This window comes from Mus musculus, chromosome 3 (assembly GCF_000001635.26).
Source record: "Mus musculus strain C57BL/6J chromosome 3, GRCm38.p6 C57BL/6J".
Classification (NCBI taxonomy): domain Eukaryota; kingdom Metazoa; phylum Chordata; class Mammalia; order Rodentia; family Muridae; genus Mus; species Mus musculus.
Window position 1 is genome coordinate 8,793,519 of NC_000069.6, and position 288,358 is coordinate 9,081,876.

The window sequence follows — 288,358 nt, forward strand, 5'->3', positions numbered from 1 at the left end:
TTGAATTCTCCTGCTCCCAAGCTTATCTTGAATAAGTATCAGCTTACTCAAGTAAAAATTGCTCTGAACGTCACTTTGATCAGAGATGTTAGAGGATTACATAACACATTAAAAAAGATGTGCTAAAAGAAGGAAAGAAGGTTTATAACAATCCCTTCGGAGCTGTGTCTACAAAGTGCTAGTTGGCTTTAATGTGGAAGCCGTCTATTCAAACTATCCATCTGTGTGCATTATTTGGATGCTTAAGGTCCAGAGAGTCCAGCAGAATCCTTTTCAAGTGGAGTGTTTGTGAGACCAGTGTTACTCTATAGTGTGGGCTGACTGACTCTGTAGTGTGGGCTGACTGACTCTCTGTAGTGTGGGCTGACTGACTCTGTAGTGTGGACTGACTGACTCTCTGTAGTGTGGGCTGACTGACTCTCTGTAGTGTGGGCTGACTGACTCTCTGTAGTGTGGGCTGACTGACTCTCTGTAGTGTGGGCTGACTGTCTCTGTAGAGTGGGCTGACTGACTCTCTGTAGTGTGGGCTGACTGACTCTCTGTAGTGTGGGCTGACTGACTCTGTAGTGTGGGCTGACTGACTCTGTAGTGTGGGCTGACTGACTCTGTAGTGTGGGCTGACTGACTCTCTGTAGTGTGGGCTGACTGACTCTGTAGTGTGGGCTGACTGACTCTCTGTAGTGTGGGCTGACTGACTCTGTAGTGTGGGCTGACTGACTCTGTAGTGTGGGCTGACTGACTCTCTGTAGTGTGGGCTGACTGACTCTCTGTAGTGTGGGCTGACTGACTCTCTGTAGAGTGGGCTGACTGACTCTGTAGTGTGGGCTGACTTTATAATGTGGGCTGACCCTTCTCATTATTGATCATCTTGCCTCAGTTTCCCAAGGAATTACCATCATGACCATCATACCTGGCTTAAGGTTGATTTGGGGGAGGAGTGTTTGGTTGTTTGGTTTTTGGAAACAGACTTTCTCTGTGTAACAACCTCTGGCTGCTGTGGACTCACTTTGTAAACCAGGCTGGCCTCAAACTCACAGAGATCTGCTTGCCATCGCCACCTGGCTTAAAGTTGATTTAAAAACAGTAACAACAACAACAACAACAAAAACAAAACAAAAAACCTTTCAAGTTATTTTCTCATTAGTTTTCCTTTCTTAAAACACTTTTAATACCAGATTTTCTAAATCCCTTTCTAAGACTGGCCTATCAGTGAAAATAAATTAAAAACGTTTAACAGTGGAAATACAAATGGTAGTTATGGATCAAGGACTTTGAAAGAGATCACAGACATCAAAGTTCAGCTCAGTTCTACCACTCTACAGAACTGACCTCAGGCCCTCTTCTAAACAACTAGACAACAAGTGTATACACTAAAAAACAAACCCCACAGCACCAGCAAGCAAAGTGAAATCAGTATCAGAGAAAGGAGCTGCAAACAGGAGGACCGAAGGCCAGTTGAGTCATTTAGTAACGAGGTAGAAAGCTCCCCCAGGTAGACGGAGATGGTAGAGCTGCACACAGGTTACCAGAAGCAGCAGACAGGCTGACGTCAGTGTGAGGAAAAGAGCTGATAGCGAGGGGACCTTCAAAGGCGCCGTCTTCACATGGCCGCCAGCAGCTCTCCCCACCTTAATACCCCAGGAAATCACATCATTATGAAGCTGTTTTCCATAATGGTGGCCCTGAGTCATGAAGGAAGACTAAATCCTGTTTAGTACTCACAGTTAAAAAGCAGGAAATGTTTTGGGGCCAAGAGATTGAATAGTGTGTTTTAGAGTTTTATAGGCAAGAAAGATTTGGTTGAGTGAACATTTTACATGTTCCCTGGACACTGTAAGTTCTCTAATTAATCAGAGGCTTGCAGTGGTTTTGGTTAATAAAATATTCTCCTAAATTCTTTCTTAAATGTAATGTACCAAAATAAGATAGTTAGTCAAGATGATATTCTCCGCTCTCCCCAGAGTTATTGTAAATCCCAGGGCTGACCTCCTCTGGGCAGACCCTTATGATGTTCCTGGAGGTGGGAAGAGGATGGCAGGGAGGCAGGCGCCTCAGGGGAGACTGAGGTAGGAGTGCTGCTGAGAGCTGGACGGAGACTCTGTGGTATGAGGCAGAGGCAGGACCCTGCGTGAGCTTGAGAGAATATGAGGAAATGACTCCCACATTTTCCTCAGTCAGAGGGAAGCTACAGGAGTTTGTCCCACAGGCTTGTAACTTTTAGGTCCTAGGGAAGGGTCACACTTCCAAGGCCAGTCTCTTCAGGAAGATAATTATGGTAGTAGAATGGAAATGTTTGATATATGTATGTATATACATATACATTTATGTGTGTGATATGTATACAAATATATATATATATATAAAATCTCAACAGACAGGCCCTTGCACAGCAAGGAAGGAGGGCACCTGACTTTGTCTGGGCCTCACCTCCTCAGCCCTGGCTGAAGCTCTTAGGTATGCTGTGGGGTTTTGTCTGGAGGGCATGGGGGTGAAGAAGCAGAAGCTGGCCTCTTCTCTGGAGTCAGAGAAAGGAAGACATTCAAAGCATCCCCAAGTGTCCTACAGGGATGATTTGAACTGCACCTGGGCTGCCTTTCCCTCTAAGGACCAAGCGCAGAGTCTGGCACATTCCACAGATTCTTAAGTAGCCATGTAGACCCCTCTGGTTTACACCTTTGAGCAGTAACTTCCTGTCCCTCTGCAGTCTTAGAGATTGACTCAGAGTTAGCCATGGTCAAGTTAACTCAGCTCAGGGGAGGCAGGCACCTAACTGTAGGGGTCCCCAGTCACTTTCCTTTTAGCTCTTTATGAGATCGTGTCTTTTCTGCTTTTTCTAGTTCTTGCCCAGCACATATCAAGTGACATCTAAATCAGGTTACATAGAGGCCGATGATGATATCCACTTGGATGTTGTTCGGGACGTTGTCTGGCTCACCGCTCATTGCAAGTTGGATAACACCTGCACCAGTGGGTGAAACAGAGTGGGAAACAGGAATAAACAAGACCAGCATGACTGATGAAACCTAAACATTCTCTCTAAACAAAACCATAGGCACGGAATTACCTCCCTGACATCCCATTTGTAGTCTTCCTTTGGAAATCTAGAATACTGGGTACCTCAACATACTACAGAGTCTCACAGTGGCATGCCTCAAATACACCATTATTTCCAATGAGTGGGGTTTGTAGCATTTTCCCACAATCCTTATGCTGGCCCCACTCCTTTCAGTATGGTTTTGGGAGCTGGGCATTCTTTATCTGGCTTCTGTGGTATTTACTGCATTTAAAAGAAGAGATTCTGCACTAAAATGTTGTCTGGGAAACACACTGTATCCCGCTTCCTCCCATCCATTCATGCAAGCTAATTATTGCTATCTCAGTCTCCTGTGCATTTTCCCAGACCATAATGATTTGAGACTTATGGTAAAACAGCTAGGTTGTGTGCTCCTCGTTTTCAAGCAGGCAATTTTGTGAAGTGCATGGTAATAATCAGAGCCACAATTTGGTTTCTGGATATTTCATCTGTTCCCAAGATGGTTTGGGGGTCCATAAAACTTTTCACCTGAAACCTACCATGTGACCTTTGAAATCCCACAGTCTGTCTCCCACAGACAGAGCACACAGGCTCTGGGCCTTTTGAGGAGGCACATGCCTTTTCCCATTTTTTTTTATCCACCTCCTTGGGGTCAGGGCATCTCTAAGTCCTTTGTAATTAGTTGAAAAGAAACACGGGGAAAAGTTATAATCTTTCCAAATAAACTACACATTTCTCTTAGGGATTTATACGGAATTGTTTATTTATTTTAAGAAAGCCCAAATGATATGAATATAAGAAATGAAATACTGGGTCAACCCAATGGCCTAACCAGCCTGTGGTTTCAAAGTTTCACAGCACTCCATTAATGTGGGCTCAGACATTATGGGATGTACTCCAAACTCTGCTTTCCCTTAATACTCAGAGACTCATCTTTCTCCTTCCCAAATTCATTTGTATTGGTAGCTCACATCAACTACAGAAACAAGTCTCACACAGTGGAGATGCCCCACCTTCCTCATCAGGAGACTGATGCCTACAGGGAGAGGGCCACCATGTTGGGGGTGGGTAGCAGAGAATTAGGATGGACTATCCAAGATCACCATAGTTGTCCTCTTGCTAACAACTGTTCTCATCTGCACCCTGTCCTCCCAGTTTCATCTCCTCTCTAAGCATCCCCCTGGTGCCTGCTAAGTACTGGTTCTTACACTATATACATCAGGCCTAGGTTTAAACACCATGAAAAGAGTAGAAGATTATCTGCCTCCTCCATGCCTGGTATAGACAGGGTCTATGGTGGTCCCCCTGGTCCTCATGTCCTGAGATTTATGGCTTCATATAACCCATGTTCCTAGAATAATTTGGTGCTCACCGGCAGAGTATGACAAGACAGAGGGAGATTGCTTCAGTGATTGGGTTGTATAAGACAGCATCTTCTGTTTTGCTACCAGTGTCCATCTGTCTGTCTGTTTCCACCCTTTCCTTTCTTTTTCACAACTCTGACTTGTTGGTGGGGTTTATAGGAAACGAACAGAAGGTAACTTCTAGTGAATAGCCATTGAGAAATTGAAGTCCTCATTTTATAAGTCCTTAAGAAATGAACTCTGCCAACTTCAAAGTGGGGCTTGAGAGCACAGCTTTCCTAGTGAACTCTCTCGAGAAGACACACGCATAGATGGGCGTCTGAACGGACAGATATTGAATCAGAATGTAACAGATACTGACTCAGAATGACATAAAACCCTGATTTAAATTGCTAAGGTTTAAAGATGTATTACTTGATTAGAGTTGATAAGTAACACCAGATAGTTCTATAACTAATGAATAATAGAAAAGGCACAAGACAATTAGAATAAATGCTCCCATTTGGAAAGATTAGACACAGCAGCTCCTATCACCACACAGCAATGCTCCAACTCCACCAGACAAGTGCTGGAGGAATCCCTTTCCAGCCTGTCGGGTACCTCTACCTAGCTTGAGAATTGAGGTCTCTGAGGGTATTTTGTATTTTGTATTTTGTCTTTGTAGAAGTCTCTTGGTCTGTACTGGAAGCATTTTTATGAACACATGTCCCTTAAAACCTTATTGGGCTATTTTCTTGTTTCTAATCAACTATGAAAGGCATGCCTACTATTCTTTTTGTGTGAAGCTTTTATTTTTTGAGGCTTATTTACCTCTAATTTAAGGTTATTCAAGCTTTAGTGGGACTTTGGGTATAAGATTTCTGGGGAAGTTTCTGTCTAGCAAAGAGTCTATGAGACCTTAGTCCTTTTAGAAGTCTAAACAACAGATAGTATGGGTCTATTGTAAATAGTTTTAAGTTATGTAAAATATGTTTACTTAATTACTTGAGTGTGTCTCTATGAGTCTGTATGTGAGTATATGGTGCGTGTGAATATATGTGTACAGGCATATGTGCCTGTGGGTGCTGACAGAGGCCAGCGGGGAGCACTGAGTGTCTTCCTCTATCTCTTTCAGCCTATTCCTCAGAGGCAGGATCTCCTGGACTATGTGTTCTCAGTGAGGCTGGACACTAGCCCCCTCCGAAGCTGGCATTGCAGGGTTGCTGGATGCTCAGCTTCTTGTGTGTGGGTTCCGGACTCCAATGCCGTTCCTCCTGAGTCCACCTATTTCTTGTGATCGCACTGTATTCATTACTTTGTGTTGCTGTGATCAAACACCATGACCAAGGTAACTTAGAGAAGAAAGAGTTTAAGCTTACAGTTTCAGGAGGGTAGGAGCCCATGGTGGTAAAGCAGAGTCCTGCAGCAAGCAGCAGGCACAGCAGCAGGCACAGCAGCAGGCACAGCAGCAGGCACAGCAGCAGGCACAGGGAGCTTCAAGCTCTCATCTTGAAGCACAGCACAGAGAGCAAATCTGAAGGATGTGAGGATTTCAACTCTCAAAGTCCTTCCCAGTGACAAACTTGCTCTAGTGATTGACAAAACCTAAAACTCCCCAAACACTGCCACCAACTGGGACCAAGAGAAGGTTGAGACTATGAGATATATATATATATTCCAACCATGTCACTGCTATTAAATAGTTTATACTTCAATATTTTCTGGATTGCAGGATTTCTATTAACTAGTGACTTTCTGTCCTTGAACCTACTGCAGGTGACAGTTGGCCGAATGTTTTAGTACTGTAACACACTGGTTTTCATACCTACAGCATTCTTCCCCTGCTCAATACTCAATCCTGGAGTCAAGGCTGCCCCTGGGGATGAGCTCCTACATCAACCAGTCTGGCTCTTTCTTGCTTCATAAACCACCACCAAAATGAGAGGTTTACAACAGTAAGCATTGAACTTCTTCGTCTGGAGATTTGGGGTGGTCAGGTTTCAGGCTGTGGGGTCACTGGCTTTGGCTCTACTCTGAGGGTTTGCACAGAGCAAGGCCAAATTCAAAGCATGTTTTAGGTCTGTCTATTCCACAGCCACTAAACTCCTATTAAAAACTCTAAGTGACACAGCCTGTCCAATGTCAGAGATGTATGACAGTTTATATAATATTATATATTTAGACAATATGCATCAGGACATTTTATTGAAACAACAACAAAGCAAAACTTGTTGAGAAGGAACGTAAGGATAAAAACCATGTTGCCGCTGAGAACACTTCTTTTATTTAAATTGAGTAAGGATGTTTGCCCAAAATGACGGTTAATGTTGATAGCCAACTTGCCTGGAGTTGTAATCACTTTAGAGGCACAGCTCTGTATGAGTCTTTGGGGGTGTTTCCAAAGAGGTTTGACTTAAATTAGATGTCCCTCCTCCTGATAATAGACAGCAGCAGCCCTTGGGTTGAAGGTTCAAACCGTTTTCTCTGCTGTGGACAGTGCATGCAACAAGAGTGCTATGGGGGTGCGTGTGCCCCTCTTCTACCACAGCAACAGCTGCTCTCACGGCCACACTCTCCCCACGTGATACACTGCACCCTCAAACTTGTGAGCCACTTCCTTAAGTTGATTTTTGTCAAGTATTTTGTCCCAGCAACAAGAAAAATAGTACATCCCTTTATCAACTAAGATCCCTATCACAGGTTCCAAGGAGACATGAATTGGGGAAGGACCACTGTTTGACTCCGTTCATCAAGGAAGCTCAGTTTAGATTAACAGCATTTTGCTGCATCCAGGAAATGCACCTCAGTGTCAAAGACAGACACTACCTCAGAGTAAAGGGCTGAAAAACAATTTTCCAAGCAAATGGTCCCAAGAAACAAGCTGGAGTAGCCATTCTTATAATGGATAAAATCGACTTTCAACCAAAAGTCATCAAAAAAGATAAGGACACTTCATACTGGTCAAAGGAAAAATCTACCAAGATGGACTCTCAATTCTGAACATCTATGCTCCAAATGCAAGGGCACCCACATTCACAAAAGAAACTTTACTAAAGCTCAAAGCACACATTTCATCTCACACAAAGTTAAATCAGGATCAGTTAAACCATCTAAACAGTCTCATGACCCCTAAAGAAATAGAAGCAGTCATTAAATTCTCCCAACCAAAAAAAAAAAAAAAAAAAAAAGCCCAGGACCTGATGGGTTTAGTGCAGAATTCTATTAGACTTTCAAAGGAGACCTAATACCAATACTCCTCAAACTATTCCACAAAATAGAACAGAAGGAACACTACCCAATTCATTCTATAAAGCCACAGTTACATTGCATATTCTCCCTTGGAGATGGAATGGTTTCTGTCTAATCAGGAACCTGTTCTTTCATAGAGGACTTCATAAGAAGCTTTTTCCCCTACTTCTATCATGTTTAATGTTTTAAATAGATTTTAAAAAAATGGTTGAGTGCATATTACTTTTAGCTTCAGAAGATATCATGTATACTAAGAGGCGTTTAACTATTATAAATTATTTTGATGACTTAAAAAATGTCAATACTGAGTTGTATATTTTGAAATAAAGTATTATGTTAATAAAAGAAATAGTTTCAGGTGCTGCACAATATTTTCAATCAAAAAACTATTAGGAATATCCAAGGGCTGGAGAGATGGCTCAGTGGTTAAGTGCACCAACTGCTCTTCCAAAGGTCCTGAGTTCAAATCCCAGCAACCACATGGTGGCTCACAACCATCCATAATGAGATCTGATGATCTGACGCCCTCTTCTGGTGCATCTGAAGACAGCTACAGTGTACTTAGATATAATAATAAATAAATCTTTTTTAAAAAAAAGACTATCCAATATACATATACAAGCTTGATGTTTGCTTCTAAGTGGATGACTGGATGCATCTATACTTGCCTAAGTCAGTGGTAGCTCGATGTTACCTAATGCCACAGTCCTAGGAAAAAAAGGACAGAAGACTCTCCCTCACCATCTGCATCAAGTCACTCCACACCTTACTATCCTTAACTATATACAAGGGATAACAGTGTCTGTCTTTATTAATATGTACCTAAAATAATTACTGCAGTATCTCAACTTTCTTATCCAAAGGAAAATATCTCAAATCACACTCTTTGATCTTCCAAAAAGAAATGTTAACTTCCCTATGTAACTTTTAAAATAAAAATAAAAAAAAGGGGGGGTGTAAAAGAAGGGGTAGGGGCAGCCCAAAAGAACCACGGCAGGGAAGAACAGGATTACTTTTCATTTATTATAAATTTATTCAATTATTTATTTATTTATAGTTTTCTGGGCTCAAAATGGGTTCAAATACAGCAAGCGCAGTCCATTACTTGCTGGGTTGCTCCTCTCTTGATTTTGAGTCCCTGATCTCTTGGAGTCCTAAGAGAACTGCATCAGCCTCCAGTATAGTTGTATCTGTGGTCCCACCCAGGAACCTAGATGTCAGCTCAAGATCCAGGAGACGCAGCCGGACCCTGGTGCCCCTCTGGTATTTCCTTAAAAAAAAGAAAGAAAAAAAAGCTCCATTAATTCTGCAGGTCACACATAAACAGATCTGAAAATGAAATTCAAATTCTAATTTTCATTTTTGTTGACTAAGTCTTATAAGTTCACATTGGTATGTGAGAAAAAGTTGTGTTTGATTTTCAAGTGTATCAGAATTTTCAATTTAGTGTTGCCTTTAAAGATTTTACTTTTATTGATTGATTGTATGAATGTATGGTGTATAAGTGTGTTTATGTGGGTATATTGATAAACCAGCCTGCTTCCATCTTAGACTTGAAAGCTATCTTATAGTAAGGACAACCTAGATTCATTCCTGTTTGTGGTTCACTCTGTTTCTCAAGAACTGGGCTATGCCAGATCTGCTACCTTAACCACAAATGGTTCTTTCTATAGGCCTGTCCCCGTTTCAAAAGGTTATCAAGACCACTTGTTGCAACCACCTGTTGTCATGGCCACCTTGTTCTGACCTCCTTGCAACCGTGTCTTTGTTTCAGAAGGTTATTATGACCAACTTGTTATGCTTATTTAACTCTGCTTTTTTGCATGCCAAATCCCCCACTTGGAAACCCCTACTACTGAACTATAAAGAACACATGTCCCACCCATGTCTAATGCTGATCTCCTGAACCCTGCCTTTAGGGGGGAGACAGCCTACATGCACAAGTGAAAAAGCTTGCTTTAATTGATTTGGCCATGATATGGGTCCCTGTGGGATTAATAGAATGTATATATGTATGCAGGTACATATGCACATGTATGTGTGTGCATTCCTATTGAGGTCAGAGGTCAATGTCAGGCATCTTTCCTAGGTTATTCTCCACCTACTTTTTGAGACAGAGTCATTGAACCAGAGGCTATTCAATAGGCTAGGCTGGCTGCCAGTGAGTCTCAGGGCTCCATTTGTCTCTAGCTCCGTTCCAGTTAGTGCTGCCATACTCAGTTTTTAGGATGCTCTGGGGAGCCAAATGCAAGCCCTTATATATGTACACCTGGCACTGTCCTAGTCAGCTTGTCTTCCCAGCTCTCTACTTTTCTGAGCTAGGATACCATGTAGCCCAGGCTGGTCCTGATCCTCTTGCCATTACTTGAAGGGCTAAGAGTACAGGTGTGTAGCACCAAATTCAGCTATTTAAGTATGTTATACTATAATAAAACAATGTACTCAATTCTGAAAGTCAAACCAGTCAGTTCTTAGAACTATTGTTTATTTTAATGTCACTTATTGTTAAAGACAGAGTATCAAGAAGGAAAAATTCAGATATATTTTTCCTCCTAAAATTGTTTCAAATGAGAAAAAATGTTACAAACACAGCATGGATAAAATTCTAAGTGCAAAGTACTTGACATCTGGGACAGACTGTACCAACTGGTACTAAACATAAAAACAGTTGGATAAAGCTGAAAGACACTATGTGACATGGAATAAGCCAGACATAGAAAACATTGAATAATCTCATTTCCATGGGAGCTAGAAAAGGTTGAAATGACAAGGAGGGTAGTGGCTGCCAGAGACGGGGCGCCTGTGGGGTTGGAAAGGTGTTCACTGAAGAGCACAACAGGTGCAGTTGCGCAGCAGGAATAAGTTCAAAACAGCATAGTGACCACAGCAGTGTTTCGTGTGCACAAAACTAGCTGAACGTTAACACCACAGGATGCATACATCTATAAGTGAAGGACTATCTAATAGGACCAAACACTGCATACATGGCACCAGCAGGTTTTCCCTTTTCTCTCCCCTCTGCCTTGCTAAACCCTTAGGTTAACATCCTTAAAGCTAGCCTCCATGATCTATTCCTGCAACTAAACACCAAAGTCCAGCAACAAAATTCATTACTGGCTAACCTGCTGTCCAGTCAGGAGTTACTAACTCACCCTGGCACAGACTTCCCATTCTCTCAAAAATCTACTCCTGAAAAAAATACCTGCTGTCTGCTTTCACCCAGCCCTGGTAGTGCCCCCAACCCACTTGCCTTTGTACCGAGTTTGTAGGTGGTGGACAGGAGGGGAGATGGAGACAGAGCAGCTGAGCAGTTATGAACTGGGAAGAAAGGAGGCTGCTGTTCTTGCTCCTTGGAAAATGATGACTTATACTGTGCAGCCATAGGGCCAGTCACAAAGAAGCGCCAGAGGGCCTATGCCTCTTCCTTTGAGAAAAGCGACCACTCACTCAGAGTGGCTGTGAGTGTAGCCCAGGAAGAAGAGCAGTGTGGAGACCACAGCGGGCAGACATGCCCTTCCCTGCCGCTTCTCACCACGAGAACACAGTGTGCCAGACTGTGATATACTGCAGAGTCTACCACAACTAGTGCTTTTGTTTGTTTTGGAGGGGGGGGTCCTTGTTGTTTTTCATTTCTATTTTTATTTTCTTTTGAGGGGAGGTTGCAGGGGGGGGGGCCAGATACGAAGGGGGTTGGGGAAATGAGTGGGATTGGGTGCAAAACATGAAATTCACAATCAATAAAAAGTAAAACCCGCCGCCGCCGCCGCCGCCACCACCACCACCACCAAGAATCCATTAGTAAATTAATTAAATCCATTAGAAAAGTAAAGCCAGGATCAGATGAGCTCCAACCGGTCAGCACACAACATCACCAAATGAAAACCAATAATCATCTGCCGGGCTCTTAGTCTCTCCTTGGTGGCACGTTATGTTCCAGAAGACTTTTTAAAAAGAGTTCTTTGTATTATTTTTAATTTGAGTACATGTGCATGTATGTCTGTGTGTGAAGTACACGTGTGTGCAGGTGTCTCAGAGGCAAGAGGCAGGAGAGCCCTCTGGAACTGGCCTTGTAGGTCGGTGGGAGCTGCTCACTGTGGGTGCTGGGAGTCACACTGAGGCCATCTGCAGGCGCAGCATACGCTTAAGAGCCGAGCCAGCGCTCCAAACTAGAAATCTCTAACGAATGAAATACTTCAATACCAGAGGATTCTTTATTTCCTTATTTATGGAGTGCTGAGAATCAAACGCAGGGCCTCATGCGTTCTAGGCAATTTAAGTTTAGGCTTATTACTAACCTCCGATTATACCAACTTCAGTAATTTTAATATTAAAACGATCTTACATAAACAGAAACTGTAAAAACAATATTTTCAGGAAGTTCACTGGGCAACAGTGTTGGTGAACTGCATGACTACTCCGTCTCTGCACACACTCTGACGTTTGTGCACAGCCACCAAGTAAACAGTTGGACTGTTTTTGAAGTTAATTGTTTCCTGATAGTGGAAAAGAATGGTTTTGGATAGAACTCAGGCACAGCGAAGCCAGTCCCACTTTCTAGCCCCTCTCCTGGGTGAGGCAGAAAATTACACGGTCTGTCTGTACTGAAACCCATTATGTAGGCACCGGGGATCGAGGTACAAGCTTTCAATCCGTAGCACATGGAGTGCACGCATGCGTCCAGTGCAGCAGTCAATCCCAGGGGCGAGGGCAGGCGCACGAGTGCCATGGCGCCAACACCTACTCTCGTCTCCTTTAGGGGGAGCTGCAGCTGCGCATGCGTTCCTAGATCCACTTGTCCTCACTGTGCTGTTGCTGCGCTTACCGCTTACTCAGCGCTGTAATGAGGCCGACTAAAGTCTCATGCAACCATCAGACAATTTATACGCCGAGGGTTAAGAAGAATCACATGAGCAAGGTGTTCAATCACAAGGACAAACCACATGGGCTAAACCAGGTTTTTCCACGGAGGCATAAGAGTAACATCAGCTGAAGTCAACTCGCTCCTATCCCCTACACCTGGGAGGAGTACAAAACATTTTCCAAGAGCAGTTCCATGTTTGTGAAGACTCTTGCTCACCTGGAGTTCTCTCCAAAGCACTCAGTTCCCTGAACGACTCTATTCTTAGACAGTGTCTCAGCACACTAACAGTGATTGTTCAGTCAGCTTCTGTTCATAGGGACCGTCGTCTCTAGAACACCCAACTAGTTACTTGATTTTGCTCATTATTAAACAACTGTTCTTTGACTTAGCCCTTCAGGTCTCATCGTCTCTAGACATTATCTTTTTGGAGCTTGTCTCAGGCTGTGCACCACTCCTTGTACACCTCCTGTCAGCTCTGCTTGGCCCTTTCTTCCAGCCAGTATTTTTGTTCTTTTGTATCCAGGTGGAACATACCAACTGAGACGCCTTCTCGTTTCCCTCCTCAGAACACAGTGTAGTGTTTGAATTCTCAAGGAAAAAGGGCTTTGCAGCCAAAGACTTGGGTGCAGATTTAAGCTCTGACACTAATCTTGGGAAAGCTGCTTCCTCTGACCCACAGTTTCTGTGCCTATGTCACAGAAGGCGCAATGACTTTGAACATGTGCTGAATATTAAACTGGATAGTATGACATAATACGATATATATTAGTGCAGGGGCTGGGTAAGGGGGTACATTGTTTTAATCTCAGCATTTTGGAGGCAGAGAGAGGTAGATCTCTGAGTTTGAGACCAGCCAAGTCTACATAGTGAAAGTTTGCCTCAAGAAACCAAACCATGCCACGTATAGTGGCACACACTTTTAATCCTGGCACTCAGAAGACAGAGACAGGTGGATCTCTGTTTATTCCAAGCCAGCCAAACCTACACAGTAAGACCCTGTCTCAAAACAAACAAAAGTGTAGCCAGACTTTGGCTACTTTGTGGGTTCTTTTTTCTTCCACCCTTCTCCACCCCTTTTCTTTCACCCTTACAACCCCCTAACACTAGATATGAGAGGAAAAAGGAAAGAGGGGTAAGGGGGTGATGTTATTGTTAGACTAATTCCTGCTGATCTTCCTTGTAATGATATTTAATTTCTTCTTCTAGTTTCTTTTTTGTACAACTACTTAACAAACTATAACCAACTAACTAACTAACCCACCAATGGGACTCTATCATTTATATACCCGCTGAAGAGTCCCCAGAATCCCAGATGTCACACAATTGCAGAAACTATCTGTAGCTGGCAAAGTCACAGCCTGCTAGAGCACGAGACAAATCATAGTCAGCTGCTGTGGACAGTCTGAAGCAGCCCAATATCGCACACTGGGATTAAAACAAAACCATATTTCCATAAAATTTCTATGCTTTTCAAAGGTACCAAAATTGTCACTGCAAAGAAAGAAAGAAGGAAAGGAAAGGAAAGGAAAGGAAAGGAAGACTAACCAAACAAAAATCAAAAAAAAAAAAAAAAAAAAAACGCATTACAGAAAATGTCTCTACCCTTTCTTTCCATGTACGAGTTATGAATGGCTTCTACAGAAATGTCTGATTTATCAAGAGACACATGCTAGCTACACAGGATCTGATTCCATATTGTGTTTATCTCTGTGTGTTTTTCCAGAATCAGTGCAGCAAGTATTCACTTCTTGGGATCTGAAAATGTAGCTGAGTTGCTATAGAGCTCACCTAGCCTAAAGCTCTGATTCTCAATACTATAAACTGAGTTTCTTATGGTGGTGCACGCCTGTAATCCCAGCACTTGGGAGATGGAGGTAGGGGGATCAGTGATTCAATGTAATAGTTAGCTAATGTAATAGCAAGTTCAATGTCTATCTCAAAAAAAGTACTTAACAGTGGTCACTACAAGTTACACAGCTACAAAGCCACAGATGACCTCGAATCTCTATTTTCTTGAATTTTGCAGCTCTGAGGACTGGTATACTTACTTGATCTTTCTGGATACTGCTTGCCATACAGCCTTGCATGCAGTAGCTAATGGATGTTATTTTCTTACCTTCCCCACTCACTCTCAATTTTTACTTATATTTAAGAGCACTACTCTCTGGTGAGCCATAAACTGTGCATCATGGTAGTAGGGACAATGATTTCTGTTTTTAACAGAAACATTTCAGTGTGTCACATATATCTGAGAAGAAAACTTTTTGCTTGCCAACACTGAGGCTGCCACTGAACCAGTGCCTGTCTATATCCAGCTCTCCATGTATGTGGCTCTATGTCACATAGGTTGACAATTCCTAGCAGAAAAGTTATACAGAAATTTCAAATGGGCTGGAAATCCATGGAGAGCAAGTTTAGTCCATTTTAGATGCAGTAAAGTTTAAAAATAAGAACAATTTTGCTTTTGTTTTTATAAATTATGTCAACTCTATAAGTTGTCCCAGTGACCCAGTGAAGGAAAGAGAAACAAAGTTGAGACCTTTGTATATGCTGAATGACAGTCATCTGATGATGAGCCACGTGTAATTGAATGATGATGAGCGCACACCTGTAATTCCAGGACCAGGGAGGTAGAGCTAAGACCAGCCTGGACTACATGAGACCATGTCTCAGAAAATAAAGTCTGAGAGTTCTAATGACACAAACATTAAAAGAAAATTATATAATCATATATTCTGTGCATTAAACAAAGTACAAAACCCTCTAAAACACCTCTGACTTCCACTCTCTGAACGCTTTACTTCCACTCTGAATTACAGGTATTTCTGTATGAACACTACCTTTCCTATTAGCTATAGTTTCCTTAAAGAGCCGGTGACCCTCCAGTGCCTGAGGACTACTTCCACTTCCCGAAGTCTTTTGACTGGTGCTTTCCACATACCCCACCCCCAACACTGGAAGCACACATGTAGAATCATACATGGAATCTGAGAAAGATCTGGCAAATTTGAGGTGGAACTCTGCAATCTGCTTTTCAAAAGAGTCCAAGGTGATTTTTGACAATCTCCTGAGAACGGCTAGTCTAGAATTACCTTTCTTTTATACAAACAAGCTTGGGACAATACATCCTACACAAACCCACAGGGCTGATAAAACTTTACTGTGACGAATCAGAGCCAAGTATGTCAGGGATCTACTTCTAAGAGCACCTATGATGTGATCTTGTCCAGGTAACTCCAGCTGCTTAGTTCATGAGTACAGTGGGATTGTCTTGTCCAAAGGACACTGTCTCACTCCACCCCCCACCCCACCCCCGGCTTTCTGACTCCTACAGTCACCCTGTCCCAATTCCACAGTGGTCCTTGAGCTTCTAGGAGCTCAAATTCTAAGAGCACCTATGTAAAGGGAAGTGAATGTAAACAGAGTCCTTCCAGTAAAGCCCTCAGTCAGAGGTGGTGGGGCTGCCCTCTCATGCACTCTGTCCGTCCTGGGAATCCCAGGACAAGAAGAGATCAGCACAGTCAACAGGGTACAAAGCCATAGAAACAATGGGGAGCTCTAAACTTTACAATCCTTTATTAAAGAGAAAGAAGTTAGCTGTAATGCATTTCTGAGAACTCCGATGTAATGTGAGGCAAGCCTTTAGTTTTGTGGTTTAAGATAATTACTTATACTACTTAGTTGTCTTAAGCTTTCCATTGTTCCAGATAATGAGATTTAAAAGGAATATGCCAGTAAACGCTTTCCAGACTGTACATGTAGCTCTACATGACTGCTTTACCCAATGACTTTGACTTAAGCATATAGATCCAGTATGTAAAGCTGCCAGTTAATATGGCCTCCAGAACCAGATGACTAGAGATGGTGCCCAACTCTAGTGCCCCTGTGCAACTCTGAGTCAGTGCTTTAGCTTTGTTCCAATTTCCTCATTGCAACATGAGAATAATAATTATACCTGTCTCCTAGAGTTCCTGTGAACATAAACTGTACAATCACTTACTCTGTCTTTATAAATGCCCATCATCATCATCACCACCATCAAAGACCAGATTCTCTACCAAAAGAATCAAAGACTACAAGAGCCCAGTCATAATAATCTAGTTTACAATTAAATCAGTAAAGAATTTGTAAAGAAAGAAATTTAGATATTCAATAATTTGCTTAGATTTACATCTTATTCACTGTAATCATATAAATACACCCTTCTTAAAATATAACAATGTTAGGGATTTATCCACCAATTTCTGGTTGGATTTGAGACCTATTCCGGAGGGGAGACATACATCTAGTACTGTAATTCTGACCAAGAAACCATGGCTGGGGAGCTCATCAGCCCCCAGGGGAAACTACTACAATGACTGACTAAATAGACATAGATCACACTGCCATCTAAACTTGTATATCTACATCCATAGCTTCTAGGACTCATGAGATAATTCCTTTGGGCAGGTAATAAGTGAATTTGAAATATGCAGCCACAAGTGGGATGTCAATATTACACGTCTCTCCCCAAAGCTCAAGGACCACTGTGGAATTGGGACAGGGTGACTGTAGGAGTCAGAAAGCCGGGGGTGGGGTGGGGGGTGGAGTGAGACAGTGTCCTTTGGACAAGACAATCCCACTGTACTCATGAACTAAGCAGCTGGAGTTACCTGGACAAGATCACATCAGTCAACACACCAGCACGGGGGGTGGGGGGGGTTAGAATTAAGGGTGTGTAGGGCAGGATAAAGAGAGAGGAATTGTAAGAAATAGGGGTTATGCTTGTTTGTTTAACATTTAAGGTAGTTAGTGTGACATGGACTCTTATTTTCAGCACCTTCTTTTCCCTTTGCATCAGACTGGTTCAAACTCTCACTGATGGGATGAGGTGCAGGCACCGCCTATGTCAGAGGTGTGTAAGAGGGAGCCATCCTGGGCAGTTGTGTTGCTATCCCTTGGGTTCTGAGGCACCTTTTCTGCAGAAAGAATTTCATTGATGAGTTCCTTTTGCTTTGTGTGTGCTCCTTTTTGTGACCCTGTAACTATTCTGTTGTTTCTAATATGGGGGATGTGATAGGTCAACCACACTCCAGTGATGGCCCCATAGCCATGAGTATATGGACAGCATAAATTAGATTTGGTGGAATAGAAAACCAACCAACTAACCAACCAACAAAATATTAAACACAGGAAAAAAAGGACATGCAGTTGTGGAGGGAAAGGGGACTAGAACGTAGACCTGGGAGGAAAAGGGAAGAAGGGAACCCAAATACTTTGTATGTATGTGTTACACTAAAAAAGGAATACAAAGGATTTCTTTAAAAGGAAAAGAATATAAAGATATAAAATAAAAATTGTCTTCCGGTCGACGCCAGCTCCCACGGTCCCCATAGGACTCTCCACACAAACTTAGGAACACAACATCGGTTCCAATCAAATTGTGATGGGCCTGTGACAGCAGAAGCAAGGACATGGGAGCCCTGCCTGACCAGCAGCTCTGGTTCCTCCTGATTGGTGCTGGTATACCTTGGTTATGAACACACCAGACAGCCCCACACTCCCAGAGGAGACACCACTTCCAGGTGCTGTAACACACCCAGGATCTTAGGATTCCAGGATTCCAGGATAACAGGAGCTTGGTCAAACCAGGATCTCAGGGTCTCAGAAGAAGCTTGACTGCCAAGAACTCTGCGAACCCAGAATCTCAGGTTCACAGGAGCCCTCAATCACAGGATCGCAAAAGCTGGACTCTGAGGAGTCCTGAATCAACTGGGATTACAGGAAAGACAGGCTCCAATCAGATATAATGAGGGCAGCAAACATTTGAGATAATCAGATGGCAAGAGGCAAGCGTAAGAACAGAAGCAACAGAAACCAAGGTTACTTGCATCATCAGAACCAAACTCTCCCACAACAGCAAGCCCTGGATACACCATCACACCAGAAGAGCAAGATATGGATCTAAACTCACTTCTCAAAATGATGATGGAGGACTTTAAGAAGGAAATAAATAATTCCCTTAAAGAAATACAGAAAAACACAGTTAAACAGCTAGAAGCCCTTAAAAAGGAACTACAAAAAATCCCTTAAAGAGTTACAGGAAAACACTACAAAACAGGTGAAAGAATTGAACAAAATCATCCAAGACTCAAAAATGGAAATAGAAACAATAAAGAAATCACAAAGGGGGACAACTCTGGAGATAGATACCCTAGGAAAGAAATCAGGAACCATAGATGCAAGCATCAGCAACAGAATACAAGAGATGGAAGAGAGAATCTCAGGTGCAGAAGAATCCATAGAAAACATGGACACAACAATCAAAGAAAATGCAAAATCCAAAAAGATCCTAACTCAAAACATCCAGGAAATCCAGGACACAATGAGTAGACCAAACCTACAGATAATAGGAGTAGATGAGAATGAAGATTTTCAACTTAAAGGGCCAGTAAATATCTTCAACAAAATTATAGAAGAAAACTTCCCTAACCTAAAGAAAGAGATGCCCATGAAAATACGAGAAGCCTATAGAACTCCAAATAGACTGGACCAGAAAAGAAATTCCTCCCAACACATAATAATCAGAACAAAAAATGCACTAAATAAGGATAGAATCTTAAAAGCAGTAAGGGAAAATCATTAAGTAACATATAAAGGCAGACCTATCAGAATTTCACCAGACTTCTCACCAGAGACTCTGAAAGCCAGAAGATCCTGGATAGATGTTATACAGACACTAAGAGAACACAAATGCCAGCCCAGGCTAATATACCCAGCAAAACTCTCAATTACCATAGATGGAGAAACCAAAGAATTCCATTACAAAACCAAATTCCCAAATATCTTTCCACGAATTCAGCGTTCAAAGGATAATAAAGGGAAAACTCCAACACAAGGAGGGAAACTACACCCTAGAAAAAGCAAAGTAATCCTTCAACAAACCTAAAAGAGGACAGCAGCAAGAACAGAATCCCAACTCTAACAAGAAAAATAACAGGAAGTAACAATTACTTTTCCTTAATATCACTTAATATCAGTGGACTCAATTTCCCAATAAAAAGACATAGACTAATAGACTGGCTACATAAACAGGACACAACATTTTGCTGCGTACAGGAAACCCAGCTCAGGGACAAAGATATACACTACCACAGAGTAAAAGGCTGGAAAAACAATTTTCCAAGCAAATGGTCTGAAGAAACAAGTTGGAGTAGCCATTCTAATATCGAATAAAATTGATTTTCAACCAAATGTTATCAAAAAAGACAAGGAGGAGTACTTCATACTCATCAAAGGTAAAATCTTCCAAGATGAACTCTCAATTCTAAATATCAATGCTCCAAAAGCAAGGGCATCCACATTCATTAATGAAACTTTAGTAAAGCTCAAAGCACACACTGTACTGCACACAGAAATAGTGGGATACTTTAACACCCCACTCTTATCAATGGACAGATCCTGGAAACAGAAACTAAGCAGAGACACATTGAAACTAACAGAAATTATGAAACAAATGGATTTAACAGATATCTACAGAACATTTTATCCTAAAACAAAAGGATATACCTTCTTCTCAGGACCTCATGGTACCTTCTCCAAAATTGATCATATAATCAGTCACAAAACAGGCCTCAACAGATACAAAAATATTGAAATTATCCCATGCATCCTATCAGATCACCACAGACTAAGGCTAATCTTCAATATCAACATAAAAAATAGAAAGCCAATGTCAAGGAAGAAAGAAAGAAATTAAAGACTTTTTAGAGTTTAATGAAAATGAAGTCACAACATACCCAAACTTATGAGACACAATGAAAGCAGTCCTAAGAGGAAAATGCATAGCTCAGAGTGCCGCAAAAAAGAAAACAAAAAACAAAAAACAAACAAACAAACAAAAACAAACCTAGAGAGCACATACTAGCAGCTTGACAGCACACCTAAAACCTCTAGAACAAAAGGAAGCAAATTCACCCAAGAGGAGTGAGTAGAAGGCAGAAATAATCAAACTCAGGGCTGAAATCAACCAAGTAGAAACAAAAAGAACTATTCAAAGAATCAAGCAAACCAGGAGCTGGTTTTTTGAGAAAATCAACAAGATGGATAAACCCTTAACCAGACTAACTAGAGGGCACAGGGCCAGTATCCTAATTAACAAAATCAGAAAGGAAAAGGGAGACATAACAACAGAACCTGAGGAAATCCAAAACACCATCAGATCCTAATACAAAAGGCTATACTCAATAAAACTGGAAAACCTGGATGAAATGGACAATTTTCTAAACAGATACCAGGTATCAAAGTTAAAGTCGGATCAGATTAACGATCTAAACAGCCCCATGTCCCCTAAAGAAATAGAACCAGTCATTAACAGTCTCCCAACCAAAAAAAGCCCAGAGCCAGATAGGTTTAGTGCAGAATTCTATCAGACCTTCAAAGAAGACCTAATTCCAATTCTCCTCAAACTATTTTACAAAATAGAAACAGAAGGTACTCTACCCAATTCATTCTATGAAGCTACAATTACTCTGATACCTAAACCACACAAAGACTCAACAAAGAAAAAGAAGAAAAAGAACTTCAGACCAATTTCCCTTATGAATATCAATGCAAAAATACTCAATAAAATTCACACAAACCAAATCCAAGAACACATCAAAACGATCATCCATCATGATCAAGTAGGCTTCATTCCAGGGATGCAGGAATGGTTTAGTATAAGGAAATCCATCAACATAATACACTATATAAACAAACTCAAAGACAAAAACCACATGATCATTTCATTAGCATTTGACAAAATCCAACACCCATTCATGATAAAAGTCTTAGAAAGATCAGGAAGTCAAGGCCCATACCTAAACATAATAAAAGCAATATACAGCAAACCAGTAGCCAACATCAAACTAAATTCGGTCTTTGAAGCAATCCCACCAAAATCAGCGACTAAACAAGGCTGCCCACTTCCTCCCTACCTATTCAATATGGTACCTGAAGTCCTAGCTAAAGAAATTAGACAACAAAAGGAGATCAAGGGGATACAAATTGGAAAGGAAGAAGTCAAAATATCACTATTTGTAGATGATATGATAGTATATATAAGCAAACCTACAAATTCCATCTGAGAACCCCTAAACTTGATAAACAGCTTCAGTGCAGTAGCTGGATATAAAATGAACTCAAACAAATCAATGGCCTTTCTCTACACAAAGGATAAACATGCTGAGAAAGAAATTAGGGAAACAACACCCTTCACAATAGTCCCAAATAATATGTGTGTGTGACTCTAACTAAGGAAGTAAAAGAGCTGTATTAACTTCAAGTCTCTGAAGAAAGAAATCAAGGAAGATCTCAGAAGATGGAAAGATCTCCCATGCTCATGAATTGGCAGGATTAATATAGTAAAAATGGCTATCTTGCCAAAAGCAATCTACAGATTCAATGCAATCCCCATCAAAATTCCAACTCAATTCTTCAACGAATTAGAAAGAGCAATCTGCAAATTCATCAGGAATAACAAAAAACCTAGGATAGCAAAAACTCTTCTCAAGGATAAAAGAACCTCTGGTGGAATCACCATGCCTGACCTAAAGCTTTACTACAGAGCAATTGTGATAAAAATTGCATGGTACTGGTATACTGACAGACAAGTAGACCAATGGAATAGAATTGAAGACCCAGAAATGAACCCACACACCTATGGTCACTTGATCTTTGACAAGGGAGCTAAAACCATCCAGTGGAAAAAAGACAGCATTTTCAACAAATGGTGCTGGCACAACTGGCGGTTATCATGTAGAAGAATGTGAATTGATCCATTCTTATCTCCTTGTACAAAGCTCAAGTCTAAGTGGATCAAGGAACTCCACTTAAATCCAGAGACTCTGAAACTTACAGAGGAGAAAGTGGAAAAACGCCTCGAAGATATGGGCACAGGGGAAAAATTCCTGAACAGAACAGCAATGGCTTGTGCTGTAAGATTGAGAATTGACAAATGGGACCTCATAAAATTGCAAAGCTTCTGTAAGGCAAAAGACACTGTCAATAAGACAAAAAGGCCACCAGCAGATTGGGAAAGGATCTTTACCAATCCTAAATCTGATAGGGGACTAATATCTAATATATACAAAGAACTCAAGAAGCTGGACTCCAGAAAATCAAATAACCCTATTTAAAAATGGGGTACAGAGCTAAACAAAGAATTCTCACCTGAGGAATACCGAAGGGCTGAGAAGCACGTGAAAAAATGTTCAACATCCTTAATCATCAGGGAAATGCAAATCAAAACAACCCTGAGACTCCATCTCACACCAGTCAGAATGGCTAAGATCAAAAACTCAGGTGACAGCAGATGCTGGTGAGTATGTGGAGAAAGAGGAACACTCCTCCATTGTTGGTGGGATTGCAAGCTGGTATAACCCCTCTGGAAATCAGTTTGGCTGTTCCTCAGAAAATTGGACAAAGTACTACCAGAAGATCCAACAATACCTCTCCTGGGCATATACCCCAGAAGATGTTCCCACTTGTAATAAGGAAACATGTTCCACTATGTTCATGGCAGCCTTATTTATAATAGCCAGAAGCTGGAAAGAACCCAGATGCCCCTCAACAGAGGAATGGATACAGAAAATGTGGTACATTTACACAATGGAGTACTACTCAGCTATTAAAAAATGAATTTATGAAATTCTTAGGCAAATGGATGGATCTGGAGGATATCATCCTGAGTGAGGTAACCCAATCACAAAAAGAACACACATAATATGCACTCACTGATAAGTGCATATTAGCTCAGAAATTTAGAATACCCAAGATACAATTTGCAAAACACATGAAATTCAAGAAGAAGGAAGAGCAAAGTGTGGATACTTTGTTCCTTCTTAGAATGGGGAACAAAATACCCATGGATGGAATTACAGAGACAAAGTTCGGAGCAAAGCCTGAATGAATGACAATCCAGAGACTTCCCCACTTGGGAATCCACCCCACAAACAACCACTAAACTCAGACACTAGGCAGATGACAACAATAGCCTGCTTAGAGGAGCCTGATATAACTGTCTCCTTTGAGTCTCTGCCAGTATCTGGCAAATACAGAAGTGGATGCTCACAGTCATCCATTGGACAGAGCACAAGGTCCCAATGAAGGAGCCAGAGAAATACCCAGGGAGCTGAAGGGGACTTTAGCCCCATAGGAGGAACATCACTATGAACTAACCAGTATCCCCAGAGCTCCTTGGAACTATACCTCCAATCAAAGAAAACACATGGTGGAACTTGTGGCTCTAGCTATATTTGTAGCAGAGGATGGCCTAGTCGGTCATCAATGGGAGGAGAGGCCCTTGGTCCTATGAAGACTCTATGCCCCAATATAGGGGAGTGCCAGGACCAGGAATGGGAGTGGGTGGGTTGGAGAGCAGGGAGAGGGGGGAGGGGATAGGGGATTTTCAGAGGGGAAACTAGGAAAGGAGATAACATTTGAAATATAAATAAAGAAAATATCTAATAAATATATATATATATATTTAAAATATTGCAAACATCTTCATAATATTTAGACTTAGCCCTTGATCACTCTTCCCCTTACTTTTTTGTTCTACTAAAGTTGAATAAAATACAAATACCCACTTTTAACTTTAAAAAAATAATAAAAATAAAAATTTCTTTCACCATGAATGCTGGAGTTTGAGAATAGAGGTAACCCTGAACAAACACAAGTATGCCTCAAAGAAGGCACTGAGCAGCTCAGACCCCAGCAGCAGTCACAACAGATGGAGACAAGCACAAGCTGTAGAGCAAGGGGCAGAGGGTCCACCTGCCCTGAGGCTTTGCAACAGTGGCTTGAGGAAGCCTCGGGGTGAGTAGAGAACTCTTCCTCACCTCTGACCTCCCTTGCTTCTTAAGTCTTGACAGAGACCGAGCTGAGCCTTTTGTGAATCTGCTTGGAATTTAGCACACAGGAATCTTGTGAGAGTGGGGTATTTATCCCATAGGTTCATTATTAGTTTTCCCAAAGTGTCTTTTACTCAGTATCCTTTCAAATTAGCTGTAGAACTGTGGATCGATCTTCTAGCCCCTTATGACTCTATAGAGTCAAACCTCTTTGTCATCGTCTTGCTAAATTTAAGTGGTTCTCAACCTGTGGATCCTGAGTCACTAAGTGCCACAGGGTTCCCAAGACCTCAGAAAAGACAGAGATTTACATCACAGATCATAACACTACTAAAATACAGATATGAAGGAGCATAAATAATGTCCCAGTTTGGAGTCACCACAGCATGAGGAGTTATACTAAGGAGTCCCAGCGCGGTTCAGGCTGAACATCTCTGGTATAATCTAAGGACTCAGGGGGTACTTGGATGATGGCCTTGAAGGACAGACTTAGCTACCGGAAGAACTTGTCTCAAAAACAACTAACAAGCCCTAAAAACCAAGGCCCCAAACATACTTGTGAGTGGTTCCACCTTATAGCATGACTTAGCCATCTGACTACAGCTGTATCTCCAACAGCCACAATGCAAATCAGAGCTGCATGACTGTTGGAGGGAGGGAGGGAGGGAGGGAGGGAGGGAGGGAGGGAGGGAGGGAGGGAGGGAGGGAGCATAATTCAGCCTGCTGCTGTAGACCTATGTCACTGTTCTCTAATGCAAACTCGCTTACTTTCAACTATTAACAACGAGTTACATTGTTAAAACACACTATATTGCTAATTTGTTTTAATTAATTAAAAAAAAGCTCCAGATGCCAGTGTGACAGAAACTATATTCTGCATTAGAACCACAGGACGATACTGACTACAGGTAAGCAGGGTGAGTCCAGTGAGAACACGCATAATTCAGCAGCTCCCTTTACAGGGGCTTTCTCTGTTAACTTCAAGTGCTGCTTCTGCCGGTTCCTGAACTCACTGTGCACAGATGCAGGCTCAGCCTTGCCTCCGTCTGCATTCCACTCTGCACTTCTCACACCACACTCTGCCCTTCCTGCCTGTGTGTCTGTGGAGTACAAGGGCAACTACATCTGGCTTTATATTTCTGCATTAAGAGACTGGCTTAAGGAAAAGATGGCTCAGTGGTTAAGAACACTGGCTTCCAGAGGATCCGGGTTCAGTTCCCAGCACCCATATGGCAGCTCACACTGTCTGTTAACTCCAGTTCCAGGAAGTCTGACACCCTCACACCAATGCACCAAGAATTAAAATTAAACAATTTTAAAAACCAAAGCCAAAGCCCATAGTTTCACAGCTTTGCTCTGAAGCAGACATTCTTTCCCACACCAGTCAGTACCTGCTACTGCTGGTTCTCACCTGCTTACAATATTAGATCTCTCTGATGCTTTTCAATAGAAACACAGGAGATGACACAGAGCCATCAGATCTCACTATCCAGAGACAAAACTGCAAGGACAATTACCTGCCCCTCCAATCACAGCTCTTTGAGGCTTTAAAGCAGTCTGAACTCGCTAGCCACGTAAGTTTTTAGCTCAGCTGCACAAAGCCTTTCAACTTCTCGTCGCTTTCTCACGATCCCAGAGACTGCTCTAAAGCACAGGTACAGGCTGTTGCTGCACAAGAGCCTGACTCGGGAAACACAGAATCCGTGGGGGCTGGGATTATTTTCTATAGAAAAACTATCACCTGGACACGGTGGAACATCTCAGATCAGAAGTTGGACACTAGTTTGGACACAGTCAGTAAGACCAAACTACCAAATTTAGAGTGACAAGCAAACACTTAGGACAGGGACGAAGCAAGACTTCTGCATCCAAATCAGTGGGTACAGGTGGAGTTTATGCACATGAGAAAAGCTGCGTCCCTGGACTCTGCTCAGGGCTTTGGTTCATACCGGAAGACAGTCAGTCTCCAAGTGTTGCAACTGAACTCTAAGTGATTCATGGTGGAATCTGATTTAGTTTATGCTTTAATTTTTCTAACAAGCACATGCTATTTATGTAGGCCAGCATGAGAACTGAACGTTTTAAATATCAAATGAGAGGTGCAAAACTTTTGTCGGGCGTGGTAGCACACGCCTTTAATCCCAGCACTCAGGAGGCAGAGGCAGGTGGATTTCTGAGTTCGAGGCCAGCCTGGTCTACAAAGTGAGTTCCAGGACAGCCAAGGCTACACAGAGGAACCCTGTCTTGAAAAACCAAAAAAAAAAAAAAAACCAAAAAAAACAAACAAACAAACAAAAAAAACCTTTTTCTATTATGAAAACTAGAAATTTACGTTCATCTAAACAAAAGGCTGAATCCTCTTAGCTTGGATCTAAGGTTTCCATCAGTTGAGGCTGTGTTTTCATGCCCATAAGAAATGAGATTTTTGAGTGGGGAGGCCTGGCGGGAGTGTAATGGGGCATCCTCAGATCCTTAGATCCTGAGATGGGGGTGGGGGGGGGGCGGCGGAGAATGGGATGAAGAACTGTGGGAGGGTGGACTGGGAGGGGGACAATGACTGGACTGTAAAAAGAATAAAAGTAATAATAATAAAATAAAATTAAAAAAAAACAAAAACAAAAACTGAGCTCTTTGAAGCCACTTACACAGCGCTCCAGAACCAGCACTCTGGTACATATAAGGGTTGGATCTTCTTTTGATTATCTCATCCCTACCACACCCTAAGAGCACCTAAGTTTTTCTTTTACAGTTTTTTCTTTTCTGTGTATACATGCACACATGGAGACATTACGGGACACCTGCACACACCATGGCCGAGCCATCCCATCTGCCTAAGAACACTTTTACATGGTAAAAGTGGCTTCAAGATTCCTACCTAACTCTGCACTTTTAAAATGAACATCAGTTGGAGTTTATTAAGAAAACATTCTACTATGCATTTAAGTAATGTTGTGGTGAGAGGAGGGGGGAAATTAAAGAAAAGGAGAGTTTTACCCATCATGGCAAGGGTGGGTGGCTATGGAGTCTTAAGAGACAGTGTCACATTTATGCCTTAACCATAGCCATATACACACTTGGCTTTTGAAGTTACATTGTTCAGAGGGTTTAAAATACTACAGTCAAAGAAGAGAAAAGCTTTAAATGTATACTCATTGTTAGTTTGGTTTTTGTCTCTGTAAATGAGTTGCTTATTTAATAAGCTTTGTTGAGGTGGGAGCAGTAATAGGAAACAGAGGCAGGATAGGGAAATAAAAAAGCAGAGGGCAGAAGTGTCCCATGTCACACTCACCAGGGTGATGCTAGATTCCAGTTAAGAAACGCTCTCCCTCCCCTCACAGACTTACAGTCAGGATTTGGCAAGAGCTACTAACACCTTTGACCCTTTCTGATGCCTGCCCTCCAAATTCCCAACTCTGGGAAACATCAGCGCCTGCACTTTATTGGAACAGAGAAACAGAAAGCACTGGCTGGGGTGTGACTTTGTAGTACAGTGCTTCTCTAGGTAGGCAAACGTCAGCATTCTTTCTCCCTTGGTATGTAACTGGTGAAGAAATCTGACGAACTCAAACATACATACTTCCCTACCACTATGCTACTCAGTACTAAGTTCATGTCCCAGGGGGCCCTTCTGAACTACTGTACTTCACACCACTATCACAGTAGGCATCCAATCACAATTTGTAGATTTCAGTAAGAAGCCACTTTCAAAGGCCATCGCAAAGAGCTGCAACTTATTCTACAGAGGTGTGTGTGTGCGCGCTCTCATGAACACCCGCATGCACTTGAAGGCCCTTGGTGGTGTCATGGGGTGGTATCACTCCACCACCTGTCCTTGTACCCTCATCTTGACTTTCAGTCTCAAAGCCCAAGGAACAACCTAGAGTTGATGTGTGCTGTTTAGTACAGAGGTAGAGTTTTCTCAAGGACTGAGGAACGGGCATGGTTACAGGGTGACTAGGGCCTTACACTCAGAGCTGAGTTCTTTGCTTCTATCTGAGGCAAGAAGGCAGTTCAGGGTAGATTACCATTTCCAGGGGGAGTGCTAAGAGCATATAAATACTGGCAGGAGTCAAGTAGCCTTGAAATAAAGATCAAAGTGACAACTATACTCAGTCTCTGAACAAAATCACAAGGCACATATTTATAATTTAAAATAGTAAATAAAAAGGCTCTGATTTTCTCTCAATGGAAACTGGAGGCGCTAACACAATTTTCTTAGGATTAGACAATGATATTATATTAAGCCGTTTTTTATCTATAAAACAACATTCAAATCATAAAGTTCTAACTGAAGGGTATTTGATATATTTTGACAAATAGAATGGTCTCTGAACAATTTTTCAGGCTCTTAAAATAAAGCAAAATAGGGTAGAAGAGTGACTTAATTTTCTTTCCTTGCCACCAAAGGCACTTTACCTGCTCAGGAGATGAAGAATAAACCTGTGGTCCTAAGAGTAATCTGTGTATAATGGCAAGTCTGTAATCCCAGTTCTTGGGAGATAGAGGGGAAAAAAAATCAGTAATTCAAGATCATGGTTAGCTACGTGGGAAGTCTGCAGCCTGTTTTTGAGTACAGAAAACTTGTCTGTCTATAAATAGATAACAACAAAAACCTTCAAAGCTATTCCTCTGGACATGTATGGTAACACATATGTCAAAATGCTAGCACTCAAGTGGTAGAGGCAGGAGGATCACCGCAAGTTCAAGGCTAACCTGATCTACATGGTGAATTTCAGGCCATCCAGGACTATACAGCAAGAACATATAAATAAAACAAAACAAAGCACATCACAACAGCCAAAAGAAGTAGCTGAACATGGCAATTCATGCCTGAACATGGCAATTCATGCCTGAACATGGCAATTCATGCCTGAACATGGCAATTCATGCCTGTAGTATCAGTCCTAGAGAGGCTGAGGCACAAGTATCACAGGATATTTGAGGCAATTCTAGCTACAAACGAAATTCCAGGCTCATGTAGCCCATAGAACCAGCTTCTGTTTCTACTCCCTACCCTCAAAGCCCCGGCAACAACAAAAAAGGGGTCTAGCAACCACAGGGGAAAGCACTGTGACACGGATGATCTAAACAGAAAACACTGCACATATCCATAAAGAACGTTCAAAGTGTAATCACAGCATGCCATATCAGAGGTAGGCACACACGCAATGGGTTCCCTTAGTGTAGAAATTCAAGAACTCTAAGAAGCCTGGCTGACATTTAGGCTGCTTTTATAGACTGAGTGGAACTCACCCAGGAAAACAAAAAGAAAATTCAGACTCACTCATATGCCAGCCTCTGTGAGAGCAAGTCATGGTCCTCCAACTATAGCCTGAAGACAGCTCTTCATGTACTGAGTGCAGAAATAATTATTGTTTGCATGGCCCATTTAGCCATTAAAGGTCTTCTCTGAGATAGGCTCCCATTATTGTCTTGAACTGCTATTTAAATCTTTTGTTAGCAACAACTTTTAATAAGTACATTCCTTGTTTATTAACTGTAGGTCTCCTTGTGGCAATATTTGGTGAATTCTTCAATGGAGAAGGAACTCAGTAAGTGAATGTTGTTTTGATTTGATGAAATTAGAAGCTATAAAAGAAAGTATTTAGATGTGAGAACAGGAGGAGCCTTATACCCTGGTTGCAACTTCTCACTGTTTTTACTGGTTCCCTCTTCTGAATCTCATCCCCTGTTAAAACAGTTGACTTGCATCTGACTCTTACAAGGCTTAAACTCTCTTTATAAACCCAACCTTCAATCCAGCAAACCTATCTAATTAGAGGTGATCTTAGAGTTCCCAGTCTCTATTACTTTTTATAGTCTCCTGTCCCTTCCTGTTTGAATTTTATGTAAGCATTTAAAAGGCCATAAAAATTTATTCAACAATACACATAACTCCAAAAGGGGAATAATTCAAAAGACATTTAATTATCAATCCCCAAAGTTTGCACACTAACCTTAAATACAGTTAACAAATAAGTTGCCATCTGGTAATCAAGCGCTCTGCGAGAGACCAGGGCTAATGAAGGTGTTCTCTCACCTTTGCTCTCAGTGCCTAGGTCATACATCATGTGGTCTGTATGTTTCACAAGCTAATATTTAAACAGAAACACTATACATGCAAATAAAGACCCTCCAGGATGTAACACACGTGTTCATGTAACTTTGTAACCAAGTCTTATGTTAAAACAAGAGGCTGAAGAGGAACAGCTCGGCTTTAATGCTCTGTGACAACCCCAGAGACATAAGCAATTATCCAAGAAAAGCATCTCCATTCATAAGGCAGTTATAGCCCTCACTCTACAGTCACAAACCCTCCTGTCAAGTTGATTCTATCAATGAGTTGTTAAAAACCCATGCTTACAGAAGTCCTCTGATGTCCATGCCCAGGATGGGCTCTGTGACGGCAACTACGCCAACTCTACCTTTTTAACAGTTTGCCAAGATGAGGGTGTTATTAGCCAGGCTTGGCTGAAACAATCCATCGCTCATAAAGCTACTTTAATGTACTGTCTCAATTGAAGATCACAGTAATCCAACAGTAGCCTGTGACACTCTCCCACTACAGGCCACACTTTGTTTCTAACAAAGAAGCCTCACACACTACCCCTGCAGGAGCCGACCCTGACCAGGGCTATGTGGCTGCCAAGGGGACATCTGTGAGTGCCACCATACAGAAAACTGGCCCTTTTCTTCTCTCTTGCTTTTTTACTTTCCAGACAATAAACTGTGTGACTGCTTGGTGAGGAGAGGAGCTTTACTGCCCCTCCTCTTCCCTTTTGTTTGTTTGTCCATTGGACACACAGTCAACTACATCTGCCACCCACCAATCCATGTTCAGACGGAGAAACACAGGCGAGGTTGGTTTCTGACCTCATAACTTTTACAGTTAAGTTCAGCTAAAGAATGCTGACTTTAAAGACAAAGATAACAAAAACATGTTAACAAAAAGAAGCTAATTCTGAGACTATTGTAGAACTTCATTTATATCTATTGAGTGAAAAATCCTGATAAAACAAGTAAAAAACAACAACAACAAAAAGAATATACTCTCAAGAGGAAGAACCCTGCAAATTATGTTTCTCTGAAGAATATATACAATGTGAGCTAATATTTCATAATAAAATCTCATTTTGGTATTTTGAATCAAAACAGATTTTTCTGTTATGTTTACTTTACCTCAGATTAATCACTCAGTTTAAAATAACTCGAGGTACAAGAGGCAAATGACTGAAGATCTGACTAGGCTACTCCTAGGCCTACTGAATGAAAAGGGGAATTCAAATGTGTAATAAAATTGTGCACCATATAGCCTGTTACATTCAAAAAGTAGCTGACAAAACATTCTTTATGAGATTAACTCATATGAAAAATAATATATGCTGGCTTAGAAAAAAAAACAAACAACAGAATTATTTCATGGTTGTATGACAACACATTTCTCTGTAATAAATATGTTCTTGGAAAAAAATCTCTTCATTATTACCTCTTAGTACATATGGCAAAATTAAATTTATTATCACTAAAGAAATACAGGATGAGTCACTTCTTCTGTGACTCCCAGCTCTTGAGCCTTGTTCCCTTATAGCTATGTGAATTCCGCTGGAAAGCTGTGTGACAAGCAGGACGGGGACACCTGCTCAGGAAGGAGGGGCTGTGAGCAGAGACTCTTATGTTTATAATATAGACAGTCATGGCTTAGAAAATTTACTGAAGTTATAGTTGTAGCTAATTCATACTGATCTTCACAGCCTGGAAAAAGTAAACAGACTGAACTTTACGTACTTTTTAATTTTGAATATTAACATAAATATTAGTTCAGAGTATTACCAAATAACTACAATGTGTATAACTGAACTTTTAAAAAAGTATCTGTCCCTGGCAGATACAAAATAAATGGAAAACAAGTTTTAAATATCCTTTAAATCAAAGTCAGTGCAGACAGAATAATTCATTTTACGTTTTACAGGTTGGCACTAGCTAGTACTACCAACCACGTATTAAAAAGAACAATGGCATGGATAAGGTTAGTACCTTGTGATCTGACGACTGTGCAGTTACCTCCCCTGCTGTATCTGTGTTTATGTGGCTGTGTCACAAACATGGCTTGTCCTTTATGTGTTCTCGTTTCCTCTCACACCATCTGACAAGTAGACTTTACTATTTCTTCACTGCAAGGAAAAACCTCCCCCAAGCCATCGAGCTGGGCAATCAGAGCCTGCGTGGAATGAGCTCTGTGCTTTTTCCCTAGGTCCCGAGTAAAGAAAGGTAGGTGACCACTGCAGACATCAAAGCTACCTTCCAGCAGGCAGCTGTGACAGCAAGTGCCCTAAGATAAAGATCCCCCATTCCCCCGGCAGTGTGTTCACTCCCTTCCAGCCAATAGTCCTGGCAACTGCACCTGCTTAGAAAAGTTAAGCACCTTGTGACGTAAGACAATTTTTAGATTAACAACAATTTCATTGTAAATCCGTCAAAAGTTCATTATCCTGCCTTTGTATGACCTCATCAATTTCTAGGAAAGCTGAACCACTGGTTTAGTGATAGAAAGGAGTTTTCTATGGAAGGAATAGTGATTTTATCAAACAAGAAAAAAAAATTAATTGGCTGGCGAGATGGCTCAGTGGGTAAGAGCACTGACTGTTCTTCCGAAGGTCATAAGTTCAAATCCCAGCAACCACATGGTGGCTCACAACCACCCGCAATGAGATCTGATGTCTTCTTCTGGTGCGTCTGAAGTCAGCTACAGTGTACTTATATATAATAATAAATAAATCTTTGGGCCAGAGCAGCCGGAGACTAAGAGAGCAGAGTTGGCCAGAGCAAGCAGAGGTCCTAAAGAAAATTCAATCCCCAACAATCACATGAAGGCTCACAACTATCTGTACAGCTATAGTATACTCACATACATAAAAATAAATAAATATTTTTTAAATTAATTTTATAAAAATTTGCCAGTATTCATTGACTACAGCCACATTTGACATATTGTATAACTGGCTGTTTCTTGGTGCTCAGCTGGCTGTGGCTGGCATTAATTTCTGCTTGGATTCCTAACTCCTACCATCATGGTTCAAGGGATGTTCATTGAAGTATCAGGGTAGAGGTTCTATGCAGAAAGACCTAGACATAATATACTTACCATGCCATGATACCTTCTTATGGCTATTTGCACATAACTGCACTTTAAAATCTGATGTACTAGGAATGTACTAACAGCAAATCAACGTAGTCTCAATGATTATGAAGAAAGTAGGCGACCCAGCAATCTTACCACTAGGTGGATATTCAAAAGAAATAAAAACAGAATATAGAAGAAATATGGAGTGCTATGTTTACTGCAGCACTATTCACAACAACCAGACTGCGGGGCTGATCGTAGTGTCTACCAATAGATTACTGGATAAAGGAAATGAGGTATATATATACAATAGACTCCTAGTCAGTTATCAGAAAGGATGAAATCATGTCATTGTCTAATGACATTTCCTAAATCACCTAATGAGCCAGATTTCACTACTATACAACGTGGAAACATCACATCGTGCCACGGAATATGTACAAACATTGTATCTACTAATAGTAAAATAAAAATAAAATTCACCATGACATACTAAAACAAAAGTTTCTTTTAAGGAGTGGACCCCCTCAGCTTTCTGGTCTCTTTCTATATGTTATCATTATTATTCTGCTGTCCCGGTACTTGCCTCGACGTTCTTAATGTTGGAAAACCAGATCATCTTATTAAGAGACCTATGTTGGCTTGGCCAGATGGATCAACGGTTAGAAGCACTGCTGAGAGGCCTGGTGATCTAAGTTTAATCCCCAGAACCCATATGGTAGAAGAGAACCAATCCTGTAAGATGCCCTCTGACTTCCACGTGTACACTATAGCATGCATGTGCACACAGATACACACACAGATGCACTCACACTAATATACAAATGTAAGATGTCCCTAAGGGTCCATGATACTTTCTATAAGGGCTGATGTAAAAGTTCCTCATTTTTAGTAAAGTTTTGAGCTACTTGAGGACTGTGTGAAATATCATTGTAAAGCTTCACATACAGGATTAAACGAGTCGAACGCTGTGCATTCGAAGGAGAACATTCTTGTAAGATTTCAAGGCAGGGGTTTCTCAGGCACTGTCTTTAAAAGTCAGTAAACATTTTTCAGAATGTGTGCATTAGTAAACAACCCCTTACTTTCGGTTAAAGTTTCTCTTGTAAATCTTACCGTGAGATCGGAGGCACTGCAGATTTAGAAAGAACAGCCAACACGTGCCTTAAGGTGCCTGGCTTCCGCCAACAGCGACGCCGCTTGACTGACAGCAGAGTTTTACCATCTGCAAACGGGACCCTGGCTTGCCCACGGTACCCGCTTGCTCATCTAGGTCCATGTGCAACCTAGGTGATAATTCACTTAGACTTAGACTACCTTCATTCAAGGCCAACTTTTTCAAACAATGCATCAACTACACTTTAAATGGTGAATGAAATTCTACTCTACTCTCAGGAAAAGGAGCAAGCAAGAGTATTGTACTGCACAAGAGAACTGACAAGCTACGGTACCCCAGGTAAGAAAGATCTGTTGAAAGACAAAGAAAAAAACACAAACAACTCCCCCTCCAAAAAAAAAAAAAAACCCACTGGATTTTTAAATAATAGAAAGGAAACTAATTTTTTTATATATATAATTGCCCTTCTCACAAATGTCACAAGTCAGGGATATCAGCTTATTCCAGACTATAAATGTAAAAAAATATTTTTATAAATATAAAAAGTATGAGGTGTGGGATAATTGTAATAGCTGTTGGTCAAGAAGTCCTGGGGTTCCCCAAACAACATAGGACCTTCCCACTCCTCTTGACTGCCTACTAGAACTAGACGGTGATACACTACTACTTAAGACAGCGTGGGTCTTAGTTATAAGATATTGATAAATCAAGCTGCAACTGAATTGGATGCATTCTCCCTGTTGTCTGTCACAGAGTTGCAAAGTACTGTGCTGAAAACTGAGGGAGAAAAGACATCAAGCGTCTTACCACTTCACTCCTAACTTCATACACTTCCTAACAACTTCAGTCTTCCAGGCAAGATGCACCCACTTGTGCAATAGCGATACAACTCTTATGGAACCAATTGCTCTATGATTGGATCTGAGGTCCAGTCCACAGATGGGCACCCATGCCTAGCACTGTGAACCTATGACTGAAGAAATGATAGGCTCTTAGGGAACTTCTGTTGTTTAGTTAAGTTCAAATAGTGGCAAACTGTTCTCTAAGTATTTATTTTTATACCCATAGACAAAGGGTATTCCCATCCTTAATTAAAGATAACTCTTGTATAGCCCTGGCTGTCCTGAAACTCACTTTGTAGACCAGGCTGGCCTCAAACTCAGAAATCCGCCTGCCTCTGCCTCCCGAGTGCTGGGATTAAAGGTGTGCGCCACCACGCCCGGCAAGATACCTCTTTTTGTAGTGACTGGCAGTTGATGCTCAAGATGCAGAGTCAGTGGTGGATGAGAGGTCAGCCCTAAACAAGACACACCACACCCCTTTCAGGCTGTGGGACACATCAGACGCTGGGAAAGAAAGAATACTAAGAACTGAAAGAAAGGGAAAAGAGGAATAAAATATTGTCTCCTGAGTACGCATAGCCATTGTAAGCATAAACCCACAGAAATTGGGACTATCTGCACTTTGCCGGCACAAGACTAGCCCTGTTGATAATTTAGTCATGGACAGGGAAGGGACTTACCAAGCCCTACCCACCCTTCCTTGGCTGGGGATAAATCCTGTGAGAGGAGGAGTCACTCACTGTCTTCAGTTACGAACCAACTGATGACATCAAGCTCCAACTGACAGTTCCAAACCTGTGGTTACACAGATGACCCTAGTTAAACTCCGTGGGCCGTAAAACACAAAAGACGTGAATGTGGGAAAGGGACCTGGAGGAAGGATGGAGGGCTGACAAGCACAAGAGGGCAGTAAGGGGGGTTGAGAAAATAATCAGAATGCATTCTATACATGTAAGAATTTATCAAAGATCAAATTTAGTTCATTAAAAAAAGAGAACATTTTTAGGAGCTTCAGGGAGAGTAGTTTGGTCCAAGAAGAGCGTGGCTTAGGAAATGGCAAGTCAGCAGGCTGGTACAGCTGGCGGAACAGCACCTGAGATCAGCACCAAAAGCTCGTACTAACTAACACAGGACCAACACACGTTGCATTCCATGGAATGACACAATTTGGAAGAGACATGGAACTTACCGACAAAAACCTGTTACAATCTTTAGCCTATAATAATAGCTACCTCGGGTCAAGAACTGGCTGTTCAAATGAAGGTATAAAAATCAGGGCCTGTGAAGATGACTTAAAAATCTTAGAATAATCCCCAAGTTTGTGAATAAATGACTCAATCTCAAGCAAATTTACATTCACGTAGCTCAATGACATTAGTTTCTTTTATGAAAAATTTATAACCTGAGTTAAGAAGTTCAGCATTAGAAGTTTGGACTCAGAATCTATGGAGTCAATGTGAATTTACCAGGCATTTTTCAAAATATGAGTGTTTTCCCTGATTTGATCAAGATTGATGTCTGGTAACTAGCACGTACACACTTCTATTATTTAAAGTTAGTTATACTGGGTTTAAGATTGCTTTTAGGTGAGTACCCCTTCAAAAGTCAGTGTTTTAAAAATATCTACTACCTATTATAACTATGGCATACACAATAAACCATGTATGAAAATAAAATAAACTCACTTTATGTAGAGGTAAAAATATTGAAAATCTGATCCACTTTGAAATCAAATAGCCCACAGCTTTACCTGTCTCTCTTAACTGTTCAGGAAGGAAGATTCTACAAGGTGCTGAAACAACATAACACTCACCGTGCTCATTCAAAACTACTGCAGGATCTTTCCACCAATTCTCCATATTTTTAGGAGGTATCAAAGTGCTATTTCACTCTGAGTGACCAAGATCTGTAAGACTGAAGACCGACCCCCCCCCCCCCCCGTCATTTTCAAACTCTATGACGTTTCACTGACACAAAGTACCACTACCCTAGCTATGTGGTCAGTCTGGCAGCTGTCTTAGGAATGCTGCCAACCTCCGCAGCTCACGGAGCAGCTGCCGTGCCTGCTCTCTCTCACAGATGAAAGCAGAGTGCTAAAGCCTACGAAACCCTTAGCAGTGGCTGTGGCTGAAGGCAGCTGCTGGCCCATGACACTGCTACAGGGTATGCTTTGTGATACTAGCTAGGAGGGGGGAGGAAGGGAGTGACTACAGCGCAGTTTACGAGCTGCACATTACACTCCCAAACTTGTTACATCATGGAATATTACACTGTTTTTCATATCTGTAATTTAGATTCCCTAACATCTAGGCATAAAAGGAAAATATCACCACTTACATATTTCCAATTTTAAGTTAAATAATGAAGTATCCTAAAAAATTGGGTCCAGCACTTGAAGAACTAAAATGGTAACTTTGTACTGTTATAACGTTTTAAAATAATAAAGAAATCACACCAAGTTAGAACTGAACTAGAAGTGGATAGCAATTTGATAAGAACAAAATTTGATAAAACAAAATGTTTGATGTATTTACTAGGAATTTCAAGTCAAATAGAATTGAGAGGTAGAACTAATATTCATACTTGCTATACAGATAAGTTGTGCCTATCATACTGCCTTTTAAATAACAATATTTATGTCCAGGGAGTAATGCTTCCATTAGCTTTAGCCAGAGAGCCATGTCTGCCATGGCTACTACTCACAAGTTCTCACAGTGCTAAGGGTGAGGCTTGTTGAATCAAAGCCATAAGAGTGTCTGTACCATGCCCTTCAAGAGAGGACTGGATACAGAAAATGTGGTACATTTACACAATGGAGTACTACTAAGCATTAAAAACAATGAATTCGCCCTTCCGCTCGACTCGAGACTCGAGCCCCGGGCTACCTTGCCAGCAGAGTCTTGCCCAACACCCGCAAGGGCCCACACGGGACTCCCCACGGGACCCTAAGACCTCTGGTGAGTGGACCACAGTGCCTGCCCCAATCCAATCGCGCGGAACTTGAGACTGCGGTACATAGGGAAGCAGGCTACCCGGGCCTGATCTGGGGCACAAGTCCCTTCCGCTCGACTCGAGACTCGAGCCCCGGGCTACCTTGCCAGCAGAGTCTTGCCCAACACCCGCAAGGGTCCACACGGGACTCCCCATGGGACCCTAAGACCTCTGGTGAGTGGATCACAGTGCCTGCCCCAATCCAATCGCGCGGAACTTGAGACTGCGGTACATAGGGAAGCAGGCTACCCGGGCCTGATCTGGGGCACAAGTCCCTTCCGCTCGACTCGAGACTCGAGCCCCGGGCTACCTTGCCAGCAGAGTCTTGCCCAACACCCGCAAGGGTCCACACGGGACTCCCCACGGGACCCTAAGACCTCTGGTGAGTGGATCACAGTGCCTGCCCCAATCCAATCGCGCAGAACTTGAGACTGCGGTACATAGGGAAGCAGGCTACCCGGGCCTGATCTGGGGCACAAGTCCCTTCCGCTCGACTCGTGACTCGAGCCCCGGGCTACCTTGCCAGCAGAGTCTTGCCCAACACCCGCAAGGGTCCACACGGGACTCCCCACGGGACCCTAAGACCTCTGGTGAGTGGATCACAGTGCCTGCCCCAATCCAATCGCGCGGAACTTGAGACTGCGGTACATAGGGAAGCAGGCTACCCGGGCCTGATCTGGGGCACAAGTCCCTTCCGCTCGACTCGAGACTCGAGCCCCGGGCTACCTTGACAGCAGAGTCTTGCCCAACACCCGCAAGGGCCCACACGGGACTCCCCACGGGACCCTAAGACCTCTGGTGAGTGGAACACAGCGCCTACCCCAATCCAATCGCGTGGAACTTGAGACTGCGGTACATAGGGAAGCAGGCTACCCGGGCTTGATCTGGGGCACAAACCCCTTCCACTCCACTCGAGCCCCGGCTACCTTGCCAGCTGAGTCGCCTGACACCCGCAAGGGCCCACACAGGATTCCACACGTGATCCTAAGACCTCTAGTGAGTGGAACACAACTTCTGCCAGGAGTCTGGTTCGAACACCAGATATCTGGGTACCTGCCTTGCAAGAAGAGAGCTTGCCTGCAGAGAATACTCTGCCCACTGAAACTAAGGAGAGTGCTACCCTCCAGGTCTGCTCATAGAGGCTAACAGAGTCACCTGAAGAACAAGCTCTTAACAGTGACAACTAAAACAGCTAGCTTCAGAGATTACCAGATGGCGAAAGGCAAACGTAAGAATCCTACTAACAGAAATCAAGACCACTCACCATCATCAGAACGCAGCACTCCCACCCCACCTAGTCCTGGGCACCCCAACACAACCGAAAATCTAGACCCAGATTTAAAAAACATTTCTCATGATGATGATAGAGGACATCAAGAAGGATTTTCATAAGTCACTTAAAGATTTACAGGAGAGCACTGCTAAAGAGTTACAGGCTCTTAAAGAAAAGCAGGAAAACACAGCCAAACAGGTGATGGAAATGAACAAAACCATACTAGAACTAAAAGGGGAAGTAGACACAATAAAGAAAACCCAAAGCGAGGCCACGCTGGAGATAGAAACCCTAGGAAAGAGATCTGGAACAATAGATGCGAGCATCAGCAACAGAATACAAGAAATGGAAGAGAGAATCTCAGGTGCAGAAGATTCCATAGAGAACATCGACACAACAATCAAAGATAATACAAAATGCAAAAGGATCCTAACTCAAAACATCCAGGAAATCCAGGACACAATGAGAAGACCAAACCTACGGATAATAGGAATTGATGAGAATGAAGATTTTCAACTTAAAGGGCCAGCTAATATCTTCAACAAAATAATAGAAGAAAACTTCCCAAACATAAAAAAAGAGATGCCCATGATCATACAAGAAGCCTACAGAACTCCAAATAGACTGGACCAGAAAAGAAATTCCTCCCGACACATAATAATCAGAACAACAAATGCACTAAATAAAGATAGAATATTAAAAGCAGTAAGGGAGAAAGGTCAAGTAACATATAAAGGAAGGCCTATCAGAATTACACCAGACTTTTCACCAGAGACTATGAAAGCCAGAAGAGCCTGGACAGATGTTATACAGACACTAAGAGAACACAAATGCCAGCCCAGGCTACTATACCCGGCCAAACTCTCAATTACCATAGATGGAGAAACCAAAGTATTCCACGACAAAACCAAGTTCACACAATATCTTTCCACGAATCCAGCCCTTCAAAGGATAATAACAGAAAAGAAGCAATACAAGGACGGAAATCACGCCCTAGAACAACCAAGAAAGTAATCATTCAAGAAACCAAAAAGAAGACAGCCACAAGAACAGAATGCCAACTCTAACAACAAAAATAAAAGGGAGCAACAATTACTTTTCCTTAATATCTCTTAATATCAATGGACTCAATTCCCCAATAAAAAGACATAGACTAACAGACTGGCTACACAAACAGGACCCAACATTCTGCTGCTTACAGGAAACCCATCTCAGGGAAAAAGACAGACACTACCTCAGAGTGAAAGGCTGGAAAACAATTTTCCAAGCAAATGGACTGAAGAAACAAGCTGGAGTAGCCATTTTAATATCGGATAAAATCGACTTCCAACCCAAAGTTATCAAAAAAGACAAGGAGGGACACTTCATACTCATCAAAGGTAAAATCCTCCAAGAGGAACTCTCAATTCTGAATATCTACGCACCAAATGCAAGGGCAGCCACATTCATTAGAGACACTTTAGTAAAGCTCAAAGCATACATTGCACCTCACACAATAATAGTGGGAGACTTCAACACACCACTTTCTTCAAAGGACAGATCGTGGAAACAGAAACTAAACAGGGACACAGTGAAACTAACAGAAGTTATGAAACAAATGGACCTGACAGATATCTACAGAACATTTTATCCTAAAACAAAAGGATATACCTTCTTCTCAGCACCTCACGGGACCTTCTCCAAAATTGACCATATAATTGGTCACAAAACAGGTCTCAATAGATACAAAAATATTGAAATTGTCCCATGTATCCTATCAGACCACCATGGCCTAAGACTGATCTTCAATAACAACATAAATAATGGAAAGCCAACATTCACGTGGAAACTGAATAACACTCTTCTCAATGATACCTTGGTCAAGGAAGGAATAAAGAAAGAAATTAAAGACTTTTTAGAGTTTAATGAAAATGAAGCCACAACGTACCCAAACCTATGGGACACAATGAAAGCATTTCTAAGAGGGAAACTCATAGCGCTGAGTGCCTCCAAGAAGAAACGGGAGACAGCACATACTAGCAGCTTGACAACACATCTAAAAGCCCTAGAAAAAAAGGAAGCAAATTCACCCAAGAGGAGTAGACGGCAGGAAATAATCAAACTCAGGGGTGAAATCAACCAAGTGGAAACAAGAAGAACTATTCAAAGAATTAACCAAACGAGGAGTTGGTTCTTTGAGAAAATCAACAAGATAGATAAACCCTTAGCTAGACTCACTAAAGGGCACAGGGACAAAATCCTAATTAACAAAATCAGAAATGAAAAGGGAGACATAACAACAGATCCTGAAGAAATCCAAAACACCATCAGATCCTTCTACAAAAGGCTATACTCAACAAAACTGGAAAACCTGGACGAAATGGACAAATTTCTGGACAGATACCAGGTACCAAAGTTGAATCAGGATCAAGTTGACCATCTAAACAGTCCCATATCACCTAAAGAAATAGAAGCAGTTATTAATAGTCTCCCAACCAAAAAAAGCCCAGGACCAGATGGGTTTAGTGCAGAGTTCTATCAGACCTTCAAAGAAGATCTAATTCCAATTCTGCACAAACTATTTCACAAAATAGAAGTAGAAGGTACTCTACCCAACTCATTTTATGAAGCCACTATTACTCTGATACCTAAACCACAGAAAGATCCAACAAAGATAGAGAACTTCAGACCAATTTCTCTTATGAATATCGATGCAAAAATCCTCAATAAAATTCTCGCTAACCGAATCCAAGAACACATTAAAGCAATCATCCATCCTGACCAAGTAGGTTTTATTCCAGGGATGCAGGGATGGTTTAATATACGAAAATCCATCAATGTAATCCATTATATAAACAAACTCAAAGACAAAAACCACATGATCATCTCGTTAGATGCAGAAAAAGCATTTGACAAGATCCAACACCCATTCATGATAAAAGTTTTGGAAAGATCAGGAATTCAAGGCCCATACCTAAACATGATAAAAGCAATCTACAGCAAACCAGTAGCCAACATCAAAGTAAATGGAGAGAAGCTGGAAGCAATCCCACTAAAATCAGGGACTAGACAAGGCTGCCCACTTTCTCCCTACCTTTTCAACATAGTACTTGAAGTATTAGCCAGAGCAATTCGACAACAAAAGGAGATCAAGGGGATACAAATTGGAAAAGAGGAAGTCAAAATATCACTTTTTGCAGATGATATGATAGTATATATAAGTGACCCTAAAAATTCTACCAGAGAACTCCTAAACCTGATAAACAGCTTCGGTGAAGTAGCTGGATATAAAATAAACTCAAACAAGTCAATGGCCTTTCTCTATACAAAGAATAAACAGGCTGAGAAAGAAATTAGGGAAACAACACCCTTCTCAATAGTCACAAATAATATAAAATATCTTGGCGTGACTCTAACTAAGGAGGTGAAAGATCTGTATGATAAAAACTTCAAATCTCTGAAGAAAGAAATTAAAGAAGATCTCAGAAGATGGAAAGATCTCCCATGCTCATGGATTGGCAGGATCAACATTGTAAAAATGGCTATCTTGCCAAAAGCAATCTACAGATTCAATGCAATCCCCATCAAAATTCCAACTCAATTCTTCAACGAATTGGAAGGAGCAATTTGCAAATTTGTCTGGAATAACAAAAAACCTAGGATAGCAAAAAGTCTTCTCAAGGATAAAAGAACTTCTGGCGGAATCACCATGCCAGACCTAAAGCTTTACTACAGAGCAATTGTGATAAAAACTGCATGGTACTGGTATAGAGACAGACAAGTAGACCAATGGAATAGAATTGAAGATCCAGAAATGAACCCACACACCTATGGTCACTTGATCTTCGACAAGGGAGCTAAAACCATCCAGTGGAAGAAAGACAGCATTTTCAACAATTGGTGCTGGCACAACTGGTTGTTATCATGTAGAAGAATGCGAATCGATCCATACTTATCTCCTTGTACTAAGGTCAAATCTAAGTGGATCAAGGAACTTCACATAAAACCAGAGACACTGAAACTTATAGAGGAGAAAGTGGGGAAAAGCCTTGAAGATATGGGCACAGGGGAAAAATTCCTGAACAGAACAGCAATGGCTTGTGCTGTAAGATCGAGAATCGACAAATGGGACCTAATGAAACTCCAAAGTTTCTGCAAGGCAAAAGACACCGTCAATAAGACAAAAAGACCACCAACAGATTGGGAAAGGATCTTTACCTATCCTAAATCAGATAGGGGACTAATATCCAACATATATAAAGAACTCAAGAAGGTGGACTTCAGAAAATCAAATAACCCCATTAAAAAATGGGGCTCAGAACTGAACAAAGAATTCTCACCTGAGGAATACCGAATGGCAGAGAAGCACTTGAAAAAATGTTCAACATCCTTAATCATCAGGGAAATGCAAATCAAAACAACCCTGAGATTCCACCTCACACCAGTCAGAATGGCTAAGATCAAAAATTCAGGTGACAGCAGATGCTGGCGAGGATGTGGAGAAAGAGGAACACTCCTCCATTGTTGGTGGGAGTGCAGGCTTGTACAACTACTCTGGAAATCAGTCTGGCGGTTCCTCAGAAAACTGGACATAGTACTACCGGAGGATCCAGCAATACCTCTCCTGGGCATATATCCAGAAGATGCCCCAACAGGTAAGAAGGACACATGCTCCACTATGTTCATAGCAGCCTTATTTATAATAGCCAGAAGCTGGAAAGAACCTAGATGCCCCTCAACAGAGGAATGGATACAGAAAATGTGGTACATCTACACAATGGAGTACTACTCAGGTATTAAAAAGAATGAATTTATGAAATTCCTAGCCAAATGGATGGACCTGGAGGGCATCATCCTGAGTGAGGTAACACATTCACAAAGAAACTCACACAATATGTATTCACTGATAAGTGGATATTAGCCCCAAACCTAGGATACCCAAGATATAAGATATAATTTGCTAAACACATGAAACTCAAGGAGAATGAAGACTGAAGTGTGGACACTATGCCCCTCCTTAGATTTGGGAACAAAACACCCATGGAAGGAGTTACAGAGACGGAGTTTGGAGCTGAGATGAAAGGATGGACCATGTAGAGACTGCCATAGCCAGGGATCCACCCCATAATCAGCATCCAAACGCTGACACCATTGCATACACTAGCAAGATTTTATTGAAAGGACGCAGATGTAGCTGTCTCTTGTGAGACTATGCCGGGGCCCAGCAAACACAGAAGTGGATGCTCACAGTCAGCTAATGGATGGATCATAGGGCTCCCAATGGAGGAGCTAGAGAAAGTAGCCAAGGAGCTAAAGGGATCTGCAACCCTATAGGTGGAACAACATTATGAGCTAACCAGTACCCCGGAGCTCTTGACTCTAGCTGCATATATATCAAAAGATGGCCTAGTCGGCCATCACTGGAAAGAGAGGCCCATTGGACTTGCAAACTTTATATGCCCCAGTACAGGGGAATACCAGGGCCAAAAAGGGGGAGTGGGTGGGCAGGGGAGTGGGGGTGGGTGGATATGGGGGACTTTTGGTATAGCATTGGAAATGTAAATGAGTTAAATATCTAATAAAAAATGGAAAAAAAAACAAAAACAAAAACAAAACAATGAATTCATGAAATTCTTAGGCAAATGGATGGATCTGGAGGATATCATCCTGAGTGAGATAACGCAATTGGAAAAGAACAAATATGGTATGCACTCACTAATAAGCGGTTCTTAGCCCAGAAACTTAGAATATCCAAGATACAATTTGCAAAACATATGAAACTCAAGAAGGAAGACCAAAGTGTAGACACTTCGCTCCTTCTTAGAATGGGGTACAAAATACCCATGGAAGGAGTTATAGAAACAAAGTTCACAGCTAAGATAGAAGGAAAGACCATCCAGAGACTGCCCCACCCGGGGATCCATCCCATATGCAACCACCAAACCTAGACACTAGTACATATGCCAGAAAGACTTTGCTGACAGGACCCCTGATATAGCTCTCTCTTGTGAGGTTATGTCGGGGCCTAGCAAACACAGAAGTGGATGCTCACAGTCAGCTATTGGATGGATCACAGGGCCCCCAATGGAGGAGCTAGAGAAAGTACCCAAGGAGCTAAATGGATCTTCAACCCTATAGCCAGAACAACAATATGAACTAACCGGTACCCCCAGAGCTCACGTCTCCAGTTGCATATGTAGCAGAAGATGGCCAGTCGGCCATCAATGGGAAGAGAGGCCCCTTGGTGTTGCAAACTTTATATGCCCCAGTACAGGAAAAAACCAGAGCCAAGAAGGGGGAGTGGGTGGGTAGGGGAGCAGGGCGTGGGGAGGGTATAGGGGACTTTTGGGATAGCATTTGAAATGTAAATGAAGAAAATATCTAATAAAAAATTGAAAAAAAGAGTGTCTGTACCGTTTCTCTGAGAGCTGCGGAGCACTGGAAGAGGACATGGAAAGAATGTGTGAGCAGGATGGATGGGCTGAGTGGTCAGGAACAACACAGCCTTGTACTCTAGAACACAGGGCAGCTATGTCACCCAAGCACACACACACTGGGAGCAGCTGACAGTATGTTGTGAACAGTTTAGGGCTCATGAAGCCTTACCCCTTTGTGAAGATTTATACATAGTTAATGGTTGATAAGGAAGGAGAGACATTTTCTTCAGCCTATAAACCACTGTTAAGTTACCCATACTCCAGTAAAGTACCCTAAGTAACCTAGTGTGAGAATCACTGCGATAGACATGTATATACATACACACATACTACACACAGGCACATACACGGGCACACCATACACCCCACCCCACCCCAACACACATACAGGTACACCACACAGACATAGGCACAACACTCACAGGAACAACATACACACACCCATATCCATACACACCAAACACACACACATCACACCCATATACACACCACACACGCACATACATACACATCACACACACTCACCATATACACACAAACCACACACACACACACACACACACACCATATCCACACACACACACACCATACAATACACACTAAACACATACACTCCACATACATGTACACACGTACCAGAAAGGGGCTAGTTGGAAGAGGAAGGAAATATTTGTGAGTGGGAGCAAGTAGGGGACAAGGGAGAGTAATGACAGGTGAGTACAGCTGAAATATATTATGTTCGTGTATCAAATATCATAATGAACTCCTGTATTATATATAATGAATGTATGCTAATAACAATTTTAAATAATAATACCAAGTTAGAATGATCTACATAGGAAGTAGTGACTTTACATTCAAACAGGCAGTCAGTAACAGGATGCTGGCGAAAAGCCAAACTGGGGGTAGGAGACACCCTGCAAGGCTCCACTTTGAGTAGCTGCTGGTGGCTGGAGAAGAAAGCCAGTTGTCTTCAGCACTGAGGCCCATGGTAGGCTGCCCATGCTCCAGCAGATGCACCCTATATCTATTTGGGTACAAACAGCACTAACTGGACTTGGTGTGTTATTTTAAGGGGGTGGGGTGGTTGGAAAGAAAACGTATGGAAGAGGATGTATAGGAAAAGCTAGAGACAGGGAACAGGGGTGTGGCTATTATATAAATGCTCTGTATTCACATATGAAAATAACCAAGACTAATACATAATAAATGCACTTTCTAAAATTCCAAAATAATAGAAAAAAGTCACTGCCTTGGAGCTGGAGAGATGACTCAGCGGTTAAGAGCACAGACTGCTCTTCCAGAGGTTCCGAGTTCAATTCCCAGCAACCATATGGTGGCTCGTAACCATCTGTAATGGGTTCTGATGCCCTCTTCTGGTGTGTCTGAAGACAGCTATAGTGTACTCACATATATCAAATAAATAAAATATTTAAAAAAAAAAGACACTGTCTTGGAAAAGGCCCAAGGATATACCCATAAAATCGGATAAACAATAGAGACAGCACTTTGAATTTGTGGGGGGAAAGATGAGCTATTTAGTATAATCATATTGGAAAAACCAGTTTTATACCGGGGCTGGCGGAGCTTGGGTCCCTTTTCATCGAGTCACATGTGAAAACACCTGCATGTAAGGCATTTCCTTTCTGGATGGTGACTGTATTCTGAAACTAGGCAGTGGCAAGGCTGCTTGCTGTATTAGCTCCTGCTACATCACTGTGACCAAAATACCTGGCAGAATTAACTTAACAAGGAAGAGGACATTTTAACTCCGTTTTGGAGAATTAATCCATCGCAATAAGGAAGGCATAGCTGGGTGGCCAGCTCCTGACATCACAGCACAGCCTAAGCAGGAAAGGCCCTGGGGCCAGGGCCAGGATATACCCTTCACAGGCATATACCCCAGGCATCTACTTCTGCCTTCTAGTACCTTCCTTGTATGCTAGGGTTCCACAGCCTACGTAAATAGGGCAGCCAACTGGGAAGCCCTCATTTAACACATGACCCTGTAAGGAAACAAACTGTAACAGTTGCTAAGCACCAAGGGTATGAAATACCACTGAAGTGTACAGTGTGTGTTTGTGCAGTGTGTGTGTGTGCATGTGTGTGCATAGTGAGTTATGAATGCACCTCTGTGTGCAGATGCAAACTGGAAGGTTAGAGGAGGATGCTGAGTCACTCCTTCACCTTATTATGTCTTTAAGAAAAGGCCTCTCACGGAACCTGAAGCTCATCATGCTGGCTAGATAGCTGACCCAGCCAAGAAAGTCCAGGGATCGGACTCTGTCCTGCTCTCCTCGTGCTGAGCTTACAGGCAAATGCAGCCATGCCCAGCTTTTTACATGGATGCTGGGGATTTAATCTCATATCCTCGTGTTTGCAGAACAAGCACTCTTACCACTGAGCACCTCCCCAGGATCAAACCTTTAAATTCTAAGTCTCCATTATATGTACTCTGCCACAACGAGAACAGTAAATATCAGATACATTACGGAAACTAAGAAAGATCAGGTGTTGGATAGATACATCAACATAAACTGGGATGACCCCAAAGTAGAAAAGGGTTTTCCCGACAGACACACAGGGTATTGCTATACCGTAAACCACCCTGAAGCTCAATGGCTAGAAACAACAGCAATCACTTATTTTGCTTTACGGGAGTCTCTTGCAGTGATGTGATTTAGGCTGGCAGGTCCATTTTAAAGATGTCTCATTCACAGAAAAGACAAGTTTATCACCAGCTGTTAGTTGCTGACCACATGGACCTTTCTGTGTAGAACACGGAAACTTAAGACTTTTCAATGATGGTGGTTATATATTCCAGAGCATTGTAAGAGGTAGGAGGACGCTTAAAAACCTACAACTCCCAACTAGCGTTAGACCACTTCTGCTGCTGCGTAAGGTTCAAGAACTTTACACAGTATATACTGAAGGAGAAAATCAGACCCCTTTGATGCCAAAGAGCTTGGGAACCATGATTACGGCTATTTTAGTAATTCATAAAGGAAAGATGGCTACATTTACCTGCATCCAATTTTAAGCCCTCACATGACCTAGCCCCCAAATCATAAAAAAGGCAAAACATGAAGTTGTCTGAAGAGAGGAAATTTGTTGGGTGCCATGGTACATAATAATCACAATAACTAAACACTAGTACTTATAAAAGTATAACCAGAGACCGGTTCATGTCTTCGCTAGAATCAGGACTGAAGCATGCCGTAACATACCACCCAGCAATGTTAACTCTAGAGCTCATTTCAGCTAGCTGCACCAGCAACGGGAAACGGAGCTTCAATTTAAAAGCTCTATTAAGTTTTAATTCTTTGATTTAAGAAAAGTATGAGATTGGAAAATCTCTATATTAATCTTAAAGATGGAAATTCAGACACTCATTACACAACTTTGTGTGGGTTTTGCAGTTCAAAAACCATTTACTAAGGAAGAGTTACCACAGTTGGCCATCCCTAGCCAACATTTGCAATGCTGTTGGGGGCACTTTTTAAAAAAAAATTGGATACTTTATTTACATTTCAAATGTTATCCCCTTTCGCCATTTCCCCTTCAGAAATCCCCTATACCATCCCTCCTCCCCCTGCTTCTGAGGATGCTCCCCCACCTACCCACCCACCTTGGCTTTCCTCTACACTGGGGCATAGAGTCTTCACAGGACCAAGGGCCTCTCCTCCCACTGATGTCCCACAAGGCCATCCTCTACTACATATGAGGCTGGAGCCACAGGTCCCTCTATATGTACTCTTTTGTTGGTGGTTTAGTCCCTGGGAGCTCTGGGGGGTATGGATGGTTGACATTGTTGTTCTCCCTTTGGGGTTGCAAACCCCTTCAGCTCCTCAGTCCTTCCTCTAACTCCTCCATTGGGGATCCCATGCTCAGTCTAATGGTCGGTTGCAATCCGCCTCTTTATTTGTGAGGCTCTGGCAAAGCCTCTCAGGAGACAGCCATATCAGGCTCCTGTCAGTAGGCACTTCTTGGCATCTTCAACAGTGTCTGGGTTTGGTGTCTGTATGGATGGATCCCCAGGTGGGGCAGTCTCTGGATGGCCTTTCCTTCAGTCTCTGCTCCACACTTTGTCCCCATATTTCCTTTAGACGGGAGCAATTCTGGGTTAAAAACTTGGAGATGAACTGCCAGACTGATTTCCAGAGTGGTTGTACCAGCTTGCAATCCCACCAGCACTGGAGGACTGTTCCTCTTTTTCTGTACCCTCCAGCATCTTCTGTCACCTGAATTTTTGATCATAGCCATTCTGACTGGTGTGAGGTGGAATCTCAGGGTTGTTTTGATTTGCATTTCCCTGATGATTAAGGATGCTGAACATTTTTTCAGGTGCTTCTCTGCCATTCGGTATTCCTCAGGTGAGAATTCTTTGTTTTAGCTCTGTATCCCATTTTTGAATACAGTTATTTGATTTTCTGGAGTACAGCTTCTTGAGTTCTTTGTATATATTGGATATTAGTCCACTATAGGATTTAGGATTGGTAAAGATCCTTTCCCAATCTGTTGGTGGCCTTTTGGTCTTATTGACAGTGTCTTTTGCCTTACAGAAGCTTTGCAAAGTACTACTGGAAGATCCAGTAATACCTCTCCTGGGCAAATACCCAGAAGATTTTTCCCACTTGTAATAAGTACACATGCTCCACTATGTTCATAGCAGCCTTATTTATAATAGCCAGAAGCTGGAAAGAACCCAGATGTCCCTCAACTGAGGAATGAATACAGAAAATGTGGTACATTTACACAATGGAGTACTACTCAGCTATTAAAAAGAATGAATTTATGAAATTCCTAGGCAAATGGATGGACCTGGAGGGCATCATCCTGAGTGAGGTAACCCAATCACAAAAGAACTCACATGATATGTACTCACTGATAAGTGGATATTAGCCCAGAAACTTAGAATACCCAAGATACAATTTGCAAAACACATGAAACTCAAGAACAAGGAAGATCAAAGTGTGGATACTTCGTTCCTTCTTAGAATGGGGAACAAAATACCCATGGAAGGAGTTACAGAGACAAAGTTTGGAGCTGAGATGGAAGGATGGACCATCCAGAGACAACCCCACCCAGGGATCCATTCCATAAATAGCCACCAAAACCCAGACACTATTGTATATGCCAGCAAGATTTTGCTGACAGGACCCTGATATAGCTGTCGCTTGTGAGGCTATGGGCAGTGCCTGGCAAATACAGAAGTGGATGCTCACAGTCATCTATTAGATAGAACACAGGGCCCCCAATGAAGCTGGTATAACCCCTCTGGAAATCAGTTTGGTGGTTCCTCAGAAAATTGGACTTAGTATTCCCATAGGATCCAGCTATAACATTCCTGGGCATATACCCAAAAGATGCTCCAACATATAACAAGGACACATGTTCCACTATGTTCATAGCAGCCTTATTTATGATAGCCAGAAGCTGGAAAGAAACCAGATGTCCTTCAACAAAGGAATACAGAAAATATGGTACATTTACACAATGGAGTACTATTCAGCTATTAAAAACAATGACTTCACAAAATTTGCAGGCAAATGGATAGAACTTGAAAATATCCTGAGTGAGGCAACCCAGTCACAAAAGAACACAGATGGTATGCACTCACTAATAAGTGGATATTAGGAAAAAAGCTCAGAATACCCATGATACAATTCACAGACCACACAAAGCTCAAAAAGAAGGAAGACCAAAGTGTGGATGCTTCAGTCTTTCTTAGAAGGGGGAACAAAAAAAAAAGAGGTAGAGTGTGGAAGGGACTTGAGAGGAAGAGAGAAGGGGGGGCAAAGGATCAGATATAGGAGGAGATGGGGATGATATACAGAGGATCAGGAAATTGAACAGAGGTGTGTAGCAATGGGAGATGGGGAACTGGGGGTAGCCACCAAAAAAGCCACCACTTTCTTCATGGTGTTTCTCTGCTTGGCCAGGGCTCCTCAGATTGTCTCCACACTGAATTTCTTTCAGGTTACATATTCAACTCAGTACAACAACAGCGGCAGACTCCCCTCCTGCTGCTCCATGAACGTAAGGCCTTAGCAATTGTTAAAACAATGACCCAGAAAGATTGAAATTTAAAAAGTATGAAAGAATGAAAAGATAAGGAAGTCCATGCAGAAATCGTATACACAGTTAGAGGGAAACGACATGACTGAGCATTTAATACACAGTGGAACTGTTATGAGTCAACTCCAAGTATCAAGTCTCTCAGTCCTTTCAAGAGCCTCGTAAGGCTCACACTGGAAGAGCCTTTTCACAGTAAGAATGAAAGATGCTTCTGAGAAATCTTAAACCTAACCCAAAAGGCCTTAAACAATTTCAAGACCAAATTTTGCTCATCTGTTTTGTAAGACTGAAATCTAAAAACCCCCTTGACCTCATTCAAAAGACCGGTTTCTTGGTTCACTGTTTTTCTACGTATACTGTGAGCCCATTCTTTCCTTCAGTTCCTAATACCACTTCCCAAAGCAAACTCACCAAACCTCATACCTTGACTATAATACCATTCTCTAGTTTGATCTTACTGTCTTCAACATCAACACCTGACATCACAAACTATGATCTGGCAACACAGTCAGCTATGTAAGGCTGAATGCAAATTGCTTCTGGTGGTCCTTATGGACAGGTATTGAGAAGAAGGCATTTGCCAGATCAATAGCCCAGAAGCATGCAGGGCGTGCTGGGCCCAATGTAGAAAGTCAAGAGCGACTGCCATTACCTTTGAAAGGTACACTTGGCTAGGCCCACTGTACAGAGAAGCCCAGCAAGCTCAAAGAAAACAAATCATCTAGTTGGAATAACTGTATTTTCACCATTAAAAGGCTAGGTAATTAAATTACGACTTTTTTTTTTTTTTTTGAGATAAAGTCTCAATCAGGCCAGGCTGGTTTCTATAGCCAAGGATGACTGTGGGCTTCTGCTTTCACCACCTGAGTGTCAGGATGCAGGAACACACCACCATACCTGCATACATGGCGCTGCAGATGAAAGCCAGGGCTCCGTGCATGCTAGGCAAGCACTGTACCAACTGTGTTATGTACACACATAGCCAAGGGATGGTCAGGAAGTCCCACACCAAGCTGAGAAGACACTGGCAACTGGCAGATGCAGAGTATGGCCCATGGAAACTCAGCCAGACTCTAGTAGAAGGCCGCAGAGCCAAGAGGAGAAGCTGAGAAGCTGAGAAGACACTGGCAACTGGCAGATGCAGAGTATGGCCCATGGCAACTCAGCCACACTCTAGTGGAAGGCCGCAGAGCCAAGAGTGGTCCAGACTGGGCATGATGAGTACAACAGGGATGCAGACAGGACAGATGCTGGACAGGCAGAGAAGCGCAGTGGCAGGATGTGTGCACACTGAGGGGACAAGGCTGACAAGATTCAAGCATACGGAGGAAATTCCCAAAGAACTAAGAAAAACTTAACATAGCTCTGTTACAGTAAGCTCTAGAATCTAAATTGTTTTGAAAGATATACCCACAAAACTGAGGCATAAAATCTACATACTAATATTTTCTAGCATGGGTTAACTGCTTTTCAATGTATTTCACTATAGCCGAATAGTCAGTAATGCTGCTATATGGAATTGTGAAGAACCACAAAGAAACTCACAATTTTATAAGTTCCATGTATATTGTTTTATATGCACACACACACACAATTATTTATTAAAATTACCCTACAGAAGGCAATATGTCCCAGGAGCCACAGGTTGCCAAATAAAAAGTGCCAGGTGTGGGATACCTTCCCTCTAATTGGCAGTCAGGGCTGTCTACAGATCCCCAAACAATACAGGCTATTGCAACTACTCTTGGTTGGCAACTAGAACTTAATGGTAAAACCCTAGTACTGAAGACACCACATATTTTGATTATAATGCATGGATAAATCAAGGTGGTACTAACCAGGAAGCGCTGACCCTGCTGGCTAGCTTTCACAGAACTGGAAGGTGCTGTGACGGCTACTGGGAGGGGGATTGGGGGGAGGAGGATTGGGGGAGGGGGGAGTTGTTGGTCATCACCAGGCTTACCCAACTGTGAACCCTGTGAGCTATAAGCTACAATAATGACCGACACGGCAGGATATGGCCACAATGAAATTGTGTGTGTGTGTCTGTGTGCAGAGGGAGGAGTTAACTAACTACTTTTTGAGTGGATTTAAGGCTGACTCCAAGGGAGGAAATTCATGATACTGTAAATGTGGCCAAGAATCCATGGTTGAAGAACTTGAGGCTCCCTGAGTGATTTATTTTGCTAAGTGGGCATATTATCGAACTGTCCTCTAAATTCAAAGCCTTCTACCCATAGATCAGTTAGCTCTCCAACCTCGTAAGAGAAACGTCTTTGTGCAGTAATGATGGTCACTACAGAAACTCACACTGGTTAAAGTGCAGAAAACAAGTATGACAGGGTTATGAGCCAGGGGTTAGGAACAGGAAGGACTGAGCACAGCAGTTATCTTTTGAACATGACAGGCCCACTCATAACTGCAGCACTGTGACAGCCTACATGAGAGCTGCATAAGACCAAGTCAGCCAACATGGCAGTGTGAAAGAGGGAAGGGCTTCTGAGCTTCCATGCATGCTGAGAAGCTACTAACAACTGATGGCTTCTGAAGAAGGAGAGTCGGTTTCCTTTCAGAGTGGCCCTGGGAGGCTGACAACAATCTGGTGCATAGCTCCACACCACGAGTACATGGGCAGCAGCACGGATGGATTACAGAAAAGGAAAAGAGCATGTGAGTGGAGAAGGAGTGGAAAGCTGGGGAACTGAAATCAGGTGGCCAGGCTTGTATGGTGAGAGTCTCTACCCACATCTCACCCGCTCATGACAGTCTACATGGACATGCTACGTTGTATAACAGTCTTGAACATTAACACCTTATGCTTAAGGCAAAGAAGTGGATCTATATAATCGTTCCCTTTGATACTAACTAACTGTACCAGTGAAAGTATAAATGACCTCTGTCTTACTGATCGACTGCTGTGAAGAGATACCATGTCCAAGGCTACTTATAAAGGAAGGCATTTAAATAAGGGCCTGCTAACAGGTTCAAATGCTTAGTCCATTATCATCCTGGTGGGGAACAGACAGGTATGGCATTTAAGTAGTAGCTGGGAGCTTTACATGCCAAAAGTCGGGCAAGGGGGAAAGACAAAGACAGAGACAGAGACAGAGACAGAGACAGAGACAGAGACAGACGGAGGTGTAGGTACACAGTGGACCTATCATGGGCTTTTGAAATCTCAAAGCCCACACCCAGCGACATAGCTCCTCCAACAAGGCCACACCTCCTAGCCCTTCCCAAACAAATTATCAACTAAGGACTAAGCGTGTAAACATATGAGCCTATGGGGTGGGAGTGGGGGTTATTCAACTCCCCCCCACCCCGATCCTCCTAGCCTAAGGAGTCTGACTTACTTAACTGCAATAGAATTTAATGTTCACTCTAAGGTTTAAAATCTTACAGAAAGAAAACTGAGTTCACCAAATTAGAGCTAGCAATTAAACATATCATCCAGGCAGATATAGTGACCATGCCACTAAGTCCAGCACCCAAAGAGCAGGAGGCAGGAGAACTGCAAGTTCAGAGTTTGTCTGGACTTTCCCCAATCACCTATTATAAACTAAAACAAAACATCTCTTCCCACTTGAAAAACAAGTCTCCAAAATGCAACACGCTATCACATCTTCCCAGTTCACCTCTGAACAATGTGAATTTCTTTCTTCCTTTTGTTCTTGTATAATTTCTAAATTTTCTACAGATAGCTTTTACAAAGTAGGGTAGAAATAATAACCAGTAAATCATTAATTATAGATCTATAAAATAGATCTTTTTTATTTATGTGACAAGCTTCTGTTGTAAAGGCATCATTTCAGGTTGAAAATTCATAATGGTCTTCATGTATCAGTTTCAAGAATATAGGCAAAAAAGAAAATCAATAACCTGGTACTTTTGTACTTTATAAAAAGTGGCATTGGAGCCCTTAAATTACAGTCCTGAAGGCACAAGCCTATAAATTCAAGGCCCACCTGGGCAACTTAGTGAGATCTTAGCTCAAATAAAAAGAACAAAGGGGCCTGGGATACAGCTTGGTTCTCCATCCAGTGCCTGCCTCGCATGCACAAGGTTCAACCCAGGCAGGTTGCGAGGTGTCTGGACCAATCATACTCACACCTGCATAACAATCTATAAAGGAATCATGTTCAGAGAAACTTGTGAGAAATTTTTCTTCCTTAAAGGATACATAAGAAAGAGATGGTTCCTTTTCTGAGTGTGGGACTGTCAGCTCTGCATATAATGCCTAACTTTTATTTTATTTGTGTGTAGATGTTTTGACTGCACGTCTGTCTGTCCCCAAAAGGCTCCAAGTGGACTTGATCCTATTTTTTAAAAATCAAGCCATTCAAAAACCCCTCATTCCAAAATAGATCCTTTTCAGTCATTTTCCTATGACAGACAGAAACCATTTTATTCAACAGACTTAGATGATCCTGTCTGACAGAGAAAGAGAGGCTATGGAAAGAAAGCTCTTTCTAGTAAGCCTACTTCCTTCTCTGCCTTCAAATATGGCATCGTCACTGACCTGCACCCTACGCTGATGGAGAGAAAGAGAGGGCAGTTTGGCACTGGAGGTAGGGATATGGCAATAGTTTGCAGGAGAATGGCATCAAACAGTTCTCATATGATGACAGAAATGCTCTTCTTGAGATCTGTATTCCCCAAAGAACTGAAGCCTCACATGATAGGATAGCCTGCAGAGACGACACAGCAACAGAGAAAGAGGTGTCTGAGCTACTGAGGCAATCTCCTCCTAGTGACTGCTGAAGGCTTCATCAGAGGGTGGGTCTTACACATCCAAAAGATTCAAGCACCCATAGCCAAACAGTAGGCTGTGTATGCCTCTCCTGAGAACTGTGTACTTATACAGTCGCTCATCTAGTCCTTGGTGCTGGTGAGAAGAAGAAGCATGCTCAGCAGCATTTACAATTTGCTAAGTTTGACAAATCTGTGCTAGGTAAAAGCATCCAAGAGCAGGTTGGAAACAGAAATATTGGTGATTTTGTGAAAACTCACAATCTCTTAAGGTAAAAAAATTAAACCAGTGAAAGCATGTGATGATAGCTTTTTAAAAGAGATAACGTTTGGTAGTGAGAAAATTAACTAAACATTCACGAGAAGCCATGCAGCTGAAGTCAGCGCACTGACTAACAGAGCAGCTGTCAGTGCAGAGTGGGTTCCTGTGCTAATCCTGCTCTGACTCAGAGCTGAGTCTGAGAACCTGTCAGAAAGGTGCTCTCACAGTTAAGACAGCAGGCAGCAGCTGTGGAGCTCAGCGGGTTGCAGACCTCTCTTGCCTTTCAGACCCCGCTCTAGTTGGGAGCATTCGGGAACCAAGCATATGTAGTTCTTGTCACCACCATAGAGGGCAGTGAACCTCCAGTTCCACTAGTGTGAAGCTGTCACAGGCGGGATGTCTTCTGGACTTAGAATGAAGTCTGCTCTTACAGGGCTATACGGGCATAGTTTAGGTCACAGTGACAGAATACAGCTAGCTGCAATATAATTGATTGCCCCTATCTGAGAATTTAATAATAAACAGTCATTGCATGACTTATATGAACTGAATAAAAAGTGACTATTCAAATTTCTCCTAGGAAAGATGAGAAATAAAGTAGAAAATGAGACAGAAAAGGCACATTTTCTATGCATTTTGAGAGAGATTAAGAGGTAGAAATAAAGACCATTCATTACACATTTTATATATGTATTACATCTTTAACTCATAAACTTGTGCAATTAAACAACAACAAAAGGACAAAGACCACAGGCTTAGAGAAGCACAACGGAGACGCACTAGTTATTAGTGCATTAAATTCACTTTGAATTCTTGAGTGGCTATTTGCACAGTAGTCCCGTTCTATGTAGAACCCCCTGGGCAGCCTGGCTACTTGTCTCTCTACCTCCCCTTGTGTGTTTGGAGGGTGACAGGGCACGACAGTATGCTGTGGATTCCTCCTGTGAGCACACACAGCTCCACACCACAGGCTACTGCTCCTCAAGAGCAGATGTTCTCCCTCATAGCCAGCTCTGCAATGCACAACACCGACCTCTCTGTGGCTCTGCTGCCTCATCTGCATTGTTGTGGATGGTATGATGGTAAATCTCATGTATCAACTGGCTAGGCTATGGTACCTGGTAATTTAATCACAGGTCTAGCATTACTGTACACTTACTCTGCAGGGTATAACATCTATAGTTACTCTCAATCTTACAACAGGTATCATTTAGTAAGCTGTAAGACTAAGGAAAATGCATGGTTTCCTGCAGAAAGAAGAAATTCTGTCTCAAAACTTGAGTATCCACTCTTGCTACACTTCCAGCCTGCTATCATGCCCTACATAATTCAGACTTGCCAGCCCCAACAATGGTGTGAGCCAATTCTTTAAAATAGACCAGCTACAGCTACAGTCATAGCTCCTGCATAGCGATAGTCCAGAGCTCCTTCTGTTTCTCTAAGAGCAAGCAGACCCAGATGGTACCGCCCACCTTTCTGCCTTCTGAGTGGAAACCCCCAATCTCCCCCTCTAAGCTGTGCACCTGCCAAGACTGGACATGGAATCCAGAAGGTCTACAGGACTGAGGGACACATGGTGCCCCTGACCCCAGGGGATGACGTTCAATAGCAGAAGCTGACGGAACCTGATGGAGACAGTCTTCTCTGCCCCTCCTTGTGCGACTTGTTCCCAGGCTGGAGACTGGAGCATAAGAAGGGCCACCCTTTCATTTTTTTTTTCTTACAGTTTTCTATGATACATTTAATTCAAATCCTAATTAAAGTAAAATTTGCCTATGTTTATACTTTTCTTTCTTGAAAATATAATAGAAGATACATAGCAAATCTTTTTTTACACCAAAGCCTTAGACCCTTAGAGAAAGGTCCTCTGCTTTTTTTTTTATTAGATATTTTCTTTATTTAAATTTCAAATGCTATCCCGAAATTTCCCTATACCCTCCCCCTGCCCTGCTCCCTTACCCACCCACTCCCACTTCTTGGCCCTGGCGATCCCCTGTACTGGGGCATATAAAGTTTACAATAGAAAGGTCCTCTGCTTAAATATTCCAAGTTGCTAGAAATTATTCCTGCTTAATATGTTTAATAATAGAGAAAGAGGGAAAAGCAAATGGTAAGGTGGCTAATTTAAACACAAATACAGTAAAGTTACACAAAATTTCAAAGGACTAAGTAAGTATTCCAATGAAAAGACATGGACTGGCAGATGGGACAGACAAAGACTAATGAGACACTGCTTGTAAGAATCATACTTTAAACAACGCAAGCTGCAGAAGTACACCATGTAGACACTAAATCAGATCTGCGAAACCCTATTGGTCAGATAATAAACCCTACTAATCAATCTTAAGGCAGGAAGCACCAACAGATAAAATGCAAAACTCATAAGGACAAAAGGACAATTCTATTGGAAAGTGATTCCGTTAGGCACCTAATGGAATCTTGATATAAACAACTATCTAGCAAGGATGTGGAGAAAGAGGAACACTCCTCCATTGCTGGTGGGATTGCAAACTGGCACAACCACTCTGGAAATCAATCTGGCGGTTCCTCAGAAAATTGGAAATAGTTCTACCTGAAAACTCCTGAGCCCTACCATACCACAAGGACATGTGCTCCACTATGTTCATGCAGCCTTATTCGTAATAGCCAGAAGCTGGAAACAACCCAGATGTCCCTCAACTGAAGAATGAATACAGAAAATGTGGTACATTTCCACAATGGAATACTATTCAGTTACTAAAAAGAAGAACATCATAAAATTTTGCAGGCAAATGGATGGAACTAGAAAATATCATCCTGAGTGAGGTAACCCAGACCCAAAAGGATATGCTTGGTACATACTCATTGATAAGTGGATATAAGCTAAAAAGTACAGAATAGTCAAGAAGCAACCCACAGACCTTAAGAAGTTTAAGAAGAGGGAAGGCCTAAGTGAGGATGCTCTAACTCCACTTAGAAGGGGGAACAATAATTCTGGATGGGAGGCAGAGGGAGGGAGGGAACCAGATGTGAGAGGGGAGAGGGAGGAGGAAAGTGGAGCAGGATCAGGGATGGGGTGGGGGAGACAGAAGAGAAGCCCAGAGGGCCAGGAGAATGAATGGAAATATGCAGTTGTGGGGCATGGCGTAGGGGGAATCTCTAGAAAGTCCCAAAGAATAGGGATGTGAGAGGCTCCCAGGACTCAGTGGGGATGATGTTAGCCAAAATGTTCAACAGGGGGGAGATGGAACCTGAAGAGACCACCTTCAGTAGATAGACAGGGGCTCCAGTGGAGGGAGGGGATCACCAACTTCAAAACTTTTGACCCAGAATGAGAGGGGAACAGAAATGTAGGGGCAAAAGCGAATCAGAGACTGAAGGAAAGGCCATCCCATGACCAGCCTAACTTGGAATCCCTCCCATGGGTGGGCACCAAATCCTGACACTGTTACTGATGCCATGCTGTGCTTGTAGACAGGAGCCTAGCATGGCTGTCCTCTGAGAGGCTCCACCAGCAGCTGACTGAGACAGATGCAGACACTCACAGCCAACCACTGGACTCAAGTCCTCATGGAATAGTTAGGGAAAGGATGGAAGGAGCTGAAGGGGATGACTACCCCATAGGAAGAACAACAGTATCAACTAACCCGGACCCCTGGGAGCTCCCAGGGACTGAGCCACCAGTCGAACAGCATACATGGTCTGGTCAGTGGCCTCCAGTACGTATGTAATAGAGGACTGCCTTGTCTGGCCTCAGTGGGAGAGGATGCTATAGAGACTTGATGCCCCAGGGAAAGGGGGAACCTGGGGATGGGGTGGGTAGAGGAGCACCGTGTCAGAGGCAAAGGAGAGGGAGGAGGGGGTGAAGAACTCTTGGAGGGGTTCAGAATTGGGGGCAACATTTGGAATGTAAATAAATAAAACAATTAAAAATTACATCATTAAAAGCTATCATTTCAAAACATATATGTTGCTTTATGAACATATAAAGCAATGCATAGCTTTATTCCGTGTGTGCAGTTAATATGCAGTGGGTTAAGGGGACAGTCTTTGATGATTCGTAGATGCTGCTGGTCATTTTTACAATGTCTCTGGGAAGCATGAGTAGCTGTTTTGTGAGTGTGGAAGGCTCGGTAAGGCACACATAACTGAAGACATTTCCCCCCTCACAGAAACACTCAATAGCCAATAGTTCAGCACTACGGAGAAGTGTCCCATGAGCGCTTGACCCTGTCATAACCAACTGCTGACAGGACCACTGGCTGCTGTAAGTATCTGCATCTGTCTGCAGGCTGGTGCCGATTCTCTGCAGCTGATGTGAGTTCATGATCACAAGTCTGCATCTCACAGCCTTCCCCTTTCTCTGGCTCTTACACGTTCCCTATTCGTTCCATGTCCCCTGAGCCATAGAAGAGACAGTGTAAATGTCCTGTTCAGGGCTTGAATCATTAACTGTCACTTGTCCTCAGCATCTTGGGCAGCTATGAGTCTGAATTCACCAAAATTAACTGCAAAGAGAGTATCTTAGTTAGGGTCTTATTGCTGTGCAGAGACACCATGATTACAGCAACTCCTATAAAGGAAAACATTTCATTGGGGCTGGCTTATAGTCTAGCGGTTTAGTCCATTATTATCATGATGAGAAGCACGGCAGCATCCAGGCAAACATGGTGTTGGAAAGGTTTGAGAATTCAACAACTGGATAGAAAGAGAGCAGGAAGTGAAGACAGTGAGCCAGTAGGCCCAGCTTGAGCCTCTGAGACCTCAAAGCCCACCTTTTAGTGATGCACTTCCTCCAACCAGACCAGACCTACTAATAGTGCCCCTCCCTATGGACATATACAGACCATTCTACTCAACATCCTACAAAGGGGGGCTTCTCTGACCAAGCCTGGGAGCACTTCTCCATGATCTAAGCAGACACGTAGATGGCAGTGTGTTCTGACGGTATGCTAGCTTAGTCAAGCAACAGCAGTAAGTGCTCTACTTGGGCCTGGCACACTTGCAGGCATGGGATGCTGGTTAGGCTTTGAGTAGCAAGCAGGGCAAGCAGACGCTTCTTACTGTGGGACAGTCCTCATAACAATAAATGGTGGACCAGCTGCCTCTACAGCAACTGGGTACATCGGACCCAGCAAGCTGGTTTTTGAGTTCAGTTTAGAGCTAGGGAAGACCACTTGAAGCCCCCTGCCCCAACAGCCTAGCTTGCCAGCAAGTGGGAGGGATGTTTCCAGTTTACCTAGTTTGCTCTCTCTGGATCTTGAAACCAGGGTGTGTGCTGTCTTCAGCAATAGGGCCTTACCTTCAAGTTCTGGTGAGCAACCAAGAGGAATGACATAAGTCTGAATAGCTGTGGGGGCCTCTGAGGCCTCCCCGACCAATCCTTGCTGGGGTTTCCATGCCCGGCACTGCTAAGGCATGCGGTAGGTCAAATTTCTGACAGCAATGTTGCCTGGCCACACAAAGCCACTCCTTTCATCTCTTTTGTAGATTATATTGGAGTGATAAAATAGTAGGTTTCTAAATGGCTTTTTTCAATGCCCCCATTTTCATTAACTCCCCCGACTCACTTATCTCCTTAACCCCTGCCCAGGGACTCCCTGCTTAAACCCCTTCACCTGTAACCTTCCCTCTTGCTATGCCCCTCTCTTAAGCTATCCTGTCAGGTGCCCACTTCTGAGTTCCCCGGATTTCACAGGTATCCCATGCTAAACAAACAGAACCTAAAGAATAGAAACTAATTCTTCATATGAGAGAGAACATGCAGTGTTTGTTCTACCAGGACAGAGTTAAAACTCGCAATATAGTTCCCCCTCCTGCCCAGTTTCATATATTTATCTTCAAATTTCTGTTCATTTTTATTCACAGCTGAATAAAATTTCACTGAGTATATGGACCACATTTTCATTAATCACTGAGAAGTTGTTGGGCATTTAGGCTGCATCTAATTTCCCACCTGTTGTGAAAGAGTAGTGGTTGTACAGATATCACTATAGTGTGATTTGGATTCTTTGGGTATATGCTCAAAGTGGTATTGCTGACTAAATTACAAAGCTGCAGGTGTGACAGAATTTTCCCTGTCCAATCACACACTATTAGGGTGGCAGGAGGCCTATAACTGGACAGGGAAAAGCGAGGTGGAGCTAAGAGCTGTGGAGACAGATAAGTGTCTCAGGGAGGGGAAGAGAAGGCCAAGAAGGAGGAGGACGGACAGGAGGAAGAACCTGAACCAGCGCGGCCTTAGATAGCCACAGGTAGTTACGATATCATAAGGCTAGAATGACTGGGATAAAGCTTTTATCGTTAACAACTCGTTCTGAAATTATTGTACTGGCATCTTGTAAATGAGACTTTATTGATACATAAATCTGATTGGTTAATTTTCAATTACCAAGAGTTTTGATTTACTTGTTAACTGGAATGTGGGCTGGACAATTACAGGGGTTTATGGCAGAGAAGGAACTAGTGACTCCAGGGACACGCAAGCCACAATGATTGGATGCTGGGTGCTGGGGGGCGGGGCGGGGCGGGGCGGGGCGGGGCGGGGCGGGGCGGGGCGGGGCTGCCCTAGCTGGAGAGAGTTGCCAGCAGGAGCGCTGGTCTGGCCCAGCCGTGGAGTTGGCAGACTGAGAGAAGCAGGAGTACAGAGAGTTGGCATTTTCTTTTCAACATTCCCCACAATAGGAGGTAACTGTAGTTTCCTAGGCTTAAACTACAGTTTACGTTCCTTTGATCTATGGGTCTGCTACTATGCCAGTAGCATGCGCTTTGCACTCCACTGCTCTGTAGTATAACTTGCAATCAGGAGTAGTACATCTGTACTTGCCGACAGCATTCTTTTTGTTCAGAATTGCTTTAGCTACCCTTGGGACTTTGTGCTTTCATATACACTTTAAGACTACTTTTTCTCTGTATATGCGAAGAATAACCCTGACATTTAGATTGGGGTTGTATTGAATCGGTACACTGCTTTTAATAGAATGAACAATTTCACAATATTAGTTCTTCCGATCCATAATCATAAGAGATCTGTCCATCTTGTGTGTGTTTCTTGATTTCTTTCTTTACTGTCTGAAACGTTGTTTGATGTAGAGGTCTTTTGTTTCTTGGTTAAGTTTATTCCCAGGTACTGTGTGTAGGATTGTAGGCCTGCATCTGCTTCTCCACTGGGCACAGCCTGGCCTAAGCCCCAGGTGTGTGCCCACTGAGCCTCCTGGTCTTGACCTGCTCTGCCTTATCAAACTTCCTAACGTGGTTTTATGGCCCACACTTGTGAGGGGAGCATTGAAAATGGGATTGATCCCTTAATTTCCTTTCCAGCATGCTTCTCATTGGAATATAGGAAGTTCACTGATGTTACAGTTGTGTGTTAATTTTGTTATCTTGCCATTTTGCTGAGAGTTTTTTGGTGGAGTCTTTAGGGTCTTGTATTTATAAATCACATCATCTGTAAATAAGGATTGATAGATAGTTTTACTTATCAACTTGACACAATATAGAATTACCTAGAAAGAGTAGCTCAATGAGGGCCACCTAGATCAGGTTAGCTGTAGGCAGTTCTGTGGCATGTTGATTGCATTAATTGATGAGGGAAGACCCAGCCGACTATGGGCAGCACCATTCCTTAGGCAAGAAATCCTGAACTGTATAAGTAAAGAGAGGGTGCTCAGTATACAGAAGCACATATTAATTTATCCTTGCTCTTTGTGGCTAGGGTGTGACTAGCTGTCTATATTCCTGCCCACTAGATTCCCCTGCTCTGATAGACTCTAACCTGGAGTTGTGAGCTAAAATAAATCCCTAAACTGCTTGTGATCAAGGCATTTTATCACAGCAACAGAAATGAAACTAGGTCGGGAGAATTTGACTTCTTTTGCTATTTGTATTCCTTTTATTTCTGTCTTTTGTCTTACTGCTCTAACTAAGATTTTAGGTACCATATTGAAAAGAAGTGGAGAAAATGGACATCCTTCTTTTGTTCTTGAGCTTGGTAAGAATGTTTTGAGGTTTGTTGTTGTTGTTGTTGTTGTTGTTTTCATTTAGCATGATGTTGAATACAGTACAGATTTGTTGTATATAAACTTTATTATGTTAATGTTTGACCCCTCCCTCCCTAGCCACTTCACGAGTTTTATCATGAAAGGATGACAGATAAAGGGCTTTTCTGTGTCTATTGGGATAACCCTGTCATTTCTGTCTTTGAGTCCATCCATCCATGTACATGATATACTTCATTGATCGATTTATATACATTGAAACATCTGTGCATCTCTGCAAAGAAACTTGATCACGATGAATGATATTTTCAATGTGACCTTATATGGGATCTGCTAGTGTTTTTTTTAAAGATCTAATTATTTATATTTTAGTGTGTGTGAGTGTGTTGTCTTCATGCATGAATGTACATCATATGCATAGAATGCTTAGAGACTAAAGGAAAGGAATGGAACCCTGGAACTGGAGTTACAGACCTTTGTTAGCTACCATGTAGGTGCTGAGAGCAGCAAGTGTTTTTAACCCCTCAGCCATCTCTCCAGCCCTGATTCGCCAGTATCTTATTGAGAATTTACACATTTATGTTCATCAAGGAGATAAGTTTCTGTTTTTCTTTGTGTGTGTATATGTTTCCATTTGATTTTGGTGTCAGGGTAATACTAGCTTCATAAAAAATATGAAAGCATCCTGTTCTTTTCTATTTTATAGAACTTTAATCATATTGGTGTTTGGTAGAATTATGCAGTGACTCATCTGACGTTGGGCTTTCTGGTTTTGTGGGACTTTTTCTTATTACTTCAATCTTGTTACTAGTTATAGGTCTACTTAAATTATTTATCCAATCATAATTAAATTTTGGTAGGTCATATATGTCTAAAAATTCATCAATTTCTTTTAGATTTTTTTCAAACCTAGTGAAATAAAAGGTTTTTACAGTTTTTACAGTTTTTACAGTGTTTTTGAATTTCACTGATGACTGTTGAAATGGGTCCCTTTTCATCTCTAATTTTATTAATTTCTGTCCTGATCTCAATTATTTTTCCCAATTACTGCTCTGGATTTGGTTTGTTCCTGTTTCTCCAAGGTATTAAAGTGAACATTAAACTGTTAGTTTCTCTCACAGAGATGTAAGCACTTGGGGCACTAAGCCTACCTCTTAAGATTTCCTTCACTGCACCCTACAGATTTTGATATGTATTTTTAGTTTCATTTAATTTTCTTATTCATTTCTTCACTAGCCCATTTATTGTTCAACAGTGTTTCATTGTTGTTGAAAGTCTCACCAACAGGATAGACCATGTAGAAGACAGAATATCAGAGCTTGAAGGTAAGGTAGAGGAATTGTATCACTAAATAAAAACTATTTTTTGAAAAAAAAAAACATGAATGGAACAGGAACTTTGGTATACCAGGAGCATACCAAATCTGTGAATTATGGCCATAGTAGAAGATTTCCAGGCCAAAGGCATGGTAAATAGATTTTTCCCCAGAGAAAAACAAACCTATCCAGAATCAAAGGCCCAAAGAACATCAAATAGGACCAGAAGAGAAATGCCACTTAGCATGATTAAAGCACTACAGCACAGGCTACAGAGCAAGGGTTAGAAGCACGAAAGTGAAAAGTCAAGTCACACACAGAGGCACACTGGAGTAACAGTTGATTCAGTGAAACTTAGAAAGCCCAAAGGGCTTCAAAGACACACTGAATATTCTGAAAGCTCACAGATAGCCACCCAGTATTATACCTGAATTTTATACCTTTAATACTACATATTAAAATTAAAGGAGAAATAAAAGCTGTCCACGATAAAGACTCACTACAGAGAATTATAGTAACAGGGTAAGCTCTATAGAGGGTGCTAGAGGAAGAGTAAGAGCTCTTAGCCTTCCTAAGAGCCCACTCCAGAGCCCACAGGGGGAAAGTAAACAGACAAGCACATGAGGTCTAAGAAGACACAATATCAGCAAAACAACTGGAATTGATACACATCTCTTAATAATAACTGAATATTAATGATCTCAATTTACTAATAAGGAGACATAGACTAGGATTAGAAAACAGGATCCTTTTTGCTAACTCCAAGAAACACACTTGACCACAAAAATCAGACAGAGCCTTGCAAGTAGAGTAGGAAACAAGTAAATAGAACTTGTTAATTACACAGAACAGACTTCATACTTCATACTCATGAGGGTATTTACAGTTCTAAACATGCACACTATCACAAGTGCACAAATGTCACTAAACAAAGACTGTAAATCCATGTAAAGCTACAGACTCACGCCAGCACAGCACTAGTGGGAGTTCACAATGCCCCGCTATTGCCTATAAACAGATCATCCAGATGTAAAGAAATGAGAAGCATTAGAGTTACGTGAAGCCATGAATCAAATAGACCAGCTAGTTATGCTCTAACCAGGATGGGAGGACCAGAACTTCATGATGGGTAGAGCAATACCAATAATGAACCCAGCGTGTGCTCATTACTTCCTTTGTCTATACAGCTAAAGAACTAACAAATGTGACGAGCATTCAGTATCATCCCCTGGATCACTGGTCCATAAGAGTTCTTATAAGAAACGGCTCAACTAACTTGCATAAGGCAGACTGTACAAGTGAGGTTAGTAACAGTTCACTCTGAGTCTTTATATCAACACTGTCTTGACAACAGTAACGGGGTTGTAATACAGTTAGGAAATGATATGGTAAAGAAAGGAAGAAACCGAAATAATCGATGAGTGAAAGCTGAGGTGGTTTGAATGAGAATGAAAACCCTAGGCTCATCGATCCGAATGCTGAGTCAACAGGGAACAGTAACACTATTTGAGGAGGACGAGGAGGTAGTGACCTTGTTAGAGTGGGTGTGGTCTTGGCACAGTGGACATTGGAGGTGGGCTGTAAGGTTTCAAAAGCCCATGGTGGGCTCAGTCTTTCATTCCCTCTATTTGCTGGAGAGTGAGTAGCTCTCAGCTAGTGTTCTTGCTGCCACACTCCCCACCGTGATGATAATGGACTGGTTCTCTGAAACTGTAATCTAGCCCCCAATCAAATGCTTTCTTTTATAAGAGTTGCCATGGTAATGGTGTCTCATCACTGCAATAGTGACTAGAACTATTGTAAAAACACATAAGTTGCAGAAACAATCCACATACACTGTATAGATGCAGGTGGAGCTCCCCAAGAGACCTGAGACGAAACTCTTCCCACTTTTATATGTGAGCTATAAAAGCACTCGCAAGTGGAGAAATTATGCTATTTTAACTGCAGCAAAGGCAATCAAACTAATATTTTCTTGTTATCTAACTTCAGCTCTAGCAGTATGTGAATCCAAAATACTGTTATGAATGTCCTTGTTTGTTAAGCAATGCATCAAAGAACTTGGGATAGATTGAGAGGTGGAGAGCCCTGCTATACAAAACCTGTAAAGTATAAAACAAATTCACATTTTTATTCTCAGGGAGGAAAGGTGGAGAGGTGGTTCTACGTATTTTTAATTGTTACTGTTAGTTTAGAAAAAAAAATTGCTTTATGCCAGGTATGACAGTGTACCCATTTAGACCTAGCACTCAGGAGACAGAGGCAGGCTGATCTCTGTGTTTGAGGCCAGCCTGGTCTACAAAGAATGTTCCAGGACAGCCAGGGCTACACTGAGAAACTCTGTCACAAAACAAAACAAAACAAAACAACAAAAAAGAAAAGAAAAACCTTAGCTTTTCCAAAGAAAAAGATAATGAACCTTTTTCCTAAAAATGTATAATGTTTTATTTGATATTTTTATTTAATATAGTTTTTAATGATTAGATTTTTCTTTAGGAAATTAAATGGGACGACTTTAAACAGGAAGGGAACGAAGGTTCCTAAAGCAACCAATCTCTCTGTCTGAGATGATTTTACGTAGAAACCTTTCAGCACACAGAAACGTACGCGTTTACAGTCTGGGTGTTTAGTCTGGACAACCAACACTGATGCTCCTTGTACAACCCTGAGTTATCAGCCAGCCAAGACAAATTAAAAATGTGATGGCAAAACTTTGACATTTCAGATATTCACAAAACCAGCACATGGATTTAAAAAATAATATGTTTATGATGATGCTTTATTTTTTAAAATCTGGAATATTTTGAATCATTGTGAATTTTAACAATAAAGCAAAAATACAGCTGCTTTTGTTTTTGAAAAAGCACAGAAGCTAAACACTTACTGATTGAATCTTCTCAATACTATCAAAGTTGTCATAGATTCAAATTCCAAACCTCAAACTCTGACAACATCCTGTTTCATAAGGACACCTCCTCCCCGCAGCACAAACCCAGGGAAAGCTCAGAGCTTCTTAATGGTCTGGCACTACCACCTCCTTGGGAAGCTCAAAGTACCTTGCATCACCCAAGGAGCCCAGCTATGAGACAGGTACTCTCAGCCTCCATTTAAAGTCAAAAACGAGCATGGTGCAACAGGGGATGCCTGGATGCGTTCTCTCTGGTCGCACAGCCACTCACCTCCCCACAACAGGTAGGCATGGACAGACCGCTGCGGAAGCCCCCAAGCCTTGCCAAGAGCCTGAAGAAACCCACTGGCTTCTGTGGTTGTCCCGGGCAGACTGCTTTTCTACAGATTCTGGCTCCATGCCAGAGTCTAATTAAGCCACCAGAATGCCAGATGGTTAACCCTCGCAACACCCACCTACAGTTATTTATGAAACACTTTGAAATCTTTACTTACTCCCCCGAATAACAGTGTGTAGCAGACACATATAGCAGGGTGAGAGTGGGCGTGCCTGCAGGAACCCCGTAGGCTAGCACTTGCTACCTGCACTTAAGAAAGCTGGCTTGCTAAGTCTAGGGTTCAGAAATCCTCCAAATGTACATGTGCTTTTATAAGTTAGAGTTTAGAGAAAAATGCAAAAGAATTCTAAATTTAATCATACTTAACCCAAGGAAAATATTTTTGTTTTTGTTCAGAGAAAGAGACAACAAGCATGTGGATCATGTCTGTTGCGAATCTTTTACCATGTGAACAAAACATTACAGAGCTTTTGAAACTCCCAAGGCCACTGCTGTTCAAAGAAAGAAAGGAAGGAAGGAAGGAAGGGAGGGAGGGAGGGAGGGAGGGAGGGAGGGAGGGAGGGAGGGAGGGAGGGAGAGAGAGAGAGAGAGAGAGAGAGAGAGAGCACTCTTTTAAGATCTAGGTGCTTTATCTTTTCCCAAATGCAAAGATCAAACAGGAACCTTGTTTGTAATCACGGCAATAGTGTCCCCGAGTCCCTTGCAGACCAGCAGCAGTGATGGTGAATGCGGGAGCCCGACAGTGGTCAAACCTGAAGGGAAGCTCTGGTTGAGGGCAGCCTTCCCTGATGGCCATCTCCAGACCCAGGCCATAACACTGTCTAACCTCTCCACCCTAGTCTTCCGAGGGAGGAAGACTCGAGGCCACTCGGTAACCTGAGCGCTTCCAACCTCACGTGAGAAGAGCTCTACGGGAAGATAACAATAGCTAAATTGCAATTCGGGAGGAATGCAGAAAATTGAATAGTTGGACTGACTGTCTTCTCTTTCCGACATCAGAGTGAGTACCCCAGTACACAAACGATTGCTTGCTTCTTAGTCCATGATCTCTAGCAACAGACCCCTGCTTCTAGCTTCCTAGTACCACCGACGCAATTCCCAATCAACTAAAGCTAGTCAAGGGCCAGGTCTATGTCCTTATTTTACAGAAATGGTACTTTCTTCTCAACCTTATGCAGATCCAATTCCTCGTCCTTATAACTCCTATATATCTACAGTGTACAAAAAGAGCACCAAGGCGGACTGCTGTCTCAAAGACTGTCATGGATGCAGACAAGAACATCCCTATCTGGTAACAACAGAAGTTTTCACACCTAAAGACTGCCACAATATGGCCCAAACAAAAGGGTAACTTAATTAATTGCTGGCCAAGAGCCATGTTCCTACCAAATCAGGGCATCTACAAGATGACATATGGTTTGTTATTTCTAACAAATATGAAAAGCCTTTTGAAGTGATTATCTGTGAAAATCATTCTATATGTAACATAGCATTAAAGAAGTGAAAATATTTTTTAAAAATCAGATTTCTCTCCAAAAATTTGAAAACCATTTTCATTTTAAGAAGTACCCACAACTGCATGCACTTGCAGCTGTCTTAACTCTACCATGTTCTACATACAGGATGGCAGCTTCACTTAGTAACATTAACACAGAACAGTATTTTCAAAACAGAACTACAAGTTCTCAATGGCCCACTTTGTTGAGAGAGAGAGAGAACATTTTGTGTATTAACTGTATCCTATTATTCACTGTATAAAATCTTACCACTATGTTGTGTTTTTTAAACATGTGCTTGTGGTAAGGATAGTATAAAAATAAATGCATTTGGCCTTACTTCCCTACAGATAAGAATTTATATTCCTCATCATCATCTTTGGTATCTTACATGTAAGAAGGTCAAATATCATCCTCCCAATGACCACTACATACAGTACAGTACAGCCACCTCCTGCCTTATTCTGTGATGAACAAAGAAAGGAACCTGCCTGTAGGACTGGTCCACAGGCAATTCCAACCTGAGGGTATCCTGAGTGCTTTCTCAACAAGGCCAACAACACAACTTTTAACTAACGTTAGGAAGAGACTGCATCCCCAAAGGCAAGTGACACAAACTGCAAACCTTAGACAACCTTGAAGTGGCCCTAGACCTTGAAGTCTGGTTCTCTTATGCCCTCCAGGACTCTCACCTCTGAGAACTTCACCATGCCCTAGTGAAAGCATGAAATAGAACAAAGACAATACGCCATCCACTCTCAAAGAGCAGCCCACCACCTCACGGCCCACCACCTCCTAGGGGTTTAATAAATACTAAGACTGATGAGCTGTGCAGATGAGCGAAACCTGACTGCAGTGAATTTAAGTAATAAGAGTAGATTTTCACACTAAAGTAAAACATAGTTGAATATTTTCTTTTCTTTTCCATCGTGAAACTGGTTCTTTCCCATAGGACGTAGAGGATGTGATGCTTAAAGGCAGCTGTTTTGAAATTTTTTGCTTCAGACCATCTTGCACTAGGGAAGACACAGTGGGTTAAAGCAAACAAACGAACACCACCGAGTTCCCAGAGCAGCATGGTGCCCCGGTCATCTAGGATAGAAATGTAACAGTTAGCTTTATTTTCTACTACTTTAACTCAACCAAGATTACTCAGGCTGGAGCCATGCTAAGGCACCATGTTATCAATGGAAACACGCAAACATCTGTGGCTAAGGCGTGTCTACCTTATTCATCTTTTACTCATCCTGATCCATTATCTATTTTCAGTTAAAAATCATTAAAATCCAGCATGCAAGAATCTAAACACAGAACAAAAAGAACCTATTTTTCCCATGGGGGCAGTGAGCAGATGTCAATAGCTGCAGCTGTGACTATATAATTACCTGTTTGCATTAACACGGACCACAGTTTAGATTTAATAGGTCAGATGACAATACAGCAAAATGCATGGAGCCTATGATTACCCCTTTCCAAACATTCTCTCACTCACAACTTCGACCCTGGGAACATAGCAGCCACAGACTTAGGTCAATAAGAAACACTGGCCAGCACAATAGGCCTTGCCTCAAACAGTGCTGTTGACAGACAGCAGCACAAAGGAAATGAATAGAGCCCCCTCAGTTCTCACACAGAGCGCAGAGTGACTCAGTGCACTGCTGCTTTGCTGCTCTGTTTGAACAGTGTATACAGCTTTTGTCCTCAGCCACTGTTCACAGCTCAATGGGGGCTAAAGAGCCTAGGAAGTGAAGGCGGAAGAATGCTGCACACTTGTCCCCTTGGCCAGCAGTTGTACCCATATGTACATGACAGGTCAAGAGAGAGCTGGGAAGTCAGTAGGTAAGACTTCTTACCCCAGTGAAGTCAGTTTTGCATTAAAATAGAGCTAGGGCCAAACAGTCCAGTCACTGAGTTTGGTGCTGACAGGGTACTGAGTCAAGCACTGTTGTTGCTCTTTTATACTTCTTTCGTTTCTGTCATACTTCTCTTATGAATCACTTACAACCCCCCCATCTCCTCTCATCCCCCTCCCCCATCGCCTCTCATCCCCCCCATCTCCTCTCATCCCCCTCCCCCATCTCCTCTCATCCCCCTCCCCCATCTCCTCTCATCCCCCTCCCCAAGCTTCTGTTAAGTACAAAGAGAAGTCTGGACTGGCTCAAAGAAGAGAAGCGAAGTAGGCCGTGTGCCAGTAGAGAATGCAGGAACAGGGCTGAAGGCCATTGAGAGGGCAAGGTTCTGGTAGTGCTCTGAGGCCGCCCCAGACTGGCAGAAGCCTTTCTGGTCTGTTTTTTACATGTATGTTAACATGCCCCAAGCACATGCACGCCTCTCTTCCTGCATCTTTCTTAGGTTAATCGGGTATAAAACTAAAGCACCTAAGTCAGAAGTCAAACAGCGTCACTACAGACCAACGGCTTCCATTGACTTAAACGGCTTGCTTGACAAAGGCCAAGAAACTCCAGCTAGATCAAAGCACCAACTCACGTCCTAAGTAAATGTCCCTTCCCTAACCAAAGATGTCTTGGGAGGTTTATCTGAACTTAAGCATGCATGCTGTAGGGTTCAACTACACTCTAATCTGGTTCTACCAATTGTCACTTCTGTTATTTCTTCATTTAAAAATTAAGGTCTTAATTTTCCTCATCTGCAATAGACATGTCCAACTATTCAACTATTTCTTTTCTTCCCCTCCTCCCCCCCCCCCCCCCCGGTGATTTTGAGACAGGGTTTTTCTGTGTAGCCCTGGTTGTCCTGGAACTCACTCTGTAGACCAGGCTGGCCTCGAACTCAGAAATTCGCCTGCCTCTGCCTCCTGAGTGCTGGGATTAAAGGCGTGTGCCACCACACCTGGCGTACCAACTATTTCTTAATTTTAAAATGTCACTTATTGAAAGGCTACAGTATTATAATTCAAAATATGCATATACTGTATACTGATAACATCAGGATAATGACTGTCTCCTTTCCAGGCATCATCATCTCTGTGTTAGGAGCCTATAAACATCTCCTGGAGTAATCTGAAGTACATGAAGAGCTGCTGTATACTAGAGGTATGCTAGTGTGCTGTAAAACATTAGTGCAATCTCCTTCATGTGCTTTGCCCACCTTCACGCTCTCTAGCCGCCCCTCCCCCGCCATGGGAGCCTAGCCTCCCCAGCTGCTAGCTACACTCTTACTCTGTGTCAATAAATAATCATTGAGATAATAATAATACCTGCTGCCTTGGCTCCTGTGAGGACAAAAGAGGTTATTATGTGTGACGGACCTAACAGCCTGGCACCAGGCAAGCATTCCTGAAATGTTGTCTGCAAGTTTAACCCCAATTGCTACTAGGACCACTTTCAAATTCTACAGCTAGTGTTAACAATCACATCCTCTTGCACCTCCTCAGCCAAGGGACTAATGCATTCATGACCCAACAGGAAATGTATTTCCAGATGACTGAGATTGCTACATCTTGTGTCCATGAAGATATTCATTTACTAAGAGACTGTTTTCTGCTAGTAAACTGATTCCAGTTTTATGGTCCCTGCATCTGTGACATAGATACTACACACAAACATATTAATAGTGAAATGTATGCATATATGGGAGGGGTGCATGCTCACATGTGTGTGTGCCTGTGTATGCATTTGTAGAAGCCAGAAGAAGATCATGGATGTCCTGCTCTGTCATTCTCTATCTTGTTTCCATGAAACAGTGAGAAGCTGGAGCTAGGCTCAGCCAGCAAGCCCTAACAACCCTACCGCTCACTGTCTCCCTGGGCAGCCATAGGGTTGGAGGTGCACAGCCATGAGCAGGTTCTTATGCTGAACAGCAAGTGTTCTTACCTACCAAGCCATCTCGCTACCCACTAACATAAAACTTTATATACATGATTTAACATTTCCACCCGATCTAAATCAATGTCCAGCCTAACAGTTACAGCGGCAAGATGGCTCGGTGGATGAGTTTGATCCCTGGAACCCACCGGGTGGAAGAGGAGAAAGGAATCCTGAAAATTGTTCTCAGATCTCCAAACATGCATGTCCACATGCAGAAACACGCTGAAAAGACAAAAGATGAATGTTTGGCTCACCCATTTCATTGATACTCCTAGGAAGGCAACTGGGACTCGTCACACATATGCTTAACAAGGCAAAGGAGGCACTGCTGTAGAAGGTCTGGCACAGCAGCAAACCAGAAAACCCTAGCAGCCCATAAATAATTCTACGCTGTGAGTTACAGATGTAGAAGATATTTTTTTTTGTGAAGAATAGGCAATTGCTAACCATATCTAGTCTTTAAGAGTCAAAATGTAAATCTTCATCATTACAGCCACAATCAGTTTATGCTTATGAATTTTATCTCATGTGCTAATTATATTTGCAATAACCCAGAGAATGCAAAGAAGTTATTAATGAAAAATAACTGCCTTAAGGATAGATGTTTTAAGCACAGTGATTTTAAAAGAAAAGACACCCACTGTTTCCATGACTTTCCAAATTCTCCTTACACTTCTTAGAACCCGACACCGAGCAGTAACACTGTCAGAGTTCACTTCATAGAGATTGGACTCAACGTATCTTCAAAGTCTGAACTTGTAAACATGCACACATATTTATGACTGCCCTGATTATGAGTAAATTCTAAAGCAGACTTGCATGTCCAGCAGCATGATGGACAAAGTAATGGATCAAAGCTTCTGCTACAAGAATCAACAGAGAGGTGAAAATACCAAAGATATTGTCTAGTATCATTGAAACAGCAGTTTAGAATTGATTATTTAAGTCAGGAAAAGAAAGGAGAGCTAAACTCAAAGAATAAACAGAACGCTGAGCAAAACATAGGATTCTTTTAACTAAAAAAGGGTAGGCCAGGCAGGCCTCAAAGTTGTTGTGTCACCCAGGGTAGCCATAAACTTGCCCATCCCCCTGCCTCTGAACCTACATACCAGGATTTCAGGTGTGCACCATCATAGCTGGATTCTTTTAACATTATAGATACAAAAGATTTAATCACTTTAAAAATGAGAAAGACAGGACATATAAAACTCTGATATACAACGACACAGTTTTAAAGTACATAAACCCGGATGCCCCTCAACAGAGGAATGGATACAGAAAATGTGGTACATTTACACAATGGAGTACTACTTAGCTATTAAAAACAATGAATTTATGAAATTCCTAGGCAAATGGATGGACCTGGAGGGCATCATCCTGAGTGAGGTAACATAATCACAAAAGAACTCAAATGATATGTACTCACTGAGAAGTGGATATCAGCCCAGAAACTTAGAATACCCAAGATATAAGATACAATTTGCTAAACACATGAAACTCAAGAATAACGAAGACCAAAGTGTGGACACTTTGCCCCTTCTTAGAATTGGGAACAAAACACCCATGGAAGGAGTTACAGAGACAAAGTTTGGAGCTGAGACAAAAGGATGGACCATCTAGAGACTGCCATATCCAGGGATCCACCCCATAGTCAGCTTCCAAACCCTGACACCATTGCATACACTAGCAAGAATTTGCTGAAAGGACCCTGATATAGCTGTCTCTTGTGAGACTAGGCTGGGGCCTAGCAAACACATAAGTGGATGCTCACAGTCAGCTATTGGATGGGTCACAGGGCCCCCAATGGAGGAGCTAGAGAAAGTATCCAAGGAGCTAAAGAGATCTGCAACCCTATAGGTGGAACAACATTATGAACTAACCAGTTCCCCGGAGCTCTTGACTCTAGCTGCATATGTATCAAAAGATGGCCTAGTCGGCCATCACTGGAAAGAGAAGCCCATTGGACTTGCAAACTTTATATGCCCCAGTACAGGGGAACGCCAGGGCCAAAAAGTGGGAATGGGTGGGTAGGGGAGTGGGGGGGAGGGTATGGGGGACTTTTGGGATAGCATTGGAAATGTAATTGAGGAAAATACATAATAAAAAAAACTCAAAAAAAGGGAAATGTAAAACAAAGATACTGGTATTATATATAAATATTTAAGTAACTGACTCAATCCCATGCAAAGGAGAAGCTCTTAAAAATTTGAGTAGTATTTTCTGCTATCAATCATTAAAAATTCTCATTTGTTTGGCAATTTAAGATTCATTTCTGTATAGCTCCCGAGTTAAAAGAAAAAAGTGGAGGGTATTTCTTGTGGCTTTCGGGAAGACGGCACTTGGCCTATGAGGAAGGTCAAAGCTGGACGACTGCACAACAGAGTGGCCAGCACTGCCTGAAGCACACCAGTCACCTTGGAGCAGGGACTAGCAGCTTTTTAAATTTTATTTAAGGACTGGAATTTTTACCCTTAGATAACTGGATGTATATTAAATACATATTACAAATACACAGATTTAAATGAGTATAAGTTAGAATGGCAAAATTCCTTTTCTCTTCCCTCAGAGAACCCAGAAGTCACAAAGCGTCTGCTTAGCCTGTGGATCCCACCACAGTCCTTTAACGTCCCCTTTCCCTACCTACTCATGCGCCTGCGGGCACCTCTGGCATTCCTGTCCTATCGAAACCCTCTACTTCAGGAGCAACAGTACTAAAAGTAACACAGAAAGGAAAGGGCTTATTTCACCTCACAGCTTACAGTCCATTGCGGTGGCCTGAATGAAAATGGCCCCCACAGGCTCATAAGGGGTGGCAATATTAGACAGTATATTCTTGTTGGAACAGATGTGGTCTTGCTGGAGGAAGCATGTCACTGGGAGGTGGGCTTTGGTTTTCAGAAACCCACTCCAGGCCCAGTGTGCTCTCTCTCTCTCTTCCTGCTGCTGGCTGATCTGGATGTAGAACTCTTAGCTACCCCTCCAGCACCATGTCTGCCTGTGTGCTGCCGTGCTTCCTGCCATGATAACAGTGACTTAACCTCTAAACTGTAAGGAAGCCCTTAGTAAATGCTTTCTTTTATAGGCACTGCCATGACCATGGTGTCTCTTCATAGCAATAAAACCCTGATTAAGACACCATCATACAGAGAAGTCAGGGCAGCAACTCAAGGCAGGAAAATGGAGACAAGAAATGAAGTAGGGGCCATAAGGGAATGGCTGCTTACTTACTGGCTTGCTTCTCATAGCTTGCTCAACCTGCCTCCCTTATACAATCTAGGACACCTGCCTAGGGGAGACACTGCCCAGTGGGCTGAGTCCTTCTAAATCAAGCTTTAATCATAAAAATGCTCCTACAGACTTGTTGACAGAACAAATATACAAACTAGCCACTATACACCTTAACTGATCTCTTTGCCTCCGAACCTGAAATGTATTTTGTATAAGCTTCTATGACGATAATGATAATTTCTATTTTATAACCAAACCCTGTCTGCTTGTAGGCCTCTATGTCCCTCATGACCTACAGCACAGGTTTCAAAGTTGTCTTTAGACATGACTTTACAGTTTAGGACATGATCTTTTAACAAGCTCCACCCTTGATTCTGAGGCAACTAGCTGATTATTTCTCTTTATGATATAAAATCTAGGAGCCAGGGAGATGGCTCAGCGGTTAAAGTCCTCAGTCCAAGCACGAGGCCCAGCTCTGGATCTCCTGCCCTCCTCTAACAATCTGGGTATGGCAGCATGAGCCTGTAGCCCCAGCACTAGGAGAGGAGAGAGACAGGAAGGGCCCAGAGGATTTCTAGTCAGCTAGTATAGCTCTATGTCTAGTTAGTGATTAGATCTCAAAATAGAAGTAGTAGTAATAATAATATAACAACATGATAATAATAATGATAATGACAATACAAGGTGGAAAGCAATACAGGAAACCTGACATCTACCTCTAGGCTGCACAGGTGTGTGCACAAACACATATTCTCATTCTCATATATTTTCTCTCTCTCTCCCTCCCTCCCTCCCTCCCTCTCTTCTTCCCTCCGTGTGTGTGTGTGTGTGTGTGTGTGTGTGTGTGTGTCTGTGTGTCTGTGTGTCTGTGTTTGTGTGTGTGTGTGTGTGTGTGTATGACTAAAATAATCTTGGAAGAAAAAACTACAATGTTTATTCCTGATAAGGCCAAAATTTTACCCCAATATAAATTTCAGATATACTGCAGGCTTTCAAAATAACTTTAAACACTAGAAAAACATTTAATGAATTCTATCTTTTTTTAAAACTCAAGTAAAGTTTGTCATCTGAAATGACAAATATAAAATAAGGAAAGTTTGATGATCTTTACTGAAAGAAAAACAAACAGTTATGCAAGGCAAGAAGAGACGAGGAGGGCCGGGCTGGGAGTGAGTGCAGCTGGCAGAGGACTTGCACAGATCTACTGGGTCAATACACAGCACCACATAAACCAGGTATGGACATACATGCCTGGAGTCCAGCACTTGAGAACTGCAGGAAGGAGCATCAGAAGGCCAGGCTGCATGGCAGCTCAATAAAAGCACTTGCTACCAAGCCTGATGACCCGAGTCATTCCAGCATGTTGCAAGAAGAGGCAATCCTATGCCACTCTTCACAAGAACAACCTCTGTCCCAGTGAGTTCAGCAATACTCTGCTCATTATAAACAACCACAGGAGCACACGGGTCATTCCAAAGCTGTCTTCCCTCTACATCATCAGATTCTAGACCAAAGATTTGAACACAGGATACAGATGCTTCAAGGCCAATGGTTTTGCTGAGGGAAATCTGTGAAGCCAACACTATACTATATGTATGTATGTATACACATTTAAATTTTCCTAGACAACATGCTCTCATTATATTCTCAAGAACCCAGAAAGTAAAAGCAACTACTGCTGTGGACATAGGAACTGTAGCCCACTGAGAAGACGGCTGCCACACAGCTCAGCAGGCACTTAGCATATGCCTACGTGGCATTTCTTTGCAATATAAAATAAACTGAAAATAGCTGACAAGTTTTGCTTTGCTCATCTAAACTCTGGTCTCAAATGTTTTGAGTATGAACAATCTAGTGAGTCTGTTTGACAAAAACTTCTTCTAAAATTTTTGTTTATAGAACTTGGGCTCCAGTGACTCCCGCAATACAATCCCTGTGCATAACTGAACCACAGAAAAATAACTCCTTAATTTGTGGTTAAAATAACCACTGCTGAACAACCTACAGTGGGTGGCATGAAGCTACCACAATTATAAGTAACCAAGCAAATAATATACTATGTCTCTAAGAGATAAAATGTTATAAATCCAAAACACACATTGCTATAAATACAGTCTGTGGTTATTTGCTGAGATGCTCTGCCTAACAGTGCAGTGACAAAGGGTACTCTTGGCATGCGTTATAAAGGAATAACTAAGGCTATTTGACAGTAGACTCAGTGGCACCACATGCATTGTTTGGGCTAAGAAATGAGGCAAACTGTACTGCAGACAGTTACTTTGGGGAAATGCAGCCTTTAATATAAACAATGGATTTTCCTTTAGAAACCACGATAAGGAAGCAGAGGGCAGCAGGACCCACTCCCTAACTAGCTCACATGCAATCTGGGGAACCACTGGAACCAGAGCTGCCCATGGTTATCTGCCCATGATTATCTGCCCATGGTTATCTGCCCATGGTTATCTGCCCACATAGTTATCTGCTGATGGCTATAATCAGATCGCTTCCCTCAGAATTAAAGTCTACATTCTAGAGTTGGGAAGCTGTAAAGAGCTGCAGCCAGTGGAGGCTGAGCAGCATAAGCAGCGTGTGACCTGAACAAGTTCAGGATGTATTTTTTTCACTTTTTTTATTAGATATTTTCTTCATTTACATTTCAAATGCTATCCCGAAAGTCCCCTATACCCTCTCCCACCCTGCTCCCCAACCCACCCACTCCTGCTTCCTGTCCCTGGCATTCCCCTGTACTGGCGCATATAATCTTTGCAAGACCAAGGGCCTCTCCTCCCGTTGATGGCCATATGCAGCTAGAGACACAGCTCTGGGGGGTACTGGGTAGTTCATATTGTCGTTCCTCCTAAAGGGCTGCAGACCTTAGCTCCTTGGGTACTTTCTCTAGCTCCTCCATTGGGGGCCCTGTGTTCCATCCAATAGCTGACTGTGAGCATCCACTTCTGTATTTGCCAGGCACTGGCATAGCCTCACAAGAGACAGCTACATCAGGGTCCTGTCAGCAAAATCTTGCTGGCATATGCAATAGTGTCTGGGTTTGGTGGCTGTTTATGGGATGGATCTCCAGGTGGGGCAGTCTCTGGATGGTCCTTCCTTCTGTCTCAGCTCTAAACTTTGTCTCTGTAACTCCTTCCATGGGTATTTTGTTCCCCATTGTAAGAAGTAACTAAGTATCCACACTTTGGTCTTCCTTCCTCTTGAGGTTCATGTGTTTTGCAAATTGTATCTTGGGTATTCTAAGTTTCTGAGCTAATATCCACTTATCAGTGACTGCATGTCATGTGTGTTAATGAACTGAGTCTCGTTTCTCTGATCACACTATACTTCTGTGACAGTTACAAACAGGGCACTTTGTTCACTGCCGCCCCTACAGAGGTTCTTCACCCCATCCCTCCTGTTCCTCTCCCCTAAGTCCCAAATGCTTGACTTTTCACTAAAGTTTCTTTAACTGAAATAGAATTCACAAACCAAAAATATTCCCCAGCTTGGATGGCTTTCCTCATACTCACTGAAAACAGTTGTGCCTCGGTTGACTTTCAGAATTCACATTACTACCCCAAAGGCACTCTGCTATCTTCTCATCAAGCCTTCTGTCTGCCTACTCTATGCACGATACAACAGTAAGTCCTTTGTGACTAGCTTCTTTAGTCTAACGATAAACTTTTCAAGAGTAAGTCATGTTCACCATGACAGAGGAACTTCCCTGCCTGTTATATAATAGTCCCTTGGATGAATGAACATACCATATTTTCTTTATGTGTTTATCAGTAAACGTTTAGATTGTTTCTAGCTCTGTCTGTCCTGAATGTCTAGGGACAACTGCGTGAGGGCTCTGGGGTCGGCACGGGCACTCTCACCCTTCAGTCTGCATACACATACACACTCCTGGAATTACACTATCTGGGCCACTGATGGGACTGCCTCAACTCTCAACTGCCTGTAACATTCTATATGCTGACCTATCGGAAGTTCTCACTTTTACAAGTCAAAGAAATTAAACACTATCATAGACAGCGATTAACTTCTGCTTGCCAGTAACTGGTAAGGAAAACCCCAAGTGTTGATAAATTGGCCCGTGCACGTGCACACCAGTACATGACAACCAGGTTCAGAATGGCTTTGAATGGCTGTGTGTGTGCTTGATAGAGCCAGGTCTCACTGTGAAGACCAGGCTGGCCTGGTTCTGCCTGCCTCTGCTTCTGGCTTTCAGGTGCTAGAATTAAAGGAATATGCCACCATACCTGCCCTAAATACGTTACTATTTTTAAAGAGTTGCGAGGACCCAGTAACATGGTTCAGAAGGTAAGCACACCTGCTAGTCTGATGCTCTCAGCCTAGATGGTGGAAGGGGAGAATGGACTCCTGAAATCTATACTGATATCCACCCACATTGTACACTCACAATAAGAAAATGTAAAAAAAATGTAAAGGTAAAATGTAATATTTACTTCATTATTTAAGTCACATCAAAATATTATAAATGGATCACAGATAAATGCCAAATTGTAGCCATAAAGTCATATTTTTATCTAAGATTGCATATAATACACGAGTGTGTGTGTATGTGTACATATATGTGTGTCGTTTAAATGAAATTATGCCACTTGGGCTGACAATACTCCTCCCACAAGAGCCATAGGCTAACAAAAACCCCAGGACCCCATGAGAAACCCCATTTTGAGTTGTTGGACAGGGAAGTCCAAGGAACTCCTAAAACAATAGAGATTATTGCTGTTGCTCTTAGCACACAGACATTGAAGGTAAAGTCCTTACTGCTGAAGACATGATGCATCTTATAGGATCTTATAGAAAATCCTCCTCCCTGAAGACTAGCTCTCATAGTACCAGAAGGTGCTATGCAAATTTCCAAGGGAGGGAAGCAGCCAACAGTCCTACCCAGCAGTGACTCCTGTGAACCCCAAGAGCAGTGTGGCCAGATATCCCTAAGGGTGCAATAGTGGCCCTCATCTTGTCAGTAACCGATAGCTGTCTATTAGATTCAACTCCTGCTCAACACGGGAAACCATGCTAGGTACTAGAAAACTACCCAGGCTAGTGATAACATGGATCTCAGAGGGAAATCCCTGTCTCTTTACTAAACGACCAGTGTTCCTAACTGTATTCTAAATACTTATCCTGATATACACAATGAAGTGTAGCTCTCACCTTGCATTAAAGAAACCTCTTTGCAACTAATGGAGACCATTACAGAAAAGCATTATGTCTAAATGCACAGAACAAGTTATTATATGTTGCTCAGCACTAATATATCTAAAACACAACTCTACCCTCCAGTTCAGGGTACATAATGGAAGAGGAAGAAGAGAGACTGTATGAGCCAGAGGACTAGGATATGTGCTGTGAGATTGTATTTCCTCTAAATGACAAAGAAACATCACTATGATACCTCAACATTATGGATGTCTAAATAAGACCCAAAAGAGGATACCACTAATCAATGAACTGATATAGGAGAGAAATAGTAACCACAGGCCTACCCCTAGACAAATAAGGCAACTAAGAAATGCTGAGAGCTGAGGAGCTCATCTTCCCAATGATAAGCCTCCTAATTAGTTATCTACTACCAAATCGACTACCAAATGGTCAGTCTTGACATTATGCAAGTAAAACTAAATAGACTGAACAGGTTGTATTCTATATTCATGCATTTATACATGTTTGTTACAATAACAATTAAGAAGACAGAAGATGATTAAGAAGAGACTGGTAGGGACAGGGAAGAGTTGAAGGGAGAAAAGGGAAGGATAAATGAGTAGATATAGTTTAAAATTTAAAAACTAAATATATTAAATAATCTAAAAATAAGAAAAGGTAAAGTTTTATTTTCTGTTCTTAAAATCTATCAGCAAATAATATTATATAGTTCCAATCATTAAGATGGAAAGAAAATTTTGTCAGAATATAAAACTAATAGATATTCTACAGGGCAAAGTAAACATAAAATATACATTTAAGATCGAAAAACATCTACAACCCCTCAGTAATAATAATAATTAAATAAAGTGTTATTGTCCATGTAAGTTCTTGACAAGCAATTTTATGACTTGATATAGCACAGGTATATTATTGTGAAGATTTGCATGGGTCCTATGAGACTGTACATGGTTAACTGTGTGGTACAGTGGCTGGTGACAAGGTGTCCATTCAGCCTGTGTCATCACTGTAGTGTTATCTACACACAGTGTCATCACTGTGTACAGTAGATTCTTTTCTAGGTTCACAGGCTGCTCTTAAATTCGAACAAAAACAATGGAAAACACACACACATGGAAGCTGAACAACGCTCAATGATAACTAGGTCAAAGAAGAAATAAAGAAAGAAATTAAAGACTTTTTAGAATTGAATGAAAATGAAGACACATCATACCAAAACTTATGGGACACAATGAAAGCAGTGGTAAGAGGAAAATTCATAGCTCTAAGTGCCTCTAAAAAGAAACTGAAGAGAGCTTATACTAGCAGCTTGACAGCACACCTGAAAGATCAAGAACAAAAAGAAGCAAGAATACCCAAGAGGAGTAGATGGCAGGAAATAAACTCAGGGCTGAAATCAACCAAATAGAAACAAAAAGAACTATACAAAGAATCAACAAAACCAGGAACTCGTTCTTTGAGAAAATCAGCAAGATAGATAAACCCTTAGACTAACCAGAGGGCACAGAGACAGTATCCAAATTAACAAAATCAGAAATGAAAAGGGAGACATAACAACAGAAACTGAGGAAATCCAAAACACCATCAGATCCTACTAGAAAAGCCTCAACTCATCAAAATGGAAAATTTGGGTGAAATGGCCAATTTTCTGGACACATACAAGGTGCCAAAGTTAAAATAGGATCAGAGAAAAACCATCTAAACAGTCCCATAACCCCTAAAGAAATATCAGCAGTCATTAATAGACTCCCAACCAAACAAAAGCCCAGGACCAGATGGGTGTAGTGCAGAATTCTATCAGACCTTTAAAGAATACCAATACCAATACTCTTCAAACTATTCCACAAAATAGAAATAGAAGGTAATCTACCCAATTCATTCTATGAAGTCACAATTACACTATACCTAAACCACACAAAGACCAAATGAAGAAAGAGAACTCCAGACCAATCTCCCTTATGAACATTGATGCAAAAATACTCAATAAACATTCTGGCCAACCGAATCCAAGAACACATCAAAACGATCATTCACCATGATCAAGTAGGCTTCATCCCAGGAATTAATATATGGGAAGCCATCAACATAATCCACTACATAAACAAACTCAAAGAAAAAAACCACATGATCATTTAATTAGATGGTGAAAAAGCACTTGACAAAATTCAGCATCTTTTCATGGTAAGTCTTGGAAAGATCAGGAATTCAAGGCCCATACTTAAACATAATAAAAGCAATATACAGCAAACCAGTAGTCAACATCAAACTAAATGGAGAGAAACTTGAAGCAATCCCACTAAAATCAGGGACTAGACAAGGCTGCCCACTCTCTCCCTATCTATTCAATATAATACTTGAAGTTCTAGCTAGGGCAATTAGACAACAAAAGGAGGTCAAAGGATACAAATTGCAAAGGAAGAAGTCAAAATATCACTATTTGCAGATGATATGATTGTATAATTAAGTGACCCCAAAATGATGATGGACGGCATCATCCTGAGTGAGGTAACCCAATCACAAAAGAACTCACATGATATGTACTCACTGATAAGTGGATATTAGCCCAGAAACTTAGAATACCCAAGATATAAGATACAATTTGCTAAACACATGAAACTCAAGAAGAACGAAGACCAAAGTGTGGACACTTTGCCCCTTCTTAGAATTGGGAACAAAACACCCATGGAAGGAGTTACAGAGACAAAGTTTGGAGCTGAGACAAAAGGATGGACCATCTAGAGATTGCCATATCCAGAGATCCATCCCATAACCAGCCTCCAAACGATGACACCATTGCATACACTAGCAAGAATTTGCTGAAAGGACCCTGATATAGCTGTCTCTTGTGAGACTAGGCTGGGGCCTAGCAAACACATAAGTGGATGCTCACAGTCAGCTATTGGATGGATCACAGGGCCCCCAATGGAGGAGCTAGAGAAAGTACCCAAGGAGCTAAAGGGATCTGCAACCCTATAGGTGGAACAACAATATGAACTACCCAGTACCCCCCAGAGCTCGTGTCTCTAGCTGCATATGTATCAGAAGATGGCCTAGTCTGCCATTAGTGGAAAGAGAGGCCCATTGGTCGTGCAAACTTTATCTGCCTCAGTACAGGGGAACCACAGGGCCAAGAAGTGAGAGTGGGTGGGTGGAGCGGGTGGGGGACTTTTGGGATAGCATTGGAAATGTAAATGAAATAAGTACCTAATAAAACAAACAAACAAAACAAAACAAAACATTCCACCAGAGAACTCCTAAAGCTGATATAAAAAAAAAACAAAAACAAAAACCTTCAGCCAAGTGGCTGGATATAAAATTAACAAATCAGTGGCCCTCTTCTACGCAAAGGTTAAACAGGCTGAGAAAGAAATTAGGGAAATGACACCCTTTACAATAGCCACAATAATATTACATATCTTGAGGTGACTCTAACCAAGCAAGTGAAAGATCATATATAAGAACTTCAAGTTTCTGAAGAAAGAAATCAAAGAAGATCTCCCATGTTCATTGATTGGCAGAATTAATACAGTAAAAATTGTCATCTTCCCAAGATCAATCTACAGATTCAACGAAATCCCCATCAAAATTCCAACTCAATTCTTCATAGAGTTATAGAGAGCAATTTGCAAATTCATTTGGAATAACAACAAAAAAAAAAAACCAAGATAGCAAAAACTAATTTTTTTTTTAGAACAACTCAGCAAAATAAAATTCCGGTTTATTGTTGGACATTGTTTCACACATACATCAAACAGGCCAAAAAATAAATAAACAGCAACTTCATAGACAGAAAGAAAAGGAAAAAAAATCTTTTTATCTTTGGCCTTTTTAACCATCTCATACAAACCAACTACTTATAGTACAGCTAGGTACATACACAAAAGTTACTGGACTGCTCGGAATAAGATTGTTTTGTTGTTGTTGTTTTTTTTTTTTTTTTTTTTTTCTCTCCTTTGAGATTATAATGCACATGGTCACACCACAAGTAAAGTCTGAAGTAGGACAGAAAACGCTCTGAAGGCTGGTTTGGTCACCCGTTATCATTAAAAATGGCTGACCCCTAACAATATGTACAAAAATATAAACTGTAAATAAAAAGTACAAACAAATTTTCCTTTTAAAGTATTTTTAAGAAAAAAAGCGCTTTCTCTTCCGGTCTCGGGCGCTGCGGGAGCCGCGGGTTACCGTGCAGACACGGCCAAGTCCAAGAACCTCACCACACACAGCCAGTCCCGCAAATGGCACAGAAATGGCATCAAGAAACCTGGTCGCAAAGATACGAATCTCTTAAGGGGGTTGACCCCAAGTTCCCGAGGAACATGCGCTTTGCCAAGAAGCACAACAAGAAAGGCCTGAAGAAGATGCAGGCCAGCAAGGCAAAGGCAGCGAGTGCGCGCGCGCAGAGGCCATCAAGGCCCTGGTGAAGCCTCAGGCCATCAAGCCCAAGATGCCAAAAGGCCCCAAACTCAAGCCGCTGGCTTTCATCGCTCACCCCAAGCTTGGGAGGCGGATTTGAAGCTACATGGCCAAGGGTCAGAGGCTCTGTCAACCGAAGCCTAAGGTCCAAACCAAGGCAGGGCCCAGGCTTCAGCTCCAGCCCAGGCTCCCAAAGGTGCTCAGGCCCCCAAAGGTGCCCAGGCCCCTGTGAAGGCCCCAGAGAAAAGGCTCCTGCCAGTGTGAAGACAGACGGACTGCTGTGACACACCTACCCACACACTATTTGCAGATAACCAGTGTCCTATGCTGTTCTTACAAATAAACTCAGGCAAGATCTGTTGAAAGAAAGAAAGAAAGAAAGAAAGAAAGAAAGAAAGAAAGAAAGAAAGAAAGAAAGAAAGAAAGAAAGAAAGAAAGAAAGGAAGGAAGGAAGGAAGGAAGGAAGGAAGGAAGGAAGGAAGGAAGAAAGAAAGAAAGAAAGAAAGAAAGAAAGAAAGAAAGAAAGAAAGAAAGAAAGAAAGAAAGAAAGAAAGAAAGAAAGAAAGAAAGAAAGAAAGAAAAGCAGGGCCTGGAAAGTTCTGGTTCTTTTTTCCTCCCATGTTGCCAATTCATGTTGTAGTTTTGGGTTTGGTGGGGTGGTGGAGAGCGCATGTCATATCTGTGGGTGGCACTGCCCGCTGTGGGCGGGCGGGGCCTGCTTCTCTACTCGAAGGTGAGCACGATTAAGTTCTGAGACGGGAAGTGGAGGCGACTAGGTCACGGTGCAGTGTGTAAGGTTACTTTTCCTTTTGCGGTCTAGTCATCCTCCTCGGTCTTATGCTTCTTGGTGTCCACATCGTCATCCTCATCATCCTCAGCTACCGGCTTTCCCACAGGAGCCTCAGCTTCCTCATCTTCATCTCCATCCTCTTCCTCACCCTCACCTTCTTCCTCCTCCTCCTCTTCCTCCCCACCTTCTTCCTCTTCTTCATCTACCTCATTGTCAGCCTCCTGCTCCCTATTTGCCTCATTTTGAGCGTTCACATTGGCAGGTGCATCTCTTCCGTTCTCTGCCTCCTCCACAACTTCCTTCTTCTCGTTCAAGTCCTTGGTGGTGATCTCGGAGCTGGTGTGCACTGCCGCGTCTGACATGGTGGGGCACACCAGTGGTCCGATGCCACGAGTGAGGGAATTAAAGTCGAGTTCGAGGACTCTGGCGAGAGAGCTGCGGGAGTCCACGCTGGAGGAGGCGGTGGGCAGCGAAGGTGGCTGCAGCGAGCAGGGAACAATGCAAAGATGGCTTTTTGGAGCAGCCAGTGGGGGGCAAAAACTATTCTTAACAATAAAAGAACTTCTGGGGGAATCACCATCCTTGACCACAAGCTGTACTACAGAACAAGCGTGATAAAAACTACATGCTGTTGGTACAGTGACATACAGATAGATCAGTGGCATAGAAGGGAAGACCCAGAAATGAACCCACACGCCTATGGTCACTTGATCTTTGACAAGGGAGCTATAACCATCCAGTGGAAAAAAAAGACAGCATTTTCAACAAATGGTTCTGGTTCAACTGGTAGTCAGCTTGTAGAAGAATGCAAATTAACCCACTTTTATCTCCTTGTACAAAGCTCAAGTCCAAGTGGATCAAGGACCTCCACTTAAAACCAGAGACACTGAAACTTATAAAGGAGAAAGTGGAGAAGATCCTCGGAGACATGAGCACAGGGGGAAATTCCTGAACAGAACACCAATGGCTTGTACTGTCAGATCGAGAATCAACAAATGGGACCTCATAAAATTGCAAAGTGTCTGTAAGGCTAAGGACACTGTCAATAAGACAAAAGTCAACCAACAGATTGGGGAAAGATCTTTACCAATCCTTTATCCAATAGAGGGCTAATATTCGATATATACAAAGAACTCAAGAAGTTAAGACTCCAGAGAACCAAATAACCCTATTGAAAAGTGGGGTAAAGAGTTAAACAAAGACTTGTCAACTGAGAAATATTGAATGGCCGAGAAGCACCTAAGGAAATGTTCAGCATCCTTAATCATCAGGGAAATGCAAATCAAAACAACCCTGAGATTCTACCTCACACCAGTCAGAATGGCTAAGATCGAAAACTCAGGTGACAGCAGATGCTGGCGAGGATGTGGAGAAAGAGGAACACTCCTCCATTGCTGGTAGGATTGCAAGCTGGTATAACCCCTCTGGAAATCAGTTTGGTGGTTCCTCAGAAAATTGGACTTAGTATTCCCATAGGATCCAGCACTACCACTCCTGGTCATATACCCAAAAGATGCTCCAACATGTAATAAGGACACATGCTTCACTATGTTCATAGCAGCCTTATTTATAATAGCCAGAAGCTGGAAAGAACCCAGATGTCCCCCTCATAGAGGAATGGATACAGAAAATGTGGTACATTTACACAATGGAATACTACTCAGCTATTAAAAACGATGAATTCATGAAGTTCTTAGGCAAATGGATAGAACTAGAAAATATCATCCTGAGTGAGGTAACCCAATCACAAAAGAAAACACATGGTATGCACGCACTGATAAGTGGATACTAGCCCAAAAGCTCCAAATAACCAGGATACAATTAACAGCCCACATGAAGCTCAAGAAGAAGGAAGACCAAAGTGTGGATACTTCAGTCCTTCTTAGGAGAACAAAATACTCACAGGAGCAAATATGGAGATAAAGTGTAGAGCAGAGACTGAAGGAAAGGCCATCCAGAGACTGTCCCACCTGGAGATTCATATACAATTACCAAATCCAGACACTATTGTGGATGCCAAGAAGCACATGCTGAAGGGAGCCTGATATGGCTGTCTCCTGAGAGGCCCTGCCAGAGCCTTACAAATACAGAGGCAGATGTTAGCAGCCAACCATTGGAGTGAGTGCAGGATCCCTAATAGAGGAGTTAGAGAAGGGACTGAAGGAGTTGAAGGGGTTTGCAACCCCATAGGAAGAACAGTATCAACCATCCAGACCCCCCAGAGCTCCCAGGGACTAAGCCATCAACAAAGGAGTACACATGGCTCTAGCTGCATATGTAGCAGAGGATGTCCTTGTCATGCACCAATGGGAGGAGAGGTCCTTGGTCCTCTGAAGACTTGATAGATGCCCCAGTGTAGGGGATTCGAGGGCAGGGAGGTGGGAGTGGGTGAGTGAGTGGAGGAACACCCTCATAGAAGCAGGGGAGGGAGGGTGGGATAGGGTGTTCCCGGGAGCAGGGAGAGGGAGAGACTGAGACTGAGACTGAAGTCATTATAAAAAGTCAAAAATAGTCAATAAATTTTGAGTTTGTCTTATATTTTTAACTTGGAGACAAAGAAGAACACCATCTATACCTTTCTATAACCTTCAAAATTCAGTCATTCTACAAAGTAAATGATTTTTACTATATAAAACAAAAATGAAAAATGAAAAACTGGACCTTTGTAAATTCTGGCCAACATTCACTACCAACATTTCTGACATGAGTATGTTTCCTCTTGAAGAGGCAGGCTTAGAGGAGTGGTCTTTACATTAGGCCACACAATCTCAACTTGATCACTTAAGTTGTAGGGGACCTGGCAAACTAGCAGAGCCACTCATCAGATAATATAGAATTATCTAATTTCTCTTTCTTTTTAGAATAGTACACAATGATGAAGGATGCTGGAGAGAGACGGTCTAGTAGTTACGAGTGTTTACTGCTTTTAAGAGGACCTTGGTTTGACCCATTACTTCAGTTACAGGAGAGCTGACACCCTCTGTCCTTCAGGGGAAAGTATATGTAGGTACACATACACACAAATAAAAACTAAGTCTGTAAAATTGTTATAAGTCTGCTTCATGTGAATGGGTGCTTTGCCTGCATGCACACACGTATGTGCCTGGTGCCCACAAAGGCCAGAAGAGGGAGTGGAGAGTGCCTGTGGCCTGCCATCATTTCACTAATTGTAAAGATGAGACAAGCTGCAATGTGTGTTCCTCACAATCACGCAGCTGAATTAATAAGGAGAGTTAGGAGCCAAACCTCAAATTCTTCAGTATTGGGTGAATGAGGTACACTTTGATATGAGAAAAGTGACTATCTGGATGAGCTGACAGCTCAATGCTGTTGTCTGTAGTAATTACTAAAATGTACAGAATCATGAACATAAGAACTGGTAGGAAATTTCCCAGTGCCCAATTCTAGAAAATTCTCATTTAATTTTGTATTTATTTTCCTTCCTAAAACTTAGAAAGGTTCTCATGTCTTTGATGAACCAGCATACTAAAAGCTCTTTATCAAATGTAACTCTGTCCATTTATAGCATCAAAGGAAAAGCCAGACCAAGATATTTCATCAGTGGTTGAAATACTGAAGTTAGCTAAATGACTTTGGAAACCCACCTATCAAAATAGTAGGCATTGTGACAAAAGACAGAGTTCACCAACAGAGTACACACTTAGCATAAGAGGGCCTGGGCTGAGTCCCCAGTACCCATGAGTAATGAATGTTCACTCCAGAAGACACCATGTGAGACATTAACATTTTTTGTAAGATATACATATATTTATTTCTTTAACAGTTAACATTGTTTTGGAAAGGGAATTTCATAATAGTCCTAAGAAGTCAGGAAGCAGCTGTTGTTATCAGTTATCAAGACTATCATTACCACCATCGTGAGCACTGTCATCAGTGACACAGAAAGCTCCTGTCACACAGACAGTAAAGAAGTGAAAGGTTTTACTTAAAGCATGTCTTCTCTTCAAACTTCAGGGTGAAGCCTCGCTCAAATAAACAGGGCAAAGAAAAACTTGTACTGCTCCCCCATTACCTTCCCCCACCCTCCACCAGCCAGTCTTCCCTCTCCTCTTTTCCAAGTATTAGCAAAACAAGCTAAATCCAGAATTAAAATACCTAAAGAAGTTACACTCAGGACAACATGCAGACTAAAACATTTGCAATTGCCGTTAGGAAAAGCTATTTCATCTCTGAAAAATATTTCCTTTGAGATGTCAAGGGCTTAAATTTTGCTAATAATTTTCAAAATAATTGATGTACTATCTCTCTAGTTAAAAAACAGTTATATAACAGCCAAAGCAGGGTGGACATGTTGGAAAGCCCAGGGACCTGCCAACGACTACGATTAAAGGTGTGTGGCACCAGTGGCCAGATGAGAAAGTATCTTAATGTAGGTTTCATTCCCATTTGCCTGATAGCTAAGGATACTGAACAGTTTTTCAGATACTGATCAGATGTTTGTACTTTTTCTTCTGAGAACTTTCCATTCAATTAATTTAGCCATTTCTCGTGGCAATATCTGACTGTGCATGCAAACGTGTGTGTACATGTGTGTAGCATTTGTCAGATGCATCGCTGATAAGCATGGCCATCTTGTGGGCTATGTCTTCATTCCAAGGCTCCCTCTGAGGTACAGTAGCTCGTCTACTTCACTAATCCTGTTGTCAGTTGTTGCTGTTATGTGCTCAACTACGGGAGTCCTACTCAGAAAGTCTCTCATATATTTCATATTGAAAAATGCATAGTTTCTCCGTTTTTTATCATAATAGTTAATACCGTCATTTTCATAAGAACACACACTAAAATAAAACTACTTTCAAGGAAAGTATCTTAAGAAAAAATTTGTTTGCTTAATAAATTCAAAATAACTGAAGCAATATCATAAAATCCACATGAACACTATAATATGCTCAATCAGTACAAATTAGGATCTAATTATACATGTTTAATACTCAATTTGCATTTTAAAAGGGAACACAAAGTATTCTATTTTAGGTCTAAAAATAAACTTCTGAATTAAAACTTTAAAAGAAAACTAACTATAGTATGCCTTCCCTTCCCCTCCCCTAAAAATGAGAACATGCCAAGAAGGAAGCCTGTTTACAAGCCCTGGGCTACACTAACCTGAATGATTTATCTCACCAAGATAAAAGGAAAAGGTGTGAGAAACAGAGCTAGAGAATTGTGTCACTATCAAGTGTTTCCTAGTTACTAAAATTCGATGATTTGTAAAGGAACAACTCTTTATGGCTGGTGTTGGGTTTAGGGCTCTGCTAGGCAGTATCCCTATGAACTTTCCCTGACTTGCAAAACCCTGTTTTGGAAGAAAGCATATGCAAGGGAGACAAGAAAGGAAAATGTCAAGAACATGAAGTAAAGGGCATACCCCTCTCCCTGTCACGCCCACAGGAAACTCATGTACCCTGCAATCCAAACTGCCCTGCTCATCTCCCATGCATATGCTTAGCCCTACAGTACACTTGCCATCATGGTGTATCACAAATGCCTAAGATACAACTTGAAAAGAAAACACTTATATGTTTCCCGGTGGCTTGGCTCATTGCTTCTGAGTCATAAAGAAAGGCAGAGACAAAAACCAGGAAACAGAGAAAGAGAGCAGCCTACGTGGGCCCTTTCAAGGCCTTGCCTCCAGTTACCTTAGCTCCTATCACTAGCCCTCACTGCCTCCTAAAGGTCTGATCAGCTCCCAAGAACCCACCCACTCTTTAACTCCTGGACCTTTGTGAGAAATGAAGGCCCACAACTTAAGACTCCTATATCTCTCCATATATACACTTTTATGCAGCCCTGCCTAGAGAGATGAATTAGAATGCAAAGGCAGCAGCGTCTAGGGACCTGTGTCTGTGCCACATCCCATGAGAAGGAGGGACTGCCTTGAAGGAGTCCTGCTGCCACATTCAGGTTCAGGGCTCTCACTCAGGCAGAGCAAGTGCATGGCTGAGTTTACAAACCACAGCCAGCGCTCTCATGGAAGAGGGCGAGGGTGCCAGCTGCGCTTCCTACAGATTTCTCCTTCCCAGCTACATCTGGAGCTCTTCTAGCTCTTTCCCCATATGCTGGCTGCTACAGTGGTTCTCTGGGTAGATTTTGTCCCCAGAACACACAGCAGAAGAAGGCTACCTCCTGAAAGTTGTCCTCTGGTATGGATAGCAGCCTACACACACACACACACACACACACACACAAATTTAAAATTTTTCTCCATCCATTTCTAGTATTCTTTGCTACAATTTTCACTGTTAAGGAATTTTATTCTACTGCTGTAGCAGATAACTATATCTCCTTCCTTGACACCAAATTATTGTGTTATATGAAGCATTACTGTTCTACAACAAAAATAATCAAATATCTGGTGTCTCGCATGATTCCAGCAGAACTCTAAGGACTCCCTATCCACTCCCTTAAATTTCTCCGTTGTCTTTTCTTGATACAATGCTTCCCATCCCATTTATTTCCCCCTCTAAACTATTTTCCATTCTTTCCTGTCTTCAAAACTGCCTGTTCTCTAAAATTCTGTTCATTCCCCAGCAAGGCTTTGCCCTTACCATTATGTCATGAAGCCATTAGCAGTCTCTGGTCATCTGCCCAGCAGTGCCAGTGGAGACAAAGGAGGGTGAACGTTTAAGCAATAAGTAAGAGGAAGGGCAGGGGAGGGAGGGAACTCAGCGGCAAATACTGACAGCTAGCACATGCAAGCCTGAGTCTAGTTGGATACCCAGCACATCCAAGAAGAAAGAAGAAAAGGAAGGCTGGTGAGAGACTAGAGAAAAAAGAAACGGCAAAAGAGTTGAAAGAAATTTGCAGACATTGGATTGAAGAGTTTAGGGAAGGGTTGCAGTGAGGAAAGTGACTCTGCGCTTTCAGGCTCTAGGCAAAAACTATACCTTGATACCTAGTGTGAAACTAGCCAGGGTCTTTTGCATAGGAAGAAATAAATATTTAGAGAACTAAGTACCAGCAGCCTGAAAGAAGAGCTTTTGCCATTATGGGAGGGAGCAAAGGGGGAAAGATCTCACAGAGAGAGAGAGACAGAGAAACCTGAGCTGCCACAGAACCTGACACATCTTTCCAAACTATCCCCAAATGACATCAGTACTCAGTGTATGTAAGGGGGCAAAGAGCTGCATACCTAGAATCATACCAGAAAAATTATAGCTATTTTGTTAATATATTAATAACCCAGGGTCAAAGAGTAACTACCAGTAATCCTATTAATATTGGTAATTACCTCAACATTGAAAATATGGCAAAGGATATTGGGCAATGGTAGCAAATGCCTTTAATCCTATCTCTTGGAACACAGAGGCAGGCAGATCTCTGAGTTTGAGGCCAGCCTGGTCTAAAAGGTGAGTAACAGGACATCCAGGGCAACAAAGGGAAATCTTGTCTTGAAATACAGGGGGATAAAAAAAGGTAGAAAGTGTTTTCATTTTACCCATATGCACATGTGCACACACCTACACTAACAAATTATAGATAACACAGAATTTGTCTAATTTTTCATTACTTACTTTACTTATTTACATTTCAAATGTTATCCTCCTTCCCAGTTTCCCTTCGCAAACCCCCTATCTCATCCCCTCCCCCTGCTTCTATGAGGGTGCGCCCACTCCAGCATCACTGCTCTAGCATCCCCTACACTGGGGCATGGAGCCTCCTCAGGACCAAGGGCCTCCCCTCCCACTGATGCCAGACAAGGCCATCCTCTGCTACATATGCAGCTGGAGCCACGGGTCCCTCCATGTGGACTCTCTGGGTGGTGGATTAGTCCCGGGGAGCTCTGGGGGATCTGGTTGGTTGATATCGCTGTTCTTCCTATGGGATTGCAAACCCCTTAATAAAAGCAGTTATATTTTTGGAATAAAAGTTGAGCTTTGTTCACAACCTCCCAAGGTTCATAAACCTTGTACACTTCCATGTAGGAGGCAGGCCACTCCACAGCCCCACAGCCCACGCAGCAGCTCTAGTGACCCACTCTTACATGCCATGCTCCTTCCCCATGACTTCCTTGTACACTTCCATGTAGGAGGCAGGCCAGTCCACAGCCCCACAGCCCATGCAGCAGCTCTAGTGACCCACTCTTACATGCCATGCTCCTTCCCCATGACTTCCCTGGCTCACTCTCTTAGATCATTCATGAAGACACCCACTCAGTCTAGATGCAGAGGTCCATGAAGAAGACCTCCAGCCAACAAGCAGCATGTTAAATGTTACGGTCTGGATCTGGAATGTTCTCCAAAGATTCGGTGTTAATCATTAGGTCACCAGCCCATGCACAACTGGCAGCCTCTACTCCCAGCCAAGCCTCAAGATGACTCTTGACCTGGCAACTACCTCAAATGAACTTCCTAAGAGACCAGAGTCATCCAGCTAGGTGACTCATTGATTCCTGGACCAAACCAATACATGAGATTTATAAATCCCAAGTGCTGGGATAACTCACTACACACAAGTAGATACCAATAATCATACCATGTGCACTCTCAAATCTCGGCCATACTTCACACCATGTCCCCAGAAGTGTCATTTCATTACTAAGTTCCCCATCTTTATTTAAGCCGTTCCAGCCGGGTGTGGTGGCACACGCCTTTAATCCCAGCACTTGGGAGGCAGAGGCAGGCGGATTTCTGAGTTCAAGGCCAGCCTGGTCTACAGAGGGAGTTCCAGGACAGCCAGGGCTACACAGAGAAACCCTGTCTCGAAAAACCAAAAAAGAAAAAAACATAGGCCAGCTTTAGTTTCTTCAGAGCATTTTAACGAGGTTCCTAACAGTATTGTTCTTAGAGTATTAAAAAGTTTAAGAAAATAATGCACTCAATTTTTTTCATAAAGTGTTTTGTATAGAGGGAATGTTCAACAACTGTGCAATATTGTTTATACTCTAAGGATCACAAAGTATACAATATGTGCTGAAATGTTAGTCTTCATGCCCCAACAAGTTACCAAGTAGCAATAAATTCATGTAAATTACACAAGCTAAACTAGGACCCAGATCCTCTTGTTTGGCACTCCCACTCTTGACCCAAGTGCAGGAGTAAAGCCGCGCGGCTCTTCCCTCCGTCCCACTGAGCTTGTACTGCAGAAGCTTTTCCGGCATCCTGTGCTCCTTGAGAGGCAGCCACACCAAGCCATGGCGGGCACACTTTTCATCTTTGCAGCCCTGTGATAGCATAAAAAACTCACTCAACATGTTGTCTAACCGCCTCTGCCCTGACAGAGCTGTACACAGACAACGACTACAAAGCAATCAGTTCTGCTAGCAACAAAACCAGAATCTGTAACACCCAAGACGACAGAGCAAAGTCCAAAAGCAGTTCCTATGTGTGACACACTCCCCAACACGGAAAAACCTGACCTCCTATCCTGTGCACAGTCTAAAAACCATGTGTTTCCACACCTCAGACAATATCCTAATTTACAGTCTGACCACAAGCGAACACACAACTCATATAACTTGTCTCTTACTCAAAAGTTAAATAGAATGCACCCTATTACTTTTAAACTATCAGAGATGGATTAAAGAAGAACTAGTTCATAGGATGAGTCAAAATCACCCATCTAAACAAAGACAGACATGCTTTAAGGTGTGTTCTATCTCTTCTGAAATAGAGAGACTCAGTTCAAATTTTTATTTTCTCTTTGCCAATAGTAAACTCTGAAAACTTGAGACTTGGAAACATTCACTATATATTCCACTCTCTATTGACCCTATATATTTCATAACCCAAAATAGAAACAAAGACTGGGGAATTAGCTTGTTTATTCCGCCCCAGTGTCAAACAAAAGTACAAATAACATTCAGGGCACGTGCAAGTTACCTTAGAGCTGCCAATCATGCTTGTTTTGAAACGCTTCGATTTTCAGAGCTGTCAATCATGTGTGTTGTGATAGAGATGCCAGGGTAGAGATAATGCACTAAGAGACATAACCCTCATTTACACATTAATAAATAAAAGGACTTTTTACTTATACAACTGAGCTGGAGGGTTTTACAGAAACACTTGAAAATGAAATTATAACATTTTCGTTTCAGAAAAATGAAAATATAACAAAGGAAAAGATTGGGAGATTTGGCAAAGCCATAAGCACTGACAAACCACAGGTACTCTGGGTTTTGGTAAAGACAAAAGTGTTCCTTGCCTGGTAACAGAAACGGAGTAAGAGAATTAAACAAGCAGAAGTGTCATAACTAACACCCCTCTGCTCTGCCCCCCACCTCCCAACCCACTCCCTACCTCATAAGTCACATCTGAAATGGAATGCTGTTCAAACCCCACCTCTGCCTCCTGCATAAGCAGTCAGTCAACAAGACCAGCCTCTTCTCCCCCTGCCGAGGCCTTTCTGCTTCTCACCTCAGGCTTCACTCAATGCCATCGTTCTTTCTAGTAGTTTCCGCAGTGATCTAACGATAGCATTTCTCTTGCAGTAAACACTCCACGACTCTTCCAGAATGATCTCATTGAAACACAAATGTGATCCATATTACCTGTTCAAATATTTCCCTGGTATCTGCCACCTTCTAAACAAAGCCATAATTTCCTGAAGACCCATCCTGCCTGCCCACATGACCTCTCACATCACATGTCCTTAACCCAGGCTCACTAAAGCATCTAGGTTCCAGGAGACATGGGCTCTCACTGGTGATGGAGCCTCTTGCTGTCCTTCATCCTTCCACCCTCATTTCAGCAGCTCCTCTGCAATAGCTGCCTGACACAGCAATGGACACACTGACCCCTAGTCTCCGTTCCTGAAGAAAGCAGTCAAAAGAATGAACATGCCATCATTTGTATTGGCTTATTCTCTGTACCCTGGACTGAATCAACTCTCAGGATGCAACATTATCTTTAATTCATATATACGTTCCTCATGTTGTGGTGACCCTCAACCATAAAATTATTTTCACTGCTACTTCATAACTATAATTCTGCTGTTATGAACCCTGTTATAAATAGTATAAATAAATGTTTTCCTATTATCTTAAGTGACCCCTGTGAAAGGGTCAATTGACCCCCCAACGGGGGTGGGGGGGCAGCAGGGAGGGTGACCCACAGGTTAAGAACTACTGCTATAATAGCTACATACTTAAAGTTTGCTGGACTCAATAAAAAAACTATATTATGCCCTGTTTGTTTAAAAATAAATGTCTAACGGGTATATTCCAAAGCAACCAAACTAATCATTATTAAAAAGCTATTCTTTAGGCTTAATAATCTTTTAAAGGAATTCCATCATCTACTTACAAGTTCACTGTAAGAATTCCTTCAAATACAACCTAGAACCTAACCATCCCATCTTATTCTCCCTACAAGTCCTACTGAAGGTGTTAAAGTCTCTGCCATGACAAATGCTCATGTCCCAAACACTCAGCACCTTGACTGGTTCAACAGACACTGCTCTCATATGTGACAGCCCCTATCAAGGGCATCAGTGGACTGAGGCAGAACCCCACACCAGTAACACTTCACTCATCAGGAAGTTACTTCTCTGCTGACATCAAGTATCCCCAGAAGCCAATGAGAACCACGCTGAAGGAGTTGAGAAGCTGTCAGAACACATGCTGAAGCTCATGTGCTGAAGTGCATGCACTTAAAGAAGGCGCTGCTAGGTCCTTACTCAGTAGCTATTCTTATTTTAACCACAACAAATCTGGTGAGCAAGATCTCAGGTTTCAGCACACTTAAAGAAGAAAATGCAGACTTGAGAGAACAGAAATGGACATTAGAGCAGAAAAAGAGAGTTGAAACAAACCTACAGAACTGGGCGTTTTGTGGTTACTGGGCAGTAATTCTCTATGACATCTGGCTGATGATGGAATATATACGCTCGTATTTGCAAGAATGATGTTGGAACATAAAAAACATGAAAGATTAAGTTTTAAGCCCAATGAAGTTCAAAGATGTTACATTCTATAAAAAACACTAAAAAATTAAAAATTAAGTATTACATGTGTATCAACAGACTCCTCTGTTCCCTGCCAATTAAACTGCATTTCTAAATAGCCATGAGGCATACTGACTCTACCAATCACTGTTAAATATATCCAATTCCTGTTACTACTCACTTCACTAAAATTACAATCTTGATTCATCTTAAAAAGCCTGAGTCCACTATTCATTACCTTACTGGCAATAACACTTTCAAAATGTGAATACCACTGTCTTAGTCAGTTCAGGATGCTACATCAAAGGCTCAGAAAGATGGTAGCCTACAAACGACAGCAACACATTTCTCACATTTCTCAAAGTGAAGGGGTCCAGGAAGGTTGCAGCCGGGTCAGTGTCTGATGAAGGCCAAGCCCTGGATTGCTGTGCCCTCAGCCGGTAGAGGGATCAGGGAAACTCTCAGGGGCCTCTTTCACAAAAGCACTCTCACAACTTCAATTCTTTCCAATAGCTCACAGCATCACACTGATGGTTCTAACACTCACTCAAGACCACAGCAGCCATGCCAGCATGGCCAGCATACTATAACAAACTACTCTGCACTCTTTACCACATCGCCATCTCCCTTTCTCACTAACAAGCTGCTTTCGGTATCCCCGGAAGTTCTGATGACATGTAAGTGATCTTATGTTTCATGATCCGGAAAGCAGCAAAGTCAAGTAGAAAATGGTATTGGGCCCTGGATTAACTTTGCTAGGCCGAATCTACTTTGTTAATTACTAATTGTGTAACAGCAGCACATTATGCCCAAAGATTCAATCTGTTAATTAGTGTGCACATCATGTGCATATAACAGAAGAAAAAATATCTTTAAAAAAAAAAAGCAGCTACTTCAAAGGGTGCTTTGTCTAAGTCAGAGTGGAAGCCCTCTGGTCATGGAAAAGCAGAGACTCAGGCAGAATGGACAGCTGTGCTGTAGGGATGAGAAGCAAAAGCAAGGGATCTTGAACACGCAACACAGACCACTGCCTTCTCTTGAGTAAGAGGCCACAATGGAGCTCCCTCCTTCTTTTTATAGCCATCCCATACTAGTAGACCTATGCCTGTCACTGATTGGCTGTCAGGTCCACCATATGGAAAAACACCTGCAAAGCAATATCTTCCAAACTTTATAATTTTGTATTCATCGTGTGTGTGTGTGTGTGTGCCTGTGTGTGTGTGTGTGTGTGTGTGCGCGTGTGTGCACGTGTGTGTGTGTGTGTGCCTGTGTCTGTATGTGAGTGTGTGTGTGTGAAGTGTGCGTGCGTGCGTGTGTGCGTGTGTGTGTGTGTGTGTGTATGTGTGCATGTGCGTGTGCTTGTGTGCGTGCGTGTGCGTGTGTGTGTGCGCGTGTGTGCGTGTGTGTGAAGAGCGTGCACACACGCTGAAGAGTTTCAGAGAGGGTCTTCCCCAGGCTGCTATGGCACTAACTAGGTGCAGCATACTCACCTTCATCTCCTGCCTCAGTGCTCCAAGTGCTGCATTAGGAGTGAGTACTGTCACTCCTAGGCTTTGATTTTCAACCTACAAATATTCTTGCTTAACCTGTTCTTTATAAAATCAAACTCTGGAGTCTGGCAAAAACACTAAAGTTAGCTTTCATGCCTGGGCATAGTGACCAATGCCTGGAATCTCAGCACCTAGGAGGCTGAGGCACTTAAAGACTATGGTGAGTTCAAGGTCAACCTGAGCTACTTAATAAATCAGCCACACAAACAAACAGACAAAGAATTACTGCGATAATGTGCTCAGCAGATATGAGCACTGTGACCTTCCAGAAGACAGCTTAGACCTGCTGAGAGCCAGAGACTCCATTCTTAATACTCCCTATTCCCATACAACCACTGAAACCCTTCTGAAAATTCTAGGGCTTTTTGGTGACAAGACTGGAAACCATTATTTAAAATATAGTCTATACATAAATATTAAAAGAAGAAGCCAAATGCAGGTTTGGTGGCACATACCTGTCACTCCAGAATTTGGGAGGCTGAAGCAGAAGGATCACAGAATGCTCATGACTGTCTAAATCATGGCCAACCTGGGCTACCGTTGAGACCCTATCTCAAAAAACAAGACAAGAGCCCAAATAAAGCAAAACAAACACTATGGAGCTTTTTAAAGGCCATTCAGCTCACGGAAATACTTAAGTAACCAAATGGTTTCCATTCCCTATCAATTTTTTTAAGTCTGAAATACCATTAAATGTGTTTACTAAAATCATGATAAACTAAACATAAATGTAACCTTATCTTTAACTAGATTTTTGTTATCGTTCACTGTATTTCCCCTTCTCTAAATTAGCCTACATTAGAATGTGCACAAACATCTGAATGAGGGCTGGGGAGGTGGCTTGGTGGTACAATGCTTGCCTGGCAAGTGCACACCAGCATGGGGACAAGTGGTACCCAGCTTGAGGATGTCTGAATAGAGGTAAAAACAAAACAAAGAAAAACCCAACAAATAAAACCCACGATTTGCTAAAAGTATTAAAAGAAAAAAGGGATCAGGACACAGCTGATGAACATTAAATAAATATGTATACCCTATTTGCAGTGACTTGAACATGTCCTAACAGGAGATCCAGGCACACTGAATCTGCCCCCCAGAGGTCTGTGACAGAGTTCTTCTATAGGAGCATGGTGCAAAGACCTGTCGAATCCGCAACTCTGTAGCAAGTTACACCATCTCAATGTCCAACTCCTGATACCAACAACTATAGTCCACATAAGAGAAATATCTAATCTCAAATACTACACTTAAACTTTTCCAATTTTTGCAAAGCTTCTGTAAGGCAAAGGACATTGTCAATAGGACAAACCAACAGATTGGGAAAAGATCATTACCAATCCTATACCTGATAAAGGACTAACATCCCATATATACAAAGAACTCAAGAAGTTAGACTCCAGAGAATCAAATAACCCTACTGAAAAATGGGGTAAAGAGCTAAACAAAGACTTGTCAACTGAGGAATATCGAATGGCTGAGAAGCACCTAAAGGAATGTTCAACATTCTTAGTCATCAGGGAAATGCAAATCAAAACAACCCTGAGATTCCACCTCACACCAGTCAGAATGGCTATGATCAAAATTCAGGTGATAGCAGATGTTGGCAAGGATGTGGAGAAAGAGGAACACTCCTCCATTGTTGGTGGGATTGCAAGCTGGTACAACCACTCTGGAAATCAGTTTGGCAGTTCCTCAGAAAATTGGACATAGTATTACCTGAGGACCCAGCTTTACCATAGTCCTGGGAATATACCCAAAAAACTCTCCAACATGTAATAAGGACACATGCTCCACTATGTTCATATCAGCCTTATTTATAATAGCCAGAAGCTGGAAAGAACCCAGATGCCCCCCTAACAGAGGAATGGATACAGAAAATGTGGTATGTTTACACAATGGAGTACTACTCAGCTATTAAAAACAATGACTTCATGAAATTCGCAGGCAAATGGATGTAACTTGAAAATATCATTCTGAGTGAGGTAGCCCGGGCACAAAAGAACATACATGGTATGCACTCACTGATAAGTTGATATTAGGAAAAAAGCTTGGAATACCCATGATACAACTCGGGACCATATGAAGCTCAAGAAGAAGGAAGACCAAAGTGTGAATGCTTCAGTGCTTCTTAGAAAGGGGAACAAAATACTCACAGGAGGAAATATGGGAACAAAGTGTGAAGCAGAGACTGAAGGAAAGGCCATTCAGAGACTGCCCAACCTGGGGATCCATCCCATATACAGCTGTCAAACCCGGACGCTATTGTGGATGCTGGGAAGTGCTTGCTGACCGGAGCCTGATATAGCTGTCTCCTGAGAGATTCTGTCAGAGCCTGACAAATACAGAGGCAGAGGCTCGAAGCCAACCATTGGACTGAGCGCTGGGTCCCTGATGGAGGCGTTGGAGAAGGGACTGAAGGAGCTGAGGGGGTTTGCAGCCCCATGGAGGGAGCAACAATGTCAACAGGCCAGAATACCACCCACCCACCCCCGGAGCTCCTGGGGACTTGACTACTAACCAAAGAGTACAAAATGGAGGGACCCATAACTCCGGCTGCATATGTGGCAGAGGATGGCCTTGTTGGACATGAGTGGGAGGGCAGCCCTTGGGCCTGAAGGGGTTCAATGCCCCCAGTATAGGGGAATGCCAGGGCGGGAAGGTGGGAGTGGGTGGGTGGGTAGGGGAATACCCTCACAGAGGCAGGGGGAGAGGGGATGGGATGGGGGTTCTGGAGGGGAGACCTGGAAAGGGTATAACATTTGAAATTTAAATAAAGAAAATATCCAATAAAAGAAAATAATGGCAAAAAATGTTGCAGTTTAGCAAATAAGGAACAGAATCATATCTGACACTTTCAATTCCAAACACTCTGAAGGCATTTTTAAATATGTTTAAGAAAATGACATAATGAGAAAACAAATGTTGTAAAATTTTAATTAAATGAAAAAAGATTAAATAATATTCATAAAGAATTATCTATGAAAAAAGATTAACAAAATATTACCAAAGTTCTATCCTTTTAGAAAAAGTAGTAGATGTGGCGGTACAGACCAACAGTCCTAGCACTGAGGAGGGAGGCAGAAGCAGGAGGATTACCATAAGGTCCAGGACAGTGAGGGCAACATAAGAACACTATGCCTCGGAAAGGAAGAGCCAAAGGACCGCAGGTATTGGGAAGTTACAGTAGATCGGACTGCATAGGGAACAGTCTACTGAGAGGTATCTCAGCAGAGCTGTCTGTAAATGCCACTTCTATGACATCCCTATCCAATCTGCCACAGCACGTGAACCTGGAGAAAAAGCAGACCACTACACCCAGGCTGCATCCCTGACCATAAGATGATATAAGTAAAGACTAGAGGTCTTCTTTCAGTGAAGTAAAACTGCATTTCATCTTAACATTACAGATATACCTTCTATTAATGAAAACTCCTATGTCACTGCCTCTGCCCACAGAGGTGTAGGAGGTCGGAGGAGCAGTTTTAGAGGACAGATACTCACACCTGCTTCTCCCTAAGATTTCAGTCTGTCCCCACTGGGTCCTCCCAGTAGTTAAAATCCACTGGCCACACAGATGGTCCTCGTTAAACTAAATGAGTCACACAACCAAACCAAAAGTTGTCAACCTGGAAAAGGGTCTGGTAGGAAGAAGGGATGGGAGGGAGATAAGAATAATCAAAATGTATCATATGCTTGTATGAAATTATCAAGGAACAAAATTAAATTAAAAGAAAATCACCTGTCTTCAAAAAACCTTTGAGGTACAACCATCTTCATAAATACTATGCATGCACACCCAGACACGTACGGGAGAGGTGTACATTCACATGTGGATAGAGACCAAAAGTCAACATGTCAACACTGAATGTCATTTCTTTCGGTTCTCTCTCTCTTCCTTTCTTTCTCTCATTCATTCATTCATTCATTCATTCATTTTTTCCCCCCAAGACAGAGTTTCTTTGTAGCCCTGGCTGTCCTGGAACTCTCTCTGTTTATCAGGCTGGCCTCGAAATCAGAGATCCATGAAGGCTGGGATTAGAGGTGTGTGCCACCACGGTCCATCTTGTTTTCTTTTTGAGATGGGGTCTTTTATTAGCCTCAAGTGCCCCAGGTAGGCTACACTGGATGGTCAGTAAACCCTAGGGAAAACCCACCTGGCTTTGCCTCCCCAACACTGGGGTTACAAGTGCATGAGCCACACCTGGCTTTGTGAGGGCATCTGGGGTTGGAACTCTGGACCTTATGACTGCAGAAAAAGCCCCTTACTCAGAGCCATGCCCTACTCCTGTGATCATGCTAAAGTCACTTGGAAATGATTCTACTTACTCGCCATCCACATCTGGTCTTTTACACACACAGTGAAACTTGCCACCAAAATCTATGTAGAGATCGTCCTCCACGATATGGAAGATGCGCCCGATGACCAGTTTGTCCTTGGCAGGCCCCAGCTGGGTCAGTGGAGAGTGTCTCAGCATGGAGGCGAAGGACTCCACAGGTTTTGGAGACTCCTAAATATGAAAAGAAATATTTACGTTCATGAAATCCGTCAAAAAGATGAGAGTGAGTTTAACAGGGACTTAAAGAGGAATCTTCACAAAACCAATTTGCTAATTAATTAATTCAAGACCAAAAGTAGAAGTTTGCTCCAAAAGCCAGTTATACTCTTTTGCTTCCTCCTCTCCCCTTTCCTTCTCACAGCAGAACCAGTGGAAAGGCTGAGGAGGGCAGGACATCACAGTGACCCTCAAAAGCACAGAGATGAGGGAGCAGGGTTGTGGGTGGAACTGTCAGAAGCTGGACTCTTGCAGCACATCCAAGGAGAACACACTGACTTCACTCCCAGAGCTGACCTGCCTAGTCCAGAGGGCCTCCTCTAAAGTAAGTAAGTGGCTATTCAGACCAAAAGGACCAAGGGCTTTCATCACAGTCACCAACGGGAACATGAGTTCTCGTTTAGAATAGTTTTAAATAGATTGAGTTTGTCTTTACAACTCCTCTTTTTTCTGACAGAAAATCCCAAAGGGAAAATAACCTCTGTTTTGTGCTGCATAATTTCTACAAGTCTTTCTGAAGGTGTCTGTCTGCTTGAAAGTTGGACATAAGATGTTATAAAAGTATTTTCTTTTTCTTACACTTGTTTTTCAGATACTCTTCAGAAATCTGTGACTACAGCCGGGCATGGTGGCGCACGCCTTGAATCCCAGCACTTGGGAGGCAGAGGCAGGCGGATTTCTGAGTTCGAGGCCAGCATGGTCTACAAAGTGAGTTCCAGGACAGCCAGAGCTATACAGAGAAACCCTGTCTCGAAAAACCAAAAAAGAAAGAAATCTGTGACTACAAATGTGTTTTCTAGTCATTTTTTCATTTGAATACGGGATGTATGTATAGATGTTGGTGCAAAAGAAGTACAAATTTTCTATCTGTGAGAGCAAAAGGAATCTTAACAATTTGATCTCACTAACTATACCTGCTTACACCTTGAATTATACATGAGTTTTACATGTTAGTCAAGGATTATTAGTCATTTCGTGTCATGTATCTTCAATTACACAATTACATTTGTAATGGAATTTCAATGTTACTCTGAGGATTACAAACTCAAATGCCTGGCCCTGTGAGGATCCCAAGGAGAGTGGGAGGCCAGTCTGGTGGAAAAAGCTACCACTGAGCCTTTTAAAAATGCATACATGTTGAAGAAAACAATCAGACAAGTACAGACGTCATTTCATAAATAAGGCAAGGCATGCCTAAGGTGTTGAATTTGGCTCCAGAGCCATAATTTTATGAGCAAAATAGCTGACTGATACTTGATCCCTCAGGTGCGAAAGTGGTGGTGGAGATGCGGTAGAGGACTGGGGTTAGGGAGGGTGGAGGTGGGTAAGATAACTTATTACAGTAGTGTACTGGCTACTTTTGGGTCAACTTGACACAGCTGGAGTTATCACAGAGAAAGGAGCTTCAGTTGAGGAAATGCCTCCATGAGATCCAAGTGTAAGGCATTTTCTCAATTAGTGATCAAGGGGGAAAGGCCCCTTGTGGGTGGGACCATCTCTGGGCTGGTAGTCTTGGTTCTATAAGAGAGCAGGCTGAGCAAGCCAGGGGAAGCAAGCCAGTAAGGAACATCCCTCCATGGCCTCTGCATCAGCTCCTGCTTCCTGACCTGCTTGAGTTCCAGTCCTGACTTCCTTGGTGATAAACAGCGGTATGGAAATGTAAGCTGAATAAATCCTTTTCTCCCCAACTGCTTCTTGGTCATGATGTTTGTGCAGGAATAGAAACCCTGCCTAAGACAAGTAGGGAGTAACATACCGGGAAGGACTCCTGAGTACAAATGGTGAATGCAAACCACAGCAGTATCAGTAGATCTGATAGCCCAGGCAGGTCAGGAGCACATGCTACCAGCTTTTAACGCCTCAGAGTATGATATTAAAGTTCCCCAGAGGAGTCTCTTAGAGAGCAGGTCTTGCATAAAGACACGGGAAGAGCACATCCTGGAGCAGCGGTCCTCAACCTTGCTAATGCTGTGACCCTTTAACACAGTTCCTCAACCATCCAATTATTTCCATTGCTACTTCATAACCACAATCCTGCTACCACTGTGAATCACAATATAAAGATCTGTGTTTCTGGTGGCTTAGACAACCGCTGTGAAAGGCTGACACACACACACACAAGAGGTCATAACCAACAAGTTGAGATCCACTGTCCTAGAGACTCAACACCACCCATCCCTGAATGTCACTCTAGAGACAAAGCAGAGTTGCACCAAATAAGCCCTGGGGAGAAAGAAGAACCACAGTAGCCACTATGTCCCCTACTGGGAGCCACTAAACCCCCAGCTGCTGAGAGCTGCGCAGAGCACCTGGACAGACCCGAGAAAAATCAGTGTGGGGATTCATGGTGCTTAAAGCTAGAAGGGCTGTCACCCACACTCACTCACTTCCCAGTACTCCACGGCTGGCTTTTCTTTTAGTTTTTCTGCTGACTCATTAGCTCCACAGCCCAAGTAAAACAAGAAGACCCAGAACTTAAACATATATTTAGGGCCTATTCCTAACATACACAAAACTCCTTCATAACCATGAAGAGGTACCCAGGCTAACAGCAATATGGCAGCAAGTGGCACTTGTCCCTCAGGTTTAGAAAACAGTGTGTTTGACTGTTTAATAAGGATTCCTTTGGGCTGGCACCATGGCTCAGTGGGGAAGGGCACATGCTGACTAGCTGGGACCCACTCAGTAGGAAAGCACCAGCACACACACACACACACACACACACACACACATGCGCGCGTGTGCATGAAAATAAAATCAATTCCCCTGAGATTTTTAGTAAATCTATTTTAAAATATTTATCCCACTGTACATTTCTCTAAAAGTGTAATTATTTTTAATCAAATGGAAATTAAACATTCCTTTCTCTTTTGTTACCTTTGCTTTTATCACATTCTACCACAGCGGCAAATGTGCTTTCAATGAGTGAAGGATTTTACCGCAGCGTAAGAATCCTGGGTTAACACCTATATTTGTTCTTAAGCTGGATATCCATCCTCACTCACTGACTTTTGGATGTCCTTTTAGATAATTAGATTAGAACCATCTCTGAATTTCTGGGGTCCAAACCAAGCTATATTCATCTACTTGTCAAGTGATTTTTTAAAATATCAAATGTGCCAACCCCTACAACACATTCTGACAACAGGGGGTCCTTTTTCTGAAGTGTCTGAAGCAACTTTAGAACTGAGGCGTCTCATCTCCTTCCATGCTGACACAGCTCACAGACAAACAACCGTCCATAGACTTCGAGTCTGCTTCATAGAACTCAGTGAGTGATGGAGACCCCCACCACAAAGCTCATTCCCAAGGAAGGCAGATATCCTGGGACCAACTGCTTCCTTAAAGATTGGTCATAGAGCTTCACATGCCAGCTCATGTTGCCTGCAACTTCAGCAATACAGAGGCCAAGATAGGAGCAATGTCGTGAGTTCACTATCTGTCTGAGCAACTCACTGAGTTTCACAGTATCCTACACTAGGGAGTGAGAGCCTGTTTCAGAAGAAAGGAAAGGGAAAGTTGCTTACAACTCAGACTTCCTATCATTCTGTCGTACTTTTTTTCTTCCTAAACAGAGTGAAAATTGTACAGAACTACCAAGATAAAGGGAGAAAAAGCACAGGGTTTCAGACACAGGGAACAGTACAGCTTTCACTCACTCATTTCTCAAATATCCCTGAATGCCACTGTGCTCTGACTGGGAAACAGCCCCACTTACTAGTACTGATCTACAAGGTTGAGGAACTTCCAGAAGATGGAACTTGGCAGAAAGTAGGTCCCTGGGGAAAGGCCTTGGTTTTAGGCTAGGCCCGCTTCCGGGAGGCTCTCTGTGGGAGGTCCTACATACACACTCCTGCCACCATGAAGCTGTGTACCACCATGCCATCAACTTCGTGATCAACTGTACCCACTCAAGTTAAATGCCAACAATAACACTATTTCCTTATTGTTTCTTGTCTAGCATTTGGTCACAGCAGCAGAAAAAAAAATAACAAATATAAGTGCAATAATATAAACTGTGTGAAAGAGGAAAGGGACACAAGAGCTAGGGTCCAAAATGATGCTGAGAGAATAATAGCTGTTCACACTTAAGGATGAAGAGTCTTGTACCGCAGTGGCTTAAACATCTGTAAGAAGTCGGGAGTCAAAAGAGAACTTAATCAACAGAGTGATAACATTTGTGAATTGGTAAGAAAGTTGTCAGCAGCATGCAAAGTACACCAGAGGAAGGTGAGAAGTTAGTTTTATACATTTGAGTCTTATTACCTAAACTTACATAAAATTTCAAAGACTGCTGGGTGTCTAACAAACAGCTTACAGAAACACTGTATTATATACAGTGTATATATTTCTATGCCTGTTAATAATCATGTTTAGTGATAATATATAGCCACAAATCCCCCAAAATTATACCAAGTACTAAGTGCAACGGCTTTTCTTCACATTATTTATAATAAAAACTCAAGAACACAAAAAATATGTCTCACTTTAATAATACACATATCGTATATATGTATCTTAGGTTTCATTGCTGTGAAGAGACACTATGACCCCGGCAACTCTTAATAAAGGAAGATATTTAATTAGAGCTGACTTACAGTCTTACAGGTTCTGTCCATTCTCATCATGGCAGGAAGCATGGAAGCATCCAGGCAGGAATGGTGCTGGAGAAGGAGCAGAGAGTTCTACATCTTGACTTAAAGGCAGCCAGGAGAAGACTCCACTCTGCAGGCAGCCAGGAACAGAGTCTCTCTTCTGCACCGGGGGGACGCTTAAGAAGCCATCAAAGCCTGCCACAGCTATTCCAATAAGGCCACACCTCGTAACAGTGCCACTTTCCATGAGTCAAGCATATACAAACCACCACATTCCACTCCCTGGCCTCCATAGGTTTGTTCAAAAACATGAGTCTATGGGGGCCATACCTAGCCATAGCATAATGCAAAATACATTTAGCCTAACTTCAAAAGTCCCCATAGTCTATAACAGTCTTAACAATGTTAAAAGTCCAAAGTTCAAAGTCTCTTCTGAGATTCATGTAATCAATTAACTGTAATCCCCTATAAAATCAAAATCAAAACACAGATCACATACTTTCAACATCACAGGATTATGACTCCAGAACATCATGATGAGGAAATACTAAACCAAAGAAAGACCAAAAGCCAGCTGGGAAAACTCCAAACTCTGCATCTCCATGTCTGATGTCCACCTCCTTTCAGCTTTGATGACTACAACACACTTCTTCTTCTTGGGCTGTTTCCCCTCCCTGTTATCGGCTTTCCTCAGCAGGTATCCCTTAGATTTGATATCTCTAACATCTTGGGATCTCCAAGGCAACTTCAGCTTCAAAGCTTCTTGTTTCAATGTCTGGGATCCACAGATGATCTTCGGCACTCCTCCAAAGGGCCACTTCTCCAGCTCTGCCCTCTGTAGCACTCTAGGTTCTGGTTGTCTCCACTCCACTGCTGCTGCTGTTCTTGGTGATCATCCCATGGTACTGGCATCTCCAATACACTGGGGTCTTCCCTGTAACTAGACTTCACCAATAGCATCTCATAGGCTCAATTCATGGTGCCAAGCCTCAACTTCTTTGCATGACCCCTTCAGTCTTGGGTCATCAACTACAAATAAGGCTGCCCCTTCACCAATGGCCTTCCTTGGCTTATCACAGTGCCGAGCCTCAGAAGCTCTCCATGACCCCTTCATGTCTTCACAACCAGTACCACTGGGGCGAGTCTTACACATGACCAAGCCCAGCTGCTGCACAAGGTACAACCTTGGCTATCTCTAGAATACAGCTTCTTTGTGCTCTGAAAAGAACACCTCCCAGAAGATTTCACCTCAGTTATGCTGGTCTCTTCTTAATCATCACTAATTTCTTAGCTCCAGCATCAATTTTCTCAGTAGTGCCTTCTATTCTGGACTCTAAAGCAAGAAGCACATGGCTAAAGCTGCTGAGTTCTGCTACATTGTTCTATTACATTATCACCAACTTTCTGTTTTCCAACTCCTTCATCGCCTAAGCTTGCCTATCCTGGAACTTGCTCTGTAAACTGACTTTGAACTCAGAGATCTACATGCCTGTCTCCTAAACTCTGGGATTGAAGGTGTGGTCCACCTCAATTTAAGGTGAGGCCTGGATTTAAGTTTTTCTTCACCTAGAACTTGCTTTGTTCTAGGCAGGCCTTGAACTCAGAGATCTGCTTGTCTTTACCTCGTGGGATTAAAGGTTTGTTCTACCATGCCTGGACCTAAACGTAGCTGGGTGGGATCTTGTCCCAAGGTCACTACTCCCTAAATTCAATTTAATATCCTTGAACACAGATTTCAGCTCCATTTCACTTCCTAGTGTCTCTTTAATATTCGAACCATATATTTTATATTTTTCCTTTCTAAGCTTTCTATGCTTGTTTAAAATGCTCTTTATCCCTTCTGGTCCACTCGAGCACCGGGGTGCCTTGCCAACGGAGTCTCCCGACACCCGCAAGGGCCCACACAGGATTCCCCATGGGATCCTAAGACCTCTGGTGAGTGGAACACAACTTCTGCCAGGAGGCAGGTTCGAACACCAGATATCTGGACACCTTCCCTGCAAGAAGAGAGCTTGCCTGCAGAGAATACTCTGACCACTGAAACTAAGGAGAGAGCTAGCCTCCCAGGTCTGCTTATAGAGGCTAACAGAGTCACCTGGGGAACAAGCTCTAACCAGAGACAACTATAACAGCTAGCTTCAGAGATTACCAGATGGCGAAAGGCAAACGTAAAAATCCTACTAACAGAAATCAAGACCACTCACCATCATCAGAACGCAGCACTCCCACCCCTCCTAGTCCTGGGCACCCCAACACAACTGAAAATCTAGACCCAGATTTAAAAACATTTCTCATGATGATGGTAGAGGACATCAAGAAGGACTTTCATAACTCAAAGAAATACAGGAGAGCACTGCTAAAGAGTTACAGGTCCTTAAAGAAAAACAGGAAAACACATCCAAACAGGTGATGGAAATGAACAAAACCATACTAGAACTAAAAAGGGAAGTAGACACAATAAAGAAAACCCAAAGCGAGGCAACACTGGAGATAGAAACCCTAGGAAAGAGATCTGGAACCATAGATGCGAGCATCAGCAACAGAATACAAGAAATGGAAGAGAGAATCTCAGGTGCAGAAGATTCTATAGAGAACATCGGCACAACAATCAAAGAAAATACAAAATGCAAAAGGATCCTAACTCAAAACATCCAGGAAATCCAGGACACAATGAGAAGACCAAACCTACGGAAAATAGGAGTTGATGAGAATGAAGATTTTCAACTTAAAGGGCCAGCAAATATCTTCAACAAAATAATAGAAGAAAACTTCCCAAACATAAAGAAAGAGATGCCCATGATCATACAAGAAGCCTACAGAACTCCAAATAGACTGGACCAGAAAAGAAATTCCTCCCGACACATAATAATCAGAACAACAAATGCACTAAATAAAGATAGAATATTAAAAGCAGTAAGGGAGAAAGGTCAAGTAACATATAAAGGCAGGCCTATCAGAATTACACCAGACTTTTCACCAGAGACTATGAAAGCCAGAAGAGCCTGGACAGATGTTATACAGACACTAAGAGATCACAAATGCCAGCCCAGGCTACTATACCCAGCCAAACTCTCAATTACCATAGATGGAGAAACCAAAGTATTCCACGACAAAACCAAATTCACACGTTATCTTCCCAAGAATCCAGTCCTTCAAAGGATAATAACAGAAAAAAAAAAACAATACAAGGATGGAAACCACGCCCTAGAAAAAGCAAGAAAGTAATCCCTCAACGAACCAAAAAGAAGACTGCCACAAGAAAAGAATGCCAACTCTAACAACAAAAATAAAAGGAAGCAACAATTACTTTTCCTTAATATCTCTTAATATCAATGGACTCAATTCTCCAATAAAAAGACATAGACTAACAGACTGGCTACACAAACAGGACCCAACATTCTGCTGCTTACAGGAAACCCATCTCAGGGAAAAAGACAGACACTACCTCAGAGTGAAAGGCTGGAAAACAATTTTCCAAGCAAATGGACTGAAGAAACAAGCTGGAGTACCCATTCAGATATCGAATAAAATCGACTTCCAACCCAAAGTTATCAAAAAAGACAAGGAGGGACACTTCATATTCATCAAAAGTAAAATCCTCCAAGAGGAAATCTCAATTCTGAATATCTCTGCCCCAAATGCAAGGACAGCCACATTCATTAAAGACACCTTAGTAAAGCTCAAAGCACACATTGCACCTCACACAATAATAGTGGGAGACTTCAACACACCACTTTCATCAATAGACAGATCTTGGAAAGAGAAACTAAACAGGGACACAGTGAAACTAACAGAAGTTATGAAACAAATGGACTTAACAGATATCTACAGAACATTTTATCCTAAAACAAAAGGATATACTTTCTTCTCAGCACCTCACGGGACCTTCTCCAAAACTGCCTATATAATTGGTCATAAAACAGGCCTCAACAGATACAAAAATATTGAAATTGTCCCATGCATCCTATCAGACCACCATGGACTAAGGCTGATCTTCAATAACAACATAAATAATGGAAAGCCAACTTTCACATGGAAACTGAATAACACTCTTCTCAATGATACCTTGGTCAAGGATGGAATAAAGAAAGAAATTAAAGACTTTTTAGAGTTTAATGAAAATGAAGTCACAACATACCCAAACCTATGGGACACAATGAAAGCATTTCTAAGAGGGAAACTCATAGCTCTGAGTGCCTCCAAGAAGAAACTGGAGAGAGCACACACTAGCAGCTTGACAACACATCTAAAAGCTCTAGAAAAAAAGGAAGAAAATTCACCCAAGAGGAGTAGACAGCAGGAAATAATCAAACTCAGGGGTGAAATCAACCAAGTGGAAACAAGAAGAACTTATTCAAAGAATTAACCAAACGAGGAGTTGGTTCTTTGAGAAAATCAACAAGATAGATAAACCCTTAGCTAGACACACTAGAGGGCACAGGGACAAAACTCTAATTAACAAAATCAGAAATGAAAAGGGAGACATAACAACAGATCCTGAAGAAATCCAAAGCACCATCAGATCCTTCTACAAAAGGCCATACTCAACAAAACTGGAAAACCTGGACAAAATGGACAAATTTCTGGACAGATACCAGGTATCAAAGTTAAATCAGGATCAAGTTAACCATCTAAATAGTCACATATCCCCTAAAGAAATAGAAGCAGTTATTAATAGTCTCCCAGTCAAAAAAAAGCCCAGGACCAGACGGGTTTAGTGCAGAGTTCTATCAGACCTTCAAAGAAGATCTAATTCCAGTTCTGCACAAACTATTTCACAAAATAGAAGTAGAAGGTACTCTACCCAACTCATGAAGCCACAATTACTCTGATACCTAAACCACAGAAAGATCCATCAAAGATAGAGAACTTCAGACCAATTTCTCTTATGAATATCGATGCAAAAATCCTCAATAAAATTCTCGCTAACCGAATCCAAGAACACATTAAAGCAATCATCCATCCTGACCAAGTAGGTTTTATTCCAGGGATGCAGGGATGGTTTAATATACGAAAATCCATCAATGTAATCCATTATATAAACAAACTCAAAGACAAAAACCACATGATTATCTCGTTAGATGCAGAAAAAGCATTTGACAAGATCCAACACCCATTCATGATAAAAGTCTTGGAAAGATCAGGAATTCAAGGCCCATACCTAAACATGATAAAAGCAATCTACAGCAAACCAGTAACCAACATCAAAGTAAATGGAGAGAAGCTGGAAGCAATCCCACTAAAATCAGGGACTAGACAAGGCTGCCCACTTTTTCCCTACCTCTTCAACATAGTACTTGAAGTATTTTAGCCAGAGCAATTTGACAACAAAAGGAGATCAAGGGGATACAAATTGGAAAAGAGGAAGTCAAAATATCACTTTTTGCAGATGATATGATAGTATATATAAGTGACCCTAAAAATTCCACCAGAGAACTCCTAAACCTGATAAACAGCTTCGGTGAAGTAGCTGGATATAAAATTAACTCAAACAAGTCAATGGCCTTTCTCTACACAAAGGATAAACAGGCTGAGAAAGAAATTAGGGAAACAACACCCTTCTCAATAGTCACAAACAATATAAAATATCTTGGCGTGACTCTAACTAAGGAAGTGAAAGACCTGTATGATAAAAACTTCAAGTCTCTGAAGAAAGAAATTAAAGACGATCTCAGAAGATGGAAAGATCTCCCATGCTCATGGATTGCCAGGATCAACATTGTAAAAATGGCTATCTTGCCAAAAGCAATCTACAGATTCAATGCAATCCCCATCAAAATTCCAACTCAATTCTTCAACGAATTAGAAAGAGCAATCTGCAAATTCATCAGGAATAACAAAAAACCTAGGATAGCAAAAACTCTTCTCAAGGATAAAAGAACCTCTGGTGGAATCACCATGCCTGACCTAAAGCTTTACTACAGAGCAATTGTGATAAAAATGCATTGGTACTGGTATACTGACAGACAAGTAGACCAATGGAATAGAATTGAAGACCCAGAAATGAACCCACACACCTATGGTCACTTGATCTTCAACAAGGGAGCTAAAACCATCCAGTGGAAGAAAGACAGCATTTTCAACAAATGGTGCTGGCACAACTGGTTGTTATCATGTAGAAGAATGCGAATCGATCCATACTTATCTCCTTGTACTAAGGTCAAATCTAAGTGGATCAAGGAACTTCACATAAAACCAGAGACACTGAAACTTATAGAGGAGAAAGTGGGGAAAAGCCTTGAAGATATGGGCACAGGGGAAAAATTCCTGAACAGAACAGCAATGGCTTGTGCTGTAAGATCGAGAATTGACAAATGGGACCTCATGAAACTCCAAAGCTTCTGCAAGGCAAAAGACACCGTCAATAAGACAAAAAGACCACCAACAGATTGGGAAAGAATCTTTACCTATCCTAAATCAGATTGGGGACTAATATCCAACATATATAAAGAACTCAATAAGGTGGACTTCAGAAAATCAAATAACCCCATTAAAAAATGGGGCTCAGAACTGAACAAAGAATTCTCACCTGAGGAATACCGAATGGCAGAGAAGCACCTGAAAAAATGTTCAACATCCTTAATCATCAGGGAAATGCAAATCAAAACAACCCTGAGATTCCACCTCACACCAGTCAGAATGGCTAAGATCAAAAATTCAGGTGACAGCAGATGCTGGCGAGGATGTGGAGAAAGAGGAACATTCCTCCATTGTTGGTGGGATTGCAGGCTTGTACAACCACTCTGGAAATCAGTCTGGCGGTTCCTCAGAAAATTGGACATAGTACTACTGGAGGATCCAGCAATACCTCTCCTGGGCATATATCCAGAAGATGTCCCAACCGGTAAGAAGGACACATGCTCCACTATGTTCATAGCAGCCTTATTTATAATAGCCAGAAGCTGGAAAGAACCCAGATGCCCCTCAACAGAGGAATGGATACAGAAAATGTGGTACATTTACACAATGGAGTACTACTCAGCTATTAAAAAGAATGAATGTATGAAATTCCTAGCCAAATGGATGGACCTGGAGGGCATCATCCTGAGTGAGGTAACACATTCACAAAGGAACTCACACAATATGTACTCACTGATAAGTGGATATTAGCCCAAAACCTAGGATACCCAAGATATAAGATATAATTTGCTAAACACATGAAACTCAAGAAAAATGAAGACTGAAGTGTGGACACTATGCCCCTCCTTAGAATTGGGAACAAAACACCCTTGGAAGGAGTTACAGAGACAAAGTTTGGAGCTGAGACGAAAGGATGGACCATCTAGAGACTGCCATATCCAGGGATCCACCCCATAATCAGCTTCCAAACGCTGACACCATTGCATACACTAGCAAGATTTTATCGAAAGGACCCAGATGTAGCTGTCTCTTGTGAGACTATGCCGGGGCCTAGCAAACACAGAAGTGGATGCTCACAGTCAGCTAATGGATGGATCACAGGGCTCCCAATGGAGGAGCTAGAGAAAGTACCCAAGGAGCTAAAGGGGTCTGCAACCCTTTAGGTGGAACAACATTATGAACTAACCAGTACCCCGGAGCTCTTGACTCTAGCTGCATATGTATCAAAAGATGGCCTAGTCGGCCATCACTGGAAAGAGAGGCCCATTGGACATGCAAACTGTATATGCCCCAGTACAGGGGATCGCCAGGGCCAAAAAAATGGGAATGGGTGGGTAGGGAAGTGGGGGGGGGAGGGTATGGGGGACTTTTGGGATAGCATTGGAAATGTAATTGAGGAAAATATGTAATAAAAAATTTAGAAAAAAAATAATAAAATAAAAAAATAAAATGCTCTTCATGAGACTTAACCAAAGTCTATGATAGGTGTTTCTGAGACTTCTTTTGTCAGTGCAATTAATATGAGTCTCCTCACCTTAGTCTCAGGAAGACTCTCAGACAAGGGCCAAAAGTAGCCACATTCTTCTCCAAAATACCACAAAAAACAGTCTCTAGGCCACATATTGAAATTCTCCACTGAAACATCTTGGGTCAGGTCCATACAATTCTAATCACTCTCAGTAACAAAGTCTTCCCTATTCCTACTAGGACACCCCACTAAGCCCCATTGAAAGCATTCCACTGCTTTCCAGATCCAAAGTCACCAAATCCACATTCTTCCAAACAAAACCACGGTCAGGCCAATCACAGCAAAACCCCAGTCCGTAGTACCAACTTCTGTCTTAGTTAGGGTTTTACTGCTGTGAACAGACACCATGACATTTAATTGGGGCTGGCTTACAGGTTCAGAGGTTCAGTCCATTATCATCAAGATGGAAGCATAACAGCATCCAGGCATGCACGGAGCAGGAGGAGCTAAAAGTTCTATATCTTCATCTGAAGGCTGCTAACACAATACTCGGGACTAAACTTCTAACACGTGAACCTCTTTTGCCCCTCTCAAATGGGTTCAAAAGCCTACTGGCTGTGACAACCAGGATGCACTTCCATTTTAGCACTGTCCCAGACCACTGGTCACCTACAGGATTCATCAAGGCAGCAGGTGCCCATATACTGTTTGTTTGAGATAGGATCTCAGGTAGCCCAAGCAAGCTTTAAATTCACTTTATGGCCAAGGATGACTCCTGATTTTCCTGCCTCTTCCTTCTAAGTAGTGTTGGAATTACAGGTGTTTTATCATTACACACACACACTCACTCACTCACTACATATCTGTGTTTATGTGAAATGTGTGTGATGTATGTGTGTGTATACAGATGTATGAATTCACATGCACACTCCTGGATGTCAGAGGAGGAAGTTGTCTTTCTCTCTCACTCTTCCATTATGTTTCCTTGAGAAAAAGTCTGTTGCTAAACCTAGAATTCATAGTCTTTCAGCTGGACTAGCTGACCAGCAAGCTCCAGCTGACCTCCCAGCTTTGCCCACCTCAGCACTGAGGCACACGCATGCCCTGCTCAGATCCTCATGCTTGCACAACCAGAGCACTTAACCAATGCCCCTAAGCCCCTATATTTTAGTGGGAAGGAGGTTATGTAGGAATTCAGGAATAATGACTTCTATTTGTCTATGGAGACATGGTTACAGTCCCTCCTAAATGATGAAGCAATCAACCAAGAGCAGAGAGCAACATTAAGTTACCAATACAGTACCTATGCCTGCCACCTGCTGGAAGGCTGACACAAGGCACCATTCTGTACATTAAAAAAAAAAAAAAAAAAAAAAAAAAAAAGGACATTAGCAGTGTATAGCTGGGAATGACACTTGGAATATGGACTTGCTAGGCAGTATTCTGTGGTAAAAATATACCATGGTAACTCTTTAATCATTAACTAGTTCTTAAAAATAAATATATAGGTTGTCTCCAATGTTAAAAATAAAGCTGGGCTGGAGAGCTACATCTTCCAAAAGCTTTGGGTTCAATTCCAGAATCCACAACCATCTGTAACGGCAGGAGAAGTCAGCTGTATCTGTTTGAGTAGTCAGAGCTCAGGCAGTAGGACATGTCAGCAGAGACTCACTGCCCACACTACCAACAGTCAGGCTCACCATCCTCAAAAAGAAGGCAAAACCCACACTGACTCAGTCCCCAAAGCCTATAAATCAGGTTCTGCTCAAATCTGATTAGTTTCTTTTATTTCCTGTTACTTAACGCTAATTTTTTAAAAAGTGAGAAGGCTATAATCACAGCCTGAAAACAATATGAACAAAAAATGAAATTTTAATGTAACACTTAGAAGGAAAAAAACCCAAAGACATTAAAAGAAGGTAGCAATTATTTCTGAGCAAAACATGGGTGCTAATAAAGACCTACAATCAGAGAAACTAAGTCCAAGCTGAAAGTCGAAATGGAGCTAAATGGGTCAGATCATATGATTACCCTTCAAATATAGCACATGCTAACTAGCTTTCCTTTGTGAAAATGGACTACTTTTAACCAAATTTTAAGTATTGATAAAAGCTTACTCCCGGGGCTGTAGAGATGGCTCAGTGGTTAAGAGTGCTGACTGCTCTTCCTAAGGTCCTGAGTTCAAATCCCAGCAACCACATAGTGGCTCGCAACCATCCGTAATGAGATCTGACGCCCACTTCTGGAGTGTCTGGAGACAGCTACAGTATACTTACAGATAATAAATAAATCTAAAAAACAATAAAGTGCAGGTGGTGGTAGCACATGATTTAAAAAAAAGAAAAGCTTGCTCCCTTGTGAAGTCTATCTACTTCAATTTACTATTTCATTGCCTTTTGACAATTTTCACTGTAGAAATGAATGTTTCAGAAAAAAATTATTATTAACTCTTAGTAACTATTTCAGAATTCTACAATGTAAAGAAAAGGGGATGGCATAAAATCAGAACTATATTTTAACATTCCTTTACAAACTTAATAATTTCTAAGATATCAATGATTTGTCATGTGTTCAATAGGAAACTGGGAAGAAAAAAACTGGAAGGGTAAGAATGAAGCACATAGCTGGGCAGTGGTGGCACATGCCTTTAATCCCAGCATTCCGGAGGCAGAGGCAGGTGGATTTCTGAGTTCGAGGCCAGCCTAATCTACAAAGTGAGTTCCAGGACAGCCAGGGCTACACAGAGAAACCATGTCTCAAAAAACCAGAACTAACTAACTAAATAAATAAATAAATAGAATGAAGCACATGATTTTATTACATTTATATAAAACATATAAAATAAGATCATTTCTTCTTTTATATTGAAACAAATCCTTTGGTATTCATAAAAAACTCAATGACTAATTTAAATCTTTTATCATGGACTGGAGAGATTGCACAGTGGTTAAGAGCGCTTGTAGAGGACCCAGGTTCCATTCCCAGCATCCACACCATATACACACAAACATGCAGGCAAGACACTTGTGTATATTAAACAAACTTCTGTTGTTTTGGTTGGATTGGTTGGTGTTGTTTGGTTGGTTGTTTGGTTTGGTTGGTTGGTGTGGTTTGGTTTGGTTGGTTGGTTGTTTGGTTTGGTTGGTTGGTGTGGTTTGGTTTGGTTGGTTGGTGTGGTTTGGTTTGGTTGGTTGGTGTGGTTTGGTTTGTTTGGTTGGTGTGGTTTGGTTTGGTTGGTTGGTGTGGTTTGGTTTGGTTGGTTGGTGTGGTTTGGTTTGGTTGGTTGGTGTGGTTTGGTTTGGTTGGTTGGTGTGGTTTGGTTTGGTTGGTTGGTGTGGTTTGGTTTGGTTGGTTGGTGTGGTTTGGTTTGGTTGGTTGGTGTGGTTTGGTGTTGTTTGGTTGGTGTGGTTTGGTTTGGTTGGTTGGTGTGGTTTGGTTTGGTTGGTTGGTCTTTTGAAACTGGGTCTCTCTTCAGACTCCTGGCTATGCTGGAACTCTCTATGCAGACCATGCTGGCCTTGAACTCACAAAGAGTGCTGGGATTAAAGGCTTATGCCACCACACATAGCTAAGTAATTTTAAATTAAAAAGAAAAAAGGAAGGCAGGGAAGGATAGAGGGAGAGAGAAATTTTAACAAGAAAGTAAAAATACTTAAAATTTGTATGAAATCCATCTTAGATATTTTGAAAATTTGTAAAACTACCAAGTGTCCTATAGTGTCAGTATTCTCAATACTCTAAAGCAGAGGGTGGTCTACTGTGCAAACCACTCTCTGACCGTGCTGAAGAGGGAGGGACAGGACGCCCTCTAGTGTAAGGAAGCAGCAGTACTAGCCACAGAACACCAAAAAAAAAAAAAAAAAAAACCATTCTTTGCTCAACACTGCCATCTGTGGGCAGTTAACATGGGTTATAAACTTAACCGTCCCCAATGCTATAAAGTCATAGTGTCTAAGTTGACATAAGAGAGATTTAGAATTCAGGAGGGAAAGACTGGGATGTCACTCAGATACAACAATTTATCACTGGCAAGGTCAGGCTGTGATGCCCTACCCCACAAAGGAAAAAGAGACAGAAAAATACATGTACAGAACTATCTTCAGCAGATGTCTACCCGTTCCTCATATAGCAGAATGAGCTCTGTTGACCACAATAATGAATAGTATTTGGCCCTTATGCTCAATAACTGAAAAAATAGCAGCATCAAAGCTGGGAAAAGATGTGGCCACATGAACACACAAGTAACCATAGAACCCACAGGTCCTTTAGATCCAAGTTTGCTTTATATAGTAACACCCACAAAATTAGGACAAAAAAATTATGTGGATCAATTCTGACTTCTTAGCATATATGAAAATCCAACAGGGAAACCCATTATTTTTAAGACTAATGTAATATATGCTAAAAAAAAAAAGTTAGTGTGTATCACTTGAAATTTCATTACTACATATACATATTTTCAAATCCAAAAATAGGCATCTGAGTTGCTATTTTTTGCATAATTACTCAACCATCAAACTAAGTTTTATTACAATTTAAGTCAACATATATTCTTACACACATGTATGGATTCATGCAATAATCCTAACCTTGCTTTTTCCAAGAGTTGTAACTACAAAGACAAAATGGGCTCAGAAATGACTTCATGAAACTACAGAATGGTCAGCGTACTATAAGACAGTGGTGAAGCAAAGCCCAGACCGTTCAAAGGTGTTTCATACAGTTGGTAGGCTCACTAAGGGTAGACGAGTGAGTCCCTCAGTGAATCATGGGAAACCCATCTCAGGGGAAAGAGCTTCATTTAGGAAACAGCAATGTTCATCTTCAGAGGAAATCAAGCATAAACCATCTTACTAATGAACTCTTACCTAAACCCCAATATGCATGCTAGAAGTGTAATTTTTGTGACTACAAGTATATCTTATAGCTTATTTATCAAGTAAAATATACAAACATCAGCAACTTTGACTTAATATCAGGGATGAGGAATATCAATCCCAGTTCCCAATTCCTGAAGGTTGGTTTAGTCACCTGACATCAAGAAACTAGAGTTCAGCAGCAGGCACTTGCACAGGCATGTGTTAGGCCCTGAGTTCCACCCCCAGCAATGCAGACCAGTAAGAGCAAATACACACATGATGAAAACGGGGTGAGGTGGTAAGAAGACGGACGTCACAGCACAGTCCCTGGGAGGTCATCTGGACAGGCACAGTAGACCTGTCAGAGGTGAGCTGTGTGAGGCTTTCTCCCAGTGGACACCCTCTACATTTGCTTTCATAAGCACAAAGTTACAAACGCCCACCGTAGCATTATCAACCTGAGCATTTGCAAGGCAGGCCTTTTCTATTTAAGTAAGTTATAAATATATATATAACCATAATATAAAATATTAGCAGAATTGTTAATACTGTGTATACAGTGAACATATGAGGCAATAAGGAAAGACTCAAAATTACACTTAGGTAAATATAGCAATTTTCAGTAGTAACAACTAAACTACGTTATGTTTACTGGCAAGGGCTACTTTCAAGTGCTTTAAATAATGAATTGTTTAACCCTGCAATAGTCTCATGGCTCAGCTTTCTTTTATAATAAAAGGAAAAGGAGAAAACAGATATGTAGTAGTTTTTCAAAAAATACAGCTAGAAAGATGGCTCAGTAGTTAAGAACACTGGGTTCAATTCCTAGCACCCACAAAGCGGCACACAATCATCTACACTCCAGTCCAGAGAATCATCTGCTCTCCTGAGCATGCAAACGTGCAAACATGCACATGAAAACTTTTTAAAATTTTAAATATACCTAGTAAACAAAACAAAACCAAGAATTTAGGCCAAGACTTTGTGAATCCAAGAAGTATAGTGTTTTGCAGGGATGTAACTGCAAACTGTATCTATCTACAACACAAGCCAACTGTGTTTTTAATGATATATATGTTGTGGTTTATATATATATATATATATGTATAATTATATGTATTATATTATGTATTATATATATATATATAATCCTTGGGAATGATACCTTCCTGTGCTTTTTAAGTCAATGTTACTTTTATACTTTGTAAATAAACTTTTTTAAAAGTCCTGATCACACAGTACTTCTTCATCTTCTAATTTCAGGGTATTTTTCAATTAATTAAACCCAACTCTAAAAAGTGATGTGAGATTTTGCTCACAAACTAAATCCCTAGCAATCCCTAACAACTGCTTCTGTGCCTCACCACAAATGTTAAGAAAGGAACGCAGCAAAACTTCCAGCAAATACTAAACTTAAAGCTCGCGGGGTATTTTGAGCTTCCTAGCTATTCTAACATCATTTCTGCTCAATTACTATGATGGACAAGCACATTTAACTAAGAGCCCAACCTATCCTATGTGTGTAACGGCTTGTGAGTTGTCACAAGCAGTAACAACTCAAGTCCCTGTGTGACTGTGTACTACTTATCCGTACATCCACTTGGTAAACCTGATACTTAGTCTCCATTGTCAGCCCAACTAGACAGTAGAATCATGGAAGAGACACATCTCCTGTATGTGAGGGTGTTTCCAGACGCAAAGGAGAAAGCTCACCCTGAATGTGGGCGGCACTACCCCACAGGTCCATTCAGAAAAATGGAAAATGAGAAGGAGAGCTGCGAATATCACTCATCTCCCTCTGCTTTCTGGCTCCAGGCACATGTAACCAGCTGCTTCCGGTTCCTGATGCCCAGCAGAGCCTTCTCTGCCAATTGGGCTATGCCCTCAAACCATGAACAGAAAACAATCCTTTCTCCCTTAAGCTGTTTGTTGTCAGGTACTTGGTCAGAGCAAGGAGGAAAATAAGTAAACAGACAGCAAACATTTACCGAGGACCCATCATGAGCCACACAAAGTGCTCACATAGTGAGAACAAACCAGAACAAGAGAAAAAAAGACCTTTGCCCACCTAAAAGCTCATTAGATTGGGGTTAAGGCCATGAAAACCTTTATCCTAAAGAGTACTAATGTGGCACAAACTACCATATTAGAAATGACCAGTGCCTGTAAGTTAGGATTAGACACGTGCACAGTATCTTTTGTTGTTTTGGGTTTTCTATTTCTCCAGTGAAAAGCTTGATTTTATTGTCTCACTGAATTGTACACTTCAGCCCTTAGTCATAGCTTAGACAGACTTATTTGGGGGGTTGGGAAGGGGCATGCCACAAGGGATATGGGGAGGTCAAAGAGCAGTTTGCAGGAATCAATTCTCTCCAGGTCAGCAGGCTTAGCAACCAATGCCCTCCCACCCTCAAATGACACTTTTTATCTTATTATAACACAAGCCCAGGCAAGTCATAATGACACATGAGAGGTAGAGCAGGAGTGCGGCACACACAAGGCTGTGGTATAGCCTAGGGGACTGTTTCCTGCAGCTTTACGATGGTGCTGTCCCATAGCTCTGCCTCCACCTCTACAGTCGCTATTACCCACAACCTCAACGGGCGCATGCATTTGATACCTGATAAACCCCATGGTTAGAACAGCGTCTCACCACAAAGCATTGATAACCCATTTAATGAGGACAGTAATTCCAAAAGCATTCCTGAAAAGCCACCTCGCTGTGTCTTGTCATGGAGCCCAGCACTAGAATATCTCAACTGAGTGCCTCAGTCTAGATGCTGCAAAGCTGCAGAGACCCTGCAAAGCAGAGAACCTAACCTGTACAGCGGAGATTGCAACCCAGCCTCCTTACGCTCTCCTCCTCAAGCATTTATTCCAACTAAACCAAGATTCCCAAGAATTATTAACAAGGAACTGGGGGCTGGAGAGATGGCTCGGTGCTTAAGAGAACTGACTGCTCTTCCAATGGCCTTGAGTTCAAATCCCAGCAACCACATGGTGGCTCACAACCATCTATAATGAGACCGGATGCCCTCTTTTGGTGTGTCTGAAGATAGCTACAGTGTACTCACATATAATAAAAGACATAAATCTTTAAAAAAAAAAAAAAGGAATTGGTAAGCTATATTTCACAGCCAAATGCATCTACTCGCTGGGTAGCAGAATGATGTTTGCTAAGCTGTGTTAGAGACTCCATGCAGTGTGAACTGGGCAGAGCAAATAAAGTGTCCTGGGACTTGCAGAAAACAGAACACTCTGATCAGAACGGTCTTCAGAAGGAAAAGGAATCACGGCCACTGTTTCATATCTGAGAGCTTCCCTTCATTAGACTAACCACTACTATGTGAAACCCACAGCTATGGGTAAGATGTCCACTAAGCTGCCCTTAGAACAGGGAGAGTACTCTGGTTTACCTGACGGTCCTAACTAATCCCAACAGAACTCAAGATAAAAAAGGAGCAGATGCAAGGTCATCATGAGGTACTGAGTAAGAAGACAGTTGTCACTGGCAGCTTTGAAGATGGGAGAGGCGGCTCCTGAGCCAAAGAGCACCGAGTCCCCACAACAGGGCCACAGGAGGAAAGTTACCCCCAAAGCATAAGGAACTGAAGCTTCTCAGCATCCTACTGCTGAGGGAAGAACTAGGAATTCCTACTGTGCTAACCTGTGAGCCAATGCGGAAATCATATTGTGGCAGTAGCTCGGGAAATGGGAACCCATCAAGATCCAGCTATGCCGCTCTTAGGCATATACATTACATAAGGGCACTTGCTCAGCCATGTTCATTGCTACTCATGATAGCCAGAAATCGGCAGCAACCTAGACATCCCTCAGCACAAGACTAGATAAAGAAAATGTGGTATATTTACACAATAGAGCACGTCTCAGCTTAAGAAAAAAAAAAAAAACCCTCCAGGTAAATGGATGGAACTAGAAAAATCATCTTGGTGAGGCGTCCCAGAGCCAGAGAGAGAAATTTGGTATATATTCACTGATATGGGAGTCGATGATAACCTAGCAACAATCTGCAGAACACAGATGTTAGGTAGGCTAGGTATAGATTAAGGGACTAGAGGGGACAGACAGATCTACCCAGGAAAGGGAATAGAAGAAACAGCCATAGATTGAAGGATGTGGAACAGACCCTAATACAGCAGAAGCTTTCTAAAACATACACATATATGAAAAGGTGACCTAATTGAAGTTGACAAATAATGAGGGAGACAAGAGTCCCATGTGGCCATCTCTTGTCACAAAATGAAGCTTCCAGTCACAGGATTGTGTTACATCTGACTGAGCTGCTAGCCAAAGGGATCCACGAGAAGCCTCAAGCAACTGAAGCTGTTGCCAAAACTGTAGGCTGCTCTCCACAAACTGACAGCAAGGCCCACTGCTGAAGACAACACCTACTTATTGAACATGGAGAACACTGAACGTGGCCGGTGCCTAAATAAAGTCTTCACCCTTATGTTTTAAAGTTAGTCTACAGGCTTCTAAAAGAGAAATATAAACACCAACCCAGCCACAAACCCTTTGATCTAAAATGGTGTCCTGTCTGCAAGATATGCTGGTATTACAAAGCTTGTGGAGTAACCAACCAATATCTGGTTTGACTTATGAAACCCATTCCGAACACTGCTTGAGGGACCTCGGGTAAATCCAAATACTACTGTTCTTAAAAAAGAAAAACAATGTACCAATAAAATTATTCTTAATACGATTCTGTATGCTCATAGATCAGTGTCTTGCTCAGTCATCATCAGAGAAGCTTCCTCCTGCAGCAGTTGGGAACTCATACAGACGCCCTCAGCCAGACAGTATTCAGAGGTGGAACATCCTGTCCTAACAGGGATGTCTCCATCATATCCCTCCACTCAGTGTGAGCCCTAAAGAAGAGGAGATGGGAATGGTATAAGAGCCAAAAGGTTGTGGAAGACACCAAGAGAACAAGGCTCTCTAAATCAACATGAACAAAGCTGGCAGAGACTGGAAAGCACTCACAGGGCTTGCACCAGGCCTACCCCAGGTCCTCTAAAGTGTGTCGCGGCTTCCAGCTTCTATGGGACTCCTGAGTGTGTGCACAAGTGCCTGTATTTCCTCCACCTCTCTTGAGCTCTTTAAATTCTATTTGTTTTGTCCAATTCTAATATGTTAAGTTTTTGTTATCTTTTTATATTTTCATTTTCTTATTTTAAAAGAACTCCTAGTGCCCTATAAGTAAAAATTTGTGTTTTAAGCCACTACATGTGGCAAAAATCTCAAAACTATGTCCTGGGGTCCTTCCCATCACTAGATCAAAGAAAAGTTTTGGCACTCAAAACTAAGATGACCCTACAATCCTGAGAAATAGCTACATGTGTACTGTTCAGCAATACCCACTAGAGAACAAAAACTGGAAATTCAGATTTTTCTTATATAACCCAACCTCATGTATACCCGAGTCTCAGAATTTTTAAAAATCCCAGCCTTTTGTATTTGCACTACTTCATGTATCTAAATTATTTTACAATGTTTTACACAAAGGGGGAAAAAACTATATTTTTAAAATAAAAGGTCACTTGCAATAAAGGAAAGTGAAACACTGACAGTTTAAATCATACGCCCAGTTCACAATAGCTTTAAGTGTCAATTCAATTAAGATGCTTGTGACAGGCCTCGAGCCGCCTTGTGGCAAGGCTAAGACCTGGAGTCGTTTTCCTCCAAGTCTGACGGGTCGCCCCACAAACCCGATGGATACCTGGCCCAGAATGTGTCACAAAGGTATGCAGAGAGAACCCACAGGAGCGTAAAAGCCATGGAAAAGGAAGAAAATATTAATCACACGCTCTGCTGCAGGTCAAGGGTAGAAAGCTACCCCCGCCGCTCCAGTCGCTCCTCTCCTCATCCCTAAGTCACCGGCATAGCCCATGACAAGAAGGACAGAATTCACCCCCAACCCACGCTGGCCCCTCCCTGGAGTCGCCGCCTGAGCCCCACCCCAACACCGACGGGCTCCCGCCCCACCACGCCGGCTCCTCCCAGCGTCCCGGGCTTAGCCCCTCCCCACGCTCGGCCCGGCGTGCGGACGTGGCGCCGCGAGGCCTGCTTACCAGTCGGAGCTCCGCCTTCCGCTGCAAGTCCGAGTGTCGCTCCAGAGCGCTCGCGAAGCCGCCTGAACGCGCCCGAGGAGCGGAGGAGTCGTGGGTTGCGCTCTCGGAACCACTCTCCGTGCTTGCATTTCGCAAAGGCTTGGAGAAGACAAGCGCTCTCAAGAAACGGCTCCCAGCAGTCCCGGCGTGGGACCTACACAGCGCCGCCATGACGCCTGCGCGACCTCTGACCTCTTCTGCACGCTTGCAGGTCAGGGGGCGGGCCGAGGAGAGCCCCGCCTACCGCCTTAATCCCAGGCGAGCCTACTAGTCCGGTAGTTTAAAGCTTGCCTCCCGCGGACGCCAGAGAGCGCATGCCTCCTGAGGGACGGGGTGACGCTACAGCTGCTGTACTACACGGTCTTCAGAGGTCTCCTTCGTTATCCTGTTAGAGTTGGAAGCCCTATGCTCACCAGCACCTCCTGTGCCTTCGTTACTCAGCACTTTCGAATGCGTCATGCTTTAGATTTGAAATAATTCTTAGTGTTCACCCTCCAGTTTTGTAAACTCCAGGAAGGAAGGAGAGATTGCCTTTGCAAATGGGCACAAAGTTGTTCCTAAAACTGATGGTAGGTCTGTCCTTGGCCACTTCTGTTGCCAGTCACATGCATTACAAAACCCAACAGAAGTTTTATCCTAGCTAGCTACCATCATTTCCTGTGAATTAAGCTTCAGAAATATGCTCAGGCGTAGCACTTCCACGCTCCCATACCCAAACACTTGATATTGTTTGTTTCTCCCCAGTGTAAATCCCCAGAATTTGTCCATCCACTTAAGAATCGAACCTAGTTGCAAAAGTGTTTGCCTTTTAAGTGGACCACTAGTCTAATCAATGTAATGTTAACCTACAGATTACTAAATCCAAGGGCGGGTGTCAGTTTTCTATGTCATTTGTACATAAATATCTTTTTTCCCCTTATCGAGGTCTCATGTAACCCATACTGGCCTTGAGCTCACTGCGTAGTTGAGGGTGACCCTCATCATCTGACCCTCCTGCTTCTCCCTGAATGATGGGACTTTACAAGTACTGTCACTACCAGGGCCAGGACAGAACCTCTTTTATGTCTTTGACTCTTAGTGTAAGTCTTCCTCAATGCTGCAGGTCTATTTTGACCTTAGAATGATGCATAGTTTTGTGGATAACTTACCACTCCGCATTACTAGTCACTGTAGGGAGTATCTCACAAATTCAGTAGGAGCCTGAAAAGTAGATTCCGCTTCAAGTGAGATCTCATTCTGCATACGCTCATTTCTGCTGACACTTAAGTGGATTCTTGTCGAAAATGTCAATCTCTATGGCTACTACCACTTTCAGTTCCTTTCGGAAACAGTGTAGCAAATTGTAGAGCTCCCTTTAAGAGCCCTCAGCAGTCTCAAGTAAGGAACTTTCATCCTGGGCAATCCAGTATCCCCGTGCAGATTTGGTTTTTCTGCTTGGGAAAGCAAGCTGCTCAGCAGTGCCAAGTTTAAAGAACTGCTTTGCAAACTTAAACTGTATCACTTCCAGTGCTTGTCTGGCATGGCAAGGCCCTAGGTTCAATCTTCAGGATAAACCCTCCATCTGGATGAACAGAACAAATGAAGTCCCATCTTTAAATCCAACAGACATGTTATATTCGTGTTGCCTAAGCTAGTGAATAACCCTGAAAGCCAGGCAGCGCCATGGGGAGGGGCTCTTAGTCTTCCTAGTGATATATGTACGCTCAGTGGACTCGTCTTGAAGCTCCCAACTTAAGAAGTATCAAATGAAATTAGAAAAGTGAGGATTCACAGGGCAGTGGTGATATACAACTTGAATTCTATCCCTCAAGAGGAAGAGGCAGAGGAATGTCTCGGAGTTTGAAGCCAGCCTGGTCTACAGAGCATCTTCAAGGCCAGCCAGGGCTATACAGCAAAATCCTGTCTCAAAATTACTTAAGAGAAGAAGAGGAGAGAGGAAGGAGGAGGGAGGAAGGAGAGAGTGGAGATTCATAGCAAACCATTTTAATTGGAATTTCTTTATACAGTGGATTGTGCTCATCTGAGAAGCCATAGGTTGTCAATAAAAAGCCTAACACCAGGTTTGGGACACCTCCCCTCAAGCTGATGGTCAGGGTTTTCCTGGAGACACCTGGCACAATACAGACAACTGTCCCTGCACTTGTTTGCATATCAGGACAGGGCAGTAAAACTCTGCTGAAGACACTATACATTCTGGTCACAGACTATGAAGAAACCAAGTTGGCCCACAAAACTTGGTTGGTACTCTCAGTGTACTAGGACATGCTGTGTGGGCTGAAATCATCAGCTGTGAACCCTGTGAACTCGAATAACAACCAGCATGGCAGAAGATGACCAGGGGTACAGTGTTGGCATGAATGCTATGAGAGTAAGCAAACACTTCTTGGACTTTTAAGGCCTACTCCACAGGAGATGGAACCAATCCAGTTACTGCAGATCTGGCCAAAAACTATGATTTTGCTAAACAGATATACTATCAAGCTGCCCTATAAATTCCTCTCTACTCACAGGTGAGTGCAGCTCGAAGGCCTCACCAGCAAAGTTTCTTTGTGCAGTGGATGGTAGTTAACACAGAAACAACTGGTCCAAGTTGCACAGCCTGTGGAGAGCTCCACCACAAATGGCCACAAATCCACATCACCACTCCATCATCCCAAGGCTCAGGGACCATCCTGGAGGAGCTGGTACAAAGATTATTAAGACCCAGTGGTCAGAGAGGACCAAAGCGCAAGTGCTTTCTGCAATGACAGGATCCCTACAATCATGAACTCTCAGCAGCTGTGTTGCCTGAGTGGGACCTGCCAGATCAAGACAATCGAGCTTCTAAATAGACTGGGAAGTAGCTCGTGAGCCCCACCCAACTGAATGGTTCAAAATCCGATAAATGACAGCACAAATTAGAATGGATTATTAAAGTTTATTGCTGGGGGTAGGGAGGTAGAAGCAGATCAGGGAAGTAGTTAAGGGGGAAAGTTAGTGCATATGATTAAAACATATGCAATCCTCAAAGATACTTACTTTTCAAACTGAAGTAACGAGGAGATGGGAATTTTGAGCTGGGAGTCAACCTGCACTAAGTAATGAGATCCTGTCTCAAAACAGTGTGTGGTGGGGCATGCATGTGATCCCTGTCTCTGGCAGATGGAGGTAGGATGGTCAGGGCTTCAAGGTCACCCTTTGCTACATAGCAAGATGGACAGCTTGAACTGTGTGAGACTGCCTCAGAAATAAATAAATGAATGAATGAACAAATGGATAAATGGATGAATGAAATAAAACCAAGTGAGTCAACAAGAGGGATGAGTCTGCAGGACTCTTGCCTACACAGGCACCAATGGGCATGGGCTCTATTGGCAATACTGCTGCTCCATGCATCTTCCCACTAGCTCTATTAAAATACTTCCAAGTTATTAATACCCATTGTAATAGCAGTTAGCAAGAAAACGAATAAAATATACTTCAAAGCCCTGATGGCATCAATCGACCTGGCCTCATCTACCAAGTTGTGGCATCAACAGCACTACACGCACCACACCCCAGCCCACCCCCAAGAACACCAGTGTGCTAAAGGGTGCTTCCTAAAACCTCCATAGAAAGGTCTTAGTGGTTTGGTTGAGGTGACTTAGAGGTGGTTAGAAATTTATGCCTCAGGCTGGGATGTGGCTCAAATAAGTCTGGGTTCTACTCCCACCACCACTAGAAAGCTATGGTTCTTAACTGCACAGGAAAGACTGGAAGAAAGGTCCTGAGACATAGGTGAGATATAGTGTCACACTAAAGACATTCATCTTAGCCTCAGAAAAAGGACCATTTTAGAGGTCACAGAGATGGCTGAGGAGAGCATTTTGGGAGTTGGGATAATACTAAAAACTAGTCATATTGAAGAAAAAAATCCTAGAAATAAAGGAAAAATAAAGTATGTGAAGGCATGTTCATGTGTGTGAGGGTGTGCGTCAGCACACATGGAGGCCATCTGATGTTGCCTGCCTTCTTTCTATGAGGATCCAGGTCTTCCTGCTTGCATGGCAAATACTTTACCACTGAATCATCTGCCCAGTCCTGACGCTGAGACTCTTAAAGGTCATATGTAAACAAGAAAATTGTTTGGCTATTGCTGTGTGGTAGGAAAAAAACAACTTAAAATCATCACACTACCAACCAAACTCAGCAACATCACAATTACACAAAGGAGTTGGTAGGAGCTGAGTCACCAGTCCACTGGAGTGTGAAGCCCTGGTACATGCTGAGGGCACACGGGCCTTAAATTCATGCCCTACACCAGAATATGGAAACTGCAGAATTAAGATCTGCTGCTTTGGGGGGACTGGATGGGGTGGGGTGCAGAGGGGAAACTAGGAAGGGGGCATTTGAAATGTAAATAAAATAACCAATTAAAAAAAATCTGCGTTACTTAAAAGTGGCCCTGTTTTATATTATGTGTGCTTTCTATCATCAATCCAAAGTAGAAAACAAGGACTAATCTCTGGTCAGATGTCTCTTTGCTATGGAAAAATCCAGCCTTTCAGCTGGTCTTAAGAACTATTTATCCTTAAAAAGGATCTGGAGAGATGGCTCATCAGTTCAAAGTCCATAATATTACTCTTAGAGAATGAATGCCCAGGTTCAGTTCCCACATGCACATCTGACTGTACGCCCAGCTCTGGGACACCCTGACGTCTCTGCTCTCCACAGGCGCCTATACTCATAAGCACATAACACACTTGCATACAAACACATAATCAAATAAACCTTAATTTAAAAGGAAACAATCTAAAGAATGCAGGATCCTGACGTTTGCACGGTTGCTGTGTCCCCTCGCACACTCTCGCTTCTACCTTTGCAACTGCCGGTCGGCTGGATGGATGGATGGATGGATGGGTGGGTGGCTGAGTTTGTAGCTTTACTTTGCTGTTTTACATGTCAGCATCTGAAGAGTCTGAGAGAAGTTGCAAAAATGACTCACCCTTTCCTGAAAGGGGAAATACATAAAAAAGAACCCCTACCCAAATTATAGTTTTTATTGCTTTCAAACACTTCACAGAAAACAGTGTGTAACTTAATTAAAAGATCCAGAAGGAGTTCAAATTAAACTTTTCTGTATTCCAAGAATTGTGTGTAGTGGCTGAAATCCGAGTGCTGGTGATAAGTTCTTTTATTCACTTCTCAGGTTCTAACTATTAAGAATTCTTGCTAGTGTCCCCCAGAACCTCGAGTTAGGGAGCACTGCTTTTAGAAAGGCCTCGGAGCTCTTCCATCACCGTTTGCGTCCTCACACAGCTGAGATTTCCCAGGAAACCCACGCTTCCCCTTTTGCTGTTTTGCCAGCATAAACACAAATCCCAGTAAGCAGCCCCAACCTTTCTGCTACATTTCTGTTAATAGCTGTCTGTAATTTCCTCAGTATCTGTGAACTAACTCACAATGAATCTCCAACAGATATTCTGGATATATGTGAATATTCTAAAACTCCCATTTAATTTTCTGTGTTAGTCCTTCATCGTTTTGTAACATCTTTGATGAGGCAGGGTGCCTTCCAGTAGATTAACTTTCTAGATGAAGTGTGGGAAGAGTTTCTTCCACACTCATCCCTGGTCTGATCTATGTACATTCCTTCTCCTTCTCTCCACTTAATCATTTTCCTCATATGAAATCTCTATACAAAACTTGAAGATTTCTTATTTAAAAAAAACAAAAAAACTACCATCTTATTCTGTTTTTGCTTGGTTACAAATACAGAGTAGGCACCCAGGAAACAATCTGTTAACAAGATGTTAGCAAGAAGAAGAAGAAGAAAAATAAAAAGACTAATTGGTAGAAAAATCATTATATTGGATAATCACAATATTTCTCTAGAGACAAATTTCTACAGTTCCAGTCCTCTAGGAAAATGCTTCCAGAATACCAGTTGATTTTAGAATATAACAAGTTTTGTCCAGACCACTGTCCTCTTAATAAATATTGAAACCTATACTACTGAGACACAGACTTTATTAAGATTTTCACATGTAATCAAGCATAGTTTCCATTGCATCCGAGCAGCAACCAGGAATGGCAGCATGTCATTTTGTGACAACCGACACTGTGGCTTTTCAATTCTGGTTTGCAGAAACCTTATCCTCAATTAAATCTAGCCATGCTCTGAAAAAGGCTTTAGGTCACTCCAAGCTTGGCAGTTAACATTTGGCATGGACACTGGTAAAACCACAATAGAGAAAGAAGTAACAGATACAACCTCATAGGCCATAAACATACACAGCAAAGGAAGCAGGAGTGAGTCAGGAGTGACCACAGTTAACAGAGGGGCTTAGCAGAGCCACTGGGAAGCTTTGACTCACAGCCCCGACAGTTCTTAGAGTGGGAACGATTTCTACATACAGAACAGCTCAGGCACTAACACACTGAGAACAGAAACTGCCTGATCAGCTCAGTCATAGTAACGCCTCGCAGCTTTCGGAGTTATCAACAATCCCTTAGTATAAAAAATATTCAAGTTGTATTTCTCATAGAACTTTCTGTCCTTCCTAAAGGTGTTAAATGGATTTAATGGAGGCAGTAATTTCCCCTATGGTGAATTTTTTTTAGCATTTTTATAACTGTATAGACCTAAAGACGTTTAGACTTTTGGAATTATCAGTGATGAATGTGGGAACATTCCAACTTACTGTAATATCATATACTTAACTCACAATGTTATTCTCTCAATTTACCTGAAATTAAATTTTAATCTTGTAAAAAAATGTGTGAGAATGGTATAATAAATAACTGATAAGCATATTTGAGCTCAAATAGATGTAGCTACAAATGACAGTTACCAAGGCAAGAGCAGGACCCACACTCTCCCCACTGGAAGTTTGAGTGTCTGCATGTTTTTAATTTACAGAACTATAGAACTGCATACACACCTGTCTACTTTAGTCTGGTGTCTTTAGAAACCCAAGATATGGTCCTCACAGAACTGTTTATCCGAGAAAAAAAATGTAGCTGGTAGTTTCTCCTTTGAAAGGAATGAAATAATTCCAAGACTTTTAATAACCAGAATTTAGAAAAGGACAGTTTGTTAGAAATTGATTAAGTGTACAGAGACCCAAAAACAATGATTCATGTAGATAGTAAAGAAAGATCAAACTAGAATCCAGATGTACAGTGATTTTAAGGAGAAACACAGTAGTTGCCTGCAGGGATCTACCAGAGGCTCTATGATGCTGTTTCCTATACAAAGGGCCTTCCATGCATGCTAACAGTGTTTCCCTGGAGTGGAGGTCAAGTGATTTCACTTTGTTTCATTCATCAACTATTTGGTCAAAGAAATAAGTAAAGCTAAATAAAAGCACATCTGGTGGAAATCCGCAGCCATGAGCGTTGTCAAGATGTACTTGGCTCTCGCCGGCAGCACCTGGCAGTGGGCAGCAGGACACAGGTCGGCAGCTCAGGGGCTCTCTGTCATCTGTTCTGGAGGAGGCTCTGTGGTCATGGTACTGGTAGCGTTGGCTGTGGAATTCAGGACTTCTCCAAAATCGCCGCCAGCAGGCTTGGCTCCTCCTACTTTAGACTTTTTAAAAAGTGTGAAACAGGAAAGACATCATGAAACAACGTTAACTGCCCCTGCAGAAAAGACCTTTAAATTTACTTTCAAGACCACACAGGGCCTCTCCTGGCCCAGCTCATTACATATGGATGTATGTACTTTAGTGCTCCGGGTATCGTAACAGCCCAACATCTGCTTTCTACCTTGCTGAAATGCTTGCCCCACACTCCACCCTGCCACCATCAACTAATTGCTCTTCACCAGAAAATTTACTTCAAGAACTTTGCACTCTATTATCCCAAATTATCTACTGGCCTCTGTAGATAATTAATAAACATCTTGTTGTCTATCAATTTCATTCATCCAGAAATATTACTGAGTACAACAAATGGAGGAAATAAATTGGATTTCTCCAGGTACACTGTAAGCTTTTCAGCCCTTACCTAGTCTAGCCTACAGACTAAGCATCGTCAGGGGGCTTGGCAGACACTGAGGATGTCAGCACTGAACTCTTAGTGCCAGAAGGACCCTGAGTGACTTCATGTGTACTGGAAATGGGTAAAGCCACACTCCAATGTACCAGGTCTGAAAGAGTCAACCTGTATTTGTTTGAACACTACATAACAGCTAACACTCGGGAACTAGCTCGTGACCAAGAATACATGCTCAGTGGATTCAAACTTGCCTGTCCTGTTCCCCCAGTCTTTATTGACTGGGCAGAGTCTAAAACGTCCTATCCAATCTTTAAATTGTTGGATAAATTTGCATTTGTATCCATTATTAAATTCACTGAACTATATTTTTTAACTGTAAGAAACTGTTACAACTCCTTGCAATCCAGCTATGTAAAAGCGAACTCCCAACAACTGGCCCCCTTTCCATTCATCATTCACATTGCCTCTCCAGGAGAACCAATGAGACCCTTCCATCAAAACAATAATCTTTACATGGTTTCATTTCACTGTTTGCTCCATTACATTCTAAGTAGAAGTGCTTAAAATGTTATGTGCCATAATATTAAATGTAAAGATGTGTTTTAAAAAATGTACAGCAGCAGCACCTACATCGTTGTCTGACCCAGCACGTGGAGCCATCGTCCTTTGGCTCCACAGCATCCGCCTTCCTTCATCTTCGTCTAACTTCTAAATGTGTCTGTATTTACTCCCATTATGGTATCTGAGCTCATCCACTATCCTCTTCTGCCTGGATCTCAACTCCTACCTCTCACCACACTCCCTTCATTGTGCTGCCAGTGATGCTTGTAAAACGGACAGAAGAAGGTCCTGACTGGCTTCCCACTGCCACAAGACCAGATTGCGATTCCTCAAAAAGACGTTACAGCCTTACACGTCTCCAATGATATTACTGAGGCCTTCCCTGACTGTCCCTTCCTGTCAGTAGGTGAGGACTTCCTCCAGGTTTGCATGGTACCCTCTGCTTTGCCTGTCACGGTCACATGCTCAAACACTCCAGAAATCTCAGGGCACAGGCATGGTGATCCTAGACTTAAGGGAATGTAAGTATAATTTGGCAAAATTTTCCCAAGCATGCAACCACAAGTTTCTTTAGCAACAGCAGCTCAATACACTTTGTAAAGTTACTTTTTATGTTTTCATCAGAGCTGGACAGTTTTATGTCAACTTGGCACAAACTGCAGTCATCTGAGGGGAGGGAATCTCAATTAACAAAGTGCCTCTATAAAAACAGACTGTAGGCAAGATGGCGGGACATCTTCTTACTTAATGACTGATGGGAGAGGACCCAGCCCACCATGGATGGTGCCACCCCTGGGTTCTATGAGAAAACAGTCTGAGCAAGCTATGGTCTCTGTCCTGTTTGAATTCCTGTCCTGGCTTCCTTCAATGAGGGTCTATGGTCTGAAAATGTAAGCCAAATAAACCCTTGCTTTGGGTCATGGTGCTTCGTCACAACAATAGTAACTCTGACTAAGACATCATCTACATGATGTTAAGTCATATTTGACCAGTGGACTACAGTCTACAGAATGTTAATACAGCAAGCAACTGGGCAGTCCTCACTATCTCTGGAATCAAATGAACATTAGTTCCTGATTTCTGACGAGCTATTTCAAACACTAACTCTCAGGACAGACGGGAGGGGAGGCAGAGGAGTTGACAGTCTTGAGATCTGAGTCACAGCAACTTGACTCTTCACTGTGGCTTCTTTTCAGATGTATGACTCGGCCCTGAGATTCCGCATAAAGCCAGTCTCGTGGGCCGCTCTGGAAACACGAGTGTGACACTTACATGCTGAGCAACATGCCAAGAATTATGTGAGGACCCTAATCAGTATTGCTGAACAAAAGGAAGGGCTCCTGCAATCATGGGCTCACATACACAAAGCTGGAAGACTGTGTATGCAGTGTGATCTCAGAAAACAGATGCATTTACACGGAGGCGAGGAAGTCCACGAGAAGAGTCCAGACCACTGGATTATCCCCGCTCAGTAGGCAGCCCCTGCCTTTGTAATGTCAGACGCTTTTAAAGATAAGTGACTCTTCTAATGTCCTGAAGACTACACGAAATATGAGCTTTAAAAGGTATTTCCTTGAATAAGGTCTGACTTTGTAGTACTACCCAGCAGGCTCATTTAATAATAATAGTAATCAGCTCCAAGCATACCCACTACACTGCTCAGGACTAGATAAAGAAATAATCATACAGACCATACACAATACTATACAATAGAACATCAGCAATTCTATCACCTGGATATCAGGTGTGATTCTAACAGCTGCTAAGTTTGTTTTGTTTTGTGTTGTTTTGTTTTGCTTTGCTTTGTTTTGTTCTCGAAACAGGGTTTCTCTGTGCATCCCTGACTGTTCTGGAACTCACTCTGTAGACCAGGCTGGCCTCGAACTCAGACATCTGCCTGCCTCTGCCTCCCAAGTGCTGGGATTAAAAGCGTGCGCCGCCACTGCTCAGCTCAGCTGCTAAGTTTTTGTTTGCTTGGTTTTGTCTGTGTGTCTGTTGTTTGGTTTTGTGACAGGATCTCTCTCTGCAGCCCAGGCTAGCATTCCACTCTCGGCAATCCTCACACTCAGCCTCCAAAGGCTCAGATTACATGCATGAGCCACCATCCCCAGTGCTCAGAGCTGATGACTTTATAATCATCTTGGAAATAATGCAATTTATAAAGGTAATCATTATAAAAGAATATGTGCCTCCAATAGAGGGACTAAAGGAGGTAGGTATGATCAAGAGATACTTTATAATGTGCAAAATTGCTAGACAGTAAATAAATATCTTTAAAAATAATAAAATAAGTCAGTGACTACTAAATGACATTCATGAAGTCAACAGAATTAACAGATTATACAACAATTAAAGATAAAGTATCCAATATAAGGCATATGTAAACAGACATCATATACAACGAAGATGCACAATATTCAATAGCAAAGGAAAATGTTTGTGTGGGTTTCAAAGCATTAACAGCTCAGGCTGTGTGGAAAATCTAACTTTTCAATATTCTGTACTTTCTAGACAAAAAAAAAAGCTAGCGCAAATTTTGTGCAATTCGAAGAATATTTGAAATAAAGCAAATGACTAAATAATTGTTGTTTTAAGTTATCCATTCTGCGTAGCATGCTACAACACATGCTCAAAAGCAAAAAACAAAAAACCTACAAAACCGTGCAATGTCCATTAGTGAAACACAGAGTGTGACTCCTAAAGTTCTCTATAGCTTTATGTCGATAATACACAGCAGAGACCTAGGGCAGCAGTGTGCTGTGACACCAGTGTGTCGTGAGACCTAAGGCAGCCGTGTGCTGTGACAGACACCAGTGTGTCGTGAGACCATTTATCTTTTTACTTGCCTTTAAATTTTCAACTTTTTCTTCAAATGACTTGAAAGTTGGGGAGTTTCTATGAAAACAGAAAAAAAAAAAAAGTAAAATTACAAGCACTATGAAAAAGTTAGCTATCTGAAGCAGCAGTGAGTGACCACATTTCTCTTTGCTGTCATTCACAATTAGCAACAGGCCAGGGACTTATCCAGATGTGTGTGCACAGGTGTCAGCATGCACACTTACCATGGAAGACCAGCTTTTGAGCTAGCATGTCCACCAGACTGCTTTTAAGTTCATGAAAATGGCTACTCCGAGCTATAAGTGATGCTGCCATACAGACATGTACAGAAAGAAAGAAGCCAGGCAAGACCAGCGCTGTCATTTCCTTCCCTGACAATGCATCAGAAAGCAAGGAAAGGCCACCATGAACCCAGGCCCTGTGCTTTAGAACTCTGCTTTAGCAACTCCTCTTGCAAGGCATTTGCACACACCACACCAGCAGGACAAGCAACTGTGTGAGGTTCCCATACTAGAACCTCAATTCCACAGACCATTGTCCGAGAAGAAAAGGACCAAAAGAGATCAGAGTTCAGAAACTTTGGGCTTTTGTCTCTCACCCATGGGTTCCTCCTATCCATGGGACCTTAAATACCCAGTCTGTGCAACATGGCCATCCCCACCCCACCCCAACGCCAGGCCAGCGGCAGCTGCAGCTCTCAAGGACTTCCTAGGAAAGTGAATTCTCAGGCCCCACCCTGTTGTAGAGTCAGAAACCCTAGGGGTGTGCTCAGCATGCAGCACTGTGTCTACCCTTCTGGGTGATTCCAACAAAGACTCAAGTCCAAGCCAAGGATTTATATGGCTAGGCTCTGCCAAGGCCCACAGATGACAGCTGGCTCTAAGGCCATCCAGGGATGATGGGGGCAGTGGAGGGTAGAAGCAGGGAGTTGAGGGGGTTGTAACCAAAGCTGCCGTAGACAGAGAAGAGCCAAAATCACCCTGAGCCACAGGGGGACTTCCTTCTTCACTGGCATGTGTTTTCCAACTCAAATGCTTTCTGGCAAAGATTTTATAAAATGAAATTGAAATAGTAATTCTTTAAGGGGAAAAAAAACAAAAACAGCTGGGCGGTGGTGACACATGCCTTTAATCCCAGCACTTAGGAGGCAGAGGCAGGCTTATTTCTGAGTTCGAGGCCAGCCTGGTCTACAAAGTGAGTCCCAGGACAGCCAGGGCTACACAGAGCAACCCTGTCTAGAAAAAAAAAACAAAATCAAAAACAAACAGAATTTCACATTTTGGATCTCGTGAATCTATCCCAACATGGAAGAACAATAACTGCAAACTTCAACGGTATTAAAGGCACAGCATATTCTAGTTTTCTACTCAGTGGCTTGGGTTAAACATCCAAAAAAAAAAAAAAAAAAAAAAAAAAAAACAAAGGCAGGGAGCATGTTGTAAAGACATACTTTACCTCATAGCAGGCATGCTAATCGAATGCTGAATGGAGCGGATACTGAGAGGCAGCGTTAGAGAGAGACAGAAACAGGTTAGTGTATAGCATTTCGACACGAGACGCTCACCACACTTTCTGATAAATAAAGCTTTCTGACAGTTCATTGTCCTGGCACTGTGAATAATGATCTGCTTTTTTGAGGTGGCAGGGAGATGTCAAAGTTATTCTAAAGGAATTTACTTTTTGGGCTATTCATGAGCCAAATGCATCCCGCTCATTCTGAGAGCCAAGAAGACAGCCCTTGCGCTGCGAGAGCTGCAAAGATGTGCTTTCCCGGCTCTACACAGCAGCATAGCTCGGAAGAGAGGTGGGAAGCAGAGGTAACAGCAGGAAACGGAGATGGGAGCATGGCTCTTTAGACATCCTGGGTGTCCATCACCTCCCCTCAAAAGTGTGAGTGTACATGCACACGCGTGTACACACACACACACACACACACACACAAGCAAGCCTCTGAAAGGCCACAGGGGTCATCTTTCTCTAGGTATTTGTTTCTAGGCTGGAACAGGCCGGTTTCTAAACCCACCCCCCAACCCCCACCCCCGGGATTTGATGACTCTAAGCTATTACAAATTCCACACAGCACTCCTTAGCAATAACAATAGCTGCTCTTCAGTAAGAGACAGTTAGCCTTGATCTCAAGACTTCCTAGAAGACACTCAAGTACCACAGAGTTCTCCATATTCTGGGGTCTAACTTGTACCCCACAAGAGCACACACAGCCCACTGACTGACAAAGCCGTAAGCCTGATCGCCCCTAGGTTTTCCTAGACACCATCTTACCAGCTAAAAAAGATCTTCATTTTTGGGCTTCTATTAAAAACAAAACAAAACCCAGAGTGCTATAGTGCTATTTCACTATATTTCAAAATATTCAGAATATTTTGGTCACTAGCATAGCTTTTTTTTTTTTTTTTTTTTTTTTTGGTTTTTCGAGACAGGGTTTCTCTGTGTAGCCCTGGCTGTCCTGGAACTCACTTTATAGACCAGGCTGGCCTCGAACTCAGAAATCCGCCTGCCTCTGCCTCCCAAGTGCTGGGATTAAAGGCATGCGCCACCACGCCCGGCTTACTAGCATAGCTTTTTGGTAAGTAATCTTTCCTTTGGATAAAGCGAACAGTTCAAGTATTAATCTTCAATACCATTTAAAATACTGTGTGTGCTTTTTACTGTGTGTCTTCGATGCTACAGACAGCAATGTATTATTTCATCCAGTCTACCTGGATATTCCTACGTAATTTATGATCCTGAGGTACAGCAGAATAAGAAAGCTCTGTGTTCAGAGTCAGGACACCTCGGGTTGTGCTCTCTCCTGTCACACAACAGTAAGTTCTCAGAGAGTGCTGCGGCTGGAATGCACGGGAGGAGGAAGCCAACAGTTCTTCTAGTTGGCCTTAGGAAACACACTGTTCCCACAATAAAATAGAGAATGAAAAATGATCCTTCTAAATGCTTAACAACAGAACTTGAATCATCACATGGATTACCTTGGGCCCTTCTAACCAAAAAAAAAAAAAAAAAGGAGGAGGAGGAGAAACAGCCTGGAAGTCACACTACCACAAGACGCCTGAGACCCTAACTCCTATGACAGAGCAGTGGACACCACCCACCACTTCTCCCCTGTCAGTCTGCAGACTGTTGGCACTGTATGGGATGTGGGAGCTGCAACAAGATCATCACCCTGACATGGGACAGGAAGTGGCCCTCTCAGATGGATCTCGGAGCTGGAGAGCCAATCCAACTTAAAGGCTGTGGAGGAAGAGCCGTAAGAACTGAGAGAAAGCCTGCTTGGGAGCACAGGCAGGATGAGAATGGAGCGAGAGACGGTCATGCAGGGGACGGCAGGGAAGGAGAAGACAGACTTTCCCATTTCCTAGGCAACCGCCTCAGTTGCCAAGGCTTTCCGAGAAGTCGGCCAGTTTCAGTAGGGCTGGGCTCGTCTCTCCCCACTCTTCGATCTACAAAACAGTTTTGTATTTATGCAAAACATTCTCTTTTTGCACTGAGTGAAGGCACATCAGTTTCTGCTCCTCAACAAAAACGTTATTCCCTAGAATGCACACTTCAGGAGAAGCCTCTGGCCACAGGAGGCGAGGAGTGGCCAAAACCCATAAGCTTATCGTTCACTGATTAGCACATCGTTTGATGATATTAACAAACTGAGAACTTATAGGCGAAGCTTCAGTGTGTAAGTCACAGACAAACCTGGCTACTCTTCCTGCACTCATGCAAGAGGCTTTCCTTTCCTTCCCCTCCCAGTGCCAGGCGGTTGGGCTCTCTGGGCAGCACACAAGCTAACACACTAAGTACACCCGAGACAAGACAGAAGAAAAGGCAAGGACCTGTTTATAAGAAGGCTTATTTTGTATATTAAAAAAAAAAATCACTGAGATAAATTTGAGTACATTTCTGTAGCTATACTTCATAATTTAAAAAAAAATCATTTAAAACAGAAAAAAAAATGAATTGCTAGAAACAGTTTTGAAGACAAGATCTTCAACCATCTTACTGGGAAGAACTGGCGAGCACATCAATTCCCGCCACCGCACCCCACTATCTAATCCCATCCACACTCACAACCAGATGGAATTTCACGTGGTGGATATCGAGGCTGCACTGAGTACAGTGGGCAGCTGTCCCTTCATTTCTGGCTCCTCTACACAAACTTATACAAAGCGTCTTCAACTGATGTATCATTCCCAATTTTGTCCAAAGCTGACCACAATATGGGACCTTCCACAGCAAAAAGTCAAAGTCACCAATTAACAGAGAGGCTACAGAGACCCGTCATATCTACAAAGCAAAATCTATTAGAACTCTCCCAGCTTGGGAGAGTAGCCCTCAAAGCAGGACTCATAGCTACGCATCTCCGAACTCCACTGGGAGGAGACGCAGTAGAGCATGTGGCTGGTTCTCTCTGCAGGCTTCTCGATCACACACGCACTCTTACGTCCACAACTCTTGCTCTTTAAAAACCTGAACTGTTTGAATTTTTTTTTCTAGATTCTGACTTTGTTATTTAAGCTTTCCATCTCTGATAGTACAGAGCAAGGAAGAGATAGGAGGATTGTGCAAAGAAAGAGCAACGCTGACATGTCCGAGACAGGGTGGGCACCTGTGAAACCAGTCCCACATTGCTCCCACAATCTCTTCTGATTTAACCCATACAGGAACAAAAGTGCTAGGCAAAGCCCAGGGGTCAGGAGTCACTCCCAACCTCATTGCTCTGGGGAAGGTGTCAGCTCTGGGACCAAGGGTAGTGGGTCTAAATCTAATCATCAGCCAGCCACTCACACTGGCTTTGAAACCTTGACGTCATTTAGCCTCCCAGAGCTCAATGCCTTCCCAGCTACGTTATCAAGCCTTACCATATATGCTTTGGACGCGCTCAGTGTGGTCTTACCCAGCAGGCAACCCGTAGCTACTATTATTACACTGCTGGTTTTGGCTGAAACAGAAACTGACATTGTCTTCATGGTGTGTGTTTCTCTCCCCCCCCCCTCCCCCTCCCCCTCCCTCCTTCTCCCTCCTCCTCAACCCCCCCCCCATCGTCAGTATCAGCATGCTCAGTTCTAGCCCTATAGCCTACAATGAGTCTGATACATAGTCAACATTTCACAAGTACAGCAGAATCAATTTGTTAACTAAAACTGGGAAATGTGAATGGGAAAGGTACGGAAAGATTACACTGATTTAGTTCCCAACCAAAAGATACCCTTCCACAGAGGATGGGAGAGGTTTCTTTTCTCAGGAAGGGTGGAAGCTTTCAGCAAAAAGGAACTGTCTAGAATAACCTTAATAAACCCCCAAAACAAATAAAAATATTGAGATACATACACACACAGACACACACACACTCATCTGAAAGGGAAATTTCTTGTGAATTATGAAATGCTAATCCATAACACAAATGAGTTATGGATTAGCATTTCTTCTTAAATCTATAAGAAATGAAACAGTGAATCCTCCCAGGATGCTATGAGACCATCGCGTGAGTGTGTTGCAATGTAGCAGTGGTTAATATCAGGAGAGTCTTGTCAAGGTTTCTCCACATTAACAAAAGCATAACTCAAACGCGCTGCCTGGATAGAACACAGCAAAAAACAAAAGCTGGAAACATGCCTCTAGGGGTTGTCTATGATTATCGCCAGGGGCCTCGAGGGTCAGTGCCCACTATCTGGTCTCACCAGGAAACCAGCCCGGCTGAGCTCTTACTTTCAAGCCCTCCAAACCACCCATCCTCATACTTCCTTCCCACCCGACTCCATCTCTCCTCTCCTTCCCTGCCTCTCTACCATCCCTCCTCCCTAAACTAGGAAATCTCGAATGTTAACTCACTAACTTTATCATGTTTTAAGAAGCAAAGCTGATGTTGAATCTATGGATGTTGAGGAGCTTGGGGGAAACAGTTAATGGGATTAACCATCTGCTTCAGAGTAGCTGGTAAAAGGGATCTTGGGGGTCCACCCTCTTAGCTCCCCACCCCAACCCCCAGAAGCGGTCAGGCTGCCAGGGCCCAGTAACAGCCCTATCTCCTTGGGTAACTCCTGGAGAAATGTGGCCGGAATTTATCTTGCTGGCCCTCATGATCCTAAAGCTGTCATTTTCCCTGTATGTCAGAAACCATGGAAGCAGACTGAGTGACCTGTAAGGATTACAAAACCTGAAGAAGAACCTTTTCTCTCGTTTCCAAGCTTTCACCAGAAGCCTTGACTTCTACAGACTGATACACACTGTCAGTAAAACCAAGACAAGCATTGGCAACACTCCCTGAAAGTTCACGGAGCATTGTGGGAGAGGAGACAGAAAGAATATGAGGACTGGGAGAAGGCTGTGAAATGCCATTTTGTAAGCCTGGACCTATGATGGCATTCACTAACTCACAGGAGCTATGGCTACTACTACTAGACCTTCACCTTCCTGACAGCCACTGCAGCAGCGAGGAGCCCATGGGGCCCGTGCCGGGCTACTGGCAGTGAAGAAGCTAGAGACATGAGGACGCTGAGAAACAGCCTGAAGTGAGCTGCCACCTGGGACCCGTGTTGATCTCCACAGACCATGGAACCACCAAAGGGCATTCGGACATTCCTACTCTGGGCTGCAACCTGAGACCATGTTGATGTCCAATGGCTGATCACAGCTGACTCTACCCCTCACTGGCTATCACACTGGAAAGAGCAGGCCTGCACCTCACCTGGGCAGCACAGTAGAGCTGGCCCTGGTGGTGAGCTATGCCTTGCAGTGGGGTGTCCCTCCACACCACCACCCCACCACCACACCACCACACCACCACACCACCACCACACCACCACACCACCACACCACACCACCACCCCACCACACCCCACCCCACCCCAACACACCACACCACACCACACCACACCACCACCACACCACCACCACACCACCACCACACCACACCACACCACACCACCACCCCACCACACCCCACCACACCACACCACCACCACACCACCACCACACCAAGAACAGGAGAGTGGCTCCCATATAAATATTTATAGTTTCAGAATAAATGAATGCTGTAGGTGTTTAATCTCAATTTTGCTTCTTATTATTTCTTTCTTATTCTTATTATTGTCTTATTCTTTCTGACTTCTTTTCCCATCATGCATGTGAAGACAAAAATATAACAAAACCCTCTGTGCTTGTGAACATCCTTGCAGTTCATTGCATATTCTTGTTTCTACTCCCGATAATGGAGTTACTGATGGCCTCTTTGAGGTCTAAATATTAAACTAGAAAGTGTTCATGAAGCTGTGTTTTCTGGACAAAGCCTGAGAACAGGTGCTGGTGGCACAGGTTAGGGAGAGCCGGTGGACTGATCAACTCGGCTACTAGGCCCAGATCCAGGGCTTTGGACCACCCCCCATATCTACCCCATCTATGAGCTGCTGGAGCAAGTGAAGGGGCCGGTCCTACAGATCCAAAGCTGAAGTATCTCATGACACAAGGCAACAACAGTACATCTGAGAGGAGTCCAGGTAGGGATCTAGTATTGGTGGTGTAGCAGAAGCCAGAGGCCTCCAACCAGACTCACTGCAATGAGCATTTGTAGTAAAGCTGTGTGGACCAAAGGGTACACTGTGTGGCACACTGTGACACACTGCAGCTTTCACAGCAAAATTCCATTTTCTGTTTTGTTTTAGTGGGGGATGATGCAGGGGTAGAGGGCGGATGCAAGGAGATGGGGGACTGGGAGGGGTTGGGATGCATGGTGTGAAAGTCACAAAGAGTCAATAAAAAGCAAAAAATAAATAAATAAATAAATAAATAAAAATAACAACTGGAAAAGGGAGACAAAGGAAAAAAAAAACAGTAGCAGCTGCTCATGGGCTGCAGTGAGAACAAGGCTCCCCTAAAATGATGATGCGCCCCACTCAGAAGAGAGATGGAAACCGAGATGCCCATCCTGTTATTCTTTAAGCATCTCCCACTTGTCTTCTCCAATACCTGCACATATACCCAGAGTCTGCACAAGAGAGGGAAGGTGGGCTCAGCATCACAGGACCCCCACAGGCACAACTGGCACTTGCTCACTGACACATCATCCCGTGTGCACAAATGATAAAACAGTAAAGTACTCTAATAAACCAAATATGGAAAAGTACACAGTGAGCAAGATCTCACATGTCAAGAGCATCTTGTAACCTTTACAAGATAGAAGAGTCAATACCTCCAGACAGTACACGCGCAGTCTATTAGAATTACACAACAGGACCCACGGGAAGGAGAATTCCAATATCCTTACAAAAGCATCAGAAGCAAACTATCAGACTTGAAAAGGGAGAAATTCTGTATGCCAAGGTAAAATTGATAAAAATAATTAAAACTTCAAAAGGCATTTCCATAGCCCTCGTGCCATGGTGTCAGATTCTTCTTTTAAGGGTTCATCATACATGGTACACAAGCGACCCTCCTGGGAATTAGAATGCACTCAAGAGGAAGATCCCACAGAGGATACATGGGAGTGTCCACAGAGGCAGCACATCTAACCTCACACACATTTCACACGACTGCCAGGCAGCAGCAGGGGTTCAAACTCTCCTTACCTAAATGAATGTGAGAAAGCTTGCAATCTGTAAGAAGCCAGAGGAAGCGTTAAAACAGAAAGGAAGTTCTGATGGATCTATCACAATTAAATAACCTGCTTTCCTAAGGGTGCATGATTTACATAGCCCCTACAACACTACAGATTTGATCAACATTAAAAAAAGTAAGGGCACCTAGCAGGTGCCCCCCCCTCAGAAAATGTGTCATTATGATATTAGGCTTAGAACAATGTAACTCTCAAATATAAAGCATGAGGAAACAGATTTTAATACACAGTATAATATACTGATGCAACAAACTCATTCAACTAACAAATTCTGGTTGTAAAACCTATTTTTCTCCACAAATAGAGCATACAGACTCATGCAATCTAGGCACAGAAAAAGACAAACAGAAAGTGCACACACTAACGCAGGCACAGCCGATATAAGCATGTTGACTATGTTCCGCGCTATTTAGCCACAGGGGTAGATGGAGGCACAAAAGCACCATGAAGTGGTTTTACCAAAATGACAAGGAAAACTCCGCAAACTAATCTCAAATACAAACACACAATTTTAAAAAAGAAACTCAAAATCAACACCGGAACCTGAGTGCAAACGTTGGCAAAGCTTCTGGGTTAGTACACACCAGTGCTCACATGAGCACCTTGGAGCCACATCATGACACACAAATGTCACACACAGACAGTGAAGCCCAAGCGTGCACTCCCATGCTCTTGTACTCATCCCCGGAAAGGCACCTGGCTCTGCCCACCACCACACATTTGCAAACACCACAGACGTACTTATAGCAGGATCGAGGACTGAGATGCATCAGTTTGCAACCAGAATTTTTCAGCAGCCCTTAAAGGGACTCACAAGATGCTCATTTTGGAGGTTAGAGTACTAGGCCTTGAAGAAGTCAGGCAAGCACTTCAGGCCTTGGTCTGAAGGAGCACCCACCCTCTCTCTAACAGAGGAGAACCCAGCAGTACCCAGACCCAGAGGCAGAGAGGGACCAACAGCAACCGGTTCAGTTTGCCACAGGACTCAGCAAGGAAGGGAAAGGCACACATACTTCACGTCTTCCAGCTTTTTGGTGATGACTGAGCCAACCGATGAAAATGCAGCGGAGGCCTTCTGCCCAGCTTGCGATAGAGTTTCAGAGGTCTTCTTGTATCTATAGTCAATTATGAATGAAGAACAGGGGGGAGAAATGTTAGCTAGGCTTTTCTGTAAATTCTTTCTGGTACAGTGGTCATCACCTTGGAAGAACTCAAGAACAAAACAGTTTTAAGAACTTCTAACGTTCTCTATAACCATCAGGCAACAACAGTCCTTCCATCATGTTCTTCTGGTACCCTGGATAGAGGCAAGAAAGGAATGAACCGAGCAGTTAGAGTGGGGCTGGCAAAACTCAAGTGTTCCCTCCCCTCAAAAGAAAAGCAGCATACATACTAAAAATTCTATAAGGCCAGGGCCTGAGCAAGCAGGTCAGGCAATAAAGTGCTTGCCTTCCAAACCCAAGGGCCTGAGTTTGAGCCCCCAGAACCCACGTTTTAAAAAAGCTGGGCATGGTAGTTCTGGCCTGTAATCCAAGTGTTGGGAGAGTCGGACAAAAGGGTCTCAGGTTCACTGGCCAGCCACTTGATGAGTTCCAGGCCAAAAACTGCAGATGGCTGTCCCCTGAGGAAATGCACTGAAGCTGTCCTCTTCCCTCGCACTTGTGAATGCTGCAGGCATTCTGAGACCAGGGAAATCCTCTGTGATCACTTCAATATTAGAACGAATTTTTCGGGGCAACCTGAGGCTCTGTTTCCAGGCCACAGTTGCTTATGTCTGGCTCAAAAATAAATTATCTTTTCTTTCCCTCTAGAGAAAAGCTGTATTTTAGGTCAACAGGCTAAAACCAATCACAAAACAAAACTGAACATGAGCCAGAGTTTGAAACCTCCCCTTTCTCTCACCCTTTCCACATCAGCCAAACAAAGCACATTGTGAATCTGGTTCCTCAGATGCTTTGACAGTGTTACCTCACAGAAAGTCGTCAGGAGCAAACGGAGAGCGCACATGTACTGTAGCATCCAAACAAATGTCACGAGCGCTGGCTTGGTGGAGCTGCCACGTAAGCTCTTGACTGACTTTCAATGTATAAATAAGATACTAATACAGAAAACTATTATAGTATGACATTTACTGTAACACTAAAATGGGAATGGTCACTCCACTTCATACCCACCAAACATGGAATCTATCAAAACGGTCAACCCTCTCCACTTCAGAAATTAGTGCTGGGGCATTGTTTTTGCTATTGTTGTGATTTTTTTGTTGTGTTTATTTTTGTTTGTTTTGTTTTGTTTCTTTCTACATCTGGATCAAATACTGGGAACAAACACTGCTCCCGGTTAGTACAGTCAAAGATGAGTTCCTCGGGTGTTCTTCTCTGCCAACTAACATGAGAAAAGATTTTTAAAAAGACAACGTAGTGATAGAGCATTGCCTAGATGAGCAAGGCCACGGGTTTGAGTCCCAGTACAGGACGAAGGAAGAGGAGGAGGTGGTCAGGATCCCTGCATGTACTGTCAAGTGGGCACTTACTGTAACTGTTGTCGCGATCAAACACGAAAGGCACCTACTGCCAGAAGCCTGCCCCTCCCCCACCAGCACAGTAATGATGCTAGATCATAATCTGTGTGATCACAAAAGCAAAAATCGTAGGGACTGGCCTCTGCTCTTAGCACATGTGAGACACTGTGGTGGGAGAACCTTGAGTTATTAGAGCAAAGGAAAATAATGGCCATCTCCGCAGATGGCCAGAACCGAGTTCGATTCCACCACTCTGTGTGACTGTCATCTCCAAATGTCACTTAATTGAGCCCATTCCTTATATGGAGTTATCTCATCACCCAATCTGCTGGCTTACACTGAGCACTAATAACACTCTCAGCAGAGTAGAAACGTAATATGGACCCCTCCCTATACTGATACTGATAGAATTGATAGTTCTAAGATCACCAGTGGATGCCAACAGTCACAGCTCACACTGACCCCAATCAACTCCATGTCTTCTCCTACATGACCACTAAGTAACTAAGGGCCAGGCAATATGGTGGTTTGACTAGGAACGTCCCTCCTCAGGCTCATGTATTTAATTAAATGCCTTGCTGTAGGGAGTGGCTATTAGGAGGTGTGGTCTTGTTGGGGGAAGTAGGGTTGGGCTTCAAGGTCTTAGATGCTCAAACTAGGCCTAGGGTCCTTTTCACTTCCGCTGCCTGTGGATCAAGATGGAGAACTCTCAGCTCCTTCTCCAGCACTATGCCTGCCTGCACGCTGCCATGCTTCTCACCATGATGGCAATGGACTGAACCTCTGAAACTGTAAGCCAGCCCTGATTAAATGTTGTCCTTTCTAAGAGCGTGTGTGTCGCGGTGTGTCTCTCCACAGAGATGGAACCCTTACTAAGATGGGTGGAATATACACCACGGAAACACTCGAAAGGAGATGAATGTGTCCCAAGCTGTACGCAAGATGTCAGGAGATTTCGTCATGTTTACAGCATGGAATTTAAAACGTATTCATTTTATGTCTAAAATTTTCCATTTAATATTTTCTGGCCGTGTGGAACTAAAACCTCAGGAAGAAGAGAGAAGGAGGAGGAGGAGGAGAAGGAAGAGGAAGGAGGAGAAGACAACAACACAGAAAGGGAAAGACAACTACCCAACATTTTTCAAACTTGAAAACAGTTCCCTCAACCTGTACATGAGATTCTATTCCTTAGAATGTTCTGGAAAACCAAAATTAGAAACGAGTCGGGTACTTTGAAAGAACTGGAAAGAAAAGGCTGTGTGGGCCACAGAGAAAGCACAGAAACATCCTTCTCCTCTCCCCAAAGACAAGACGACAAAGCCCTTTCTGCCGCCTAGAAGCGTGACAATCGGGGGAACATACGCATTGGTTGCCGTCACGTCTTGCCACCCTTTGGCAATGTTCTGCTTGAACTCCTGAAGCGAGGAGATGCCGAGCTTCCGCTTGAGCTCGGCGAGATGCTTCTCTTTTGCGGCCAATACTTGGGACAGAGTCTGGATTTCTTCTTCCACCTACAGGGAGCAGGGTCGAGGAGGAAACACAGTGAGAGCGGTTCTGTAAATTATTAAGGACATCAAAGCAAGCCATGCACTGATGCTATCGTCGCCTCTGGGGGTGGTATGTTTGTTCATTTGAGGCAAAGAGTCCCACCATGCGTCTTTGGCTGGATGGAACTCTCTATGTAGACCAGGTTGGCCTCAAATTCACAGAGATCCACCTGCCTCTGCCTCTGCCTCTCTGCCTCTGTCCCTCTGCCCCTCTGCCTCTGTCCCTCTGCCTCTCTGCCTCTGCCCCTATGCCTCTGCCCCTATGCCTCTGTCCCTCTGCCTCTCTGCCTCTGTCCCTCTGTCCCTCTGCCCCTCTGCCTCTGTCCCTCTGCCCCTCTGCCTCTGCCTCTCTGCCTCTGTCCCTCTGCCCCTCTGCCTCTGCCCCTCTGCCTCTGTCCCTCTGCCCCTCTGCCTCTGTCCCTCTGCCCCTCTGCCTCTATCCCTCTGCCTCTGTCCCTCTGCCCCTCTGCCTCTGTCCCTCTGCCCCTCTGCCTCTGCCTCTCTGCCTCTGTCCCTCTGCCCCTCTGCCTCTGTCCCTCTGTCCCTCTGTCCCTCTGCCTCTGCCCCTCTGCCTCTCTGCCTCTGTCCCTCTGCCCCTCTGCCCCTCTGCCTCTGCCGTCCTAGGATTAAAGTTTTGTACCACCACACATGACTACACTTAATTTTTTCATTGATTTAGCTGTCTCTTTATAAACAAAGTTGTTCAGTTGTCTCCAGCCGATCTACTCTGTCTGTCCCTGGCTGTCCTGCTCTGTTAACTCGAGTCACCTGAGCACCACTGTGCTGACTTCTTCCCTACCAGATGCTGCTACTAGGCTGCCTGCCCGCAAAAGCTGCTGTTTATATCAAGTTATCTCCGTCTCCCATCAAAAGATGTACAACCAGTCTTCTTTCATAGTGGATCTGACAAAACCACAGTCGTATGAATTAAGCAGCATCCACTGGGGCCTTGCACCATGTGAGTCCCCACCCTAGAATAGGCATCTCACAGCTAAGGGCTAGCAATGATATGAAATGATATGATATGAAAGGGTTAGCCTGATAAGAAAGAGGAGTTGGCCTTAGCAGACTGTCTCTCTTAGGAGACTTTGAAAGGACAAGATAATGAAGGAAGAAGCTGAAGGCAGAAGCACTGAGTGTGAGTGAGATCTTGAGACATAGGAGCTTTAACACCCAAAGGAGGAGAGAAGGCTGCACCAGAAAGGCAGTGTCGCAGCATGAGACAGACACACCATGTGGAAACAGAACATTGAAAAGAGGGATCCTGAGGCCTATTCATCAAGACCCCTGTACAAGCTCGTCCGAGGCTGCTGCACAGCCTCCGCCTCAGCCTCACCTCGGCCTCCGCCTCCACCTCACCCTCACCCTCCGCCCCCGCCCCTGCCCCACGGGATCTACAGCACAAGGCAGTAATTCCAAAGCCAAGAGGATTTAGAAAAACAACAAACAGCTTTGCTGAGTCAGTTTCAACCAAAAAGTACATCTACTAGACTCAAGTGATATGCTGTTTAACAATGGAGAGAAGAGTAAATAGAATCTAAAGAGGGGGGGAGGGAGGGAGGGAGGGAGAATAAATATGACAAGTATGTCAGCACAGCACTGAGACTGCACTAATGGGCAAGAGAGTACAAAATAAAGGCATGATTCTCTGTGCTCAATCTTAGACATAACTGTAGGTTGCTCAGTTATATACTGAAGAGTAGACAGACCATGAGAAGGAAAGGGCAAGAGAGTAGGAACAAATATAGTCCAAAATCAGGCAGTGGTCAGATTCACTCAGTCAGTAACAGCAATGCGGAGCCAGAGCCTCGCCCAGGTTTTCAGACCTCAGCAGCAGGGATAAACGACTCCCCTCAGCCTTTCCCATCAAGGCTCGCAGTGTCACGCACCCTATCGTATGCTGCTGCTACAACATACCTGACAGCTTTAATCTCTTCTTTCGATAGGGTGGGCAAAGGAGGGCACGAACTTGAGTGTAGGTGAATGTAAGTGGTGGAAAGAAACGTGTATGAGAAAGTTGGCTGTGGGGGTGGTGCAGCAAGGGAGGGTGTGGTGCTGAGCACCAAGGATAAACACACAGCAAGGGGACACAAGTCAGAGTCAGAAATCAAATGCTTTTGACAAATGCGTCAAGAGACCTTGGTGGGGTAAAACAAGGATTTTTGTCCCAACAAATACAACTCAGATAACTGGTTTCCATATGCAAAAGAATAAAGGTGTACACACACACACACACACACACACACACACCTCACATTGCTCAGGAAGCTGTATATAACTGCTAACCTGTATATAACTGCTAACCTGTATATAACTGCTAACCTGTTTGACCCTAAGAGTAAAACATGGAGTCAAATCTTCAAAACCTTAGTTAGGCTTCTTTTTTTTAAGATATAACACAGTACAAGCAACCAGGGAGAGAAAGCATAGCTTATCAGGATTAAAAACCAAAGTTTGGCAAAGAGAATCAGGAGGTTGAAGTCTTCAAGCCAAGCTGGGCTACAGGACACAATATCTCAAACCCACCCAACTTCCAAAAATGTAACAACTACTGCACTTCACAGTGAGATAAAAAGAAACCAACAGAATAGAGGAAACTATCTTCAAAGCCTGTGGTAAATGTATCTTGTGTCCAGAACACGTGAAGAAACTTACAAAACTCCATCAAAAAGAGGCAAATGATGGGATTTTTAAATGGGCCAAGGAATTAGACAGTGCTCACAAGGAAATATAAAAATGATAAGAGGCAAATGGAAGGGTGATGAGCATCATCCATTAGTGACAGGAAACATGTCAATGGAAAAGCCACCCTACACCCACTTTAGAAACACTATAAAAAATATGTCCAATAATGGAACGTCATTCCGCTGTAAGAAATACTGCTCTACACCACAAGAAAGGAGGAAATGTGGGCACATCACAGTAAGTCAAAGAAATCATCAAAAAGATGGCCTTACATAAGCAGTTTCCTCCTAGATTAAAACCTTGGAGGGAAACTCCTTAAAATACTGGATGTTAAAGGGGAAGGTGGAATAACAGGAAGAAGGGTGAAACTTTCCATCTTAGTGGGAAGCCCTGAAATACAGGAACAGCTCAAGACAGCTTCAGGAAGTCCCTGAAACTGAGCAGATTCACTCGGTCCCTCTCTCCCCAAGCACATAGAAGCAGTAAAGACTACTGTGAGTTGCTCAGAAAATCCCAGCTGCCTAGAAGATACAAATCAACTGAACTGCATAAAAGAGGCTCAGACCAGCCAAGTTTGATGCTGCTGAAAGACTCCGAGAGGAGCCCCTCGCTCAGGCCTCAGGACAATAGCGGACACCCAAGAACTCACAATAGATCGAGCTTGATGTAAACCACATGAGGCTTTATTCGGGGAAAGCCAGAGCTCTGGGGATGACTCATATCCCACGCAGGGGTAGAGGAGTCGACCTCGAGGGGAAAGAGGTCCCAGTTTTTATAGGCCCTCAGGGAAGTAAGGAGAAGGGGGGGAGTAGGGGATTTCCAGATCTAAACAATGTCTATTCTCAAGAAATGGGTATAGGAGGGGTACAAGGAAAGAGTCTGGTGCAGGTGTAGCAACTCAGGATTGGCTGGGCTGTGGTTGCTGGGGAGATTTTCTGACTCTTTCTCAGCAACCAATATCACAAACACCTGGCAATGGGCGTCATCAGTGGGTACACACATGAGTTCAAGGAATGGTCAAAACATTGGCAGACACACAGGTTCAAGGAGTGGCCAGAGCATTGTGCACCTCTATTTTTCTAAATCAGTGAAGCTAGTTCTGCTAACAGTGACATCTATCTTGCCAATTTCAGGGCTTCTGTGACCTTATACATTCTGTCAGGATCTTTCACTGCCAAGAGCCATCTCTGGGTCCATGATCATATGGAGCCCAGTCTGTGTTAATGTCTGTGGCCCATGTTACCTACATAGGCCAGGTGGAGGCCATGGCGTTTGCTGTGGCCTAAAACCATGCTGATGTCCGTGATCCCAGTTGCATCGCAGGACCTTGTCTGGGTCCATGGCCCAACTGCAACCAGGAGTCCTGTTCCTGGCTGGTGCCGATGCCAGAGACCAAGCAGAAGCCCAAGACCCACACTTGCGCAGAGCACAGAGTAAATAAGCTACTTATTGGCAGTGACATCAGAGACTGCAGATGTGTTACCTCCTTCCAGCCTAGCAAGGCTGGCTGTGACCATCCACCGCTTAAGCGGAGCCACCTGCTGTGCTGCTCCTTTGATGTGCCACTACCTGCCCGAGGCCCAACCTGCCTGAGGCCAACCGGTTCTCTTCCAATTCTCTTCCAAGAATTTTCCGGAGTTAACACCGAACTGCTGCGATCTTCCCACTAGAAGGCTGTTCCCACTAGAAGGCTGACCTATCTACTTCAAAGGAACTTTGCATGGCCAGGGACGGGCCTCCCCTCTTCTTTATAAAGCGGTTTGCTGACATTAAAATTGAGCTTTGGTCAGAATCTGATTTGACTTAGCTCCGTTCTTTCTTCCGTCCGTCTAGTTCCTATCTTTCAGCTCGAGCCTGCCATCTCAGCTGTACCTGTTCCTCGCGAGCCGCTGGACGGCCCGCAACACAGATGCACATGGACATGGAAGACTTGACAACCCCGACCTCCATCCCACCTACCCCCCCAAAAAAAAACAGAAACAGCCTAAGCAGTACACCATTGAAGAGAACTCTTAAAAGCTATGACAGTCTGCTGAAGTGTCACTCTCCACAACAGATGGCTTCTGGCAGGGATGGGGGAGGAGAAGGACTCTGATCTAATTGCAGGCCACTGGGAGTTTGACCATGCGGTGAGTATGCAGATAACATAACATGGCCTTTTTTTTTCTTCAAGGGAGCTCACAAGGGCAGGGGTAGGGTTGAACAGGGAGGGACTGGGAAGCAAATGTGATAGGGGTGTAAGATGTGAACTCCCAGAAGAATCAATAAAAATATTATGTTGGGGGGAAAAGTTAAACGTGGGCTTTGCCACCAAACCTGAGTAGCATCTCTGGAGAGAAGAAGTGACTCCTGCAAATTGTCCTCTGAACTCCATCTGTGTGCCCACACACACACACACATACACACACACATACATACACACACACACACATACATACATACACACACACACATACACATACATACACACACATACATACACACACACCACACATATATACATACACATACATACACACACACACACACACACACACACACACACACATACACCCACAAAAAGGGAACCAGTTCCTGGCAGATGATCCAACAGGAATGACCCCTAAAAGCATACTACAACGTTCACTGATGAAATAAGTCAAAATACCAAGGCCAAGCATTGTATGTGAACTATCCAGACAACAGTTAAATTCATAAGAGAAGAAAGGCAGCTGAGAGAGGGGAGTGGGAGCGGTCCTCAGCAAGTACAGGGCTCATGCGGACTGGAGAAAGATGCTCAGACGAATGACAGCAGCAGGATACTGACTGTGCACTGTGAGACAGACCATTCTATGATGTTACAGAAGGAAGCTAGGAAAGAAGGGAGCTGAAATGTGTCCAGAAGTTGGGCTGAAGCCTGAAGCAAAGAAGAAAGGAAAAGGGGGAGGAGGCTAGCCGAGATCCATAACGCAAGCAAAGGTGAGCACGAGGCTGCTGAACCCACGCGCCAGGGGCCAGAGGCGGACAACGCAGCTCTCCCCACTCTCTCCTACCCGTCCGACTCCCGTGCTCACCCAACTCACCCATGCTGTCATATGAAAGCCATCTAAGATCACTTTGTCTCCTCTGTCCTTTGAGACTCTGGGCTGTGTAAGCTTTCTTTCACCTTGAGCCTTTTACCATGAGGTGCTCTGCAAACTCACAAGGCAAAGCACAGGGCCCACAAACTACGTCCCTCACCTTAGTAAAGCACAGGGCCCACAAACTACGACCCTCACCTTAGTAAAGCACAGGGCCCACAAACTACGTCCCTCACCTTAGTAAAGCACAGGGCCCACAAACTACGTCCCTCACCTTAGTAAGCTCCCGCCTCAGCTCCTCTTGCTCCTCTTCCGTCAGCGCCTCTGGAGCACTGAGCATGGTAACAGCATCCTCTCCTTCCTCGGCCACCGGCTCTGTCTTCAGCAGACCTTAGGGTCAAGGAGAAAAAAAGAGAATCATGTCAAGTGTGAATGCGAAACTAAATTCCTCTGTAGCTGCCCCACTGTCCCAACGAGAACAGCCATTGAGGTTGTAGCCGTCCTCTTTCTTTCTGTAGGTGTGCTCAAGAGAAATCAGGGAAAGATAAAAGAAAAACCAGGGATAACCAATAAAAGCCACCAACATAGCACGCTAACAAATGAACTAAAACAATTCCCTTCCCTCTGCTTCCACTCATACTTCAGCCTCAGGCTAATTACAGCAGAGCAGAAGAGTGGGGATCACCATGACCCCCTTTATACTACATTCAACACATGCCTTAATTCCAGCACTCAGACAGGCACAGGACGGTCACTAGCCAAGGCCATCTTTGGCTAAGAATAAGCTCAAGCCCAGCCTGGGTGACAGGAGATCATGTCTCAACAACACAAACCTCTAAAACACTGCACAGAAAAATCAGCAGAGAGTAGACGAAGGACTTTCAACCCTGCACACTGGCCCATACAGAAGACTGTGTACTCATTGCTCCCCGTGCAGACATCTGCATAAAGGAACCAGGGAGCAAATCAGATGCCCTAACAAAAGCTGGTTCTGCTGCTGCTTCTTCCTGCCTGGCAGCTAAAGTCGGAAAGTCATAGCTTTTATTAAGACTGCACCTCCCCGGGATACACGTGCCTGCACTCCCAGTGCCCGGGAGGCTGCGACAGGAGAGCTGGGAGTTCCAAGCCAGCCTGGGGTGACACAGTGAGGCCCTGTCTTTTTTTTTTTTTTTTTTAAACAGATTTATTTATTTATTTATTTATTTATTTATTTATTTTATGTAGGTACACTGTAGCTGTCTTCAGACACTCCAGAAGAGGGAGTCAGATCACATTACGGATGGTTGTGAGCCACCATGTGGTTGCTGGGATTTGAGCTCCGGACCTTCAGAAGAGCAGTCGGGTGCTCTTACCCACTGAGCCATCTCACCAGCCCCGAGGCCCTGTCTTAAGGAGACAGGGCCAACGACAGCACGGAGACTTCCAAACCCACTGTATTCATTCTCTGAACAGAGCCTGCTATGAAGACCACATTACTAAACAGAGTGGCCAGCACTGTCTTCAGATCCCCCTGCCCTGCCCAGCTAAAACATCAGGTAGAAAACCTAAAGAAGCCACCAAGCCCCTCAATTCTATTTTATTAAGGTTTCAGTGTCAGATATCATACATGGGGTTTATTGATTTTATGTCTGGACCTTTGGCCCCTATCTGATGGCTGTTTCTGATAGGTCATGGAGCTTTTAGAAGACAGAGCCTCAACAAAGGAAGTGTCAGGAGTGGGGTGCTTGGGGGTTCATAGCCTGACCTGCTTCTGTGCTCTTGGCTTCCCGACTACGGATGCAGTTAGGACCCGCCACCTCGTGCTAACACCAAGCCCAAGTGTTACCTCTCAACCTCTGACCTGAAGTGCATCCTTCCCGCCTCACGCTGCTTTTCTCGGGTATTTATCACCAGCAACAAGAAAACAAATACATATTTTAATCTAATTTCTAAAATCAAAGTGAATTCAAAGAATCCATTTCTTGGTCTCACTGTGTAGCCCTGGCTGTTCCGGAACTCACTACGTAGACCAGGCTGGCCTCAAACTCACAAAGACAGTCCCCGCCCCCCACCGTGCTGGGATTAAAGGCCTGTGCCAACAGCACATATGTCAAACTTTAAACAGAAATCATCAGTCCCGCTGACGTGTTTGTCCCCTGCCGCAGGCACCGAAGTGGCTCTGTGTGGGTCATCCAGCACTGACCTTCCACCTTTAACTTCACCATGCTGTTATCATAGATCTTGTTGGCATTGACTTTGACTTTTTCAAAATGTTGTGTTGACACATGATTTGATTACTGAATTTCTGGCGCCTTCTTAAACTTTACCCTAGTGACTCACCCTAGCCCGTCTACCCACCCATTCTCATCATTCCCAGGTCACAGACTTTGCTGCCAGAGAAGATCCTTCTCTGCCTGTAAGTTCTTCAGCCCACCACACTCGTGTGGCTGACTCGGTACCCTCCCAGCAGACGAGGAAGAGGGTTGGCAGGAAACGGAGACACTGCCAGACAGGTAGCCGGCACCACAATACGCGTGTACAAGAATACACGAAGCAACAAGAGCCACGTGTAGCGTGCACATTCCAGAAGCACTTGACATGGGCTTTCTTGTGTACTAACTTTTAAAGGCAATTAATAATTATCATAATCACTAGCATGACAGTACCAAAATAGTGGCCCACGCACAAGATGTGAAAGAGTTACTAATGGAGCAAGAGTAATACAAACAAGTCTATTCACAGTGCGCCAACAAGCAGAATTATTCACGGTTTCCCGAAGCGGAGCCGATACTGCAGAGACAATCGAGGGAAGCTCCGTGAGGAGGCTTCTGTCCACTAGAGAAAGCCAAAGCGCACAGCCCTGTGGCAGGGGACTCGAGGCTAGAGCTGTGGGGTACCACTCAAGGAGAGCTGCACACAGCCTGTGGAGCCAGCCCAAGAGAGGGACGCGTGCTGCAGTCAGAAGGCTGGAAGGAAGAGCCGGCCGATACCTTCTAAATCAGACAGCATTGTGGGTTTTAGAGTTTGCTTCTCCTCTGGGCTTTGGCCTTGCTCTGGTCCAGTGTTTCTTCACCACACTCTGCTCCCTCACCCCCCAACCCCACCCCCGGAATGTAATATATATTCAGTCCCCTATGCTCAAAGTATGTCATCTGCATTTTGATTTTAATTTGAGTTGGACTTTTAAACCGTTGAGACTGTGAAAGACTATGGGAACTTTTGAAGTTGGACTGAAAGCACTTTCCATATGCTATGGCTACCCGCCTGTGGGGGGCGGGAGAGGGAGGTGGCTGCTGGAGCGGGAATGGCCCCCATAGGCTCATATGTTTGAATGTTTGGCCCCATGTCTGTGGAATTATTTGGGAAAGATCAGTTAGTATGGCCTAGCTGGAGGGGGTGTGTCACTGGGGGCGAGCTTTCAGGCTTCAAAAGCCCCTTCCAAGGCCAGTATCTGTGCTGGCTGCTGCTGGCTGCTGCTGGCTGCCTACAGATGAGGATGTTAAAGCTCTCAGTTACTGCTGTAGCATCAGGTCTGACTGCTTCTGTGCTTGAACCTGTAAGCAACCCCAATTAAACGCTTCCTTTTAAGAGTTGCCTTAGTCATAGTGTCTCTTCACAGCAATAGGACAGTATCTAAGATGTCCTAGAGTCCCCACGAGGATTGCGCAAGTACTATCTGCACAGCAGAAATCTGATCCCTACTTTTAAATCCTTCAGCACTTCCTTGTTTTAGAAACTCAGTCCAGCCCGTAGGTCAGCATCCAGCCATGGGGGCAGCTCCTGCCTTTTGCCCAGCCTGTGTGTGTTCCCGGGCTCATCCTCCATCTCAGACTGCCTCGCAAACGCAGCGAGGGCCTGCAGACGCAAACCACCAAGCATGAGCACCACCACCGCAGACGCAACGCAGAGCTGAAGTCATGTGGCTTGATCCTAACAAGTGGCTCCAGATTAGGTTCATGATGACAACAGGACTCAAATCAAAGAGGAGCTACAGAACTCAAGTGCTAAACTCTGCCTTCTGTAGCAAAAGCTCTTCCATGCTTTTAAATAAACAGAACTGTGCACGCCTAAACAGGCAAGGGGATCAATGCAGTATCCAACTGCTAACGCACAAGGATCTTCAACTCCAAAAACAATCTAAGAGGGGGGCTGACAAAGGGTGGAAATACTTAATCCGAAAACATTGTAATGTTTCAGGATTTTGCGTTCTGGATTTTTAAATCAGGCTTTTTCAATCAGTAAAGTCCACACACAAATATTCCCTAATCAGAAAAATGAAAAAAATGAAAAACCTGAAATACTTGTGGCCCAAAATTTCAGACAAGGAATATTGAAATAGTTCATTAAACCATCAAGAAAGATAATGCCATACTTGGCTTCGGGACAACTGAGATGACCTGATCTAGCAAAGTCAGCCAGCTTTTCTCACTTTAACCTGCAGGGGGCAGCAAATCACTGACATTAGACTTGAAAGGAGCAGGTTGTTAATTTAAGATCCTCAGCTGGGGCAGAAAAATGTAGGCACAGAAGAACCAAATAGAAGATGCTCAAATCACAAGTGAACTATGCAGCCATCTCTTATCTCAGAGAAACTGCTAACCACAGCTGGTCGGCCAGGAGCTAGGAGGTCCAAACACAGTCATTTACACTGCAGTTCAGTAACTGTATGGGGATTTCTATCACCACTTAGACATAAGGAAAGTGGCTTGCAGAGGCTGTGCGGCCACCAGAGTCACACACCAGCGCAGGAGGCCCTCCAAGTCATTGATCTAAAAGCAACCCTGAAAAGCAGAAAGCAATACCTGGACCTCTGCAATCTGGTAACCATGGCAACGCTACAAACCCTGGAGATGAGGTCAGGAGCAGTCTTCAAGCCGACTCTTCCGTGGTCCTGAACATACATGTCTTCTATAAACTCACTAATGGACTTAGTATGGAAGGACAATCTAGTTTGGGGGAGAAAATATATTGCTTTTTCATGCAAATCACAAAAGGTAAGAAATGAGACTACTACAAACAAGCCAACAAACATTTGTTCTTTGATTTTAATATTCTTTCCTAAAATCCAATGGAAGCTATTTTAAATGACAATGTGACTATTCAGGTTTTTCCACACCAGCCACCTTGAGGGGAAATTGGCAAGAGAGTCTCTGCTTGATCAAATGTTAGTCAGGCCCCTGAACCTTCTCTCAGGCCACCTTCGTACTTCTTGGTAAAGCCCAGTCTGAGCAAACAAACATACTAAGGCAGTTAAGCAGAGCCCCCTCCTTACTATCTGAGCCCTCCAGACCTTCAGGTCCCCATGTGATAGTCCATCTTCCTGCCTAAAGCATGCTGCACTGGAATCATTTGTATTCATTATGAACATATTCCATAGAAGCAAACAAGCAAAATTAAATCAACATCTAATGAGAACAGTGATTTCTAGTAGAAAACTAAGGTCCTCCAAGGTTGCATAGTTTAAAACTTGAAAGTCTTTTTGATTCTACACACTTGTGTGCTCCATTCAGTTTGTCTTAGAGAAATACCAACATGCACGCAGGGTAGAGCGCCAGGCCTAATGCTTGGTCCATGGAAGCTTTCTGTGTCTCTGGCTGGGAGTCGGCATCAGCAGGATTGAATGCAGGTGACTAACACTGGGCATCACTACCCCACCCCTCCTGGGCTTACTGCTAAGTTTAGCTACTTCCTTACTTATCTACTCAGCAGCAGTATTGAAGCTTCCGTCTTCAGTACTAACCAGGGGGCCCCTGCTGTGCTTAGCATGGAGCCATGGCCAGGGTACAGGGCTCATCTACAGAGTCCCTCCAGCAGCAGGGTAGTCAATAGCACGGGCTGGGGAGAACACGAAAGCTACACACTGCCCAACAGCCAGCTGGAGGCGTGGATGGCAGCGGAACCACCTCAGGATGGAGGGTGGCGGTGGCTGACCACATGGCACCACTGCAGTTTTCTGTGCCTCGTCTTGAGGTACAGCTACAAGGCTAGGTCATCACTGAACAGCAGTAGCACACCACCTTCAGACAGTTTGAAATCTGGAAACTGGACTTCAGTAGCATAGACAATCCCAGGTAATTTTACAGAGGCCCCATTTAAACAAGGTTCAACAGAGACACTGTGTGGGAGAATACACAGTGTTCCTAAATGGGAGTGTGGCACTGTGGGACCAGAAGCAGTGGCTGTGGAGAGCTGTCAAAGGCTGCCGTGCCCCCGTGATCAGCTCACTGAAAAGAAGAAAACCTTGGGGCAAAATGAACTCGGAACCTGTTCGAGGTGGCCAGGAACAACGGAAGCTAAGGAAATGACCCATTTCATTTGGCAGAAGATCCAGGATAGAGCAGAACTGAGTGACATTGGGGTCACTGAGGAAGAAAGGAGACAAAGCAGGAAGGGACATGGTAACAAGAGAAGATGAGGGGTGTGGATTCGTAGCATCCGTCAGTACCTCACTCAGGGAGAAGACAGACAGACAGACAGACAGACAGACACAGACACAGACACAGACACACACACACACACACACACACACACACTGGCAAAACACATTCACTGTTCCAAACAGCTCACTGCCCTCTTCCTAGAAACCTGCCTCATTAAATCTTTAATCTTCCAAGGGGGGTGAGCCATCTTTAAGTCTCCAGTTACTTCAGAGCATCTCCTCTTCCTCCCTCCAAACACCACAGACAAAACTGATACCTGAGACCATCTATTGAAGACACACAGGCTGTCAGGCCAGGGAGACACTTACGGTGTCTGGAGAGACGTCTCCTCTACCATTAAATTCCCTCTCCACGGATAGAGCTCTCTACAAGCCTACTCTAGTTTTCATTTGTAAATGACAGATAAGTTGTTCTTTAAGATCTTGCAATCTGGGCTGGTGAGATGGCTCAGTGGGTAAGAGCACCCGACTGTTCTTCCGAAGGTCCAGAGTTCAAATCCCAGCAACCACATGGTGGCTCACAACCATCCGTAACAAGATCTGACTCCCTCTTCTGGTGTGTCTGAAGACAGCTACAGTGTATTTACATATAATAAATAAATAAATTTAAAAAAAAAAAAAAAAAAAGATCTTGCAATCTGACTCGTGAGATAGCTCAGTGGGTAAGAGCACTGACTGCTCTTCTGAAGGTCATGAGTTCAAATCCCAGCAACCACAAGGTGGCTCACAACCACACGTAATGAGATCTGACGCCCTCTTCTGATGTGTCTGAAGACAACTACAGTGTACTTGTATAATAATAAATAGATAAATGGGCTGGAGCAAGCAGGGACTGAGCTAGTGGAGTTGACCAGAGCAAGCAGTGCTGACAAAATTCAATTCCCAACAACCACATGAAGGCTCACAATCATCTGTACAGCTACAGTGTACTCACATACATAAAATAAATAAATAAATATTAAAAAATAAAATAAAATATTAAAAAAAAGATCTCACAATCATAAAAAACCCTGTAAGAGTCAGCAAGCACTGAATTCCCTGAAAGGGAAAGGTTGACTCACAAGAAATCAAAGAGTAATGCAGAGTAAGACATGAGCTCTGAGCTGGGGAGCTGCAGCTGGACTTGTCACTCTCTTCAGAGTTCCAGATTTGACAGCATTAAATACAAGATTATCTTTGTTTTCCTGCCGGTTCTGGGGATTGAACCTAGGCCCTTACGCCTGCTAGGCAAGACCTCACCACGGAGCTACAGCCCCAGCTTGGATCATCTGCACTGCACATCATTTCCAAGTCAGAGCAGAACCAAGGGTGTTAAGGGCCTGTAACTTCCTTAGTCTTCCTGGAAATTCTTAAGGGGAAGAGATTCCACACAAACAGTAGCTAGGAGAGTAACCCCACAAGCTCTCGTAGAATGGAAAGGACGGTGAAGGTCACCAACTTAATGCAGGTGGTGTTGACAGGCAAAGAATGATCCAGCAGACATGTCCCAGTGGTACATAAAAACAAACCAACAGTAAAATCCCTGACCAGAAAAGATGTGCTTGGCTGATCAGCCTGTTCTGCAAGAGCTGTCGCCAGCTTTTGTGATGGAGCAAGTAGGTAGCATGCTCTAGGCTCTGTAGATCCTCAGCACAGTACAAAGCAAAGCCCTGGTTTGGGAACTGAAAGCTTAGTGTTAGCGCCAGCTAGGCTAACAGATGAGGGCACACCAAACCTTTCCTGCATCAATACTCTCACATCTGTAAAAAACCAGGACGGGTCCTCCTGGGACAATTCCACTCAGCTGTTTGTTCAACAAACATTTGCTTTGCTTTGTTTGTATTTATTATTGTTGTGATGACGATGACGACGACGACAACCACAACAACAACAGTCTAACTATTGTAGACAAGGCTAACCTCAAAACTAGTCTACTGAGTCAGCACCCCAAGTACTGGGCCTCATGATTCTCCTGCATCAAACGCCAAGGCACATGAGTTTCATAGGTTTGTATTCCAGATACCAACACAGATCACACATCCACGTTTTCAAACTAGACTGTGAAAGCCACTTAGCAGGAGCACACTAGGAAATACCAAAGGGTAGACAGGCAAACTGCACGGTGTTTCAGCTCCCAGTCCGCCCAGCCACCGCTCACACTGCTTCAGGACATCTGCACACCAAGCTTTCACCTTTGCCCAGAGACAGCATTTGGATACAATTCAAAGGATACTTCTTGTTTAGATAAGTGTTCCTGGCATTTGTGAGTAGGATACCTTTTTGCATCAGTCCCCTTTGCCTGCACAAGCTACCTGCTTATTCAGAAAATACAATGGCCAGGTGGTAGGGATGCATGTCTTTAATCCCAGCACTTGGGAGGCAGAGACAGTGGGATCTCTGAATTCATGGCCAGCCTGATCTACAGAGTGAGTTCCAGGACATCCAAGGCTACACAGAGAAATACTGTCTTGAAAAACCGGAGGGAGGGAGAAAGGAAGGGAGGGAGAGAGGAAGGGAGGGAGAGAGAGAGAGAAGGAGGGAGAGGGAGGGAGGGAGAGAGAGAGAGAGGGAGGGAGGGAGGGAGGGAGGGTGGGAGAAAGGGAGGGAGGGTAGGAGAGAGAGAGATTGAGGGAGAGAGAGAGGAGGAGGGGGGAAGGGAGAGGGAGGGAGGGAGGAGAGAGGACGATGAAAGGGAGGGAAGAGGTACACATTGGCCAAAATCCAGATTAACTTTTAAGTAGCAGGTTCCAGGTCCCTCTTTTCAATTACAGACTTCATTAACCCCACCACCCAAAAGCACGCTCAGCCATGCTGGCTGCTGTTCTAACAGAGAGCACTGAGAAGTGGCCACACTAATAACGCAGCCGGCAAGAACTAAAGGATGCAGGGCATCTTCCCCAGTCCCTGCTGGGGACCCTGCCACTCCGCCCACTCTCAAGCCTTAATGACAGCCCCACCGTCCCCACTGTGAGCCCTGCTCTGATTCACAAGCCCACAAGTTAGAACTAGGTCATCCCCCCTCTTAAGTGCTGGGTAACGGGGAAGCCCAGAGATCCCACATGGGTCACAGGCAAGGGAAGTGTGAAAATGAGAAGAAAAATGCTTTTCCCATGCCCTGTCTCCCACAGACATTACTAACAGCTTCCAACTTCTAGAGGGCAGTGTTAGCCTGAAACTATCAACATATGTGGGTTTCTGAAAATCCAGACTATACCTCAAAGGTGGCTGCTATAACCAAGCACTGAAGCATGCTGTGTTAGCACACACCTGTGCCCTGCAAACGTCCAAACCCCCAGCAGCTTGGATCAGAGGTGCCACAGTCTGTCCTTCACTGTCTTCTAGGTTTCCCAAGCTCTACTGTTTAAAAAGAACAAAACGTAACCAATTCTCCACAGTAAGGAAATAATTAACTTCTTCTGGGAAAGCCAAGTTGCTTCCTTGACTCTGACAGAGGAGTTCATTAAGCCATCTCCTCTTCTTGGCAAGCAATAGGATCCTTCCTGCAAGCTGGGAAGGAGGCTGTCCCCACTTCTGCTGGACCCTATGTGGGGATCAATTCAGACTGTCACAGCCTGGTTTCCGCCTTGTGAACAAATCCGTGTCCCACATGGGAAGAAACAGCTGCTTCCAAAGGTGTGGTGGTTTTTCATTTTCCCTTTTGGAAACTGTGAGGTGTACATAGCTATTTGTCTACATGGCTTTTGGTCTCCCAAGGGAAAACCCAAGCCTATCTTCACCTTGATACTTGTGGTGTTATTGTAGCACACTCACCAGGCCCTTGAGTGTGGTGAACGGTTTTGAATGCCTAAGCATCCTTTACTAAGACACTGCCTAGGCAGATTTTAAAACTGTACCCACTATTTGACCCCAAGACCCTCCGTGTCATTCACCATCACCGCACATCCACAGACCTCTAAGGAGCATAGAAACAGACGGTGCCAACTTTAAAATTCATTGTCCCACTCTAAACAGTTAACAACCAAAAATAACTTCCCATGTTGAAGAACACAGCAGAGGGAACTCACTACACAAATAGTTACCAACGTTCTGTGTAGGTGAACCAGGCGGCGAGGTGTTCCCGCTTGGAGAGAGGTAGAGGTAGTTCTTGTTCACTCCAGAATCAAAATCAAAGGGGGATTGGTAATCATCAGCCAACTCCATATCTCTGCACTCCATGCTAGCTGAAGGCAGCGAGCAAGGCGAGCATGGCGCTGCGGCAGCCTGGGAGCCCCGGGCTGAGGGAGATCCGGCTGACCTGTGCAGCCCAGGTGAGAAGAGGAACCGGGCTTAAAGCCCCGCCCAGCTCCGGCCCAGAGGAACCGGGCTTAAAGCCCCGCCCAGCTCCGGCCCAGAGGAACCGGGCTTAAAGCCCCGCCCAGCTCCGGCCCCGGCGTGGCTCCGGCTCCCACGAGCAGGTCTGTAGTGACTCCTCCCTTAGGAGGGCCCTAGTCACCACCTGTCGCTAATTCACTGAACAAAGAATAACCGGGGCAGAGGGAGTGGCCTTCCCTCTGTACACAAAGGAGGCCCCCCACTCTGGAGCCCCATTCAGTTGTACAAACACTAGACACTAGCAGGAATATTGTTTAAAATACAACTTTTTTAGACCGGTCATCTGACCACATCGTCGGCGGGGCAGACTTAATCTTCTAGGACAAGAGAGGATTATCTGTCAGTAATCTCCCCGAAAATGCCATCTGGGTGATACTTTTCTTGCACCCTATATTATACAGGATTCTGAGAGCTTGGCATCCCGTGTTTAGCAAGCAGCCTTTTAAGCAGAACCTAATACAAAAATAAAGCTAGACCCATCATCCTTTTTTTTTTTTCTAAAGCAGAATCTGAATAACTGTCAAACAATTTTAAACTGACTCTTTGGAAGAATGAGGTTTTCATAGGAAGTAGCTGGAAGGTGCAGGCAGCTCCCACCGCTTCCGGGGTGGGGGGTGGGGGGGCTGAAACTCCCACAGCTGGGGGCAGGGGGTGTTTCAGCTCCTTTGTTTAAGCAAAGTCAGGCATGCCCTCAGGGCTCTACAAAGAACTTGTTTCTTTGGCACACCCTCCAGGCAGAAAGGGAGCTGGCTGGTAAAACTTTACAATCACCAAGTCCACTTCCTCCATCCCAGGCCTCCAGAGACCCTGCTCATGCTCTCTCCATGGCTATTGCTGTGACCCAACAGCGCTTGCAGGCCCTTGGTGGAACTAAGTTAAAAGGAGGAAATAGGTCAAGCCAGGCATGGTGGCTCATGCCATAATCACATTACTCAGAAACCTGAGACAGGGGGATTGCCATGAAGCTAGCTGGGACTTCAATGAGAGACCCCATCTCAAAAACACAAAAACAATACATAATCTCTGGAATCTATTTATAGTCTCTGAAATGTAAGGCCTGAGCTTTCTATTGTGTTGTTTGTGTGGGCTCGAGTTCATGTCAGTAGGAGTCAGAACAGGTTGACAGAATCCCCTAGGACCAACACGCAGTTATGACGCACTATATGAAGTCAGGGAACTGAACCTGGGTCCTCTGTAAGAGCAGTAAACAATCTTAACCCAGGGCCATCTCTCCAGCCCCCAAAAGCAAACCATTTTAATGATGAGCAGAAATTCCAGTGTATGACTAGTCTTCAAAATCTCTAAGATGATCCATATTCATCTCAATTTATGACTGATTCTCGTTTCTGTTCTTTTTAGGTAGTCGTGTGTACTCTAGGGAATGCCTTTGTCTAATTTAAACTTTTTGAGAATTTATTTTTAACAAAAATATTTATAGTTTCCTCCTTAAAGACAACAAGATTTTGGCAGTTACGAATGCTTGCTGTTTAATTGAAACCATGAATTGTCACAAAGAGGTGCAATGGCTCATCCTTGAAATCCCAGACCCAAAGAGGCTGAGGCAGGAGGACTACTACAGCTTGGGCTATGTAGTGAAGCCCTGCACAGAAAGGACAATAATTCTGTTTTCTTTCAAACGTCAGGTTTTCTACAGTCCACTACGTCATTCCCTCTGACAGGGCCCAGTCAGAGTTAGTGGGAAGGTCTGTCCACTGCTGTTCTAGCCTCCTTCCTATGGAAAGGTCACCTAGCTCTGCCACAGACACACTACAGCCTCTGGTGACATCCACCCTGCATCCTGTACCCAACCTGCTGTACTGTATTTTCTCTAGCTGAGGCCATGCACCATCCTTCAAGACCATCACCTCTTCTCAGAAGTCTTTCTAGTTCCCATCTCCCATCTCTCCCCCACCCACGGCACTCACCTGTGAAGAACTCTCTGCCAGCCAGACCTCATGGCTACATTTCTGCCGGCCTTATCTGAATATGGGACTTATAATCAGTGGAGAATAAAAACAGCCTTATTTTTAAATATGAGGGCTAAGAATCTAAGTAACTGTCTTAAAGTCTGACCTGCTAAAGCCCCTTTTAGGTCAGCGCCACGAGTCCCAGCTCTGGAGAACAGCTCCCCTCCCTATCTTCGGGCAGACCCAGATCAGACATTCCAGCCCTGAGAATGGCGAACACAGTCAAGCAGCCCCAGAAAGGGCAAGGGTGGGTTCCTGGAATGGTGGGTTTGTGGTCTGGATAACAGAGAGTGGGGCTGAAAATAAAAATAAAAGACTAGGAATGTAGCTTGGGACTCGACCAATAAAAGAGCCAGAATGATAATAAGCCTTTACATGTACTGTGTGCTTTTATAAGGAACAAACTCAAGGATGCTGAAGTAGACAAAGAGAGCATCAAACATTAGAAGACGTGAGGCTGAGCAGAAAGCACCTGCCTGCCAGGTGTGTAGTCCTGACAGCCGGATGGAAATGACAGACAGGACTGCTGTACAGGCCACTCTGTGCCGTGTGCACAGTGCAGTGGTGCACACAGACAACCGGAAAGGATGCTCAGAAAGCCCTGGGCCCAGCCAAGCAAGCATCAGGGGAGCCTCGGGGCCACAGCAGGCCTTTCCATTCCCTGAATGGCTACTGTACTGGCTGGCTGTGTGTCAACTTGACACAGCTGGGGATATCACAGAGAAAGGAGCTTCAGTTGAGGAGATGCCTCCATGAGATCCAACTGTAAGTCATTTTCTCAATTAGTGATCAAGGCAGAAAGGCCCCTTGTGGGTGGGACCATCTCTGGGCTGGTAATCTTGGTTCTATCAGAGAGCAGGCTGAGCAAGCCAGGGGAAGCAAGCCAGTAAAGAACATCTCTCCATGGCCTCTGCATCAGCTCCTGCTTCCTGACCTGCTTGAGTCCTGACTTCCTTGGTGATTTTGAACAGCAGTATGGAAGTGTAAGCCGAATAAACCCTTTCCTCCCCAACTTGCTTCTTGGTCATGATGTTTGTGCAGGAATAGAAACCCTAAGAAAGCTACCTAGCCCAAGGAAGAGCTGGCCCTGCGCAAAAGGTATTTCCACAGGGCTGTCTGGAAAATACTTCAAAATTGGCATTATTTTCACCCAAATCTCCCAGTTTTGACCTCACATGGATTCTAGTCAGTAGTACATGGAGAGCTGTCCTCTGCCACACCCTTCTGCGACCTGCCAGGAGTGCTCTTGAGGCCCCAGGGTGGCCATCTTCCGCCTTGTCTGTGTCTTTTCCTTGAAGAATTCCTGACCACTTAGATCATTAGCTCTGAAAAAAGACCACCTGAGTCCCCACTTGATCTCCTGTTTCAGATGTGGCCCAGAGATACTGAGTTGTTCAGGTGTGCCTAAGGGTAGCTAGCTGACCGGAAGAGCCTCAATCAGTACCATCCCTAACACACTTACTGAGCAGCAGAAGACAGGGACCTTCTCTGGAGCCGAAGCTGTTAGACACTGATGAGAGGGGCCAGGGCGTCTTCCCACCACGTGCCAAGAGGGAGAGCCCAGTGACCCGACTGGGAAAGAAAGGAACGGTACCACACAATGCGAGCCCTGCGTGTACAGTGATCCCAACGAGTATGCTCCTCTTGGGGCTGGAGCCAGTGTCAAGGGCTCTGGGTACTCACTGCCTCTTTTCTCACTATCATACAACTGACACTGGTTTCCAACCAACTTGATTTTCCAAAGTTTTAGTGTTGGTTGGTTTTGGGGTGCTATGGATCAAACCCACAGGCTTGCACACCCTATCACCGAGCTGTGTCACCAGCCCTTGGTTGATTGTTGTTGTTGTTGTTGTTGTTGTTGTTGTTGTGAGACAAGGTTTCACCATCTTGCACAGGCTGGCCTCTAACACAGAGCATCCTACCAGGGCCTCCTGAGGGCCTGGATTGCTGCCTGCACCACCTCAGCTTGTCCGATGTTTTCTCAGACTTGATTTTCCTCTATAGATTTACCTCTCTACTTTACCTATCTTTTCTCTATATTTTATACTTATCTGACTCATTTACCAGTTTGTCGTAATCTACACGCTATTACAAACAGTATACTTAAGAAGATGCTCATTTTAGACCATACCTGAGAAACAACACAACTGCCTTCTGAGTGGATGGCTTAAATGCTAAAAGGAACAGGTGTGTGCAGCAGAACACACACAGATAGTAACATGGCACTGGGAAAAATACATATTTACCACGGAACATAACTTTTTAGTTTTTACATTCTGTGAATTTGTGTAAGAGTTTCACTGCGTATATATCTGTGAACATATGCATTTCTGGTGCCCGAAGAGGTGTTGAGCCTCCATGGGAGTGCTGGGAACAAAACCTGGGGCCTTTACAGAAACAGCTGCTCTTAACCACTGAGCAAACTCTCCAGCCCCAAGAAAATACTCTTGATATATTTGTAATCAAACAATTTCCTTAAAGATGTACTTCTTCTTATGTCATATGTATCAGTGTTTTGCCTGCATGCATGTCTGTGCACCACATGCATGCCTGGTGTCCACAGAGGCCAGACGAGGGCACTGGATTCCCTGAACTGGAGTTGTAGAGGGTGGTGGCCCAGGGTTCACCGGAAGAGCAGTCATTGCTCTTCCCTCTGAGCCATCTTTCCGGTCCTGACAAACCTGTTTTAGGAAGCCAGCCACCAAAAGAACAACCTCAGACACTCGCTCATGCAGAGCAGCACCTGAAGAGGGCGCCCAAGGACAGTGCAGAAATCTACGAGGAGTAGGGAGTGAGGCGTGTGCTAAGGGCCTGAAACCTTAAGTTTCCCAAGCAGAAAGGCAAGTAGGGCAAAGAATTATAAAGAAAATCCAGTTTCTGTCTCCCTGCTTGTGCACAGCCTAGTGGGTCGGAATAGTCCCTCTATATGTGAGCCACGTATGTCCAAAGTTAGGACCTTTTATGGCAGGCCCCTGAAAGGTACCTCAAGGTGAGAGTACAGGGCTGCCCAGAAGGAAACCAATGCCAGAGACATTCATTTAATTCTGCCCTTAGAGAGCTCAGGGCAGCATTCTTCAAAGAAACCATCAACCTTGCCAAAGCTAGGTAGAGACTATAACAATGATCTGTATTATAGAAGACCAAACAGTGCTAACTAAATATTACACTTAATCATAGAATTTGTCCTATAATGAAGGAAGAAAACACCACATCTTTGACCAGGTATGGCAGCACCAGCCTGAGAGCGATGCTTTCATTCTGGAGGCAGAGACAGAAGGACCATGATTCCATAGCAGCCCGGGATACAGAGTTCAAAGTCAACCTGAAGTTCACACTGAGAGTCAGTCTCAAAACAAGTGCTGGGGATGTAGCTCAGTGGTGTGATACTTGCCAACTGCATAAGTTTCTGAGTTTGATATGCAGCACCACAAAAGACAAATAGACAGGCAGGCAGGCAGGCAGGCAGGCAGACAGACAGACAGATCTAAAATTGGAAGTGCCCACAGACTACTGTTGTCTGAGAGAACAGCTGCCCCCACAACCCCTGGAGAAATACTGAAGTCTTGAGAGATCTGGCGCCTAGCATATGCAACTTCCTTTCAGATGACTTCGGAAAATAAGAGTACTGTGTGTGTGCACATACCCATACACAATGAGGAAGCAGCCAGAGTCAACTTCAACTAGTAGCTGATGAGCCATCTGAGAGGAGGCCTTGACTTCCCAGGCCTTTGTCACTTGGCTAGGGAACACACTGTGGGCACACTGGGTCCTAGGTAATGTCGTGTCTGTGTGAACATCAGAGTGCACTAAATCTCACTTACAGATGCGTGGACCCATTGTTATATTAGGGACCTAGAGGGAAAGAGTTTTGGCTCACAGATTTGGTGAACTCTCTCATCGTGCAGGCTGCCCAGCTTACAGCTGAAAGCCAGGAAGGAGAGAGAGAGAGAGAGAGAGAGAGAGAGAGAGAGAGAGAGAGAGAGAGAGAGCGCTGGGGTCCCATGATTCCCTTGAAAGGAACACTCTCCATGACCTGGTGTCTCCGTGCGGTATTCAACGCAAGAAACCTTGGGGACACTCCAGAGCTGAAACGCTTCTGTTGTTAGCTGGCACACTATCTGGCCTGCGTCTCACCAGCACCTTCTACACAGATACGCTTGGACTTACGGGACTGTGTAGCCAAAGGAGTTTGGCTATGGCGTGTGTTTGTTCTCCTCCGACAATGATGATTCACAAACTGCTATGTAAACATCTACCTGCCTACCTTCCTGTAACTATTTCTGAGTCTTGAATTATAAAAGTACAAAGTGCCTAGAAAAAAGGGGTGAGAGCTAGTCTAAGCTGTTAGTGGTGTGAGCTAGTCTAAGCTGTTAGTGGTGTATCGAGAGCACCGTGGTCTGATGGGGAGATTATCAGGAGATAAAGAGATTGCCGAGCTGAAAGTTGCCAATTGGCTGACTTCAAAGAGTGCTCAGCAGAAATCCAAAACCTCCAACTGGCAGGCTTGAGAGGAGACATAACTGTCATTAGGAAAAACTTCCATGCCACTTACAAAGCTATTCCCGGCCCCTGGCGCCCTGGACGAAGCCGCCCTCCCTGAGAAGTGGAGTTTCTCAGGATAGTGGGCACTTACTGAAAATTAATGTCGACCACAAACTCCAGTCACCAGCAAGCTGAGGCACAGCAAACTGCCCCCAAAATGAGGGAGCACTGCAGAAAACAGAACTCTGCGGGCTGGATCCAGAGGTCAGCCATTGAGAAAATCCACAGCACAGCCTGGAGGCGCAGGGAGCAGTTCCTGTAAGCTCAGACTCTGCAGGTAAAGGCAGGAGGGCCAGGAGCTCTCAACACCACCACGAGCTTGGGACCCACCCGAGTCACTCACACCGTCTCAAAACAAAGAAACTAACTGCCATTTTCCTCTTGAATTTTATTTTTAAAAGTTTTATTTCTTATAGCATGTCTCTCTGGTAGAGAAATGCCTTACCCAACTCCACATTACACACCCTTTCCCTCTTAAAACAAGAGCGGACTACCAGAGCCACAGCGACAATTACCTTCAAGCCAATGGCTAGCAAGTACAAGGCCTGACATCGTGAAAGTATCTAACTACCATACCTGCATTAATTACTGTGAAGACATTGATGGCTTCCTCTCAACTATTTCTCTAATAGTATATATGAGGTAGGCCTGATTTATTACGAAGTCTCTCTTAGCATTAGAGAAAAGACCACAAAGGCTTGGGGAAGGAGGCACCATCATAGAAAAATGCTTCCCAGGGCCAGCGAGGGGGCTCAGCAGGTCAAACGCCTGCCTTGAAAACTTGATGACCTGTACCTGAGCCCCAGAACCCACATAAAGAGAGTAATTCCTGAAAGCTGTCCCCTGACCTCCACAGGCACGCGCGTGTTTGCATGTGCACGTGTGCGCACACACACACACACACACACACACACACACACACACACCTCCAGGCACGCACTGTAAGAAGAATTTTTTAAAAAAGATAATCACTTTCCCAAAAAAAGTATCAAGAGCTTGGCAGCCATATCATCCATCAAAGACAATACTTTGTATGGCAAAGAACCAGACCAATACGCCTCTTATTCTTATGTACACAGCCAGACTACATTGCTTGTTCCCTTGCAGCTAGATATGGCTATGTGCCTACACAGCTAGACTACATTACCCAGTATCCCCTGAAGAGCCACATGACTACACAGCTTAAACTACACTACCCAGTATCCCCTGAAGCTAGATGTGGCCATGTGTCTACACAGCAAAACTACATTACCCAGCTTCCCCTGCAGCTACCAGGGTAGTAGGTTCTAGCCTAAAGAAAAAGAATTGTTCATAGGTACTGAGCTTTTGGAGAGTATTGCTATAGCAAGATATAACATAAGCCTACTAACACACATATAGATTTTCAGGTAGATTTTGTAAATTTCTTTTCTTACCCCCAGATGAACATCATGGTGTTGGCTGCCCAAAAACAAAAACACAAATGGCACTGAATCAGAGCAGCATAGCTGGAATTGAGAGCACTGGGCTCCACACACGGCATCCCAGGCACAGTGGCGCACACCTTTAACCACAGCACTTAGGAATCAGAAGCAGGAGGAGCTCTTGGAGTTTGAGAGCCCAGCCTGCTCTACATAATGAGTTCCCGAACAGTCAGGGCTATGTTGGAAGACCCTCTCTATGGAGGAAGGAAGGGATGGGGGGAAGGACAAAGGGAGGAGGAGGGAGAGGAGGGAGGGAGGAAGAGTGGGAGAGAAGGAGAGGAAGGATATGACTGGAGAAAGTCATTCCCATCATCAGACAGAACAGTACAGGTCATCAAGTCTGGGGTGAGGCAGAGCTGGTCAGGATGTCGCAGGGAAGGAAGGCAGTTGTCACCCAAACAGACACTGTGAACAGAAAGGGTACAACACCTGTTTCCACCCTGCAATCATCATAGCTTACTAAAGCTATGGTCACCCTCAACTGCACAGAGCTGTCTTCCAGCAGATGACAGAATAATATAATAATAATGAGCAGACAACGGAACATTAGAGAGAACAGGGCCACCCAACAAATCATGGACAGATGTATGAAGGAACTGTAAACAGGCATTACTAAGTGACAGAAGTCAGTCGTGCCACAACAGCTCAACATTCCGCAACAAGCAAAACTATGGCGACCAAGACAGGCTGTGGTGGCGCACGCCTTTAATCCCAGCGCTTAGGAGGCAGAGGCAGGCGGATTTCTGAGTTCAAGGCCAGCTTGGTCTACAGAGTGAGTTCCAGGACAGCCAGGGCTACATAGAGAAACCCTGTCTCGAGGAAGGAAAAAAAAAATCAGTCTTGACCACCTGGCTGCCAGGGATCAGGAGACTGGAATATAAGTAAGTGGGGGACAGGAGTTTTAAGATTGTACAATTATTTTTGCAGGATCCGTACCGGTAGTATTGAGTGTGAATGGGAAGTGTCCCCTACAGGCTCCTGTGGTTGACAACTTGAATTGGTGGAACCTGAAGCAACTACCCCAACTGTTGCCTTCCCATGCCGCCCTGCACTGTGTGTCTGCATTGTATCTCCTCCAAAAGCTTCACCGAGTGGATCTGGGACACCACAGCTTTCTACAGAACAGCTTTCTAGTCAGACCAGGCCGTCCTTTCAGAAAGTCTTGTCGAGTACACCATTTTAATCGCCTATAAGTAGAGGTGCCGCCACCCTTCATCCATCCATGCACCAAAGCTAGGCTTGACAGGGAAAGTTCACCAACCCAAGTCTATCTGAGCTCTTCAGTGGAGACACAAAAGGCCCATGCCTCCTGAGGAGAAGGGAAGCCAAGGTGACATGGTGAGCTCAACAAGCAGAGGCCTCAAGGTCTCCATGACCTGAGGAGGTCAGAGCAGCAGGAGGCATGAGGGAAGGACTTAGCTATAGGGTGTCAAGGTGGAGAAGAAGAAACATTGTTGCTGAGAAGACAAACACTTCATTGGCTGGCTGGCTGGCTGATTTGTTTTGTTTTGTTGATTGGTTGGTTAGTTAATGGGTTGGCTGGTTGCTGGTTTGGTTGGGTTTGGTTGGGTTGGGTTGGGTTATCCAAGACAACGCAGATAGCGTAACAAGCTCCCTGCAGAGCACAGAGCACTGATCAAGTCCTGCATGGCTACTTTTTCTCCAAAACATGGCCTTTCCTGCTTTTACCATTTTCTAAGAAGTCGGCAGAACCCAACCTGAGGGAAACCACACATAATGTTTTCTTGTGTTCAAGAGCCTATCTGACAGCAGCAAAGAATGCAGCTGACAGCCAGCTTGGCCCCGAGGCCAGCCCAGAGGCCAGACACACGTGGCAGACTGCTCACATCAAGAAATGAAAACTGCTATACAGTGAACTTTTGACAACAGTGTCAAAAGAAACTGAAAGCATTACTTAAAATAACAGTTGAGTGTGTTGACTTTATGTCACAAGCTAAAGGAACCTGAGAGGAAGGAGCCTCAATTAGGAAAATGCCTCCATAAGATGAGCTGTAGGCACGCCTGTAAGGCATTTTCTTAATTAATGATTGATGGGGGAGGGCCCAGTCATTATGGGTAGTGCCACCCTAGCTGGTGGTTCGAGTTCTCTAAGATAGCAAGCTGAGGCTGGGAGGTAAATTATATAGGAATAATGTGCACAAAATCACATCAGTTACATGACTGGAAAAAATAACGGATTTCTATGTGCCCCATATAAGTTCAAGATGCAGTGAGGGCAGGGGTATGGCTCCGTGACCACAGTGCTTGCCTAAAGTGCACAAGGCCCTGGGTCCTTTCTCCAGCACCACGTGAACCAGGAATGATGCTGCATGCTCTAATTCCAGCACTCAGAAAGCAGAGGCAGGGGGATCCAATTATCAAGACCACCCTCAGCTACATAGTGAGCTTGAGGCCAACCTGGGCTACAAAGGTACTTGTTCAAACTAGCAAAGTACAAAGCAGGGGTCATGACCACTTTCTACGTGAACTCCTGAGATGATGACATTGAATCTCCTTTCCAGATGTGTCTACCCAAAACTTCTAAGAGCCAGCATGGGACCATGCCTATAATACCAGCACTCTGGAAGAAGAGGCAGAGGCAGGAAGATCAGGAGCTAAAGTTTATCCCCCAAATATACAGGATGCTCAACATCAAGAACAGCCTGAACTACAAGAGAAAAAATTGAACCCAAGCCCCCAAAGAGAAGTGAACATCACACTCTCAGAGCTAGAAGCCAGCACCTCCTTGGCTGCCCTGATCAAGGCCTGGTTCTATCTTTCTGTCTCCTCTCATTCCTTGGCTATCACCTTACTGCAAACCTGTCACTGTGAAAATTGAAGAACTTCTTGCTCTCCACACCATCCTCTCTCTCACATCCTCCAAATGCATCCATCTCCTAAGCTTAAGCCCCAACAAAATCGCTTCCTGATGCAAATGGCCAGGGCAATCTGGGTCATAAAATACTATTGTAGCCAACATTCAACTACAAGGCTTGCATCTGGCCTGCACCAGACTCACTGGGAGTCCCTCCCCCTGGAGGCTCCCCGGTTCTCTGGTGTACTTTGTCCCTGCCAAACCACCACTACCACCACCACGCCCTGCAGCCCGTCTCAACTATTTACGCATTATTTTAACTACTTACTTGCTACGGTCTGACTTTGTCTTCCAAAACTCATGTGTTGGAAACGATCTGCAGTCCAACAGTGCTTGGAAGGTGGGGCCTGCGAAGGCGTTATCAGCTTGTGAGAGAGCTGCTGCATGAACGCACTGCTCTTACCACTAGAGTCGGCATAAGGCTACCAGAGGGGATGCACGCCTCTGAGAGCGTGTGGTCCTCTCCTGCCCTGCCCCCTTCCAACATGGAATAATACAGCACCAAGCTCCTAGACACAGGCTGGCACCTTCTTAGACTTCCCAGCCGCCTCACAATTACATACTCTCAAAGATGCTGTCAGTACATCAGAAAATGGACCACAGTATCTTTTCACACACACTAACCTGTGTACAACAAATGCCAGCCATGCCTTGGACAAAGAGCTGAAGGAGGGACGGGAGACTGTCATAGTAACATTTAAGATCATGCTTTGTTTCTTAGTAACAGCCTTACTCCGGCATAATTCCAATTCCATGATATTAACTCTTTATAATGAACAGTTTGCCATTTATGGTAGCTTAGCTCTGTAGCCCCATGAAGATGAGGCAGGGGGACTGCTGCCAGTTTGAGGAGTAGAGTTTATAAGCAGTACAGTTCAGAGGTTTCTGATAGCTTCAGAGCTGCTCAGCTGCTAACCACCACAATCTAACTCTAGGAACACTTCAGTCGCCTGAGGAGAAACCGGTACTCACTTGCGTTCTAAGACAATGTTTCAATAAAAGGATCTTTTTTTCTGAGTTTCCAATTAGCACGCTTTTACAACTTTGAAAACTACACACTGGCTATGCTATCTAAAAGCTGCCCAGTATGTGATGTAGACTCACATAGTTAACAATTATCCACTGTAGAGCAGATGCCACTTAAAGGGCAGAGGCAAACCTTTCTCTGGATAGAAACCTCAGCCTTAAGTCTACTAATGGAACAAAGGACGGGAGCAGAGCAGCCCCAGCTTCTGGGCACTCAGGGAATTGCACGAGGGCTGAGCAGAAACCCAGGGGTGAACGCTGTCTCGGGGCACTCAGGTAAAAAGAAAGCTGGGTGTGGCGGTTTGTCCCCTGCAACCCCAGAGGAGGAAAGAGGCAGATCCCTGGGTTCAGCCCTCAGCCTGTTCCACAAGCTCCCTACCCAGTGAGAGACTGTCGCAAAAGTCAAGGTGGGGCTGAAGAGGTGGCTCAGCAGCTGAGAGGACTGACGGTTCTTCCAGAGGAACTGGGCTCACTTCCTGGAACCCACACGGTGGACTACAACCTTCTTTCTATAATTCTACCTCCAGAGGGCCAGACGCACTCAGCGTGAGCTACACAAAGCAGCTAATGCCGAGACCCTTAAACACAGTTCCTCAGGTTGTAGTGACCCCAACCATAAAGGTATCTCCGTCCTACTTCATAACTGTAATTTGTCCTGCTGTTATGAATCTTAACATAAGTAAATATCTGTGTTTTCCGATGGTCTGGGGAGTCCCCTGTGAGAGGATGATTCAATTTCCAAAGAGGTTGAGATCCAAAGCTTTAGAACGGCTGACAAAGGGAGTTCCAGGCCAACCAGTGCTACAGAGTGAGACTTCATCTCAAGAAGAAAAAACAATCAAGGTAGATGATGTATGAAGAACACTCAAGGCTGTCTTGGCCCTGCACACACACGAGCACGCACATACCAAAATGGATTCAAATACTAACTGCTAACAATACTGGATCGGACCTTCAAAATTCTGTTAGACTACATCTCATGGGAGCAGTCTGACCACAAAATAAATGTTTTGTTTGTGTGTGGGAGAGGGGGGTTATTTCTTTTAAAGATTTATTTATTTTTATATATGTGAGTATACTGTTGCTGTCTTCAGACACACCAGAAGAGGGCATCAGATCCTATTACAGATGGTTGTGAGTCACCATGTGGTTGCTGGGAATTGAACTCAGGACCTCTGGAAGAGCAGTCAGTGCTCTTAACCACTGAGCCATCTCTCCCAGTCCTCGTTTTTGTGTTTTTAGACAGTTTCTCTGTGTAGGTCTGGCTGACGTGGAACTCACTCTGTAGATCAGACTGGCCTCAAACTCAGATCCACCTGCCTCTGCCTCCTGAGTGCTGGGATTAAAGGTGTGCACCACCACGCCCAACTATAAAATAACAATTGTAAACATGGTGTCTTTTCCGTTGACTCCATCCTCCTGGTATATTTACAAGTGGGAAGCCTGGTGTTTCGGAAGATGCCTGACCCCAGTCGCTCAGGCAGAGCCGCCTGCCTTGCTCTGCCTGGGCATGAAGTGACACAGGCGATGAGCAGGCTCAGAACTACCACAAACAATTCCAATTTCTTATCTATCTGAGAAAAAAATGAAAATAAAACCAGGCCATGCATGATATAACACTGCATGATAGAGAGACTGCCTCAGCTCTGGCTGGGCCGCAGCCCCGCCGCTGGCCTCATGGCCTCCGGCTTGCTTTGGTGGTGAGAGCATGAACCCTCCCCAGAACCCAAGTCCTGATTCTCCCGAAGCCACCCTGAAAGTTAAAAGAGCCTGAGCCTTACCCAGACTGAAAGCTCATGTTAACTAGAATCCTTTAATCAAAATGGAGCAAAGCTCTAATTACAACTGTCCCTGGAGTAACATCCCTCCTGACTCAACGAGTCTCCCCAGAACCCGACCCATGGGGCACATGGCTGCACCTGGTTAGGCGAGAAAACATCTCAGTGTCCCAGGAATACTGACTCCTTTTTGTTTTCTTTTCAGGCATAAAGTAGTATTTAGAGGGTCTGCTTATTAGTTTCTAGGCTGTTAATGACCTAAAGGAGATTAACCAGCTATGGAACAGCAATCCATCCTAAATTACGCGGCTGAGGTGTCCCAGTATACAGGAAACTTGTCTCAGAGCTAACGCTGGGTGAATGCACACGTAAACACCCATGTGGAACCTATTTTTGGAAGACTCAATTGCATATGGTCCTGAATTCTAAACAATACAATGTAAGTAAAAGACTTAGCTGTACTGAACTCTAGGGAAGTATGCATTCCTGCCAGCTCTGATGCCAGCACCACTCCAAAACGGGGGCGGGGGCGGGGGTGGGGGCAGGGAGGGGGAGGGGGGAGGGGGGTCTGTTTTTCTTGAAAAGGTCAACACCATAAAACCCAGCAGCAGCATCACTTAAGATCCCACATTAAATGAGCCTCATTCTATTCCATTCTATTCTATTCTCCTGACATTTAAGGAGAGCAGCTGAGACATTTTCAGAGTGTGTGTGCGTGTGTGCGCGCTCTCGTGTCCATTCCCAGCACTGCAAAACATGGATGAGCCCCACACCCTCAATGTTAGCAAACCTTGGTTCACCTCCTTCAACACCCCATCCCCACAACCCTGGCTCCGTGAATATTCCCACCATCAATCCAAGCCTCTGTGGGCAAATGCCTTTTTCTACCTTGGATCACAGTTGCATACAGTATGAATCATCCCTACCAGACTAAGCAGCTTAGAGGTTGATCCCATGACATGTTAATGCCACGGAGAACACCCAAAACACATCAGCACCAAGTTCATGTCACCAGTATAGCTCCTGACCACCTAAGTCCCTTCTCCCTAACATTATAGCCAGATGAACAATGGTCCCCAAGGACCACTGCAAGGGACTCCTGGCAGGCCCCTCCTCTACGGTCCTAAGTCAAACCATGTCAAAGCTTCTTCAATCGTGGGTCACAATCCCACAGAGGCTGAAAACTGACTGTATTAACGCCTTGGTAAAGAGTTCAGCATATACAATTGCTCTAGTTGATGCTGTAACCTGGGAGAACAGAGCTGATAAACGAGGCAATCTAAAGTCTCATGAGATGGCCAACTTTATTTAGAGCTTCAGAAAATTAATACTCTAAAGGTTAAGAAAGTCACGTAGGCCGGGTGTGGTGGCGCACGCCTTTAATCCCAGCACTCGGGAGGCAGAGGCAGGCAGATTTCTGAGTTCAAGGCCAGTCTGGTCTACAAAGTGAGTTCCAGGACAGCCAGGGCTAAACAGAGAAACCCTGACTCAAAAAAAAAAAAAAAAAAAAAAAAAAAAAAAAAAAAGAAAAGAAAAGTCACGTAGGTAAAGTGCAGGTGTGGAGTTGTGTGTGCCGAGTTCTGAGTGCTTGTGAGAACACTCCAAGAAACAAGACATGAGTGTTGTGACCCCAGTTTCTTCACGACCATGGAGCTGTTCTTTGATTATCGTCCAGTGTCCCTTTCAGGTGTAGCAGATAGGTGTGAGTTTGCTGTGGATCTTTCATTACAACTGGCTTTTGTTATTTGTTTATGTGCCTCTATGAAAACACATGGGTTTGTCCAGCTTGTTCAGCACATGCCTCTCTTGTGATTGGACACTTTACCTACGTGGTTGCTGGGAATTGAACTCAGGACCTCTAGAAGAGCAGTCAATGCCCTTAACCGCTGAGCCATCTCTCCAGCCCCCAAAGAGAACTCTTAAAAGCTGTGACAGTCTGCTGAAGTGTCACTTTCCACAACAGATGGCTTCCATCAGGGTTGGGGGAGGGGAAGGACTCTGCTCTAATGGCAGGCCACTAAGAGTTTGACCATGCTCTGGGGAGTATACAGATAACACAACATGGCCTTTGTGTTTGCTGGGGAGGTGACAATCATCCAGTGTGGGGACATCACGGAAGGACAGGGAAATAAATATATGTGATAGGGGTGTGTGGTGTGAAATCCCCAAAGGACCAATACAAATATTATGTTGGGATTTGTTTAAAGGCACCATGACCAAGGAAGATGAAGAAAGAGTCTACTGAGACCTTGCATATAGTTTTAGAGAATTAAAAATCTACAGCCATCAATGGCAGGAAGCAAGGCCACAGGTAGGTAGGCAGGCCACACCTTGAGACAACATCTCTGAGACTGAGAATGGTATGGGCTTTTGAAACTTTAAAGCCCACCCCCAGTGACACACCTCCTCCAACAATACCACACCTCCTAACCCTTCCCAAACAGCTCCATCAATGGGCATCCAGTATTCAAGCATAAGAGCTTATGGGGCCACTCTCATCCGAACCACCATACTTTGCCATGATGTTTTATCACAGCCATATAAAAATAACCAGTACAATCATTTAACCCTACTCAGGAAAATAAGGAGGAAAAAGAAATCACTAAGGGTTAGACAGTTCCACTTTCAACACGAAGTATGTTTGTTAAATGTTAAGATTGTAATATACACACCACTGTAGTGCCACAGAAGTAGTCAAATGGAAGCAAACTGCTTTTCAGAAAGATGTTGTTTATGCTAGGCGCAGTAGCATGTAGCTGTGGTCCCAGCTATTTGGTAAGCTAGCACAAGAGGTGTCCTGGCTGGGTTTGTCAACTTGACACAAGCCTGGATATTTCTAGAGGGAAGGTAACTTTCTGCTGCTGCTGCTGTTATTTTTTTTTTTTATGTTTTTTTTTTTTTTCTTTTTTTTTGAGACAGGGTTTCTCTGTGTAGCCCTGGCTGTCCTGGAACTCACTTTGTAGACCAGGCTGGCCTCGAACTCAGAAATCCGCCTGCCTCTGCCTCCCGAGTGCTGGGATTAAAGGCGTGCGCCACCACGCCCGGCTGCTGCTGTTATTTTTAAAATAAGAGTTTTTCTGTGTAGCCCTGGCTGTCCTGGAACTCACTCTGTAGACCAGAGATACAACTACATTTGCTGGGATTAAAAGTGTGCACTAACCACCACCCTGCTGGAAGAGGAAGCCCTAATGCTTCCATCAGAGTAGCCTGTAGGCAAGTCTGCAAGGTCACCTTCTTGACTAATGATTGATGTGGGTCACCCACTGTGTATGGTACCACCCCTGGGCTGGCAGACCTAAATTCTCTAAGAAAGCAGGCTGAGCAAGTCAGGAGGAACAGGCCAGTAAGCAGCCCTGGCCCGGCCTCTGCTGTAGCTCCTGCCCTGATTTACCTCAGTGATGGAGCGTGTGACCTGAGACCTGTAAGCTGAAACAAACCCTTTCCTCCCCAAGCTGCTTTCGTTAGTGTGAAATCAGAGCAACACACACAACTAAGACAGACGGCTAGAGCCCAGAAGTTTGTCATAAGTCTGGACAACACAGCAAGGCCCTTTCTCCAGGATTTTAATTTAAAAACTCACTTACGGTACATCCTTATAATATTCATAAAATATAGAGGTTTTATATCATCATGAAAGTCACATCCATTTACTGGCTGATCTTTCAAGTGAGACACATCACACATGACAGATGTTGCAAACAGATTTAGAACTGGGTGAAGGGATGGTCAGACTCAGGAAGAATGTTCATGTTTCTTCAAATGAAAGCTATCGCCAAGTAAGGTTTTCTTGGTGTTCTATATCGCTCTGTAGAGCATAACACTTCATTCTTTCACAATTATAGCAGAAACAATGCTTAACATCTGTCTTCATTGTCTCAATATCCAAGGCTGTCATTGTACAGTTAGAGCTGAAATCAGAGCTCTAAGACAAAGCAATACGTGAACTGGGAACTGGGAACGTTACACGTGGAGGCCCTACTGAAACTCATCAAGCCAGAACAGGAAGTCACCTCCAGCTGAAGCCGAATGACCTTTCCTGATCACCCCTGTCACTGAAGGCCTGTCTTCCACACCGCAGTCACCTCTCCATGGCAACCAGCAAGCTCAGCAGAGGCCTCCTCACATTAAATATTTATTAGGTCTCAGACCAGGAAGTGACTGGGGAAGGCCAGGCACCACACACAAATCTCAGATCCTTTCTTCAAAACCACGGTTTTTGTTAGATTCCCTGAAACCACATAAGAAAGGTGATGTCCACAAAGAGGATGTCTCCGATCTGTGAGATGGGTATGCACTGAAACTATAGACCTTTTGCATAGCTTTTATGTCCACTTGTTTCAAGGTATTCTGTGTCCATTTTGACCAAACTTAAGAATTATCAAAGTGTCTGGCACACTTCAACTTCCTCAACTCCTGATCCCAGGAAATTAGACCACCAAAAACCTCATAAAGTAAGTTATCTCTATTTTTAAGAATAGTTGTTATCTATATGAGTGTCTTGCCTACATTTCTGTCTGTGTAGCACAAGTGTACCAGGTGCCTGCGGCTGTCAGAAGAGAACATAGCCCCCACCCTTCACTCCCAGACCTGGAGTTACCAATGGATGTTAGCCACCATGTGGGTGCTTCACCAACTGTGCCTCAAGCGAAAGGAAAACCAGACTTGCCAGAAGCCGGAAGGAAGATAAAACCACCATCCTTGTGGCCAAACATGGTGACCTTCTGCTAAGACCCGAAAGGCAAGTAAGTGATTCTTTAAATGCCACATTTGTCACCACAGATGGTGACATGTGCGCACGGGAAGATCATCTGTGTGCTGCAGGGCTGCTGAGGAAGCTGCTCACGTGGACTGACACCTTCCCACAGGTGCTCAGGGGCAGAGCCAGCCTCTTAGACCGGCAGCAGCATCCCTTCCTTCCTGAGGAGCTCTGCAGTTCCCAGGCCCAGGGCATGAGGCAAAGAGGAAGCCCTCACTGACAGACACCTCAGCACTCGCGTAGGGGGAGCGGGCAGCTCTGCACTCAACATCTGCGTGAGGCAAAAGGAAAAGCAATTTTCCCCCTCAAATCAAACTGAAAAGTAATACCTTTTCTTGTGGAATATGTGCCCTGATTGGTTTGTTTGCTTTGTTTTGTTGGGAGAAGAATCTCTTATTTTTAAAATAGCAGCAGCTTTGAGGGGCTGGTTTTAATAATTTAGGCAAAAGGAGGCTGAAAACTGTGTATGAACCTACATTCCATCTCTTCCTTCTCCCTGTCCACGCCCCTCTCCCTCCTCCTCTCTCTGCCTCTCTTCCTCCCCCCCCCCATCCTCTTCACCTCCCTCCCTCACCTCCTCCCTTCTCTTTCCTTCCTAATTTTACCATCCCATGGTTTCTGAAAATTTGGAACTGGTTATTGGTAAAACTAAAAACACAGTGGGCCCTCTATAGCCCACCCATGACTACAGGCCTCCCTACTTCTTGTGGCAGTGCTGCCAAGGCATGGGGGTGGGGAGAACCCCTCAGCAGGACACCGCAGTCAACACTGATCTTGGTCATGGGCATCAGAGTTCGGCATGACGTAGGAAAACTCTGAAGATGCTGAAGATGCTGAAGATGCTGGTGGTGTGTGCCTGAAATCCAGCTCTGAGACATGGACAGAAAGGATGCAGCTAGCTCACAGTGTCCCTCTCTCAGTCCAACTGAAACTGCTACGTTGGTGCATCCCTACAATCCCAGCATTAAGGAGACTGAGGCAGGAGGATCACTAATTGGAGGCCAACCTGAACTACAGAACAACAGACACTCAGCCCTCTATGTATATGACCCACTGCTGCTGAACATAGTTCTTACCAGTCTGCAGTTGTTAGAAAGGAAAACTTTTGAGTATTAAAAAGGGTTTTAAATATGTCAACACACGCACACACACACACACACACACACACACACACTCTCACACGTCAGTAATCCGAAGGCTACTACACACAGTGTGAAAGGTCCAATTGGCGCATTCCAATTCCACTGCACTGAATTAGCTGCGAACTGGAAGGTGAATAAGGCAAACTGCGTATGGTTGGGCATTACCATGTGAGTACCAGGAAGTCAGCGTCTAAACTAAAGTTTCACATGATCATCAATTTCACTTCTGCATATTATCCTTGACAAGCACACTTCATGCAGGAAACTAAACAAAGCACTTGCTTATAATAATTCACACACACACACACACACACACACACAAACCACTGGAAAGAACCAAAATAACTGCAGCCTGACATGAAGTCATAGCACATAAATACTCTGTAATGCCATGCACCAGCTGAGGAGGATGAAGTGACCAGCAGGTACTTATACAGAGCTCTGCATGACCCAGAGGAAATGGAAAATACACATGTGTATATATAGCTCAGTAACATTTGTTTTTCTAAAACAGCACACAAGGGGACTGGAATGGCTCATTGATTAGGCTCACTGGCTGTGCTTCCAAAAGATCTGGGTTCGATTCCCAGCACCCACATGGCAGCTCACAACTGTCTGTGACTCCGCCCAGATCCAGGGAATCTGACCCCCTCATCTGGTCTCCAAGGGCACTCCAGGCAAGTGATGTACAGACAGGCATGCTGACAAGATAGCCATACTAATAAATAAAATAAAAGGGCACACAAGAGCTGGGGATGTGACTCAGTGTAGAATACTTGCTGAAGATACATGAAGCCATGGGTTCGACCTCCCATCGACACAGACATACGGCACATACAAGCTCATCCCAGAAGTCAGTAGTAGAGGCTGTATGAATACTGAAAGTTCAAGGACAGAGCAAAATACATAGCAAGTTCCAGGCCAGCCAAGTCTACACAAAGACTGACTCTCAAACAGCAAGAAAACAACAACTAAAACAGCAACACCCCTCCCCCGTAAAAAAATTCTATTCCATATAATGTGACCAAAAGTGGTCCCTGAACAGTGACACATGCAATCTTGCTTAAAATATCTACTACCAGGCCTGACCTTTGACCTGCAGAGTCAGACTCTGGATAGTGCTACCATCTGCCTGTCAGAGAAGTCTAGGCTTGGGGAGGCCTGGTTCATACAGGCAGAGATCACAGTAGGACAACTGTCACCTGAGGTTCCCGGGCTTCACCCGTATTTATGCTCACTCTGCTTTCCATAAGCACTCTATGCATGGGTCCTCTATGCATGGGTCCTCTCTCTATGCATGGGTCCTCCATGCATGGGTCCTCTATGCATGGGTCCTCTATGCATGGGTCCTCTCTCTATGCATGGGTCCTCCATGCATGGGTCCTCCATGCATGGGTCCTCTATGCATGGGTCCTCTATGCATGGGTCCTCTCTCTATGCATGGGTCCTCTATGCATGGGTCCTCTCTCTATGCATGGGTCCTCCATGCATGGGTCCTCCATGCATGGGTCCTCTATGCATGGGTCCTCTATGCATGGGTCCTCTCTCTATGCATGGGTCCTCTATGCATGGGTCCTCTCTCTATGCATGGGTCCTCTATGCATGGGTCCTCCATGCATGGGTCCTCTATGCATGGGTCCTCTATGCATGGGTCCTCTCTCTATGCATGGGTCCTCTATGCATGGGTCCTCTATGCATGGGTCCTCTATGCATGGGTCCTCTCTCTATGCATGGGTCCTCCATGCATGGGTCCTCTATGCATGGGTCCTCTCTCTATGCATGGGTCCTCTATGCATGGGTCCTCTATGCATGGGTCCTCTATGCATGGGTCCTCTATGCATGGGTCCTCTATGCATGGGTCCTCTCTCTATGCATGGGTCCTCCATGCATGGGTCCTCTATGCATGGGTCCTCTCTCTATGCATGGGTCCTCCATGCATGGGTCCTCTATGCATGGGTCCTCTCTCTATGCATGGGTCCTCTAAGTTAGATGATGCTGCAGATGCCAGCAAGGGACAGGTAAATGGTTGGCTGCTCCTGTAACACATGGAAAGCTCTGGATGGGAGATTAACATTCCCTAGTGGCTACTGAGTCGGGAAGGATTCCCCTCCTAACTGACAACAGTTCAACTGGTCCTCCTGATGTCTTCTGAAGAGCAAGCACATGACAAATGGCTAACTGTAACAGGAAGAAGGGCCAGCAACCATGGCGAGGGGAGGCTGAACAGTACAGGCCTTGTTTAAGAACAGCTATTTAGAATGTCTTTTGTTGTTCTGTTTGTTGAAGCTTTGAATTACAGGCAGCAGCAAGCAGCTGGCTCCCAGTCCCCGCTGCCAGTCCCAGCTGCCGTCCTTGCACTTTCTGGAGCTGTGTTGTGGGGCCGCAGGGCAAAGGTCACAAGAGCAGGAGACTTGAGGGAGAAGTAATGAGCCTTACAGAGGTACCCGAAAATCCTGAGCAAGCAGGTTCAGCACAGCAGAGCCTAAGACCACACACACACACCACACCACACACACACACACACACACACACACACCACACCCCCCACACACACACATCACACACACATACACACACACACCACACCACACACACACATCACATACCACACACACACACACACACACACCACACCACACACACATCACACACACAAGTACACACACCACACCCCACACACACATCACACACACAAGTACACACACACACCACACACACAAATACACACACACCACATGCCACACACACACACACACACCCCACATACCACACACACACACACAACAAAACACCATACACACACACACAGTTTCCTCCATTAACTTCACAGCCAGAAATGGGAGAGGGGAAAAAAAAGAAATCAAACTTGGGCCCCTCCCACTGCCTGCACCACCATGCCAGGTTTATATGGTGCTAGGGATCGAACTTGGGTTCTCATGCATGCTAGCATCTGAGCTACATCCCCAGCCCTGAAGCATTTAAAAAGTGAAAACCGAATTGATCTAGACCTCAGGGGTGCATGGCATTACCACCGACACCACAGGCAAGGACTTTAAAAGCTGGTTTCTAGAACAACCTGGATACCCTGCTTCACTCTCTGATAAAGAACAAGCAAAGTTTCTCTCGAAAAAGAACTCTGCAGATTCCACTGGGAAAAAGCTAAAACCATTTTCATGTCTGGCTTTGGCCATATCAGTGGTTGGCGTTCAACCTTTTCTTCTCGTGGGTACGGGAGGCCATCGCCGCCCACTTGTACTCTGACACAGCAAAGGAGCCCTGCTTGAAGCCACAGTCAAACTGTAGAGGAACAGCTGCGAGTCACTTTCCAAGCCTCGAGTCTTCACTCTACAGAAATATATATAATTCTCTTACAGCCTAAGAGCAAACACAGAGCTCAACTCTCAACAACAGCAGTAGAAGGATTATTCTTTGTCTCTACAGACTAGATCTAAAACTTAAGAAAAACAGTGCAAGTGATATTTTTTAAGGCATGACAAAGAAAAATTCCAGGAAGTCTTTGTTTTAGACCCAGCTATTGCATAAGGCCAGATCAAACAGAAATGGAGTCACTGGCCTTAAGTGCCATGCAGTCAAACTGAAAAATTAAGGGGGCTGGGTGTCCAAACAGTGCCCATTGGAATGTCTGTTCCATTTTGTTTTTGGGAAATCAAAGTCAATTAGAGTTATGTTTGCTGCTATTTTGTCTTCTGAAAGGTGCACACACCAAATGATCTTTATATGATTTATCCATCCTTACGGAGTTAACGGCAAGTAAAAAGCATGGCACCTAGCATGATGTCAGACGCCAGACATGATGCCAGACGCCGGAAGTGACGGCAGACGCCGGAAGTGACATCCTTGTATCAGTACTTTGAGGTGATGCCAAGTCTCCAGGCAAGCAGCTTTCTGTATAAACAAGAACCCTGTGTCTCAGTTACTTCAAAGCAGAATGCTGCAACTCTGGGGTTTCTGGGGCACCTTCTGAAACATATCTGATTAGCATTAATAGTTTAAAGAAGGAAAAAACAAAATCTTCCCTGTCAACCTGACACACACAAATCTGGACGTATCTGGGAAGTAGGATTGTGAGTTGAGTTGTGGCTATCAAACTTGCCTATAGTCAAGTCTGTGGGTCATTTTCTTAGTGACTGATAGGGGAGATCTCCTAGGTAGGCGGGCTTGGGTGCATAGAGCATGCTGAGTGAGATGATAAACATCACTCCTCCCCCAGTCTCTGCTTCAGTTCCTGCTTCCAGGTTCCTGCCTCGACTTTCCTCAGTGATAAACGTGGAAATGTAAGATAAAATAAACTGTCAGGTGTGGAGGACCACATCTTTAATCCCAGCATTTAGGAGGCAGACACAGAATGTCTGGGAATTCAAGAACCAGCCTGGTCTATAGAATTCCAGGACAGCCAGGACTATGTAGCGACCCTGTCTCGAGAAAAAGGAAGAAAGGGGAGAAAGGGGAGAAAGGGGAGAAAGGGGAGAGAGAGAAAGAGAGAGAGAGTGAGAGAGAGAGAAAGGGAAGGAGGGGAAGGGGAAAGGAAAACCTTTTGTTAGAGAAGCAGGGAAGAGAACAGCCTACCGAAGTTGGATGCACCCTAACATAACTGACAAGGTCACGTGAGCAGAAATAAGCCACAGAAGCACCAAGGCAGGAATACAAACCTTTTATGAAAATAGCCGGGCTGGCAAGATGGCTTAGTGGTTAAGACTGCTCTTCCGAAGGTCCCGAGTTCAAATCCCAGCAACCACATGGTGGCTCACAACCATCCGTAACGAAATCTGATGCCCTCTCCTGGAGTGTCTAAAGACAGCTACAGTGTACTTACATATAATAAATAAATAAATAAATCTTTAAAAAAAAAAGAAAGAAAGAAAATAGCCTTCCTCAACACCATTCTTCAAAAGAATGTTCATCATACTGCAGACCTCAGAGGATGTCAGAGGGTGTCTTAGGAGACAAAAGGCAAGCACAAGCAGGTTCCAGGTTCCCTTTGAACGCAGGAAATCTGATCCTTGAAGGACGGCCAAACAAAGCACCCAGTGTTTCAGGGAAAGGCCTGTGATTAAGAACTTGAACATTGACCTGACAGGGTGTGTGCAGGAGAGGGAGAGAAATGTAGTGAGTGGAGAAAATGACTTTTATTAGCATGGTCTGAAGCTTCTGTTAGCACCTCTACCCCTTGCTGTACACGTACAGCCAACCCAAGAGTAGGAGAAGTGTTTAAGCATGCTGAGGTTTCAGTAAGACACTTAAGGCTGTGAGTTGAAGCAGGAAGGTCCCCCACCAGCTTCGTTTTAAATGCCTGCTCCCAGTCTGTGACTCTATTTTAAAGGGCTGTAGAAACCTTAGAAGGTGACCTTGCTGGCAGAAGTAGGCCATCTGGTTCCTGCCTCACTTCCTCCTCCTGATAGAGGAGCCTGCCTGCCCCTGTCCCTCGGCTCCCCTACAGGAAGGATCAAAATGCTCTGAAACTGTGAGCCTAAGTAAATAAACAAACTTTCTTCATGTAAGTTGACTCTGCCAAGCATTTTGGCCACAGTGGCAGAAAAGTAAACTGATATGCTTAATTAATTGATAAAATATGAAATTTTTAATTTTATTCACTTATATATAAACATAAGACTATATTGTAAATTACATATAAATATATAAATTTTATATATTGCATATAATAAAATACAATGTTATACATAAAATATATTGTATTAATTAATTCTAAAATTAATATTCTTGATTTATTTAAATAAATTTGCATAAATAAAGGTTTTAAAATATGATTTCCTATTAAATGCATTATTGCTATGCTTTCCTATCTGTTTCTATACAACAGATACAGATAACTCATGGTGAAAACGGAAAAGAGGTGAAGAGTAACTTCCTAGAAGCAAGCAGATCAGGAGTTCAAGTCCAGCCAGAGCTATATAATGAATCTGAGGCCAGATTTGACTCTATAAGACATCACCACCTCCACCACCACCGTAACCAGCACTAACACACAAAAAAATACATGAAATGCAACTGCTTTGATTTTCTAATGCCCACAAGGTCAGCCATCCTAACATGGAAGGTGAAAACTGCTCAATGGTAGAACCAGCAGCAAGTTTGCTGTCTCCCTAGGGAAAATCCTTCCTCAGCAGCTGGAGAGACGCACAGAGCCTCCTCTGCACTGGCCCATCCTTTTTGCCCTTTCCCCACTCCTAGGCCTCAGAACTTCTCTCTCCAAAACAGCACCAGCAAAATTTGCTCCACTGGTAACATTAATAGATAACTCAGAATGCCAAGGCCAGATCCCTTAAGATTCGGTTTCTGGACTGGGAGATGCCTGGGTCAGCAAAGGGCGTGCCCTGGCAGTCCGAGGATCTGAGTAAGACCCCCCCCCCCACTCTGATGTAAAAAGCTGGGTGGGCATGCTAGCGCATACATGCTAGCATACATGCTAGCGCATACATGCAACCCCATCTGTGGGAGGTGGAACCAGGCAGATCCCGAGACTCACTGGCCAACCAGCTCAGCCTGTTTGGTGAGCTCCAGGCCAGTGAAAGACATCCCCAAAACACCCAGATGGCCAGTGCAGAGGCAGCAAGAGCTCAGGCTGGCCTCTGCCTCCACGTGTGCACATACACACCTTGAACACATGAACACACATTGCTGTTTTTTAAGTAAACCAGTTTCATTTTGGCAACCCCATTTAGACAAAGGGTTCCGACATCAATAGCAGGTGATAAAATACTGCAGTCTTACTTTCTGATGTTGGAGAACTCCTTACACCCTGTAAACTTTAAACTCGGCCACCAGTAAACCGGAAAAGATCACGGGACAGAAACTAGGACTTTGAAAGCATTTGATAAAAGTTAGCATCATCAGCAAATAAAAATGCTTTCTGTTCTACACAGTACTGACTGAAAAGAATTAAAAACTTCAAATTCTCCAGACACTCCAGAGTCCAAGCTGTCCCCTGTGCACTGTCTGAGCCCCCTCCCACCACTGCACGCGCACAGCACTGCGCCCCCAGGGAAGCCTCCGGGGTATCCACCTATTCAGAACTCAAGAGCAGGTACTGACAGTTGTGGGAAGGGGGAATGGCTACATCTAAACACTGAAAGCAAACAGATACTGTTACTGCCGAAAGGAAAGTGTGTCTGAGTGGGCCAACATCTGGGAAAGGGGAACACAAGGATGAGAGCCTGGTGCCTCCAGGGAACCAGCAAGACTGGAGGGGATAACAGGGCGGACTGCAAGGCAGGGAGCATCCATGCTGGACATGACAATTCCACAGGGGCCCACAGCCTAGGAGGGACAGGGTTACAGTCACTGACTCACGGCTTCCGCAATCCCTTTAGGAAAGATAAATCTAAACTTCCTTATATAACGTCTAACAGTGGTTTTCCCTTAATCATGACACCTTTAAGTCAGGAAGAGAAAGGAGCCACAATGGTTCCTTGTTTCTCTACTGGCCCTGAGTGCGATATTTTTAAATTCCCAATCCTTTCAAAAGTTTTGTCTATATTTAGAAGCATCATATGTATATATGCAACAAATTTAGCCTTGAAATAACCAGGACATTAATAATAAATGAACAAAGTTAACAAAGCAGGTTTCTGGGAATGTTTTATTACTCCTACTGAAAAAAAAAAAAAAATGTTGGGCATAGTGGCACACGCCTTTAATCCCAGCACTCAGGAGGCAGAGGCAGGCGGATTTCTGAGTTCAAGGCCAGCCTGGTCTACAGAGTGAGTTCCAGGACAGCTGGGGCTATGTAGAGAAACCCTGTCTTGAAAAAAAAAAAAAAAAAAACCTCACATAAAGCATATTATTAAATAAATGCATAAGTCACTCTTGCAAGTGGAGAAGATCTGGAAGAGAAAAAGGAAATTGGGAGAAAGACAGGGAGCAAGAAGCCTCAAAAGGCATGTGCTTAGAGCACACGGGGACATGTTGTCCAGCAAGTTTAAAAAGTGGATGCTAGCTGACTATCTCAGCGTCTCAAATCCACTGTCTACAGAAGATCTGCAAGGAGACTGTAACACAGAACCAAAGGAAAGCTGCTCAATCCAGAGAGACGTCCGGCTGTCTCTGCTCCGAATGGAGATGTTCAATCTTACTGAACCCCTGAAGCAGAGGGCAGAACCATCCATTTCTGGCCATTGGGGCATGGAGGCTTCACAGCGAGCTATGACCAACTCTGGGTCAGGATGCTGAATAAAGGTGGTTTCTGGAAAGGATCTGAGCAAGTGATCAAGCAAGCAAGCAAGCGAGCGAGCGAGCGAGCTTACAAGAGTATCTGATAAGTTTGCACTTGGCACAACCCATCCCATGCTGTGAACACAAATTCTCTCAGCTCAGCAACCACTGTCCAAATCTGCAAGATCACAGCATCTCCACCTTTGCTCAGATGTCACCACCAGGTTAAACTGCTTCTCTGACAATAGGAATACCCAGGGGATGGATCATACTTCCTCAGGACCAATATTTAATAAATGTCTCTGCTTTGCAATGCACATGAAAATTAATTACCGCCTATATACTTGGGCTACTGAAGGTCAGACTCTGCGATACCACCATGAAAATGCCCATTGCATGAGAAGCACCCTGACTAAGATAGAGGCAGCTGCAGCTGCTGGACTGCAAATCTAGTTATTCCCTTCACCTCTGGTTTCTACTCACTTGCAAAAGCCACACTTTTCATCCTCTCCACTTTGATAGTTAAAAACATCACTAAACACAGGACAAGCACTATCATGTAATCCAAAATTTCTGTTCGAACACATCTGGACTCTTCCCAAAGGAGCATCCTTGTTTGGCTACCTCTCTTCCTCCATTCCCACAGACTCGGCCTGTACCTACCCGTCCTCCCCATTCTCCGAAGCCTCACAGGGAATATTCTGGCAATCTTGTCAGAGAGGCTAGCTTCGACCTGTTCACCTCCCCTACCGCCATCTCCACTCCTGTCGGAGCCTACCGATCTCACAACTGACACTGGGAAGGTTCGCAGACCAGGCTTGCTTCTCGCTTTTGCTTTAGTTTCTCTGTGGTCATCATTCTGCCCATTGTCAGGTATCCTGAACTTTGACAATTGGCCCACCTTTCTCTGAACACATCTGCATGGATGTCACACCTGAAGATGTGGTCGTCTTAAGATAGAAGTGCTCACTCACTGACCTGCTTCCCATCCAAAGCTGAAGTCTACTCTCTCTCCCAGCTGCGCTCAGTGACACAGTTCTAACTACAGGCACGATGTAAAATCATGTGACTTACAAAGCAAGGCTATGAAAAGCCACATAGCTCCAGCCAGCCCATCTCTCCCAGGACTCCTCCTAAGGAGCTCTGGGGAAGCTTGTAAGACACACAAGAGAGACATGGCCAACAGAAACAGGCATCCAAGGAACCCAGCAGTTGGAGTCTTCTAGCACCGCCCCTCCCCCACTGGAGAGCCAGGGCTCTGGGAGACCCATCCTGAGGCATCGGTCCTCCAGCCCAGCTGAGAGCCGGGGCTCTGGGAGACCCAACCTGAGGCATCCGTTCTCCAGCCCAGCTGAGAGCAGCAGGTGGGCAAGGGTGAGCTGGTTACACAGTGTTGGAATGGGAGCCGACCTCAAAGCGAGCAGCTCAGCTCTCGTACCCTTGGTCTCCCTCCTGGTGTCTAGACCTTTCTGTGTTTTCCAACTAGCACAGTTCTTTCTACATGCAATATGAAACCCTTACCCTTCTTTTTTTTCCCACCTGAGTCTCTAGACACCGGACTTACTCTCCCTGACGCCTCCCAGGAACCCAGCACACTCAATGTCTACAGCATTCTCAACTCGGGCCTAGAACAAAGTGACTCACCCTATCTGGCTTTCATACTTCCTGTGCATCAGCCGAGCAACATTTCTTAATCCAATTCCTGATGCTCACTCACGAGACACTGCATTTATACTCCCAAGGTCACCTTAAACCCCAGGCCCAGGCCATTTCTGAGGCTTGCCAAGTCCCCTGCTTGCGCTCCAAGTCCTCCTTACAAACTCCTCTTTCCTCCCTTCTCTCCATCACTTCTTCCCACCGTACTTGGTCTGTCAGCTCAAGCCCTTCAAAGTCCACAGAACGGCTTCAATGACATCACTTCTTAGGCTCTTGGCTAAAGCCCAAAATGGATGTGGCAGCAGACTGGGAACCAAGCGCAAGCAGTGATTTCCGGTTCACAGATTGGTGTTACTCTATCTTCCTGTGGGAGACAGAGATCAATCCTCAGAACCTATGTTTTTGGGGTGTTTTGATTGTTTAAAAAAAAAAAAAAAGCCAGCCAAGGTGTTGTGTAATGCCACCTGGGAATCATTGGAGCTCATTGGCAGACAGCCTAGCCAATATGAAGAAATTCAATCCAGTCAGAGACCCTGTCTCTAAAAGCAAGGTAGACTTAGCACCTGAAAAACAACATTGGAACTTTACTTCTAGCCTCCATGTGCATGTGCATACATACATACACACACACACACACACACACACACACACACACACACAGAGGGGGTAGGGGGAGAGAGAAAGGTGCATCAACTCTACCCATGAGTTTAGCCTCCATGACTAAATTGCCTCCCAAAGTCCTCATCTCCAGATACCACCCCACCCTAGAGCACGCAAACCTCCAATGCATTCCAGCCAAGTTCAAATGGCACGGTCTACTTTGAGGTCTCAGTGTAGACGCAGCCCAGAGTGGCTGGCTTCCTCCCTGGCAAGGTGATATAGCTTACACAATATCTGCACCCCATGTCTCTCAGGCCATACATCCATCCGCCAGCCTGTAGGTGGTCACACTATAGAAATGTCTCTAAATCCATGCCGTTGGATAGTCATTGGGATCCGCTGAGTTCAAGCACTCCAGACTCACCCAACGCTCGGCTTCTGTATCCGTAACGCGGTACCACCTGGGGCATCATCAGTGTCAGTCAGATGGTGAACCAGGAAAAGTCACATGAAACCTGGAACCCAGATACGACTTCATACCCAACATTCTTTGCCCTTAACATTTCCAACTAGCTCTGATTCCAAGGACAGAGAGAGACAGGCTCTCACTTCTTAGCTACCTTTCATGCTCCACGGTAACTATGCTACTGCCCTCCAAGGGAAAAGGGACACCGGATAAGTTCTAGATGATGTTCAGTTGGACATGACTTGTATGCCTCAGCCTGACATCACAGATCAGAAGCCCAGACCCCAGATCTGTCTGTGCCAAGCACTGTGCTCTAGAGAAATTACCCTGTAAAGCGGGGTCACACCAGCACCTGCTCCCAGGACTTGTCAAGAGTCTTAAAAAAAAAAAGATGAGCTTGGACGCACTTATACTGAAGGCTGGCGCACAGCAGACACTCCGGAAATGCTATCAGACTAAAGGACTCCAGAAATGCCTGCAACTGGGAAGCAGGGCTCACACCTTGTTCCTCTGAATTCCAATTTTGTTTTAATTAGCTGTGGGGAAAACATTTCTAAAAAGCACAGCGTCCTGCTCAGCAATCATATAGTAAATTGGTCTTGGACCCAGGGCTATTTTCTTAGAAACAATAGGTTTAATTAGGGTAATGGTTTTTGTACGGCTCTCCGCATCCAGGACAGTAGATCTTGGGAAGCTGTGACCACTGCAACTATGCCCCCATAAACAACTGAAAATGGTGGTAGGGCTGAGAGACACAGAGAAAGCAACGTGCAGAACACCTCGGGACGCCTGGCGCTCCTGTAGGCAATGCCACTGGGGGTCCCATGCAAGCCGCTGCTAGGTGTGGGTTCGTTATCCACGGCTTTAGGAGTTCACGGACAACCATGATCTGAAAATAGTAAATGGAAAAATCCCAGCTAGGCATGGTCACCAGAGCGCTATGTCCTTCACAGCAACATTCAAAGGAACTACTCTAACATGTATTGAGGGGTCTGGAGCTGTGGCGCAGTGGGTAGAACATTTGTGCAGCACACAGGAGGCTCTGGATTTGAGCTCCAGCACTGCATAAATGAAGGTCAGTGTCACACACCTGTAATCCTAGCAGATTAAAAGACAGGCCAGAGGAACAGGTACTCCAGGTGTTTCTGGGCAACACTCAGATCCAGGACAGCCTGGGATGTAATAAACAAACAAGGCCATCCACGCACTCTAAGCTCTGCAGACATTAGTAACACTGACAGGACCTGGTTTGTTAAATGACAAGGCACTATGTCTAACAACCTTTGCCCAATACAAGCTTAAGCATCACTATCCATTTTATGTAGACATGGCATTTTTACAAACACACTGAGAAGGAAAGAACCAGTTTTCTTCTATTTACGAAACACATTTTTCGGTGATTTATATAAAGCTAGAAGCATATTTGAACATATATTCCTGTCTCGCTGCCGAGCCAGTTTCTCTCCCTAATCCTTTACTCCCGTCTGACTCCATCCATGCTGAAGTCTCTCCAGCCAGTACTCTGTGATGTGCTTCTAGTCTGCCTCCTAGAAACACCCACACCGACCATGGAGCCGCATCCCAGAGACCCTGGCAGGCTGGACAAACCACATTCAATCCTGTCCCGGGCCTGCTGACAGACAGAGCCACACCCTCCGTGCCCACCCACACTGACTCCAACAGCCTGAGGATGCAGCAGGGATCACATAACCCATTGAGTTTCCAGTCCAAAACTTCATACAGGCAATTTTTAAAACTTAATTTCCATTTTTCTCGACCATGAGTGTTCGTGAGTTAAGGTATATAAATAAATAGCGGAAAGCACTGTTTTTAGCACTGACTACCAAAGCCTTTAAATTCAGAAGACACAAAATCCAAGAAATAAGTATCAAAAGCAACTCAGAGACAGCTCAGTGTCTCCAAAATGTCACCTAAAGGTGACATTTACTCTTTTTTTTATTAGATATTTTCTTTATTTACATTTCAAATGCTATTCCGAAAGTTCCCTATACACCCTCCCCACAGCCCTGCTCCACTACCCTCCCACTCCCACTTCTTGGCCCTGGCGTTCCCCTGTACTGAGGCAGATAAAGTTTGCACGACCAATAGGTCTCTCTTTCCACTAATGGCCGACTAGGCCATCTTCTGCTACATATGCAGCTAGACACAAGCTCTGGGGGGTACTGGTTAGTTCATATTGTTGTTCCACCTATAGGGTTGCAGACCCCTTCAGCTCCTTGGGTACTTTCTCTAGCTTCTCCATTGGGGGCCCTGTATTTCATCCCATAGATGACTGTGAGCATCCACTTCTGTATTTACCAGGCACTGGCATAGCCTCATATGAGACAGCTATATCAGGGTCCCTTCAGCAAAATCTTGCTGGCATATGCAATAGTGTCTGGGTTTGGTGGCTGATTATGGGATCCCCGGGTGAGGCAGTCTCTGGATGGTTCATCCTTTCTTCTTAGCTCCAAACTTTGTCTCTGTAACTCCTTTCATGGGTATTTTGTTCCCTATTCTAAGGAGGAATGAAGTATCCACACGTTGGTCTTCCTCCTTCTTGATTTTCCTGTGTTTAGCAAATTGTATCTTGGGTATTCTAAGTTTCTGGGCTAATATCCATTTATCAGTGAGTGCATATCTAATGACTTCTTTTGTGATTGGGTTACCTCACTAAGAATGGTACCCTCCAGATCCATCCATTTGCCCAAAATTTCATAAATTCATTGTTTTTAATAGCTGAGTAGTACTCCATTGTGTAAATGTACCATTTTTTGTATCCATTCCTCTGTTGAGGAACAACTGGGTTCTTTCCAGCTCCTGGCTATTATAAATAAGGCTGCTATGAACATAGTGAAGCATGTGTCCTTATTACCAGTTGGAACATCTTCTGGATATATGCCCAGGAGAGGTATTAAGGGTTCCTCCAGTAGTACTACATCCAATTTTCTGAGGAACCGCCAGACTGATTTCCAGAGTGGTTGTACAAGCTTGCAAACCCACCAACAATGGAGGAGTGTTCCTCTTTCTCCACATCCTCGCCAGCATCTGCTGTCACCTGAATTTTCAATCTTAGCCATTCGGACTAGTGTGACGTAGAATCTCAGGGTTGGTTTGATTTGCATTTCCCTGATGATTAAGGATGTTGAACATTTTTTCAGGTGCTTCTCAGCCATTCGGTATTCCTCAGGTATTTACTCTTAATACTATATTTTGTTAGTTAAGTTAGCATTTAAAAGTACAACATAAGCCAGGCAGTGGTGGCACACGCCTTTAATCCCAGCACCTGTGAAGCAGAGGTAGTGGATTTCTGAGTTCAAGGCCACCTGGTCTACAGAGCGAGTTCAGAACAGACAGGACTACACAGAGAAACCCTGTCTCGGGAAAAAAAAAAAAGTACAACATAGGGGCTCTCCAGATGGCTCAGCAGTTAAGAGCACTGACTGCTCTTCCGGAGGTCCAGAGTTCAATTCCCAGCAACCACATGGTGGCTCACAGCCATCTGTAATGGGATCCGATGCCCTCTGATGTGTCTGAAGAGAGCTACAGTGTACTCATTCATATACATAAAATAAATCTTTTTTTTTTAATACAACATAGCCTAAATGGTAAGAAAAACATGAACAAAATAAACGGCTAAGAATTAGGGGGAGATGATGGTTTGGTGGGAACGAAGGAATGTGTACATGTGTAAAATGCTTTGAGCCACAGAGAACAAAGGTGAGGTGTAAGGGAAGGGGAAAGGCGATGGGAGGTGCGAGATTTATTATGAAAAGTGAGGCGCTTAAAACCATCTCAAAAGGAATCACAAATAGCTAAGTCATCCATACCTCCTAGGAAACAGACATGTGAAACATAAAAATGACATTTTTCAACCTTAAGTTTTATTATTTTTAAGGCAGGGAATCAACAAAAGAGGGGAACAAACAATTAAGGAAGTAAAAAGCCAAGTTATATAACAGGAAAATATACTGACAAACCATGACAATAGAAGACCAGTATCTATAATATATAAAGAACTCTTCAAGTCAACAACAACAACAGGCACAGGGCTTCAGTAAACATTTCTCTGAGAAACAATATGCAAAGATGCAGACCATTCCTCACCACCAGAGATGCAAATCCAAGCTATAGTCAGGTGCAGCCAGCACCACTAACCCTGAGAACCACAGGAAAAGAGCAGGTGCTGGGGACATGTGGAGAGACCACAGCCCTGGGCAGCACGGGTGCGGTCACTTCAGAAAACAATACACAGGCTTTTCCAAAACTTAAAAGGCTGGCTAGCGATATTGCTAATGGGTGTCACATATATCTGAGGGGAAGGCAGAATTTGAAGAAGATATATATATATTGTCCTCTTCCTCTGGCTTTTGGAAACAGGTTTCCTCTATGTAGCCCTGGCTGTCCTAGAACTTTCTCTGCAGGCCAGGCTGACCTCAAACCCAGAGATCTGTCTGCCCCCTTCCTCTCCAGTGCTGGGATTAAAGGAGTGCGCCACCACCACCCAGCCGAGGTTTTCAGAGTCTTACTTCACACCTCTAGTTAAAATAAACTCCAGATGGATGGCAGACTTAAATGTAAAAAATAAAGCCATAAAATGTGAAGTCAGAGTGAGAAGGCATTTCTAGGAATGATTCATAAGCTAGAAGCTATAAATGAAAAGGGTCGTTGGTTAGTATTCCTACTTGGAATGTAGGGAAGGCAACCGGCCTCTCACCTAGCAGACAGAAGGCGGCAGGGCTTTACAGATCAAGGCGGGGAATGCAGAAAACACAACAGGAAAGCCAGCCATGATTATCGCTAAACGTTTTGCTGAAAATGAAATCTAAATTTGAAACATCCAAAAAGAGTGGATGCACTTTCCTATCAGAAAAGGACATCGGCCGTGTGGTGCTCTCAGCCGAGGCCAAGGCCGAGGGTTTCTTTTGATTGGCAGTACTAGAGAATAAATCCGCAGCCTTGCCAGGTTAGGAAGAGTAACCGGCGCTGAGCTAGCCTACTTTGCCTGGTTTTTACTTTTTACTTTAAGATAGACTGGCTTTGAACTCACACAAGTGGTCCAGGCAGGCCTTGAACTTGAGATCCTCCTGCCTCAAACTACTGAGAGGCCGATATGCCAAACTGGACCCACAGCTTGGTTAAAATACAGAGTTTGTTTTTAAAGGGCTAGTTGTAAAATAGGATGCTGTTGCACCATGAACCCTGAGATTATGTTAGTTACTTAAAAAACCTGTTTCTAGTTGTGGGGTGTGACTCAGCCTTATGACGTGCCTTTAATCCCTCTGCCTGGAATACAGACACACCCTTAGTACACACTTTTAATCCCAAACAATAGAGGTAAAGTTAGTTTGTAGAAGAAAGCACCCACGTTTGGAAGCCACGTCTAATTGAATGGCAGACAAAGTGACGAATCAGAGAAAGAGTTGACAGAATAGACTACGCCCAACTCTCATGAGAACAAAGAGAAAAGAGAGGCTACTTAAGAGAGCAGGGCAGCTGGGCGTGGTGGTGCACGCCTTTAATCCCAGCACTCGGGAGGCAGAGGCAGGCAGATTTCTGAGTTCGAGGCCAGCCTGGTCTACAAAGTGAGTTCCAGGACAGCCAGGGCTATACAGAGAAACCCTGTCTCGAAAAACCAAAAAAAAAAAAAAAGAGAGAGAGAGAGAGAGAAAAAAAAAAAGAGAGAGTGCAGAGAAGGGAAAGGAGAGGCAGGTTCACTGGGACAGTTGTACAAAGGCAGGTTGCAGAGACACAGGTGAAGGAAGATAGAATGAGAATGAGAGAATGAGACGGAGCCAGAAGATTAGAAAAGATTGCTAGCGTTAGTATGAGGCCAAGCAGAGTTATTCAGTCAGAGGCCAGCAGGGAAGCCAGATTAAATCACTCACCGTAAAGAGGAGTATGAGACAGAACAGCTGAGTCAGATCAGCAGTCAGAGCTCAGAAAGAACTAGGAAGGGATGCACCTACCTAGTCCACAATAAGTCTCAGTGGCTGAAAACACTTTAGACAAGACTGTATGGAGGCTAGAAGCTTCCAGGACTAGGCCCAGGTTAGCGACTAAGGCAGAAAGCCTACGAGACAATTACATAGGTGAATAAAAGATACTTTCACATATGCTCAATGCTCTGGCTTTATGACTTGCCAGTTTAAAGGGGTAGATACACAAACAAGCATACTATGAATTGTCAGAATGGTATTAAAAGTAGTTTTATTTTCTTTTTCTTCTACCACATTTTCAATTCTTCTAAAATAAACAACTATTTTAGTAGCAGAAAATGTATTTTTAGATCTTAATCTTTTTTCAGTTTGTATTAACATCTTAAGTACCCCCTTCAACAGACATGATGACCTACACCTATGACCTCAGAACACAGTCAGAAAGACTGCAAGTTCTAGGCTAGCCTGGGCTACATAGCAAAGCCCTATCTAAATCAATCAAACAACCAATAAATCCTTTGATTTCTTTTTTTAATTTAAAAAGAAACAATGTAAAGATGTAAAAACTATGGTCTCTGCACAACTGGTACCCAACCAGTTTAAATAATGTTTGGGAGAGTCTCAAAAGAGAGTTTACAAGAGTCAACCATTAAAACAGTAAACTAACCTCAAGAGGGTAGAAAATGAACTTAGCCTGCTAGAAAGGGCTCCGTGGCACACACCTTGCTCTGTTCTGCTCTGAACTGTGAGTGTCTAATGTGTTTTTACTATACACATAGGTTCTTCTGTTTTAAGAATCTGCTAAGAGACCACAGCCACTTTCACTACTGGCTTTTCCCTTAGGGACCAGGCAGGTTGTCAAAAAAAAAAAAAAAAAAAAAAAAAAGGCAGGAAGGAGAGGATGAGTAACAGATATCCACCCAGTAGGGAAGCAGGAGTACTGAGCAGATGACAGAGAGGTTACTAACTCAGGCAGGCCACTCCCAGGGTCTAGGGCCCAGACCTTTTGAAGTATCCATCCTTCTCTGCTCTACGCCTGCTTCAAGTTTAAATAAAGGGCATCCCAGATCTATCCTAACTCTAAGGCTAACCAGTCAAATAGTAGCAACACATCACTCTATTGTTCTTTCCCCACACACGGTTCTCTTTCAGGTTTCTGGCCCTGGCAGCCTTCCCTCTTTCCCTTTAAATTATTATTCTGTTTAAGCAAACAACATGCTGAGCCGGTGGGTAACTGCTGCTGACATATTACAGTGCTGGGTTCTTAATGACATAGGGAGTCCTTGCTTACAAATATGTATTCAGCCCATAAAAGGAGACAGGAAGGCTTTGTCTTCACACAGGCACGCTCCAGTTAGCAAGTGGCAACATGGGAAACACCACACACATGGAGTCTCCTGTGCCCGTTAGTGCCTGAAAACGCCTGAAAGGCGCTGTGCACCAACAGAAGGGATGCACAGGGCCCAGAGTCTAAACAGAAAGTAGAAAAAGAAAACAGTAGAATTCGGGCCACATACTACAAAGTATCAAAGAACACAACACTGTTCATCTTTAAGTTTAAAGGTCTGCTAAGAAAATCAGCAGCAAAAAGTAGATTTGGGGCACCAACAAACAAGAAAATGTAAGACCTTTTCAAGGAAGTTCATGTAAGACAAGAAAGAGGACATTTATTGTCACAGCTATTGGTGACGTTATAAGGGACAAGGGTTAAACTCCAAGCATATAAATATAAATCAAGACAGTTTCTGATATAAATTAAAATATAGTTCTGCAAATATATAAACAGATAGATGATAGCTAGACAGACAGAACAACAAAAAGTCCTCAAAATTAAAGACACAATCACGATAGATAGATAGATACATAGATAAACAGACAGATAGAACAACAAAAAGTCCTTGCAATTAAAGACACAATCTCGGTTTGCTACACTCTATCCCAGCCAACACAGTTTGCTGGTTTAAAACTGCACCTGTCCCTGTCCCTCCCACTCCTTCACAAGAAGCAAGGAGTCCCACCACAGACCCATTAAATGTCAAAGCGCTTGCACTACCAATTCAAAGGCCCTTTACAGGTAATTACAGATAAAGTCACTTGTACCGCCCAACACAGCCAGATGCCAGGAAAAAAGGAAGTAGGAACCAAGCAGACAGAGGTCAGCAGCTGGCAGAAGCTACACAAACACTTTTCAGCTCTGCCGAGTCCCTACCCAGTTCCCTGGGGACTGTGATAAGATACAGGTAGGCCACCTGTCACAAGGTACTAAGAAATCCAGCAAGAATATGGCAGCAGGCCTTCTCCGGAGGACCCAGGGACCCTGCACTCTTCCCGGTGGGGACAGGGTGCACAGCTGACAGCTGTGGTACCATGGCAAGTGAGCACATCACACAGAAAACACCAAAGTGAAGCCTGCAAAGACTCACTTTACAAGTCCTAGGATTAAAAACTTAAAAAAAAAAACAAGTCCCATAAAACCACACAGAGTACATTAGCCTGTTGGAAGGCGGAGACAGCTGCTGGGCTGAAACGCACAGTTCATTAGAACAATCACACAGACATGGAACCAAACAGCACTTCAGCATACTTGAAAGTAGCAAGCTGTGACTGAAAACCATCAGTATATTAAACATGGCAAAAACAGTCATACACAGCACACAAAACAGACACACACGTATATACCCTGACACAGCCCACATGGAAAGTCAGAGGGAATGGTCCCAGGTTTTCCGATACAAACTTACTCACTGACCTACGAAGAAGTAACTCAGCCAACCACACAGGCTCAAAGAGGCAACTCGAAGTGCGACCCCAGAAGCCAAAAGTCTAGACAGCATGCGTAGGTTCACGAGTAGCAGCAAGGCTATATTATAAGCACATAGAGTGAACGTGAAATTATCTTGAGGGAAAAAAGAAAGGAGAGATTACTAGGTTTAAAAAAAATCTACCTTACAAATTAATCATAGGTAAAATACACACGGTACTTGTGAAATACGGTTTTATTTACATTTTCAAAAACTCATTATTGATACTCATACCAGGTGCAAACACCGGAAGCAAATAAGCAGAAAATAAGGATTTCTACAGGGGCTTGCATCAGGAATGATCCCTAAAACCACTTCCAAAATACTTAGTATTTTCCTTAGCATTCTATACCCTTTCAAGCCTGCCACCCATACCAGTTTCATAGCAGAGCTCTTCCACGTAGGCAATATTTCAATTGAAAACCATCACCTGCTTCTGGCCACATCTCCGTAGATTCTATTCCGGGCAATTTCACTTGACTAGCCATCTTAGGAAGTAAAAGGAACAGCTTGGTGCCGGAAACCAAAGGTTCCCTGCTGTGTGATTCACCTGGCTGGAAACTAAGACCCAGATAGTGAAAGCTCCCTTCCCCCAACCAAACCCACAGGCTGCACTCTACACTCATTAGTTTGGGGACTCCTCTTACTGCAAATATCTACACCCAAACACTGTGGCTACGGGCTCAAAGGCCACCAACAATTCCAACTGGCGAGCAGGAAGTCTTCACAAGCCATGGTCCCATCTGAACGCCATCACTTCCAGGATCTGCCGGTGACCCCCGAGGCCAGCGCGCTGCCGGGGTGGCCCTCGCTGCGCGCATCCTAACACCTCTGTGGCCTCTCGCCACCCTACTCCTCCCCGCACCCTCGCACGCGATCGCGCACACTCGCTCGGGCACGCCTGAACACACTCGCTCACACTCCGGCTCCCACGGCGCGGCCCCTCCTCCCTCTCCGCGCTCGTAAGAGGCTCCGGGGGCTCGGCCACCGAACCGGACCGGGTCGGGATGACCCAGACGCGGCTCCGAGGCTCCGCACGGCCACCAGGAGCCAGTCACCACCTACCTTGCTCGCCGCGGTCCATGTCTGAGCCACCTCGCTCCCGGCGCTCGGCCTGCCGCGCTCCTCCGCGCCTCTCCGCGCTCCGCCCGCGGCCGCCCGCGCAGTCCCCACCCCGGGCGTCGGCGCCGCCCTCCCGGGAGCCGGTCCCGGGCGTCACCGACCACCTGACCGCGACCTGTGCGCTCCGCCACGTCGGCTCGGGCGGCGGCGCTTTGCACTGGCGCGGAATGAAAGCAAAGACGGGAGTGGGGTGGGGGGAGATGGCAGGGAAGAGGACCCCGAGGCTGCACAAGCAGCTACGGGTGGCGTTTGCTCTTCAACCCCAAGTTTGTGACTGGGAAAGTTTCCTCCCAGGATTCTGGTCTAGCGACTGCCCCTTTCTCCGCCCCCTGTGCACCTGCTTGAGCGGAAAACGCTGTTTGTTAAGAGGAACAAGTCATTAGGGTGGCTTAAATCCGTGTTTTTGAGTCATGGCTAATCATATTTGGCTCAGAATAAACTCTTACTCCTCTTGAAGTGATGTTTATGTGTAGAAGTGGTAACACTCTCTTTCTATATATGTAGATGTGTGTGTGTGTGTGTGTGTGTGTGTGTTCAATACGAAAGTAAATTTGATACCCAAGGAGCTGACGGGGGTCTGCAACCCTATAGGTGGAACAACAATATTAACTAACCAGTACCCCCGGAGCTCGTATTTCTAGCTGCATATGTAGCAGAAGACGGCCTAGTAGGTCATCATTGGGAAGAGAGGCCCCTTGGTCTTGCAAACCTCATATGCCCCAGTACAGGGGAACACCAGGGCCAAGAAGTGGGAGTGGGGTGGGGGGGGGGGGAATAGGGCACTTTCGGGATAGCATTTGAAATGTAAATGAAGAAAATACCTAATAAAAAATTGGAAAAAATTATACTCAAAAAGAAAAAAAGAAGAAGAAAGTAAATTTGGCTTAGAAGGAAACTCTGTAATATAAAAAAGAACTTGAATTTCGTATGTCTGGGGGGATGCAACTAAGTAGTAAATGTGTAGGCCTAGCATGTGCAAAGATGGTACATCTGAGACCAGTATGGACTATGTAACAAGATGCAAGACCCTGTCTCAAATAAAGAAAACACCCCTTATCCCTTATCCCTTGAAGAGTTTACATACTTGTTTACATGTGTAACTTTTCTCATTTTCCTTCCTGTTCAGGAACCCGTGTTGCACAATTGAAACACTGCTGGGGCAGATCCCCATAGCTCCCCAGGCAGGAGCAAAGTTTGCTGGCTGGGCCTCAAAGAAACTATTTAAGGAAGCAGAAGAAGGGGAGCCCAAGTTTGGAGCCAGCCTAGGCTACCAGTGAGGGGAGGGAGGAGGAGAGAGGGAGGGAAGGAGAAAGAGGAAGAGGTGGGGGAGAAAGGCCGTTAGTTTCCCTTTGCCTTTGCACTGACCGGAGCAGTGGACATGGTGCAAATATGAGGAGGAAAGGTCAAGAATGGTTGACATGGACAAAAAAGCAGAAAGGATCTGGTTGGGAGTGCTGCCTTTTACTGGAGAAAAATTAATGCCAGCTTTGTAGAGTGATTAATATTTGAGCCCCTGTTACATGGCTGAGGTGCAGCCCTGACACAGGGGTATTTTACGGTCGATTCTGTAAACCTGGTGTGGTGGTACACAGCTGCAGTCACAGTGCTTGCAAGATAGAGGCAGGAAGATCAGGTGGTCTGCTCACATTGGGATAGATAGTTAGATGTGAGACCCTGTCTCAAGGAGACAAGGAGTTAGAGATGTAACTTAATTGGTAGAGTGCTTGCCTAGTGTACATGAAGCCCTGGGATTTATAAATATGAGGCCTAGGTGTGGTGGTTTGAATATGCTTGGCCCAGGAGTGGCACTGTTAGGAGGTGTGGCCTTGTTGGAGGAAGCATATCACTATGGGGGTGGGCTTTGAGAGACCCTCTCCTAAACCATGTGGGAGCCAGTCTTTTCCTATCAGCCTTCAGATGAAAATGTAGAACTCTCGGCTCCTCCTACACCATGCCTGAACATTGCCATGTTCCTGCCTTGATGATAATGAACTGAACCTCTGACCCCATAAGCCAACCCCAGTTAAATGTCGTCTTTATAGGAGTTCTCAGTCATGGTGTCTCCTCACAGCAATGAAAACCCTAAGACATTAGGCTGGCCTCATAATCTTCTGTTAGCAGCCACACAAGTAGCCAGGACTACAGACAGGAAACCACAGCATCCAGGTGGGTACTTCTATAAGCTGAACCATTAATGAATTTATAAGAAACAGTAGATTAGTTTCCCAAAACATTAACTGAAGCAAGCACAAGTATTGAAGAGAAGAGGAAAGAAGGTATAGATGTATGGTATGGCAATTTTAGCCTGCAGAAGACACTAGGTTTGTTCTCTGGCCCAGTCACTAAACAAATAAATAATGGGGGAAGGAAGGGAGGGAGGGAGGGAGGGAGAAGGGAAGGGAGGGAGGGAGGAAGGGGGAATGTGGTATTCTGCCCTATCATGCATACCTCCCTAAACTGACAGCCAGCAAAAATCACACCAAGTAGAAGACATTGGAAGCTTCCTGAAGTGGCAGCCCTGAGTCTGGGGTATGGACGGGGAAACAGGTAGTAACGCAGATGCTGGCTTTCTCTGCTTCTCTCCTTGACTCTGCATTAGAGCATCAGCTACTCCTTGACCACACTTCCAACCAAGAGTAGCCATCGAAAAGTTTATCCTGGGAAAGAGGCCAAAAGCCCTGACAATGTATGGAAGCCTGCCAAAGCAGGAGCTTTCATAATGCATGCCTGCAGAGGCTCATGGGTCTAGAGAAAGGGTACAGTGTGAACAGAGGCATCTGTTTGATAGTGAGGCCTCCTTCCCCACACACACTGCAGTTGTTTTCTAAAGCTAGGAGCCCGGGCTGTGGTCTTTCAGGAGACCTAGAGTTGCCAGATAAAATACAGGACACCTACTTCAATTTAAATTTCAAATACATAACAAGTGTGTTTGTTTGTTTTACTACTAGCTTATTCCCCCATAATATTGCAATATATTTTACTGAATTTTGTTTTCATTATTCACCCAAAATTCTTAGGCATCCTAAATATTTTTATTTGCTAAGTGTGCTGACCCCAGGGCAGTTCTGACTTGCTGGCTAATCAAGAGGCAGCTCAAAGCACAGTCTGGAAGTCATCATAATCCAGAAGACCAGCCTTCCCTGCATGGACGTGAAAATTCAAGGCGCTAAAGGGCTAAGAGGCCCAAGAAGTCAAGACTGACTTTGGAAAGAGATCAATTTAGTGTCGTGTATTAACACTGGATTGCTTAAGGCAATATTATAGCTATCTCTTATATCCTCACAGGTGTATAAAAGACGGTGGAGATGAAATGAAGAAGTTAGAAATGTACAGAAACAGGTATTGCCTGGGAAGAGTACTTAACAGTAATGGAGGTTTGACGTGCAATCCCTAAGGAGGAACGGGAAATGCTCTCACCGCATTGATCTGGGCTATGTTGATAAAAGCTATAGACCACTTAACTCCCCTTGTATGTTTTTAAGCCACTCTGCATTCTGGGCATTTATCAAGCTACGTTATGAGGGCTGGGAAGGAAGAAAACACAGAAGCAGCGCAGCCCCCTTTCTCCTGAGCATCTGCTGTTGCTGCTGTCAAGGGGTCTCATTTTTCCCATCTATCCTGAAGACAACCCAGAGCATAAATATCATCACTATCTTAGAATCATTGATAATATTGGTTTTTTGGTTTTGCTTTTGTTTTGTTTTTGTTTTTTTCAAGACAGGGTTTCTCTTTATAGCCCTGGCTGTCCTGGAACTCACTCTGTAGACCAGGCTGGCCTTGAACTCAGAAATCTGCCTGCTTCTGATTCCCGAGTGCTGGGATTAAAGGCATGCGCCACCACCACCACCACACACACACATACACACACACACACACACACCCGGCAAGCTCAGCTTTCCTAAGTATAAGTTCCAGTTGCCTGCAAATAGGCTAGGCTAGGACCACAAGAACAGGAGCAGTGCTGAATACCCAGCATGGCCACTGCTCGCTCAAAGGCAACGCTACAATACTGTTACTATGTAGCTGAATCAGCACTGGCCATCACTATCCTGGGCCTCTCACTGAAATGTCTCTGGTTCAATCTCCTCATCTCTAAAATCTGTGGTCATGCTTTACGATAAAACCACCACATACCAAAAGTATTTAAAATGTACTCTACTGACATAAAATTTATATACCATAAAATCCATTCTTTGGAGAGTTCACTGGTTTTAAGTTCTCTTCCCAACTTATATCCATGCTTACTCCTCCCCAAGGCTACTAAAGTTACAGTCAGGTGACAAGTCCACAAGGACAAAGAGTACACAAAGTTAAGTGATGCTAATTGATCTCCCAGGGCTGAGCACTGGGAAGCGGGCAGGGGAGGAGGCCATGCACATTCACAAACAAGCATCAGGAGTTGGTGGTACAAAAGAGAGTTCAAAAAAGAAAAGAAAACAAACAAAAAACAAGGATAAACCCAGGCGTGTAGTGCACACCTTAAATACTCAAGGGATCAGGATAGGAGCGGGAGAATCACAAGGTCAAGATTATCCAGGCCAGCCTAGGCTATCTGAGGCTCTGTCTCGAGAATGGGGAAAAAGCAAAAGGATGAGCTGAAGGGCTAACAGGAAGTGGGCAGTCCCTTCTTCCCCAAAAAGGCGGTAAGGAAGAGAGATGTGGGAGGCACACAGACAAAAGTAACAATTAGAAAAATAATAATTCACAAGGGAAAACAACTATACATATTGAAGGAAAAAAATGGACTTTTGAAGTTGTCACTGTTACATTCAAGATGAAAAACATTCTTTGGTTGGTGCATAACTCAGTGTGTGTGTGTCCCCTTGCACAGCAAAGATGCACAAAAATATGTGAATCCTGCCAGGCAGCAGCGCTGTACACCTTAATCCTATCACTAAAGAAGCAGTGGCCAGCCTTGTCTACAAAGTGAGTTCCAGGACAGCCAGAGCTCCAGAGCTACATAGAGAGACTCTGCCTCAAAAGTAAATAAATAAATAAAAACAAATGTATATATTGCATATATGTGTTGCATATAAATATGTTGAGTGCATGTGTGTGTGTGTGTGTGTGTGTGTGTCCTAATCTTCAGACCCTGTGACAGGAAAAACAACTTTATAAGGTAAAGCCAGAGATGCTGAAACAGGGAAACTAAGCTAAGGAATTTTGCCTAAATTATTTCGTAGGCCCAATCTAAAGAGCCAGGCATAGTGGTACATGCCAGGAGTCCCAGCTCTAGGCAAAAAGCAAATTAAAAACAACAACAACAACAAAAAACAAAACAAAACAAAGGAGTCCCCTCTGACTAGAAGCTGAGACATGCCACAAAGAAACACAGAGTGTAGAAAACATGAGAGGAAGTTGACCCTCTGTTATTATTTCAAGATGGATGAAGACAGCCATGAGCCAAGGACTGTAGAGATGAGCTAGAAGCTAGAAGAGTTCCTGACTGACATCCATCAGAAATCAACCTCTGCCAATGACCTTAACAAGCAAAGCACTGGGATTTCTCAAGAGTCTCCAGGAAGCACGCAGCCCTCCGAGGGCCTTGTTCTGTACATAGCAGAGCACTGATTGTCATAGTTATAAAGTGGCATATGATTCAACCTACTATACAAAGTAAATTTCCAAAAGGTGAGGCAGAAGATAGAACTGAAAAATAGAGAAGAAAATTACAAGACTGATCCAAGAGGCCAACCGTCCAAAAGGAATTTAAGGAAGAGAGATGGGACAGAATTTCCAGACTGAGAGCATTCGCTGAGAACCCAGAGCAAGGTGCACACTCAGAACAATGGAGACAAAGACCCCACAGTGTTAGAGATGAGGGAGAAGCCCCATGGACAGCAACATATGTCACTGGTGCTCTTGAGAAATGAAGATAAGGTGCTTATGAAGGAAGATAAAATATTGTAACTTGTGAGTTGTTTAGGAGCCCACTGCCCCGGCCTGGGACTGAGAACAAAGCAGAACAGCCCCCAGGCATGGTTGTTAAGGCATTCCTAAGAACATCTTGACTGTAAAGATAAAAAGGTATGCAAGGACCAGCAGGGCTATATTATCTAAGTCAACACCATCTGGCCGGAACCTCCCCTCTGTCTATTGCCCCTTGACACCGGGTAGTCATACATCAACTGGTTGCTATGTGAACAAAGATGAGCCCCCAGCCCACAGGAACAAAGTCCTGATGCCCTTTCTGTTAATGTTTGAATAAGCCAATAGTGTGTCGCTATGCTGAATTCCACGCCCCTAAGCCCCTTACCCCATAAAAACCCCTAGCTTTCAAGCCTCGTGGCCGACATTCATTATCTCCTGTGTGGGATGCATGTCAGTCCGGAGCTCCGTAATTAAACGTCCTCATGTAATTACATCAAGAGATGGTCCTTCGTGATTTTTTGGGTGCACACCAAATCGGGAATTGGGTGGGGGTTTCCCAACTAGATCTAACACTTATGAGTTCAAGGTCACCCTCAGCTATACAGAGTTCAAAACCAGCGTGGTGCACATGAGACCCAAAATAAAGCAGTGAGGAAGAATAAGACATACACATCTGTAATCCCAACTCTTAAGAAACTGAGGCCAAGCAGGCCTTGGGCACAAACTCCGAAGCCAGACCCACAACACCCAGAGACAGCTCCACTCCCAGATGCTCTAACACGCCCAGGATCAGAGGATCACAGGATCCCAGGAGCTTGGTCACACCAGGATCCCCAGTCTCAAAGGTAGCTTGACTCCCAGGAATTCTGACACACCCAGAATCTCAGGATCCCAGAGACAGCTGGACTCTGAGGAGTTCTGACTCAATCAGGATTACAAGAAGGACAGGCTCCCATCAGATATAGTGAGGACAAGGAGCTCTAGAGATAACCAGATGTCGGCAGGCAAGCATAAGAACAGAAGCAACAGAAACCAAGGTTACTTGGCATCATCAGAACCAAATTCTCCCACCATACCAAGTCCTGGATACCCCAACACACCAGAAAAGCAAGATTCAGATCTAAAAATCACCTCTCGTGATGATTATAGAGGACATTAAGAAGGACATAAATAACTCGGGAGGCAGAGGCAGGCAGATTTCTGAGTTCAAGGCCAGCCTGGTCTACAAAGTGAGTTCCAGGACAGCCAGGGCTACACAGAGAAACCCTGTCTCGGAAAAAAAAAAAAAAAAAAAAAAAAAAAAAAGAAGGACATAAATAATTCCCTTAAAGAAACACAGGAGAACACAGATAAACAGCTAGAAGCCCTTAAAGAGGAAACACAAAAATCCCTTAAAGAGTTACAGGAAAACACAACCAAACAGGCAAAGGAAAGGAACAAAAGCATCCAGGATCTAAAAATGGAACTAGAAACAATAAATAAATTACAAAGGGAGACAACCCTGGAGATAGAAAACCTAGGAAAGAGATCAGGAGTCATAGATGCAAGCATCACCAACAGAATACAAGAGATAGAGAGAAATCTCAGGGGCAGAAGATACCATAGAAAACGTTGTCACAGCAGTCAAAGAAAATGCAAAATGCAAAAAGCTCCTGATCCAAAACATCCAGGAAATCCAGGATACAATGAGAAGACCAAACCTAAGGATAATAAGTATAGAAGAGAGTGAAGACTTCCAACTTAAAGGACCAGTAAATATCTTCAACAAAATTATAGAAGAAAACTTCCCTAACCTAAAGAGAGAGATGTCCGTGAACAAACAAGAAGCCTACAGAACTCCAAATAGACTGGACCAGAAAAGAAATTCCTCCCAACACATAATAATCAAAATACCAAATGCACTAAACAAAGAAAGAATTTTAAAAGAAGTAAGGGAGCAGGGTGTGGTGGTGCACGCCTTTAATCCCAGCATTTGGGAGGCAGAGGCAGGCAGATTTCTGAGTTCCAGGCCAGCCTGGTCTACAAAGTGAGTTCCAGGACAGCCAGGGCTACAGAGAAACCAAATAAATAAATAAATAAATAAATAAATAAATAAGAAAGAAGTAAGGGGAAAAGGTCAAGTAACATATAAAGGCAGGTCTATCAGAATTACACCAGACTTCTCACCAGAGACTATGAAAGCTAGAAAATCCTGGGCAGATGTCATACAGACTCTAAGAGAACACAAATGCCAGCCCAGGCTACTATATTCAGCAAAACTCTCAATTACCATAGGCAGAAAAACCAAGATATTCCATGACAAAACCAAATTTACACAATATATTTCCACAAATCCAGCCCTACAAAGGATAATAGATGGAAAACACTAATACAAGGAGTGAAACTACACCCTAGAAGAAACAAGAAAGTAATCTTTCAACAATCCCACAAAAACATAATTCCACCTCTGACAAGAAAATTAACAGGAAGTAACAATCACTTTTTCTTAATCTCTCTCTCTCTCTCTCTCTCTCTCTCTCTCTCTCTCTTTTTTTTTTTTTTTTTTTTTTTTGAGACAGGGTTTCTCTGTATTGTCCTGGCTGTCCTGGAACTCACTTTGTAGACAATGGTGGCCTCGAACTCAGAAATCCACCTGCCTCTGCCTCCCGAGTGCTGGGATTAAAGGCAGGCACCACCATACCCGGTTTTAATATCTCTTAATATGAAAATTAACATTATCAACATATCCTAATTGATTAAAATTCAAAAATATGAGGAATTAGAAATTTGTTGGCTGTCATCCCATGGTGTCTTTAATTTGGTAATGAGAGAATAGGTCCAGTATTGTACAATCCATATACACTTTCTGCTTGTTTGTACATGACAAGGTCTTGCTGTGTGCCACATAATGGTCTTGAAATCATGCTTCTCCTATCTCAGCCTCTCTATTAATAGGATTGTTTATTTGATGTTTTTACACTATACTATGGTTTTCAGAACAGCCTACATATTTCAAAATTATTTATACAGTCAAAAGAAATGTAGACAATTAATTTGGGAGATGGCTTGTAAGAGAAGAGCAAAGAGTAACTGAAGGCTTTGCTTGATATTTATAATTATTGTATCAATTTTGAAGAGGACTTTATAAGTTACTCTTATTCTGCAATGAATTGCTTTTCATCATAGAAATCATCACAGCCAATGAATCAGAATCTTACCCTCACCTAATGTCTGTGCCACCCCCCAAGCTGAACCATTGTTCATTGAAACAGTTGATGAATGACTTCATGGATAGACCATCTTAATACACACACCGTTTCTTAAATGAATGTAACCTATTACCTGCGGGCTGAGAATGATGACAATTACTCAAGTCAAATAGCTTTGACCGTAGCAGGAAATCTGTATCCAAAAATCGTGCCTACAGTTCATTCCTTGTCACAGCAGAACTGTCAACTCTTAGCTTATCTACTATGGAGGTAAAATCCTTTGGTGATGTGAGGGGCATCGAAATACAGCCTTATTACAATGAACTCCAATGTCCAAAAACTGTTCTTATTTTGTGTTTGTACCACAGTAAGAGCCAAGATTTTAAGCTCTACTAAAAACAAAACAAAACAAAAAGATTTTATCTATTTATGTTCATTAAAAAACTAATAGTATACTTCATTATATATATATATATATATATATATCCCAGAAAATAAATAAAAATGTTTATTAAAAAACTAATAGTGATATATTATTTTAAAATATCACAGTTAATATATTTGAAGTTATTTTAAATTTATATTGAGAAAAACATAAGTATTTTCAGTATTGCTGCAGACAAACATCTACATAAGACTCTTCAATTGATTGTTGTTTTATATCAAACAACTTTTATAATATTCATTTTTATTGTTACAATAATTTATAAATTTTAAAGAATATGATAAAAAATGAAAGGTATTGCAGGTTTTGGGGAGGACTCTCTGGGAAGAGTTGGAGTACAAAAGGGAAAGAAGAATGTGATGTAAGTCTATTTACTCAAAATATGTTTTAAAATGTTAACAAATTCAGATAAATTAAAATTATGTATCTTTTCTCACAAAAAAAAAGAAAGAGAGAGAGAGAGAAACTGAGGTCAAAGAATCGCCTCAAGTTCAAGGCCAACCTGGGCTATATAGCAAGACCACATCTCAAAACACCAGAAAAAGACCAAAAAAAAATCCTGAATAACAATAATTCTAGACTTTTAAACAAGAAGCTTAGCTTCAATACACTACAGAAAAGTGGTTCTCCATGTGTCCTCTTGTAAGAGTTCACAGTTCACCAAAAAACGATACCCCAGACTCAACTAGCATGTGAAAGCCAAGAGCATTTTATTCTGCAGAAGTCCAACATGTGGGGGGTCTCTCAGTCTAAAATGAAGACCACCAAATAAGTTCACAGGCCTGATTTAAAGCAATTAGGGGAATTCAGGAGTAGGTGACCCCTTTCTTAATCTGTTGACTCCATCTCTAGGGACCTTCCAGAAACATTACTGGGGTATGGGGGGCTAGAAACTGTTGCTGGGGAACTCTGGAAACTGTTGATGACCCATTGCCCTTGCCTCAAGCCAGGCGGAAGAGCAGCTTTTGATGGTAGGGCAGTTTCTGACTAGCTGCCCGAAGTCTGAGCATTTTTTTCTTTTTTAAGTAACTGACTTGCCTAGGTTTGCCTAGACATGCCCAGTTCTTGGGAAAGAGATTTAGGCCTAGGATCCTGAATTGCTAGTTTGAAGCCTGCCATGGAGTCAGCCTGTCTCACTCCTTTGTGAGAGAGAGTCAGGGTGAGTGAAATGTCATAGTGGTGAACAGATAGATCAAGGGTGAGTTTTCCTCACTCACAGTGAAGCGATGGGCACCTTCAGCATCACAAGAGGGTGCCAGCAAGGCAGTCTCCTTGTCAGAAGCTATAAAAGAACATCAAAGTAGAAGGAAACCACATGGAAATAAGTGGACTACGGGAAAGGGAGAGAGGAAATGAAAGAGTGATGGCCAATGGATATGACCAAGATTCATCACGTGGGTGAATGAAAATGTCACAACGCAGCCATTATTTTATACAATTTACATGTGTGTGTATGTACACACACACACACAAAGTAACACAACTGAAAACATGGAGTTTGCTCATTTTTATAAAGCAATTTTAGGTCAGGCATGGTGGCACACACCTTTTATCCCAGCACTCAGGAGGCAGAGGCAGGAGGATCTCTGAGAATTCAAGGTCAGCCTGATCTACATAGCAAATTCCAGGACAGCCAAGACCAAATAGAGACACTCATGTTAAATAAACAAACAAGCGATTTTTTAAGTTAAGTTTAAAAAGCTAAAGAAACAATGAGTGAAATACTCAGATTAACCCGCTTGATTCCACAGAGGTCTTAGGACCGTTCTCAGAAATCCTAATTCCCCATCAATAGCTCCCTGGCACCTCTCTGTGTTCTTCACCTTGATCCTTAGGGGTCATTACTTTGCACACAGGTAAGTCCTAGAGCCATCTGGGTTTCTCTCCACTCGTTTGTCCCTAACTCAACATTTTAAGAATGAAGTACACAGGGTTAAATTGATGTATCAAGAGTTATACATACTTGTACCATGAGCTAGAGAAGATATCCTGTCTAAAAGTAAATAAACCAATTATCTTATGCATACGATACCATGATAAAGTGCTGTCTGATATTTGGCCTTTATTCTCTTTAGCTCATCATTATAACTAGTAACTGACTACTTCAGAGGGAGAGGAAAAATGTTGGCAACAGTTGAAAAAGTTGTTAAATGCTGTAGTCTCACAGTAATCTGTGTTTTCTACAGGCAGCTTTGGTGTGAGTGAGCCAACTGCAAATTGTGTGTGTGTGTGTGTGTTGTTGTTGTTGTTGTTGTTGTTATTTTCCATAAGAAAAATAATGTGAGACATATAAGAGCTTTGACTTTGCAGGTGTAATGAGAAATCTACCATAATATGATTCTTGCACAGAAAAGTGTTTGTCCTCTGAGATGGGCAGGTTGCCTAGGAATCACTTGTGAGCTGCACAGTTGTGTGTAGGTTATTGGCACGTGTGATAGGGATCTAGCCTGGGAAGAGAAGCCAGAAGGATCAGAGGGAAGAAAGACTGAGATAGACACAAGAGAGGCCTCATGCCTTCCCACCAGGAACTGGGGAGCTAGGATGTTCTTCAGAGTTATTCCACACTGAAGCAAGAGTCCATCCAGACTTGCACCTGAAGGCTGACTCACACTAGGGAGTAGGGTTCCCTCAGGAGATGATCTTGGATAAGGTGGCTCTCTGTGGTTGAGAATAGATCTCAAAGTGGAACTTTGCTGAGAGCCATCAGCTGGTAACCTTCCCAGGCCTGGAGGAGGAAGGCGGATTTTGTGACATGACTCTGCACTCTCTGACTTCTACCTAAGCTGTAAATTATTAATGTAAACCTGTAAAGGACTGAGAAGTGTTGAGGGGGAAAATAAAGCTTAAACCTATCTTACAAGGAAACTAGAGTTGAGAACATGAAGAAGGGCTAGAGGTATGGCTAAATGGTAGAGCATGTTCCTAGCATGAGTGAAATGAGGCACTCCTTCTTAGAAAGGAGGAGGGGAGGGGGAGGGAAGGTAGGCTGTGACAAAAGCAGATATTAGGAAATGGTCCCAGAACCTATTTAGAGGATATCTGATGACTTGGAAATAATACACTATACTATTGCTAAGACCTTTTCAAAAAAGCTTTGTGTGTGTGTGTGTGTGTGTGTGTGTGTGTGTGTGTGTGTGTTGGCGCACGTGCGAGTGCATGTGTTGAGACAGGGTCTCTCTATTTAGTCCTGGCTGTTCTGGAATTTGCTATGTAGACCAGACTGGCTTCTAACTCACAGAAATCCACCTGTCTCTGCCTCCTCCTAAATGCTGGGGATGATCGTGCACCAGTATGCCCAGACACTTCTACAATGTTTTGTTTGTTTGCTTGCTTGCTTGCTTTTCAAGACAGAGTTTCTCTGTGCAGTCCTGGCTGTCCTAGAACTCACTCTGTAGACCAGTCTTGCCTCGAACTCAGAAATCCACCTGCCTCTGCCGCCCAAGTGCTGGGATTAAAGGTGTGTGCCACCACTGCCCAGCTACACTTCTACATTTTTAGCCCAACTTTCCTTCTCAAGAAAAGAAAATAGCTAAGCTGCTTCATAAACTCCACTCATCATCGAACAAAATAAAAGCACAGGCCCTTTAAAGAGCATCTCCTCTTCTCACTTAGGTCTCCTCTTGCTTCCTCCCCAGGGAGACACCGCCCCACAAAAGCTTTCAAAGAAATGAATGAGCTTGCAGGTGCTGCTCCTGAGCCAGGAAAAAACCTGCCCTCCCAAGTAAATTATCTAAGACCTCCATCTCAGCCAAGGGGCTCAAGAAATCCTATTTACTGCCCTGTAGAAGAACACTTTGAAAATATTTCCTATGGTTTTCAGTGCTATTAAAATTCTGTGCTAAATAAACTGTGATTCCATGCATCAGATTCAGATGTTGACACTGTGAAAATCAATATGAACATACATACATACATACTTAACTCTTCCACAACTCTGAAGAGTCAGCCTGCTTGCTACCTTACAACAGAGGGCATTGAAGCACTAATACTTGGTTTTCAATTACTTGCTTTTATTTGTATGAGGCTTTGCCTGCATGTATGTCTTTGTACCACATGTGTGCCTGGTGCCTGAGGAGGTCAGAAGATGGCATGAGATCCCGTGGGATGGAGTAATGGACGGTTGTTTTGTTTTATAGTTTACTTATGTGACTGTTTTCACACACCTTCAGCAGTGTGTTTAAAGGAGGAGTGTGTAAACACGGTGCTGTGCTTGGTGAAGCTCAGTTATGAGTTGCTTCTGTTGGAGCCTCTGCCTGCTGCCTCGCTGCCCTCACAGCCATGGACTCTGAACACTTCCCTTGGCTGTGTCTTTGAGATGAGCTCGCAGTTCTTCACCTTGGCTTCCTGGGAGGGCATGAATGCTGAGAGTTAGCTGGCTTATCATCAGTGCTTGCAACCGGGAAGCACTTAGGGAAGCCACCTCCATCCTTTTCTTGTGAAATCCTCTTGAGATCTGTTATTATTCTCTGAACTGAAGGGACTCTGGCTAACTGGACCGTAGAGAACATGGCTCTGGCAGGCCTTGACGTTCTCTCCATTCCCTCTGTCTCACTAAAAACCATTAGATTCCTGAAGCTAGCTACCAAGGTCTACTTGGTTATTTGATCACTTCCTTTTCCTGAGGCAGACTATCAAGGTCCAACTATCAAAGTATTGAAGTTCAACAATCAAAAGCTCCCTTTGGCTCACCTAATTTATATGCTCAATTAGAATGAAATACCTCGTCTTAACATGGGGTTTTCCCTTTTACTTTTATAAACTGCCATTTTCCTAGACGCCACATCTGTCTCCTCTCTATCCAGAGGCAGTCCTTTGTGCTCCAGAACAACAACCACCCCCTCTCCCTTCCCTTTCCTCTCATCCTCCATCTTCTGCCTTTCTTATTCCCTGCCCACTGTCCTTCCAGAGCAAATAAATCTTCCTTATGCTGAGACCTTGGTCTTTGTGGGTCCTGAGCCATGCCAACCCCTTACACATCCCACCCCTCTAGTCGTTTTCACTGACTCATGAGTTAGCGGTTCTCAGCAAACTCATAGCCAGTCACCAATAAACATGGCAAAGTTCTTTGATCTTCTCTGTCTTTTCTTCTTGTGTTGTACTGGGATGTTAGACAGCTACTGTCTGAAGGAATTAAAACACTTCATCCAGGGTGGCAGAGAAAGGCTCTTAAGATTCAGTAATCTGGCATGTACACATCTTTAATCTCAGCACTCAGAAGGCAGAGGCAGACAGATCTCTGTGAGTTCCAGGACAACCTGGTCTTACATAGTAAGCCCCAGGACAACCATTGCTACAAATACAGACCATGTCCCAAAACAACAACAAAAAAGCCTCAGGAACTCGCTACCTGGTCCTCACTCTGCCCCACAGGAGTTACTCAAAGATAGTCACTCAGGCAAAGAGGCTTTTTGGTGGAGCTGCTGACAAGCTGCAGTGGTATCCAGGAATGCAGCTTCCGTGACTCACCATCTACCTTGGAGTGGGTTTCTTGGTATTGTAATTGTCTATGAAATATCCAAGAATAACTCCAAGAAGCTAATTGGTTTACTGAGCTAGATTTGAGTAGAGCTGTTGATTTGATCCATACTGGTACCCCGTCTGATGTGAATAGGTATTTGTTTACATTTTCCTTAGGTAAAGTCAAGCAAATGGAAGCATGGCTTTGATCCAGAAAGCATGTCCTTTCTTCTTCTCTGCCTGTGAGGGGGTACAGACTGGCCTGTAGACCAGGATGCCAGTTGGTAGAATGAGTCCTGGAAGACAGTGCCAAGCATCATTGTGGACTTGTCTTGCCAGCCCTCATTGGCTCAGCTACGTGTAAACCCTCTTTCTGCTTTATTAGACGAGAAATTCGTGTGGCCCCTTTCTGAATGCATTTTCACCAAGATGACTTGGACCACCAGCGGCTCCCCCAAGGAAACACTCACCTAAAGCAGTCGTCACGGAGTGAGTTCCTAGAAAAGAAAAACTGAACACTAGTCATTGCCCTGGCTCCTGGAAAACAATGCACACGCATCTCAGGCCCAGGGAGAAGTACGCTTTTTTATTCGTATGCAGAGACTTACAAACAAAATTTAATTCAGTAATCACTTCACTGAAAAACTGTTTCGTCCAAGCTAATGTCTGATTTTACAAGCTTCAGCAATAAACTACACTTGCTTTCTCAGTCAGCCTGTGTGGCTTTTAGCTACTATCTTTTCCTTATCCTTCTGGTAGCTCTCTTTCTCTCATACAAAAACTCCTTTTTCTCGCAACAAGAGTTTTCTTTTTCCAGCAACTCTTCTAATGCTCGAAGAAATCAATTACCTCAACTAACCCTACCATTGCCTCATCTTCACATGGTTACAGAGGCTCTTCCCATGTACCCAGCGCTTCTAGAGCCTGTCGTTGGTCTCACAGACGTGTGGTGCTGGCATCATTACCGACAAGGAACTTACAACACTTCCGCCCTGCCGGTTAGCTTCTGAAAAGACAATCTTCCACTCACGTTGTGGTCCTCCATTGCAACACCCTGAACCCAGTCCAGAATAAAGAAGAGGAACTTCATGATTGCCTTCTCTCAGGGAACGTCCCTCACCTCAGGAAAACATTAGAAACTCCCACAGAGACCCTTCACCCAAGCACAGTTGCTATGAATCATCTCAAAGCTGAAGCTGGTAGCTGAAGAAAGGACTCTAAAGCCTTCATGGGAAGTTGGCTGTGAAGAATTGCTCACCCAGCCACCTGGTGCTTCTGGAGGACACAGAACACAGAACACAGAACACAACTTCCAGCCTTTGACAGACCAACTGAATCAGAATTGTGGAACCCAACAAAGGGTTGGGACCTGTCTGATACACTTTAACACACTGACTTTTTCTTTTTTAAATGGAAAATAATTTTTATTCAGAAAAAATCTGTGGTTAGATATGGTCAATTAACCACACACAAATGTCTTGAAATTTTGTGACAGATCCAAATGGACGCTGGTGTCTCCACCCTGGACAAACTCTGCTAAATCATCTGCATCATAAAAACTGCCCAGAGCCGGGCTTGGCGGTGCACGTCTTTAGTCCCAGCACTCGGGAGGCAGAGGCAGGCGGATTTCTGAGTTCGAAGCCAGCTTGGTCTACAAAGTGAGTTCCAGGACAGCCAGGGCTGCACAGAGAAACCCTGTCTTGAAAAAAACCAGAAAAAAAAAAACAAAAACAAAAACAAAAAAAAAACTGCCCAGAGCCAGTAGTTTATTCTCCTGGGCTTCCAGGTCTCCTGGAGATATTGAATTTCTTGTTAGTAACAACCAGGAGAAAAGGATATTAACACTCCAGTATGTATTTCAGTTCAGCTTGGAATTTGTATAAACCCCACCTATGTTCTATCCAGTGGAAAAGAGATTGAAGCTAGGTAAGACACCAAGATGTGGCACTTGTATCAGATCTACTACAGAAATTCTGCAATCTTCCAGCTGACCAGCTGAGCCTGACCCCAAATTTCTGCACTATTCCCTCTCCTGGGGGACCCCACTCCTGGCACACTCAATGGCCAGGCCTGGAGACATATTTTTTGTTATAATGTGGCTTATCAACCCCATCGACTCCATGGACACCACTGTAGCACTTGAAATCAATCTGTTTGGCTTTCTAGATTATTTGCCACTCAACAGGAAGGCAGCAAGAGTTAATGCATGCCCCCACCTGTCTCTCCCACAGCCACCTAGAATCCTTAAACACAGAAACAGCCTCTCTCTCCCCTTTTCGTGGATCAGAAACCTCAGTAATGCTCGGCCAAGAAATGTGGCTGTTCTTATAAAGAGATCATCTCCTCTCAGCATTTTCCAGTAGTTGTTATGACTGAGTGGGCAGGGAATTACTTAGACCTATGAGGAAGACTCAGGGTACTTTAGTGCAGTCCTGGGCAGGATGCCGCTATTTTGTCCTAAATGAGAACCTGTTGTGTTGTTGTTGTTACTGATGCTGTTGTTGTTGTTAAACTCTAAAAGTCAGATTAGACTAAAGGAAATCTAGACTACTTAACAGTAAAGTGTGTTTTGGCCACCTGGAGTCTCCTGTTGTGTTGAAACATTCCAGATATCCAGGGCAACACCACCTAGTTTGAATACATACCTCACATACTCCTTCATAAGAATAGGGCAAAATATAGGACATAATTAGTCTCTTTTGTAAAAATAAGTTTGTTTCTTTTGTACTTGGCCCTTCTGGGTGCAGATAGCTGACTGAAAGCAAGGTGAACTCACAGCTAGCAGTATGGGACACCCTGGCTTTCCCGCAGGAGAGTTCTTCCCTTGTAGACACACAGCTGAGCTCTCCTCTCAAAAGCTCTCTTAGACAACTGCGAGTGCCTTCAGTTTGAATATTGAGCCTAACATCCTTCATCAGCCATCTCTGCTCCTGGTTCACTCACTGTTCCCCTTGGGCCACCACATGTCTTTTGGAACTATCAAGGAATGGTCTCTGTGTCCAGCCAACACCTCTGGGTGCCTTTTCCACTTCTAAGTTTATAGGATCAGATGAGCTGGTCATGGTAGAAGACACTTGAAACCCCGGCACACAGGAGGCTGAGGCAGGAGGATCATGAATTTGAGACCAACATAGGGAGACCCCCTAAAGACAAATGAATGCCTGACTGGTTGGAGGGACAAACAGGGCACGTTAGGTCTACTACCTTATGCAGTCCCTTGAAAAATAAGATCTGGACTTAGTCAAACTGAACTGGGGTCCCTAATGGCCACCAACTAGTTGGGAGATCACGAATGGATTGATTGTCAACCTGTGCTCCTTGGTTGATATTGGTTCCACTTGGGAACCTCAAATATCATAAACAACACAGTATTTCCTATGTGGAAGTGTATTCTATAAGGCTGCAGACATGCCTGCCTATTCCTTCAGAGGACATTGTGTTGTCCAAGAATGTTCACAATACAATCATTGCAGAGAAGACAGTCTAGAACAAAGATGACCTGGAATGACACGAGCTTCCCCCACCCCCACGCCTCCCAGACTTGTGCTATAGGGGTGGCTGCCATGGAGAGCTCCAAGTATTTAAGGCAGGAGTCTTGCAGCCTTCAGCAACATCAAACTCTTTCCAAACAAGACTTTAGGGAGTTTGCCAGAGGATTTATACATGTATTATCAAAGTGTGCCCAAAATAGGTTATGGTGTGGTTAATTCAGCTTAAATGTAATTCAAAGGGTCAGGGGGATGGCCTGGCTGACAAAACACCTCCTTGACAAGCGTGACGACCTGAGCCTGAACCCCCAGCACCCACGTAAAAAACTGGGTTCAGCAGCATGAACGCGTAAGTCCAGCACTCGGAAGGCAGAGGCAGGGGGATCTCTTGAGTTCAAACAGAATGAGTTTCGGGATGACTCAGAGAACTCAGAGAAACCCTGTCTCGGGGGAGGGGGATGGGGGGGGGATGGGGGGGGGACAGTTGAAAAATCAAAACATTTTATCTGATTTTACTTTTAAAAGCAATCATGTATCCAATCCTGCCTTTTATTCTGAATGTTGATGAATACATCTGTGTTAATTAGCTTCTATCATCATGACAAAAACGCCCAAGAAAGCCAACTTAAAGGAGGGGGGGGGTTGGTTGTTCTATGTGGGTCCCAGGTGCAGCAGGCTATCATAACAGGGTGACAGTGTAGCAAAGCTAATCGCCTTGTGGTGGCCAGCATCGAAAAAACACAGGGAGGAGGGATAGAAGCTTTCCTTCCAACAGACCTCACTTGCCAGTGCTGCCACAGCACCAAGCTTTCAGCAGACATATAAGACCCAACCACCTGCGTATAATGACTTGCAGGAGGCTTGCAGGACAGCATCATGGGCTTCATAGCAAGACCCTAACTCTAATGAGAACAGCAAAAACTTCCAATCTAATAATATCTGATTTTTTTTAAAATTGTGTATGTTTTTAAATTTGTTCATTTGCCTCCAACTCTTTCTTGTTTTGTTTTGTTTTGTTTTTTGTTTTTTTGAGACAGGGTTTCTCTGTATAGCCCTGGCTGTCCTGGAACTCACTTTGTAAACCAGGCTGGCCTAGAACTCAGAAATCCACTTACCTCTGCCTCCCAAGTGCTGGGATTAAAGGCATTAGAAACACTATTAGAAACACTATTAGAAACACATGCTTCAAGTATGATACTGTGCATTATGTATGAACACACACATATATATACATATATACACACATATATATGTCTGTATATCCTTGAAATTGAGACATGTCCTGAAGCCAGTGCGATTTTAAAAAGCATACTCTACCATCCTTCCTGGCAGTATACTACACACTAAAGCAGCATATCAACTTGGGAAGCATAGTAAGATTGGATTAGCTACAATGTATACCAAGACTGTTGTGTGTATTTTAAGATTCTCTCCTTTAATCCTGTAAGGATATCCAGCCAGGATTGCTATTCAGAGGATAGAAGAGATTAAGGAATTTGCCCTGTGGCTTATCGGTGTTGCCATACTCTGTGATCTGCTGGTACTTCGCAGCTCTCGGGCAAAGCTTTGAGTCTCACCATTTGGTAATTTCCTTGGTGCAAACTCTGTCATTACCACTTTGCTCACTAAAGGTAGAATTAGGAAGATATCTATTAACCTCGTCTGCAGGTGGAGCTGACTTGGGCCTCACCTTCTAAATATTGTCCCCACACCGACCACTGTTCAGCTCTCTGTTTGCATGTCCACTTGGGTGCTCTGTTGGCTGCTGCAGTTCCACGGAAAAGAGAGGCCTTTGGCATATTCCTGGCATTTTGCTTGAGAATATTTATTTACTTATGTATGTATGTATGTATGTATGTATGTATGTATGTATGTATGTATTTATTTTCGAGACAGGGTTTCTCTGTATAGCCCTGGCTGTCCTGGAACTCACTCTGTAGACTATGGTGGCCTTGAACTCAGAAATCCACCTGCCTGTGCCTCCCAAGTGCTGGGATCAAAGGCATGTGCCACCACTGCTCAGCTGAAAACCATTATTGAGTGAAGAAAAGGAAACCTGGAATTTTAATAATATAATGCTTAATAACTATGATATAATAATATATTACATATAATATAATAAGCAAGCACAGAAATAATATAATGCTTAAACTCTGATGAACCAGCAAAATGGCTCAGCAGGTGAAAGCCATTTTGCAGGATTGATGATCTGAGTTCAAGTTCTGGAACCCATAGTAGAAGGAGAGAACCGAGTCCTGTAGGTTATCCTCATTATCCTCAGACCTTCGTATTTGTCCTGGTACATGCCCATCCGTTCTACATACACACACACACACACACACACACACACACACACACACACACACTGTGATGATGACGATGATGATGATGAAAATAAAGTTTTGAAAACTCTGAAGGCCATGTGACTCTATCTTATGTGTAAGCTCACACACTGACCTGCTATGGGGCCACACCTTATTGTCACAGCTGGTTTAGATCACTGAGCATAGACTTAATGTAGCATGCTAAAGTGTAAGCATAGCACTGGTATATTTTGTTTTGTCTTTTGTCAAACAGTAGTTTGTGTCCAGTGTCTACTAAGTGATGCTAACTGGACTTTGTATTCAGTGGGCAGCATTTCAGGGAAAGGAACCTGACACCCTATGGGCCCCAGTCCTTTATCACACTCAGTGAATCTGCCCACCTTTTGCTGTGAGAAAGCATTGTCTTGTCAAGCCTATAAGCAAGGCTGTCCTTTTCAGTGGTAGAAAGACATTACCTCTGTCTTTCAAAAGTAGTCATAAACCATCCTTGAAGAGATATCCTGCAGGCAAGGATATTCTGAGACCCAGGGAGAATTCCCCATGAGTGAGTCAACACCATTGCCATTCTAATTAACCTGACTTGCAGTTCCTGGGAAGAAATCCATTTGCCTCTCATAGAATCAATTAAGATGCTATTACCAGGCCTCTACCGCAGCCAGATGAGGCTAACCTGCAGCATTTAGCAGGCATGTGGCCAGGGGTCTTGAACCCACCATACTGAGAAAATCTCCCATCCCCCTCCCCCCACCGTCACCCCCCGAGACAGAGTTTCTCTGTGTAGCCCTGGCTGTCCTGGAACTCACTCTGTAGTCCAGGCTGGCCTCGAACTCAGAAATCCACCTGCCTCTGCCTCCCAAGTGCTGCGATTAAAGGCATGTGCTACCACTGCCTGTTTTCTTTTTCTTTTTTTCTTTTTCCTTTTTCTTTTTTTCTTTTTCCTTTTTTTTTTTTTTCTTTTCAGACTGAGCAAATCTAAACTCTCAGAGTATAGATGGAGTTGAGATGCTTCTACTGGCTTTTCCAGTTGGCCTGAGTACCCATGTGTGGTAGAATTGCAGACTGTAAGGAAGACTTCGGGAGCATTTCAGCTGCCCGTGACAACCCCAGCTAGTCAGCTGGGATGTCCCAAATGGTATCCAAAACCTAAGGTGGTGTCACTAGTCACTGCAGCTAAAATAGGGGAAATTTTAAATTACCTTTTGTGCATGTGTGTATGTATGTATGTATATGTGTTCAAATTTATGTGTGTGCTTGGATGCACACGTGTGTGAAGGCCAGAGGTCCGTTCTGCTAGGTGCCTTCTTCAGCCTTCTCCACAGTATTTTTAAATGAGACAGGTTCTCTCCTGGAACACAAAGCTGTCCTATTCAGCAGCAATGGCTAGCCAACAAGTCCTAGGGCTTCTCATGCCTGGCCAGTGGTGAATTTCTTAAATAAAAAAATATAAACATATGGGAAATCTTTGTAGGATTATAACAATAACATTTAAGTCACAAACAAATGAACAATTAGGCACACACACACACACACACACACACACGCATGCTCGTGCTGCTTTTAACTTAAAATAACTCTAGCGCTCCACGCTGTTGCTAGATTCATTTCCCTAATGATCCACATTTTAGATAAAAATACATATGAACTTACATAGAAAGGGAGGGTATGTTAGATGTGTTTATTTCACTCCCCCCCCACTTCCCAAGGGAAATGTGCATATAATGACAGCTAGGGGACTTGCTAAAGTCAAAATGCCTTGAAGAAGTAGAAATGAATTTATATTGTGTAAAGGAGAATTCCTGGAAACAAACAAATTCAGACTCCCAAACATGGAGAAACCATTGTTTGTAAAACAGACCTTCAAAGAACAATTTCAAAACACAGCAAAAAGTGAAACAGAAAAGCATATCTTAATTTTGTGAAGTTTAAGACTTGTAGAGAATACACAATGACCTTCAGAAAAACTTAACTCTAAAGTCCTCAGAAACAGCTTCCAAAATAAATAAATGTTTAAAAAAAGAGAAGGAAAAAAAACAAGCCCAAATTCCTCTCACGTCGGTAAAAAGATCTGGCTTAGGAAAAACCAGTTATGCCGATGCAACCCTATAATCTTGTACTTGGGAAACTAAGGCAGGAGGATTGCTGTGAGTATGAGGCCATCTCACAGGCCTACAGTATGAGCCTATCACACACACACACACACACACACACACACACACACACACACACGCATGCTCGTGCGGCTTTTAACTTAAAATAACTCTAGGGCTCCACGCTGTTGCTAGATTCATTTCCCTAAATGCACATGTGCCAACTAACCACAGCTGGGACACTCTGCCCGAACGAGTTCCCAAATCGCCCTGCAGATCATTAGAGAAGGAAACTCCCAAAGACTGTAACTGAGGTAGCTTGCAATGTTGCCTTGAGGACAGGAGCTGTGTTTCCAGCTTGTCCCTGGGATAGAGCAGCCTGTAACCTGGGGTTCTTACCAACAGAGGGGGACAGCGAAACCCACCATCCAGGGTTCATGAACTCCTAAAACTGTAAGTATGTCTTATAGAGTAATAATGAATTACGATGTGAATTATCACTCACCATAAATTATAAGTAAATTACTGACACCACTACTACTGTAACCCCGTAATCAAATCACTGATACTAGAGAGACTTCAGTGTTGTGTACAGACAGTTCGCCTCTGTGCTCCCCTCCTCACCGCCCCTCCTCCAGAAGTTCCCATCCTCCCCCAGCCTTCAGCAAGCACTATACACAGACAGCTGGTCTCTGTGCTGTGTCCTCTTGCAGCAAGGGGCTCCCTCCCCCTCCCCCAGCGTTAGAATGGCACTACCCATAAAACTCCCCCTTTATGAGGACATTCTGAGGAGTCAGCTCTAAACATCCTCCCTGCCTTTGTGTCTCCAAAAACCAACCCCCCTCCTGATAAGCAGAAGAACTCTCCAGGTTCCTGTCCTTGAGACCTTAGAGAAATAACAAACTCAAGGGAGATCAGAGGTCAGGTCACAGACAGTTACGACTGGCCAAAAAAATTAGTCCCTGAACAGACACCCATTAACCCCCATCCCGCTTCTGTACCATTCCACCAAATGATTACAGCCCTCTACTCCCCTTTTCTGTGAACATTCACGGATTCCTAGCCATACTGTATGTAAAGCCAGTGTTTTCTGTACTCAGGGTCGCTTGCCAGCATTCACGCCGTGAGTGTGAGGCAGCGAATCGAGTTAGAACTTGAAACAATAAAAGACTCTTTTGCGAGTTGCAGCAGACCTTGCAATTCTTGGGCTCCTCTGGGTTTCCCATGGACTCAGGGCACAACACTACTACCAGTTTTGCTCTTCACTGCCCCGGAAAGGGCAAAGAAGCAGTCACCACACCGCTATATGATAACCATGAGGTAAGATTTTATGTAAAATGATCATGAAGATCTATATGTATTTTTTTTAACATGTAAAGATCTTTTAAAAGTTGCTTCATTTTCTGCTGCACTGTATAAAGTAATCCTTGGAAGATCATAGGCTTCTAATTCAGATCTAGATGTTTGAGTCTCTGCGATGGTGTCCAGATCATTTAACTCCTCTAAGTTTAGGGAACCCCATGCCCTAGGTTTGTTGTAGACATTTCATTATGAAGCACCCTCATCCTCTCTCTCATACAGATTCTCATGTGCTGGCGGCCCACAACCATACGTTTATCTCATTGCTACTTCATAACTGTAGTTTCACTACTGTTAGGAATTATAATGTGAATATCTGATCTGTAGCCCCTGAGAAAGGGCCATTCAACCCCTAAAGGGCCGTGACCCACAGACTGAGAACCTCTGCTGTGCAGGTCCTGGGGAGAACTCATTTCCTTGTTCTCAAATACTCAGTAGTTGTTCCTTGCATTTTCTTAGGGAGAGTTGGAAGGGATGGAAAGAATCATGGCAATGGCTTACATCACCCTGTCCCTTACATGTCTCTCCTGCTCTTCACCATGGCGCTCCTGAGAGAACCGGTGTCTTTCCTACTGTGCCCTTCCTCCAGCCTTGGGCAGGCTAAACAGACCTTGAGTGCTTGCCACAATGGTTTTAAGATCTAAATGGATCTGGCCTCTGCTGCACTTGCTATTTCCTACAGGAGCTTTGCAGAGCAGACTGCCTGCTGAACTTGCTGAAACAAAGGACAGGTCTGTGGGCTCTCCCTATATAAACGCAGTGCTGAATATTAAACTTTGAGTTTTGATCAGAAACTTTGTCTTGGCTTCATCCTTCTCTCATACCCCATCCTTTTTCATTTCCCCTTTCAGGTAACCCAGTTCATCCACATCTGCTGGACAACCGTTACATCCTACTATTTGAAACCATGAAGCATAACTCAGAGAAGATAGAAACAAAATTGTGTTTTATGTTACATTGCCAGGGACAAAACTCTATCAAATGATAATGGCATGTAGTTCCCTCTTCCATGTGTCAGAAGCCATGTTAAATCAACAAGCTGTTTTCATTCAATATTTATACTGTCCTATAATGTTCATACAATGTTCATACAATGTTCATACAATCCTGTAACTGGGTTAACATGTTGTTTTAATTTCCTATTGCTGTTCTACAAGGTAAGCTCAATTCAGGGCTTGGATGTAACACAAATCACTTAAAGTTTTGGAGATCGCCGGGCATGGTGGCGCATGCCTTTAATCCTAGCACTCGGGAGGCAGAGGCAGGTGGATTTCTGAGATCAAGGCCAGCCTGGTCTAGAGTGAGTTCCAGGACAGCCAGGGATATACAGAGAAACCCTGTCTCAAAAAAACCACAAAAAAAAAAAAAAAAAAAAAAAAAAAGTTTTGGAGATCACAGTAGGTCTGCAGTCTGTATTCTTTCTACGCAGTAGTTCTCAACCTTCCTAATGCTTTGATTTAATACCATATCTCATGTGGTGACCACCAACCATAAAATCATTTCATTATGACTTTGTCACTATAATTTTGCTACTGTTGTGGATTGTAAGTAAATATCTAATAAGCATGATATCTAATATGTGACCCCTGAAAAAGAGCCATTCAACCCTCAAAAGGGGTCATGACTCAATGAGAGCCACTGTTCTACCGGCTCTAGGGAAGAATTCATTTCCTTGGCTTTTAATTCTTCCAGAGAATGCTCACCTTCTTTGGCTGCAGGCCCTGGCATACCCCTGCTTCTACAGTGGCACCCTCACCCAGCTCATGGCTGCTTCAATCCTGTTTAAGAACACTTGTGACATGTTGAACCCACTCACATGAGGCAGGGTATACTACTCTCTTCTCCTTTGTTCTTAATCATAATAGCTAAGTCCTTAATTAAAACTGTCAGGTGTCTTGCCATGTAAAATTTTCCTGTATGTGTATGAGGGAGCTAAGTCAGACAAGGACATTTACTCTGCCTCCTCTCTGAATGGCTGGCCATGCACTCAAGCTTCAAACACTGATGGTTGGTGGAGCAAACTTTAGCTAGTAGAACATAGTTCATGGAGACACTAGAAGGCCTTCAAAGATGTTCTATAACAAAACTTTCCTGGGGAGACGCTGAGGGAGACCCCCTCATAGTGTGGGTACCTTCTGTAAGAAACAGGTTAGGCACAAACTATACCCAAATACCAATGTTCACAGAGAAAGCCTTTATTAAGTGGTGGGAGTGGGGTAAGTAGAAGTGGCGGCTCTCTGACCTAGGCAGAGAAACAGCAGCATGTGACCTTGCAGGGGTGATTTTTAAGGGGAAAGGGGGAGGTCTGTGTTAGAATTGTCTAGGATGTGATGGAATGTTTGATTGGTCATGGTAATTAGGTGAACCAAAGTGGGCTTTTGATTACTGGATTTTGGTAGTCAGTCTCAGAAATTAGTCTGGCATGAGAAAAATGTCCAAAAAAGGAATAGACCTTGACAGCTTCAGCATGCAATCTATGGTCACAAGGGGGAGGAAAGAGGGAAGGGAAAGCATGAACGGAAAGGGACAGAATTGGCTCATGGCCCCAAAAAAGACCAAGTTCTCAGGACAAAGAAGATTCATTTGCCCCAGAGGAACAGAGGTGGGGAGTACAAGACGGAGCAGGAGATAGAGGATGCGGGGGGGAAAGGGAAGGGAATAAAAGAGAGGGAGAAAAGGGACAGGGTGGTGGTGGTGGTAAATATTTGTCCCTTGACAAAGGGCTGTCTCTGGATAGAGGAGACAGATGCGGCCCAAAAGCAAATGGCAGTTTATAAGGTAAAATGGATCCGTGTTAGGATGAAGTGTTTAATTTTACTTATTTATTTGCCTGTTTATTTATTTATTTATGTTTATTTATTTATTTTGGTTTTTTTCAGACAGGGTTTCTCTGTGTAGCCCTGGCTGTCCTGGAACTCACTCTGTGGACCAGGCTGGCCTTGAACTCAGAGATCTGCCTGCCTCTGCCTTCCAAGTGCTGGGATTAAAGGCGTGCACCACCACTGCCGGGCGAGGTGTTTAATTTTAATTGGACAGATTAATTAGGTGAGTCAAGCAACAGGCCTTTTGATTGGGAGATGTCAATACTTTGATAGCTGGATCTTCAGGAGGAAGAAGTAGCCAAATATGGCTAGCTTCAGGAATGTCATCTAATGGGTTTTACTAAGGCAGAGGAAACTGGGGGGAAAAGGGCAAGTCCTGTCAGAGCTAGATGCTCCAGTGGGCTAGTGTCTCTTCACTGCTAGTGCTATGTTTGCCAAACCCAGGCTTGTTGGAGCCCTTCAGACACAATAGACATGTCTACTCATCCCTTTTAGGGATTCCTCAACAGGGCAGTATGATACCATTAAAGTCCAACTTGGTGAACCAATGAGTTTATTGGAGTTACTTACAGGATATATGTGTAAGAGCCATGTCTGCCATCCCAGGCAGGCCAGAGACCCTTCAAAGAGTACTGAGATATTTATGCAGTTTCCATAGAATAAATTCACTTTTGTAATATTTAAAATAGTTAATATAACACAGCCACATATAATAATATACAGGCCAAAATAGTTCTCATTAACTAGTCCCCATGTTTGAAAACATGAATTAGTATAAACTGGATGTTTGTGTCCTTTCAAGTTCTTGCGTTGAAGTCCTAACCCTTAGAATGATATACTTGCAGTCAGGCCTTGGGGAGGTAACTAGATCAGGAGACAAAGCCCTAGTGTCAGGATTGGTGTCCTTACGAGAGGAGATGAGCCAGTGGAGTGGAAGTCTGTGCTAGAGACTTGCAGGCGGCTCTGGTGGTTCAATACCCACAGAGAGGGGATGGGAGGGAAGGAAAAAGGCAGGGAAGGAGGGAGAGATTAAAGGGGGTGTCTTTCTCTCTAGCATGCTTAGTCACAGCAAGATTTAGACTTTAGCTTCATGATTAAGCCCCTCAGACCATGATATTCTGTTATCATAGTTCAATATGATGACTGGCATTCACACAATTGTCAGAAAGTATGATTTGTGTGGGCATTTTCTATTCCTAGGCAGAAATGAAAGACCTGGGCTTTTAAGAGAAAATAGCTGGCCATAAGTCTATCTCTATAATCTAGTGGTCTAGTGGTGATGACCCCAAGCTAATGGTTAATGTCTCCAACTGCAAGCTGAACCCGTTCCTTTGCCTCTCAGATGCCGCCGTCCTTTCTTAGCCCCAGGAAATGGGAATAGTAGTAATTCTCACTTGATGGCACTGCTGTGAGCATCGTGTGGATAAAGGACACATATCACTCCATGCAGGTGAGCAGATGACCAGACTTTCTCCTCCATCTCCTCCTCTTCTCTTCCCTGCTCTGACTTCTGTTTCCAGGGACAAGAAAGAACATGAACAGATCCAGGGTGTGATGTGAGACGGTGTTCACCAAGTGCCCATCAGATAAGGAGAGCAATGCAAGGATTACTTCTTGTCCCTTCTCAGGGGAATCCTGAAACTTGAACAATCACACCCTTGCTGGCTTTGTGGTACACATCTGTGGTCTCAGGATTGGCAGGCTGAGTTTGAGTCAGCCTGGGATATAGAGTGAGATACTCCCACACACACCACACACACACACACACACACACACACACTCCACATACCATACACACATACTCCTACACACACACACACCATACACACACACACACACACACCACATACATACACACATACTCCTACACACACATACACCATACACACATACCCCTACACACACACACACACCACATACATACACACATACTCCTACACACACACACACCATACACACATACCCCTACACACACACACACACACACACACACACACACACTCAGACTGATCAGGAGACATTTCAATTAAAAGTCAATTTGAAGGACCAAGCTGTACCTCAGTTGTAGAGTACTTGCCTGGCATGCATAAGACACTGGCTTCAATTCAGAGTACCACACACACAAAAGTAAATAACTCGGAGAACTACTTTGTGACGGTGATCTAATAACACATGCAAGGAGTTTCTCATTGTATTTGTCTGATTGATGCTCCAAACATGTCTGTTGTTCAAGATGGCAGCTCCCTAAAAGCCTGCCTGCAGGCACAGTGAGTGGGGGTTCTTTCAGGACGGCCGGCCCGTCATTCTTTAGTCTGCTGGGAGGACTAGGTCAACACTTCAATTTAAAAGCTCTCTCTCCTGACCACATGGCAACAGGCAGAGCAGCAAGCAAGGTTTTACGTTCTCTCCTGCAGGGTTTCAATTGTTGAAGTTCTGTTGTTTATCATTTACGTCCGTTTTTAAAAAATGCGTGAAATAGTTAGCAAATATTTCACTTCAGCTGTGAAGCAAGGCAGAGGAATGACATCACTCTGCCCGTCATTCACTGTCCCACTGGTGTAGAAAGTGCTTTACAAGCTGGTAAGTGCGCTTTCCGGTTGCTGGTGCAGAGTCAGATGAAGATAAATCTTCTCGAGGGAAGTTAGGGAAAGGCAGTGGGCCATTAGCTGATATTTCTGGAACACTATTCTCGTCTTCTCTAGAGGACTGAAAATGGGCACGGCAGTGCCGGCAGGATGCATGGGTGATTATCCAACATAAAACCTCCGTGGTATCCCTTCTCTGTCTATTGAGTCACAAGAAAACTAAACAAAAGGCATACCAGATTATACACACCTTAATTGTGTTACGAATACAACTTGCGGCATGATGATGTCTACAAACAGGAAATCACACTACAGTTAAAAGCAAGAGTGCAATTATTTTTCAAGCCATAAGCAGGGGCGGCTAAGCCGGGGAGCCACAGAGAGTATGGCAAGCTCCAAATCCAAGCAGACAAGACAATAATGGCTTCATTATATAAGCTGCACGACAGATGGATCTCTTTCTAAACACGTGGCCTTCTCCCACCCCACCCCAAGGCGATTATCCAATGTCACGCCCTTCTAAAGTGGTACTAAACAGAGACAACACTGACAGCCAGCAACAGCACTCTGACGTGCAGTGAGCTTTAGGGCTGATTTCTCTCCCTCAGCAGGAGTTTCAGCTTCCGGTTTCTGTGGTATCTTCACAGTTTCAGAGCACTGGGCCAAAGGGCACTTTGCAGTCAGTGTCTGCATATACCTTTCAGACTTGCCATCTGATCCTTCCAGAACAAAGTGTGGTGCTGAGCTTTGAGGTGTTCTATGAAGGTCAAAGGTCAACCAGCTAGCTCAGCACCAGACTGTGGAAGTCGGGGGGGGGGGGGGGGGGGGGGCAAGCAGGGCTCTTGCTTTAAGAAGTTTCTTACCTACTTCTGTTTCTCCTCCCTTCTTCTTCCACTCTGTCAGTCCTCTTCATATGCTTTGTCTGTCGACAACTGCATACAAGCATGCAATGTGTCGACAACTGCATACAAGCATGCAGTGTGTCAACAATTGCACACATGCATACATGGTATTTTGATGATACGTGGCCCACTCTGCACTCACTTTCTCTGAGCCTCTTCATCTCCCAGATAGTTCTTGTTGTGGGGGAGAAGGGGAGGTGGGGTTTAGTTAAGTTTGTTTATATATAAGTATGGGTTGTTATTTTTTAATTTATTCATTTTATGTGCATTGGCATTTTGCTTGCATATCTGCCCGAGGATGTCAGATCCCTTGCAACTGGACTTACAGGCAGTTGTGAGCCACCATTTGGTTCCGGGAATTAAACCCAGGTCCTCAGGAAGAGCAATCAGTGTTCTCAAGCCCTCTCTCCGGCACCCCTCCCCCACATACCCTTTGTTTTTGTAACTGGAGCATGGGCTCCCTCATTTTAGCTGATTCTCAGCAACTCTAGGAGCCAGAAACCAGCAGGAGAGATGTAGTGTGAAATATCAGTCCTAGATGGTTTAAACCTATCTCATTTTTGAGACTGGACCTTCCCTTGCTAGTACACTGTGGCGGGTGTTTCACTGTGTCGGTCTGTACTTCAACCACAGATGCTGTGTCTGCTGGTGCCAGGGGATTGGTCTCTTTTCTCTCCTGACCTTTCCCTTCTCCATGTCCTTTACTGTGGCCCCACAGTAGCTATACATGGAATTTCTATACCATGTACTTTCATGACCCCTCAGCCACGACCCTAGATGGAAATAGCATATTTAGCAAGAGAGAAATATGATAACCGTACTGTGTGAGAAAAGAATCTATTTTCAATAAAAGGAAAGAAAAAAAGAAAAAAGAAAACCCCCCTGGTGCCTGAACACATGTCGTAAGGAGTGAGTGAGGTGTTCTTGAAATGCATGGACCGAGCCAGGCGTGGTGGCGCATGCCTTTAATCCCAGCACTCAGGAGGCAGAGGCAGGCAGATTTCTGAGTTCAAGGCCAGCCTGGTCTACAGAGTGAGTTCCAGGACAGCCAGGGCTACACAGAGAAACCCTGTCTTGAAAAACCAAAAAAAAAAAAAGAGGGAGAAAAAAAAAAGACAAAAAGAAATGCATGGACCCACATGTCATGTCTTCATCAGTATCCTCTGTAAGATGCTTTAATAGCCCAGTACATGTAAGAGCAATTTGAAGCAGCTTCAATCAATACTGAGGTAATACATAGCATGTAATAATGGAGTACGCCATCAACCCCACTTCAAAAAGTCCTAGCAAAAGAAATCACTCGGTTGATTATCAGTCACAGCCTGGACTGCAATCCCGCAGGTCTTAATTCTAATACTTACGTTTTATATTTTTATAGTGTTCGTCATGAAAACTCTCCCAGGGATAATGGATTGGATCTGTGTTTACTTTTCTGTAGACTGGCATGATGCTAACTAACAAGGTACTAAATTTTTCTTGAATATGCTTAGCTACACATTAGATGGTAAATGTGACTCCCGGGGCTTGAAACAGTGTAGGACTAAATCCATAGCTAAGCTTATTTATCAAATGTTGTCAGCATAATCGATGCACTAACCATATTCCAGAGAAACACACCTGCTCGTGCAAACGGTGCTGTCTGCTTCTGCAGAGAGAGTGCATTGAGTGTGTCTCAGCAAAGCATAGAGGCTTCTGCCTGAGTCAAGCTCGAACTGAGTTCCAATTTGCAACACTCACAGCCTTTGTGTTAGCGGCATTTTTTTCTGTTTTTGCTTGTTTGTTTGTTTTCTAAAGACAGGGTTTCTCTGTTTAGTCCTGACTGGCCTGGAACTCGATCTGTACACAAGGCTGGCCTTGAGCTCAAGAGCTCCACCTGCCTCTGCCTCCCAGTGCTGGGATTAAAGGCGTGGGCCACCAACAGGCAGCTGCAAATTATGGCTCTGTGCTTTTGTTTTCGTTTTGTGAGAGCATTTTCTCAATTGAAGTTCCCACCTTTCCGATAACCCTAGTTTGTGTCAAGATAGTCACTGTTTTATTCCTGTGAAGAGACATCATGACCAAGGCAACTCTTATTTTAAAAAGCATTTAATTGGAGGTTTGCTTACAGTTTTAGAGGGTTAGGTTAGTCAATGGTCATCATGGTGGTAAGCAGCTAAGCAGAGTAATGGAGGGGTAGCTAAGAGCTTTACGTCCTCCACAGGCAGCAAGCAGAGAGAGAGCGCGCGTGCGTGCGTGCGTGCGTGCGTGCGTGCGTGTGTGTGTGTGTGTGTGTGTGTGTGTGTGAGAGAGGCGTGTGTGTGTGTGTGTGTGTGTGTGAGAGAGAGAGAGAGAGAGAGAGGCGTGTGTGTGTGTGTGTGAGAGAGAGAGAGAGAAAGAGAGAGAGAGAGAGAGAGAGAGAGGCGGATGCAGGCACACTAGGCCTTGCCTGCACTTTTGACTTCTCAACACCTACCTATAGTGACACATGTACTCTAACTAGGCCACACCTGATTGCATTCCTGAAGCTAGTCCCCAAGGCCATCAATTTAGCCACTCCTTCATCCCGAAGCTGACTACCAAGGTCCAGCTATCAAAGTATTGAAGTCCAGCAATCAAAAGCCTCCTTTGACCACCTAATTAACATGGCCCATTAAAAGTAAACATCTCATCCTCATATGGGGTTCCCCCTTCCCTTTATAAACTGTCTATCCTGAGGCTATCCCCCCCCCCAATATCCTGCCCTTTCTTCCTTGTTCCCTCCCCTTCTCCCATGTCTTCTGTCTCTTATTCCCTTTCTCTGTCCCTCTGGGGCAAATAAATCTCCTCTATGCTGAGAAGTTGGTCCTGAGCAGATAGCAATCACTTCACATCGAGTCATCACTCAGATATCGGCCTATAGGATACCCTCCCTTAGTCCGGGTCTCGCCCTTTCCGACCTTCCGGCGCCAGCCTTCTTCATCCAACAGTGACTAACTGAACTCCTTAGATTTCTACACCTGATACACACAGTCCGTTCAGTTCGGTGCGGTTGGCAAGCTTTCCTTTCGCGTCTTGTGGCTGTACTGCTAGAATTCAGCATTTGCTCTTAGCTGTCTGAAAACCCTGTTGACAGGTTTCAGATTCCTTCATGGATCCCCATGGAGTCTCTCTGGGTGAGGGAGTCTAGGTGATGATACCCTCTGTCCCAGAGGTCGCTCTTTTGGGACTCTTCAGAAACATGGAAAAGCCCTTTCTCTCGACTTCTGCTCACCAGCCTCTGCTAGTGATAGAGACGCTCTCCTCCATCTGAAAACTGTTCATTAATGGTGCACTTTAGCACCGAACAAAAACACCGGAATGCGTCCCTGCTTTCTCTTCTGCCTTCTACGAACACTCAGTGTGACTCCTCCACTCTCTGAACTTTTCCAAACCTCATTTTAAACCTTTGTGCCTGTCCTATTTAACCTTCTGCGAGCTGCATGCATACTGCCAGCCACAGAGTCACCAGCTGAAGTGACGCCGGCCCAGGCAGCCCTGCCCCCTGCTGTGCAGCCAGTGCCTCTGCAAGAGCTCGCCCTACTTTCAGCCTCAGCACTGTCCCCACAGGACACGCCCCTTAGGTCCGTGCTGCTACCGCAGGCTCCAGCCTCCACTGCCTGCAGCTGCTTCACTCCCGCAGTCCTGTCCCCCAGTCCTGTCCCCCAGTCCTGTCCCCCCCTAGGAATTAGAGCTTCCTTAGCATGTCTGGGCCACAGGTAGTGTTTTCTCTTAGGTCCTTCTAGGCCTCTGGACGTCGCTCCAGCCCCGAGCTTCCTCCTGGAAGTCCTACAGTTTCTTTAGGTCCATGTCTGGTCTCCTGAGACCCCACCACCACCCCCCACGTCCTCTGCCACTTGTCCCATGGGTATTTATGCCTATTTTTCCTGACCAAATTATTAATAATATCCCCTTTTACGTTCCATGTTTATTTGATAAACCATACAGATAACCTTCATATATCACAAGTTCAAAGTCATCTCTGAACTTTTGAGACCCTGTTTCAAAAACAAAACCAGGGCATTTGGGAGGCTGAAATGCCTGGAGTTCAAGGCCAATTGGGATAACATGGAAAGATGCTGCCTGAAAGAAAGGAAGTGGGGTGGGGAGGGGAGGGGAGGGAAGAGACAGACAGAGAGTAAGCAAACAAGCATGAAAGAGACCCATATAAATCTCATTCATTCTGGGCAAAGTTTTACACAGGAAAACACACTTAAAATAAAAGATTTATTTATTTATTTTATGTCTATGAGTACACTGTAGCTGTACAGATGGTTGTGAGCCTTCATGTGGTTGTTAGGAATTGAATTTTAGGACCTCTGCTCGCTCTGGCTGGACCCACTTGCTCCAGCCCAAAGATTTATTTATTATTATACATAAGTACTCTGCAGCTGTCTTCAGACACACCAGAAAGGGCGTCAGATCTCATTACAGGTGGTTGTGAACCACCATGTGGTTGCTGGGATTTGAACTCAGGATCTTCAGAAGAGCAGTCAGTGCTCTTACCCGCTGAGCCATCTCACCAGCCCCCACTTTTTTTTTCAGCTTAAAAATACTGTCTTTATTCAGAACCAGAAAGAATTTAAAAATTACACCATTATGAAAGTTTAATATAGGTAGACCAGTCTGCACAGGTCAGCTCACAGACTGCGGAGGGCAAACAAGCAGACTGCAGAAGCAACACAGTTTCTGGGACAGACCCCCATTTCGGGCTCCAGACATCGGGGCACCTTCCCCACCAGAGGAGAGGTGGCCTCCTGGGAGGGCTCTGACTCCCAGAGCAGGTGAGAGAGCCATCTTGTGTCTGGTCCCTCGGAGACCAGTCTGTGCAGGTGAGCATGCAGACTGCAGAGGCAACAAATCTTCTGGGACAGGCCCTGTTTCAGGCCTTCATCTTCAGCCAGGAGGCAGGTCTGAACACCAGACCTCTGTGCACCTTCCCTGCAAGAGGAGAGCTTGCCTGCAGAGAGTACTCTAACCACTGAGACTCAGGAGAGAGCTGGACCCCTAGGACTGCTGACAGAGGCTAACAGAATCACAGGAGGAACAGGCTCCATCCAGCCAGAGACAACTATAACAACTAACACCAGAGATTACCAGATGGTGAAAGGTAAACGTAAGAATCTTACCAACAGAAACTAAGATCGCTCACCATCATCAGAACCCAGCACTCCCACCTCAGCCAGTCCTGGATACCCCAACATACCCGAAAAGCAAGATTTGGATTCAAAATCATATCTCATGATGCTGGTAGAGGACTTTAAGAAGGGCATTAATAACTCACTTAAAGAAATACAGGAGAGGCCGGGCGTGGTGGCGCACGCCTTTAATCCCAGCACTCAGGAGGCACAGGCAGGCGGATTTCTGAGTTCGAGGCCAGCCTGGTCTACAAAGTGAGTTCCAGGCAGCCAGGGCTATACAGAGAAACCCTGTCTCGAAAAACCAAAACAAAACAAAACAAAAAAAGAAATACAGGAGAAAACTGCTAAAGAGTTACAACTCCTTAAAGAAAACAGGTAGAAGTTCTTAGAGAATTATAGGAAAACACTGCTAAACAGGTAAAAGTCCTTAAAGAGGAAACACAAAAATCCCTTAAAGAATTACAGGAAAACACACCCAAACAGGTGATGGAATTGAACAAAACTGTACAAGATCTAAACATGGAAGTAGAAACAATAAAGAAAACCCAAAGGGAGACAACTCTGGAGATAGAAACCCTAGGAAAGAAATCAGGAGCCATAGATGTGAGCATCAGCAACAGAATACAAGACATGGAAGAGAGAATCTCAGGTGCAGAAGATTCCATAGAGAACATTGACACAACAATCAAAGAAAAATGCAAAATGCAAAAAGATCCTAACTCAAAACATCCAGGAAACCCAGGACACAATGAGAAGTCCAAACCTACAAATAATAGGAGTAGATGAGAATGAAGACTTTCAACTTAAAGGGCCAGTAAATATCTTGAACAAAATTATAGAAGAAAACTTCCCAAACCTAAAAACAGAGAAGCCCATGAACATACAAGAAGCCTACAGAACTCCAAAAAGACTGGAACAGAAAAGAAATTCCTCTCGACACATAATAATCAGAACAATAAATGCACTAAATAAAGAGAGAATATTAAAAGCAGGAAGAAAAAAAGGACAAGTAACATATAAAGGCAGGCCTATTAGAATTACACCAAACTTCTCACCAGAGACTATGAAAGCCAGAAGAGCCTGGACAGATGTTATGCAGACCCTAAGAGAACACAAATGCCAGCCCAGGCTAAAATACCCAGCAAAACTCTCAATTACCATAGATGGAGAAACCAATGTATTCCATAATAAAACCAAATTCACACAATATCTTTCCACAAATCCAGCCCTTCAAAGGATAATAAAGGGAAAGCACCAACACAAGGACGGAAACTATGCCCTAGAAAAAGCAAGAAAGCAATCCTTCAACAAACCTAAAAGAAGACAGCCACAAGAACAGAATCCCAACTTTAACAACAAAAATAACAGGAAGCAACAATTACTTTTCTTTAATTTCTCTTAACATGAATGGACTCAATTCCCCAATAAAAATAGACTAATAGAATGGCTCCACAAACAGGACCCAACATTTTGCTGCTTACTGGAAACCCACCTAGGGAAAAAGACAGACACTATCTCAGAGTGAAAGGCTGGAAAACAATTTTCCAAGCAAATAGTCCAAAGAAACAAGCTGGAGTAGCCATTCTAATATCGAATAAAATCGACTTCCAACCCAAAGTTATCAAAAAAGACAAGGAGGGGCACTTCATGCTCATCAAAGGTAAAATCTACCAAGATATACTCTCAATTCTGAATATCTATGCTCCAAGTGCAAGGGCAGCCACATTCATTAAAGAAACTTTAGTAAAGCTCAAAGAATACATTGCAACTCACACAATAATAGTGGGAGACTTCAACACCCCACTTCCACCAATGGACAGATCCTGGAAACAGAAACTAAACAGAGACACATAGACATTAACAGAAGTTATGAAACAAATGGTTCAAGTAGATATCTATAGAACATTTTATCCTAAAACAAAAGGATATACATTCTTCTCAGCAATAAAGAAAGAAATTAAAGACTTTTTAGTTTAAGGAAATTGAAGCCACAACATACCCAAACTTATGGGACACAATGAAGGCAGTCCTAAGAGGAAAACTCATAGCACTGAGTGCCTCCAAAAGAAACTAGAGAGAGCATACACTAGCAACCTGACAGCACACCTAGAAGCTCTAGAACTAAAAGAAGCAAATTCACCCAAGAGGAGTAGAAGGCAGGAAATAATCAAACTCAGGGTTGAAATCAACCAAGTGGAAACAAAATGAACTATTCAAAGAATCAAGCAAACCGGGAGCTGGTTCTTTGAGAAAATAAACATGATAGATTAAACCCTTAGCAAGACTAACTAGAGGGCACAGGGACAGTATTCTAATTAACAAAATCAAAAATGAAAAAGGAGACATAACAACAGAACCTGAGGAAATCCAAAACATCATCAGGTCCTACTACAATAGGCTATACTCAACAAAACTGGAAAACCTGGATGAAATGGACAACTTCCTAGACAGATACCAGATACCAAAGTTAAATCAGGATCAGATTAATGACCTAAACAGTCCCATCTCCCCTAAAGAGATAGAAGCAGTCATCAATAGTCTCCCAACCAAAAAAAGCCCAGGACCAGATGGGTTTAGTTCAGAGTTTTATCAGACCTTCAAAGAAGACCTAATTCCAACTCTCCTCAAGCTATTCCACAAAATAGAAACAGAAGGTACTCTACCTAAATCATTTTATGAAGCCACAATTACTCTAATACCTAAACCACATAAAGATCCAACAAAGAAAGAGAACTTCAGACCAATTTCCCTTATGAATATCGATGCAAAAATATTCAATAAAATCCTTGGAAACCGAATCCAAGAACACATCAAATGATCATTCATCATGACCAAGTAGGCTTCATCCCAGGGATGCAGAGATGGTTTAATATATGGAAATCCATCAATGTAATCCAATATATAAACAAACTCAAAGACAAAAACCACATGATCATCTCATTAGATGCTGAGAAAACATTTGACAAAATCCAAACCCTCTTCATGATAAAAGTCTTGGAAAGCCGGGCGTGGTGGCGCACGCCTTTAATCCCAGCACTTGGGAGGCAGAGGCAGGCAGATTTCTGAGTTCAAGGCCAGCCTGGTCTACAAAGTGAGTTCTAGGACAGCCAGGGCTATACAGAGAAACCCTGTCTCAAAAAAACAAAAACAAAAACAAAAACAAAAACAAAAAAATTAAAAGTCTTGGAAAGATCAGGAATTCAAGGCACATACCTAAACATGATAAAAGTAATCTACAGCAAACCAGTAGCCAACATCAAAGTAAATGGTGAGAAGCTGGAAGCAATCCCACTAAAATCAGGGACTAGACAAGGCTGCCTACTTTCTCCCTACCTATTCAACATTGTACTTGAAGTTCTAGCCAGAGCAATTCGACAACAATAGGAGATCAAGGGGATACAAATTGGAAAGGAAGAAGTCAAAATATCACTATTTGCAGATGATATGATAGTATATATAAGTGACCCTAAAAATTCCACCAGAGAACTCCTAAACCTGATAAACAGCTTCAGTGCAGTAGCTGGATATAAAATAAACTCAAACAAATCAATGGCCTTTCTCTACACAAAGGATAAACGTCTTGAGAAAGAAATCAGGGAAACAACACCTTTCACAATAGTCACAAATAATATAAAATACCTCAGTGTGACTCTAACTAAGGAAGTGAAAGATCTGTATGATAAGAACTTCAAGTCTGAAGAAAGAAATTGAAGAAGATCTCAGAAGATGGAAAGATCTCCCATGCTCATGGATTGGCAGGATTAATATAGTAAAATGGCTACCCTGCCAAAAGCAATCTACAGATTCAATGCAATCCCCATCAAAATTCCAACTCAATTCTTCACTGAGTTAGAAAGGGCAATTTGCAAATTCATCTGGAATAATAAAAAATCGAGGATAGCAAAAACTATTCTCAACATTAAAAGAACCTCTGGTGGAATCACCATACCTGACATTAAGCTCTACTACAAAGCAATTGTGATTAAAACTGCATGGTACTGGTACAACAACAGACAGGTAGACCAATGGAATAGAATTGAAGACTCAGAAATGAATCCACACACCTACGGTCACTTGATCTTTGACAAGGGAGCTAAAACCATCCAGTGCAAAAAAGACAGCATTTTCAACAAATGGTGCTGGCACAACTGGCGGTTATCATGCAGAAGAATGCGAATTGATCCATTCTTATCTCCTTGTACAAAGCTTAAGTCTAAGTGGATCAAAGAACTCCACCTAAAACCAGAGACACTGAAATTTATAGAAGAGAAAGTGGGGAAAACCTTCGAAGATAATGGCACAGAGGAAAAATTCCTAAACAGAACAGCAATGGCTTGTTTTCACAACTGGGACAAATTGACAAATGGGACCTCATGAAATTGCAAAGCTTCTGTAAGGCAAAAGACACTGTCAATAAGACAAAAAGACCACCAACAGATTGGGAAAGAATTTTTACCAATCCTAAATCTGATAGGGGACTAATATCCAATATATACAAAGAGCTCAAGAAGCTGGACCCAGAAATTCAAATAACCCCATTTAAAAATGGGGTACAGAGCTAAACAAAGAATTCTCAAGTGAGGAATACCAAAGGGCTGAGAAGCACCTGAAAAAATGCTCAACATCCTTAATTGTCAGGGAAATGCAAATCAAAACAACGTTGAGCTTCCACCTCACACCTTCAGAATGGCTAAGATCAAAAATTCAGGTGACAGCAGATGCTAGCGAGGATGGGGAGAAAGAGGAACACTCCTCCATTGTTGGTGGGATTGCAAGCTTGTACAACCACTCTGGAAGTCAGTCTGGCAGTTCCTCAGAAAATTGGACACAGTACTACTGGAAGATCCAGCAATACCTCTCCTGGGCATATACCCAGAAGATGTTCCAACTGGTAATAAGGACACATGCTCCACTATGTTCATAGCAGCCTTATTTATAATAGACAGAAACTGGAAAGAACCCAGATGTCCCTCAACAGAGGAATGGATACAGAAAATGTGATACATTTACACAATGGAGTACTACTCAGCTATTAAAAACAATGAATTTGGGCTGGTGAGATGGCTCAGTGGGTAAGAGCACCCGACTGCTCTTTCAAAGGTCCGGAGTTCAAATCCCAGCAACCACATGGTGGCTCACAACCATCTGTAACAAGATCTGACACCCTCTTCTGGAGTGTCTGAAGACAACTACGGTGTACTTATATATAATAAATAAATTAATTTAAAAAAAACAATGAATTTATGAAATTTTTGGGCAAATGGATGAATCTGGATGATATCATCCTTAGTGAGGTAACCCAATCACAAAAGAAGTCACTAGATATGCACTCACTGATAAGTGGATATTAGCCCAGAAACCTAGAAAACCCAAGATACAATTTACGAAGAAAGACCAACATGTGGATACTTTATTCCTCCTTAGAACAGGGAACAAAATACCCATGGAAGGAGTTACAGAGACAAAGTTTGGAGCTAAGACGAAAGGATAGACCATCCAGAGACTACCCCACCTGAGGATTCATCTCATAAACAGCCACCAAACCCAGACACTATTGCATATGCCAGCAAGATTTTGCTGAAGGGACCCTGATATAGTGTCTTGTCTGTCAGTGCCTGGCAAATACAGAAGTGGATGCTCACAGTCATCTATAGGATGGAAAACGGGGCCCCTAATGGAGGAGCTAGAGAAAGTACCCAATGAACTGAAGGGGTCTGCAACCCTATAGGTGGAACAACAATATGAACTAATCAATATCCCCAGAGCTCATGTCTCTAGCTGCATATGTAGCAGAAGACAGCCTAGTCAGCCATCATTGGGAAGAGAGGCCCCTAGGTCTTGCAAACTTTATATGCCCCAGTACAGGGTAACGCCAGGGCCTGAAAGACCTCCGTGGGGATAACCCCACCCGAATCACGAGATAGCGCACACCCAAAGAATCACAAGAGACCATCTTGATGCAAACACACGAGGTAGTTCAATGACAGAGCTTGGGGCTGACATGTATCTTATGCAGGAGACAGAGGTGCGAACATGAGGCTCAAAAGTTAGGGATATAGGAAAAGAGTGGGGGTAGGGGAAGAATTGGCATGGCTTCACACAATTGGACAGTTTAAACATCAGCAAACTGTATATGCAGATTGAGGTAACAGCAGAGCATCTGGTTGACATTTAACCCATGTCAGAAGGGTGGGAGATAGGAAGGTGCCAGGCCAGTCTGGACATTCTTGTATGTCTTCTCTATCTTTATGGCTAGTTGGTTCCTGGGATGACTTAACAGCAACAGCCCTTGTTCTTTGTTCTAGGCCCAAAAAGCCCTCCTAACTAGCAAGCATGAGTCATGGACTTTGAATTTTAATTTTCTTTCAGGCCAAGAAGTGGGAGTGGGAGGGTAGGGGAGCAGGGCAGGGGGGAGGGTATAGGGAACTTTTGGGATAGCATTTGAAATGTAAATAAAAAAATTTAAGAAAACAAAAAAAAAAAGTTTAATATAGCACTCAATGCACTGAAATACTACTAAACATACTATTTTGAAAGCGTTAAGACATATTTCTCAAGTTTACATGTAAGAACTTTGCTCCCACAACCCAAACTCAACTATCCATTTCTCCTATCTTTCCTTCTTTCTTTCTTTATTCCTTTCTTTCTTTCTTTCTTTCTTTCTTTCTTTTCTTTTTTCTTTTATTTTTTTATTTTTTGAGACAGGGTTTTTCTGTGTAGCCCTGGCTGTCCTGGAACTCACTCTGTAGACCAGGCCGGCCTCAAACTCAGAAATCCACCTGCCTCTGCCTTCCAAGTGCTGGGATTAAAGGCGTGCACCACCACGCCCGGCTCTTTCTGTCTTTCTTTTTTTTCTTTTCTTTTTTTTTTTTTTTGAGACAGGGTTTCTCTGTGTAGCCCAGGCTGTCCTGGAACTCACTTTGTAGACCAGGCTGTCCTCAAACTCAGAAATATGCCTGCCTCTGCCTCTGTCTCCTGAGTGCTGGCATTAAAGGCATGCACCACCATGCCTGGCTCCTGTATCTTCCAATGTCTGCATCTGATTGACACTGATTTAGAAACCTTTTTAAAAGCTATTTCAAAAATCCTCTATGGTGGTAGGCATATGCATTTCTTCTCTTGAAAGGTTCTGGATTTCTTCTGGGGTTAGACCCTCAATAAGTCTCAAGGCCATCAACGATGCGTCCCTGAACTCATTGGTAATGTCTATCTACACTGGAGTAGCCTTCCATGTTTTCTGCTATGCTCTCAAGGTTAACACAGTCAACCAATTCCAGCTCTGGTAGACTTATTCTTAACAGTTTTGCTGATAGTAATGGAAAATAGATTCTTTTCTCCAGAGGACCTCTTAAAGCCTCTTCTAAGCCCCATCATACTTTGTTTTTAACAGCAGAAAACAAAGGCTTCCCTGTGGAGTTCTCCTCTGGTATGCTTCCTGCCTGGAGGCTAACACCATGCAGGAGAGCCTTCCTTTCAAGCCTGTCAGCCTCTCAAGGTTCTGGGCCTCAGAAATCAATCAACTTTGAATATCTGTGAACATCTATGGCAGCGAGTCGCACACGTGCTGCAGTAAGAATGTTGAGCACAAAGGACATTCTTCAGGATTTGGCTCTCTCCTTCCGTCAAGTGGTAGAATCACAAAATATTCTTCCTTTTTTGTTTGTACTTGAATATGTACTGTGTGTATGTGGATGCTTGTTGGCGCATGTGCATGATGTGTGCATGTGGTGGCCTCAGGTTGACACTCAGAAATGTTGCTCCATTACTCTACACTTTGGTCATTGGAGCAGGGTCTCCCAGTTGAACCCAGAGCTTACTGACAGGATACTCTAGCCCACAGCTAGGGAGGACCTCCCTGCCTCTGTCTGCCAAGCACTGGAATTACGGGTGCACACTACACCCCACCCACTCACGTTTATATGGATACTGGGGATACAAACTCTATTCTTCTCACTCAGTAAGGACTCTACCCTCTGAGCCATCTCCCCAACACTTGCAGACAACACACATATATTCAAATATGTTACAAGTTAAATAATGCCAACAATAAAACATTTTAATGAATTTTTCTAAGAGTATGAAACAGTCACTTTCACCTGCTTCTAAAGAAGCTACAGTAGCTGGGCATCACCAGTGGCACAAACCCCCTAGTCCCAGCAATGTGAAGGCAGAGGTGGGGGTGGGGCAGGGCGGGGTGGGGGCGGGGGCAGAAGCAGGTAGATATCTGTGAATTCAAGGCTATCCCGGGCTACATAGTGAGACTCTGTCTCAAAAAAAAAATTAAAAATAAATAATTTATGGCATTTCAGAAACCAAGCATATGCTTCTGAACTGTGCATTCAAAAGCAACCACAGTTGGTAAATATTTTGGGGGGCTTCTTGACCAAAATATAACAGGAAGCTCTGATTGTCTATTAATATGGTCACAGTTACTAGCTGGCAAGCCCAACCCGAACTGCCTAACAGCAGCAGAAGCAGGCTGTTTGAAGGCAGGGCAGCCTTCCACATGACTTACACGCTCTGTGATCCTAAGGAAACTAGTTAGGAGATGCTGCCAGCACACACTCTTCCCAGGGATGCACATCATCATTCGTCAATCATGGTTCTACACTGATGCACCCTGTTCAGAGCTGAGCCTGCCATGGGATGGTGGGTCGCCAGCAAACCTCGATGCTCGAAAAACCAAAAGAGGGGGGGGGGAGAGAGAGAGAGAGAGAGAGAGAGAGAGAGAGAAAGAGAGAGAGAGAGAGAGAGAGAGAGAGAGAGAGAGAGAGAGAGAGAGGGAAAGAGAGAGAGAGAGAGAGAGAGAGAGAGAGAGAGTTGAACGGGAGGGGAGCAGTGGCATCCTCCTGTGTTCTCTTCCTGCCCTGGCCTATGCCAAGAAAAACAGAGGACGTGGGAACTGACCACTGTGATCCACTAATACTAGCTCTGAGGCACTGTCCAGGGTGGAGAAGGCTAGAAGCTGGCCGTGACAGGCTGACAGAAGACGTGTCGCAGTGAAGCATCAGAAAATGAAGATTGACATGTCACTGTGAAGCAGACTCCCATTCTGGCTCCTCTCTAGTGGGCTCCATATAATCTGACATGAGGTCACAAGGAATGTGCCACACATCCCAAACTTGATCTCTCAAGGCCTTCACAGGATGCTTCCTGGAGGAGTGGCTGCCTCCAGGACAGGGACGGGACAAAAATACGATGAGCCAGGAGAGCAAAGAATGCAAACAATGAAGGGCCATCTAGAGAGGCATTTACCTTCATTAATAATCATTACAGAAAGAACTTCTGGGTAAACTCAGAGCACAGCAACACATATAAATAAATAAATAAACGAGGTAGTGTGTACCTGTTAGTAAGTCTTAAAGTATATTGCCTACAAACACACATTGCTTATTAACCAGTGAATACAAAGTACTCATTAATTAACTTCACAGTAAAGAAATTTAGCAAACAGCATTAGTGTAGCATGTTATAGGCCCTGCAGGGTCCAGTCCTCAGCACCACAAAGGAAAGATACAATTAGGACATAATTTAGAAGGTTGAGTGCCTAGCAGGGCAAGTTTGATCTGGTTCTCTAAGCTGCTCTCCACCCGCTTTGATTACCTATGCACTGCAATGGCGGAGTACAGAAGCTCTGCGGGTGCCTCGCAGACAGCCCAACTTCCTGAGGAGCCCATGTTGGGACCATCAGGAGAACTGTGCCTCTTATTCTAAATGCAACAGAAAATCTAAACCCATTAGTTTTATACTGTTTCTGTGTGTGTATGTGAGTGCATATATGCGTGAGTATGTGTGTGTGTGTGCCTGTGTGCCTGTGTGTGTCTGTGTGCCTGTGTGTGTGTGCCTGTGTGTGTGTGCCTGTGTGTGTGTGCCTGTGTGTGTGTGCCTGTGTGTGTCTGTGTGTGTGTGTGCCTGTGTGTGTGTGCCTGTGTGTGTCTGTGTGCCTGTGTGTGTGTGTGTGCCTGTGTCTGTCTGTGTGCCTGTGTGTGTGTGTGTGCCTGTGTGTGTGTGTGTGCCTGTGTGTGTGTGTGTGCCTGTGTCTGTCTGTGTGCCTGTGTGTGTGTGTGCCTGTGTGCCTGTGTGTGTGTGTGTGCCTGTGTGTGTGTGTGTGCCTGTGTCTGTCTGTGTGCCTGTGTGTGTGTGTGCCTGTGTGTGTGCCTGTGTGCCTGTGTGTGTGTGTGTGCCTGTGTGTGTGTGCCTGTGTGTGTGCCTGTGTGTGTGTGCCTGTGTGTGTGTGCCTGTGTGTGTGTGTGTGCCTGTGTGTGTGTGTTTTGGGGTAGCCCAGGCTAACATTGAACATGTCTGCTGTTGTGCCTCAGCAGCTGGAGTGCCAGAATTATATAGGCTCTTGTCCCCTTTCAGTCTGTTCTGCTTTTATATTGTTTTGGTTTTTTGAAAGTGTACTCCCTAGTTTTGTCAGCTTGACATGAACCTAGATATATCTGGGAAAAGGGAATCTCAATTGAGAGATTGCCTCTATAAGATTAGTCCAAAGTCATGTTTGTAGGTATTTTCTTGATTAATGATTGAAGTGGGAGGGGCCAGATCACTGGAGGTGGTGCCATCCTGGGGCAGGTGTCCTGGGTGGTATAAGAAAGCAGCTGAGTATGCCATGGGGAACAAGCCAGTAAGTAGCATCCTTCATGGTCTCTGCTCCAGTTCCTGTCTCCAGGTTACAGTAAGCAGCATCCTCCATGGTCTCCGCTCCAGTTCCTGTCTCCAGGTTACAGTAAGCAGCATCCTCCATGGTCTCTGCTCCAGGTCCTGTCTCCAGGTTACAGCTTGAGTTCCTTCCCTGACTCCCTCAGTGATGGTCTGAGAGCTGTAAGATGAAATAAACCTTTCTTCCCACATTGCTTTTGGTGAAGGTGTCTGTCCTAGCACTAGAAAACAAACTAAGGATCTTACTTAGACTAGGTTGGCTTTAAACTCCTGACCCTACCGCAGTCTCCCACGTCCTGTAATGCCAGGCTTGCGTCCTTGCACCCAACTTGCCTGAGGTTATGAGCAGAGATGGGATGTCATCATCTTTATGAATTTATAAAACAACTCAAGTTGCTAACTAGATGTCAGTGTATAAGGGGAGTGGGGTGCAGATGGGGATCCATGTCTGAAAGAAGCTTGGATGCTGGGCTCTGAGCATCTAGTGAGGAAGGGGGAGACTTGGGAGGCACAATGGATATAGGACTCATGGGCAGATGGATGGGTGGGGTTGGGGAACAGAAGGAAAGAACTGACAGCCGAAAGCTAACGCCAGCAAGAGACTTCTGGAAGGAACCATTCCTGAGTGACTGCTGATGAGGTCAGACCATTTGGAGGGAGCTGGGAGGTTGTGGAGAAAAGAATTGGGTCGGATGGGTGGGTCATGTGACTTATTAGGTACCAAAGTAGAAATGGTAAGTTGGTGTTGAGCTATCCTGGGGTGATAAAAGGCTTATTAGATTTGGAGAGAAAGATCCAGACGTCATCAAATTAAATACCATTGAAAGTCAATTGTGGGATGAGATCGCAGGAGAGGTAAGAACATAGACATGGAAGAGCCAAGCCTCTGACAGAACTGTGTGGACCTCAGCATTCAAAAGGGGAGAGAGAGGTAAAATGACAAATGAAGGAGTGTTATTTGTTTGTTTTCAGAAATAGCTAGAACTCATCTCATATTGGCCCATCTGTCAACAGGGTACTATCAACTTTTAACAGGGAAAAGAAAATGAAGAGGGACTAAACTTGGCTTTTGAATTTGCCAAAGCGGGGGGTGGGGGGGGTGGGGTTGGGTGGGGTTGGGGGGGGGGACCAATAGTGGCCTTGACAAGGGAAGTTCCAGCAAGCAGCGGAGGGACAAACTAGAATTATGGCTCAATAGAAGGCAAGGCAAGGACAACTCAGAGACAGAACAGCTGGGGGTGTGCTAAGTACGTGAAGAGCTTTGTTTGCTTTTAAATATGAAGACACCCATTGTACTTCATACCAACTATCCTGTTGGAGAGGAAGCCAATGAGAAGGCAAGCTGGTGGCTAGAACAAAGTCCTTGAGAATGTGAGAAGCAACAGGGCTCAGAGCACAAGGTGACAACACAACCCAGCACTGGGCAAACAGACTCACTTGCCTGCTGTTCATTACCTATTTGCACAAGGATTTGGCAATGTTTGATTTTCTGTCTTCAAATACCTCAGAGCTCTAGATATCCTTACACATTCTTGGGTCAACTTAGTGTCATACCGGAGTATAAATTCTAAGAAATAACTTTCTTGGTCAAAAGATGGAAATTCCCAGGCAAGATGCCATATTTTGTAGTCCTAACTCACAAGAGGCTGCAAAGGAGAATCTTGAGTTTGAAAGCAGACTGATCTGGTTTCATCAAGCTTCTCATTCAACATCAAGACTCTTTAAAAACTGAGAACAAAGCTAGAATATTTTAAACATATGAGGTGATGGTGCACACCTTTAACCCCAGCACTCTGGAGGCAGAGGCAGGAGGATCTCTGTGAGTTTGTGGCCAGTTTCAGGACAGCCAGAACTACACCGAAAAACCATATTTTGAAAAACAAACAAACAAACAAACAAATAAACAAAAGCTGTCTTTCAACTTTTTACTTGTAGTACATTTTCAATGTTTTACTTGTAATAAATGTATTTAATTTTAGCAATGGCTACTTGGCTCAGGGCCAACTTCTGAGCTGCCCCTCAGAACACTTTTGTTTAAAGTTGATCTGTGGATGGTGGAGAGACGCCTCAGCTGTTACGAGATGCCACTGGCTGCTCTATGAGAGGATCTGGACTCAATTCCCAGTCTAAAACTCCAGTCCCAAGGGACCCATCATCTTCTTCTGGCCTCTGTGGGCACTACACACACGGTGTACAGACACACATGCAGGCAAAACACAACATGCATAAAATAAAAATAAACATCAAGAATAATAGCATTATTATTATAACAGTAATAATGTTGGGAACTATTCGTTCTCTCCCCTTCCCGACTGCCCCCTCCCCCCAGTGTATCATCTTTTAGCCTCCAGTATGTCTCATTTTACTAGGGTTAGCTTTTTAATTTCTTTTCTCTGCACTTTCGTTTTTTCTTTATTCATTTTTGTTCATCTTGTTCTGTTTGAGCCTGGGTCTCTCTACACAGCCCTGATGTCCTGGAGCTCACTATGTAGATCAGGCTAGCCTTGAACCTTTATTCATTTTGATGCTTCACTTTTCTGGGACTAGAATCTGGGTCTAGAGGTGTGTGCTCTATGGAGGCCTTACTTTATAAGAGACCCCACCAGGGTTTCTACAGAGGCCGCCAGATCTCTGAGAGATCAGCCTGATCTACACAGCGAACTCCAGGCCACCTAAAAGTTATGAGATCCTGTCTAAAAATAAAAAAGGAACGAAAGAAAAGAAACTTCCAGCTGCTCCTTTGTGTACCTGTTCCCTCACGGTTGACAAGACTCAAAGGAATTTCCTCTAGGGCCCAGAGCTATAAGCTCAGTGAGGATGCACTCTAAAAAACATTTTTCTAAAGGGTCAAAGGTTAAGCCACTTCAGGAGTGAAAGCCCCACCCCGCCCCCGCCCCGCCCCCGCCCCACCCCGCCCCCAGTAGGTAACACACTTTGCTGAAGAGTGTTCCTTACTAACATCTTACTCTGTCTGGTCTTTTATAATTTTTAAATTCCTTCCTATGAAATCCATAGCCGCCAGTGGATTTCAGGGATGGAGGTACTGTTAGGTCACAAGACAAAAGGCAGCAGCAGCAGCAGCAGGGTCAGACAAGGCCTGGTTTTGACCTGCTCAAGAAGCCTGTGGCTATGCAGAAACTTGGCAGCCACGGAGCTTTTGTGGGTGAATCACAGGATTCTCTTAGATCAGAAATATGCCGTCTCTCTTGTCTGGCCTGAGCATCCACAGAGAAGCTGGCTGGAGTACAGGCTGTCTGTCAAAGGAGACTCAAGCAGGTCTGTTGTTTGGGGGCAGGTGAGCCTTTTCAGGCGCTGTTTGGCTGGGGGCAGGAAATAGAGGAAACAGAGTTCCTTCAGCCACCTGCTGCTGTGGCTCCCGCCAAGGAAGGTCTTGAGGTGCGGAGGACATGGATGACAACTGCGCTAGGGAGATTTTTCCCTCTGGAGGGAGTTTTGTTTTTCTTTGATGGTGTCAGTGCTGTGTGTGTGTGTGTGTGTGTGTGTGTGTGTGTGTGTGTTACTCGGAACTGATATAAGACTCTCACATAATAAGTCCATGTCGCAGAGATACATCTATCATTCTTTTGTGTGTGTGTGTGTGTGCTTCAGAGACTTACCATGCAGGCCTTGAACCTGCCAGCCTCCTGCCTCAGTTCCCTGGAGTAGCTAGGAATCCAAACCTGAGCCACCATTACAGGGCCTGGATGCTCTTCTCTTTAAACAGTATGATTACTGCCAAGGTAAGTGGAGGGTTTTGTTTGTTCTTTGTATTTAGTTGGCCTTGAACTTGTGAGCTTCCTGCCTCGGCCTCCAGAGTAATGACTGGGGCTGCAAGTTTGTACTTTGTATCTGACATGAATAGACTTTCTAAAGAAAAAGTTCAAACACATTTTAGGATCTAGGCTCTACCAAAAGTGTCCTTGATTTTTAAAAATTGTTCTATCATAAATAACTTTGCAACTGTGTACCTGCCATGCTCTGGATTTCAATCTTGAATTCCCTCATCCTCACACTAACCACTCAGACTGCTTCCAACATAGCGGTTTCTGAAATATGACTCTTCAGTTTGTTTAAATGTGTTTTGCACAGTTGGGTGGTATATGTGTTGTTGTTTTGAGATAGAGTCCCATACTTACTATATAGCAAGCGATGGCCTTGAACTCCTGATCCCCCCACTTTAGCACCCAAGTGATGGGATCACAGGTGTGAGCCACCATGCTTGGCTGTTAATATGTGGAAGAAGGGAACATGTTTGAGGAGTTGTCGTTTTAAGGGTCCTCACCTGTACTGTCTTTCAGTGGTGTACACAGAGCTAGCCAGACATTCAGTCTTCTCTGTATCCCGGATCCCATATAATTGAAGTGGCTTGCCTTCCCTGTGAAGCTAGACCACATGCAAGCATGCTTGAACCAGGCCACGTTGCTGTGCCCAGAGCTCACTGCTCTGTGATTACTGTGGTTGACACGGGCCTCTGAGGCATAGGTAGCTGCTTGCAGAAACCCCAGAGCTCCCAGGGTGGCCGGGATGGTCTCACTGCTGTTGCTGCCATTGCACAGTGGCTTTGCAGGCTGCTCTGTATCCTCCCCCCTGGGCCAGCTTCCTTACAGATTTAGTTCTCAGACCTCCTTGAACCAAGACTGAGTCTTGCCACTGGCCTGTGCTTGTTCCAAGGGCAGCCTCTTGTGGACCAAGAACTCAAGATCCATTTCTCCTGCAGATGTCAGTTTGCAAGCCGGACGTCAACCCCTCCTCACCCTGCAGGCCCACAGTGCCTTCGTCCTCCTAGACACGGGATCTTACAGTTCTTTACAGCTCTCTACCAGCCCAGAGCACACTTGTTTTCCAAGCATCACTTGTTCTTAAGTTCACACACAGACACACACAGACAAACACAGACAAACACAGACAGGCACACAAACACACACATACACACACATACAGAAAAGCAGACACACAGAGAGACTCAGACACACACACAAAAACACACACAGACAGAAAGATGGATACACACATGAAACAGATACAGACAGGCAAACACACACACACACTTAAGAAACAAGTGATGATTTCAAGAGGGAACAAGGGGTGGGAGCTCCTGGGAGGAAGGAGAGGGGTGGGGGAATTATGACATTAGCGTTACTTTAATAGGAAAGGAAAGCACTGTGGGCAGATTCCCGGCCTGCCTGCTAATCATGAGAGAAAGAAGCCCAGCTGCTCTCCACCCCGGTCTTCTCAGTTTTATTACGTCTGATAAATGCTTGTTTGGCTTTCATCGGGTTATAAATATCAATTTTATGTAGCATGTTTCTGCAGTTATGTCCCTTGGAGTCCATTTTGCAGAGAGTTTATATGGAAAGAAATGCCAGCCCGTGGTACTCTTCAACCCAGTGCATGTGAGAGCTCTGCTAAAAGCCATGGTTTTTACATTTATTTCATTTGTTTGCTTTTGAAAACCAGGTATAATCCTGTAGCCTGGGCTAACCTGTAACTCACTATAAAGTCCAGGCTTGCCCCAGGCTCCCCGGTATTGGGATTATAGATATTTAGCTTACACTCAGATTCTCTCTCTCTCTCTCTCTCTCTCTCCCCCCACACATATGTGTGTGTGTGAGTGTATGTGTGCATGTGTGTGTATGTGTGTGTGCCTGTATGTGTATTTGTATGTATATGTGTGTGTGCATGTGTTTGTATGTGTGTGTATATGTATGTATGTGTGTGTGTGTGTGTGTGTGTGTGTGTGTGTGAGGTGGAAACACATTAATGGTCCTTTGGAGAGTGAGTTGTGTTGGATGGTGTTTTGCTGGAGCAAACACATGAAGGAGTGTTTTTCTTAGGTGGACACAGGTGAAGACTAAGGCAGACTCATGAAGGGACGTTTCACTGAAGCCGACACAGGAGAGAGGATGTTCTGCTAAAGCAAGCAGGTAAAAGAACACAAGATGAAAGATTCTTTGCTAACAACATTCATGTATTAGTTTGTCTTACATTGCATAGTTGAGCTACATTCGTTGGGATGCCATGGAGAGAAATGTACTTCATAACTTCTGGAGGTGTGCTGCAGTTTCTTGCAACTTCCAGACTTGGGCTGATTGGCAGAGTGAAGTCAACTGAGACAGACCCACGGAGGACTCGTGATGTTTGGAGGGTATAAATAGGACTCAACAGACAGTGACGGAGGCTGAGCTTGGCTTACTTATAGAGCTAGCTGTGCAAGGCTTGTGAGTCTTGCATCTTCACTCCCTTGAGAGAGGCACAGCTGAGAACTTCTCCTGGCGTTCCTATGGGTCCCTCCTGCAGACTCATGCTGAGGCCTGGCTGTCTCTGCTAGGCAGGGCCCCCACTGCTGATTAGTGTTTGCTATCCCAACTCTACCAAACTGACTGTTGGTGTGTCTGTGAAGTGTTTTCAAGGGAATCGAGCGGCTACTGCTAACCTGTGAGCTGAACTGCCAATTTCCAGACAATACAGGCAAGAGTTGCTCCAAAGAATCTGTCTAAACAGGTCCACTTCCCCAGTATCCTTTTCTCCACTGCCTCTTGTGGGTGGTGTGCTAAAGGAGAGATTAAAGCACTTAAAAAATCATTAAAAATAGTTTTTTTTTTTAAATTAAGGTTACACCTGTGTGCACATACGCACTCATGTTCAGACATATGTGTATGGGTATGGAAGCCAGAGGTCAGTATCAGGCGTTGTCCTCAATTTCTTTCACATCATCTTCTTAGTTTTTGAGACAGTCTCTTGACAAATGTAGAGCTCAGGGTTTTGACTGGACGATCTGACCAGAAATCCCAGAGATCTCCCTGTCTCTGTCTCCCCAGCTTTGGATTACAGCTGTGCAGGAATGGACGACAGCATCTACAACAACAACTTCTTCTTCTTCTTCTTCTTCTTCTTCTTCTTCTTCTTCTTCTTCTTCTTCTTCTTCCTCTTCCTTCTTCTTCTTCCTCTTCCTCTTCCTCCTCCTCTTCTTCCTCCTTCCTCTTTGTAGCCTCCCCCCAGCCTCAAAGCCAGCTGATCCAGACCTTGACCTTGCTGCCACTAAGGAGATTATCTAGGGTGAAGCCTTCCTGCCTAGATGACTCTATTGTTCAACCAGAGCCACTGTTCCCCTTCAAGACACTGCTACCTGCTGAGAGGCCCCTGAGCTATTCCGGAGACTACACCCGATCCTGCAAGTAGTCACCCTGCAGCTAGTTCCAGGCTCCAAGAATGGATTAGCGGGGGATGGTCCTCCCCCCTTTATAAGCACAGTTTTCTATTAAACATTTGAGTTTTGATCAGGAACCTTGACTTAGCTCCATTTTTCTCTTGACTGCCTAGTTCCCCTCTCTTTTCAGCCCCGGCTTGCCTCCCAGGTGAAACCCGGTCCATGTGAGCCTTGGGACAGCTCCCAACACCTCTTCCTCTTCCTCTTATTTCCTTTTCTTCTTCCTCCTCTTCCGTTTCCTCCTCTTCCTTCTTTCTTCTTCCCTTTTCTTCCTCCTCCTCCTCCTCTTTCTTTTTTCTTTTTTTTTTTTGGTTTTTCGAGACAGGGTTTCTCTGTGTAGCCCTGGCTGTTCTGGAACTCACTTTGTAGACCAGGCTGGCCTCGAACTCAGAAATATGCCTGCCTCTGCCTCTGTCTCTCGAGTGCTGGCATTAAAGGCGTGCGCCACCACACGCCCGGCTCCTCCTCCTCTTTCTTCTTCCTCTTCTTTATCGTAGAAGGGTCAAAGTCTGGTCTTCACATTTTGGTGCAAAGCATTTTACCTTTGAGCCATCACCTCAGCCTTCCCCCAACTTTTTTGATGTGGGACCCACCCTCCCCCATCTCGAACTTGTGGGACGAAGATCAAGAGCTCCCTCTGCTCAGCCTTCTGAGCAGCCAGGACCACAGGAGTTGCTCATCTGATGTTCTTGACACAGCTTTGTATATAATGGCTGTAAAATGGTTCTAAGAAGCCAGGCATTATGGCTCACACCTAAAATCCTAGCACTTGGCAGACCAAAGTGTGAGCATCTCAAGTTCCAGGCCAGCCGAGGCTACAGAGTAAGACCTCAAAACAATAAAAACAACCATGAATGAAATTAAATGGTCTGTGTGCCTCATAATAATATTCACAGAGCATCGAGCTCATTTCCAGCCATGTCAAAACAGAAGAAAGGAAAAAGCGGAGTGTAGGGGTCTATATGAAGGAGTGTGGGGTCATAGAAAATAAACCAAGGTTAAGCCAGGTGATGGTGGCAGCACTTGCGGAGGCCAATCTCTGTTGAGTTTGAGGACAGCCAGGGATACACAGAGAGACCTTGTTTTGAAAGAAAAAAAGGAAGGAAGGAAGGAAGGAAGGAAGGAAGGAAGGAAGGGAAAGAAAGAGAGAAACTAAGATGAAATTGGTTTTGTGAGTTGTAGGCACTTCTGTTGTCCTGAAGAGCTAAGCGAGCCCTTGGTGGGGCTGGGAAGAAGAAAGAAAAAAGAGGAAAAAAGAGAAATTAGATTAAAAACATTTACCTTTGGATGAGTTCCATGATTTTGCACACTGAACTGCTAATTAAGATGGTTACCAAGGTAACCGTTGCACCAAATGATAGCATTTATAGTTCTGACCTATGAAGAACTGTCTTCAAGTAACTCAGCAGCAATGAGTAAAGCTTCTAAAATTTTTATATGTGAAATAAAAATTGTCTGTCAAGGGACTGGAAAGATAGCTTACCAGGTAAAGTGCTTGCCCAGCACGTCTGAGAACTCGTCTGGATCCTCACACCCAAGTAAAAGCTAGGCCACTGTAGCAGCTACTGTAACCCCAGCACTCAGGAGACAGAGATAGGATCGCTGAGACAAGCAGGCTGGTTAGACTCGGCGGAATTAGTGGGTTCCAGTTTCACTGAATGGGCCTCTCCTCCCATTGATGGCCAACCAGGCCATCCTTTGCTACATATGCAGCTAGAGACACAGCTCTGGGGGTACTGGTTAGTTCATATCATCGTTCCTCCTATAGGGTTGCAGATTTTTAATCTGATCACTTCTGAACAACAGAATAAAGGATGCTGGTGATGTTGTTATCCTCTGAAGTACATTCTCAACAAAAAGAACGTTCTGGAGCTGGTGACCTGGCTCAGGGGATAGAGATGCTTGCTGCCATGCCCAATGATCTGAGTTCAATCCCCAGGACCCACAGTGTGGAAGGAGAGAATAAATATTGTTTTCTGATCTCCACGCAAGCACCATGGCACATACACACCAGGTTACCCAAGTAAATAAATGTACTTAAAAAATTAAAGCCGTCTTTTTCAATAAGCATTTATATCATCCTTTATACGCCATCATTTTCGGTACATGGAACTGATTGAAACACACCTCAACACCTTGAAGTTTGGCATCAGAAAAGAATTGTTTTGGGGCCAGGTATGGTAGCTCACACCTTTAATCCCAGCATCTGGAGGCAGAGGTAGGCAGATTTCTGAGTTTGAGTCTAGCCTGGTCTACAGAGTGGGTGCCAGGATATGCTGGGCTACCCAGAGAAACTCTTTGTCTTGAAAAACAAAACTCCCCCCACTCCCTGGAGAAATGGCTCAACAGCGAAGAGCACTGGCTGCTCTTGCAGGTGATCAGGACTGAGTTGCTAGTACCTTGGTGGTGGCTTATCTGTAACTCCAATTCAGTATGCCTGACACCCTTTTCTGACTTCTGTGGGCACCAGGCACACACATGGTATATATACCTACATTCATGAAAAACAGTTGGACATATAAAACAAAAATAAATAAATCTTTTAAGAGAATAATTCACACACTTTCGTAATTTTTCCAGGTGATTTTCTACAAGATAATGACTTTTTAAGGTTTACTGTCATTATTATTATTTTTAAATTAAGCATATATGTGTGTGTGTTTCTATATGGGGATGCATGTACACAAGGAGGCCAGAAGCCAGAGGCCTCTCCTAGAACTGGAATTACAGGCAGCTGTGAGCTGCCCCGTGGGTGCAGGGAATAGAACTCGGATCCTCTAAAAGAGCAACAAGTACTCTTAACCACTGTGCCATCTCTCTTGCCCAAGATGGATATTTTAAAAGGACATTTAGTAAATAAAGCACACAAAACCCTAATAGGAAAAATACTAATAGATAAAAGTGAACAATCATCTAGTAATGATAGCTCATAACTGGCAGAGTGGGGTTCTTACTGAGAAAGTGGAGGGGTGGTGAGTGCATGTGTGTGACTGTGTGAGTGTGTATGCATGTGTGTGAGTGTATGTGCATTGTGTGAGTGTGTGTGCCCGTGTGTGTGTGCACGCGCGTGTGTGTGAGTGTGTACGTGTGTGAGTGTGTGTGCCCGTGTGTGTGCACGCGCGTGTGAGTGTGTGTAAGTGTGCATGTATGTGAGTGTGTGTGCTCATGTGTGTGTGCGCGCGCGTGTGAGTGTGTGTGTGTGCGCGCGCGTGTGAGTGTGTGTGTGTGTGTGTGTGTGTGTGTGTGTGAGTGATTTTTGTTTTCCTTAATGGAAACCTCTGATATGCTAGGATTTGTGTCGAAGGCTGTTTGGCAGGAGTCTTTGCTGGTAGGTGAGTTAGGAAGGGCGCCCTAGGAAGACAGAGCAATGAAACTGATTGGGGATTTATTAGAATGGCTTACCTGCCATGGGCTAGGGAGTCCAACTGTGGCTGGCTGCACACTGCTAGCTACCCCCAGTCTGCTGCTGAAGGCTGGCCATGCTGGGAACCCAGGAAGCAGGGGTTGAGAGCAGAGGACAGTGGGGGTCACTCCAGCTGCAGCAGCAACAGCAATAGACCCTGGGGCCATCAAAGGCAGGTGGGTGACATAGGCCTCCTGTGTCTGAGCCACCAGTTGGAAGATAGCTGTGAGGGTAGATCTTCCCTTGCAGCTGCTATTCCTCTCTGGAAACACCTCAGATGTACAGCCATAAGTTGACTCTACACTCTTCCACTGAGAATCACAGATACCCATGACAGCCTGTCTGCTTTCTTGTGAACCATCTTCCTGGCCAGGATGATGACGTGGATGAGCGGCTCTCAACCTTGCTAATGCTATGACCCTTTACAACAGTTCCTTGTGTGCGGTGACCTCAACCATAGGATTGTTTCCATGGCTACTTCATAACTGTCATTTTGCTACTGTTATGAATCATGATGTAAATATCTGTGTTTTCCAACGGTCTTAGGTCACCCCTGTGAAAGGGTCATTTGATCCCAAAGGGGTTGCAACCCACAGACTGAGAGCTGCTGATCTAGGGCCTGTCAGAGCCACGGAGCTACTAAGCACCTTTCTTGTCCCCGAACGGTGATGAGCACTATGTGCCAGTACCTATGTGTTCCAGGGACCAGCTTTGGGCTTTGGTTGACCAGTAGGAAGGCACTCATGGTAAACAAAGGTGGGCTTGGATTCGCTTGGCAGCACTGATCATAGAGTACTTTTATTTGAAGGATTCTAACTGAATTTATAAACAAACAATGGCTAGCTAACCAAAGTAATCACACAGTAGCCATGCTCTGTGTTGTGAATCTGAAAACAGGGAGAAAGATTGGCAGAAGGAAGGGCTAAACAGTATGAACTCCATGTCAGCATGGGCATGGAGATTACATTCCTAGGTAGTGTAGCTCAGTAGGCAGAGCTCAGTGGCATACCCAAAGACCTAGCTTCAATACTGTGTGCCGAGGAACAGGAGGGGATGGAGGCAGAGGAAGAAGAGGAGGAAGAGGAGGACAAGGAAGAGCAGGAAGAAGAGGAAGAGAAAGAGGAGGAAGAACAGGAAGAGGAGGGGAAGGAGGAGGAGGGAGAGGAAGAGGAGGGAGAGGAAGAGGAGGGGAAGAGGATGAGGAGGAAGAGGAGGAGGGGAGGGAAGAGGAAAAAGATGAGGATGGGGGAGAGGAGGACAAGGAGAAGCAGGAAGAAGAAGAGAAAGGAGGAAGAGGAGGGGAAGGAGGAGAGGAAGGAGGAAGAGGACAGGAGAGAGGAGCAGGAAGATGAGGAGGGGGAAGAGGAGGACAAGGAGGAGCAGGAAGAAGAGGAATAGAAAGAGTAGGAAGAGGAGGAAGAGGAGGAAGAGGAAGGAGGAGGGCTCATGTAGTAACATGAGCTCATTGGTCAGGGACCTGGATTTCTGTGATTCTCAGTTTTCTGGTGTAAAATGATAGTGCTTTTGATCCCAGCACTTAGCAAGTGAAGGCAGTAGGATTAGGAGTTCAAGACTAGCCTCAGGTATGCATGAAGGTTAGCCTAGGCTACATGAGAGGGAAAAGGGAAAGATGATGGCAGTCACAGAGAGTCTGGTGTGGGTCGTTGAGTCTCTGTGGGATGAAATCGACCAGACACAGTATGACTGTCTATAAATGGTTTGTGTGGTCATGTTACATGTCTGTGCGTTATATGTGTTACATTTCTGTAATCCTGGTGCTAGAGAGGCTGAGGCAGAAAAGTCAAATGCAGCCGGGCGTGGTGGCGCACGCCTTTAATCCCAGCATTTGGGAGGCAGAGGCAGGCGGATTTCTGAGTTTGAGGCCAGCCTGGTCTACAAAGTGAATTCCAGGACAGCGAGGGCTATACAGAGAAACCCTGTCTCAAAAAAAAAAAAAAAAAAAAAAAAAACCAAAAACAAAGCAAAACAAAACAAAAAGAAAAAATAAAAACAAAAAAACAAACAAACAAAAAAAAAAAAACAAAAAGAAAGGTCAAATGCTCAGCTGACAGAGTGAGAACCTGTCCTAAAAGCAAAGAAACAGACAGACAGACAGACAGACACACACACACACAGACACACACACACATACATAAATACACACATACAAGCACACACACAGCGGCACACACAAACACATATGCACTCACAGAGAGAGAAGAGAGACAGAGAGACAGACAACAAATGAACGTACGCAACCTTTTCACTACAGTTGAGCTCCCTGTGGCTGCTGCCCGTCCTCTTCCTGCTGGCCCTGAGGCTGAGGCTCGGTTTACGCCTTTCAGTCAGGAGAGCCCTCAGTAGCCTCACCTTCCCAGCTTTCTTGAGTTTTAAAGATAGTCTCACGTAGTCCTGGATGACTTGAACTTGCTGTGTAGTCAGGGTGACTTGGACTTCAGACCTTCCTGTACTGTCTCCACTTCCTACAGCACATTTATGAGGTTCTAGGAGATTAAGCCTCAGCGTTGGGCCTGTTGGACAGGCAGTAAAGTGAGCAACATCTCTGAGTCTACTTCTATGCTGAATTCTTCCTCCTCCTTATAAACTTATCTAGATGTGTATTACCTTCTCTGAGGGCTTTGTTGTTTGGTTTGGTTTTGAGACAGGGTCTCATGCTGTAGCTGCCATTTCTTTCCCTCTTTAAAAAAGAAAATTACTTTGCTGTAATGAACTTACAAATAAAAACATCACATCACTAGAGTAAGATAGCCAGCTACACTGTCCCCAGCTCTCTGCACCTCAGTGAACTGCTATACAGTTGGAATGACCACCTGAAGCCATGGAGTGCCACTTACAGTTTTACACTGTCACTGTCAACCACACAAACAGGACAAGAAAAAACTATGACGGAGTTGAAACTAGAAAAGCAATTAATGCTGTGTCCTTTCTCACCCGAGTCAGGTCCTTCTGCCGCAATTTTGTGGGAAGGATAGAATGTCTCTAGTCTTGACCTTGCTGTTTAGCAGTCAGGATGTTGAATGCTGATCCTCCTGCCTCTACCTCCCACTGCTGAACAGGCCCTGGAGAATCCAACCAGGTTCTCACGCAGGCTTTCAAATACTCTACCAGCTGACCTACATTCCTGGCCCCTAGTTCATATCTGCAAGTCCCATCATGCGTAGGAAACATTTGTAAGTGACTGCTGTCCCCAGTGCTCACACTGACTGTATGAATCATCTATCCTTCTAGGAATCAGCAGGGCTGTGAAAGCTTTGATTCTAACGCATGGCACACTTGCCAAATCACCAAGAATGTGGTCTTGGGTTCCCAAAATCGATTTTGTGTGTGTTTGTAGGTGTGTTTATTTTTAGAGCAGGTTCTCCGACACTCAGGCCAATTTTAAACTGCTGAGCGTTTTATTAGAGCATGTTTTTCCAGTCCTGATCATGTTGAGTCTCCCAGCCCCTCCAGCTTTAGCTCCCTACACGATTCAGCACAAACTCGGAGCAAACAGTGCCCTCTGCTGCTCGGGAGCCATTGAGGCCTCCAACGAAAGCCACAAGAGTCGCCCACAGCTGTCTGTCTCCTGGCTGTGGAGAATGTGTCCTCGCTGCAACAGAGTGGCATGAAGCTGATCCCTGCAGAAGGCCAGAAAGCTGGATGCTGTTAACAGACTCTTTTCTTTCCCCATTAAGCCATCTACTTAAAGCCCCTCTCCTCCTCCGCAGTCTGCTCTTCACCCTGAGGCCAGAGGAGACAGCCCAGCCCCTCGTGATGCCCACCGCATGGTGCTTCTTGTCATTTGGAAAAATCAAGGCTCCACATGACAGCCCTTCTCTGCTCTGCTAACGCTGCGACCCGGTTTCTTCTGGCAGCTCTGAGAATTGAACCCAGGGCTTCACTCATGGTAGGCAAGCAGCCTACCTAACACTAAGGTACACCCTCAACCCGTGTTTTACTTTAGACTTAAATGTATTTGTTTGTTGTTTGGTGTGTGGTGTGGGTGCACTGTGAGCACGAAAGCATAGAGGGGATGTCTGGTGTCCGGTCTCCTCACTCGCCGGGGCGTTCCCTTAACGCAGGGTCTCTCCCTGAATCTCCACCCTCTACCATGATGGAGTTCTAACACAAGCACAATAGGCTTTGTTTTGTTTGCTTTCTTCTTCTTTTTCCTTTTCGCTTTCTCTTTATTTTTCTCCTCCTCCTCCTTTTCCTCCTCCTCTTCTTCTTTTTCTTTTTCCTCTTCTCCCCTCCCCTCCCCCATCGACTTCCTCGGGCTGGCCATCACCTCCTGTCTCCAGGTCTCCACAGCCACATTGATCCTCTGGCTTCAGGGATGCTGGTAGCACCAGCTGGAACGGAGTGCAGAGACACACGTTTCTCAGCTTAGCTTTGGCGTTAGCAGGGAAGGAAAAGAATTCACTGTCAGACTTTAGATGCACATGTACATCTCTGGTGCTGAGGTTCAAAGTGAGAGAGGCTTACCAGGGAAGAGCATCCTTATACTTGAAGTAAGAGATGCAGTTAGTATGCATGGCAGATATGTTAGCCTAAAATGTGACATAATCAGTAAAATACATAACATAAATAATGCAATACTTTGTATGTCTAAGATAGCGTGCTACATCTGGCAGGCAGCTGGCATTTACAAACAGGGACTCAGAGGCTCAGCAGGTTGCCACTTCAGGAAACAATTCCCAAGACCTGGGCACTGCTCCCTTAAAGGGCACAGCACCAAAAATATCACTGCAAAAGGCAATTAGAAAATGAAAGCTCAGCCGGGCATGGTGGCGAATGCCTTTAATCCCAGCACTTGGGAGGCAGGCGAATTTCTGAGTTCGAAGCCAGCCTGGTCTACAGAGTGAGTTCCAGGACAGCCAGAGCTACACAGAGAAACCCTGTCTCGAAACAAACAAACAAATAAACAAACACAAAACAAAAAAGAAAGAAAGAAAAGAAAAAAAAGAAAATGAAAGCTCTTTCTCTGTATTGCTTTCAGAAATGTTCTGGAAAGCTCTGGAAGGGATTCTGTGGTGAACTGTGGTGTCATTTATGGGCCAGCTTCATCTGTAATACTAGGCCATCACATGCAAATGGCATCTCTGAATTCCCGGGCTGTGCTATCCTGGGAGGGGAAGGGGGGCTGCTGCTAAAGGCTGCCGCTAAAGGAGAGTATGATTTGAGTCTCAAGCAGGCTGCTACCAGTCAGCACCATACAGCGCCAAGTTGGCCAGTGTCAGAGACAACCATTGCTGTTATTGTTGTTTAGGTAAACATACAAAATACCGGGGTTCACCATGATATCTTCACTCATAGATACCATGGTCTGTTCTTATTTTCCCCTCTCTCCACCATTGGTTCCGTTCTTCCCTCAGCCAGCCGAAGCCTCGCTTTCTCTTTACATATATCCGTTATCCTTTCTTCATCTCTCAGTTGCTTGCCTTTATGGGCTCAGCCTCTCCTCTCTGCTTCCCCTCTCTAGTTTAATGGCTTGCAAACAAACATAGATGGCACATACATATATGTACACACACATAATTTTAAATTTCTGTTCTGTGTTTCAGAAAACGCACATTCTTTCTGAGTCTGGCTTGCTCTTGCTTAACATAAGGATTTCTGCTTACATCGATTTTTCTGTATCATGATTTCATTTTTCTTTACAGCTGCATTTTAAAAATGTGGTTATTAACTATGTCCTAACCTTTGTAGAGTCTAACCAATCCTGCCCCAGGTAATTGTTTGTAATATCAAGCCTCCTGCCTGTAGCCCTCCACTTCTTCCAATATTTAATGCGTAGGAACTCCTTTTTCAATGTCTGCCTTCCAGGCGCTCCCTGGAAACTGGTGGCGCCGCATCGCCCCCTGCCGGCAAAGTCTCAGAAACCTCCTTCTAGGTTGCCTGGCTCTTTACCGCGCGCGAGAAAGAGGCCACGTTTGACAGGTCTCTTCTGTGCTCTGTCGCTGGCCCTGAGATTCAGAGTCAGGAAAAATGGAGTCTTAAGCTAGATGTCTTGGTTGAGGCAGTAATCCCATCACTAAGGAGGTTTAGGCAGGAGGATCCTAAGTTCAAAGCAAACCTGGGCTGCATAGTCAGGCCCTACCACAAACAAAACCACTATCCACTGCCATTGGTCTTTGGAGATGTTTGTTTCCTTCTGGGTCTCGTCCCCTTTCTTTCCATCAGGGTTTCACTGTGAGAGAGAATGTCAGTAACATTGATACGGAGGGTTAGAGGAGGCTTCAAATGGGTAACAAAGATGAGAGAAAAGATGAGAGACAAATCCAGGATATTGTCACTTGCTGTAAGGAAGAGAGCAGGCATACAGGGAAAAGATAAACCGGGAGGCAAGTCAGTACAGCGGAAGGTGCTTGCAGGGCATATAAGTGAATGATTGGCTCTGGAGCTGGAAACTAAGCACAGAGCCCACGCATGCAAGCACTGGCATTCCCGCTGGGCCACACTTCCAGCCCTGGGTTTATTTCTGAAAAAAAAATTTCTTTATTTCTAATTTGAGAGGGGGAGGGGAGGGGGAGGGGGAGGGAGAGGGAGAGGGAGAGAGAGAGAGAACACGTTATTCTTCCGAAATCTCACCATTTTCCTTTGAGATAGATCTTTCATTGGCTGAAGCACACCAGTTTAGCTAGGCTCGAAGGATCGTCCTGTGTCCACCTCCCCAGCACTGGGTTCATAATCTCACTATGCCCGCCATTTTTCTACGTCGGGTTCTGGGGTTTGAACTCTGCTCTTTGAGCTTGTGAGGCAGCCGAGCTGTCCTTTAAGTCTCAATATGCAATTTTTGCTTTTGTGATTTGTCCCCTCGAAACTGCCCGATGTCTGTTTTGTTTCCTTGTTTGATTTTTGCTATTTTGAGTTAGCATCTCAAATTGTCAGACTGGCCTTGGACTTACTGTGTAACTGACAATGGTCTTGAAGCTCCTGCCTCTAATTCCAAGCACAGTGTCACTGCTGTGAGCCACCACACCTGGCTCTGCCCTTTTCTTAACTACAATTGTTTGTTTGATAGGTTTTTATTTTCCGTGTTCCTGTGCCTACTTGACATTTCCTATTTCCTTCTTTAAAAGTATCCTTTTCTTCTCTTCTCTTCTCTTCTCTTCTCTTCTCTTCTCTTCTCTTCTCTTCTTTCTCTCTCTCCCTCCCTCTCTCTCTCTCTCTCTCTCTCTCTCACTCTCTCTCTCTCTCACTCTCTCTCTCTCTCTCACTCTCTCTCTCTCTCTCTCTCTTTCTTTCTTTCTTTCTTTCTTTCTTTCTTTCTTTCTTTCTTTTTCTTTGTTTTTGAGACAGGGTTTCTATGTATAGCCCTGGCTGTCCTGGAACTCACTTTGTAGACCTCGAACTCAGAAATCTGCCTGCCTCTGCCTCCCAAGTGCTGGGATTAAAGGTGTGCGCCACCACGGCCGGCTAAAGTGTCCTTTTCTAAGCTGGGTAAGGTGGTAATTCCTGTAATCACTTGGGATTTGGAGAAAGGAGGGTTGGGAGTTCAAATACAGCCTCAGCTACAAAGCAAGCTTGAAGTCAGTCTAAACTATATGAAAGCCTATCAAAATTAAAAAAAAACTTTGAGATTTTCCTATTGTATTTAAATATTTTCACTCCTCCTTCATCTAGTTTTACTACATGTATTTTCATTTGCATTCTTTGTCTTCATTTTGTAATTCAGTATCTAATCCTTTCTCATCTCTGAATTTTCACACAAATGCTAGCTACCCAGGAATAGGTAAGAGACGGTAAGTAAGTCAGTCAGTCAGTCAGTCAATCAATCAATCAATCAATCCCTGGCTCCCTGGCTGCACTGGCTCTGTCCTGTAAGCCCCTGTGCTCTTTACCAGCACCTGCAAGGACTGTTTGTTTCTAATTCTCCACCCATTTCCCACAAAAGTTCACAATCAAAATGATTTTACTGGGGCCGGTGAGATGGCTCAGATTTTCACTGCCTTTCTCTCCACATTCCCAGTCTTACAGCCTCACAATCAAAGTCAAGCTGCCCCCCTGGCTCTTTACTACATATAAAGACTGTGCAAGGGCTGGCAGGATGGCTCAGTGGGTAAAGACACTTGGGATCCAGCCTGATGACCTGAGTTTAATCCCCAGGACCCATACAATGAAAGGGTTAAATCAGCTTCTTTAAGTTGATCTGACCTCCACATGTGCACCATATCTCACACACACACACCACACACACACACACACACACACGCACACGCACACGCACACGCACACACACACATGCACACACATGCACGCACGCACGCACACACACACTAAACAAATTAGTAGATATCAAAAACAATTAAAATCACTGACTCTCCCTCGGCTCTCTAAGGTCACACCTGCTCTGTCTTCATCCAGTTTGTGTCTCCCGTAAGTGTCCCCATGCGTCCATGCTGGGGACAGCTATCGCCTGAGCTGAAATTAACACCCTTTCAGGGAAATATAGTTTTTTAGAGCACAGTGAAATGCAAAAGGAAGGACCAGAGTTTTAAAATATGTCTTTTCTATAGAAATTCAGATGGTGCTGTCTGGGCAGGTGGGAGCTACGGGCATGCGTGAGAAGAGAATTATGCAGAACCACCACTTGTGCATGGCTCGCAATCTGCAGCTTTCCACCACTTGTGCATGGCTCGCAACATGCAGCTTTTCACCACTTGTGCATGGCTCGCAACATGCAGCTTTTCACCACTTGTGCATGGCTCGCAACATGCAGCTTTTCACCACTTGTGCATGGCTCGCAACATGCAGCTTTTCACCACTTGTGCATGGCTCGCAACATGCAGCTTTTCACCACTTGTGCATGGCTCGCAACATGCAGCTTTTCACCACTTGTGCATGGCTCGCAACATGCAGCTTTTCACCACTTGTGCATGGCTCGCAACATGCAGCTTTTCACCACTTGTGCATGGCTCGCAACATGCAGCTTTTCACCACTTGTGCATGGCTCGCAATCTGCAGCTTTTCACCACTTGTGCATGGCTCGCAATCTGCAGCTTTTCACCACTTGTGCATGGCTTGCAATCTGCAGCTTTTCACCACTTGTACATGGCTCGCAACATGCAGCTTTTCACCACTTGTGCATGGCTCGCAACATGCAGCTTTCCACGTTGGGATTTGAACAATGAAGTCTCACAGACTATTGTATTTTGGCATCTCTAGTTAAGAGCTGATTAAATATATGCCTATTTTATTGCAGGTCTACTTTTTCCAATGTTTCAGAATTTCCCTAAATCCATGCTGCTACACAGAGCGGATCAGCCTGGCAACTCAGATATATGCAAACATATTCCTGGGATAGAAAGATGATTTTGAAAGCCATCTTGCAAACATGGGTGTCTAGCCGGAAGCTCATGGGGACTTGGATATATGGAGGCTTCAGAAGAGGGACCAGGCATGACAGCGTTCCCTATGTCAGCATCATGTTTCTAGTGACAGTAAGGCACAGTATATTGTCATACTTCCTTTTTGTGATGCTGTGGACAGAAACCAGGGTCTCTCCTCTGCTAGGAATGTGTTCTATTACTGAACAACATCATCAGCTACTAGTACAGAATCAACAGTAAGAGGTGGGTGTGCACTTGTATTCGTGCATGTACATGTGAATGTGTGTGTACTAAGATTGCAAGTGAGAAATGCATTAAGACTTTATCTTACGAATATATAGTAATTAAAACATTTTTTATGCAGTAGTTGTATTTGGCAGGAATGTTCCACCACTGAGCTACATCTCTAGCCTAGTTTCTCAAGCTGGCCTGGGGCTTGCAATCCTCTTGCCTGACTGAGTAGCTGGGATTGCAGGCCTTCACTACCAGATTGGCTCATGAAAGAAATCAGATTCATAATAAAGGGGATAGGGCAAGCAGTTGCTGGGCTGGTGTGCTGAAGCTAGCCCATTACCCCAGCCCCTCCTCCTCACTCCTCACACCCCAAGATGAAATCCATTGCTTGCTTCCTCGACCCCCAAACTTGACATGCCTGCAAGGTTTTCTTCCTCCAGTGGTTCCCTCTATTTTCAATCCCACACAGCCTGACTCGCATCCCAGCACTCCTCAAGCTGCTTCCTTGTTGATGTTGGTTACGTGGCCCTACTTACCACCAACTTCTGAGCTGAGGCTGGCCTGATGCTGTTTATGCTCAGAAATGTTCTCCCCTAAATTCTGGCTGGATGTATGAACTGACTTGGGGGAAGCCCCTCAGCATCGCTCCTGTGTCAGTCAAAGTCTGCATGGAGGAGCACGGAGATAAAATGACAGAGAAAGAACCAAAAGCCATCATCACTGGGAAACACTCTGGCTGTGGTAGAACACTCGGAGAGCCTTACGAGAATGTCTGTGTCAGGCATTCGGGGTCCAGTGCTGATGCATCTCATACTATACTGATTAGACGCAACACAAACCCGCTGACCTGACTTTGAAGCCAAGGTAGGCTACAAATCGAGACCCGCCTCAAGCAAAACTAAACGGTGCGGCACTCTCAGCTTGGGAGTTGGAGATTTAGAGCCTGGAGAAGGGAAGTCCAGCACGAGACATAGAACTCTTGCACAGGACAGACCTTATCCAGCATCCCTTGACGGGGCTGCAGCTGTCTTAGCTGTCTGTCTGTCTTAGCTGTGTCTGTCTGTGTTCTGTTTCCTGGATCTGCTTCCTCCAGGCTAACGCTGTGACACAAGCAGACAATCCTGCATGATACAGGGCAGCCTAACAGCGAGCTGCTGCCCTACCAGCACTAGTCAGGCGTTTGAAACCCACCACAGAGTGTGCTCTAGATATTATATGGTTTCTCGTAAGCTATTTCTTCAAATGTCTTGTAGTCATTTTAAAATTCAATATGAGCACATTAAATAAGATCTTGAAGGAGGAAAGCATTCTATGGAGATAGCAGGTGGGCAGCTGGCGGGCCGCAAAGGGTAGTAGTGGGGTGTGCCCTGGGCCAGGAGCCACTTCTGCAGCATCATGAATGAAAGAAGACTTTCTTTCACTAAATTGTCTTAAGAGCCAGCTTGTTTGTTTTGTTTTGTTTGGGTTTTTTGGAGACAGGGTTTTTCTGTATAACAAAGCCTTGGCTGTCCAGACTCACTTTGTAGACCAGGCTGGCCTCGAACTCACAAACATCCTCTTGCCTCTGCCTCTTGAGTGCTGGGATTAAAGGTGTGTACCACCACACCCAGCTTTTCTTTTCTGTTTTTTTCTTTTAGCAAGAGCCAACTTTTTAAGGTGGCTGGCAACTGGCCTTGTCGAATCGAGCAACTCCTCTGAGTCCCTTCCAGCTGCAAGTGTATGTGCAGTCATCCGTGCTTGTTGAAAACTACTGGAGCTTCCGGTCTCAGGCGCTGCAGGAGCCGCGGGTTACCGTGCAGACACGGCCAAGTCCAAGAACCACACCACACACAACCAGTCCCACAAATGGCACAGAAATGGCATCAAGAAAACCCGGTCGCAAAGATACGAATCTCTTAAGGGGGTTGACCCCAAGTTCCCGAGGAACATGCGCTTTGCGGAGAAGCACAACAAGAAAGGCCTGAAGAAGATGCAGGCCAGCAAGGCAAAGGCAGTGAGTGCGCGCGCAGAGGCTATCAAGGCCCTGGTGAAGCCTCAGGCCATCAGGCCCAAGATGCCAAAAGGCCCCAAATTCAACCGGCTGGCTTTCATCGCTCACCCCAAGCTTGGGAAGCGGATTCGAAGCTACACGGCCAAGGGTCAGAGGCTCTGCCAACCGAAGCCTAAGGTCCAAACCAAGGCAGGGCCCAGGCTTCAGCTCCAGCCCAGGCTCCCAAAGGTGCTCAGGCCCCCAAAGGTGCCCAGGCCCCTGTGAAGGCCCCATAGAAAAGGCTCCTGCCAGTGTGAGGACAGACGGACTGCTGTGACACACTTCCCCACACACTATTTGCAGATGACCAGTGTCCTATGCTGTTCTTACAAATAAACTCAGGCAAGATCTGTTAAAAAAACAAAAAAAAAAAAAAACCAAACAAAAACAAAAACAAAAAACTACTGGAAATCCTTGGACATGAAGCTGAAGTTGAGTAGTTGCAGCCATTCTGCTTAGTAGCATCCCACAACCTGGTGAAGAAACACTCATTGTTCTTTCCCACACTGGGTGGCTTTTGGTGGCACAGGCTGTTGGAATCCCATGGGGTGGGGGTGGGGCTCAGAAGATGTAAGTGCCCTGCCTTGGACAACGTCTTTCCAAACACAAAGGCCAGCTTTTTCCTGCATCTCCTGCTCTCCCAGGTCCTCCTCCCATCTTCCTGGAAATGCCCCTAATATGAGGTCTATGTAACAAATGAGCATAAATCTCAAGTGCAGGTAGTCATGGCTCTGGGAGACAGGGTGCTTGCTGTCAACCCTGACCTGAGGTCTAGCCCCGACCTCTAGATGGTGGAAGGAGAGGACCCACTTCTGCAGGCTGTCCTTGACCACCACACACATGCCATGGCAACAACTGTGTTCTCCAATAAACAGACAAAAATAATAAAGTATAAACACTTTAAAAATGTCAGGCAGTGGTGGCTCATGCCTTTAATCCCAGCACTTGGGAGGCAGAAGCAGGCAGATTTCTGAGTTCGAGGCCAGCCTGGTCTACAAAGTGAGTTCCAGGACAGCCAGGGCTATACAGAGAAACCCTGTCTCGAAAAAAAACAAAAACAAAAACAAAAACAAAAAAGAAAAAAAAATTAAAAATGTTTTTTCCTTGAACTTACAAAATGAGTCAAAGCCCTGGTGCTGGACCTTTGCTTGTTTTTATTCCTACAAGACCTCTGAGGGATCCAGGACCTTGGCAGAGGGTGGAGTTTGAGCAGAATGCTTGCCTAGTACACATGGAACCCCAGCTTTGATCCTTAGATTAAACAAACCATGTATGGTTGTACACACAGCCCTAGCAACTTGGGAGATGGAAGTCAGATGCATATGCAGTTTCAGGTCAGCCTGGGACATGAGACCCCATCTCAGACAAGCAAGACAGTGAGGACCAACAACCAGAATCTGTAAATTCCTACTTGGCTATGCATTGCTATAAACATTTGGATATTGAAAACAACTCGTTTTTTTTTTCTCTCTCTCAAGACAGGGTTTCTCTGTATAGCCGTGTCTGTCCTGGAACTCACTTCGTAGACCAGGCTGGCCTCGAACGCAGAAATCCGCCTGCCTCTGCCTCCCAAGTGCTGGGATTAAAGGAGTGCGCCACCACCACACCCAGCTGAAAACAACTCTTTTTTTTTTATTTTTTAATTAGGTATTTTCTTCATTTACATTTCCAATGTTATCCCAAAAGTCCCTCATTACTCCCCCCCACTCCCCTACCCACCCACTCCCACTTCTTGGCCCTGGCGTTCCCCTGTACTGAGGCATATAAAGTTTGCATGACCAATGGGCCTCTCTTTCCACTGATGGCCAACTAGGCCATCTTTTGATACATATGTAGCTAGAGACAAGAGCTCCGGGGTACTGGTTAGTTCATATTGTTGTTCCACCTATAGGGCTGCAGAACCCTTTAGCTCCTTGGGTACTTTCTCTAGCTCCTCCATTGGGGGCCGTGTGACCCATCCAATAGCTGACTGTGAGCATCCACTTCTGTGTTTGCTAGGCCCTGGCATAGTCTCACAAGAGACAGCTATATCAGTGTCCTGTCAGCAAAATCTTGCTAGTGTATGCAATGGTGTCAGTGTTTAGAGGTTGATTATGGGATGGATCCCTGGATATGACAGTCTCTAGATGGTCCATCCTTTTGTCTCAGCTCCAAACTTTGTCTCTGTAACTCCTTCCATGGGTGTTTTGTTCCCAATTCTAAGAAGGGGCAAAGTGTCCACACGTTGGTCTTCGTTCTTGAGTTTCATGTGTTTCATAAATTGTATCTTATATCTTGGGTATTCTAAGTTTCTGGGCTAATATCCACTTATCAGTGAGTACATATTATTTGAGTTCTTTTGTGATTGGGTTACCTCACTCAGGATGATGCCCTCCAGGTCCATCCATTTGCCTAGGAATTTCATAAATTCATTCTTTTTAATAGCTGAGTAGTACTCCATTGTGTAGATGTACCACATTTTCTGTATCCATTCCACTGTTGAGGGGCATCTGGGTTCTTTCCAGCTTCTGGCTATTATAAATAAGGCTGCTATGAACATAGTGGAGCATGTGTCTTTCTTACCAGTTGGAGAAAACAACTCTTAAAACATAAGAGGTTTTCCTTCTATAATGATTTCAAAATATTTAATTTTTAAAAATTAATCAGAATTATAATACTTATGCTATGGTATACTAATGGTAGTCTCCTTAAGTTAGAGTTACTTACTGTAATCAGTGTCTCCTTTCCCTTCCTCCCCTCAACCCCACAGGTCGGTGTCTTTCAAATGCATCCCTGTTTTTATTTTTCATATGTGTGTGTGTGTGTGTGTGTGTGTGTGTGTGTATGTAGAGATACTTACATGCTCGAGTGTGTCATTAATGTATCTATCGGTGGTGGGGACCAAGCTCCACAATTACGCATTTTTCAGTACTAGCCTTTGTCTGTTGAGGATTTGTTTTATTATTTTTAGTTATGTGTGTATATGTTTGTGTCTGTGTGAGCACTGCCCCTCTGGCCTCCTGGGCAGCGTCAGGTAGCGGCAAGAGATAGGCTTCGGATCAGAAAGGAAGAAAACCAAATCCTTACTAGTGGCTTCGGAATGCAGCTCGGTAGAAGAACACTTGCTTTGTGTGCGTGAAGCCCTGGGTTTCATAGTCAGGACCCACTCATTCACCCAGTTCCATCCCATCCGTAGCTGACTGGCCGGGCAGTGGTGGCGCACGCCTTTAATCCCAGCACTTGGGAGGCAGAGACAGGTGGATTTCTGAGTTCGAGGCCAGCCTGGTCTACAGAGTGAGTTCCAGGACAGCCAGGGCTACAGAGAAATTCTGTCTTGAAAAACCAAAACAAAAAAGAAAAACAAACCAGCTGACTGACCACTCACAGCTGCAGTTGACATCAACCGACTCCAGGCCCGACTCTTCTTGGAGTCTGCAGAGGGGAAGTGGACTCTCTTCCCAGGTCGTTGATAGCTTCAAATGATGTCCCGTTTCCCCCTGGGCTTTCTTCCTAGCATTTATCACTGTCTGAAATCCTTCAAATACTTGTTTACTTTCTGTAAGTGTTCCTCCTTCTCCTCCTCCTAGGAGCAGGAGCCTGGATGACTGCCTTTGGTCGGGTCATTTCTTCCATTGTCCAGGGGCACGCCTGCATGGAGAAATGGGTCAGTAAAGTCTTACCGGATGAATAAAGATGAAATGGATGCCTATGTGAGGCATGTGACATAGGCTCAGCAACAGAGGGTTTTATGGAAGTAAGTTGGACCAGGCTGTGCCATTCACCTGGGTCCTGTTGTAGCTAAGATCTTTCCTAGATTCTTCACTACTCTCCAAGAAGGCATCCTGAGGGACTACCACCAGAGGGTATGGATGAGAACTTAGCTTTGGGTCCAAGGCCCAGTTCTGGAGCAGTTCTGACAGTTGCTCAGTAGGGGGCACTCTCTGCCAGAACACCATCCGTATTCCAGGTAAGTCACTGGAGGCAGTGTGACCACGCTGGCTGCCTGACAGCCTGCCTTCCCCTTTCCATGCACAGCATCCATTTCTTACCTCTGTTAGCACTTTAACCAATGCTCTACTCCATTGAATTTGTGGAAGATGTCTTGACGCTTCTCCTAAAATAATCAGGTGAGGGAAGGAATGCTAGTTTATGTATTTTGAAGTCTAACTTTGATTGTCATTTGAAACTCCATTCACGCAATACTTCTCCAAGCTTTGACCATGGGTCACCATATTTCTTAGCAAAGGGAAGAAGATGGGTTGGGCACAGGGTGGGAGCCATGTTCTGAAACGTGGGTTCATTGGCAGAGCTTCTTCACATCTCAGCATCCTAAGTCGTCTTCTGTAAAATGGGGAGGCAAGAAAGCAACCCACACGTGCTTCAAGGACTAGATACATTCTAGCTTCTAGACTATGGCAACAGAGTTTATTAAATAAATACACACTATCTAATACATTGCTAGGTCCTGCTTGACTCTGTAAGAGACATGTTAGAATCTTTTTTTTAAAACTGTGTCAAAAAAAACCTTGTCTTTTTTAATTTTATTTTTAGATTTTACTTTATGTGTATGTGTGACTGTATACAACGGGTGTGTGGGTGCCAGAGGATGGAATCCCTGGAAGTAGAATTACAGGCTGCTGTCAGCATCCAGTGTGGATGCTGGGAACCAATTTCAGGTCTCCTGGAAGAATAGCAGTAAGCACCCTTACAGAGGGCTGTCTCGTGTGTGTGTGTGTGTGTGTGTGTGTGTGTGTGTGTGTAGACAGTGTCTCACTATGTAGTCCCTTGGTGGCCTAAAACATGCTAACCTCAGACTTGTGGTGATCATCCTGCCTCAGCTGCCTAGGTGCCTGTTATCATTATGCCCTCAAAATTCTTTTAATATAGCCAGCTGTGGTGGACCACACCTATTTCAGCAATGAAGAGGAAGAGGCTGGGAGGATTTCAAATGTCAGCTCACAAGAGACTAACTCAGAAAACAGAACAAATCTTTGATTAAAAAATTACAGTAAGGACAAAGGAGTGTAGTTCAGTGGTCAAATACCTGGGTTCCTTTCCTTTGCTTATCTGTCCATTTAACAAGGGAGTTGTTTGCTGGTCCAGCCCCTTGAGTTGGGCAGTGCTGTTCTCCACATTGTAAGTGAAGCAATCACAGGAGTATGTGTGCGTGTGTGCGTGTGTGTGCGCGCGCGCGCGCGCACACACACACACACACATACACAGGGGTGGGGGTGGGGAGAGAGAGAGAGAGAGAACACCAAAAGATCTGCTTGTATTTTTAGAAGAGTGGTATTAGCTGTATTTGTTTTTCTATTTTTAATTGTTATATTTTTATGATTGGGATTCAGCCCAAGCCAAAGGTGTGCATGGAAAGCCCGTGGGTGTTAGGGACTTGTGTAACCTCCAATAAACACCTAGCCGCACTGTGGTACTGCTCCTGGCCCCCAGGGGTCTGTTGAGTCCCATCCAGCCTGCCTTCCCTCAGGGGGATGAAGGAGGCTGCTCCTTTACAAACCATGCTCTGTATTGGTAAAAAACAAAAAACCAAAACCAAACCAACCAAACAAACAAAACCAAGAGACCCCAACAACTGCCCATTCTAGAGGTTCCTGGGCAGGTTTGGCTCTTCCTGGCCTGGTACTTGGCAGAATAAGAAGGGTCCTAAGGTACAAACTATATTACTTTCCTCAGCCATCTGACTTCTTGAAGAAGGGAGCTATGGCTTAGGCTCCGTGTGGACAGCTATGCCACCTGGACGGAGGATGACATGGGGACCGTTTACCTTGCCGGCCCACATGCCTGGGAGTGTGCAAGTTTAAAGGTGCTGCTTTATGGAACACTGTATGGAGCACAAGTCAAAGCCTCTGGGGTCTAACCGTCCAGGCTGTCTGAGCAGGGCAGGGTAATAAGTGAAGACGGAGATGCCTGGTGGGACAGTGTTAAGCACACACCTTTATGAAACTGGCTTTTTGTTATCACCCCCATGGAGCAGCACCTGGCTCTTGGAGGAAAGAGACCATCTTTGTTGAGGACATGTTCCTGGCAGATGCCCCCTCTGCCCTAGCCCCCACCCCACACTGTCCCCTCATTCTCGGCCTTCTTTCCTCCCTCCCCACCCTCCCCTGACTCCCTGCTCTCTGATCGAAAACCTTCAAGATAACATACCACAGACCCACAGAGATGAAAAGGAGTGATAGGGCTGAGCCATAAACCTGATGCATCAGGTTGACCCCTGAGCGGAATCTCTGGAGTGTCATTGAGTGGAGGACCAGAGGGGGTCATGCATGGCCTTTATCAGGGCGTGGCATATAACAGATAACTAAGAATCACATAGGGACAAAATGAGTTGAGGTCTTTTGTTAGGAGGGTGGGGTGGGGTGACGTCCTTCCTACTCCCTACCTGCCTCCACCCCAGCTGAGATCTTATCAGGGGAGGGGGTACAGAGACGCCATAGAAATGGAATTTTCCAGAGAGTCTTTCCATTCCTTTACGAAGCAGACCAAGTTGCTTTTTAGTTTACATAATACAGATAATCCCATCAGAAGAAATTCTGCCCCCCAGCTGTCCCCCAGAGGAGAAACAGAGCAGAACCTACTGAAATGTCTAGGTCTTGGTTCAAGTGTGATGAGTCTGCTTTGGAGACCTCTCTGCCCGTGGGGTCACAGTGGCAGGCTGACAGGGTCATGGCTTTTCTACAAGCTTCGGCAGTTCCCTGCCCGTCTGCCCCTCTATACTGCAGCTGTGGTTTCTCAGCACGGCAGCAGGTGGGCTATGCTGGGCATGCTCCTGTGCTGGGGCTGCGGGGGCTGAGGCAGGAGGATCACTGAGAGTTTAAGGCTAACCTAAGCTAAGTATCTCTATCCTGTGTCAGATTTCCCTCTCCCCCTCTTCCCTCCTCCCTCTCCATTTATCCACCCCCCCCCCCCCCATACACATAACACAAATCGGAGGCTATGTATTTCCATTCTGTGAATGATTTGGAAGAAAATAGCACCTCTAGCTTTTAGAAACAAAGCAATTTCCTCCCATAGATTCAGTAAATTCAGTTGGGAGGAATCTTGGGGTTGCCTACCAAGTATGGGCTGAGCCCTCTCAGATAGAGCCTTCCCTGAAGCCAACTAATCCTCCTTTCTGGTCATTCTCAGACCACCCTTCCTTCCTCTCCTTCCAGGTCAGGCAACAGCACGCAGCCTCAGTTTTCACCCCAGAGACCTTGGCTAAAATCTACCCTCTCGGCCTTTTCAGAAAGAGCAAGGAAACTGCATCCCTTTTTAGCCCTGCCTGGAGAATTGGCATCGGGGCTAACTCAGCATGGGTTTGGGAAGGAGACCCAGAGATCGTCGGAATACAGAGGGTAGGATGGCAGCGTTACAGCTTGGCTGCCCCTTGGCCTTTGTCCCCAGGTACTCCGGACGCCATTCCATCATCTCCTTCTTACTCTGAGTCCTCTCTAGCTGGTGCAAACCATTTACTTTAAGAGTGCCCCAAGGTGGAGAGATGGCAGCCAAACGGTGAACGCAGCCCTTTCCCCAGCATTTTTTGGTTCAGATGAGGTCAAGTCGAGAAGCAGCCTCCCCTGAGGTGAGATCTAGGCAGCTCAGGGGGGGCCCTGATCCAAAATAGTTTCCATGCAAGCACCTGAACTGTTGGTGGCCAACTCATTCCTTTCCTGACTGAGAAATATTTGTTGACTACACTCGAGCAAGATGCCCCTTCCCGTAGGATGATCAGGATGTTGGGAGTTGGGTCGGTCATTATGGTGCACACCCATAAGCTCCGCATCATGGGAGCAAAGGCCCGAGGCTCACTATAAACTTGAGGCCATCTTGGTCTACATAATGAGTACCAGGTCAGCCAGGGCTACACATGGGGATTCCGCCTTAAAAAAGAAATCTACTGTCACTACAATTTAAAATCTTATTTTGAAGGAGACGATGAAGGAACAAGGAAACTGCACCCCTCATAGTGAGCCTTCTAAACTTAGCTGATGGCCTGAGACCCAGGCATTTAACCTATTACAATTTGCTACTCCTAGGGGTAAAGACAGCTCTCTTGGATGGAGAATAGGGATGCAGCTTAGCGGCAGAGCACTTGCCTAGCGTGCAGCAGGCACGTGGTGGTTACATCCTAAGCGCTGCCCGACGTCAAGGGACAGTACTAAGGGCTTCTAGTAAGGTCGGGATTGAACATTGTGGGAGTGTAACAGGAGTAGCAGTGGCCCACCTACTTAAGACATAAAATATCCTGGAAGAGGTGGCAGTGGATAGGACACTTCAAAGGTAAGTAAATTACCAAATAGAAATAAATAAAATACAGTCAACACCAGGGAAAGAACAGTAAATGCAAACTGACAAAAAACCACCTGATGCCATCCCTAGAGCTTGGGGGTCCTGACTTGGAATGCCCAGCTGCCTCGGTCCCCTTCCCGTGACCCGCGGAGGCTCCTTCAGCATCTCTGCTCAGTGGGCATCCTAAGGCTGCATCCACCTCAAGTTGCAATGGCTGTTATGAGTTCCTGATTCATTTACCTGCTTTCTGTTTATTTAAAAAATATTTATTGACCCTTTATAATATAAACTACAATGTAGTGTAATATAAAACTTGACGGGTTCTCCTAGACACCCTCGTCTCTCTCCCACGTCCATCATGTAAGCAGAAATGGAGAAAAGGAGAGGGAGGAACTTTGTCTGTTTCTTCATGGGTCCATTCTCAGTGAGTCTCACCCTGCCTGTCCTTTGTTCCTTCCATACATTTGTGTATGGTGCCTGCAAAGCACCCAGTTGGAGTACTTGATTTTGAAGAAGATGGAGGCTAGTTGTGTCATACAGAGGTGCTGAGACACTGAAAATGTCCCCTGGTCTTCTCTCTTTCCTTTTCCCGTCCCTTCCGTTCTTTCTCCATCCCT

At 44.1% G+C, this 288,358-nt stretch overlaps 2 protein-coding genes, 4 long non-coding RNA genes and 1 pseudogene across 24 annotated transcripts; 3 read left to right on the top strand and 4 right to left on the bottom strand.

Annotated features, from left to right (window-relative positions):
- Positions 1-8,627: 8,627 nt before the first annotated feature.
- Mrps28 (mitochondrial ribosomal protein S28) lies at positions 8,628-130,339 on the bottom strand. The gene is made up of 3 exons (NM_025434.3): positions 130,069-130,339; positions 106,468-106,649; positions 8,628-8,896 (listed from the first exon to the last, which is right to left on the bottom strand). The coding sequence occupies exons 1-3, from the start codon at positions 130,276-130,278 to the stop codon at positions 8,728-8,730; spliced, it is 561 nt and encodes a 186-aa protein (NP_079710.3). The 5' UTR covers positions 130,279-130,339; the 3' UTR covers positions 8,628-8,727.
- On the bottom strand, positions 87,164-89,968 carry Gm15466 (annotated as a pseudogene).
- Positions 106,637-107,360, top strand: Gm52600. Its single transcript, XR_003954435.1, has 3 exons — positions 106,637-106,701; positions 106,840-107,019; positions 107,287-107,360. It is a non-coding gene; the product is annotated as a predicted gene, 52600 (long non-coding RNA).
- On the bottom strand, positions 123,399-130,054 carry Gm52601. Its single transcript, XR_003954436.1, has 2 exons — positions 129,956-130,054; positions 123,399-128,865 (listed from the first exon to the last, which is right to left on the bottom strand). It is a non-coding gene; the product is annotated as a predicted gene, 52601 (long non-coding RNA).
- A 2,672-nt stretch (positions 130,340-133,011) lies between the features above and the next one.
- Positions 133,012-211,875, bottom strand: Tpd52 (tumor protein D52). Of its 19 annotated transcripts, none has more exons than NM_001357073.1 (9): positions 210,252-210,686; positions 209,770-209,880; positions 160,166-160,281; positions 153,963-154,111; positions 151,093-151,194; positions 150,033-150,059; positions 142,921-142,962; positions 141,474-141,522; positions 133,012-137,656 (listed from the first exon to the last, which is right to left on the bottom strand). In NM_001357073.1, the coding sequence occupies exons 1-9, from the start codon at positions 210,445-210,447 to the stop codon at positions 137,534-137,536; spliced, it is 915 nt and encodes a 304-aa protein (NP_001344002.1). In that variant the 5' UTR covers positions 210,448-210,686; the 3' UTR covers positions 133,012-137,533. The 19 variants fall into 19 exon arrangements, with proteins under 19 accessions (NP_001344002.1, NP_001344001.1, NP_001344003.1 ...); NM_001357072.1 differs by having other exon boundaries at positions 209,770-209,916; XM_006530066.4 differs by lacking the exon at positions 210,252-210,686 and adding an exon at positions 210,887-211,875 and having other exon boundaries at positions 135,916-137,656.
- Positions 211,876-234,051: 22,176 nt separating this feature from the next.
- On the top strand, positions 234,052-236,383 carry Gm46832. The gene is made up of 3 exons (XR_001784053.1): positions 234,052-234,256; positions 235,622-235,893; positions 236,014-236,383. It is a non-coding gene; the product is annotated as a predicted gene, 46832 (long non-coding RNA).
- A 32,062-nt stretch (positions 236,384-268,445) lies between these two features.
- Positions 268,446-277,558, top strand: 4930539M17Rik (RIKEN cDNA 4930539M17 gene). The gene is made up of 3 exons (NR_040597.1): positions 268,446-268,634; positions 271,607-271,813; positions 277,107-277,558. It is a non-coding gene; the product is annotated as an RIKEN cDNA 4930539M17 gene (long non-coding RNA).
- The last annotated feature ends 10,800 nt before the right edge of the window (positions 277,559-288,358 follow it).

What these genes read in the sequence shown, in the direction of transcription:
- Mrps28 (NM_025434.3), bottom strand. Translation starts at nt 130,278, where the DNA reads ATGGCGGCGCTGTGTAGGTCCCACGCCGGGACTGCTGGGAGCCGTTTC. An exon ending in GGAAGGCGGAGCTCCGACTG is followed by an intron (nt 106,650 to 130,068) that starts GTAAGCAGGCCT and finishes TTTCATATTTAG; the next exon opens with GAGTCTCCAAAACCTGTGGA. An exon ending in AGACCAGATGTGGATGGCGA is followed by an intron (nt 8,897 to 106,467) that starts GTAAGTAGAATC and finishes CTTTTTTTTAAG; the next exon opens with GAAATACCAGAGGGGCACCA.
- Tpd52 (NM_001357072.1), bottom strand. Translation starts at nt 210,447, where the DNA reads ATGAGTGTAGAGTGCAGCCTGTGGGTTTGGTTGGGGGAAGGGAGCTTT. An exon ending in GGAGATGTGGCCAGAAGCAG is followed by an intron (nt 209,917 to 210,251) that starts GTGATGGTTTTC and finishes TTTTCCCTCAAG; the next exon opens with ATAATTTCACGTTCACTCTA. An exon ending in AAAAAGCTGGAAGACGTGAA is followed by an intron (nt 150,060 to 151,092) that starts GTATGTGTGCCT and finishes GGCTTCTTACAG; the next exon opens with ATTGCAAGCTTTCTCACATT.